Raw genomic sequence first — 245,843 nt, 5'->3', positions numbered from 1 at the left:
GTACAAACAAACATGAGTAAAATCATACATTATGTGAGATAACACCTTTCAGAGACTTAAACGTACTGAATGTATTATCTGAATAGTTATAATAGTTTTGCAACAGGTCCAGTCGCTGCTATCTTTTTTTTGTTTTTTAATTGGGGAATTATTTTGCATTGAAAATCCTTCCCATGAGCCATGTATATAGTTGCACAGAACGTAAGTAAAGTAGGCAACATTAAGTACCTCGACATTGCACTTAAAAACATCTTTCAAATACTACAAATAAACCTAACTCCGCCATGCAATGTCTATGATGTTATACAAATACATACGCAGCCTTATATTACTCAAGTTGTTGTTTTTCTTTAATAATATGCAATGAAATGACTGGGCTCAGTCATGGCAGATCATTTTTGGGTGTATGTGGGAGCGCTACATGTCTCCAAATGACAGCTTACTGTATCTAACACAGTTTGAGTTGTCCCTCTGCAGCAAACGGGTCTCTTATCTAACAGTGGATCATTCTTTCAAAGCGGGTTCTATTAGATAGTCATGCAGTACTTAAATCATTTTTGTTCAACCCACTTTCACATCTTTTCATACATAATGCGATGCTCTCTGATCCCCTCTCTGATCATTCTACCCACTGACATTATATAACATCAAATCAGATCATACCTAAAAAGAATCATACTCAATACCTGTATTGTATGCCTGTGTTCAATGACTCTAACACTATATTTCAAGCATGCACACATGCAGTACTGTGTTATTCAAACTATCCCTGAATAACCTTAAATAAATTGATTGGGTATTTAACGAGTTTTATTTGCTATAAATGCATTTTATTCAGAGGAATATGCTCGGATGACTTCATCAAAAAATGACATCGTTCAAAAATGATATCCTTGCACGTCTCCATCATTTGGTTCATCAGTCGATGAACACGGGGTTACACGGAGTGTTGACGAGACTTGTTTCATCTTTCCGGGCATAAAAATACAGCAATTACAGTAACACTTTTCACGCTTTTCCTTTTCTGAATGTGCCAACTCTGCCCCCATGATTTACTGCAAGCGCGGGGAATATTTCTTTCACTGCCGTATACAAATCTTCGAAATCCTGGTTCACTGTGATGCCCTAGAGAGAGCGAAACAGAAAAGAGCATGAATACGTTTCAAAAGAAGAAGATTCACAGAAAGTCTCTTGGAGATGGAATATGTGAGTTACCAAAAAGTCTAACTTCTCCATGGCTGAATCTGGGTTTTCCTGTAGAGCCTTTAGGATCCTATAGCACCCAGCATTCTGGATGGGGTTCCTCCCCATCTGGTCACAGACAAACATTATGTGAGAATATGTCCAGACTGCCACAGATTGGGTTCTTTACTTTGGTTGTACTGCTGTTAAAATTGTGATGAAAGACACTGTAAGGATATTATGGAGCTTTAGAATCGATTCCCTCTCATGTCATCTCAAAATAAGCCTCCTATTAGACATAGCCATATTTAATTGTTCAGCATTCTGGGAAACACACTAATGTGGCAGAGTTAATGTAAATAAAGACAGGAAACGGAGGGAAACTGTGAGCCTGGCTCTGTCCATTTGTTGCAAAACCCCCAAACAAATACAGCTCACGAATAAATTCTATTTCCTTTCTTTTGTGAAAAATTTCAATGTCCATCTTCACCATAACTTCTTTTCTGTCAGTGACTTGTTATAGTCAGTTAAGATGAGCCGCTGAGAAACCTGCTAGCGCACCGACATTAACACAAAGTACAGTGATCCATTTATTCATCCCATTTTATCCACTGATGCCTCCCACTGTGTCGAGAACCAATCTTTCAACATCTTACATTCAGGGATTTCATTGTCTTGTTTACTTTGAGGCCCATGGCTAGGTGGATAGCTCCTTCAGGGGGTATTCGGTTGCTACTGTGGCGAGAAACAAAACAGAGAGAACAAAAAAAAAACTGTGTTGGAGTGTGAGGGAAGCAATCATAAAGTGTTATCTTTTAAAAGGCATTATTCATCCATGTAGCACAAATGACTGGGAATTTGTGAAGCAAGCTTTGTTTTGCTTGAAAGCCAGTTAAAAGAGAGGCTGAAGAAACTGACTTGCTTGAACTTTGTTTATGGTAAAGATTAAAAAAAAAAAAAAACGTTTAAGATTCATTCGATTTATTAGTTAGTTTTTTCATAATTACGAAAGAATGATCTGAACTTCCAACCTTTGCCCCTTTTAGCTCAGTGAAAGATAATCTGATTACCAGATACCAAGAGAACAAAGGCTTGTACCTCACATTCAACTCCTCCAAAACAGCATTCTCTTTCAGAGCCTGTCCGAGAGCAATGGCTCCTTCTTTACCAAAGCCATTAAATGTCAGATCCACTGTTCTGAGGAAAATGTTTCCCTAAAACAAAAAAGTCGAAAATAATTTGTCTTTGGTGAAGATTTCTGATGCAAGTACAACTTGAACACGTTCTCTAAGATGATTAACCGAGGACCAAAGGAAGGCCTTGATTAAAAGTGATGTAATCAGCCTCTCAGACTATAATCAATCAGAGCTGTCAGTGCAGCTTACTGATCGGCCTCCCCTTGATCATCTTGGTCATTAAGATAGACTGCTTCTACTCTGTCTCTCCTGCTGTGAGAGGATTAATGAATGTTAAATGCCATGTTATGATATACAATTAACTATCTTCCTCAATCATATTATTAAACTTAATAATGTGATTGAGGAATGTGACAGTTTGGGCACTTTTTGGACACTTCACTTATTCAACATGACGACGGCCTCTTCCACAAAGGCAGTTCCATGAAGAAACGGTTTTCCCAGTTGAAAGTAATTGAATATTTTCAATTCATTTCAGGCTGTATTACCCCGAGGCCATTGGCCAACATCACAGCTCCTCTCCCTCGAATGCAGTTCCAGGCCAGACTTAGTGATCTCAGCCCTGTGTTCTCTGACAGAGAGTCTCCCAGGTTTTTCCCTTGGGATGGAAACAAATCAGGACAATTTATGATTATTTCATTGTTAAACCAAAAAGATCTTGCTCAAAATGAGTATAAACCATTATTATAAGTCAGTTTTTAAGCGGTTGTGACAGTTTCTCAAATAGCAGAAATCTGATTTTGGAAAATTCTTCACAGTCAGGCTGGTGCCAGGGAAGAAAATCTCAAATGAAAGATATTTCAGTGGTAAGAAAGTCTGATAAGAAGTATTTATTAAAATCAAACACCCACTTCTACACTCTCTGGGACCAATGTGTCTCATCCACAGTAGATTTCACTGAGATGGTGTATGTGTGCGTCATCACAGCCTAAAAGCACAAGCGAGTGAGGGCCGTAGAGACAGAAGCCCAAAGAGAACCATCCCCGTAAACATCTCACCCACTTTATCCCAAGGATAAGAATGTGCACAGCACTCAGCGGTTCATAATAATAGAAGAAAAAAAACACAACATAGCATGAATGTCAGAGTGTTCGACTGTCATACTTTCTCTCTACTGTGTGGAAGAGTGCGCTCAACAAGCACTAGGACGTCCTTTGATATTTCAACAGTGGAGGAAATAAAATTGAATATGAGCGGATGAATCATAGCCGCACGCACGACACTGAGACACGGCGGTGTCCCCTTTCAGACAGTTATTTTGAATTACCACATCAGATGCTCATTCTATCCGGGTTTGCCATTCTTCCGCAAGGTGCCTGTTGGAAAGCTCATGCACATGATAATTGAAAGAGGTTTTAATGAAGGCGAAATGCTCTTGACCTTTGAATGCCACTGTCTGCTGCTGCCTGCTGTCCTGTGACTGCTTAGCGATAAGGCTAATGGTTTTCCCAAATTCTAATAGTAGATACGGTAATCACATATAGTAAATTATACTGCACTCACAATAGCATTTGCTCAGTTTTAGAGGGCTTTAATGCATATTCATTTATCATCATTTATCATTTAATATGGCAGAAAAGATAACTTTGCATTCACTTACACAGCTGCTTTTAGCAACTACTTACTATCTGTCCAAATAGGTTTGTGCTCTAAGGCAGGGATTCCCAAAGTGGGGTGCGCGCACCCCTGGGGGTGCGCGAGCTGCCTCTAGGGGGTGCGCGAGAGGAAAAGTGTAATGGCGGTGCAGTCCTGTGTCCTAAAAATTACGTTCCCCCAAAACTAAAATGCATTCTCAATTACGTTTTACCACGAACGTATTTTCTCCCTGATTACGTTTGTGTTTGACGTACAAATACGCTTCTCATCAACATATCTTTGCCATACTCTAGTCTTTATTATTTTTCTGTGATCTGCCTCGCCTCTACCCCGCCACCCACGAGTTATTGACCCGCGGCCTGTTCCGAGGGCTGACAGACCCGACGATCGGGTGCCTCACGGCGGGGGCGGCTGGAGACCTCGCGTCCCGGCGCCAACGGGTGAGCGCCGCCACTCGGAACCATAAAACCAAGTCCCGGATTTCACCCGGGGACATTCTGGAGGTATTGTGACCGGGTGATGCGCCTCGTTGCTGGGGAGGTATGAGCCGAGAGTGGCGGGGTGTTATGGAGGTATATATTACAACTCGGTGTTGTTCCCGTGCGTGGATGAGCGCATTTCTGCCGGAGACAGGCGGCGTGTTGTGGTCGTATTCTGACCGCGTAATAGGGAGAAGGAGAGGGAAAAATGTTAAAGAGATGGTGGAATGTATGATTGGAGAGAGAGAAGCGAAAAGGTTGGACGTGATCCCGGTGTCCAACAACACTGTCGCGCGCATCGATGCTTTGTCCGAAGACATCCTGGCTACATTAGTCGGTCGCGTGAAGAAGAGTGAGTTTCACTCTCCGCAAGTAGACGAGCCTACAGATGTGGCCAATCTGGCCAATCGTCCGTTACCTTCGTAACGTTACGTCCGTTACCTTTTCGAAGGCACGGTGCAGGAAGAGTTTTTGTGTTTTTTATCTTGTAAACAAACGCCACGCGCGAGCAAACTGTTCTCTCATTAGTCCAATTTTTATGCGGCTCTGTTGCTTTTTTTTTTTTAAGGTGTGTGTGGGGGGGGGGGGGGGGGGGGTGGGTTGGGGGTGCGTGAACCCGGTCGGGATGTAGAAGGGGGTGCGTGGCCTAAAAAGTTTGGGAACCGCTGCTCTAAGGGAAATTCATGGAAATATTAATGCTGCAGGATACAATTGTATTTTAGACAACAACGTGCTTCCAAATTTGTTGACAGTCTGAAGTTGAATGGTGCTAAATTTGAAATTCAGAGCATCAATATAGCAGCAAACAACCAATTGCAATGTAAAATGTGCTTTGATTACATAGCCGGGCCGTCCATGCCTGCATACGAGTATCTCTGTTGTGCCCCAGCTGTTAACTAATGGTTGCCGCTCTGCACTCATAGGGCGGTTATTGCTAATAACGCACAACGAGAGCGAGAGCGAGAGAGAGAGAAAAACTAATGACTCACCGTATCAGTCCTGATCTGTAGAAAGAAACATGACTCACTGTCATCTCATTCCTCATATCTCTAATTGCTGGGTTCTGAAAGTCAGTTATCTGGTGCTGCTAATGCAAAGTATGTGAAAATATGTACCGGTATCTCCAGAGTAAATCTTTAATATCAACCTAATAAAAATGGTAGCCAGGGGTACTGTTCCATACTTTGAAAGGGCAAGGCCTCACAGAAGATATGTGACCGTTACTACACTGAAACAAATTGCTTTGCTACCTGCGCGCTCTCCCAGAGCGTTGTGGCTGAGGTCGAGGTGCTGTAGCTTGGAGTTGGCAATCAGCGCTGGGCCGAGGTGCTCAGCCGACCGGTCCGTGAAGTTGTTTCCCGACAGATTGAGGCTCACCAGGCTGCTGTTCTCCGTAAGCATGCCGGCGACGGCTCTGGCCCCATAATCCCCAAGATTGTTGTTGGATAAATCCACTTCTGGGATTAACACACAGGTACACAGGTTACGTTTGGATGAAAAAAGGCCGGTTAAATGAACAATTTGTGGCATGAGAAGCTGATGTGTTTCCCATCACAGTTTTACTTTTACTACTGAAGTGAGTGTTTCACAATAAAGTTAGTATTGGTCACTCCTTCCCTTCAGTTTGGCTTCGTTGGGAAATTGTGAATATTTGTAAACATAACTCTCACATGCTATTTTCCCTGTTTTGAGGAAATGCCCTCTGGGAAGAGATACAGAGCACTTCATCTTAAATCTGAGTGGTTCAAAAGCTTTTCATTAAGCACCATCATCTGCTCGGGGGAGGGCACTTTTGCGGGGAAAAAAGTGAAACTGAGTGAGGGAAAAGGAAGAGAAAATGTGTGCATGCTTGAGAGCCCAGGAAAACCACCTGTAATGTAACAATTTTCTTTTAACATCTCGGCTACAGCAGCTCCACCGATTCCTTCCATCCAATTATCTCGCAGGTTCAGCCTGAGTATTGAAGTGTTGGTTACCAGGGGAACTGCCAGTGCTTTGGTGCCCTGCAAACACACAACCAAAAGTGAATTTCTTCTGTTTTGTTCACTGCAGTACATTTTCTTATCTGTATTCCAGTTTAAAAAAAGAGTAGATTCACTGATGCAGGTGGGCAGAGAGCGAGCGAGAGAGGGAGCGAGGGGGATATTAACTGCGTGAGACAAATGAAGCAGAAGGAAGCAGTGTGGAGGCGTGGGTCAGAAATGAAGCTCGCAGAACATGAAAATTATAATTTCTAGCACGGCTAATGAGAAAGTTGGCTGCATGAAGCCTTATGTTAGCTTGATCTGCAAAAAAAAAAAGGAAAGCAAAAGAATATGGTGCGTTTAAATGCCTGCCGAGATGTGAGAAGCCCATCAAGCTGCAAGACATTATACAAATAACCTTTGGCAGCTGCACTTTGTTACTGCACGTTTACTCCCCGTGATTGACATGAGAAGACTTATTTAAAACCCAATTGCATCTGTGTGAATGATTTTACTGAGGCTGAAACCTCAGGAAATGACTTGTTAAAAGGAATGGATTTACTTTATCAACTTTCACTTGCGGCGTTATGGACTAGTGGAAGCCTGTAAAAACCTCACGCTGTGGTTGCTAAGAGCTCCGGGCAATTCATTTTCACATTTGCAGAAGATGTAATCTTCGCTCAGTCAGAGATGTACATCCACAGAGCAATTTTACAGTGATTTATTGTGGAATAGACAGATAATTGTAATTGAATTGTGGGCTAAAATGAAGCTGTGTAGGGTTTAAATGTAAATACAAATTTGATTTGTTTTCCTGGAGTATGTGGTAACAAGTAAATAAAGCATCGTTGTGTACACATGCACTTAGTAAGATCCATTAGTTCAATTCAACATGTAGTAATGGATTTCCTGTTTGGTCTAAACCTGCCAAAATAACCTTTGATCATGTCTTTGTAGATCCGAATGTGTGAGTGTGAGTGTGTGTGTGTGTGTGTATATTCTGGGTTGTATGAGAGCTAAAACATGTGGACACAATGATGACGTTGGTCACAAGCTGAAACACATTCGCTGTCATTTAGGATCCCCTCCTGGTTTTCGTGAGGACTCGAGCTGCAGCATTCTGAATCAGCTGCAGCTTTCTGACGGACTTTTTACAGAGACCTGTAAACACACCGTTACAGTAGTCCAGTGTGCTGTAACGGCAGCTGTCGTTAGGCGGGGGCATCCTTCCCGTAAGGTCTCCATGGCGATGCTGTGTGGTTCTCTTGTTCAGACTCCTCTTGTGTCTTGTCCTTGGCAGTAGGGACAGACGGGTGACGCAGGGAGAAAAACAGGTTAGAGGTAAACCGTTTTACCCCTGACTTGTTTAGGCAAACTCCATGCGCTGTAAAAAGATGTCTGCGCTCCCAGAAAAGGTAGAAATTGTTGATAAAATGTACTGAATGGTCAGTACATGCAGTTGACAGCCATCTGTTCAGTGCAAACAGCCTGCTGAATCCTTCATCTCCTCCTCTGACTGGTGGGAGAGGGCCACTGATGAACACCTCAGCCTTGACAGAGCTGACTGTGTTTAACAGATCAATAAAGTCTCGCTTCAGAACTTCAGACTGTTGTTTCACAATATCACAGCTTCCTGTATGCACCATGATGTTTTTCGCTGTGGGATAGTCAGCTACGATGTCCAGGATTTTGTCTCTCATGTCAGAGACCATATCTTTCGGAAAGCAGAGTATTTTGGTGTTCTTGCTGCACAGTTTTCTGACATCTTTTACAGCATGCGCTCTGCCTGTTAGTCGTCCTCCCACATATTCTCTCTTCGGCTTTGCACCAAGAGAGTTCCAGGGAGGACTACCATTTGAAGATTCATTATCTGCTCTCTCCTCCTGTTTCTTGGTAGGCCTGGTTGTGCTAGTTAGCTGTGTCTTAGCTAGCATTTGTCCAGTGTTTTGAATCCATGGTAGAGTGGTATCATTCCCACACAGTCCATTTACCGCCACCTTTACTTCTAGTCGGTGGATTTTTGTTTCCAAGACTGCAATCTTCTGTAGGAGTTTGTAGTCGTCATCCGTGGAGAAGGGAGGCATCTTGCTGCTACTTAGCTTTAACTTAGCTGCTAGTTGCATTAGCCAACAATCCAAATAGCTCGACGACTTTCCGACGGATTTGTCTTCACTCAAACGTTGAAGAGTGATATATGTGATATATCTGGCAAGATATATGTGATATATCTGGCAAATTGAAGCAAGAAAATGCAAGCAGAGGTGCAGAGGCAAGAGCAAGCAGCAAAGCGACTGCACTCTCTCATCAAGCTTCAAAGGGGCGAACGTCTCTCCACTTGAATGTGCACTGCCAAGATCTATAACGGACTCGACTTCTGCAATTTCATATGTAAAGTGTAGTGCAAAGATATGTACGTGCATCAAAAAAAGACTGGAAACTCCTTGAAGCTCGGCTGCATTGGATTTGACACAGTGCGCCCCAGACTTTATCACGATCAGTGCAGTCCCTTGGAGGGGAATGTGACTTTGAGTTAATGAGTCATTCACTGAACATATAGGTGTGAGTGAGTGAGTGAGTGAGTGAGAGATCAAATATTTGTAGATCTTTTTCAAGAAGGCCGGTTGAATTGGAATGCCTTCGCCCAGGTGAAGCGGAGGGCCACTTGGGGGCAGCAGAAACAACATGTGAGCACAACATTGGCATGTAATCACAATAAGGTGAATTCATCACACACTCTCCTATTTTACAAAGCCAACAGTTACAGAGCAACTTTATAATTATTTTTGGAGTCAGGTTTCTCACGACCTGGCAAAAGTCAACCTGATCTCCTAAAAATTGAGGTCACGTAGTGGAACTAAATTGCCAATTACGTTTCAGGGGAAACTCATTTTCTCCCAGGTAGCATTTGTTTGTGGCATGCTTCTAATCTTGGCCGGCGGGGAGAAGCGTGTAAGGAGGTCAGAGTGGTTGGGTGGGTCAACACAGGACTTTCACACAGGAGGCTGCTCTGTGCCGCATGGAACCAAAAGTCAACATTGACTCAATTTCTTCCTGCAAATTGTAATTATGGGAGCCGTTCAGTGTGTTCACCAGGTAGTTGCTAACTTTATCGTTCTGTTGTGCGGCGCTGAGCAGATAGTGTATAGTTCTTGCTTTTTCACTGACACAAATCAGTCATGACAAGTGACAGTCAGACTACCCTCCCCTTCAGCAAAAAGAAAACATACCTAACACTCCCCCAATCCTCACCCTCTACTCATACAATTTTCATACAATCCCGAACTCTTGATTAAAGTACCTGAGGCCCCAGACCACGATGCATCATGGACAGCTCGCTGCTTTGCACGTGCTGCAGGAAGTAAGAGGCAGGTGCCACCTGTAACGCTTCACACGCCTCCATGTAGCACGTCTGCCCCGCGGGGTCACATGCCTCCTCCTCATCATCTGCAATATGAATAAAGACAATAGCTGTCTGAATTGTTCGCCATCAATACATCTTTGTGAAAGGAGAGATGTGGCCCATCTCCCCCCGGGGGAGGACCTTTTGAGTGCGATATTGAAAACTCTCTCGTGGCTGATTTCACCCCGTCAGGGAGTCAGGGGGAGCTCATTCATACCAGACGGTTTTCACTTCTGGTGAAAAGGAAGCCAGACACAAAAGACCTGGATGAAATCATTAAGATGCAGACAGGGCTTCACATGTGTGGGCAGGCGTACGTAGGAGTTAGTTTTTTTCTTTTTTTTCTTAAATCACTTAGAGATTGAGAAGATGGAAACGATTAACACATGGGGCGACGGGATGCGTGTCCTGTGTGCATGTTCTGCTCGAGATCAAATTAGGATTCAATGTCAAAGTACTAAAAAAAAACCCACTGCTGCCTGGTTTGGAATATTATTTCAGACAGAAAAGAACGGAATCAACCGATTCAATTTCAAACATAAGAGGGAACAACACATCCTTTGTCATCGAATTTGATACCTCCTCCTCGCTCCTCCTCCTCGCTTTCACCTCCGTCTAGCACATTCCCGTCAGGACTCGAGCGTTGGTCCTTTGGCCCACGCACATCCACCCCTGTCCGGCTCACTCTTCGCTGGATGGAGAATGAGAAAGCAAGACATCGTGACTCCTGGCAGCCGGAGCGAGGAGATTGGATGGATTTGCTACCAGGAGAATAAAACAGATACCTACACGTTGGACACGTCCATCAATGTGTCTTTGAGCTCGCATCCCTCCGTCCTCCCGGTCTTTGTAACTACTTACTTTCCCTCCTACTCCTTTCTTCACACCTCCCTTTAACCTCTTTCTCCAGCTTTTGCCATCTCTCACTCCTCTTTATTTCTAGGCCTATGGCACGTTCTCTTCATTTCTCAGTCGGCAATGCCATTTATTGTTATTTTCAGGACATGCTTTCACAATGTATTCCTGACACTTACTGTAGAGCGTGCAGCCCTGTGATTCGACAAAATAAAAGGGTAATTGAGGAAACACTTTCAGGGTGACACTCTGAGTCCCGTCTATTTAATAAAACCATGCACGTACACCGGTCAAAAGAGCGAGCTATGAAAAGAAAATAGGCCTCTTTTTTTCTCCTTTCTCAAGGAAAGTGCTGAGATGTGTCTAGAGATGGTGTTATGTCTTGATGTCTCTTAATATACTCTTGCAGGTCAAGAACATGCTTTGGATTCTCACCAAGTCCCTCTCTCCTACATCTTAATCAATGTCAGACTTCATGAAAAACGAAAAATCTGCCCGACGAGTCGGACAAGACTCCAGCTGCCTACCTGGTTGTTCACACTTCCCTTGCTCAAGCGTTTGCAGAACTTGGCCGGCCGGTCAGCTTCCTACCTCTCCCAGCTGCAGCTTCTCACTCTCTGCGTCATCCAGCACAGAAGGCAGCAGCGTGTCCATGGCCAACTTCTTCCCATGCACCGGGACTGTGACGCTGAGCAAAATATACTTTCCTGCCTTCTACAAACGTGTTGCTTTGTTTTCAGACTCGATGTATGCGCTCTGAGGGAAATCACTGCACTGCACTTGAGCAGCTTGGCATGTGTTCATGCAACCTATCATGTTCAATGGGAGGGTCAAACTCTTTGGGTTCATTGGAAAGGCCGCTGCTTCTCTCCCAGATAGCAGATCACCAATCAGAGTCCTTGTGTAAAGTTTGATGTCTTGGTATGTTGACACGTTTCCATGGCGCTGAGAGTGCCACTTACAGAGGAAGGACGGGGGAGGGTTGGCAAATGGTTTGTTTGCCGCAACTGTGTTTGTCAGGAGGAGATTTAAAAAAACCTTTTTATCAACATCGAAATCTGACCTTAAAACAGAGACACGCTTGGACCTTAAACGAGCCCTGCTGCAGGAATAAACCTCTTTCTTGTACAAACAACAAAACCAAGCAAATGTGTTGACATATTCTGTAAATGTTTCTCTTTATTTGTAAGTAAATGCAAAGTCCTTGCAGTTGATGCATTAAAATGGAATATCCTCAATCAATTACAACAAAGGTCATTATAGCAGAGGCTGATCGGATCAGAGTTGTTCATAGCAGCAGCGATACGCAAACACAGAAAAAGAAACTCCTTCAAGAATGTTGTTTTTTGTTGTTACCATTCTAAAGCCCTGTGAGAAAGGCCGGAGAACCTCACAATACAGTCTCACTGACTGACACAGTGCTGGTAAATAGAGCCGTTTAGAACATGAACAGGAAGAAGATCACCATGCATGTATATAATGCCGCTGCTGTTTCATCCCCATACCTAAAGGATATGAGAGACACCGTAGAACAGGCTTTTTTTTTTTGTTCTTTTTAAATCAAGCAGAATCATAGTGTGCATTTACATAATCAAAATACATTCTTAGAAAAGATCGAGGTGGTATTCTTTTATATCGTATACTTTGTCTTTGAATATATATCTATAGAAGCTATGTCTTTTATCAATTGCTTTCCTGCTGCACATTTTACATCAAACGTTTTCTTGCTCTCATTCCAATTAAACTGAATCTTGTTTAGGCAAATTATACAGTGGCGACATTCATCCAGAATGAACAACAGTGGGGGCATTGGGAATCCCCCATTTCTCCCCCAGCAGTAAAAATAGTTGATTCAGAAAGAAACACAAAAAAACACCCCCAAAAAATAAATAAATAAAGAAATATAAATATATATATATTTTCTCGGCAGCTGTGAGGAACGTTTGAAAATCACATTGAGATCCGTTAATCATGCTAACAGTTATCTTTCATTTTGAATCAAAGACAGAGAAAGGGAAACAAACAGGACTCAGACGCTGATGAGAAAAGTCACAGGTTACTGCAGAGGGGGTGATCAATAAACAACGTGGCCCCCTGCACAATATATTCTAATTACAACCCTGACTCATTGGAAAGCATCAAATGACCACCGCGGCAGCCTCTCGTCCCTGAATGAAACACTTCACTGCAACTTACTCCGATAGAACTGAACTGCCGAGACCAAAAAACTAAAAACGCCACGTGGGCAGTGTCCTGTTACCAAAACACCATCTGTAAGACTACATTTTCAGGCTTGTGTGACTCACAGAGCAACGAATTCATGCTTATTTTAAAATCTGACCAGTTTGACAAGGTAACAGACGACAAGCAGAGTAATCATGTAGAGACACGGCGCTACACCTGAGCACATGCATGTTTTACACCCACGCATATAGAGAGGCGCACACTTATGATGATTTTTATGGCACACGGACACGCGTGTGCGCGCAAACACGCATGCAATGCTGATGCTACTGAGCAGGTGTCAGGTCACAGTGAGAGGGTGGCGTGTGAGCCGTGGGGTTGCGCACAATCATGCAGACACAAGAAAGAACGAACGTGCTGTGTGTGGGCAGAGGAGTTAATGTAAGGCAAGAGGCAGAGGCGTTATGACGCTGATAAATGCAAATTTAAAAAGCTCAATAGCGGTCAGATGAGATCTGGGCAGCACAGGGTGCTAAAGGCGATTCTTTTTATTTTGCGTCACTTAGGGTTTTGTAACAGAGATATGTCATTTTTAAAGGAATAGTTTGACAGTATAAGGTGAGATAATCAACAGTGCTATCGCTTGTATGGTATGATGCTAAAGCCCTCGCTTAGCTTAGCATAAAGACTGGAAAAGGGGGAAACAGTTAGCTTGGTTCGGTCCAATTAGAACTAAATCTTCCTACCAGCACCTCTGAAGCTCACTAATTAAAGACTGAGCGTTTTGTTCACTTTGGTTTGTGTGCGGCTTAAACAAATGAGGTATAACGTGTTAATATTCAGTACGCATATAATGACTATAATACATTTCAATTTTATTAGTAGGGAGGTATTGTTGCATTTCCCTCTTTTTCTAGTTTTTATGCTAAGCTAAGGTTGCATTCAGACCGATACCTGAAACACGCCCCCCACCAATGCAACACTTTCCTTTTTCATTCTGAATGCCGGCTAATCGGCTCCAACTCTCAGCAAAAAAACGTTTTCAAAACAATGTCCCTCCACAGTGATTATATGATTTGATACATCGAATTCCCCCTCCGTTATAGTAAACACATCAATACTAAGATATATTAAAATCCGAGAGCCACGAGGAAGTTTCAAGTTATTATATTTGTCATTACTTAAGAGTTTATTTAAATATATACCGACTCTGGTTCAGACTTCTTCCTCAATGGCTGTCCTGCACATTCCTACCCAGCTGCTGTGGGTTGGGCAAGCACCAGCTGGGACACATGACAACATCATGATGTAAGGGAGAGTATGGCCGGGCTACTACAAAGAGAGCTGGCACAGAGGCGTATGCATTGTGATGAACTGCCAGTGAAGAGATAAATATGTTAGTTCAGGCTGTGACAGAATCACTGGTTTTCATAATTCAGGGCGACCTGTCAACGCGGCAAATTTGCTTGCAGAAAATCTGTCTTTCAGTTATTGTCGCATGCCAGTACATCTTTCAATTATGTTTCCCCTTTGAACTTTCCTGGAAACTACGGCCTTTGATGATAAAAAAAAATAAATAAAAAATGTACACCCCGAATATATTCAACCAGCCACGATTCTTTTCCGAAACGTAAAGTCGATTTAATTCGTACTTCAGAAATGTCTGAGTTTGTCGTCAATGCCACACTTTTCCTCGTCAATATATAAAACCTCAATGAAAGCCTTTTCACTGTAACAATAACACACAGTACATTATATATTTCTTGAGTATATTCTCGTCTTGGTCATGCATTCACAATGAGGCAGGTCATTACACTAGGTGCACACATTATGAATCGAAATGATCAATTTATAATTTTTGGAAGTATCATCAACGAGAGAACAGAACATTTGCTGCAGACGAAATCGCGGAGCCCAACAGAAACAATAAAGTGGTATAAAAAAGAAAGAAGAAAGAAACACTTTTTTTTTTTTTTACAGTACAAAAATTGGCACAGTATTTTTTAACCAGCGTTGCCGTGTCCTCCAGAGTGGTCGTCGTCAGAAAGCCCCCCCGATTCACAGACCTACGAGCAGAAAACCCTGAGAGCGAAGACAGAAGGAGAGACAGAAAGACGGAGAGAGGGAGCGACAGAGACATGGAAATAGAGATGTTACAGTCATTACTCATGGGGGCTTTGATGGCCAAATGTGAAATTCAAGTGACAATCCACGCAGGAGCCATCGTCTGTGATGCATTATGCTGGTGCTTAATGAGCCACAGTGGATATGTAAGGCCCTTGTTTTGCTCTCGTGGCAATATATGAAGTGTCTAATCTTGAATGTGCACAATTGACGACGGAAACAAAAACAGAAATGGAACAGGCCCACTTGCGTTCATTCACTCTCATCCTGTTAGTTTAGAGGCTCTTCTCCTTTCTATGGTGACCCACCCCGTTTTCATCTGAAACGAGGGGCGATAACACGTCGGCAACAACTACAGGTTGCAGATTAGAGCTACTTGTAAAAAATGTCTCTCTGAGATAGAGCTGCTCTTGTAATCTCACCGGCTGAGATAAATCTAAATGGGCTGTGCCTTCTCTAAAATATGAGCTCGCCAGCTGGCGGGTGAAAAAAAATAAAAAAAGGGATGAACAAATAAGAAAACACATCATCTTTAGCATCCCACGCAGTTCAGAGCTGTTGCAGACGAGTCAAGTGAGTGATCCTAGTTGTATGTGTTGTGTGTACAGACTAGACATTACCATGCCTCATCAAATCCACTCCGACACAAAGAGACGAACAATGAACCGAGGAAGGAGGAAATAAATTATGTGTGAATGAAGAAAGGAATAAATTAATGCGGGTTATTTTCTGGGTTTTTTTTTTAAAGGAGACATATGTTCGTTTTCAGGTTTATATTTGTATTTTTTGGTTTCCATTATAACTTATTTACACGCTTCAATGTTCAAAAAACACTTTTTTCTCATACCGTCGATCTGAATATACCTGGATTCCCCCTCCGTTGGAAACGCCCCGTTTTAAACACCTGTCTCTTTAAGACCCCCACCCAAAAAAGCCCAGTCTGCTCTTAATGGTCAGGGTTTCCAGTTTCCAGTCTTCAAAGTGTCGCTGTAGCCGTGTACCTACTGTTGTGTGTCAGCTACACAGAGTTAAGAGGCACTTCTTTCCGGTGTTTGTTTATTTGTAACATCACAACTTTACGCAAGTCCTGGCGGCTCGTTTAAAGCCCCAGTGAAACAGAAGTTACAGCATCTTTAGCCTCTGTATTGTGACTATTCCCCAGTGAATAAGGAATGTCTGAGCTGTGTTTTAGCAGATGTTAAAGCTTTCACATTTGATTGGGCTGCTTAAAAGTGGGCGGGCCGAGAACGTAGCGCAATCAGGAGCTCATGCCTTCACTAAAAGTTGCAGATTGATATTACTGGTTGAAATTAGTTAGTACTAGCTTGTGGAAGCGCACTCCTTATTTAAAATGAAGCCCATAAACCAAAGCTGATCTGTCTCCTAAAACATAAAAATGATAAATGTTGCACAGTTCGGTGAAGCTTATGGGATGAAGAGCCAAACGTTATGCTCTTCCTATTAATTCTGGTGGCTGAGGTGACTTCTACGTATCTAGCACCACCACCCTATAAAATGACGACATGACCCATAATTTATGGCAATATAACACAAGAACGAATGGGAGAATTCCAATAGAAATTGATGCTGATGACTCATAGAGGATGAATCCCATTGCTGAACATTACAATACAATTTAGCTGTGGTTGTTTTTTGTTGCACGCCAAAGCCAAATTGTTAACAACGCACACAAGATATCTCCTAATCCGGGGTGTTCTGAAACTTTTTGGAGGCCGCTTACAAGGGAGAACATTTTTGCAAGGACCCCTTTATAATCCTAACGCTGATTAAGCATATCCTTACTTCCATTTCTACTCTTATCGCAATTTAAACCAGTCGCATTCTCAAACTTTTCAGGCAAAATACTGTAGAGCTGTTGTTGATAAACAAAACAGAAACACGCGCTCAGTGTGCCCTGAGTGAAGTGGCAGATTGATGAATGATGTGTCACAATCATGTCTGAGGTTCTATTGGCCCAAAGCTAGCGTGGGTGGTAGTAATGGACACAATATGCTTGTAATATTGGCGCTCATGGTGCCCATCTGCAGATACTCACTTTTTAATGATACGGCACAATTTTATGATTTGTAGTAAAATACTTTGTAAAATCACTAATCTACTTAGATTGTTGCACATCAATATTGGCAATAGGAATAACCTTTTTTTTTTTAAATGATCTTCAGGAAATAAAAAAAATGGTGGAAAAAATATATGAACAACTTACTCATCAGACTCCTTTTTGCTCTCCTCAATGTAGGCTATGGACTCTGAACGAAGCCGGTTGGTGACCTCATAGGTGCGCAGGGTGACCCCAAAGATGTCCTCGTGGTAGCGGTTCTCATCCTGGATGCGGTGGAATGGCGGGAGAGAGAAGGGGAACAAAATATGAGAAGGATATCGTTTAACAGTGAATGACAAAGAAATAAGTGCATTTAGTCAAATCCTAACGGCCTGAGTCCACGATCTCTTTGCTGCACTGTGGAGATATTACCAGATAGTATTTAGAATTTTTTGTCAACGTTTCCGATTTACTTTACATCATGATAAAACCATTGTAGATGAACAGAGGTAAACTGGCTGTTTTCATGCCTGCAGTCGTTGCATTTGACGGAGTCACTGAAAAACAACTCTTCAGTCCATTTGTATTCGACACAGCGAAGTGTGTGAATATAGTTGGCTTGGTGACACGTGTCGTTCTTTTTTTTTTTTTTTATAGCCTTTTTACCCTCGAGTTCACAAATCAAAATAAGCCAGTGGGGGTGGTTTTTTTTTTAACCTTGGTTTTCACAGGAAATAGTGACTCAACACGCCTTCTGTTGTTCAGCGGCTCCATGCGTTCATGGGAACAAGCTGCCCTGTAGAACTTCACTTGTTCAACTGGGTGTTGATTGCATTGCTCAAAAGGGCACCTCTGCAATGGTGGACAGCACTTCATAATGTGTACATATTGTAAAGCCCTCTGAGGCTAATTTGTAATTTGTGATTTTGGGCTATACAAAAATAAATTGAATTGAATATTCACTCTTTTCAAAGCTCATGATCCCCTCTTCACTGACACTACCATCACTCCAAGCTGTTCAGTGGGGTTTTATAAAAGGTGACCATCATGCTTCCCTCTCTCTTACCCGCAGCTTGCTGATGAAGAAGCCGGCATCCTCGTGCGTCATGTTGGCCTGCTGCTTGATGATGGCCTGGATGGTCTTGAGAACGTCCCCAGCCATGGTTACATCCCCACACACGTAGATGTGTCCCCCCTCCTCCCTCAGGCACTGGTACACCATCTCCGCCAGCTGCTCGCGCAGTACATCCTGCACATATTTCTGACAGAGAGGCAGAGGAGGAATGATGAGTGCGCATGAGGAAGTCAAGTGTGAGAAAGGTAGGAGAGGAAACAGCCAGGAGACCAGTGACGTAAAGGGAAAGTACAATAAAGTAGAATTGGCAAACTGCAAGACTGTTGGATACATAAAATGATTCTTTTACACTCTGTATACTTTGTTCTTTTTGTTCAAAACTGCAACAGCAGAAAAAAAACAAAAAAGCAAATAATTTTACCTGAGGAAAGTAAATTACCACAGCAGTTTGCATTCTGCCATTTCTCTCCTCCGATTGTATTTCAAACAGACACAGCAGACAAAAGAGAGTTGTGAGAAGCAGACTGACCCGCAGCTATGGACAGTGCAGCGCTCCTACCTTTGGTTTGTCGGGTTCTCTGGAATAGGCCGTGTAGAGCTCCTTGAACACTTCTTTGTTCTTGGCCTGCATGGTCTCCTCCTTGTAGATGTGGTCCATCGCAGACTGCCGACAACCAAACACCAGGGTCATGGGGCACGACTTGATTCCTAAAAGGTGACAGGCGGAGTTGCTTTGTTGCTCTAAATGGTGATTGTAGAAGTGACAGTCTGGATATTATTATAGTCCTGGATATTATAATAATCAGTCTCTCTGCAGGTTCATGTCCGGCAGTGAAAATCCACTGCAAAGCCTCTCGATATACAGTAGTAATAAATACATCTATAAGGAAATAGAAAAAAGCAACAACCAACCGTTGTGTTCCAGGTCATGTAGTCTCTGTTGCCAGAAGCTTCTGAACGGGGCGATACCTGTACCTGGTCCCACCAGGATACAAGGCGCTTGGTTGTCTTTGGGAAGGTGGAATGATGCTGCACTAAAGCATGGCAACAGACAAGAAAATATTAATTAAAAAAGTTAAAATGTCCTTAAAGTGACCACAAAGTCATTTTAATTTAAAGACGTATGTTGACATTTTTGGAAATACGCTTTTTTTGCCAAAAGTTATATTGAGATCATTTTAAATCCACGGTGAACGAAGATTTAAAATGATTAAAAAAGTAAATACTTGATGAATTACTAGATTGGGGCAGCAAAACTATACACCTGATAAACACTCATGCTGCTTGTGCAGTGTAATCCAAGTCTCAGAAATCATATGCTCACTACTTTCCAAACACACGCATCTTCGCCTAAACCTCACAACACTTCCGCATAAAAACTAAAAGTTAAGCTAGCAAGCTGCCGGTGGAAGCTTCATATTTACGCATTGCAGACATTAGAGTGGTAGAAAGCAGTTTAGCTTATTTCCCCAAGATGTCAAACTTTCTTGCCACATGACGTGGTTTTAAAAAGTTCCTGGAAAAAAAACATTGGGATATTTACCCCCGGACAAAACACGGCACCATCTCCCCCTTCTCTATCCTGTTGAGCCACGACGAACACACTCCATGGTGGACAGGGCCCTCTCCATCTGAAAGGCAGGATTATTACCAAGCGGGCACTTTACCTTTTTCTCTTCGCTTCCCACTCTCTTTAAGTGCACAAACTAACAGGAGAATAGTGGCCCTAACACATTTTCCAAGGCTAGGACCGTGTCTCTCTCTCTCTCTCGCTCTCTCTCTCTAAAGGAAAATTACAGTAATCCAAACGTTGCCTTTACAATCATAGTAATACGTTTGCACAGGGACACATTACAAGTGCGAGAGAAAATAGTAGCGTTACGTGATGTTTGCCGACTACTTGACAGGCTGAGCGTATAGATGCTAATTACAAAGTGAAGCGATATCAGAGCCTTGTGGTGTACAATGCACAAACACTTAAATTGAAATATAGTAGCAGAATAATGTTATATGCTCTCAGACAGACTGGTATACCTGCAGTGTTTCGAGTCATTTGTCTGTGTCCATATCTCTAAATAGAATCAGTTTGCAGATATAGAATCTTCCCGAGGTGTTTCTAAATCGACGTTTCTTGTAATTACAGTCGTTGCCCTATGAAGCAGACTGGCTCTCCGAGATAACTTGCGATCAATTTTTTTTGGAGCCATCGGAGGGTTCTCAGAGAGGCTGAGTCATTTCACTTCTTGCATTTGACTTCATTTGCACTGAAATATGTACAGCAGGAGTGCAGTTTCTTGCAGCAACCTTGAAAGAGCCACAGCACAGTCCTTTTTCATCCATGGCACACACTGAACCGAAGCAAAATATATTTTATATACATATATATACACATATATATACACATATATATACATACATATATATATATATATACACACACAGCGTTTGCACTCATTGGTTCTTTCTGAGTAATAAATAACTTACTGCTAGATGCAGTTTACTGAAAACCACAGAGTATGAGTTGCATGTTGCAGTCGATCCAAAACGTAATTTTAGATAGACAGACATTTTATGTGTAAAATCGTGTTTCATGAGATTACAGCGACCTTGACCCTAACCTTTGGCCACCGAATTTCAATCAGTTCATGCTTGAATCCAAGTGGACTTTTGAGCCGAATTTGAAGAAATGCACTCCAGGCGTCGCTGCGATATTACGTTCATAAGGAAGGACGGAACACGAACAAAATGCCTCCGCGCCGGTGCCAGAAAAAGACCAATTTCCGACCCTCAAAATCGTAAAAGGGAGCATAAAAGTTCTTCCTCACTGTCGGCAGAAAAATACCAAAGCACCTGCAGCGACACCCACACAGCCCTAATATCCTTGGAGAGACATGAACTAATGCCCAGAGAGCCCCGAAGTGATTTGTAGGTCCTTACTTCTGGCACGGTAAGAGACCACAGCGACGGTGAGGTGGATCTCTGCTGGGTGCACGTCTGGAGAGGAGCTGATGGAGTAGTAGCGGGGCTGCAGCAGGGGCAGCTGGGTGAGCAGCAGAGTGGAGGGCATCTGGATGGAGGGGAACTCCTCCAGCACCTCCACCACGGTCGGATTGTTGTACCACTTCCACTCTTCATACTCCTGCAAGCCCTGTGATGTCACAGAGAGACAGAGACAGACAGACAGACAGACAGACAGACAGACAGACAGACCGAGGGTTGGGATAAAAATGCAGGTGGATATTTATTGGATTTAATTTGTCTCTTGGTAAGATCTGCAAACACTTGTGACTCGGGGGGGGGGGGGGGGGGGGGGGGGAGCCAGTCTCCATTCACTGCCCAACCCCAAAATTGCTCCTGTAGCTGTGCCTACGGTGTAGAATTGTGATAGAATCTGAATTGCGTCCGCTAAATGTACTGTAATGAATTTACAGCACTGCTTTCATAGTAAAGAACACAAATAAAACTAAATACACATTGTTTTATTCTCTTATGCCTGTTGACGGTGATGATTAGACAGTCAGAGAAACCCCACATTAGTCCTGAAATGAGCGTGAAATCTCAAAATGTATATAGATATTATATAACATCGTCTGCAGTGCCGTTTTTTTTCTGAACTCAGAAGCCTTCCATCTTTTCCTCTTGCTTTGGTGACAATAATTCGATGTATGAGCATATGAGTCACTGCTTGGCCTCAGCCAGCCTTTTCCACACATTGACAAAACTGGAGAGTGAGTTGCGGGAGGCACTGCAAGGGGGAATGGCTCTGGGTTAGAGCGATCAGCGGCTTTAATTTGTTCTAATAAAAAGTGAAAGAACAGCTGCATACGTTTGGCTCGCAAATGGCACACACACAAAAAAAAAAGAAAACGAGCATATTTTTAGATATAACCTACGCACATCCCATATGAGTCTAGTCACGAACTAAGCAGAGCGCTCAGTGCAGCAGCAGCTCAATAATTTAAAAAAAAAACAATAAAAAAAAAAAAATCAGTGTTGGCGGCAATGCCAAAGTCTAAATGAATTTACCTTACTGAGGACCTCTAGTTTCTTTTTCTGTTTGTCATTGGTTGCCAGAGCGGCAAACTGCTGCAGTAGCACAGGGCTCGGTGGGGTGGTGAAATCCAGGAAGTACTGGAAGGCCTGGTAGATGGTGCAGGGAGGGATGCGAGTCTCATTTGTCCAGTTACTGATGACACCTGCAGAAAGGAAGACAGTTAAAGCTGCATTCATTCTTGTTTTATATTAACAGTGGATCAAAAGACTACGTGTAACATGAAAGGGAAAGATCATGGAAATAACAAATCCACAGATAAACTTCACCCAACTCTACAGTTCCCCTCAAGTCCACAGAGCTTTGGAGCTTCTTTTAGCTTGAGTTTGATTCGGTTGAAGAAACACCTCGCTTCACAATCAGTGAAAATCACACTTCTGTCACCCAGTGTCACCACAACTGTTTACCAATATGCATCTTCACTGAAACATTTCTGGGCATACAGTAGAAACCGCCCGAAAGTGTGACTTCATGTTGTCTGCTGTGGCGAGAGACAACGTTTCTTATTCAAGTTTTGGTCCTGGTTGCACGGCGACCGCATTCCTAAAGTAGCGCGGCGTTGCTAATAGCATCACCCACCTAGGGCAGTGTTCCTCTCCTCCAGGAACTCCACTTTCACAATTTGGTTGACAGGTGTTGCGTCCTCCAGTTTATCTATGAGAGCTGTCACAAGGTCCTCGTGGTTGCCAGGGAAGATGCCCAGATGGTCGCCGGGCTGGTAGCTCAGCCTGTCGTGGTCGTTTGTGTGGAGCCGCACAAATATGGTGGAGCGACTGAAAAAGAGATCGGAGATTTAGAGAACATAACGCTGTACAATTTTCAGTCTGTTCCATTTAGTTCACACACACCACAGTAAACTGAATGAAGGAGTTGGACACCAGAAGAGTGAATTAGATCAATTACACGTCATTTCACAAGTTGACCAAAACAGACAAATATGCAACTAATTATTCTCCTGTTTCGTGTGTCTTTCATACTTACTTGGATTTGGAACTTTGCAGGTTTTGAGATTCTAGCATCGTTGCTCCGTAAACCTTCTTCTTGTGAACACTGTTGAATGCTATTGGCAGACAGAAACACAATTACATCGTCTACATTTAGGGACTGATCGAAGGTAATCTATGGATAGGATTTTATTAAAAGGAACAATTTAACATTTTGGAAAAGCCGATATATTTAATTTCTTACAGGTGCTATTATGTTGTCTACCCCGTGTATATCAATGAGAGAAGACTATATAATAGAAACACCTCCCTGTATAGCGTATTACTGTTCAACAGCACCACAAACTGCCCAAAATGACCACATCTTAGCTCCAGGTGATATAATGGATGAGTCACTGCTCTTCATCGATAACCTTATCACCCCTCTGCAGATACATTAGACACTTTGTGCTGCAGTGCATATTGGCCCTCATTTTGCCCTTTAAGATCAAGACACCGGCTACAGCTCACCACTCAGCTCCCCACAGGATTGTTATTTACCTTCTATGAGGGCCGGGGCCTCGGCCGTGTACATCAAGCGGAACTTGCTCTTCTTCCAGCTGCGGTCGTTGCTGATCAAGGAGTCGTTGGCCTTCTCGATGTTCACATCGTCGCCAACGCAGAACACGTCACAGGCAGCCTTGACACAGGCAACAACACGGACTGTTCATCAAAGTGTCCCTTTCACACAGGAATAACAAAAGGATTTGGAAAAGTATCTCTTGAACTCTCAAGTGATGAGAGGCCCCTCTGGTTTGATTCATGAAAACCAAGCCTCGACAAGTAACCAACATGCAAATCATGAATTAAAGGTTCTCTGTTCGACATTCAGAGCGTTAATATAGCAGCAAACAGCTATTTTCTATGTAAATATGTAGTGGAGTAGAGAATGAAGTCGCTCTCCCTCTGTGTGTGTTAATTCGTGCTTCTCTGTGCTTTGTTAACAGATCCTTGCGTGGTAATTAGTGCATGTTTGTGCATGCGAGCGTGCCCCACTGGCTAGCTCAAGGCTGCCACTCTGCACTGTGCTCATACGGCCATTACAGCTAATAACGCCGTCCTGACCGTGACGGAAGCATAGCGCCCACCCTTCCTGTTCCCCCCTCACGTAAACGCTCTGTCAGCACCTTTGTATTTGTTTGCACTGTTATCGCGTGTTAGCACTGTTAGTTGCTCGTCGCCCGCTCGGCCTACGCCGCATTAAGAGCCGTGTGGAGGCAACAGATTTGAATTTCAAAAGAAGCAGCAAAAACGGTGTGCCCAGTCCAAGAACACCGCACTGTTTTGAGCGACAAAATGAACTAAAGCAAGCCAAAACAGACCTTAAAAACCTTCTTGGCCCAGGTTCTGAACGACTCCTCCTGGCCACACAGCTCATCTCCTTCCCCCATGCGTAGGATGCGCTCCCCCCCAAGCTCTTCAAACAGCGTGTCCACAGCATGGGCAAAGGCGCAGAAGTGTGGGTAGGCCCTGGAGCCAAGGCCAAACACTGAAAACCTAAAAACACACACACACACACACACACACACACGCACACGCACGGCGACAGAGACAGTGTAAAAGGCAGGTAGTGGTAACAATGCAAAACACGAAGAGATAGTCGCAAAGCACCGCCACCGAGTCCACGTAAGCAGTTGGCCCTTCTTCCCTCTCAAAAAGCATAAAAAATCGGACATGTTCAAGATTCGCTGCGAAGCGCTCAACTCACTTCAGTTTTGTGTTTGATAGTTTTTGTGGCACCTTCTTCTTTACCAGGTCAGCAAACTCTCCACTGCAATAAGATTTGTCATTCCAAAAATGTTTAACAAAGGCAATTGAACGACTGTAGATAGTAAAAGAATAACCTGGGTAAGGATTTAAATGAAATATAAGTCACATTTGCGATGATTCCAGCAGATGAGATGATTGAAAGAATCTCATTCATGTCCAGCAGACCATCGGTGGAGGCTTTTTTCTTTTCCCCTTTGCAATTCCATAGATGTTGTGCAAGACACAAACGCACCTGATTTTATCCAGGTAAGTATTGAATTTGTCATTTGGTAAATAGGTCGTTTTGGTTTACTGAAGTTACTTGAAAAGCGAATGTTTTTCAGACATCAAGGGTCCGTATAACCATTATATCAGCAGCCTTTCAAGGACTAAGACGACTTCAATGTTATTGACATATACAGTATCACCTGCATCTTATTTTGATGTCCAGAGATCCTTTAAACAGCAAATCCACACAGTATTTTTTGAGTTATGTAGCATAGTATTCATCAGACAAGTGTAATCACAGAGTGTTATGTTATGTCTCTTTGGTTTAGTTTACCTGACGTTAGCGAGCGGTCCGGTGCTCTCAAAGTTAATCTTAACCTCTGGCTCGTCGCTGGAGGACTTGCGAGTGTCAGAGTAGGAGGACACGCTGTTGAAACGGACCTTGTAGCTCCTGGACAAGCGGCGAAAGCAGAGCGATTAGACGCATATCTCAAAGGGTAACGATGGGAACTGACATGCAGGAATACAAACGCAGGCAGGTCGCGTTCTAAACTCACTTCCTGTCTTCTGTGTTGGATGTTGGGTGGCGAATCTCCATTAAGGCAGCTCCAAATTTCTGCGGTAGCCAGAGAAAAGGCCGTCAGTAACCCGTCATGTAATTAACTTCATGAACTGGAGTGGTTTACTTCCAACATACCTCTCCATTTTCTGGTGGATCACCATTGCCGAATGTGCTGGTGACCATTAGCACCAGCGTCTCGTGCTCCAGGTCTACCACGTCATATTCGTCCATTGACATGACCTGCAGATATCACAGAAGAAAAAGCATCGGGAGTCTTAGCTTCCATTTACATGGTCTTTTATCTCGCTCTCGTCTCTTGGACGCACACTCCACACGACAGATGACCCGAGCGTGTGAATCAGGGCTGAACACACTGCCGTTGGCAGGGGAAGAGGTTGTAATGACCACTCTGTCCTCGCCTCTAACGAGATGATAACATGCTGCTGCCGCACGACGAGCATCCATGAGGAATACCACTCAGCATGAATGCGTTCGTCTGCCACAGGACTTGTATTCCACACACACACACACACACACACACACATATACAACCAAAGGCGTGAAGAGGAAACAGGCTTCAGCCCCACGACAACAGAGATTTGCCCCGGGCACTCGCATCTGCCCTGCGATCCATCTACAGACACCCACTCTCAGTGACACACACATCCACACACTTGTATGCAGGGATCTCTTCTTGTGTGATTGATCACACTAAGGGAACCAGGAAGGGAACACAAGATATGACCTGCAAGGACACAGTGTATGATTGAGAGCAGCATGTTTTCTCTCTCTATTTTTCTAAAGAGATTTGCGCAGCCAGGGGCGCTTCGGGATCTTGTCTTAAACTACTGCACCGCTCAACGCATCGGTGGTTGAATCTTGCCTCCAACCTGCAGCACTTTACTGCATGAGAGAAGAAGAAAATGTGACAAAAAGACACTTTCTTCTTCTTATACCCTCTCATCGCCTGTACTCAGATGGCATCCGCCTGGCTTCGTCAGCCGCTGAGCGAGAGGGGCGAGGTGAGGAGGTAGAGGAATGCTCGTGTCCAACTTTCGGATAACATGATGCAAGGTAGGAGCAAGCGTACCTTTGCGTCGAAAGCGTGCTGGAAGATTTCACAGAGAGTTTTGGCATAATCTTGCGATTTGCCCGTCTCTGTGGCAAACAGTATGGTGGCTTTCACCCTCTTGGCCATGGCGTGGCCCATGAGCTTGGCTGAAAACTTCACAGCCCTGCAGAGGCGAAGAGAGAGAGAGAGACCGTGAGAATGAGATGTGGAAAAGCACAGGGACCGATTGTTGAAACCAAAGACCATTGATTTGAGCACAGATGGAGGAGTCACAAAATGTTGTTTCAATAAAAATTCAACATGAACCATTTTGTTACAATTTTGGTGGGGCATGAACATTTTCCTTCCTCCAAAGTGGGGCGCGACAGAAAAAGTTTGAGAACCACTGAGGTAGGGGATGGATGACAATAGTTTACCTAGCTTGTCAAATCCTCGAGGCAATTACATTAACAGAGCAGAGCGTGAAGACAAAGCTTTGATTACTCCCTCAGGGGTTGATTGAATGAATTTCACCGCTGAGTACACCAGCTTCCTTACCGTGTGTCTAACTTTTGTCTTTAAAAAGTGATTACTCGTTTGGCCTTAGATTATCATGCACACGTCCTACAGTGAATTATCTTTGACATTTAAGGCTGCAATTTAACTTTGACTCTATAAAAGCAGGATGAGGACAAGAAGAAAACCAAATCTAACAAAACAGAGTTTCCTTCTAATATGCCTGCGTGACTGCACACTCACTTGGCAAGCTTCTTGAATCCGATGGCTCTTTTCTTAGTGGGCGTCCCATTGACTCCTTTCCACACGTGGGTATTCCAGGGATCAGACTTTTGCATATGGGACAAGAAATGAAAGTTCAGAGGTTGTCTTTGTTTAACTTGTTTAACTCCAAGACACCGAGACATGGTCTGTGATATTCAGTGCTTTTGCGCAGCGGCTTGGTATAAAGAAGCTGCAATTTACAATTTGCTGTACAAACTTTCCTTTTAACGTGCTGTACCAGCAGGTAATGAGTTCCAACTTTAATCTACCTTAATGCCTTCCTTAATATAGCTCTGCAGCCAACCGGGTTGTAAACATAAGTGCACGTCTATAATTGTGGTGGCGCCCCCCGACAAGCATCCTGTGAATTGCGTTACAGACTATTTAAGTTAATGTAAGTGCAGATATTATTATCACAGACTGTTTTATGGTGAATTCAACCGGAGGCAAAAAAGGTAAAGCTCGAATGCACTATAAGCACTCGATGTTTTCTGTATACCGCCCTCTTACCTGGTACTCAAAGGACGGGGTGAGGTGGTAGTTGAGCATTTCTTGGTGGAAAACCGGTGTGATGCTTCCCGACATGGGAGGCACAATCCACACCCAGTCCCCGGGACAGCCACCTCGCACCCGGTACTCATTCTCCATGTGCTTCATGAAGGACTCTGTGGCCGAGTGGTGGTCTACTATGGTCACTTTGCATACCTAGAAATGGACACAGATGTTGACTCACTTATTTTCTCTGATGATTCAGTAACTACAATAGTTAATGCTGAAGTTGTAAAACTGCACTAGAGACAAACTCTGCATATTTTGGCATCAATATGAGTGTTTGGAACCTATTGACTATGCAAAGGGACCTACCTGGAAGCTGTAGAGAACAGCAATGTTGATCTCTACCAGTGCCTGGTCTTTCCAAAGGGAGGAAGTCTTCCTGGTGTCTAAGGACATCCTGTTAGCAACTTCCTACATGATATAGAAGGAACATTGAATATGACAGCACTGCAATGAAATGTCTCTGACATTCAGGTTTGTGTCATGCATCCAGATCGTTTTCTGCACGGTCAACATCTGTAACATCTTCTAACTCGTTGAAGTTCAATTTAGTTTTGTGCCTCGGGGGCTAAATTTAAGGGGCCGGGAATGATCTTAACATTTGGGTACCTCTGGTCTTAACTGAGATTTTACTCTTTGACTTGTCTTGAGGTAGAACAGTTCAATTTCATTTGCCTATCGAAATACGCACACAAAGTATATGATTGCACAAATAAATGATTTATGTTAAGAGCGTTTGTGACGAAGCACAAGGCGGCTTTAAGTGCTGTTCATCAGTTTTTTTCTCAGCGTGCACAGATAGAAGAAGAAGAAGAAGAAGGGCATTCTGATTGGATCATTTTGGTGGCGTCCGTTTCCAAGGGAGCATGACGCTGTACTTTGGCACAACGCACTACCTCCAGCATGTTGTAGCGTGAGCTGTCGCAGAAGTCCCTCACGCCAATCTCTGTGCCCATGTACCAGCCACTGAAGGGGCAGCAAGTGAACTCCAGACCACCGATCTCCAGCAGCATGTTGGAGACAGCCGGGAGGGCGTACCACTTCAGGTCCAGGTCCTTGAACCACTCGTACCTGGGCAGAGCAAGCAGGGGAATGACCCGTGGGATCTGAAACTATATTTCAACTTCCCTATGCTCCCTACTGAAGTCAGGTGAACGTCCAACATTTACAATATTCACAGTCATTAACTATAACAATGTGGAGCGGTCTTTTTGAGCGCAAATGTTTATTCCTGAGACACGCATCATAAAAAAAGAGAAGTGCAGCCAAAACCAACATTAACACAAACACACCGCTTTTGACAGCATTTCAGTGCTGGACAGAGCCGACAGGACCTCAATCTACCTCCCAGCACTCAGTCCTCACACCCTCTAGAGGGGTTGATAACATCGCTTTCAGTGTGTTGTTTGCAGAGACGGGTCTGATCTGGTAATGATGCAGCGCTGCTGGTGGTCGCGGCCTGTGCCAAGCTGCTGCCAGAGCTGAGGACCGGTTGATGCAGGGTGCGGAGCAAGAGATTCCAATATATTTTTTTTTGGGGGGGGGGGGGGGGGGGGGCAGTGGGCAGTCTGGCAGTGACATCAGTGAGTCAAGGGATTCTGAAGCGATAGTGCTGCGTGCCTCTGTTCGTATGAACACTCGTGTAGCTGTCGTACCCGACTCTTTACCGTGATTACGGGTATTAGATGCAGCAGCTTCATGCTTCAGATCTCAAGGGCATTGTAGCTTTATTAAGCATCAACCAATGTGAGAAAGGTTTTCTTAGAAGTAAAGTGAACCTCACCAACAAGCCCCATGGTTACCACAAAGAGCCGCCATAGCAACAGATAAAGCACGGCTAGCTGTGCTTTCTGGGAACATGCAGCACAGTTGGAATGTGAAAATAATCCAATCAGACTTCTTGGCTGAAAAGTACCCCATTGTTTAAGAAGTGTTGTTAAGAGATGTGCGAGTGGGTGGATGGCATTTCTTTTTGTTGTGCGTCGCCCCCACCGTTCTTTTTTTTTTCTCCATTCCGTATATTTTTTGCACACTTAAGAGGGAAGGCATCACTCACTTTGGGTGTGTGAACGGCACCTCCAGGATGAGGTCTTCGGACAATTCAAACAGCTCAGGGTCGTTCCCACTGGCTTGAAGCAGGAGGGGCAGGACATCGAAGCGACCCTTCGGAGCTTTCCAGCCGAGCTTCACGCAGATCTGGTGACAAAAGGCAACACGCAAGCTGAGCGCAAATAGGACGCCTGACGTTTTCTTTGCAGGTTTACCACGCAGACTTAAGTATAACAATCCTCTTTCGTACTTCGGTGAATTCAACATTAGCGGGGTCTCCGTGGATGTTGTCATCAGGCTGTCTGTAGCCAGCATAACGAATCAGCTGATTGTTCCACACTCGAAAGTCATGCTTGCCGTCCGTCCTCTGAGGAAATATGGTGATGGCCGACCTACCAAAAAAAAGACAAAAAAAAGTCACAATAAGTAACAATCTCATATCTGTAAAAAATCATTGGGAATGACATAATTAGATATCTGAACCGTGCGACAGCAAATTCTTAGATCAATAGCATGTTGATATCTGCACTGTTTAAGGTGAGCCACACAGAGTTTTTCATGCACTGATCAATTGAAATTTTGAGCTATTTGTTGTCCATAAAATGTCTTCTTTATAAATAAAACAGGCAAAATAATACTTTGTATATTTAACCAGGTCGTTTTCTCAAAATTAATTTTTTCTCTGAGGCAGAAATCTCCACCTCAGTAGCTCTTACATACTCGAAACTCTCCAGTTTCATTCATATCTATATGAAGGTTTTTACAGAGGGGCTTGTTCATACATCAATGACAATTTTGAGTGATAGTAAAAAAAACTTTGACAATATTTTAGGAAAATGGAACAAGAATATTGAGCCTGGCTTAATCCAATGTTCAGAGTTCTGCTGTGGAAATGTATGCAAATTAGCAGACATTTAATAAGATAATGGATCATTTGCATATTCAAGCGTTACATTTCGGGAAAACTTGTAATACAAAAAATAATTGGCTTAATCTATGTAATTATCTATTCGTTCAAATGTGTTCCCTGTTCACCTGGAGCGTATGCCCTGAAGGAGTAAGCTGCTGTGCGACAAAGCATTAGATCCCGTGCATGAATATCTAAAGTACATCAATCAACAAGATCGCTAACAGATGGCTGGTACTGTACTCTGTAATCCGCCCAAAGGCCTTTTCAACCATGCTATGTCAGAGGACTCATGGCTTCTACCTTCAGTCTGTTCTACATCTCAGTGGTGTTTTAATGCCATGACGGGGTAAAAAAGAAGAAGAAAGTGTTAATACTGCTAAGCTGGTTGTAAGTCACTGAGGAGGGAGAGCAGCTGGTGTGAATCTGGGCCGGTTGTGCCAGCAGTCTACAGCCACAGGGAACAGTCTGCTGGGGGAACTGGTCAAACCAATAGTCACAGTCTGTACGATCAGACATTTCATTTCACTATTAGCACTTGTGGACAACATATGCAGTGAGGTAATCAATGTCCAAACGAAGCAGGACATATTGTATTCAGCAAGCTAAATGTATTCATTTTTCCAGATGGAGATAAAACTTTGTTGTGCGTGAGTCAAATTGTTTTGACAGACGTATTAGCACATGTAATCACTTAAAAATAGAGAAGTAAAAGGAGAAGATTGTATTAAGTAAAATGACATCCTGTACAGCAGTATTTGATATTTGTGTAGTAATAAGTTGTAACCAATGGCTTAATAAATCATTTACTAATGCTTCATAGATATATTACAACATATATTTCCTTTTAGTTCAAGTGAAACCTATTAAAAAGGGAAATTGATAATATTTTACATGATAATCTCCCACTTGCTACGGATATTTACTGCACTGTTGCGCTGCACAATTTTCCCACTTGAAATCAACCGACTCGTTTGTTTTGTGCATCATTTTAGGTCCCTTCCTTACGTCATATTCATATTTTGTCAAAAACTCTTTTTGTAACATTGACGGGTGATTTGGAATAAGCTAAAGGATTCCAGAAAGTATTGCAAACATGTTGCAATATCTGTATTTACGTGCCTGTGTTTATTTATGTTAAAACCAGCCAGACTGAGAGAGGATGTTCTGCTGGCTTCCATCAACATGTGTACCCGGGCTGTCCCATCGAAGGCCACGCTAAGAGTAGTAATGAGTCAGAAGCTATCCATCCTCCAAGAAGTAAATACGAGGCGTCACATGTGATTAGGACTTGGCAGAACGCGAGAGAGCGCCGCGCAGGTCTGACAAATGACTGCTTGCTAGCCAGGTCTGCCGCCTCGCCAACGAGGGCAGCGATTGGTGCCGAGACGCTGACAGATAGTCAGGCAGCAGATCGCGTCAGATACAGTGTGAAGAGACAGAGCGCCTCGCTGACAGATGGGACAGCGGGTCAAGTCAGGGCAGTTGACGATTGAGGGGGGGGGATGAGATGCACCGAGCAACAGATGGTGGAGGCAAACATGTGTAGGAACACAAGCGGGAGTTGAAGACTAGAAAACATGATAAGGAAACCAGACGAATAGTTGAGCTGTGTGTGCGTTTGTACTTGTTTTCACCTCAGGTTGCCTTTGTTGGTGGCGTACTTGAGGTGGTTGCAGATGTAGTTGTACATTCCATGAGCTGTTGTGCAGTCTCTAGCGTCAAAAACCTAGGAAGCAAACGTGAAAGTGAAACCTCAGGGGAGCAGGTTTTACGCACAGCGAAGTGCTTTGAATCCACAAATCATATAAAAATAGGACTTTTTTTCTGTGTAAGCTGACGTGTTACAGTACAATGACTGAACCCAAACAACAGCTATAGATATCTCTGAGCATCTTCGATATGCAGAATCCATATTGATCCACATTACCTTTCAAAATGTCCGAAACAACACGTAAAGAGTGGAAAGCATCGCCAGCCCCATGTCTATTATGGGCTCCCTGTCTCGTACCTGTAGTTTGGACCACTGGATCCTCCCGACGCATCGGGAAGCGTTCCTCCAGGCGTGCTTGGCCCCATAAATCAGTTCGGTGTCTTTCAGCTGGTAAGTTCCTGAAGCTTCAATCTCCTTGGTCACCTCCTCCAGCCTGTCCACATGGGCCTTAGAGGCAAACCTGCAGGCAGGACAGATGCACAGCAGAATAAGAGAACATGTAGGCCGCCGTACAGTACGGGTGGAGCCAAATCCAAATACGGCAAAAGCATCAGCTTCAAAATTCAGCAAAGCAGAAATAGTGAGTTCTAATAGCTTTTTTTTACAAATACGCTAAAAAATGATTTGGTTTTTGGGGAAGAACAAAAGCCACGAGCTGGTGTTCCTCATATAACTGAGCACGGTGGGTATTCATGCTCCACCTGCTTGTGGAGATGTGACAGGAAGATAATAGAGTGGAAGGGAGCCGGATAGAGTCATTGCTATATGACAAAAAGACAATGCAGAGAGTAGAAGCGTAATAAGCAATGCAAATAAAAAAAAACATATGAAGTATTGACATTAATTGCAACAATTAATTAACTTAACTCTCAACTCTGCAGATGTGACAGGCCGGGCTCACCTTTTGATGGAGGTGTAGTACTGGTCTATGAAGTCAGTGGCCAGTGGCAGAAGCTCCTCTTCGGTTCGGACCTCGTCTGGTTTGCGGACGTGCTGGTTGGGCATCATCACAGAGCCATTGCACACATTTTCAGAGCAGATTGGCAGCTGAAAAAGACAAACACCGTGGCAGATGAGGGAGGCTTTATCGGGGATTAATTTAGCTTGTTGGCTTCTCTTCATTGCCAAATTGCAACTGGAGAGCCAGGTGATGGCGTATGGTACAGCTCTCTGGTAATGTATCTGCAAATATCAACAATGTTTCCTCTCCAGCGAAGAATGACACCAACAGAAGATACCACGTCGGCTCCCCGTGTGTTCAGGCCTTCAGGATTCACTCACAAGAGACTGTGATCTGCATCCATCTCCGTGTTGTGATTGAATGCAAAATGAAAGAGGCACGGCAAACTCCTACTTTTCAAAAGCCAGAGCTATCACATTACCATTCCGTCTGTATTCATTTTGGATTAACTGGCCAAGTCTCGGTTCTGCTTCATATGAAACAGACGGAAATGCTTCAATTGAACTTCATGCAAAATAGAATCACTCAAAAGAAAAGAAAACTAATCTAAGTTCACTTTTTTTGGCTGCTCTTCGAGCTGCTGTGTGAACCATAATCAGTACGGCTTTTTTGGGTGCTGTGGAAAAATATGTTCACCTGAAATATTTTACCAGACAACGTACTGCTGTGTACTGCTGTGTTCAGAGAAATGAAGATATGGAATAGTCATCAGTCAAAAAGAGTTTCAAGAAATACTTGACGGCACAGAACACCCGCCCCTTACGATATCTGCTTTTTATTTAAATTGGGTTTCCTTTCCTCAGTCACTGCATACACTTTGTTGCTTTTAGTGGCACTACAACTTTATTTTACAGCTGTATCAAATGTTATATCAAATTTACTACTCGCATATATTTTGTTTGTTATGTTTGTCATCGTTGTCATTTTTTATTATTGTCTATTCATTCTTCTTTTGTAGTTTGCTTGTTTTTATTTAGTTTTTGTGTCCTTTTGGACACACAAACTAGACTTTCTTGCTAACCCTTCACTACTTTTTTCCTCGAATAAAAAGGCGTCAATATGATTTAGACCACAAAAGAACTGCAACTGTATTTCGGTATGCAAGGCCAACAGACCATTGGTAGATCACATCCATCCACGCCAAAAGGTTTTCAAATTCCAGTTGCATCATAACATGTTTCACTTGGTTCAGATAAAAGGCCAGTTCTTATTGTAAGTTCCGGACTCTGAATGCACACGAGGGATCATATTAACAGTTTGACAATCTCTTTCATTACATGGCTGGCACGCATGTTAATGAATGAGCAAGTCAGTGAGTCACGGATTGCTTATCTTTCTATTAAGCGGAGACAGGAAGAGCGAGGAGGAACCACAGAAAACAGACAGATGCAGAGGGAAAATTGCTCAATCGCTGAGCGCAACCTTGTGTGGTCAGTTTAATGTGATTGGAGTTGAAGTCAGCCGTCACTTTGGTTTGCCTAAATGCCTTCACCAGCTTAGAGAGATCGAATGAGCGCGCGAGAGCGGACGACAGGAACGACGGCGGAGAGGAAATTTGACACTGACCCCCAGCGCTGCTAAAATTGGCTTGTTACGCTGAACCACACACTTGCACTGTCCAAACACCCAAGACGTGGACCAGCAGTCCGCCAAAAATAAACTTCCCTTCGTGTTCCTTCCAACAAATCAAACCCCTCGCTCGGCAAAAAGATGAGAAAGTAAATTGGAGTACGAATATGTGAATGAAAAGACTAAAATAAAAAGCTGGGAAAGGGTAATTGACAAGAGAGGACAACAATGCGGAGACAAAACAACATGAAGAGTAAGAGGTGCCAGAGTGAAAGAGGGGAAATGGATGAGTAGGGAGTGTTAAAAATAAAACAAAGCAATCACTCTTGCTCCAGCACGTCCGCTCATCATACCGCTCTGGGCATTCATGCCAGCCAGCTGTCCTTTTCGAGAAAGACGGATCATCCTCGAATACAGCAGCGTCTGTGATATATAATAAATCTGAAGATGCTATTACGGGCCATTCATTGGGATGCACCGCCTGTGTCCGATAAGTCAGACGTAATTAGGCTGCCGTTTGCCGTTTACGAATGGCGGCTGTGTTTTGGGGGGTGAATGCTTAAGCAGCGGTGCTCACCTTGTGCTCGGTAGACTGGCTTACTTACTAGAAGGAGAAGCCCTTGGCTGCATGATAAAATGGAAAGATGAACGGGGATCTATCACAGAGAACCCTTTTCTTAGCAAATTCTTTGCATGCAGCTTTTTGTTTTTTCACCAGCAATCTAAGTTTTATGTGAGTTTTTAGCTTTTTGAAGCCACCATGAGTGGAGACTGTCATCTTAAGTCATTTGCCCAAAAATTGCATTGTTTCACGCTCTAAACATCACGTTAACACTCAACAAAAGCCTCTAGTGGCCATTTAATGTGGAGGACTCGGGGCCTTTTCCCACAGAAGTCGTGAGAAATAAGCAACATGAAAATGCTAAATTCTCGCCTGAGAATATTATATGTTGAGGGCTTTTGTTTTGAAAGGTACGAACAAAAGGAGTGGATCAGGTCTGTCCTAGAGTCAACACACAAACAACCAAAACGTGCGCAACAGAACTCGAAATGAAGTCGTTTTTGCACAGCTGCTGTGATGCAGCACATTACAATTGCATCATTTAGGCGTTTCTATTTTTCTGGTCACTTGGCGCCAGTAGTTTACTTCACTTTTCCCCCGTAGTGAAGGGTGTCAGGGCATAGAAACCATAGCACCTCACAGCCTTCTTAAGAGCCACCACTGAGCTGATTTCCATGTGCCTCACCTTGCTGGAGCTGTGGTGGAGCGTGTCGCTGTAGACGGTGCCAGTCTCCCAGTTTTTGATCTTGATGAAGCGGGGGCATTTGGAGGGGCTGCCGTTCTGCAGTGACCTAGTGGGCGAGGTCCTGTCCTCAGCCGGCGGCTGGAAAGAGCACAGAAGACAATTACTCATCAGTCTTCACGTCATGTCTTTGTGCCGTGTCCGGCTAAGCGGCGCTGACATCTCAGACACCTTTCGTGCAAGCCGGGTAAGTCGTTCATGGCTTGGAGTCATACTGTGGTGGGCCTTTGATTGCGGGGAAGTGATACGACTACCACACAGGGACATTGATTGTCAATTGTAAAATGGGGATATCATAAGTAATATCGAGAGGAACTTTAACAGGAGTTATTGAACTATCTCTCTGTGTGGAATAACGACTATTTGTTCTCAAGGAAAGTCAGTTTGTCATTGTCCTTAAGTGTCTCTAGCACAGGAATATGCACAGAAACTACTTACATTGTCTCCACTCTCCGGTTCTGTTTTACATCCTGTTCCAGGATAAAGGCAATCAACATTTAACAGCAGGTTGATGGCAAGCTAACTCTAGGCTCGCTGCGTTTTCCAATAGCTATTGACTTGTGAATGCCTGCAATTTAACCCCAAAGCCGCCTGTAAGTGTTCCTGTAGAAAATGGCACGGAGTAATCAATGCCGCACCCTGGACGCTCTTTCATCGTCTCCCAGAGCATTGTTAACCGCACAGTGGAGCATCTTCTGAACGACAGCGCCACAATCATCATCCTCGCCGGGGACACGAATACCAACAGAGTCGCGCCAGTCGGGTCTCATTGTCACTTCGCATCTTCTCAAACAGCAGAGAGGAATGAGGTGGATTGAATTGAACTTTGATTTTGCACACGCTGAGGATAAGAGCTTAGTTCCCGTCTGTTCACGCTCCAACAGCAGTAAACCCCCACTGTGCGGCTCAGATAGGACACAGGAAGAAAGATCATTGTACCGGAAAGAGCTCTCAAAGAAAAGCAGATGCAAGGAGTTAAAGGTTGTTGACAGAAGAAGCAGAGCAGTGGCGTAGTTGAATATGAATGCGAGGTCAGCTATTAAATGATGCATGTCCAATTGACCTTTTGCTAAACCCCTCCCCCGAACAGAGATTGCCCAATCACAGCTTCGCCAATGCAGCTAGGATTGGCAGGTCCTTCAAGCTCTGTGTCCGAAATCACTCCCTCGTTCACTTGTTCACGAACCACTCAATTATCAGCAGTAATTTGCGATTTGTACACTTACTGATCCTCATCATTTCACATTACCACCGACTGCTGTAGAGTTGCTCAATGGCAGTTTTCACATTTGTGAAATGCAGCTCAATTCACATCTTTATTTGGATTTTGGGAAAAGTGAAGCGAAAGAAAAAGTCAGCCATAAAACATTTTCCAACCGAGTCATGGAGCCGACGTTGGCGTACTGTAATAAACTCCACAGCTGATAAAACGGTTCTACCAACATTTTAGTCTGCAATAGACGGTCACCACCAACAAATTTCAGCTTGTTTTTATCCAACTCTGAAATCAAGGACACATTGTTTTGTAAATTAGTACAAATTCAGAGTGTAAATCTGCCGGGCATAGCAACAGTAGCATGTCTTAGCAATTACAAAGTACAACACTGACGGAAAAACAATCGTATAGGAGGGACAACGTTGAGCAGATCACGCTTCCTCATCTCCTTGTTTGCTAATGCACAAACTAAGTCTGTTTTAATGACACAGACCTCCCTCTTGTCGTCCATGTTACTGGGATAAATTGCTGGACCACACATACACTTACTTGTAAATCCCATCATGCCTCATTTACCTAAATGTCAGGAATAAGGTGTGGCTGTAACAGAAGGGAACGTCCATGGAGCTGGAAACGAAGATAATTGAAGCTAATCTGATGATTTCATAACAGGATGTAATGACCAAAGACTCTGGTAAATGCAGTTACACAGCCAAAGTTTCTCATTCAACCATCAATTAAAACTTCAATTAAAAGAAAGCGAGACTGACAGCCTCAGAAGTGGAAATAGATAGTCGTTAAATATTTATATGGTTTAGTCATGCACATTTATGGTTTGACATCTGGTACCTCATTCAGTGGTGATTAAGCACTGAGTGTAACAAAACAAAAGAAGGCGCAGAGGCATATCTTCGCATTCAACGGCTCATCAAACAGGTGGTGTCTCCAGAGAGCACTATGCTGGTGGAATTTGACAGAACATTCTGTCACCTTTCCTTTGCAACAGGCATTTCAACATTAAATTAGAGGCAAGAGTGGAAGCTCAAACTGAACGCACTTGGAAAATCCATCCCCAAATTGAGAAAAACTAATTTGCAGGCCATCAACATGCCGCTTGAAGTCCGTGTATTTAAATTGTACAAAGTTTTCTTAAGTGTCTGACGAGAGCCTATCGAATTAAACACTTAGTGATGAGCCATCAAAGTTAGCATCAGTGTCTAGTAAAACGCCTGCAGGGGAGCTTTTTGTTAATGAGTCGGTACACACACACACACACACACACACACACACACACACACACACAACACTTTCCCAACACTCTTTTCTAGAAGCACACATTTCCTCAGTCTGAGCACACACTACCAGGAAAGAGATCTGGCTCCTGACCACATCATACATATCCTCTCTTACCGCCATCAAGAATGCACCCCCCCCCCCCCCACTCTCACACAGATATTCTCACAAACACGCACATTAACGCCCTCTCTTCTTTAACTTTTTACTTTCTTCTCTGTTAAGCACTTTGTGATGTTATGTCTGTGAAAAGCGCTCTGTAAATAAATTTCATTCATTCATTCTCTGCAGGTCTGAGGGGGCTGCATCATTTCTACAGGGGCCACGTTTGATGGAGAGCGACGGATCAGCAGCTGCACGTATTCATTAAGCCTCCAGGAATCATTTCGCCCCATCCGGCCCCATTGACGGGAGCTGGAGCAACATCACAAGTGGGTGGATAACGTGGACCATGTGCAGATTACGACGCTATCCCTGTCACAGACTCACCGACCTGTGACCAGACCCTTCTGTGTGGAGGGCATAAGCTGGAGTTAATGCAGCATCAGCGTCCCCCCCCCCGGAAGGATCTAATGCCTAGGTGATGGGAAGCAAAGGCTTTTCTGCTATGTGCAAAGAAGCAACACAGATGTGCGTGCTCAGTATCTAAAAGCATGAAAAGTGTGGATTATTGTACGAGGCTATAAAGCCACAGAGGCAAAAGCAGCCATGGATGCACATGCATTATACAGCTGCAGGTTCACTCAGCAGGCCTGCTCATGAACATTTGCAAACACACGCACACACAGACACAAGGATTTAGAGTTACTGAGCAAAGAGGGTAGAGGACCACCAACACATGCTCACACATGATTTCTTCTATCGCTAAATCATTTCAAGGGCTGAACATTTGTTTCGTCTTACCGTGTCAGTGTCAGCGTTGTGGAGCTCCACCGGCATGTTTTCCAGCATTCTGTTGTTATCTGACACCAGCTGGGGAGACGTGCCATTTCCCACGCCAAGGTCCCTGGAGATCACACACAATTTTCTGTCAGGTGTGTGTGCGCTCACATCTGGTGCAAAAATAGCGCTTTCATTTGAAGCCAGACAAACAAACACACAGGCAGTAAACAAGACGCCTTTCTTCCATCTTTACAAATAAATAAACCACGGACTTGTACACTCTCCAAAATGCTATTAAATCAGGAATCCCTGCACAATTTCTAAAGGGTCTGCACACCCACACAGGTGTTTTCTCTGTTCGGGCCTTCGTGGGTGTGTAGACGGAGCTTGGCTTGTGTTTTTTCAGTGTTTCCCGTTTGCACCCCTTGCGGTGCTGCAGTGGGACAACTTGCTCCTCCATGTCAGCCTCAGTGAGATTGTTGGTGTGAGCCATAAGAACTCAAAAGAAGGAAATAAGACAACCTTGTGAGTGACAAGGGTAAGTCAGGTACCTAAAAATTAATTGCTGCCACTCAACAACAGGATATGAAGTGTGAGCGGTGTCGCTCTGGGCTGTAACGAAACAATCCTAAGAGTCTAAAGGAGAAGGGGGGGAGGGGACATGGCCGTGCTGCTGAATGCATAAACACGGCAAACTCATCGGCGTGTGATTTCAAGTATGCGTTCCTGCAATCGAAAAACGCCCACACACATATCGCCATCGACCGACTTTCACACTCCCCCGCTGCCCAATGTCTCTCATGAGCACGTGCCAATTGTAAATCCTCACAGGCATCCCTTGTCCCCTTCACACTCCCTGTCACGGGTGTATCTCTTCGCTGCGTGAGCATATTTATCCCCACAATTCAGAGGTGGAGTTCAGAGGCGCAGCAACACAGAGAGAAGTTGCATGAGTCGTTTGTCATTAGCTCTGATGCAGCGCGTCGTCAGCCTCATGCTGGATTGTGAAACCGTAACCGCTTCTGCTCTGAAAACAAGCAGACAGTTATGATTAATAGTCACCAAGAAATAATTTGAGAGAAGTAATTTCATAAACGTCCCCAGGAAGAACGAAAACACATTATTGGCTATTCTTTTCACAATTTGTCTCATTAGCTTTTACTTTGAGCTCTTCAGAAAACCGTCTACCAAAGGATAATAGGATATAAGCAGATAAAATGAAGTTAGCTCCAGCCTGGTGCCGACCAAATGTCAACATGGTCTTGAATGTTGTCGGATTAAACGTTAGATAAATAGATAACTGAGACGCCAATATCAACAGTACACTGTGCAGACCATTTAGAGTCGGGGATGGAATATTGGCGCAGACTGACGCCTTATGAAACGCTTTGTCCGGGGTTGAGACTTAAAACTAACTTAAAGCACTCCGAGCGCAACATTTGTCAGTCTCCCTCGTTAAATGTTGAAAAGGAAACATGCTGAATCCAGAATTGTTGCCAATTTCACGCGTCTCAACGACATGCTTGCTGAAACACTGCTGCACCCGACCTCCGACGTTTCGCTCTCTTGCAAGCTGATAATAAATGGTCTCATGAGAAGTGTGAGATAAGCTTTGTGTGGCAGACTGCTAATTGTGGTCTACTGTGTCACATTATTCTGGGAATTGACATCAACACTAATGCAGCGAATATAATCCTATGTCTATCCCAACATATTTGTAGGGGAAGTGTAGTGTCAAACTATAGCAGTCAGATTGCAATATCATTCTGATACGTGCAAACTATTATTCAGAGTTTATGTAAACCTGAATAAGGACAGTCGTCCCAGTAAACTGAAGAATGTCAACCGCAATCATCATGAATGTTGTGACAGTAATTACTTGGCACTGGACACAGAGTCATATTAGGTGACCGAGAGCCTGTCTGACAGCTGCTAGTACAATGCAGCTGGTTCAGGTAGTTTAGGGACAGCAGGGCAAAGTGAGTGGGGAGACTTCCTTCCAATCAGAGGACCAGGTGTAGGCTCTTCTGTGAGCCACTAACCACTATGTTGGCGAGCCCTCGACTTAAATTGTGATTCTATTGCTACAAAGGCTCCGACTCCGACTCCGACTTGCACTCTGGAGGGGTACGAACACAAAGACACTAACTGAGGGTTCAGTAACTATCACATGACGAGTTACCAGGCCGCTTGGATCTCAGCATCTCTCCTCCCTGCATTCCTCTGGCCTTCTATGTTGATCTCGTTTTTGCTGTTTTTGATGAGGCGCAGCACTGGTTCGATCTCCTTCAGCAGCGCGTTGTTCTCCTCCATCCCGTTGCACAGGAGACCGCCGCGGCTCCCGTCCTGGGCCTGCACGCCTCCCTTCTGCAGGAGGGACTGGGTGATGGATGGAGATGACAGGTTCTCGATGGCCCTGAGCTGGGGCTCCTTGTTGACCTGCTGCCCGGGGCCGAATGGGCTGAGAGAGGAGCAGTGCTCGTAGGACTTTGAAGGTGGGAAGGCGGGACGCGTGACCCTCACTGTGCGTTGGCGGCCGTCTCCAGACAGGGTGGTCTCCAGGTGGGTGGTGAAGCCCTCGGGCCCACGGAGGATCAGCACGGCGTGGCTCTCGGGTGACACGTTCTTCAGCGTCTCCAGGGCCCGTTCATAGGACAGGTCCACCAGGGGCTTGTTGTTGACAGCCAAGACTATGTCGCCCACCTGCACAAGGCCGCACTCCTCTGCAGCGCCGCCGCGGATCAGGTCGGACACGATGACAGGCGGCTTGGACACCCTCTGCTTCACCAGAAAGCCCAGACCGCCGACCTTCCTCTTGAAAAGACGCACCGAGATGATGTTGGGCTGCAGCTGGCAGACTGTGGGCTCTGACTCCTGCATGGTGCCTGCGCGTGTGTGTGCGTGTGTGTGTGTCCGATTGTGTGAGTGCGAGTGAGAATATGTGTGTCCCCAGGGATGTTTCTGAAAAGCAACAGAAGGAAGAGGGGAAATAGGAAGTTCTATTAGTTTTAGAGGAAATTACCAGTGTGTTGATTTAACATGAGCCAAAGAGGGTGCATGAGTCATTCAAGCAGAGTGTCATATTACACAGATCATTAAGTGCAGTTGAGCTGCGGATGCAAAATATCGCCATGGACATGAAAAATTCTATTTTCCAATTGATCAGACCTGCTCGCGTGATCCTCAATATTGGCATCACGTGACTAAACACTGTGTCAAAGTGTAATGTCGTAAATGCAAATATTGGCTACAGTAAATTAAACCGCAAGACTCAATGTTAACAGGTTCATGGGATTTGGACCCCAGCACAGAGTACAATTGTATGCTACTTTTGTGGTATTTCCATTTTAAGCTATACTATATATATGAAATAGTGCACTTTTAACAGCTACATATTTTAAATGGTCAGTTTATAGAATACATTATTGTAGATTAGACCACTCAACAGTATGGAGAACATGTAAATGCAGCCATGATATCGATTCAATACTATCGCCTAAAATCATTGGTGCATTCTGCATTACATATTTGTATGTGTATTTTGCTGGTTTGAGTGATGGACGTTTATCATAAAGAGTATTTTTACTAGGATTGCTACTTTAATTTCTTCATGGACAAGAGAACTGAAAGTGTCAGACGCTATAATAAAACGTTTTTGATGCACAGCAAGCGTGTCAGCAGTTTTTTGGAATGTATAGGCTACGTAAAAAACACACAAAAAAACCAGTAATACAGTTCCAGACTTTGAGAAATGTTATGTCATAGCAATACAAATGAAAGAAAGTTTCATTCATAAAGACATTGAGTGAGTGAGTGAGTGAGAGAGAGAGGCTTCAGTTTACAAAAGCAGTAAATGTCAAGCTCTGAAATCAAATTATCTTAATTAACTGGGAACAAATCAAAGATAGAAGAGTAAAAGCTGTTCATTTGAAGATTAGTGCATTTGTGCTTTATCAAAAAGACATCTGATCTCCCCATCATCGTTTTCAAGAACTGGGATCATTCGATTGTGGAGTTTTCTTCTAAAGATTTGTCTTCTAATGTCTTAACCTTGCTCCCCTGGGGGGGGGGGGGGTCACAACACCTCTTATTTTAGAGCTCGGTGCAACACTTGGCACACCCGATGCGAACATTCCGTTCAGCTCTGCCGCGTGCTGCGCAGTACAAGGGGGCAGGCACGCGGCGGAGCGAGAACATTCAGCACCAAGGTCAGCGCTCCGCTCTTTACAACAGCCTCTCTGAATGCTGCCCGTTCCCACACTTTACGCTTTGTGTTATTGTTGGAATGCTGTTAAGCATTCCAACTATTGTTCTTCGAATCTTTATTCAACTTCTTCCATTTCTTCCGTCACACTTCTTCTTCATTTGTTAAGCTACAGAAACCGTTCAACTATTAAAATGTTCAGCTCTTTCACCAGAGGTCTGCTATGACTTTTCATATTTCTAACCTTTAAACTTTTTGAATTATTAAGCTTTTTATTTTCAATGGGATCCCTATGGAGAATATTTTCAAATGGCTTCAGGCACACAGGTGTTCGCGATTGAGCCAATTAGTGATGTTGATAAACACACAGACTCACCCACTACCCAAATATTATATATATATATATATATATATATATATATATATATATATATATATATATATATATATATATATATATATATATATATATATATATATAATATTTGGGTAGTGGGTCCCGGCTTGTCATTAAGGGGTGATGGTGGGTCCCGCAGCCAGACCAGTTGAGAACCACTGTACTACTACTATTACAAATATCACTACTGCTACTTATTCTCATGCTACTAATAATACTTCTACTACTACTATTGCTACAAATATCACTACTTCTGAAATTTGTTTAAGCTACAGAAATTGTTCAAATATCAAAATGTTCAGCTCTTTCAGGAGAGGGGTGCTTTGACTTTTCATATTTGTAATCTTTAAACTTTTTGAATTAAGCTTTTTGCAATTTTCTTTTGAATGGGATCTCTATGGAGAAAATCTTCAAATCCTGTTAAACTTCAACTTTCAAAGCCTTCTTCTTCTTCCTCATACTTTCAGCTACAGACACCACAGTTAGACATTTCAACGAGAAGGTTTTTCAGCAGTGCAGTTTAAATGCTTTCGGGCTTCAACATTTTTCAGACAGATAGTCTCCCATTTCTTAATTTTCAGCAATTTTTTCACAATTAATTTCAGCTTTCAGCATTCCAACGCATTTTCAGCAGGAAATGCATTTTCTAGTTCTCTCTGCTCCCCCGCAACACTCGGTTTGATTTTCTTTCCAGCAGAGGAAGGGGATGCCCTTGAACGTGTGATGTCGCTGCAATATGAAACCAACTTCCACAGAGCCCAATGTGCGAGGCGCTGGCTTGTACGTGCAACCGATTTAACTCCACTTTGCATATCAGTAAAAAGAATATCACACATTGAAGGGGTGAGGTGTTTGGTCCGTGGCGCGCGTTCATAAATACTGACTGAACTGTCCCGGGGCACAGGAATAACTTGAGTGCGCGGCACTTCCATCCTCACTCTGTGTAGCGGCACCCTACGAAGATCTGGAATTGCCAATATGAGACGATTGATTGAAATGCGCTCTGATCTTGAATATTAAAATCTTCTTCTTTTGCTAGGTGTCTGACCTGGGTATAGGATTAACTTCGATTATAATGTCATAATTAAAAGACTTCATAAAAGCCGGTAACGATGAATTATTGGTGATTCGGAGCTAAATAAACGTTTCATCAAAGAAAATCGTACTTCTATGAAGATGTTAGATTATAATTATTTGTACATTAACACATTATCCGTCTGTCAAGTACATCATTACATACGGTGGTACAGAAACCACGTGTCAGCTATTCATTAACTGGCAGTTAATTCCCGGTTGGTTTCTCTGGTATTTCAACTTCTTTGTAAAGTTTGAACTAGTTTTAGTCGTTTGTGAAAAGAGCTTTGCATTTAAACGTTTAGCATATTTTCAAATGGAGACAAACGCATACCAACAGCACTGCACTAACAGGTTTGTCTCAAATCATTGACCAAAGAGCTGGGCCACGTTTTGTCGTATATCATTATTCAACAGCAGTAAAACAAATGTGGACTGCATGTTGCCAACATAAGTCCACACATCATATGAGCTACAATTGTGCGTGTTGCTACCGATTGAAAAAAACCCATTAACCAATCACAAAATGCAAAGAAAATCGATTGACATCATTTCAATCTCATGAATACACAACTGTGGAACACACCAGAACTCCACACACATGCAAGGGGCCTCGCAGCACTGCTCTCCTCAAAACAAGCGACACAAATTGCGCAAGATGTTCCCGTCAAGATTAAGTCTCATTGGTATTTCCCATAGCAACAAGTTGTGCCGACTTTTGGCAAAAATACAAATAGCATCGCCAATAAGGCGAAACACATCTGAGCCACAGGTTTGCACACTCGTTCAGGAATACTCCTTCCACCCTCAACAATCTCAGCTGTACTTTATTTATTATTTATTTTTTTTAAACAGCTAAAATACGATTACAACATCAATTTGTCTGAAAATGCTGGGAACTTGTTCAGTTGGGAGTTGAAAGAGCAGATATTTATTGAATATCTCCAAAGTCATAATGCGTTTGTTGGTGAAATTTGGTCTACTCAACTTAATGTCAACACATTTTATGTTTCATATTAAAAAAAGCATAGGCCTACATATAGAACTATATCTACTGCCAACAAGAAGCTTCCAGGACATCGTTATATGGGAGAATTTCCATACAATAATGTAAAACAAGAGGGCTTACTGCAGTAATGCGCATGCGCAAGACTGGTTCGACTTCGAAGGTAGCACCTGCCAGAACGTGCAGGACTTGCTGCGCAAGATGACCGAGTTCATGAGGCGAGCACGAGGCTTCACGCCACATACTCCGTAATGAATTGTACGACTGCATTACAATAAAGCATTCAGGAATTACCACCTTTTGTTTAATTTCATGCTGTTCTCGATGCGCTCTAGGCTGTAGCTTTTAGCGTCAGCATCTTAGCTTGTAGGATACTCCACCGTGGTCCTGGACCAACAGTAAACATAGCTTAACATGCTGCCAGACTATTTTTTAACAACACTCTAGTGTGTACTGTTGGCTTGCTTGTGTGACTGGCTTCATGGGCTGTGGCTGTAGTCTATATCTATGCTCAAAAGGTATAGCAAACTCTTATTGATATTATTTATTAACAGGTGTCCACTACATGGCAGACCATCTGGAAAAGGCTCGTGGCGTTGAAAAGAAAAAACACTTAAAGAAGGAAAGGGGGATTTGTTTATTTTTTGCACTGTCAATAATCATGTCATTTTCTATTTCATTGTAGCTAAATAGCACTGTTTATGTTAAACTTAAGTTGTTGCTTGATGAATACAAATTAATTGTAGCCTGTGTCACATGGGTTTATTTGTTCTTAATTGGAAACTGTGGATGTGTTTATAAATTACTACTTTTACAGTGAACATTTCTAAGGTTAAAAATGCGTTAAAAACTGGATTAAAATTGACTTGGTCTTGTCACCGAATGTGTGTAGAGGTTGATTCACATTTGGACCAGATTTCACTGGTTTGCAAAGCTTTCAACGGAGCAATTTGGATGTGGTTTCATAGTTAAGCTCCAAAACGATGCTATTATTAGCACAATATAGAGGATGCAAAATGACACTATTGCAAATACAATGTGATAATGCTCTGAATGTAAATGTCAATGCAACGTCTTCAACAAGTCGATAAAAAAATAAAAATGAATAAAACAAACTTTTACTATTGAACAATTTTGAGCGTCTTTTGACCGGTTACATGGTCGTTTTTTAACGTCTTTTCAAACGGAAAGGGCAGCTCTTCTACATCCTCATCCACCAGGGGAATGCGCAGCATCATTTTCCTCAGAAACAAAAGAATACATATAAAAAGGGAGCAGAGTGGATTAAAGGGAACAACTCACCCCCCTGAGAACAAGGTCGCTGTCACAACGACCTGCTGCAGCGAACTTGGGATAAAACTCCTGCGCTCCTGCGTCTCTTCCTCAGCAGCGGCTGCACGAGTCCGTCATCCAAACAAACAAAAAAACGTCTCCAAGCCGCAACCACGCGCTCTGCCTCTCTAGAGACGAGGCACGCTTGTGCCTTTTCTCGCGCACCGGGGCGCCTTATAAATGCAGAGCAGCGGGAGGCACGGTGACGAGCTGGGAGAGAGAGCCGTGCGCGGGCATTTAAATGTAACGGTGGGTGGGTTTAGTTGTGTCGGATATCGTCATCACTCAGCATGCAACAGACTCTCCTCATATTCACAATCCTCCCGGAGCCCGCTGTAGGCCTTGTGAGTGGGGGGGGGCGCGGTGTGGCCCTTCTCGCTTTTGATTGCGAGCTCTTAAACTTGCAGTGAGTGAGCATTCTTCAAGTACTTACAAAGTACGTTCAGGTGGAGACACTTTAAAACTGGAAGCACACCTGCCTAATGTGTGGCTCATTAGGTAACGGTCAACATCCTGAAAGACAGAAAAGAGACAGCACACAGGACACAGACCCCTAGTGGAAGGGACGGGTCATAACACATGAGAACGTAAAACAATATTACAATAATATGTAGGCCACCATTGTGGCTATTTATTTGAACTTTTTACCCCCTGATTTGGACGTCTTCCAGGCTCTTTCCTCACAACACGAGAGGTCTTTTTCTACTTGTTTTTCTCAAAACAGCTTCAATGACAAAATGAAATGTTCGATGAATAAATCGGTGGAATATAATCGGTGTATCTCTGCTTCCAATCCTCTGATTTCATGTGTTTTTATGTTCCATCTTTAATCCTTAATGTTTCTGAGGAAATATAAAATGCCTGGCTGAACACCCACACTGCCAGCAATTGTGGGTAATTCCCTTGGGCAAAGTCTGCAGAAATGCAGATTTACGGAAAGGGTTCATAAAGGGTGTGGAGATTTGGATTTGGCCTCTGAGTACCTGCGCATGCGTGTTCGAGCAGTAAGCACACCCACTTGTTTTACATGAATGTACAGACTTATAATGTACACTGCTCTCATTACGATGTCCTGGGAGCTTGTTGTTGGCAGCGCGTCTATAGTTCCTTATTTATGACAGTTTATATGAAGCATTAAATACCTTTAAATCACGTCTTCGTGTTGACTACATTTCACCGACCGGTTACTTTGGAGAAATGCGTTCAAAGTAACCAACATCATCTGTCTTTCAACCTACAACTGAAAAACATCATCAGCATTTTCAAACATTGGTGTTTTGTTATGTAACCGTCTTGGCTGTTCAGACCAAATATAATCCAGTTTTCAACAAGAAATCATCGTTGAAATCCCGGTTGGTGCTCACTGGGGTATTAGGAACTGTGATGGAAAAGGCTGAAGAGCATGAGATTTGACTAAAAGTGCAACTCAGGGGTTAAAAGAAAAACCCTCTTGATTTACGTCACACCAAACACCTCTTCTTACATTACAAATGCAAGTAATAAAACACAGGCATGGCATTTATGAGAAGAGTCCAAAACTCCTGTTCGCAGCAGGGAGAAAACAAATGAGCACCAGAAGACCTTAAACTGACAGAGAGACTAAAAGCAAATGTAATCAAGCTGCCAGCCTTTTTAGAGATTTTATTCATTTTATTTCGCCTTCATCTTTCCAAGAGCATCACATTAAGATTGAAATCCTTCTTCAAAAGACCATGTGCGGATGAAAAACAACAACTGAAACCAATAGCCTAAAAAAGAAGACAGTTTATTGAGCGTTTACCTTTACAGGGTTTTTGAATTGTGCCATAAGGTGATCCCTTTTTAAATAATTATGCATGCAGGGAGCCTGAAATAGAAGCAGATAAGTTAATAGCTCTTTAACTCAACTATATTCTACAATCGAAACAAGTCACGTCAAAAGGCTGTTTCACCAGACTTCTGGCACGTAGAATGGCAATAAAAGAAGAAAGGATGAATAAATAAATGAAACTGAGCAACAGTGGTCGAGGGAGAAGAGAGAGGACCAGACTGCGTTGGCACACTGAAGTCAAGGCTTCAGTTTACAAAAGCTCTTTCAAGCTCTGTAATCAAATCTTCAAAATGAACAGGGAATAAATTACGAAATGAATTAACAACAGTTGTGTATTTGAGGGTGACAACAGAGATAGTGGAGCTGTATCAAAAGACTGGGATCGTTCAACAGTTGAAATAGTCGTTACATTTTTGTAGGTTTTGTCTTTTTATGTCTCAAGAGACGAAACACTTCTCCCCTGCGTGTCACAACGACCCTTGTCAAACACAAACCACAGGTTACTGTGTCATATCTCTTACTTTAGAGCTCAGTGCAACACTTGACCCACCTGATCTGAACATTCTTTCTTTGGGTTGAGTCTGTTTTTTGCGCTGAATTTGCTGCTCGTCTTGTTTTTTTGAAAGATAAGAAAACAGTTGAAACACAACATTCTCCTGCAGTGTGCCATCCATTCCTCTTTTACAACCCGATCACCTTTAAACCATTCGCTTGTTCTTCCTTTTGTAACAAGTTTTTACTTTCTTTGTTGCTTGCTGGAAGGGGTGGTGACCCGTGCTGAGACTATTTTGGAACATCTGTCATGTTAGAGGCAAATGTATCAGTAGCAGTTAGTTGTTAATGTGAAGAACAGTTCAAAAGAACAAATAACATCATTTAGTTGAGACAAAACCTCCAAGTTGTCCTTGTGTTCAGTGCAATTTTACGAGCAGAGCTGCAATATTCAAATGATAGATCTGAAACCTTTTTTTCTCATAATGACAGCACTTTATTATGATATAAAAATAACCTGAGCTCTTATCATAAAATATATTTGTTTCACTTTGATGTGTGTATAATAAGCAGCCATCTCCAGTATCAGAGAAATAATGAAGACACATTTGATGGAAACTGGTTATCTTGATAATATTAACTCTAAATGTGCACTCAGAGTATACTGATCTGAACCACGTGGCTCTGCAACCACCATTGCTGTATTGTGTGATTGAATGAATTTAACCCACAATTGGCCAAAAACAAAAAAAAACTTCACCAAGCTGTCTGCCCACATATCAACGGCTCAGTGGCAGCGAGGTACAGCAGTGTGTGAGTTATATTATCTGTTAGCCAAACACACCGTCCACATGAATAAAAGCGAGCAGACTGTTTCCCCCGCGCTGTGTCTGTTGCCGCAGAGCATCAGCTGGGGATCGGCGATGCACTCAGCTGTAATATCACCCTGAGGTACTGCACAGTTTGCTAAAGAGCGGTGGGACCAGTCGTCAATAGAAACAGAAAAAAATCTTGATTTATCAAATAACAACAAACCCACTTCAGAGCCATCTCAGATATACTAACCCAGTGCTGCAGCGTCTCAATCAAAGTTTGGTGTTCAACTGTAAAAAAGCTACTCTTAAGTCCAGCGGTTCACCGGCATCAATCGTTCATTTGTCACCCTAATAAGCACAATTTCAGAATTGTGATGCCGTCTAGAACCTGACTGAAACTGTTCATAAATGTTGTTTAGTCTCAACTCTTGGAGGAGTTGGAGGGAGACTGTCTTCTTTGCAATAAAAGGTCATTTTGAAACAGGTTAATTGCTGCATTCTGATGGATCGAGGCCGGATTTCTTAATGAGTGGTTGAACACCGACAATGTTCAAATATTCTGGGACGCAGCCAGAGGATACAGAACTGTTAATTAGTGAGAGCAACCAAAGCGCAGTCACATCCATTACTTCATAGAGACATTTGGGAGGCATTGTATCTGTCTATCATGAGCTCATTTGAAAGGACTTGCATAAAACATTGCACGTTTGGAGCAGAGGACATCAACATATGAGTCAGGGGTCTGATTGTATTCAGCTGATTTTATATTTTAAAAGGGTTAAACATGTAAGATGTTCCTCACTCGATGATTTAAACCGATTTAAATGAAGGTCCACAGTGTTATGTCCAGATGTGTTCAACAGTAATCTTGGAAAGTTTATGTTATATGAAAATTGAATAACAGTTGTTTGAAGGAGATGTTTTCAGAGCAATATAAAATAGATATCAGAGTATTATGCATATTTTGTTTTCCTCGACTGGCATCAGTTTGGTACTCTGGTATCAGCGGAGACGCAAGTTCAGGTATCGGAATCGATATTGGGAAAGAATAAGAAAATTGTATCAAAACATCTCTTATAAAAATGCACTGACTGAGGGAGGGAGGAGGGGCCGTATGTCATGCTCAATGGCACTCAGACATGTAGCTGCTGATGGACACACTTCTGGCCCTTTCAGGAATCAATCACGTGACCTTTTGGTTGCAGAACACTTCGTGTAACCCCTAGGGATGAAGCCTCCCTCTTGACTTAATCGCCAAGTATGACAATTTGGCTCAAGTCTCCATTGCGGTGCCCTCCCCACTTTGGTACCAAAGTGATAACAAATGATGCCACTCTGGGCATTACAGCCCCGCTTCTCTGCATGCGCCCGCCTAGTGAGCCTTCCTTTCCCCAGCAGTTCTTAAGGTTCTCCCCAGAATAGAAAGAAAAATAATTACCTCCATTTATCATAACGCCTGAAAGTGGCGTCCTCCTCCTTGTGTTCCCCGTTATCTTGCAGATGACGCACAGACATTTAGGTAGTTACAGATGGGAGGCCCGCTATAGAACAAGTGAATTGAACTGTTTAAGTTTATTCCAGCTGTACGGTGAGATGTAGCCCGGTAGAGTTCAAATTTGTGTGTGGTTATTCATGCGTGATCAGTGAGACGAGACTGGCCTTTGCCTTGCATCGGCTTTCACTTGATGTGTCGACATGCAGACAAAACAGAGTGCAATTTCTGTACATCACACACACACACACACACACGTACTCACAAAAATAGCAGGGTTCAATGAAAAAAAAAAAAATTTCTTCGAATCCACTTCAAGGATGTATCTTTAGACACACGCATACACTCGTTCAGTACACACACATACACCCACATTCCACGGTCGGCCATGTCATTATGGCAATCACTTCCTGCTTGAGTGGTACCATCTGCCCTCTCAGAAAGCCACACCATGTGGATCACTGTGCAAAGCCCCTGCTTAGCCCCGTTACGTTGCACGTTGCCCAGAGTTAAGGCTCCCTGTTTAAAATCCCGTCTGTTTCTTTGTATACTTCTTCCCCACTTCCTATTTGACTTTTAGCGCTTTGTATTCACATTAAAGAAACAGTATTGCATCTCATGCATGTGTGCATGTAGGAGACGTTTGGTTTGCATGACTGTATTTTCATGCCTGTATGAATACATATGCCAATGACTCCTCCACACGCGGAATCCAGAACGACCATAATTCACATCACGTCTTTTGCGTGTGACGTTCTCCGTTATATCAGCCTGTTGAAGCGACAGCCAGTCCTTGACCAGATAATTGTACAGCGGCGCATGTAGTGGGCTGAGGATCTGTATTTGCAATGTATTTAGAGGAACTGCTGGCATTAACACAGCAGGAGTGCAGGCATATCTGTGAATAGTGAATATGAAGTATGACAGCTCAGTTTTACAGATCCTGCTCATAACAGTAAGATATGCCTTGACTGGTCACGACAGTGCTTTCACAGCTTACCTTTTTCCCAACAGTTTTAAGCCCTCTTATTAGTCATATTTAGAAAAAGTGCTTTGTTTTTTGTTTCTATGGTAACTTTTAATTAAATATTTTTCATGTCTCATGTTCCAGCTTCTCGGTGGATCCCATGAGACTATTTAACAGCATTTTAAAAACCAGTCTGCTCAATGAATGGATCATAAATTAAAATAACTGTTTATAGCCAATATTTGCACAGTTTGATTGTACAGAATTACTTTGTAGTGTCGATTGTGGGATTAATTGACCGATATGAATAGATGTATGATCGAAAACAAAACACTCAATTGAAATACCTGTGTGAAGTGATTGCATGTAGCACTGAGTGAATGATCACTGATTAGATCTGTGCACCTTTAAGAGCTAATACACAGAAATGAAATAATCATATGATTATTTTTTCTCGCTTTTAAGATACTTGTTTGTTTTGTTGGTTTACGTTGTGGTTGGCCGTGATTTGGCTAAATACTAAATACCTGCAACACTAATGACTCTCCCCATCATCATCTGTTGTAAATTACACAAATGTGGGTTATGGTGGTACACTCACAACCTCTCTTCAAAGCAGGCAGCCATCTCTTATCTTCTCCTCCTTCTTGGCAAACCAGCTAGAGGTGCAAATACCCACCAACTGGACTGGAGTGTGGAACGAAACTGGAGCATGCTCAGTACGTCACGCGGACACTCGCGGACACATGGACATGCAAGTATGACGTGACCTTAAACCTCACAGAGCCAGTCAGTCTTATTTGCCCAAAGCCATCAGGTTTGTGTCTCTCCTCATTATTTTTAATGGATTGTTTGTTTAAAAAAAAAAGTACTACCAAAGGAACTCAGACAAAAATGACGATGACAGCAACTTGAAAGATTTAAACAGGAAATGTCTGCCACGAACGACAGTTTTGCATCTGTCATTGTCAGATGTACTTTGTGCCGATACCCCTATACACACAAGAGAAATCATGAGTTGATTACATTGTTGCCAGACTTGACAGGTTTCTTGCTCGAGGCAGATTTACCTCACACTCTCTACTTCCGTTCTGTATGCTTATCAATGTTGAATTGTTGAAACCGAAGAGACTGAAATGGCAGATGCCCTCTTCAATGCTTTTTAACCAATCTCATAAATTAGCCTCAAGCTGCCCAAAAACATACTGCAGGTTGTGGGCAGGAAAACATTTGTAACAAATAGTTCATGCTTCCTAAAGCGTCAAAGAGCATCACCAAAGAAAAGAAAGAAAAGGAAAAAGGTAGTCCATTCTGAAATTCAGGGTGTGGTTTTATGACATTATATAAAGCATACTTTAATTTCATGCACAACTGTCTATTTTTATATTCTCTTCATGGTTTGTCTTGTCTCGTATAAATTGGCATGTTATTGCGCCTCAGCTGCGGTACGTACAAGCTTCCAAAAAGAGCAGCTGTGTGAACTAATCCATCAAAGCTGACACCCTTGAACAAAGGCCACTTATAATAGCCGTGTTTAAGCATTTGAAACATTCACTTACTTGTCTGAGTGATGTGTAGATTCATGTTGGTATTTGTAAGTATTTGCTTTGCATGCATGGCTTCGTGAAACTTACATTCACGTGCTGTATACATGACAGGTGAAAGATAAACATGACTAGGCATATTTCCACTAATCTCAGTGTTCTAAATTGTTCATTTGTAACATGTTTCATTAAAAAAAATAAACCATTACTTTTTCAAATACATTTTATTTGTACAATTTGATACAAATTTTAAAATGCATGCGCAGTCCTAAGACTCGCCCTCCAAAAAACAAAACAATCCTTTTAGATTTTTGGCACTCTCGACTCCCAGAGAGGACCTAGAATATATTCTCTCCCCACGCCCAGCATGAGGGTTTAGGGGGCTCAGAAGTTATCAGCTTTACGGCTCGTGTAGCAGTCCTGGGGAATTGAAAATGAGGTGGGCAGTGCATGCAAAATGGTGATAAAATGTGATGGTCTGGAAATATATGCAACACAAGGCCAGCAGTTTCCCACAGGCTATGATGTGGAGAACTTGTTCCTTTTGATGTGATCCGAAACATAACATCAATGTTGATTCCCCGTAGCCCCATAGGTGAAACTGAAAATCTGTAAAGACCAGCGGGCCAGTGCGAGGCAGGAACACAGCCAGGGCATTTTATGCAAAAGCTCTCACTTGAAAAGAAAACTCCCACTCGTTGTTGGCATTGAGATCGTCTTGTAACCAACAAATTGAGCACAGCAAAGAGGGTCAAAGCCACAGAACTAAAGACAGAGGACAAGAAGCGCCAAGGGCAACGCTGCACATGAAAATATGCTGGTTGCACTTTGTCAAAGTCATTGGGCAAAATCATTATCAACACAGATGAGCTCCACTTGTTTTTCTCAGCTTCACAACAGACTGTTGAGGATGATAACAGCAGCATGTGTGGCGTCAGCCCCGAAATGCTCGTGGGTGGTATGCAAGGCCTTGCAGTGTTTAAGAGGTCGGAAGCCTTTTATCCAAACTATATCATATATTGCTGTACTTCTCTTGAGATTTTTGTATTATAGGCAGTAGGAGTCTTAATCTGCAGCACAAATAATCGAATCATAAATGTTCTGTATTTTACAACCATTTTACTTTACAACACGTCAATCTACATGCTGGAGCGTTGGGTTGTTGTTACGACCCCTCTCTTTTAGTCTGCACTTTAACCTGTCTCCTCCAGATGGCCCTGCACTACGCCCCCCCCCCCCCCCCGTTGCTACTCCATCAAGCCGTTAGAGCTATCATGGAGCCCACACTGTCACTAACTGCACTCCCTGATGAAAAATGATCTAATGTTAGAAAATATGCGTTTGAAGGATGTATCAAACTGATTAAGCAGTGAAAACATGTTAAAAATATAAAGATAGAAGCTAAAGTCTACAGATCACCGTGTAAAAGCGATACACATCACCTGCCAATCAAAAGGACAATTAAAGAACAACGTCGTTCCTCGATAAGCCACGTAGGTCTTTAACTGTTACAAAAAACACTAAAAAGCAAAAGCAGCATGTGTAGACATTCAGTGTTCCTTCAGTAGCTAGCGTAGCATAGAAGTGCTACCATAGATGTGCTAATGTACTCTGCTTTCAGCTCCACAGGTTTTTATGGAGAAACGTAACGTCTGAAATCCACAAAACAAGCCTGAAAATGAAAGAAATCAGAAACAATTGCTCAAGAGTCTATGGAGCAGAGCCGGTGAGTGATTGGCCAGTCTATGTTCGAGGGGAGGGAATTGGCTGAAGGTAAATTAAAAGAGCCGCAGTCAAACCTCAAACTGTGAAAAACAATGTAAAAAATTGCATGTAAATATGCCATTTCTGTTTGTGTCATGTATTAATGTGAGGACGGTTACATGGAAATAGGGAGGAACTATGTTAATCGTATTAGTGACACCTGAGCTTTTCCGACTACGAGTCAGAATGTCTGTCAGCAGATTGTTAAATGTGTCACACAGGCTGAACATGAAATCTGAGGAAGATTAATAAAGGTGAATAAATGATTGTCCAAAGACAAGCAAGCATTGTTTTAAGTGCTGCGCCATGCTTTAAGTATTCTGCTGGAGTTTGGGGAATTTCCTCCTTCGGGCCACACCATGAACTGAGATAAACTGTTTGAAATGTTTGAAATAGTTGAAAACCTGCTCAATGCGTGTGACAAGGAAGTAAGACCAGTCAAGTGCCAACGAAGTATTTGTTTACAAATTCTGACAGTGAGACTGCTACTGCCGGGAAGACGTTACAATATATACGCCAACATTACCCAGAAGTAAGACGTATCATTGAGGTACATTTGAGATATCACTTCTCTCATCTCTGCATTTGAGAGCCATACTCGTGTGCGTACGTGTCACTGGTTACCATGGTGATTGGGGCACCAGGGTGAAGCTGCAGACTAGATCTCAAGCCTGGGAGTGGATTTTCGACCAAAAATATCATCACCAACAGAGAGGAAAGCCGAACGCGTCGATATAATTTTCATGTTTCCTCCGACTTCCTAAGGAACATGTGACACATTTCACAATCCCCTTGCGGACTCTTTGCTTTGCTGTTGTAGGAAAAGCACAGGTGTAACTAATAGCACTAACAATGGAAATCAAAGCAGCTAGATCAGCCAACACTGTTTCCTTATTTACACCTTCTCTTTCCCCCTGCCACAAGTCAAAATGTCTCCTGTGGGAAAAGTCCTGCACTAGGACCCCAAAACTGTAGCAGGAAAATAAATTGCATCCATCCATCCGTTATTGGGATTAAATTATCACTGAACCAGAAATGGTTCATTTGATTGGTCGATGCTTCACCGCGTCATTGGAGCACTGAGAAAAGTTGAGGCCAACGCAGCTTTCGTAGTATGCAATGATGTTCCTTCATATCGTTAATAAGTGCTCCAGCCTTTCTTCAACTTATTTGCCTCTTGAGCCCTTTTACAAATTCAAAAGAATGAGTCTGAGCAAAGAATGCGAAATCCTCTTGAAACTGCCGGACACGATGACAATGTAGGAGGGAAACCTTTCACTGCGGTCTCTGATGTCTAGTGAGATCGAGGTCTTTCCCCCTGAGACTATGACCGTGAACACAACATGGCCCGATACATTATCGTCCACACGAGGCTGCTTTGACCCATGAGAAATGTGGAACTTCAGAACTGCATTCGGTGTTAAAATGACTTTCCCAAATTCCACTGAAGCGCAATAATGTGCTCCATGGGAGTGGCAAACTATTTCAAATTCATAATCTATAAATCAGAGTGATGAGCCCACTGGTGCTATTGAACTCTGGAACCAAACGAGCAGTATGAATGTTTTGCTGTGTTGGAATGGTCGTAAACAATTGATGTGGTCACAGCAAGCAACCATAATGGCTCCTGCAAACATCTATAAAGATGTAGAATCTCTACGGCAAAACAACAACAACAACAACGCAAATTATTTAGAGAATGAGAGCCGGCTAATGCCATTTTCCAGTGAATGCTTCACATTATCATCATATTTTGAATGCTGTACTTCTTGACAGCTTGCTCAGAGCCACATTCATTTCCACCCCACCAACAACCTCGCATCGAAAAAGAAAGCTCACTGAAATGGCCTCATCTTTCCATGTTAATGTGGATAATTAACAGGATGTTTTTGTGCCTGTGTATTTTAGCATGTTCCCATCTGCTGCTGCCGTCCTTTAAAAGTTTTTTTGCCAGGAAGAACGTAGACTCCCGTTGCTTCCTCGCCCCGAAAGGTCAAACTCGTCATTAGCTGTGGAGCTTTTTCACTGCTTCGTCTCACATGATTCAGAAGATCTCTGCAAAGTGATTGTCGCACCCCAGGTTCAGTAAGCTGTGCAATGTCACAGAACACGACGTCTTGTCTGAATTTTGTATTTTAAAATGGGTTGCAGGAACTTGAAAGAAGATTTGACTGTGTCTCAACAGCTTGTGCAGTGTTAGTCTTTTTTTTATTAAACAGTGTGAGTCAGAGCTCTCTCTTCTATACTTAATTGATCGACATATTGCTTTAATATCTGATATATTGCTCAACGATGTGTGTCAAATTCAATCATAGAGGTATCACTCCGCTGACACACTACTTACTCTGTTAATAAGGTTTACTAACCATTGAATTTGTTGTTTTTTTAAACGCCACCTGTCAAAAAAACGATGTATTATCTTTCCAAATACAAAACAATTTAGCTCTCTGTCGATTTAAAAGTGCACAGAAAGTGTTTGAACTGGTATGAGTCACTATCGGATTAAATAATCGGGAGTCGGGAGTCCTGCTGGTTCTCATCAGGGAGTGATGTACACAAGGTGATCCCAAGGTGAACCCAAATAACTGCAATTAACGGTAAATAACGGTAATTAAGTGAGTGGAAGGACAGAAAACCAGCAGTAAACAGGGACAGTTTTGAAAGCTGCTTTCTACTCGTTGAATCTCAGAAACAGAAGCTCAGCCGACCGACACAGAAATACAGTTGTATCACCATTGCATTTGTTGCAAACTACAACTTTTAAACCTCAACCCTTTGGATTGATTTTCATCAGACGTTGTTTTGCTGCTTTTTCAATTAGTAGACACGTGGGAGGGAAGTTCAGTTTCTTAGTATTGATTTTCTCATCATTTACACAGAATGGATGCTGATACAGACAACAGATCACAATTATACGAGCACTAGGAGAATTCAGCATACAGAACTGCAGAACAGAATATCTAATGGCCTCTGCTAGTTGCTTACAAATAAAGGAATATTATATTTTTGAGTATAGAGCCTAACAGTAAGGTGCATGCAGTCGTATCAGCCTAATGCACACACTACAGGTGTTTAAAGTCCAGATTGTCATCATTTACAGGCCACAATGTTAAATCCAAGATGTTGCCTGGCATTGCAATTATGTTTACCTGGTCTGTGTGTCATTGACACAATGCTACGATTGTTTTTTGAGAATAACAAAAAGTGTGGTTCCCAAGAAGATGACACACTTTTAGGCGAACCAGGAAGTTGGCATCCACTGGATCCCTCCCTGTACAAGAAGACAATGGATGTTTACCAGAAAGTAAAACACCTAAAACATTTTTAACAAACTACATTCTTGTTGCATGAGTATACACAAGGAAGCGAACAAGTCGGCGTGATGACATTCCTTTGTTTCATTTAGCCACTTGACAGAAACCGCATCTTTAAGACTCAAGAGGCTTCAAAATTCATGAGAAGGGTATTTATTTTATATCATAGAAAAAAAAGGGTAGCATTTCTTAAGCTTGTATTAACCAAAGATTTTATTTCATGTAACCAAAAATAGATTAAAACAAAAACACTGACTTTGAGACAAGGGAACTGAAAGTGCATGAAGCCACGAAGGGCTTTTACCCTGCTTCGTCTCACACGATTCAGAAGATCTCTGCAAAGTGATTGTCGCACCCCAGGTTCAGTAAGCTGTGCAATGTCACAGAACACGACGTCTTCTCTGAATTTTGTATTTTAAAATGGGTTGCAGGAACTTGAAAGAAGATTTGACTGTGTCTCAACAGCTTGTGCAGTGTTAGTCTTTTTTTTTATTAAACAGTGTGAGTCAGAGCTCTCTCTTCTATACTTAATTGATCGATATATTGCTTTAATATCTGATATATTGTTCAATGATGTGTGTCAAATTCAATCATAGAGGTATCACTCCGCTGACACACTACTTATTCTGTTAATAAGGTTTACTAACCATTGAATTTATTGTTTTTTTAAATGCCACCTATCAAAAAAACGATGTATTATCTTTCCAAATACAAAACAATTTAGCTCTCTGTCGATTTAAAAGTGCACAGAAAGTGTTTGAACTGGTATGAGTCACTATCGGATTAAATAATCGGGAGTCGGGAGTCCTGCTGGTTCTCATCAGGGAGTGATGTACACAAGGTGATCCCAAGGTGAACCCAAATAACTGCAATTAACGGTAAATAACGGTAATTAAGTGAGTGGAAGGACAGAAAACCAGCAGTAAACAGGGACAGTTTTGAAAGCTGCTTTCTACTCGTTGAATCTCAGAAACAGAAGCTCAGCCGACCGACACAGAAATACAGTTTTATCACCATTGCATTTGTTGCAAACTACAACTTTTAAACCTCAACCCTTTGGATTGATTTTCATCAGCCGTTGTTTTGCTGCTTTTTCAATTAGTAGACACGTGGGAGGGAAGTGCAGTTTCTTAGTATTGATTTTCTCATCATTTACACAGAATGGATGCTGATGCAGACAACAGATTACAACTAGAAAATGCATTTCCTGCTGAAAATGCGTTGGAATGCTGAAAGCTGAAATGAATCTCAAAAACATTGCTGAAAATAGATATCCAATTTAAAAAAAATAGCAAAAAGTTTAATATTTCAAAAAGTTTAAAGATTACAAATATGAAGTCATATCACCCCTCTCCTGAAAGAGCTGAATATTTTGATATTCGAACGGTTTCTGTACCTTAAAAGAATTCCAGCGGTGGTGATATTTGTTGTAGTAGTAGAAGTTGTAGTTGTAGCAGAAGTATTATTAGCAGTATAAGTATTAGTAACATTTGAATAAGTACTAGTTGTAGCAGTAGTGATATTTGTAGTAGCAGTAGTAGTATAAGTTGAAGTCGAAGTATTGGTAATTAGAAGAAGAAGTAGTAGAAGTAGTAGTATCAGTCGTCGTAGTAATAGCTGTAGTAGTGGTCGTAGTATTTAGTATCAATCCATAACTTTGGATTGATTTTCATCAGACGTTGTTTTGCTGCTTTTTCAATTAGTAGACACGTGGGAGGGAAGTGCAGTTTCTTAGTATTGATTTTCTCATCATTTACACAGAATGGATGCTGATACAGACAACAGATCACAATTATACGAGCACTAGGAGAATTCAGCATGCAGAACAGAATATCTAATGGCCTCTGCTAGTTGCTTACAAATAAAGGAATATTATATTTTTGAGTATAGAGCCTAACAGTAAGGTGGATGCAGTCGTATCAGCCTAATGCACACACTACAGGTGTTTAAAGTCCAGATTGTCATCATTTACAGGCCACAATGTTAAATCCAAGATGTTGCCAAATATGTTGCCAAAAATACCAAACCAAAAATAGATTAAAACAAAAACACTGACTTTGAGACAAGGGAACTGAAAGTGCATGAAGCCATGAAAGGGAGTGAGGTACGTGTGTGTGTGTGTGTGTGTGTGTAGGTGTGTGTGTAGGTGTGTGTGTGTGTACTCAAACACAGTTGCATGTGGGGGGTGTGGAAGAGGAAGTGTGTCCATCTGATGAACGGGCATGCGCCTGTACTCAATTGTATACACTAATAGTAGTCTCACCCATTCAAATTCTAACGACCGGTCATTTTTGTCCGGGTACACCACAGGTGTGTACGAAAGTTAAATGAAACGTCCAAAATTCGACAGCAACACAACAGAAGGGTTAATAAGCCCGTATGCCATCAGGGTATGCAAAACTCAACCAGAATATATAAAAATATGAAAATCTATTTCTTTCCGTTATTCAGTAAAACAAGTAAGCAAACTGAACCGTCAGTTGCTGGTTGTCAGACGGCAAATAGAGTTCTACTTCAGCAGGGAGGCTGTCTCCGTCTTTTTCTATTACGTCCACTGATTTGCATTCCGCCTCTGAGGTCTGAAATTGCACTGATTGTATCCAACATGGAGTTTCATGAGCCAAACACATCTCCAGCTGACACATTCCCGTGTGCCATTCCCATAAGTGGGATGGTGCCCACCAGTTTCTGACCGAGGTTAAGTGATCCAGCTGAAACCTGCAGCGCTTTATTGTACAGAGTGGCACCCGGGCTCTGGGGATAATTAAAGAGTTGCTGAAAGTATGTTTAATCATTGAAGACTGGGGTAAAAGGTAAAAATTGAAAAAAACATGTGAAAATTCAGCATCTTTTTCGTCAACCAAGGTGGTTTTGTTTTTGGACCTGTAGCACTAAAAGCTGGATTCTGTGGTCCAATATGTATGTATCCACATAGACCATGGTCATATGGATACATACAAAATTTGCACGCAGATTCGTTTTTTAGCATCCTTTCTGATTCCTGTAGATTGTCCACTGTGGGTCAGTGGTAGAGCAGGGTCATCTTTCCATCAGAGGATCGGCGGTTCGATCCCCAGCTCCGCCAGTCCATGTCGATGCGTCTGTGCCTGCGGTGTATGAATGGGTACGAATGGTTGGTTGGAGTCCTGATGGGCACCTTGCATGGCAGCCCCTGTCATTAGTGTATGAATGGGTGAAAGACATGTTGTGTTGAAGTGCTTTGAAAGAAAAGTTCTATATAAGTACGAGGCCATTACCATTCAAAATGTAAACCCTGGATTTGCTCCTATAAATATGCAAAGACGTTTGGTTAAGTAGGACTAAAACGTGTGTTATATTAAATAATTATACAAGTGCAGTTTCTTACCTTTTAAATATGATTTAAGTCAATTATAAATACATCTAGTATCACTTCCTTATTCAAGTACGAAGACAAAGCATCTACAGAGACTTTGTAAGACACAAAAGGAATCGATGTATTCAGTGCTGACATTACACAGCGGTTACTCGCCTCACAGCAGTCATGGTCATGGTTTCAATGCCTCCATGGGGCTGCAGCCTTTCTGTGTGTCTTTCCTCTCGCTGTTAGATTACAGTGGGCTACCGGGAGACTCTGAATTGCCTGCACACGTGATGAGTGAGAACGGTTGTCTTTTCCCTCAGCCATGCGATCGCCTGGCAACCTGCGCATGGGTGTACTGAGCCTCTTTTCCAACGGAGCTTCGTGATTTACCAACATTGGAAAGTTACCTTCAAATTGTACAAGTCCAACAGATGATTATCATGCTTAACAAACACATGTGCAGCTTGCAAAATGCCCTGATTTAGAATTGAGACGCAGTGTGTGCTGTCCTTTAAATTACTGCCATGAGCTTTAATAGATTAGCATCAATTGAGTTCAGTTGGTCAATATCAAGAGAATAAATTAGCTTTCTAAATTTAATGTCAAGCCAACGTAAGCTGCATTAATAGCAACGTTAATGATGTCTTGGGGCACAATATGAGTCAGACTGTTTGCCATGACATCAATCATAACATGACTGCAGTACGCAAGAGGTCAATATTCTGTTGTGTCCTCTGTTACGTTTCTAGATCTATTGTTTGGGTCAGACCATTTGGAGAACACAAAAATAATAGAGGGGTCACAAGCTTCACACAAACAACATGAAGTGTCACTTAAAGTTTTTTTTATTGACAATTGTTCTTCTCTTTTGGACAGTAGAACAAACCCAAATGTTGCACAAAAAAAACACAAACTTTATAACAAGGCCTGCAAATAGTAATTCATTGACATTCAGTTGAACAGCAGAAACTAAATCATTTCTGGAAGGGTAGAAAACTTTTTTATAAACTTTACTGTACAAATTATACAAATGAAGATCCATTACAAGCTTGAATGACATGGTAATATGCTCCTTGGAGCATGGACAGCATTATGTGTGTTTGATGTTATCATGAGGATGCTGATGCTCATGAAGAAGTGATTTTGCTAATGATGGGGGGGGGGGGGGTTGCGGTTTAGTGAAATCAAAGTGAGAAATCCTGGTGGGGGGGAAAGCATCATGGTGTTGAATATGACTGTGTTGCAGCAAAAGCATTTTAGGTACAAAATGACAACAAAGGAGGAGAAAAAAACTGACATGATTAACAGACTGATGAGCCCTGGACAAAAATACTTTCCCTACACAGCACACAGTCCCCAGGATGAAAGCAGATTCAGAGCACATTTGAATCAGCAATATGACCGTGAATCGAAATACAGACCAGTTGTGAGCGGTTGTCACCAGAAAGGAGGATATACTGTAAATTTCGGCTAATCTGTTTACATTGGATCAACTCTTCCCTTTTTAGAAAAAAGCTGCTTGTATTTGACATCATCCTGTACATTCTCAAGTTTTCACGATTGTGATTTGATGACAGCATTAGAGTCACCTTTTAAACCTTTCCAAACAAAACTCTGAAAAAAATCATACTGTTAAACATAGTTGTGAGAAGCCCTTTCGGTGCGCTCCCTTGTTTAACGGTCGAAACTATTTGTTTCTTAGCGCCACATGGCACGACAGACTTCACTGTAGTAGCTGAATCTCTGGCTTCATAGGAACAGATTGATGTTTTGGAAAATAGATACGCTTATTCTCTTTTTCTGAGTGTGAGATGAGAAGATTGATACCACTCTCTTGTCTGTGCAGTACATTTGAAGCTAACAGTTAGCTGTCAAGCAGCTGGTTAGCTTATCCTGGAAAAAAAAGAGGAAACCGCTAGTAACTCTAAACCGCTAGTAACTGTGTCCAACGGTAATAAAACCGAACTTCCAGCACCTCTAAACTTAGTAAACAAATTGTATCTTATTTGTTCAATTCGCAGAAAGACTGAAGTGTAAAAATGATAATTAGTGAGCAGATTGTTTGTCAACTTATGCTAAGCTAACTGGCTGCTGGCTCCAGCTGATATAGAGTGCCGTGGGGATGACGTATTTTTGTAGGCCAACCGGGAAGTTAGCATCGCACTTGTTCCCTCGACAAAATGACAACCGGATTTTTCCGTTGGATTTTGGATTATTGTAAAATAAACTCTGTGTCAAACAAGCATTCATGATTCTCACATGTTTTGCTCAGCAAGATAATCTTCACAAATGAACACCACTTTCATCCTTGTTGAAGCCTAAATGCAACCACCAGCAGCAAAAAAAGCTAATGTTAGGCTATCAACGAACTACACCACGGTCACATGACTTCAAGTCACCACCACTAAACTAAAGGCGGACTAGTCGCTGTGATGATGTTTTGTCGTCAAATGTTTTCAGCTTAAAAACTCACAAGGGGTATTTACTGCCGTATTTTGAAACAAAACGTGAAAATATCTTCATCTTTTATTAACCACAGACATTATTTCACTCATCTAACCAAAAACATGGACGAGGGAACGGTAAGTGCAAAAATGCTAATTTCCGTGTGTTTTAGGACTCCCGCAGGGCTCTATTTAGCGTGAGTGGCATCGACCTTCTCATGTAACTTCAGCAAAAAGGCTAAAATATGGATTTACCAAAATGTCATACTATTGCTGTGAAGCTTATACAAATGCAGGATATTCAAACTCTATCTTTTAAAATATTTTGTTGTCTTTGTGATGTACTTTGTTTAGGAATTGAAGTCAGTTACATGGGACCAGGTTGTACATTTTTCTGTAAAATGAAAGGCTTTCGAAAAATTCATATAGCTTATGCATCAAGCTCATAAGTATCCATACAATTCCTGCAGCCTGGCATGTGTGCTGCTGTATTGTTGCTGTCAACAATGAGCCGTGAAGATCTCTAAGTAGGAAAATAAACATCTTTGCAGCCACTCATCTGCATGGAATCTTATGAATTTGTCATGGAAAGCTGGTTTCCCACGGACGACTGCGGTACAATCCTTGTGTCACCTGAAAATATCTTGAGCTAGAGGGACTTAGGCGAGCAGGGGAGCTGAGAACAGCTCATTTTGCAGTCTAGAGCTGCCTTTCTTCTTCTGTAGATTTTGTTGATTTCATGTCCTGCCACTGTGTTTGATCTCAACAGGGCCCTAATAGCCAAGTGCATGTTGGCAGGTTAAGAGGAATTGCAGACAAATAGGTCTAGCAGGGGTTGTCCCCTGCCCACACTGTGTTTACTGTTAGGATGCAGAGCTTCCTTTTAAATCAGCAGGAGCTGGGAGGGAAAATACTTTCAAACAGTTACCTGTAGGGTGGGTGACAACTTCAATATATATTGTGTGCCATAATCCAAATGATTAAGCAGTCTAGACAAAGGACAAGTTTCCTTTCATTTCCTTTCCTTTCCACCACAAACATAATGGACACTTTTATATGCACATCAAAAATGTGGATAGGAAATGTATACGTGCAGGAAAAAGTCCTTAAATACAATGCTCCAACATAACACCATGACATCCAAATCCCAAGAAAAGACCAAAACCAGCAATGAATGTATCCTCCTGCTAAGTATTGACATGTCTTATTCCTCTGTGCCATCATAGACTAATCAGTGAGCCACACCTTGCAGTTGACATGTTCATAGCTTGTTTTTAAAGATGTACGGTAAGTCTTCAGCAGGTACCAGCTGGCGTGTGGCCACGCAGGGGTTAAGGTAGCCAGAACGCACTGAGAGACGGATAAACACTGTTAACGTCAGTCTTTTAGTGGGATTTGTTGACAGGAAGGAAAATATAGAATATCATCAGCCTTATCCTTATCATGCCAGCAACACATGTGAAGCATGCGTTGTAGTTTTTCGAAGTGGTCAGGCTGCAGTTTTAAAGCCAGGGCGGTATGTAGCAGGAGTCTGTACAGCTGCAGGCAGAGCACACCGTGTAAACGTCTTCTATGTTTGGATTTCTGCGCTCTGCCTGGAGCGTTTAAACATTGGGCGTACTGGAAGAAAAAGTACCTACTTCCATGTAGAAATTCAGAATTAGTTTTTTTGAAATTGAATAGCTGAAAGACAAAGTGAACATTTGGCAAAGAAAATCCCTCCTCGATCCTTTAAGAATGAAAAACATGGCATCGCTCAGGAAAATGGTAATATTAATTAAAGGGAGCTGTCACAGTATGAAACCACACAAATGGTTTATTCAGACTCCTGCTTTACTCACATTATTGGTCATAGTTGCATTATTGTGTGCATGTAAGAGTAGCCAGTCTTACAAAAGGATGAAGGGCAACGCAAACCAGAGCTTTTCCGATTCACTATGTTCATGCACTGACATGTTTACATTGAATTCTTTTGCAAAGGGTACAGTAAAGATGTTATACGCCATACGTGGTGACTGTAAATTGAGTGCTGCAGACCAACCCTGAAACGCCATCGAGTAACTTTCTTTGAAGACCGTTGTCAACTTTACCGGAGCGAAGCGCCAATGAATGTACAGGGAGGTTGAATATGTCGATTCTTGATTATCACATCAGAGTTTTATTGCAAAATGTGTTTCCTAAACAAATCAAAAGATGCCTTGAATTTGTGTAAAAGTCGCAGGTGTATTCAAAGAGAAAAAAGGACTCGCTTAAATGTTATTTTTATACTCAAAACTGTCAAGAATGAGCAGTTAAGTCTAATTCAAATTGCCACTTTAGCAAAAAATCTTTTCGAAATATTGAACTGTATGTTGACTTTATCTTAATTGCTTAGCCTTGAGGTCATTAGACACTTAATCGTCGGGGGAAGAGTTTGAATAACCTATTAGCTCACTGTCTCACAAACACACATGTAGATAAAATGTCCAATTATCTGTATTTTAGTGCCCGTGTAATTTGCTCAAACGGCATGCACAATGTGATTCACATAGAAATCCCTCGTTACCTGGAGATTTAATATTTTGGAAGCAAATTCCTCAGAGAAAAAAAAAGAAGTCACATTCACTCCACTGGATGTGGATATCAATGGAGATATTTAAACATTTGTCTAGCGGGTACAAGGTTTTGGGAATTAATTTCATCTTCCTCATTCACTGGGAGGAGAACAATTTGCCATTCCAGACAAATACATTGCTGTGCAGATTTCTAAGTTAGCAGAGCATGTAATATAATCAATTTAACTGTGATGTTCTCATTGGGAGGTTTTACTTCCTCTACCAGCATTTGATACTCCCCCATCTTCTCTCACTTGCTTGTGCCGCTGAGACGCTCGTTTCAGAGTATAAAGTATAGACGAGAGATAAACGGCTTTGTTTCAGTCAAACTATTTGTCTTTGCAAGAAAAACAAAATCACTGACTGACTTTCAGTGTGCAACACAAAAGTGTTGTTTTTTTCTTGTATCAATTGGGAGCATTGTGGAAGCAGAACAATCTGTTTGCATTCAGAAAAAAAAAAACTAATCTAATGACAAAAGTAAAGAATCCCTTTGTCTTCAATAACGGCTGATGCTGAAGTGCCCATGAACAAGGCACTTAACCTCCTGACTGCACAGACACAGCTGCTTAGCGGCCACCAGTAGACGTCTGTGCTGGATGTGAAGCATTCACAATTACACAACTTTCAGTTTTGGGTCTTGTTAACCCTGCCCTCTAGAAATTACTTTTATGTACTATTAGCTCCTTTTCCCAATGATGTTGTCGTGTGAAACCAGGCAGCAACCTCCGGCTCTGCAAACTGAAGCCACACATTTTATTTGTTTCATTTGTCTTAAATTGCATTCTCTCTAGTGGCCAGCAGGGGGCAACTCCTCTAGTTGCAAAAAAAGTCAGATTGTATAGAAGTCAATGAGAAAATTAGCCTACTTTTCACTTGATTTACTACCTCAGCAAACATTGTAAACATGAGTTTATGGTCTCAATCACCAGTTCCAAGTCTTCTTTAATACAGCATGATGTACATTTAGTAAAGTATAGTTTCATTTAGAGTGAAATAGACCATAAAGCAGAGTATACTTTAGGAGGTGGCTACCCTGTTATTGACAGGTTGCCACCACAGCATTGTCTGGTCTCGGAGTTGTCCCTGTTTTCGTCTTACAACTTTAAACCTTTCACAGGCGTTGAAAGGTCGGGTAAAATTTATTTTTCAGCCTTCGGTTCTACTGAACTCAACAGTTTTGAATCTGGTTCAAAAAATCAAAGAAGCCGACGGCCAAAAACCAAGATGGCGTCAGCCAAACTCAAGGTTTCAAAACAGTCGTCCACAAACCAATGTATCACCGTAACTACGTCCACTTCTTATTACAGTGTATGAAACATGAACGCCGCCTTGTCTGGATTGTGTTCACAGGCAATGTTAATTTACGCCAATGAAGCGTTACATTTTTCGACCACGCAGAAGACGTAGGCAGGCGCATCGCGGTTGATTGTTGGCATACAGAGTGCAGAACTGTGATGCCGGAGTTTGCGTCTTGAGTCCCGCTTGTGGTGAGGTTTAGGCAACAAAAGCACTTTGGTTAAAGGTTCATTAAGGAAGGATTTACTTTTCGTTCTTCGTGTTTCGAGTCACTTTGGTGTTTTCAATACTCAGACCAATACTAAGACCACAGTCTTTGCCTAACCTTGATAGAGTTCTGCTTAACATAACCATAAATGTTGTGCTTGTTGATACGAGCAGATACTGAATTGCAAAGTGCCCATTCATTAAAATCACTGGGTGCAGTTTGCCTAACTATGTGTCCAAACTACTGTTGAAAATGAGCTGTACATTATCGGAATTTCTAGGAGGCAGGGTTACATGTGTGGGACTTTTTTTTTGGTTCCAGGCACACAAAAAAGAAAAAGGAAAGAAAGACAGAACAAAAAGCAGTGGTACAGCTATCTCAGAAATACAAAAGTTGAAGCACAGTGGCCATGCTTTGCTGTCCAATGCAAAAACAATTAATCTCCATATTTGGCGACTTTTACCATTTTGAATGAACTAAAAAATAAAATGTTGCTCTCCGGGTTGAAAGAAAGTTCCCTATACTTCTCAGGCTGATAAAACCCGTAAAAATAAAATGTGGATAATGTCAATATTCCAAATGCATTGTGACAGAACCTAATACGAGTTTTCTCCTCAAATCATCAAAAGTCAACCTTGTGGAGAAATGAGGCGACCAAATTAACTTCATGACCTCAAAATGTGCTAAATGACTCCTTTGCATAATTTGCACGCTCCCAATGTTGTATTAACAGTTTCTAAGCTGTTGTGAAAATGTCTCTCAGGGGCTCCCTTAAAAAGCGAAGAATGATATGTTGCACAATCATGGTGTTAAAAAACACAATTGCAGCTTAAGATGACTTGCAGCATGGCATGAATGGTGCAGAAAGCATGTTGAAATTATTCAACAGAAAGACTAGGGTGTCGTTTTTGGGGAAGGGCTTCAGGCATAGAGCGGAGAAAGGCCTCTCTGTTTCAAAGTTTCAAAGTTTGTCACCCACTCTGGCAAAGTGGGCCAATACCGACCGCTAAAGGGTCCAACCGGGCTTTAGGGGAAACATGTATGCGTCAGAGCTGGAACGAGAAGGAAGAGCAGGAAAGGTGGGGGTTGTGGAAGCAGGGTGGGGCAAGAGAGGGTGGGTGGGTGGTGGGGCAGGCGGGCGGGCGGGCGGTGGAGCAGATGTGAGCTGAGCTGAGGACGAGCTTCACGCAAAGACACAGTCGTCCCATCGATGCCTCCGTTACAGCCTGGAGCAGGAAGGGGGAGGGAAGGAAAACAGAAACAACATTAAATTGGAAGCCGTCTTGACACACGGCCCTGCAGGAAACCACACTGTTAACAGGCTATGTTCCGACGGCTGACCATGCAGAGCACAGACTAAACACACACACATACTGGAAATTGTATTTCAGGTGTTCTTTTAATTTTGCCAATCCAAGAATGAAACGAGCAGCAGTGATGAGAAAGGACAGTCTGGAAATGAATGCATTAATATGCTGTGCACTGTGAGTGGAAGATGTTGTGAAACTGTCAGGATGGATTACGAAAAAAAATAAGCAATTCGATCCGTCAACATTTTCTGTCATAGTTTCCGCCCCGCCAATGAGGTTATGTTTGTCTGATGTCAGCAGGATTACACAAAGACTACTGGCTCGATCTTCATGACACTTGGTGTAAGGGTGTAGCATGGGACAAGGAAGAACCCATTAAATATTGGAGAGGATCCAAATCCAACCGTCTCCTACTGAATGAAGTTCCCATACAACTAAGCTGCACTCTCAGCTGCGTTTTGAGGGCTTTATTGGTATTTTCTGCATTATTACCGTTGCTGTTTTAGACAGTTTGAGACACGTGGTTACTATTGTCAAAAAAAATATATGCTACAAAACGACTTTAGATTTAGGCAACACAACTACTTGGTTTAGAAAAAACACAATTGTTTGGCAAAAGATTACTGCGAAACTGATGTTTGCCTTTGTTGTCGTCACTGTCAGTCAAAGCTGCGCAGGCACAGCAACCCCCTGGCGACACCGCGCTGGTTGCCTGGCAACTTTGTGGTGCTGAAGAGACACACCAGGTGTGACTTGTTGATTAATGAGTTTTACAGGTGCTGGTAGCCGGATTTGTTTCCATCTGCTCATCTTCCCGTTTCAATAAATGGGGAACCAAACTATCCGTCACACACACACACACACACACACACACACGCAAACATGCACACACAGGCTTTACATTATTTTATCTATTTTATGTTTCTGCCTGATTTATGTTGCCTATACTTTGTTTGCTTTTTTCTTTTTTTTCTTTTGTTAATTATATGACTTTTGTGTATGTTTATAATGTTTGCTGACGCGAAGCCCTGACAAGTTCTTAATACTCTTAATAAACTAAAAACAAGACAATTTTTTCCGATGGGAATTTTACTCTAAAAATAAATAGTATTTGCCCGTTGACTGAACGTAGCCATATCGGAACATAGACCCCTGCAGCACTAAGTCACACACCACAGGAAAACTAAATTGCACATATGACTATGACACATTCAAGATCTAGAATGGTTTTGAAAAGGCCTACAGTATCTATTGTCACATGGTGCAGATCACATTCTTTGCATCCAGGAACACCACAATGGATCTCGGCGAGTCTGAATGGCACTGTTGTTGCACATTATCTGCCAGATGGGCCAGCATAGGGCCTGCTGGAGGGGAAGACAGGGTCACATCCTCCCTCCTCTTGCATTATGTAAGATTTATTTTTGGGACTTACAGTTCAAACCAGTGTGGGTTTGCTAAGTGGTTGTCAGACAGTCAACCACTCTCAGGCTCTTGAGCATGAAGTGAAATCAGCACAGTTTGACCGCCAAAAACTTCTTCCCCTTAATATGTCAGACAGGCTGCCTCGCTGGTTGTAATTATTCACTCAGTAAGACATATCCACATGATTTCATAGCGAGAGTATTTCTGGCATTAGTGTTACATTTATTTGCTCACCGAATCAGGCCAACAGCTGCGTGGGATTTATTGCGATGTACATACAGGTGTTGCCAGCATGTTTCTTAGTCTCCCGGCTTAATGAGCGTTTCCTTACTGGCACGGCTTTGGGCTCAGTAAAGCTTAACCTGTCGGACATCCCCTTTATAGGACACACTTTGGGGTACTTATGATCTTTCTTTCTCTCTCTCTCTGTCTGTCTTCCAAACCCCTGGTTTAATGAAATACATCTCCAGCATAATAAGCCACGTGGGTGCTTTTAAAAGAATAAAAAGAACCCCACAGTCCTCAGAGGCTATGTGGCAGAGCTAACCTGCTGCTCTAAATTGGTTATTTTCAAAGACATATACAGCGTGCGCTTTTGCAGACCTGCATCATGTTTGTGAAGGTGAACACTGGCTTGATCTAATTTGCCTCATTGATCTAATCGAGGTTCTAGAGGAAGGAGAAACTCCCCTGAGATTCTTACGTCTGCAATGTGTGATGTTTGACGTACACTAGGAGTTATTCACTGATATGATTCGATTTCTTTTGTTGAGCTGTCTTGCGTACTTCTACGTACATCATGCTGTATTGAAGACTTGAAACTAGCGATTGAGACAGTTAACTCATGTTCACAAGGTTTAATGAGGTAATTCAACAGCATGCGGTAAAACAGTTGCTTTGCTTTCTGTCTGAACACTGAACACATTTTGAGTTAGCTCCCTGGTGAGATGTCAGTTACACAGCAAAATATGTCAAGTGTGTCATAAGTGTCAAAATGGTGCAAAATATAAATAACTTGTATCTGTGACTGTTGTCAGGATGTTCTTATTGAAACGATGAAGAAAGCATGCAGACTATGACTTTTTGTATTTCAAAAGGTTTTTCTCTTTGGATTGTTTTGGTGAGATCTTCTCAATGTAGAGTCTATATGATGAGCAAACTAATTTAAAAAAAGTTTCTAGCTAATGCACGGTGTGCCGCCGACCCATGCTAAATGCAGATGAAGTGTTTTGGCATACGGAAAAACTTTAAAAAGGGATGTTGAAGGATCAGGTTGATAAGCAGGAGTAGTGCAGAAAAAGAGAAAACTTATTGCAGAAGGTTTACTGAAACAAGGACAAAAATGAAACCCAGGAAATCAAACAAAATTAAACTGAAGAAAACGAACACTGAACTAAAGAAAGCTGCAGTCTCACAGCAAGCAACTCTCACTGAATGGCTTTTCACATCTCAGCCTCATTACTGGAACCCACCACCCGCCCAGGTGAGCAGAACAGAGCAGGCTTCTATATCATACAAAATAATTAAATTAGCACAAATACAAGGTTTCTATGTTATTAGTGACATCACAATTAATCTACGGGCAACCATTACATATACAATGAACACAGCACATGTAATTTACTGCTGAACGGACTTACCTATGCTCCTACACTAATCAGCCCACAGCTGCTAATAGGAGATATTAGACACACCTGTTAATACTTGCCTTGATTGAGCTGTTGAGCAGTTGATCTACCGCTACAAAAAAACAAAAATATTTACATATATATATATATACACATACATATATATATATATATACACATACATATATATATATATATACACATATACATATATATATATATATATATATGTGTATATATATATATATATATATATATATACGGGCCCATAAAACAAACAAACAAAGCAGACTTGTGTCTTTTATACCCCTTAGTTGATAATGTTTCACATAAACTGAAATGAATAATCAAGCGGACACTAAAACACTCAATGTTGGGGAACAGGGCAGTGAAAAGGGAGAAAGGCAACCTGTTCACACACCAATTAAGCAACTTTCATTTGAATGAAAAGGTGCCATCGTGGAACATGGTGTCTAGTTCTCATAAAAAGCATCCTGTGTCTCTCCTTTAAAATAACAACATAGCTAGTGGGACCAATGCATTCTGGTCAGCTGAGGCCACTGCTGGCAGCAGATTTCCCATCTATGCCTCTAACGACTTGTTGGATGGTTGATCCGAAATACGAACATTTACAACTGTTGTTTTAGTGAGCTGAAACATTTCAGCAGTTTACCCTCTGCTACAAATACGTAGAATAATACAAATGTATGTTCTAACAGCTGAATGTGTTCTCTAAATGTTTTTTCTTTTCTTTGTGTGTGTTGTGCTGCCATGAGGACCATTTCCTCCAGTTGGTCTCATATGAAATCAACAGCATTCAGAAATGAAGTTTCCTTACCGGCAGCCTCGTCGCTTTCATATTTCCTTTCAGGTCAGATGGAACAACAATAATAAAAAAATGTATTAAATGAAAAATGGTGAAGATGAATAAAATATCACAAAGAGAACAAAAAAACGAAAAGGTGACAAACATAAAGAAATATAGTCTGAATGAATTGTATTGTGCTCTCTGTGATCCCTATAGATGAATACATGTCAACTCGCACTCTTTATAACTTTCGAGTTCAATTTATTTTCCTTTTCATTTCACTTCCAAGTACAGCTGTAACTGTAAACAGAGCTTAATCATCTCTCAGTTTGTGACGCTGTTGAGCCAACAAATCTTTTGATCCCTTTGGATATCTTCGGGAGTTACACTGATTTCATATTCATACGACAACATTTACATTTTATTATATTCTTTTTGCCATTATTTTATGACTCAAATTAATTTCATTAACCATTATAAACTCAGCCTGTAAATGTAATTTCTGTTTTGTCTCTTGAATCCCAATTGTTTTTATTTTCGTTCTTTGCGCCGGTATGTGCTTCAACAAGAAATGCACTGAGCCTTATCAGGTTTTCACACTTTTAAGAAACTCGACAGAAACCAAACATTCACGCTCCGATAGGTTTCAGACTCCCTGAGATTGGGTGATGTGGATTTTCTACGCTTCGCTGGCCGAGGCTGGACTTCAGGGGTGGAGAGAGAGGAGACTGTGCGGATGGGTAGAACTCTTATCCATCCATCTATTTATTTATCTTTCTATTTTCCCGCTTCATGCCCTCACTAACTCACTTTCTTCAGTGCAGGTCTGAGATTCTACGTCGCACAAACACACACACACACAAGCACGCACACACTGTCGTCCCTATACCGGCTCGTTCACAGAGGAGTTGAAACAAATGAAAGACAGGAACACACCAGATTTAGAGATTTGTCCTGTTTGAGCTTTGCTGATGTCCGTCCTGCATTGAGAACTTAATGATTACAGCAAGAAAACCTTGTCACAACGTCGGCACCTGACTATTGTTTACAACTAAACATGAACGTAGCCTCTTTTATTTCTTTTCTAAGTGCAGGGTTTTACACCTGGCTGAGATCCTATCACAAACCAGATCTCGCTCTCTGATCACCAGGGCCGTCCTTGGGCATAGGCGGTACAGGCGAATGCTGGGGGCCCCATCCATCCATTGGGGTGCCCCAAATATGGTGAAAAAAAAACATTCAAAACATTTACTGTTACTAATAAGGTTATACTGTAATTTCGGAAGATTTCTAAATCCCATCAGTTACTCAACTTTCATCAGGGGAAGTTGGAAAAACTAGTATTTTGGGAATAACCAAGAACATCATTTTGAGAAAAATACAGTTTTGATCTGCTTAATCTCAAAGACAGGCTAAACTGTTTCTGTGTGAGTGTAAAAACACAATGATTGGTTGCAGAATTGCAAGGTGCACCGGCTGCAAGTTTGAAGAGGGGACAAAAATGATTCTGCTGATTGCAATGCGTTCTGTGTTAATTTACACCTTGCATTTATGGGTAACTTCGGTATCTTTCAACCTGGACCCTATTTCCACATGTTTTTTGTGTGGCGACAACATTTTTCTAAATTGGTCCGGTATTGAGTTAGAACGCTGCAGACAGCAACCGCTAAACGGGCTGTAACGTAATTGTACGGGGGAATTCCGGACTCTATGTACGTCGAAGAAAAGTGCTTGTTTTTGCCGCCGACAGGCTCAGATTGTTGTTCTCAGTGTCTGACAACATTATGGAAAAACGCTTTTCTTTACCTTTCGCTGGCACATACACGGTAGCCAATTGTCCCATTCAGCGACTGCCATTTGCAGCATTCTCCCTCAGGACGGGACGCATTTCAAAAATTGTTGATCCCACACAAAAAACATTGAGTAATAGGCTCAAGGCTCAAAGATACCCAAGTTACCCTTTAACAAACAATTTTTATTCTCCAGACAATATCCAGGTAAGTCAATGTCGGGTGTAAATGGGGTCTCGGAGATCACTTTTCTCAGTTTTGCTTTTTTTTTTGGATCACCCCTCAGCCGCAAAAAGCTATCCTCTTAACCAAAGAAGCAAATGGCAAAGAAGTATTATTATAAAATGTTGTATGTCGATGATATAATACCAGATATTTCTGTTGGTTCTGTTCTGATTAAACACGTATACTGTGTAATTTGTACTTTTAAATTTCATATTGCTGTTATGTATTTAAAGAGGAATGAGTTTGGAGCAATGTTCTGCCTGCAGGTTGAAGTTCGTCTGAATGTTGAACCCAGCTAAGCTCAGTTCATGGATGTCAAGGAAGCAGAAACTCAGGAAATAAGAGGAGAAATAAATGAACCAGTTAACTTCAAATAAAGGCGTCGACTTTAACACAACAGCTTGATCAGAGGCGCTCATTGAGGATTGCTTGTTCTCATCACGAGGTTTTTGTAAAGGGAAACCAGTTCAAACCAAATTTCTCTCCGATTTTCTGTTTCCTGCTACGAGAACACACTATTTATCTACCACAGAAATTGTTAGTTTTTCTCATGGTGAGGACAGCTCGTAATATATCTCAGCTAATATAAAGTAAATGAGTCTTTGCAGGTCACTTTTCTCCACTCAAAGAGAACTGCAGAGTGCCTGCTTGCTGCACAAGGTACTTTTAGCCATGCAGTGCTTAAGAGTCTACGGACTGACAGGAGAGAAGTGGATTCGGGTGCAAGAGTAGTTTCAAAGAATGCTTCAACGTTTTGGTAAATATGCGTATTTGCTTTCTTGCTGAGAGTTAAGTGAGAACATTGATATCCCTCTGGAAATATGAGGCTACAGCCAGCAGCCAGTTAGCTTAGCTTAGCACAAAGACAGGGAGCTTCTCCTGGCTCTGTCCAAAGGCAACAAAATCTGCCCTCCAACACCTCTGAAGTAAAACCATAGACACTTGATATCTCTTTATCTGTAAAGATTGTGCTTTTACGGTGGTTGTGTGCTGGACGATTTCTTTGCGCAGTGACTTGAGTACAAGAATAAAACGTTGGAATTTTATAAAATGGGAACAGAGATCACATAATATTGGGAACAATGAATTAGTTGGTCGGCACTGACTCAACACTACATTTGCTCCTCAAAGACGTAAAACCAAAGTAAAACATGGATAAGGGTTGACTAAGGTAAAAGATCACATAAAAGAAACAGAAAATGTCCAAAATGAAAACATCTTTTTATTGTCATACACTTTGTAAAGGATGAGTGCAAATAAAAGAGCTTGTGATCAAAACCTACTCATCACTAAGCCATGGACCATAAGGCATCATTAAATACAAGCTTTTTGGAGCTATCATCTACAATACAAGGACGGAATCAAGGAAAAGAAACAACACAGCATCAATGCTTATGCAATTAGAAGGAAATGGAGGAAAATAAATTCAAATGAACAGAAAACAGAAACAAAAGAAAACACAACACAATTTGTACATTCAAAAAAAGAAGTCAAAAAATTCACAAGGAATATTGATATTATGGCAAGTGACGATAAAACATAGTCTACAATCTGTTGTATGTACACTTGGCACCAATGTTAGATCTTTGATTGTTGTCCGGTCAGGTTGTCGTCAACTGTAGCATGTGCACAGGTCGCAACTCGTTTTATTTTTTTATTTAAATGCTAGTCGAATCACTTATATGATCTATAAATATCCAGAAACAATCATTCTCTCAAAAGTTGAAAAGTTCTGCAAAGCCTGACGTAAAACTTCATGAGGTATTGAGATCAAACTGCTCAATCGACAACAGTTCATCAAAAGCGCTCACATAACTTATATATATATAGTAGAAGGATTATTTTTTTCATAACAAGAATCAATCTTTGATAGTCCATCTCATGCACTTGAAAGTTGTAAACAGCACAAATATAAATGATCCACTTACAATATTTGAATCCCAGCAATTCCAAAATAGACAGACAGACTCCAAAAAACAGCAGCAGATTGTTTGTATGCATTTTCCAACACTGGCAGATGTGTATATAATGAGGTGGAAAAAGGCTATTTAACGTGATTAGATTGTCTCTATCTAGTCCACGTGGCTAGAGAGAATCAAAAGCAGTATACAGCTCGAATGACGCCACAGCTTCCAATTCATGATGATACGACTCTGATTTGCTGTATCTCTAAAACACTTGATTAAAATATATTGTGATATACAGTATGAAGTAGAAAAATGGCCCGGGGTAGTCTTCAGCATCCTGATATGTCTTTTCTGATATGTTAAAGGGAAAGTTCAGCCAGATTTTTAGTTACTTACTTGTTACTTTAAAAAAAAGAAAGAAAAGTTTTTAAATTTCGTCCTCCACAGTCACTATTTTTCAGCAGTGTTGTAGTCAAAAGTAGCCTATATGGAGCGCCTTGCTAGCGGATGGTTACAGCGCACAATACCCATCTCTCCCACATTAATACACGTTCCTCTGTCAAATAAAGGGGGAAATGCAAAAAAGGACTGGCCTAGTTAATGCAGACACTAAGTCAAGTCTGTTTTTGTTCAAATAATACATAAAAATGTTACAACGTTTCACAGGGGGCCTGTACAACCTCCATCAACAGTGGATTCAATTTCCCTTTGATTACCCATGTGACAGGAAATTACTTATTGTCATCCCCTGCATGACATGGTCTGTTTTTGTCTGTGTTCAGACTCAACAAAACGCGTTTTTTCGCCTCACCTCTGTTGTGTGTGGACAGTGTGTTCTCCTTTGCCTTAAATCTAATTAACAGAATCTTCCACGAATACAAATTTGTATTCTTACTTACTTTCGGTGGCTAATAGTAGCAAACTTTAGATAGATATCGCTGTGTAACTGACATCCCTGAGCCAATTCACTGACTTCTCGTCTTCCCCATCTCTAACAATAGCTTAGCATTTTAGCAAAATGTTAAACAGAGTGGTAGTTGGCGTAGTTCTGCCTTCAGCATTATGTCATAACTGTCACTTGTTAGTGACATAGTCTTGATTGAATTAGCTCCATCTTGAGTGAATCCAGCATCTGTTTGCATCTGTTTGCATCTGTTTGCATCCTATTCCGTCCTTCCAATTGGCTCTGAATGCAGTCAAGCTGCCTCTAAAACTCACTTTGCATTCAGTCAGACGACACCTTTAAACAGCTGGGAAATTAACATATTAACTAACAAATATATTGAAATTATCAATTGAAGTAATTTAGCAATGGTTGGAAGAGATTGATTTGGAAGAGTTTATACATTTCTACTTTGTGGGGTGCCGTTTTTAAAAAGGTCCAAGTCCAACTCGTAATGTGTTGTTTATGAGTATACCGATTCTCAAAAATGCAGAGAATAAAAGTAAAGGAAAATAAATGATTTCTTGAGAAAAATGTCAAGTTGAGACAAGAGGAATTTAAAATCAAAGTGACTACAACACTGCTTTTTAGCAACTCCGAACTAATTTTAACGAGTTATAAACTCTATACTTTGACTTCTCAGAGTTTTTGTGTTGCCTCTTTAAAGGTTGTGTGCTTTCCCTTTACGCGTCTAACAGTCACATCATTTTCCTGTGTGCATCCAAATCACTCCTGTCCTCGGACCCAGGCCCATTAGCAACAGGACATTGATCCATTTAGGTTTCCAAACTATTTTATAAAACAGCATCACACACTTCTCAAAAAAGCTAACATGTCAGTTCACATGTGGATTGAATAAAACAACTGAAATTACTGACTAGACAGTTGCAAGCTTTAGATTTGTATCTGTATCTGTTATATTCTGTATCTATTGTTAGCTATTTAAAGAAAATATTCTACATTTAATTCTGGTAAATGGGGGCTCAGTGACAGCATTTCTGAAGGGCAATTAGTTCTCCAACAGTTGATGATAGACATTTCAAGTGTCAGCGATTTCACAGAACAGCATCAAGTGTGAGGGAGTCCTGGTCTGACCAGCGGCAACCCCCCCCCCCCCCCGTCCCCCCGTCCCACTTATGTTCACAGGCAATATTCAAAGCACAGGCTGATCAGAGAACATTCTCCCATCAAAGAACGGTGCCAACACGTCCCCACACAAACAGGGACGCTGGCTTCTTCACATTCAAATGGTACGGTGTAAATAAGAGGACATTTTTCTTAAAGTTGAATAAAGCTTTTGTACAGACATCCACACATGAGAGACCATGAGGCAACACTGACAAACTGGTCTACACAGTTGCCAGACATAAGGAATGGCAAGACAATGCTGTGAAAATATACAATGTGCGATGTACAACAGTGACATTCATTCAAAACAAAAAAATAATAAGACATGAGGGGGAAAAACAAATCTACACTTGTTCTCAAACATATGTTGTTGTTTTTTTAAAGTCCAGAATGATGTGATCAGTCGAAAGTTACAAGCAAGATACATCCAGGAAATAAATCAAATATTATGAAGGGATCGAGTCAATAGTAAAAGACAAAAACAAGATAAAGGAAAAATATCCAGTATGGTTCAAATCAAACCAAAGAAAATATGAGTCCCGACTGCTTCGAGAAGCTGGACAGTCAACTTATCTGGACACACACATGCCAACACTCCATGAAAATACACACAGCGCGGGCAGTTTTCACTGGGCTGGCTTTTGGATTCAGTGCATTCTTTAAGGAGGTGGGTTATTTATGTAGAGTTATGGCGGCTGTTTATTTTTTTAAATTTGTTTTCTTTCTAAAGTTGCTGATTGTTTGCTGTTGTTGTGTCCCTAACTCATTTGACATACTCAGCTGACTTCCAGAAGTGCCCTGGGTGGGAAAGGCGACGATTCCGTTTTGGCAACTTTTCCAGTAAATCGACCAGCTTGGAGAAGCTGGGCCGCTCTTCCTGCTTGTACGCCCAGCACAGAAGCAGAATGTCCTGGAAAAGATACATGGGGAAAGAGGGCTTTTAGCTTTTGAGTAAATACTGAAAGAACAAATGTGCAAACAAGAGTCCCTGAATTTACTTCGCCAAAATCTACTCTCCTAGAATATTTATTTAGTCCAAAACAGAGTGAAGTTGTGCAAGGAGAGATATGACAGAAAGATACTGCATTAGGCGACGAGCCAGGTTCATGCTGGTGCTCTGAAAACACCTGGAAGTGAGTCATTGTTCACCAACACAGTCAAAAATATCTCGAGTACCTAAAATTAGAGGAACTAAACCAACGTTTTTGACTCATCACAGCCTCAGCAGTGTGTGATTTGTAAAGACGTGCCAGCAAATGTTAGTGACTGAATTTTATGTCAGTTTTTAAATAATTCATTGAAGTGCATAAGGGTGGCTAAAATGTTTCTTATCATCCTTATCATTCAGTTGAAATACCTCTCGTGAGCATTCTTCTAAAAACTTTCCTTGTTCCCGAGTATCATCTTAAAAACTCTTCTGTGAATCTAGCCCCGGATTGCTTATTGTCTTAATCATGCAAATTCATTTCAAAAGTAACAATCAACGTTCATAAAATTTCATTTGGAGCACTCGGACTTTAGTCTAGGATTAAATAGAAGCTGAAACATGAAAACTGTGCACTTAAGTTTGAAGAAAAGAGTGACAAATGAACAAGGAAAAAAGGCCCTTACTGATATCTCCTTCCCCATGCCAGTTTGGGCGAGGTTGGGCTTCATCCCGCTGCCAATCTGCCATATGATCACCTCTGCTGGCTGACTCTTGTAAGGCCACTCACGTGCGTGTAACTCGTACCAGGTGGTGCTGTGAGGAAAGAGGAGCAGAGTGGCGGTCAGTGCTTTGGGTCGTCTTGTCGAGAGAATAACGCCACAGCTTCAAAACACACTTGTGGAGGGGTTCACATCCCGCCCAGTGCTAACACTACCGGGCAGGATTTCACTCGCACAACTCTAAACCATCACACGGTAGAGCTGTAGAAGAATCTCCTGTGCAGTTGGATCGTGGTCTGTACAGAAAAACTTGGATTTTGTGGATGAATCTCGTCTTCAACTTCAAGTTCTGAAGAACAGTTTAAATCCAGAAGTCAAAGAAACACATTTTTAATTACTGCTCATGCAAAATGAACACACCACCCTCCCTGCGCAAAGTGATTTTCATTCTGCTCCTGCACGTCAAGTTTGAGTAGTATAAAAATAGCTCTTCGCCAGGAGTATGGGGAAAAAAATGACGGCGTGTTGTTGATGAATATGTAAAAAAGCCATGGGGGTCACCTCTAGGTAACACAAGAGCTATCAGAGCAGCTGGACATTGTGGGCCAGCGCCGCACTCTTTCTACTGTTAGAATGATATCGCGCAATTGTGCTAGGAGTCAAACAAAGCAGGGCCCACCCCCACAAATGAAACACTAATGGCAGCGGAGGAAGAACAGGAGCCGTGGGGGTTTTTTAAATCAACATTTTGGTTGAGGAAACCATGAGTGACACTCAAAAAAGTAATGTGAAGGTAATAACTAAATGAGATGATTCGGGTCCAAATGGTTCAAAGCGTGTTACATTTTGGGTTGTTTGGCATGAAGATACGAATACTACAGCTGCCGAAATGCAATAAAGAGAGGTTTTGTTGTGCCAAGCCCGAATAGTTTGACATGAGAAGATTGCTAACCCTCTCATGTTTGTATGTTGACTGTGAAGCCAAAGCCAGCAGCTTAGCGTAAAGACTGGAATGAAGGAAACACCAATCATGCCCTTTTCTAAATATAACATTATTCGCCTCCTGGCTTCTCTGAAAATCACTAATTTAAACATTATTGTGTGTGTGTGTGTTTGTTGACAGGATTTGAGGAAGTTGCTGATGTCAGGTAAACACATAATGGAACAATCATTTCCACATCACCACCAGAGTGCACAAGACAAGTGGAATCAGCACTTTCCTAAATGTTGTTACAGTTAACAAAATGATGCATCCCGTTTGCTAAATATCAAATCCTCCCATGGCGAAGGCATGACCCACCCTGCTCTGCCTCTGATTGGCTAACTTGGTAAGCCAATCAGAGGCAGAGAAGGGGGCGTGTCATGCCGTCACTATGGAGTCGGACAAAACATCTTGCGTCTTGTTTACCAAGTATTCCAGCCATTCTCTACTTTCAAACCACAAGCTGTCACCGTCACTTTTTATGTGATATATTATTTATTTAAAACGTTTTTTTTTAACGAGTTCCGCTTACCGTTACTGTGAGATGCAGAATAAGGTGAAGGGGAGAGCTACTCTGAGATGACGCATGACAATACATTGTTGAATCATCAAGGCCATATCCCCTGACCCAAAAGATTTAGATTACCTCTTCCTACATCAAAAAGAAAATTATAAAACATTCCCCCCCGCCACCTTTTCATTTTCGAACATGTAGCTTTCGGCAGTCTGTAAAAACCTGCAGTCTTTCTTTGCAGTCACCACAGATTTTTACTATTTGCCATATTTACATGTGTTGGAATGTTTACATTTGTGGCCACTGTAGTGTTCTTCTCTTTACATGCTCTCTCTTGGTTTTCCATCAACTGAGCCTCCGAAGCTTCTCTCGCACTCACATGTTGGAACCAATCATGAATCAGGGTGCTCTTCATCTACTCCAATCAGCTTCTCTGGTTTCGACCCTTGACTTCCCACTACACCATCACTACCAAAGGTACATATATAGGATAAGGATATGTGCCAAGTCAGGGGTCTTCACTGTGTCTGAGAATATTGGATGTTGCCCATAATCAGACATATGGAACTAAGTGGGGTCCATGTCAAAATCAGATATCATTTAAGCAATTAAGTTTTCAAATTTGAAATCCTTCTCTCATTTAGAAAAATCACGAACTTATGACATTATCGACGTCTTTGTACAGCAAGCGGTGAAAATCTATAATGAGATCTGAAAACCTGTTAATGAGAGTTGCCTCGTTACCACGTGATGTGGAGTTTTAGGACGCTGAAGAAACGATGTATTGAATTCACACAAATATTTGGGGTTTGTAAACCCTCTCTGTCAACGGTGGGCTGTGATTGTCCAACATCAGGCTCTGGCATCGTCTGGACAAACAAACAGGAGGGAATCAGGAGTAAGAAGACACTTACCCAAAAGCAAAGACATCGGACTGTTTGGAGAAGGGCAGCTTGTCCTCCTCGGTGTCTGGAGAGAGCTGCTGGATTATTTCTGGGGCCAGGTGACACAGCCAGCCGTTGGGGATCCGCAGTTTGTCTTCTCTCCGGCTGCAGAATGAGAAAACGTGGAGATGGAGACTCGTTAGGGTTTTTATTGATTACCCACACAACTAGAGTATCTTCTTTACTTCAAAAATTGTAAAATTGAATCGCTTAACTTTTTTTGATTGCAAAACACAGGTGATTTTTGAAGGAAATGCTTTTAGTCGTCTGTCCTTCACTACGGTACAAACTGTTCTGACGGGTTCTGAAGAAAGTCTGAGCAGATTCGATATGTGAATACTGGTTTGCCCAGCCGTGACACGGTAAATGGGAGAAAATAGACTATTTGTTGGTGGAGCGAGAACCAATTTATCGCGTTTTGTTCGTTACCAGTGATTCACCGTTTCCTTTGTATGAAACCGTGGAAACTCTGCTCATACTTGACCTGGCTACTCCTTTTCTCTATTGCTCGGAAACCCTCTCTTTAACGTTGTTTGTGTCCTTCAGCAGTTAGGAGAGACTTTCTTCCATGTCAACAGTAAAGATGGACCCAGGACCAACTATTTAAGGTAAATAATCACACTCTGGGTCCATATATCAACACGTTAGGCTCGTTACAGCCCAGACTTAACCATTCACACATAATAATAAACTTTGAGTTGAATCTATATATAGCACCATCTCCATCTCATTACCCATACCCCAACTATATAAACAATAGCTTGTTAAAATTGCAGGTGTATTACATAAAACACTGAATTACTTTTTTCACTTTTTGTAAATGTTTTTTTTTGTCCCAGTGCCATGTGTGCCAATACTGTCATAATAAAGTCAATCTGTGTCCAAGGAAAATTCCTACATTGCTCATGTTGAAAGACGTGCTCCCGTCTCAGATGTGTATTGAATATAATTACCTGCCAGCCTGCAGAACCCCAGATATGGTGAAGAGTCCAAAGTCGGTGATGACGATTTTTCCATTGTCATAAAACACGTTCTTGGACTTCATGTCTTTGTGTAAAATCCCCTTAGCGTGGAGGTAGCCCATCCCCTGAGGACATCACAGAGAGATGTGACTTTTCTGTAATATGATGTGCACCGCAGAAGTGTTCGGCGTTGAGTTGTTTTACCTTGACAATCTCTTGTGCGATCTGTCTGGTCTTGTTAACATCCAGGACAACCTTGGCATCCCGCACCACAGAATAAAGAGTCCTGCCTTTGCACAAGCTGAGAGAGAGGGCGAAGACAAGATTTCAAGTCACTGATTTGACTTAGAAAATACATTTTATTAACTTCACATTTGACAAAGATTTCAAGTCGACCCTGGGATCACATTGCAACTTTTGCAACTCATCTTTTATTTGTTTGAATAAACAAAGAGCGGCATTCAACCTGAGACCAACCCCAGGTACATTTGTGTCATCAAAGTGCCCCTGTTCTCTAACAGCTGACCATCTGTTCTGGGCCAGTGAGGAGCATCCTTCTCCCACTACTGTTCCACAAATAGTGCAGCATCAAGTCAGGCCTGGCTCACCCTTAAAGCTGGTCTGTTTGCCACTGGCTTTTAACATATTATATTCGGGACTATTCATTCACATCTTGCACATTATTTTGTTGTTCTGTGTAATTCGATTTGATCTGGTTTATTTATTTCATTCAACTCTTTTTAAATTCTATTTATACGTGTTTAATGTCTTGTGTGAAGCACTTTGGTCCCCTTGTTGTTGAAAGCGCTGTACAAATGAACTTCAGTGAGGTACTTTATCGCTGCCGTTTATCTCGCCAATGCTGCACTCAAGGCTCGTCAGCAGAAGAGAAGGAATGAAAATGCCCCATTGTTAGTGCGCATTATTCAAAGCTGATTACCATATGCTCAGTATGGAAATTCAGCTTTCTTTTTTACATATCAAACCAAATAAAAAGAGACAAATACTGTAACAGGAACAATCACAAAAGCTCTTTTGTGTACTTTTTTTCTTTTTTTTTTAATCTCACAACCGTGCAAGATAAAGTTACAAAAAGTAAGTAGATATTACGTGTGTGTGTCAGTGAGTTACAGCAGTTTGAGACGTTGTTTGAGAATAAGAATGCCATCGTTCTGAACTGAAAGGTGGGCCCCATTCGGTGCAGGGTGATGCTGTTACACGGCGATGCGTGGAGGTGGTGTCATATTTCTGGAGGGGTGCCATCACAACGACGTATTACTAGACAGCTCTAAAGCCAACCAAGAAACGCTAATGAGGCCACCTCGCTGAAAGCTCACCTATGTGAGTAATTATGCCGAATCCACAGATAAAAACCCAGCAGTGACATCACAGATGACCCCGTGTTCCGTTTACCCGGCAACATCGATCCACAGTCCACTCGTGACAAATGAAATGATCAATAGTTACGCTTTCACTCATGCAACCTGATAACTCTCTTCCTCAATAAACCAAAAAAACCACACTCCAATTTACACAATTCATTTTGCACTTTGGGCTGCAAGAGTGTGAGGAACTGAAGTTACCTTTTTTTTTAATAGTGTAATAGGAGAAGCAGAGCACTGGTGGATAACAAAGCCACCTGTTGCAATGACATTTGCTGTTATTTTCAGCAATCAGCAGTGAGGATTTTTGAGAAGCGGCCAGCTCGTCTGTCAGCTCCCCTGCACTCGTGACAATGTCAGCGGGCATCAACTGCAATCACGCATCTCAATCAATCAGTCAGTCAATTTCTAATTTAAATATTTACAACCACAGTGAACGTGATGGGAGTGGAGACAATTTTTTACATTTATCTTTGTTTCCTAAATCATTTGTGAGCTGTGTGAGTCCAGCATGGAAATAGATTTTCTTCTAGAGAACAAAAAGCATATAAAAGAGACAAAAGGGGTGAATTATTTTCCTTAGTGAGACATCCTTTGTTCACAGCCTGTGTTGATGGCAGCGTGAGAGTGGCAAATATCCAAACAATTTCCTTTTGAACATTATTCGCTAATTAACTAAATTAGAGAGCTTTCCTTGTGATGTTCCTTAACAAAAACACAGCCCTGTCTCCCTTGTTACAAATGAGAAAATACTTGCTGCAAGAAATGTGAATGTGCAACAATTAAAGTTGTTCAATGTGAGAGAATTCACTCCAAACGCTTTAGTCAAGACAAACACAGCAGGCGATGTGGGTGTGGGTGGTTCCAGCAGCCCGTTCTAATCATAAACCTCCGAACGCTTCATTGTCAGCCACTCCAAGCTCATTGTCCCCCAGAAGGGGGGCCGATCTGTGGCTGATCTACAACGAGTCCCAGGGGACGAGGACCGGCTCTGGAGGCCAAACGGCTACCGCAGTTCAGAATGCAGAAGCAAAGTAAACACTCATTTATGAGGTGAGATGACAACTTTCAGTTCTCTCAATTTGAGAATACCACATTAGCTGTGTGGAAATGTTTGCTCAGTTTTGACGTATGAACTCAACATGTTTTATGCATGTGAAATATTTTGATAAATGGATGCTTTTTTGTTTGTTTTGTTCACACAAAATAAATTTGCAGTGTTTGGCTTTTTCCACACGAATAATGTGAAGTGCACATCACATCATACAGCTGTTGATTCCTTTGTCTTCGACTAAACACTATTGTATACGTTTCAAATATGGTCATTTTTTTATCTGGTTGCAGTATTTGAGACTGGAGTCATGCTAATATTCTTTGTGATTACGATATTGTTTGTATTCGCTTCAATTTATATAAATGTAATGTCAAATGATCAAAGTAAATCCAATTATCCGAAACTGTATCATTTATATTCCAATAAAAAAAAACATGCTGTATTTTGGCCCTTTCACTGGACAGATTCCACATACCGGTAATGTTTTTCCTCTGGAGACATTCATCAATATTCCTGCATTTTCTGTCTACCAGGAGAACGTGTTGAAATTCAACACATTCACTTAAGCTCAAAATGCTTTTCCTAGTTGTATCCAACTAATGCTTTCATGTTGACGCTTGATTTTATTGCCTTCTCGTATGAAAACTAAAGCTGCGTCCTAATTCCATACTACATACCGTGAGTAGTCTTTGAGTATGTTATGTGTTCACACTTGAAAAGTGGAAGAGTACACTCAAAATAAATCAGTATGCATACTAAAATGTGCTCGATTTCTGAGTGTGTTGTTCCTGGACACCATTGCCACTGCAATAACAAGGGAAATGGAGTTGCGTAGAATATATAACATACTCTGCGACTGGAGCTGAGAAATACGACAACACAGAAAGTTTAATTTACACGACAACGTGTCATAGAGGCGTGCAATCTGCTTTTACAGACGGATCTTTAGTCTATCAGTTGCAGTTCTATGACTCCAGTGTTTCCCCTGCACACAGCGGTGCAACGCCGTCTTGTGATTTGCACCACTGTAATATAAAAATCCCAACAAAAGCAATAACCTTGCTATCTTTAGGTTGCCCGAATCAGGAACAAGCGAGGATTATCGATGGAAGAGCCCCAGACATTGCCACCATTTAACAGTTTGTAAGTGGTCGTTTAAAAGCTTGTGTTTCACAGAGGAGAGTCAGGCGAAGTGGAGATAAAGTTGTCACCGGTTACAAACAGTGATGAGACATTTCTGACATATCTCCCCGTCTCATCTTCATCCTCACCTGGTGATGATCGCCAGGTGTGGAGGGCTCATGCAGGCCCCCATGAACAGCACCACATTCTCGTGGCGAGTGTTGCGGTAGGCCATCACCTCGCGCTTGAAGGCCTTGAGCTGGTCCTCGTTGTCGCGCTCGATGTCGATCAAGCGGATGGCCACCTCACCGTGCCAGCGGCCGTGGAAAACTTTGCCAAAGCGCCCCTTGCCGATCATCTCCCCGATCTCCAGCTGCTCAAACGGGATGTCCCACTCCTGCAGGAAGATGCTGGTCTGGCTGGCCTTGCGAGGAAAGTTTCGAGCTGACAGCAGCGACAGGTTCATCTCCTCGAACTCGTCACCGGAGTCCTCGTCGTTGCCCTCCTCGTTCTGTGGAAAAGCAAAATTGAACTGTTCGTTGGTAGCTGTGGGGCTGCATTTCACAGATTTACAAGTATGGTGATTTAGATGCCCTTATCCAACACGGAGAGGTGGTTTAAAATATTCGACTAAGATGTCAAATGCTTTTATTCTGACAAATATCATTCAGCAGCTGGAGGATTACAATCTGCTGAAACCTCCCCCAAAGTAAGTAGGAGTTTAAGTGAAAAGAAACATATATAGTTGTTTATCCGCTGCATGCAATGCCGTAAGGTGTCATGCTATTTTTGTACATTGCTACATATGCAATGATTCTTTCTTTATCTATGCACTTCAGTTCACTTCTAACCCCAACATTGCATGGCAATTTAGTCATTTGAAAAGAAATGCCTTAATTTTCCTTCCAATGTATATTCATGTTCTCAGTGCTGTTTGAAGCCTAAATAGGCTCTGACATGTATATAAAATAAACACTCCACACATGCATTTATGTGGCCTCCATATCAAATCATTTTTTATCAAGTTGTGTGCCTTTGAAACACTGATGGCTGTTTAGGCCATTATCAATAAAAAGAAATAGAGTTAAGAAATGGGAAAACAGCCAGGGGGAAAAACTGACTTATTTATTCTGATTTGATTTGAAATATAATGTACTGCAGGAGTGAAAATGACCTAATCAAAGATGCCTCCTGGAATATTATTCAAGGCAATCTGCATCCTATTTGCTGAAGATATTTCATTTGTATGACATCAAGTTGCATCTTTTTCTTCTTTTGACACAAAACGTACCTGGAGGCTCCTCAGATAGCTGAGCCAAAATACCGGTATGTTATGATGGCGACACATGTAATTCATCTTCATTTTGCTTTCACAAGTAATTTCACAACCGATAATACGAGAAATACAACAACGAAAGACAAGAGTTACATTCACATACTGTACATTCAAAAGCATCACAAAGGTCAAGAGCAGGACTCACATCTGATGTGGGATCAACTTCGATTTGAAGCAACGGGTTGACCTCATTCCTAAAAGCAAGAAGAACAGATGTAGAAATAAATACATGAGAAAACAACGTAAATAAAGTAGGTCCCTTTTCAACATGTTGTTATTTTTACGTATTATTTTACTCCATCGTTCAGGTTTTTAAAGTGTTTTTTAATGCTCAAATAAAGTATTACTGATCAATTCTTGATATCTAGTGTCCTGACAATGTGGCCGTTTTTGATTGATGCCCACAAAACTATTTATTTATCACATCTATGATGTTAGATATTCATGCTACTCCCACTTAGAGCAGATACTCTAAGAGGGAAGTCATTCAAAGAGAGATGAACAATGGATATAAAACATGACGTGACACTTCACCCCTGCATGGACTCGCTAAAGTTGAAAGAGCATTCAGAGCGTATGTGAGTTTAGAGCGTATGGGTAAATATTGCTTTTTTTAATGACATTTAACGACATGTGCACCTTCATGGCTGCATGCTGAGTGACCTGATGGAAGATGTATTATCATAGCTGTTTTAAATTAACAGTTTGGGGTGCGTCACTGGTTGTAGCATTATTGTCTTATGATTTAAAAAGGATTTCATCAAGTCTTAGTGACATTGACAGCAACCATTTAAATATGTAAATACTATCTGTGACGTTGCAGTACCTTCTCCTTCTATTTAAATGAACTGAATCTGTGAATATTATGCAGATGTGGAATGTCTTTCTTCTCAGTAAGGTGCTTCATTGAGGCCATTTTCTTGACTATCAGATGAGACATTTTCACTGCGACAAGCACACAGTTTTGGTTCTATTCTAAAATCATTTCGAGCAGGGCTGTGTGTTTTGTTCATTAAAAACAATCCTCAATGTATTTGTACCCAGATTAAACTGGAAAGAGTTACTGGATGGGAGACTTTTATTCTTGTCGATCATCTGCACTGGTCCAGAGGTGGCAAAAGCCCATTCACATCAAAACTATTTGACAGACATATGAACAAAAAGTGAACAGGATAAAAAGGCAGAAAAGCAGTCCTAATTACCGACTGTATTTTCTGACCCTAAATCTTAATTTCATAGTTATTTTACGGTGTGAACTTTAAAGTGCATTTGTGCCCTTAGCCCCTATTAATTGCTGACCCCGGCGTGTATACGGCCACCCATGGGTGCCAAGGACATGACACAAATGAACCCACTTTACTCTCCTTCTCCTCCGTCCACATAACTGGCGGCATAACATCAGTATGTAACCTCTCACAACCTCTCTGGTATATTAACGGATCGCGAAGCAAATCCCGGACCCTGGGCAAAGACTACAGGTGAGGCAGCGTATCAAATGATGCGATTCCTGCGGCGCCAAGGGCCACGACCAGTGGTTCGATCTCTGCTATAATGAGGGGTACCCGCCGGGTGTTGCGGTCTGAGACTGGCCCTCATTAACCCTGGGATGAGGCCATTAAGGCCAAAGAAAGCTGCCAGCTGCCACTGCAAGAGCATACAAAGATGTGGGAAAGGAGGGACAATAGCTTTAATTAAATCAGAGGAATATGGGTTTCATAACCGCGCTAATGTATTCACATTCGCCAAAAGGCAGCGAGAGAACGAGAGACTATGAGATTGAGAAACGGTGAAATTGTCCATCTTGAGATAGTAATGAGCAGAAACTCAAAGACAAGATGAGTGTTAAAGTTTCATGCATGTTTACACCTTTTCTTTTAAACATGATCTTATTTCTAAATGTTTACCTGAACCTGAGTCTTTATGTAGATTACTCTGGGGTATATTTAATTGTCTCTTGAGAAGCCAAGGTAAATACTGTGAGTATTTTATTGGCTGATCCTAATGGGGACATTTATATTCCATTCACCTCTGTGCTTTCAGAATGAGCTACTGGAAGGGACAGCAGTTCTTGAACCAGAAGCTTTTCAATATCTTGCTACAAAATGTCTCTTTATTTACTGGTACAGTTCCTCTGTTGAAAAACTGTATTACTTTCATATGACTTGTCGTAACTTACTGCATAACTATATTTTCGATAGGCTAAAGATATATTTCTGTAACTCTTTTCAGTCTTACAACCACCATCTCAAACACAAATGTGGGGGAAAAAAGCAAGCTATCCTAGTTCATTCCTGAAAAGTGAATATTTGTCCACTAAAAAACATGACCCACAAGAGAATTTAAGTACCTGGATTTCTGCCTGGCATACACCTGTAAACAAAATCTGTGTTTCCCAGAAAATCAATGACCAGAATGAGAACAGTGATGCTGCTTTACAAGAAATGAACCACAAGCATTCTCTTTACATCCAATGTCATTTTCACTTCTCCACTCTTTACCTTTTCATCATCATCATCAGGAAATGAGTGTGCTTGATCAATAACCTGGCGGTCAGAGTCACATGATTCATCCAATATTTGTGGGAGACTTTAAGACAAATATTCTTGTCCATAAGGCATTCTTTGCCCCTTTAATGAAAATGTTTGGGGGCATTTTGGTCCTTGATGTAGCGCTCCAAAAACTGAGAAACACAGCGTTGCATATTGACTTATCACCTCGTGTAATAGATACTTGATTTAACACTCGCCATCGTCTTGCTTTGCAAGCCTGGGCCTGACAATGTGTTAACTTATAGACCGTTTCTTTCATTGATGTTTTTGAGAGGCGAACACATTGCCCTAAAGGGGTATTTAATCAATGTCTAGCTTAAAGGGGACATTTCATGAAAAACTAACTTTTTCAGTGCTTGAGCACTAACATCTCTATGGAGATATCCCAATAAATAAAAATGACCATCTTGTCTTCCCCGGAGATTAACTGCCGGCACAGCAGCAACTCATTCAGCCCCGTTGTGTGTATAGAGACCAGCCTGTTGTGGCCTCCCTCATCTCTCCGAAAATGTAGAACTCCTACATCCATTTGTTGCAGCTTGTTCATTTGAATATAATCTGTAAAATACTTGAAAAGTAACAGACACCAAGGGTCGTGATGAGGTGCAGATCACTGGAAGTAAACTTGAAAGTAGGAAAAAAGTGTCACACACTCTAGCTCCATTTCTTTTATGGCGATGACATTCCGGCCCTGAGGCCTTCTTCAAGACCAACACTGATAAGACACAGGCAGGCCACACCCCATTCACACATCTGAGGATGATTAGACAATCATGGTCCGACATGGGGGTGAGAAAAACAACCAAGAGGCCTTCAGTGAGCTACAGCCAAACCATTTACTTCAATCAAACTACTTCAAACAATATGAATAGAGACACTATGTCTCCGAGCATTGTTATATATATATGAAAATATAAAGATCTACAAATATCTAGATTTCTAATTGATCCCCTCACTGTTAAAAATAAGTCTCCTTTTTGTCAGTTTTCGAGATAAAAACGATTTTGACAAGAACATGGAGGAAATGAAAAAACTATTTCCCACAAAGAAAACTAACCCTACAGTGAAATCAGATGAGTATTCTAAGGGTGTAGAGTAGAATGAGAATAGCAACAAACGATTAGGAATGTGTCATGAAGCCCCGTGCCCTTTCCCATAAGCCTTCCTCTGTCTAGGACCTTTTCAGGACCATGTTGATATTTACAAAGTACAATTAATAACATGATTTGCTATTGATTAAACAATAAAAATCCATGGGTATGGTCCATATTTCATCACAATTGACCGACCGTCCGCCTATAGAAGGAGGTTCTCTTGCCCAGTTTCTTATGATAGATTGAGATCCTGATCTAATTAACATCTGGGTCGAAAGGCATCTCATCACTCCTTCTCCTCTTCCGGTTGTTTTCCCGTGACCACTGGCTTCCTCAAAGAGCCAGTGAAAATCCAGTTGGCATCCCAAGTGTAGCGTGAACTGAAGGCCGTGCTGACATTAGTCTCTCAGTCTTCGTCATGTCGGCTCTCGCATTGAAATTGTCACCCAAATATCTGCGCTCCAATAAGTTTGACTTGGCCTCTGACCAGCGGCCACAGAGAGGAGGAGCGAGGACACGAGGGAGCATGTAGATGAGAGGAAGATAACTGAGAGGGCCTGATGATGATCAGAAGTACTTTCTTAATGTATTTTGAAGGGAGACATATGGTTTGATTGAATTACTTCTGTAATAGAATCTACTCACCCCGGTTCAGACAGGACAGAGTGCAGGATGACCTGCGGTGCTCGGCTTGGAGGAGCCTCCGGAGCAACATCTGGTCACAAAACATCAAACCAACAAGTCACAACAAAGTTGCATTCAATATTAAATCATTTCTGACATTGTTAATATTGCGTTCCCTTGTTTTAGAATGGAAGTAGATGATTTGGGCTATAGATGTATCTCCATCTTGAACTGGATTTATAGTTCTGCATCAAGGGGTTATAGGTTTACAAAAAGAGAAAGAGAGAAAGCTGCTGTATGCTCTTGTTTTCTATGTATGCTGTGTTTTGGAAGCACTCCTGTTTAACATGCAAGATGAGTGAGGTTAGCTGTTGTTTGGCATCTACCTCTGAAAGACATCAGAGGATTCGTAGCCACGCTTGCCGCCTGTGTTGGCACAATTTCTGACAAAAAGTGGAAGCCACACAAAAAAAAAAAAAAAGAAAAAAAAAAAAGCATTCCCTTGTGGCACGGTGCATTAGTAGCTGGCACTGTCGCCCCGCAGTGGGAAGGACGTGGTTTTCTTTTCCGTGTGGTGCCTGCACGGATGTTTGGAGGATTGAAATTGGCCAACGGTGTGAATCTGTGCAGGTCGGTCTGTCTGTGACTCCTGCGCAGGGTGTTCCTACTTTCTACCAAAACATGTATGCTGGGATACAATAAATGAATACATTTTAAATCATACTGTAATTGCGTCCTGTAAATGTGTTTCTTTTATTTTATTATAAGAGCCAACATTTACAGTAAATGTATGACGTGTATGTGGCATTAGCTCCACTTACAGCAAAACGGTTTTAGATTGATGGGACTGACAGTAGGCAGTAGTGTTTGACCGTGTCGTTATGCAGCTCATAAAGGTAGCTGATGTCATTTCGCTGGTAAAACAGACAGCAGTATGTGTGGCTACAATAATCAGAAGCCGGGTACCGCTGTGCGTTGTATATTCATGCACAAAAACCTGTCTCGCCAGATCTCATCTGCACCTCATACTTGTCCTTAGAGGTTGTCTCGGCCGTAATAACCTGCCAAATGAGCAAAGACTGTGTGGTACCAGTGTGGGCAAAAGCAAAGAGTCTGGGCATTGACAAATCATTAGGAGACCCAAATGAGACAAGCAACGAGTGGGTGTAGGGGCAGAGAGTCTTAAAGCAGGCCAAGGTGAGGAGGTGGCAATCATCAACAACATCAAAAGAGCCCTTCTCCTCCACACTTCTTTTTCCTGGGCTGGTTGTAGTGCATTATGGGTAGTGGTAATGATCAATTATAAAGTACTTACCAGGAAAGATGAACTGTTGTTTGTATTTGAAATAACTGGAGGCTGCGGAGAGAAAGAGAGTTTGATCTGAAGTCAGGTTGAGTTGACAATCGCACACGGTTGCTTGTTAATTCAGTATTTACACTCAAATTAGTCCAAATACAGACTTTGAGACACAAATTTAAAGTTCACACAAAGGTATTTCTCAAGTATTAAATTATATTGAACTCCATTTGAACTCTAGTCTTTTGCACTCTCTTTTCTTTCCCGCTATTTATTGTCTTTTAGCATAGTCACAACATGAATCAGCCTGGCATGCCCCATGCAAGTACTGTCGTGTTATTTTCAGAATATGTTGGGATACTGAGAAACACCATTAAGGGTAGACACTACAGGTAACTAATAATGTATGATTAGTTATAAATAGAAAATACATCAGTCAGTTACCTTCTGACGAAGTCCTCCAAACACAATGAGTGAAAATCTTTTTTTCTTTTTTACTCACAAGCTTATTTATAACATGGACATTGGATACATTGATTTCCTCGTAAAGTGTAAGTGAAGGGTTGATGATTAATTGCTTCCTCCGTGATAACTCTGTCAAATATTTGAACCCGAGAGTATTCGGGTATCCGTTCCGATACCTGTCAGATTGAACTGTTTCTGTTGCCGCGCTGACTGTGGGGAGGGATGTAGGGGCGAGGGGGGCGTGGCACTGCTGGGCAGAGGAGGAGCCGGGGAGGACGGGGTGGAGGAGGTGGTGGATGAGGGATTACTGCTGGAGTCTGGTTGGTACGGGGCTGCGACGTGATCCTGAGAAGAGACAGAAAGGAGAAGCTGTTACTTTAATATTGGTGATTTTGCAAGTTTTAGTCTGTTCATCACAAAACGCTTGCGCTCCACTTTATTGTTGGTCCTCGTGCTGAATCATATCACAAGTTTCGAGATTGATTTTCTACCTTAATCCATCACAGTGAGCAATATGCTGCCTTTACTTTTTTTGACAGAGTTATGTTCACTGTGTCGGGCCGAACTCCTCTCAGTGGTGCATTCAAGGATGCTCTTACATCCGAAGATAAGGTTGGGTAAAAGTGAATCAGGAAAACTACTTTTCATGCTCTCTCTCATCCTACTGTGAGCGTTAGACTCAATCAGCTGACTTTGCATGTCACAGCTGTTCACTTCAACCAATCTGATCTCACCGTGACCTTCGTTAATTCATTTTCTTTTAAGCTGTGAGAATGTAAAAAAAAAGTTATTCTCTCTTCAAGCTACATTTGCCATCTATGCTCATCACTGACAGCTCCAAGAATAAACTCCAGAGTTATAGTCCAACGAGCGCTTCAGTAATCTGCCCCTGGACACATCTGTTCAGTTCAGGTGCAACATCTCTGTGTTACAAAACTCACATTTCAGATCTACAATATGACCACTGTCTGGACTTCTGGAATTTCAATTCAAATAATGGCTGAATATAACCATTTTATAATGGAGTCTAAAAAGCCGGAGGCTGTTTGTGCACCACTTTTGTTTCAGTAATTTGACATAAATAATCACTTTTTATTCATTCATTCTTTACTGATTGTACACACTCTGCAGAAAAAACACTTAATTGAATCAAGAAGTGTGAACCGGAAGACAAACAGTCAGCATTTTTTGTTTTGTTATGTGTTTTTACTTCTTCTGTTCAGCAGCCAGGCCTTGAATCTCAGACGTAAGAGCAGCTAGGGCCGAGCGGTATGTCCTAAAATAAATACATCAGTATAGTTTTGAAGCACGGACGGTATCGGTATACATCAATGTCAACATAAAAGCTTCCGAAGGGGAATGAAAACTGAATGGCATAAGTTCAACCAATGCCGCAAAAACACACACGTTTTGTTGCCTTAACCTAAGCAATCTTTTCAGAACATTAACCAGGTAGTGTGTGACTTAAATGAAACGTGTTTTTGGTACATTCAACGTAATGGCCTCCTCATCTCCTAAACCACCCTGTAACTCCTCAAAGGTCTGAATTTCAAACCCACAACCTTGAGAATAAACTATTGTAAGAAATAAGATAATCCTTTTTAAGTCCCACAGCGGGGAAATGTGCATACTGTTTAAGAGTATGTTACAGTCCATTTATCGTCCAGTGTGCATGATCTAATGTCACCGCTAAAAATGACCACAGAAAACATTAGTTTGATGCATTTTAGACATGATGGCAAAATAGTGTAAAAGTATAAAAAAAAAGTCAAACAGTTTCAAACACAACATAATAATGAAACAGTGCAGAGAAATGCAACAGGATTGAAGTGTATAAAAATATCTCTGTTTTCTATACACATACATTTTTACATGATCTGGCTTTCCTTTGCAAAAAAATAAATAAATAAATAAATAAAAAAAGAAAAAGTTATGCTCTGTTTTTCACACACACACACACACACACACACACACACACACACACACACACACACGGTTTCCATCATCGTGGTGCAAGCATGGGAATGCTTTATTCAACTTTTTCCTCTGGAACTAAGAATTGTTAGGTATGCTTGCTGCAAAATGTTCGTTGCATGAAAACGAATCCATCTGTGTAAACATCAGTACCGCTGAAGATATTTTCGTACGGTTTCATGATCCCCTGAGAAAGATGCGATGACTCACAACCATTTTCCAGCCCCCCAAAAACAGAAGAAATGTGATATGACGGGTTACGCACAGATTGTAATGAAAATGGTTCATTTTTTGCACTTACCTTGTTGATCTTGTTGGTTTTGGGGAGCGTCTGACTGATGTGCAGGTCTGTGTACCTGAGCGGGTTGTTGATGTCACATGGCACTGATTCGGTCCGCACCAGACGAGCTACTAGAGGCAAAAAAAACACAGAGGAACAAAGACGCACTGTGCATGTATGAAACAATACTCGCCGAATAGGTTTGGGACAATTAGGACAAACTCTTTATCAGACCCTGCTTCTAATATGGAAAAATGAACCAACTGCCTTTTCTTGAACACCATCCATTTGTTATCACATACAGACACTTTGTTGAGAAAAAAAGTTTCCTTAAGAAAACTATGTCATTGAGAAACTGCCACTTTATCTTACTAAGCAGGGAAGAAGAGGACTAATTAGTGTTCTTTACCTTGAGTTGTTCCTTGGGGATCTTATTTGGGGGAGAAAGGGAGAGAGACGGCAGAGAAAGAACAAATGAATCTCAATTCTGACAGCAGAGAGTGGGAACTCTTTCAGTGCTGTCTGTGTCATCAGAAACAGTGCATGACGCCGTCACATTTGTCAAACTTAAGTGCCTTAATTAATCAGCCGATAACCTTCTATCTGCCTAAACCGGCAAAGACTCGTTCACTTTTTTAAAATGGGGACTCAACTGAAAAAGAAAATGTCTTCAGTAGCTTCAAGGACGCATTCAAATATTTGAACAAGCATGAGGACAGAACACAACAGGGTTTAGAATCTAGTTCTGGTCCTAACCTATAGATTTATTATCCACACAAACGCAACACATTTGAGCTATTGCCTGTTTGGTACCGCCTGGCATACAGCTTGGGATAGTCGAAGCAAGCCACTTGACTCTGAGCCTGAACACTTTGTTACTCATCCCAGCTATTTTAAGAGGCGTGTGCTTTTCTGTTGGCTTTATGAATCTTCCTCATGAGCTTACAGAGGTGAGAGGAAAATGGAGAGAAAGTAGATGGAAATGCCATCTCTGTATGAAGAGAACTGGGTACAGCGTTGGAGGAGGGGATCTGTTCATTCCCAAGGAAAGTTCCTCAGTGGTACATGAAGGGGAAAAAAGGTTGGCTTCCGAAAATACATTTCGGATAAAATGCCCCTGATCTTGGAACAATCTTCTGCATCCATGGGCCCATGAAGTAAGCACATCAGCGCTTCCTTTGAACGGAGGAAGGAAATCAAATTGGATTTGGCTATTAGTGCATTTTACAACTTTCAAGACCTAATGATTTAACGAAAGGCTATTTAAGTGTTTGTACTGGAAAGTTGATTCACCTAAAAACAATATCAGCTGATTTACAGACATCTCTTTTCCAGTGTAACTGTATGGCATTCTTTTTGAGCCTAAAAGCATCAGGTAACGGACATGGAAGTTGAAATTACAAGGTTTGGACACCATGTCAAATTTGCGTTAAAGCCTATCACCAATAATGTAAAAATGTATAAAAATACCTTTAAGGGATTCTCGTCCGCCTCGCTGTATGATCAATAGATGGCAAGGTGGGGCTTCTTTGGTGCATTTGTTGTGGCACTTCAGCCTGAGTACAAACGAAAAAGACAATTGTATTCTTCTTTGTTTAGTTATTTGCTATTATTTTAGTTTATTTAAACAGCGACGAAACCTGTGCAAAGTGGGAGCATTAACATGTAGCAAAACAGACAAGAGATGCAAATTGCTAATTTATTCAAGTGAGATCAAAACAAAGGGTAAATTAGCATGTGTCACCTCAAAAAACAAGTATAAAAAAAAAGAAATTCAAGTAAAAAAACAAGCAACACTACACCCTAATTTCACAATATAATGACAAAGACATGATTAAATGTGATCAGACACAAATCACTACCACTGATGCAACAAATGGCTCTTAAGATAACAATCAGTCTTGATACCTACTTGCAGTTTTTACATTTCAGTCCAAACAACATTCCCTTTCCACATACTATGCATGTCTGGGACATCCAATACTTTGTGGAAAACCTGCAAGCAAAAGAGGAGAGTGAGATAAGGACATTTAAAAAAAAAAAAAAAAGTTGGGACATCACTTTCAGCTTCTTGCACATCTATATGACATAAGAGCTGAGGAAAGACACAGCTTCTGACCTTTTGCATTTCGTAACATTCTCTCATTCTGACAGACGGCTTTCGCCAAAGAAGGCGTCACATTCCCTGCGTATCCTTTCGGCGAGGATAATAGATGCCAGAAGAAGGTACTTCTGTAAAAATGTTTACCTTCCTAATCTCCTTCACCTGCTGGTGTAATATGGGCCCATTTTATTTCCATCTTTCAGTAAGCCGGTGCGAATGAACATCTGCGGCGCAGGAACGGGGCCATGGGGGGGTTTTACATCAATGCAACAATCAGTCCGAGTGATGGGAGCTCAGAGGCCTGCCGCACTCTTCAAGTCTCCAACACAGTAACGTCTCACACAAACAAATTGCACAGTATAGCGACTAATTCCCTGCAGAGGCTGACCGAGCACGTATGTGACTATTTGCTGTATTTACTGATGCAACGCCTGGTTGCCAGCATTGCCGCTGGCTGGCTAATGGCAGGTGACGAATGTAGTTTGACAGAATCCAAATGTCTTTGTTAAGCCCTCCTTCGCCTCAATCGAGAGGCAAAACTCAATCAAGCCCCGACCGGATTTATGGATTCTGCTGTCAAATGTGTGACATTAAGGGCAGATTCTGCATAACGAAACGTTCTTTCAGCACAGTGGAGGCTCCGTAGCCAAAGCTCTGCGTTGTGTACCGGCGACGCAAATGCACTTATCGTAACAGGCCAACAACGTGATCAAGGGCACGTGTTAGAAAACAAAGAGAGTTGAAATGAGTTATGAAGGAGGGCCCCCTTTTGTTTGTTTTTATTGGAATGACAGTCTATCACAGATGTACGAGTGTATGTACAGAGGCAGACTTGCACACACTCAGCCACGCACTCTCCTTACCTGTGTTTTATTGAGTTTCCCAGATCTCTTCGGGGAATCTGTGGGGACCAGCGAGGCACTGAGAGAGTGTCTGGAGAGGAAGAGACAGGAGAGAGGGAGGCTTGGTATGCTTTTCTTTTGGTCAAATGGTAATTCTGACAGAATGTCTGTCAGATTTGACGAAATGTCTTGCATCAAACGTTTATTTAGGACACATGGCATTTTGGGGAAATGGACAGATTTTTGGTGGCGGGCTTAATCAGCTGTTGTGAATATCATGCACCCAGTTAGTCGTGACTCACTGTCAACTCATCACTGTAAATGAGCTCTTGTTCTAATTGTCTAGATAGACAGACAGACCAGACACACAACCCAACTTTTTACATCAGTCAACAACAAAGTTTGAATTGTCTGCATGTTAGGATGCAGATGTCTCGTATTGCCACCTGTATTCCATTCGTGAGGAACTCTCGCTTCAAAATGTTTCCACAACAAAAGCCTTTCGCTCGGTCCATTAGTGCCGGCAATGGCTGAGCAGCCTGGTACATTTATGCGCCACCTCTTAATACCAGGTAAGCATGGCAGCCTACACAGCGTTGCCTGTGAAGGCGGCTGGATGTGGTGGATACGCATTGAACAAAAGAGCCATGATAAAAAAAGAAAATGCTGATAAAATAAGAGGTTATACTGCAAAGGCCAATGTGCAAGATTATTTCTGCTAAAGCTCACATATCATATCATGAAAGGTATATTCAGGTGGTATTCTGTTGCACTTTTGGAACCGAAAAGGTGTAATTTTCAGCACACCAACCATCACCCTTTGAAATGTTTCTTAAAAAGAGTACTCCACTGAGTTAACATTGCACTCCTAAAATATTGTCAAGCTCAAGGACAGTTTAAAAGGATGAAAATGATCAATTCCAATAAGAATTGTGACATTAACAATTTATGAAGAAATGTATCCGATTTTGCGCAGAGCCACAAAAATGTTTTTTACATTTGTTTTTTCTTATATGCACTAATTACTCCCCAAAACCTGAAGTTGATGTGTAAAATCAGCACACTTTTCCTTTAAGGTAAGTTGTATGTGTATGACTCTTATTTCAACAATAAACAGGTTTTATATAAACTGTGTACTCGACAATATTCACAAGTATACACACAAACACAAATGTCCAGACTCTCATCGTTTGCATCTTCTTGGCTGAAATTGACTGGCGACCTTTATGCAGAGTTATTCATGAGGTTTATGTTACGTTTAAGATGGAAATGAATGCCAGGAAGAGGGGACTTGAGCTTTTTGTGTGTGGGTAGGTGGAGGAGATGACCAATACATTAGAATCGGGGAATTGTGAGGATGAAGACAGAAAAACATTTTTTAAAAAGGCCTAAAAGTTCTAATGCCTTGAAATGGAATTGTGGGCCGAGGTGTGAGACCATCTCCATATGACAGGACTGACGAGTTTCACTTCAATCAGACCCGAGAGGAGACAGAGATTTGAGTTATTCTCAGCTGAAAGTCTACCGCCCAAAGGAATGAATCATCTATGACTTTCAGGAGGTCTTTGTCAATTTTCCTATTCATGGGATATTCGTTGTGTCTTTTTGTTTGAAAGTAAACCAGAAAGACATTGAGATTCATTGTTGAGATGCCAATGTTCTTCCTCGAAAACTCTTGAAAACTTGTGAATCGGAGTCTCCAGATAAAATCCGTTTTCAGAGACAGATGTCCTCTGGAGGTATGTTGCTCTAGCTGACTTCAACTTGACTTTAAGTCCAAAGAAGGAGCTTTACATTACAGTCATTTATCACACGCTTTTATCCAAAGCGACTTACAATTCAGAAATCACACCCTATGCACAGCTACGGGAGCAAATATGGGGTTAAGTGTCTTGCTCAAGGACACGTCGACATGCGGCGGAGGCGGAGCTCGAACGGGGATCGAACCGCCGAACCGGTTTATGATCACGGCATTCAGTGTTGATTTGTTTTTTTAGCTTGGTCGATAGATTTTCTGCAGTAAAGAGCTACAGACTAGTGTGGCCAGAGTAGATTAAAGAGTAACTACCCAAACTTGAATTTAGCAGTAAACTATGTATTACTCGTCTCACATAAAACCTAAACAATACTTGTAATTTTGTCAGTTAATCACATCTGCACTACGAAATCTTTCATTTTGAGAAGAAAAAAAGAATCACATTTTACATCCGGTGAGGGACTCAATCAGTCCTATTAATTGATGACGAGGCTGCGAGTTATTGCCAGTGCTAATCTCATGGCCCCGGTGCCGTGCAGCATTTCCTGGTTCCTGAAACACCCTTCCTCCTCCTACTCCAGTCTCTCCAGAGGCTCGGTGTCTTCCCTCCGCACGCCGATGCATCGCTCAATTACACTCAATCAACCTGATAACTCAATACAGAGGGGAAACTGACATCATCTGCTTCTTGTCGGCCTTGTTGGCGACTGGCAGATGATTGGACTTGTCAGCGGCGTGGTCGGGGCTGTTTATCATCGTGTGTGTGTGTGTGTGTGTGTGCTGTTGACGTCGCTGTCTGTCTACCGCAACAGCCTTTGATGATCCTACCATCCCTCAAAGAACGGGGGAGTGCAGATTTATGTCATGAATCACTCATGAGAATTAACTCTTGAAAAAAACATATGCTTCAGAAATGTATTTGTGTTGCATGTTTTTTGTGTGATAAAGGCTTGAATTTGTGCCTTCTGTGTAAAGAAAGTCAGAGGTTGGTTCTGAGCTTATTTACAAGTAAGATGATGAGTACATTTTGTATTGCCCTTTTCATCTGTTATTGTGGTATTCAAGTCAAGTCAAATGTATTCGTATGGCAGGAAAATAGGACATGAATGCATATTTAAAAACAGGGAACGAGAGAGAGAGAAAGAGAAAGAGGGGAAAAGAGAGAGACAGAGACTAGCTAGCCATAGGCAATAATAGAATAGGTCTTAACGACACAGTTGTGGTACATCTTAAACTAGGGTGTGTAGTCTTTGCAGGTAAAGTCAGGTCGTGTCAGGGTTTATTTACAAATAAAATGATAAATAAAATTGAATTAAGCTATGAATCTAGTTTTGGTGCATTTAGGTGTGTCAGGTGGCTTGCACTGATTCCGTTTTAGTTTTAAGATTGTACTGTTTAACGTAATGTGATATGTTTTATAACCATCCTTTAAAGTCTCTCCAGTATTTATTGGTGGTGGCAGAGTCCGCCATTCCTGCTTGAGGAAAACAGTGAATGCATGTAATCCAGCTCGCATTTATATCATTGATATCAGCCTCACTATTTACAGTTTGTTCTTTTTACACCAGTTTTATCAAGCTACTGCTGACGTAAACACAACAGCCTGCTGCTGTTGCTTCACATTAAATCATTCAAATGCTAAAACGTTGGGTGGCTTTCATTGTGAAGCATTTACAGGAAATGCACCGTTAACATGGAAGTTAACGGAGTAATAAGACAAGAAGGGGCAACCCCGGAGAGCTGTTCGATGAAGCACTGCAGGGGACTCCTCCAAATGCACAACAAGGTAAACAACGTCCCTTCAACTGTCTTTCTGTGGTGTAGAAAACTATTCAGGGCATGCACAGCATGCAATCTGGTGGAGGTTGCAATTATTTTTGACTGACGTTCTATAGTTAACAAACAATGCGAGTTCGCTGGGTTCAAGAAATACACCAGTTGTATTTCAGACAAAGATGCTGCTCAAATACTGTTAAACAGAGGGGGGCGGGTGTGTGTGTGCAGAGATAAAGAGACAACTCGAGTCTAGGAGCCTATTTAGAGCCAAATATAGTTAATTTGACATTTGACTGAAATGTCTCTGCAAGTGACTGATCGCTAAACACTGCTCCTCCCCAAGGAGGAGAATTTCTTACTGCGGGTAAAATGGAAAAAAGTTAAACTTGTTGACAATAAAAACAACATGAGATACAACTGGGGGAAAAATGTATCATTATTCTCATTGTCTGCACAGTTAAAGAGTCATCTCAACCACACCTACTCTCATCATTATCAGAATCATCAAGGTCCTCCAGCTCAATGGGCAGGGTGTAGCACCTCTATGGTTTGGATAAAAGCTCCAATCAAATGGTTGAATGCAATTAACAGCGTAACCGTAAAAAATAAAATGCATAACTGGAATGGCATCATTAGGAGATGATCATAGGGTTGAGAAGAAAATACCAAACAAATTCAGTTCACTCGAACGCAACATGACGATGACAAGCTGAAGCCTATTTATCGAGATATGACTGCTATTACGGTATCAACGGTTCATTGTGCAGAGCAGCGGAAGAAGTGAACAGGACTGTAAAAAGCGAGTGGGCGTTTGCTGCACAATGTGCTGCATTATAGCACACGAGTGTCAAAGGAGCGATATTTTACAGGCTGTTGCTCACCATGTCCTCAACGTTTCTCATGCATGTGTTCCAATGAGACTTTTCCACGAGGTGAAAGTGCACAACTGAACAGGTATTTGTTTGGAGTGGCAGCAAGAAATGAACTAAGAGAAGAGTGGAAATAGACCAGTTGTTTTTTTCTGTCTGAATGTGAGAAAAAAAAAACTCTGATGAACAAGAGACAAAGACGGGTTGCTCAGTTGCTATGGCAACAGCTACACGCCGAATAGCCTTTTTGCAGAATATTGTGCTGCCATCTTTGACGACCACGCGCACGGACACACACGTTTACATATAATACACACATACACACATCATAGTCTCATTGAAGAATTTGCACAAGCTTACAAAAAACAGACGGCGAGCCATACATTTGTATACTGGCAGGAAGGCCACGAGATATTGGGACTACGTGACCTTCTATTCAAACACACTCCTTTATGAAGTAACCCTCTGGTCCCAGCCAATACAAAAGACGGTGTTACTGCCAGATGGACAGAAACAATTGTTATAGAGCGGAATCTCTGCCTACGATTACCTATGAAAATCAGCCTACTATCACCTGAAGAATATATCAAGGATTAGAGGACTTATGTCTCAACAGGATGTGTAAAACTTGTGCACGCATTTATCTTCAGCAGACTGGACTACTGTAACGGTGTGTTTACAGGTCTCTGTAAAAAGTCCGTCAGAAAGCTGCAGCTGATTCAGAACGCTGCAGCTCGAGTCCTCACTAAGACCAGGAGGGTGGATCACATCACTCCAGTTCTGAGGTCTTTGCACTGGCTTCCTGTCCAACAAAGAATTGACTTTAAAATCCTGCTGTTGGTTTACAAAGCACTGAATGGTTTAGGGCCAAAATACATCTCTGATCTGCTGCTACCTTATGAACCATCCCGACCCCTCAGGTCGTCTGGGAGCGGTCTACTTTCTGTTCCCAGAGTCAGAACTAAACATGGAGAAGCAGCGTTCAGTTTTTCTGCTCCACATATCTGGAACAAAGTCCCAGAAAGCTGCAGGTCTGCTGAGACCCTCAGCTCATTTAAATCAAGATTGAAGACCTTTCTGTTTGCTGCTGCCTTTAATTGAACCACATTCAATGAATATATTAATCAATTTCCTGCATTTCTGCATTTTACTACTGCATTTTATTTCTTACACTGTTTTTTAATGTTTCAATGAATGTTCTTAATTGTTTTTAAATCTCCTTTTCTTTTGCCCTATGTTTTGATGCTGGTTTTATGTGAAGCACTTTGAATTTCCTTGTTGTTGAAATGTGCTATACAAATAAACTTGCCTTGCCTTGCGCACCTTCACATATGTGATGATGGCGATTGGTCATAGTCACCTGCCAGGCCTTTAAAGAAATGTACTCAACCAATCATAGACTGCTATGATCAACACTTCCTTGTGTTTGATGTTCATGGAAAGTTATTGTGTTGATTGTTCAAACAGCTCAGTTATTTTTGTTTCTATGAAAAGGTATTTCTTTCCCTGGCACAGAAGTGAATACACCTGTGCATCGGTATGCAAGCTGTGACCTGACCATTCCTACCAGTAGGGTGTGAACTACATCTTCTTCTTCAAACTGCTATTGTTAACACACATGCACACATCAGCAAGTGAGACTACAGTCTGTCCTCTCATGCATGGCGTGTGATTATTCCGTGCCATGCCTCCACCGACAAATATGCAGTGCCGTGCCCCACATACGTGTTCGTCAAGTCTACAGCTATTCATGACACTAAGCGGTGAACATTACAGTAATCACTCCTTTCCTTGACTCAATCTCCATTACTCCCCAGCTCCTCCTTGGTCTTATGGCTTTTGCAATATTCCCATAATAAATCAGCCAATAAGGCTGCCAATGTGTAGCAACATACCACCTCCGGTCATTATGGCACACCCTGATTGTACATTTGTGCTTATGTATATTGTTGACAAAATAATTATAGTGGTAAGAATGATTATGGGCAAAGGCAATCTTTCATTTCTTTCTTTTTGTGGCGAGGTCGCCTTTGGAAAAGTGTTAAGGCAGAAGACTGATACCAGGAAGTGGAACACAAGGTGAGACAACTGTTGCAGAGACTAAAGACTGATTTTGGGTTAAAAATCAACCCGTATTACAGTTTCATAGACTTTTTGACTTAATCTAGCCGAGAGCAGAATGACATCCCAAGAATGAAACATTGCCTGAGAACTAAATATGCAGTCCAAAGGGATTTGAATATGAGGCATTCAAAATCTCATAAAACTCTCATTTCATAAACGCTTGAGAGCACGAGCTGATGAAAGAAAGAAGAGTTCTCTCACTTGCAGAAGGTGTTTCAGCATGGACAGGAGGTGTGGAAGGGATGAAGGTAGGGAAGAAGAAGGATCGCAGAGATCGCTCGGAGTGGAGGGGCGAACGCTGCGTGGGCAGATTCTCACAGCTGCCCACGCTGCTGTGGATCTTAAGGTTCAAGGGCTTGGTCTTCTTCTTGGCTACACACATGCAAAATCCCTGAAATAAACTGACAACAGCAATCGTTGCAGTGGTGGACAAAAAAGCAATTTCCAATCTTTGCAGATAGTGTCTTTTAAGACTGACAGTTTAATTATGGCAGAGAAACAGAGGGAGGAGGGATGGGAGAACAGATGAGGCCAGGAGGCCTCATGGCTCGGTAGTGACTTCCTCAGTCGAAGAAGTCAAAGGGCTCGGAGCACGCATGCATGATGAGTGGTCTGTCCGACAGGTTTTGGTGCTGAGGCCAATCTGACACCACGCAGAGCTTTCAGGTGGCGTTACGCAAACGCACCCTCTGGAGGCCAAATCGGAGGTCCGTAGCTCTTGGACAAAGCAGATTACGAACAGCTTATTGGTTGAGTAAGTATACAAATTTGTCATTATCTGTGCTCCTTTTCAACTTTGTCTTCTACCCTCCATGTGTTGTTCTATCAATCAAATTCAAAAAGCTGCTAGAGAAAGATCCCCGTAAGTGAACTGGAGGGATGCTTCGGTGGTGCCGACAGATGGGAAGCTCAAACATACATGCGGCATTCAATGCATTATGACCAAACAGTACCACCTCCTACAGCACACAGCCTGTTGAATTATGAGAATGAACACATCTGATTTGTTCTCCGTGGCTTGTAAACCCAAAGCTTTAGCGGCAAGTTGAAGGTCCTTAACGTCTGCCGTCACACTACCCTGCTAGCTAGCTGGCTATTAAAGCCGTTTGTTTAGATTAGCTGAGGTGTCGAGTGACGACCTCAGAGTGAGGATTTCTTTGCACAAAAACAAGATTTCAATGTGGATGCAGTGGCAGCAGAGTGCTCACAAAGACTCATCAGACACGTGACACTCTTTATAACACCTGCTCTTCTTTTCTAGGAACCAACATAGCAACTATTGACCAATCCACCTCTTTATTGACCTCCTCTGCACAGTTTCTGTCGTTGGAGTGAGACTTCCGACTTGGAAAATGTTGTTTTTCATCACATTCCTTTTAACGATCCACGACCTCCTATTAGATGAACCTTCCTTGGGTCACCAATATGCTTTGCTCTCTAAGCATGAATCAACACGTCAACATCCATCTCCTTATACATAAAACCATGGCTGAATGATAGAAAAGCCCGTCTTTAATGAAATACGTAAATAGACTCCAAGCTACTGCTCAGGTAGCTCTTTTTCCTCACCCTGTTATAAATTCAGCAGTTATTTGTAGCCATTGTTTATTTGCCAACTCTCAAAGGGACGTCCATTGTGGTGCCACACTAGGTTGCTATGGAGATCTGTGATGCAGCTGCAAAGCGTCTATGCGAGGTAAGGGTGAGTGGGTGACGTCATTGGAGCACATGTAGAAATAAACAGAGTGAGTTGTGTGCAAAGCTCATGAAGAACATTTAGACCATTTATATCCACAAGCACACACTCACAGACTCCTACACACTCTCCATCTCTGCATCTCATACGTGCACACACACACACACACACACACTGCAGTTTTAGTGTGCGTCTGTTGGTGGAGTCCCAGGGCCGGTACTGGGCCTCCAACTAGAAATAAGGCCTCATCACAAGTGTGAGGTGTGTGTGGCTGCTCTGTGTGAGCTCAAACAGCCTGAGGCGCAGGAGGTGAGCTGTCCGTGGAACATGTCCCTCTGTGGCCACCATAACTTTTCAAACTGGAAAAAGAATGACTGATCACAGCACCTGGAGCAAAATAACTGAAATCTGTATGTATTATTCAAGTGGACCATGAGGGTAAAAGAAGAAAAAACAATCGGACGCTCCTTGCTTGCAAAAACCTAAATTATTATCGAAAATGACTTTTGTGCTTGCATAAACTTGGGCAAAGTCAGTGCAACAAAATGAGCATTAGAGTGGATATAGGCCTTCCATGAGTGGCAATAAAGTGCTTCAGGCACGACGTATTTTTGGAGGTAAACCCGAAGTTAGCATTGCACTGGTTCCCTCGATCAAAGTCCAATGGGATTTTTCTATTGGATTATTGCAGAAATTAAATCCAAAAATGGCAGAAAGGACTCTTGTCTCCTCCAGGTCCGGGGGTCCAGCCGGACTCCTTGCCATATCAGAAAACGTTCAACTCCTGAACCACAAATGGTTAACCCCTATATCTTTAAGATCAATTCCATTCATAGTCTCATTGAAGAATTTGCACAAGCTTACAAAAAACAGACGGCGAGCCATACATTTGTATACTGGCAGGAAGGCCACGAGATATTGGGACTACGTGACCTTCTATTCAAACACACGCCTTTATGAAGTAACCCTCTGGTCCCAGCCAATACAAAAGACGGTGTTACTGCCAGATGGACAGAAACAATTGTTATAGAGCGGAATCTCTGCCTACTATCACCTATGAAAATCAGCCTACTATCACCTGAAGAATATATCAAGGATTAGAGGACTTATGTCTCAACAGGATGTGTAAAACTTGTCCACGCATTTATCTTCAGCAGACTGGACTACTGTAACGGTGTGTTTACAGGTCTCTGTAAAAAGTCCGTCAGAAAGCTGCAGCTGATTCAGAACGCTGCAGCTGGAGTCCTCACTAAGACCAGGAGGGTGGATCACATCACTCCAGTTCTGAGGTCTTTGCACTGGCTTCCTGTCCAACAAAGACTTGACTTTAAAATCCTGCTGTTGGTTTACAAAGCACTGAATGGTTTAGGGCCAAAATACATCTCTGATCTGCTGCTACCTTATGAACCATCCCGACCCCTCAGGTCGTCTGGGACCGGTCTACTTTCTGTTCCCAGAGTCAGTACTAAACATGGAGAAGCAGCGTTCAGTTTTTCTGATCTGCTATGATCAACACTTCCTTGTGTTTGATGTTCATGGAAAGTTATTGTGTTGATTGTTCAAACAGCTCAGTTCTTTTTGTTTCTATGAAAAGGTATTTCTTTCCCTGGCACAGAAGTGAATACACCTGTGCATCGGTATGCAAGCTGTGACCTGACCATTCCTACCAGTAGGGTGTGAACTACATCTTCTTCTTCAAACTGCTATTGTTAACACACATGCACACATCAGCAAGTGAGACTACAGTCTGTCCTCTCATGCATGGCGTGTGATTATTCCGTGCCATGCCTCCACCGACAAATATGCTGTGCCGTGCCCCACATACGTGTTCGTCAAGTCTACAGCTATTCATGACACTAAGCGGTGAACATTACAGTAATCACTCCTTTCCTTGACTCAATCTCCATTACTCCCCAGCTCCTCCTTGGTCTTATGGCTTTCGCAATATTCCCATAATACATCAGCCAATAAGGCTGCCAATGTGTAGCAACATACCACCTCCGGTCATTGTGGCACACCCTGATTGTACATTTGTGCTTAAGTATATTGTTGACAAAATAATTATAGTGGTAAGAATGATTATGGGCAAAGGCAATCTTTCATTTCTTTCTTTTTGTGGCGAGGTCGACTTTGGAAAAGTGTTAAGGCAGAAGACTGATACCAGGAAGTGGAACACAAGGTGAGACAACTGTTGCAGAGACTAAAGACTGATTTTGGGTTAAAAATCAACCCGTATTACAGTTTCATAGACTTTTTGACTTAATCTAGCCGAGAGCAGAATGACATCCCAAGAATGAGACATTGCCTGAGAACTAAATATGCAGTCCAAAGGGATTTGAATATGAGGCATTCAAAATCTCATAAAACTCTCATTTCATAAACGCTTGAGAGCACGAGCTGATGAAAGAAAGAAGAGTTCTCTCACTTGCAGAAGGTGTTTCAGCATGGACAGGAGGTGTGGAAGGGATGAAGGTAGGGAAGAAGAAGGATCGCAGAGATCGCTCGCAGTGGAGGGGCGAACGCTGCGTGGGCAGATTCTCACAGCTGCCCACGCTGCTGTGGATCTTAAGGTTCAAGGGCTTGGTCTTCTTCTTGGCTCTGAGGGAAACAATAAAAGGAAAAAACTGTTAGACTGACAGATATGGTGTGTACACACTCCGAACTGGTTTAATCAAAGGCCAGAGTTTCAGTGATAAATACCTGCGCTGTTAATAAGTGTTTCTCTCGTTAAGTGTGAAAATATACGCTGAACTAAATACAAGATACAACACTTTATGGGAAATTGTTGGCCCTTCAAGTGATGTCCAGCTATTCTTTCAATTACGAGTGGAAGGTTTAGAAAGTACACCAGCATGAACTTGAATAAATAGTTGTTTGAAGATGTTTTCACAGCAATATGAAATAGATATTAGAGAGAGAATATATGACCTGCGAACTTCTTAATAAGCTCCAAAACATCATTAAAACTACTAATGCCAGGATGATGTTTAATCAGAGCAAGTATTTAAATAAAATACAATCATTTATTTCCTATTCATTCAAATTTAATTGAAAACAATCCGTGCTTCACAAGTACGTCGTGATATCAATTTTAGGCCATACCGCCCAGCCCGATAGCTGCTCTGACATGAGATGCAAGGCCTGGCTGCTGAACAGAAGAAAATTGGTCTTTTAAAAAATACAAAAAAATAAAAATAAAAACCTGCCGTTTGTCTTTTTTTGGTTTAAATGTTCAAACTATGTAATTAATAACTTTTCAGCAGTCTGACATTTTAGGAAAAAAGAATATTGTGATATATACCATTACCATGATATAAATTTTAGGCCATGCCGCCCAGCTTCAATTGTTCAAATGTGGTTAAGAATTTAAAGGGCATTTGTGTGCTATTTTTAAAATGTATGATACAATATAGAGTATTTCTACTATTTCTACTTCTTTTCATCCTTTAAAACATCAGTGTTAACCATCTGGTTTTTCCTTTAGCTTCAGTCAGAATCAAGGGGCAAAGGCTTCAGGGGCCTTCACACAGATAACAATTTCTCCACACACAATAGTCACAAATACATGCTGCAACAAGTTCACACCAGCTCTTGGAAAGGTATGAAAGTCACTCTGGGTGACAAAGCAGGGCGAGAGAAAGAGAAAGGTGCACCAAGAAACGTCAATTACAGTCACAAAATTGCAAAATCCAATGAACACATATTTGAAGATTATCCCCTGGTTGAAGTTTTTCTTCATTTTGTATGAAAATCTTGGAGGGAAATGTTTGTTGTGACTCTATCTACTGCAAAACATATCTGACTTAACCAGCTCAACAGTCCAACACACATACCGTACAGACGTGTCAATCATGCACAAGCTCAGTTTAACTTGTGACCGCAACCACACGAACTAGAATGTTGAAATGTAACAAATAAACGTGCCGTGCCTTACCTAGAAGGCACACTGAGCCTTGCTTAGTGTGACAGCACTCTTAGTGTATAATGTCAACATAATTATGGGATTAAGTAATCAAGATCCAGTGTGGGTATCATGCTCATACACTGAGAACAATGAGTCAGGCACCAGGCCAGAAATAAATCAAACTGACTGTTGACAGGAAGTAAGAAGTGTGCAGGATAGAGAGAGATGACACACGGAAACTCAAAGAAAAGGCAGTTCATTTAAAAAATCATCATATATATCGTTAGGTATTAGTAAAAGGAGTATGATTTTCTTCTTAGAACACTGGCTTACTTGTAACGGAGGCAGATGGTCATGGTAACCCAGAACTAACCCGCTGGTTAACTTCAGCGGCTCAAAACGTGATGATAGTTACTTGTATTTGCAACCTCTGCCTCTTTCACGAGTTTTTTTATGGATAAAGATTTATGGATGTTTATTTCTTGCCATCAGAGACATAGGAGATATCATTGATATGTGTTTCTTGTCTTTGTTATGACTCAGCGATGGGGTACGATTTTGGACTCAAATTCACCTCACGCAGCCTCGCCTCGTTAAACCACGCCTGAGTGGATCCTCGGTTTGAAGTTGCTTCATGATAAAGGCCCCGGGAGGGAAACAAACATGAAAATATACATAACTAACCTCAGGTCTGCATGCATATGGGAGTTCATACAGACACACAAAGTTAGTTAACGTCATTGTGTCCTCGGGCTGAAGTCTGATGACATTTAGGAAAGTGACTGCAACTCTGACTCTGAGTCTTCTGAGTGCATTTCGGCTAGTGGCCTTCATCAGGGTCAATATGAAACACATTACAGACAACAGTTCAATTTATTTATTTTTCAGGGACAATGCATACTAATCAACAGTTACACAGTGACTTTTGGGGTTTTTTATCAAGTGTTTTTAGGGCTTGTTTATGGAGAATATGAATGGATTTGAATGCCGTCATACCTACCAAATAAGGTAGGTATGAAGAATAAAACACTCTAAGAGGAAAGAAATATATATTAAAGACAACCAATCATATGCCTCCACACACATCGGCCTACGGCACACCTGCAGAGGTGGGTTGGTATTTGGTCTTATGGCTTCATGCCAACCGTTGTACCAGGCTGGTAGCTAGAAAAGGGGAGTGTTCAATGAGGGACATGGATCAGCATATTATTATTATTATTAAGTGTGATTAAGGGGCGGTGCTAAATTTCTACAGAAGAGGCCTTTAGACTACAACGTACCTATTTGATGTTACACTTTCATTAAAAAACTTTAAATGAAGTGCTATATATTGGAGTTCAAGGAACAAGATACATACAAAAGAAATAAGGCGGAAGAAATACATCATAAAGGTTTTCATAAGAGAGACCATTTCTAAACTATAAGAGATTACAGAAGCACTACAAAAACTCATTAACTGAGAAGTCGAAATAGAAAAATTAAATAAATTTGCTTACAAACTAATGTCTGAGTGGTGCACACACAAGGTCAAAGAGACGCAAAGAGAGTGAGCCAGAAAGACGAGAAACAGAGATTATGAAAGTAAAAGCAGTCGAGAAGAACCAGAAAGCCGGCTGATGTGCAAACAAAAGAAAAGACATCGCTTAAAATCCAGCCGGAGACAGGTGAGGGGAAAAAAGTGAGAAAAGGAAAGAAAAAGAGAGTTCATCCATCAAAAACAGACTTAAAGCATGCTTGGTCTGACTTTTCAGGCAAAGTAACACTCATTTAGTGTTAAATCCCACAGGATGTGTTTCCTCCCATGTCAGTTTCTCACTCCCTAAACTGAGTCATGCAATTAGACCTGGAAACCAGCTCGGCACTTCACTCCTGCAATAAGGAAGCAGCCTGCAGGTTATCACTTCTCCGTCATAGAGCTTTTGTCAGCTATTCCGATTAGCCCACTTCATGCAATTTGAATCTAAATTAAACCATTCATCTCCCTGTCTGCGTGCCTTTATCCTATCCCCGAATGATTTGTAGATGTTTAGTGAGGGGGGAAAAGTGAAAATGAATGTAGAGAGAAGAGAGAGGATTCCCAATTTTAGTTTTGAAAACGGCTGTCGGTGAAGGCGGGCGGGCGGGCGGGCGGAGGAGGAGGAGGGGACTGTCAACTTCGCAGTAGTTAGATACCCTTCTCTACCCTGCATATGAAAAGTTAAAGGAAAGAGAAACTTAAAGAATACACACACTACAGAGAGACAGAAGAGGAAGATGGATGACTTGTCAAGTGTTAAGAGAAGGTGTGAATAGTAGAGTTGTCTTTTGATCTCCAGGATAGTAAATCACGACACATTTCCCAAATCACTGCATAGTTGTGCGACACTTCCAGGTAGCATCTGAGTCTTTAAACCCCCCGGCTCTTCCTTACCGAGTAAACAGGAACACCAAAGCTGTTTTTCATAGTATGATTCAGACATTTCCTCTTGACATATTGCAGTGATTAAACGTGATTTAAGAGCCGTGGTGACCGAGCCTTTGAGACAATGGCCCCGAGGCTCTGGAATGCTCTGCCTGCAACTCTACGCCTCGCAGATACTGTGAATACTTTTAAAAAACAGCTCAAAACCCACCTTTTTAGGGCCATGTTGCCCAGTTTTGGACTCATTAAAGTTCCATTGTGTCTATTCTGAAGTGAGTTAAAGTGCAATCTAAAATATGCACATGCATTTGCGTTAATAATGGTGTTTGTAAAATAGAGGCGTCTCAATCTCCAAACCACTTTCAATTTCACATTCGAATTTAAGGTCACAATTCGATCCACTCTTCAAATGAAAACTTTTATTTTGAAAATGAGGTCTGAGAAGGTCTGAGAAGGTTAGACTGCTCAATGTGTGGTAAGGTGGGATCAAAGCTTTGTTTTAACTTTCCTAGACGGTTTATATTTTTGAAATATGAGATTTTCACTTCACAATATGTAAGCAAGGATAAAAAGTCTGACATTCATCCACCCACTCCCTCCACATCAACTTCCCCCACACTCGCAGAGAAGCTAATTACAGTGGCACCTTCAAGTACGGCAAGTTACATCTGATCAAGGACGGAGGAGAGCAGCAATACTTCAAATGACATAATTTCCTTTACGTTCTGACATATCAAGAGGATTTGAAGAAGCCAGGGTCGTGCATTATTGCACAGCTTTCTGCCGAGCTAACCAGCTATCAGTTGCTCATCCAAATGGCATACCTCAACAGTGACGCTGCGATGCTGCAAAGCATTCAAGCTGTCTAATCAACACTCGTGGGAGAGTAATAACGTGTGCGATTCAATCCGCATACCTCTACTTTCTACCTCAGAAATATGCAGAGAGCTCTGCCGAGTTCCATATGGGGAGAAAAGCACCCCGTTGCGTTCTATGCAAATAAACATAAATAAACTTAATCCGAAGGGAATTCATTGTAATTGCACAGTCGAGTGCAGCAATCAAAACAATACTCTTTGTTCATGCATTATTTTGATTAAAAGAGTATTTCACACGTGTAAACATTGACAGAAGGCCCAATTATAATATATCAATAAAATCACAATGTATCACAAAGTATAACATGATTAAAAATATAATAAATAAATAAGAATAAGTAGCAAGAGATTGCTGATACCGGCCCATACACACGCTGACATGTGTATAATGGGAGTAATGGCAATTATTTTTTTCCACTTCAAGCACTGGCCTACTCCAAAGCTGATTTGTTTGTCAGAGGAGCTACACACAGGTGTTGAAAAGTCACAACCACCGAACCAACAGATCATCCAGGAAACTACGATGACACTGCTGACCTGCCATTGCAGACGTTTCTACAAAAACAACACCATCACACATGTTTCATGGACATAGGGAGGGGGCGTTTCTAAAAACAAATCTCTTGTTATCTCCTCTTTAACTGTCAGAAATCTCCCACTGGGATATGGGCGGGTGTCAGTGCGCTTTCAGAGGCCAGGGGAGGCACAGCACTCTCAGAAGGGATGGGAATCGTGTGTGTGTGTGTGTGTGTGTGTGTGTGTTGTAAAGCTGAGAATGATGCTTAAGAGACAGCAAGACACCCAAGGTGGAAAACAAAAAAAAAAAAGAGTGAAACAAAGGATTGAAAATGAGACGGAGAAAGAGGGGGTGGGGGAAGCAGAGGCAGACGGGTGACAAGTCGACAGGAAGGTGGACTGTGACATGTTGTCTTCTCAGTAGCTTCTCGGGGATGTGTGTCGGCACAGCCTGTCTGATTAAAATAGTTGTATTCCTGTTCATGCTGTTGCCATATGAAGACATGAGCAAAGGTATGGTAATGTATTTATGGGCATAAAATGTGTTTCCATTCTACAGGAAACTAAACAATTAATTGAGCAATTGAAACGTAAATTGTCAGAATAATCAATTATTAAAAAGAGTGAACACCAGTTGAAACTTTCACACTGCCACCGACCAAGATATTATAGCTTCCACTGTGAAGCAATGCATCAGAGAAAAATAGAACAACAACAATGGTTTTCAGCAAAATGCAAATGTGAATTCATCGGGGTCAAAGTAAGGACTCTGTAGACAGTCGGTACTTAACATGCTGCTCTGTGAATAAGCATGAGATGCTAAAACAAAACACCATCGCCCTCCATCACTGCATTCATTTGGATGCTACAAATTTAAACTTAATTTGCAACTGCTAGCTAGAGGCAGTATTCTTTCGGTGTATTTATTTTTAATAACTTGAGTGAAGCATTTGACCCACAACCTTTGTTGACAGTATGCCCGAAAGACTACTGGCCTCAGACACTCGACTCAAGTTTCAAAATGCGTACACCAAAAGAAAGCCGGCCAGCTTCTAGCATACACTCAGATTTCTCTCATGTTCAGTTTAAGGGTCATCAGGTTTTTGCGATCTTATAGAAGATTAGAGTTTCACAAGTTAGACATCTAAACAGGTCGCAGAACTCATTTATTCTGTCAAACAGTTAAGTGAGAAGATGTGTTTTCAGTAACCCGTATACTGTGCAGTTTGCCTGGAAATTGTTCTAAGACTGGCAACATGTACCTGTATGTCACAGCATATTCGGCATCACATAACAACGGCTGATAGTGGAATTATATGCAGTACTTTGATGTTTTTACTCTTGTATGTCAAAGACGTTGCCGCAAGATGCATTTCAGAGGACAACAAAGTGAAATTAAATCTAAAATACAGGCACATTTTCTTCTATACGACGCTACAACACCCATGCTGCCCTTTTGAGGGACGCACAGTACTTCGCTCGACTGTTTCAACTATTGAATGGAACCAAATCCCTGGGTGAGGAAGTACAGGGAGCAGAAGTGGAGACAAGGGAGAGAGGTGTTGTCATGGAGATAGAAGAAAGAATCTCTGCTCGTCAGTCAGATGGGATTTGGTCAGTAATCGATTGCTGTTTTTTTATTGTGAATCTATGAGATAAGATTACTTTTTTTTTTGTATTTTAGTCAAGACAGACTAAACCAAAACCAAGACATGACTGAGACCCAGGCAGGGCAAGACCGAGTCAAGACCGAGTCAAGACCAGGACCAGAGCGAGGTCCCACACTGCATGGCACAGCTGCTGCAACAACTAATCAATTCAAATTGATTATAAAAATAGTTGGTTAGGAATATGTTCATCCACGGGGGGGTCTGTGTTATGATGCATGACATGCGCTGTGGAAACGCCCAGAGAAAAGTCCAGAGGCAACCTTCGGGTTCTAATTTATTTATTTTTAAACGTAACGGACAGAAATACCTTCCCTCTGTCTTCTCTCCATTTTGTAACGGATCAATGTAGCTGGCAGCCCTGAAAAAGGCTACACTGAACCATCACAAGACTTATAGAAAACAGATGGGAGATATTTCCATTTCTTTGTTTTTAAACCTGCAATCGTGCGATTGTCATTTTCAAAACGGACACAAATCTGCCAGAGACTGCAAAACAACAAACACATTTTCATCTATGCATCCCCAATGTGTAGCACAAGAACATTGTACATGACCAAGGAGTTGTGTTTTTTTAATGAAATACTCGGGCAAAATAATCATCGATCAATCAAAGTAACTAATCGCAAACCATAGGCACTCTTTAAATCAATCTGAAAGATCCAAATTTCCATAAAAACTTCCAGAGAAAACTAATTAAGATTCCTCTTCCTTCACCTCTTTTATTAAGCCATACATACGATACTGTAAGTGTGTTTGTATAAGTGTACCATGACAAATGTATTGAGGCATTCATCAAAAGGCATTGCAGAGGTGAATTATATATGTAAGAATGTTCCTTTGTTTTTCATGAGCGATGACAGTAATGATGTTAACAAATAAATCTGACAACATCCCCGTAGTTCCCGTCATGACCGGACATGCAATCCAGAGTCCTCTTTGTCTGAGACAAGACTGCGTAAGAATGCAGTTGATTCCAAGACGAGACCAATAGAAAAGTCTCGAGACCCGAGAACGATCTCGAGGACGACAACACTGATGTCCGCAAAACTTTCTCTGAGACGACTTTTGTTTTCAGGTGTGAGCAGTAGAGAGTGTGATCCAAAACAGCTCGAGAATACTGATTCTTAGAACTCTTCAGTCTAGGATCATTTCCTCAGGGCACCATTGTTTCCTGCCATCACCTGTGCTCTACATCAGCCATCTCCACCACCTGGTGATAATTACTCATGTCGAGAGACATTCTGTGGCTCCATCAATCACACTGTATTTAACTGATAGCTTGGCTCAGGGTTACGACACAACAATTCTTCAGAGATGAAATCCGACAATCAGAAAACGTTCTGCAGATTAGTGATGAAATATTCTTGGCATCCAACTTTTGGTTGTTTTCCACCGATAGACTGGATTCAAATTGGCACGGCTCTGACTAAGTGTGCCTCACTTGCCGCTGCATTGTCTGGGATGAATAGGAATAAAGAACCATTCATTTCTGTGGCTTTAAAATACAAACAGGTGTTCCAAGATCCTTTGTTATTACGCAGAACCAAAAAGAAATGATATTGTTGGCACATTTCCTTCTTATTTTAAAGTCAGATGGTGAGTTGTCTGGCGAGTTGTGTCCAGCATGTGAATTAAAGTTAAATTATGTGTAATTATAATGGCAACTGTTTGTTCTTTTAAGGGTTTTTGTCACAGCAGAGCCTGAGGCAGTCCAGCCATCTGCATGAAACAGTTCATGTCGGGCTTTCAAAGAAGCATATCCCCGACAGTTTGTTTAACCACATGATCAGTTTTGTCTTCAGGGCAAGCTAAATTATCCTTTTATCATCCTTTACATGCCAAACAAATAACACTTTTTGAAGCCTTAAAAATAGATTTCATGTTTTTTTCAGTTTAGATTCCCAATAATTGATCAGTTTATCCAAATAACACCAATTTGGAAATTTAAGAAGACATTTGATGAGCTGTGAGGAGGTGCTGGCTGTGTGAGACGAGCCGGTTGGCATACAAAAAGCACACGTCGACAGTGTTTTTGTAATTCCGCTCACTGTCAGAAGCACTATACAAAGGTCTGCATTGCATGATTAACAATGGGACATGAAATAATTAAGAATAGACAGACGAAGTAGGATTTGGCATCTGTCTTCATGTTTTGAACCTGTTTTCAGTCCTGAATAAGTTTGACATCCTGGATATATCCTTCAACCCCAATGTTGTAATAGTTACACATCTTTTCGTCCAAAAATATTATAAATTTCATTTTTGTATGGATGCAATCATCGGTCTTGAGGGTTTTATAATGTTCCAGCGTCCTTCTCCTATCGGTCACCTGTACACCAGCAAGTCTCTGTCTATTTTCCCCAGCATCCAATTCAATAAGAGTTTAATTCTTTGATTCGGTCTAAATGAAACCATAGCTCAAACCTTAAACTCCCTAATCCAAACATCAAAGCTATAGCATTGGAAGCGACAACAGCTATCTGGCCCACAGTCGTGCGGGTTAAGTGGTAGTTTTGAAGCACAGGCAGAGCAGTAAATGACAGAGTGCCGAAAAAGAAGGAGGGGGGTCAGGGACAATATGGAACCGGGAGCAGATATTATCCGTCTTGACTTTAACATCAGAGAGAAACACAGATGAAAGCCTCCACTTGATGGCCTGAATGATGAACGGCGGTAATATTATGGTCGTTGGACAATGAAACAGTCGTACTCTATGCCAGCAGTATGTAGCCGGTTTTTAGTTAGCTTGGTCTCTGTCAGAGCGACGTTTCACATCATCTCACACTTCAGATTCAGTGTTTGATCTTCCCATGAGACGGATTGAGATGAAACTTTAATGATCGTGCTGGGAAAAACTTACGATCCATATAATCCTTATAATTTAATCAGAAGCAAAACAAAATTTTCCATAAAATGAACTAAATGCTCCGAGCACAGTGTAAATACTATAAATCTCCCCGCGTAAAGATGGGTTATTTCTCACAGATCCTTCCTTTCTTTCTTTCTTTGATAAGAATAACGCAACTTTTAAGCATCATTTCTAATCGCCCACTCAAATCCTGTTATGCGCCCCAACCAGCGTTCACAAATTACCACAGAAAAACCATCAGCCTAATAAATCCCTCCTCCACCAGCAACAGTGGCATTTGGGCTAACCGCCACTCCTAAACACTCATATAAATTCATAATCATGACTCCAATTTCTGGGCCGCAGATGGAGCTCGGGATGAGCACTCATTAAGTCCGATAGATGGGTGGATGGATGGATGGAGGGGAGGGGAGGGTGGGGTGGGGTGGGTAGCGCCTGGCTGTTAAGGGCCTGGTATTGACATCCCCTTTCACCTGACTTGTCATTAATGGCAAAGGGGCCAAAACCCTGATTAACATGGATGAGCATTTGTCCGCAGAGGAAAGAAGATACACACTCACATTCCCCCGTTAGGCACCACTGAAGCTTCCTCTCTCACACCCACATATTATCTTACTGCTGTGACGTACACGGCTTTGCAGCCCAACTACGCAGTGAATGTCCCACGCAGCAGAGCATGTGGGACCAATAATCCTCCGGGGTCAGAGGTCGCCGGCTAATGTGACGACGTGCGTGTCCCGGGCGGAGGCAGATCTGTATCTCGGCGGATCGTCATAAATTTGACGCCGGCTGAATTTCCAGAGAACGCTCATGAGTTAGTTTTTTTTCTGAATGAAACGCAATAAACGTGTCGTCAGAATACAGATCGAAGCAGAGCTCTGCTCCTGCATTTAACTGTGAGATTTTTCTTATTTGTTGTGCTCTGGAGAGCCGCTGTAGTAATGGAGCCGTGGACCCTTTTGGGGTTTTGTGAGGACAACCATAAGACAAACAAACCAAAACACAGACTTTTAAATATTATTATCCTACAGATGCAGTAAATGCTTGCGTCTGATAGGTTGTCAGATGTCTGTCCAATCCCACATTGGACAGCTCAAGCGCAGCGACAGCAAACAGTTGAATCCCCGTTCTCGTGCACAGGTGTATCAAGCTGCAGTCGATGATACCAGATTAGCCTGTTTCCAGACCTCTGAACCATCGCCCACATCCCTGATTAGTTGAGTGACTGAAACGACAACACCCGTGAGCCGTGGCTGCCATTGCTGTGGAGAAGAATCAGGTCAGAGAAGTTAACGATGTCACAACTACGATGAGTTTTGGTGCACACAGACTTGTACCTGAGGACTTTAAAAACAATTTTTTTTTTATCTTTTGTTGTGATAATTCGCCTGGAAGAGGTTTCATGCACGTCCAAGCCAAAGAAGAGCTCCAACCAGGAGTCACCTGGAGGAAGTGAACGGAACTTTACATCCTGAACCAAAGGCACTGGAGATACTGTACTTCCTCTCACGTCGCAACTCTAAAGCATTTTTAGGACTTCTTGTCCATGTCGGCTTAAAAGTTTAGCATCAAAGTTGATTCTTAAACTTGGAATATCCTGATCTAGAAAACAATGGGCTTGCTTCACCTTGTGGTGTTGTTTGCCTTCTTCTAAATGTTATATCTCATTAATACGTAGTGCTTACGTGCTTCATTTTCATCTCTCACCAAACTAATTTAAATGCATGAATTGTCGGCATTTGCACATCCATAATCATAGAGTTTGACTTCTAAATGAAAAATAACAGCTTTTGTGTAGTAAGATATCTACTGTTATTTGTCCTTGTATTAAAACGCCTGAAAATCTATTTGAAAGTAAGGTCCTGTGCAAGGGTTCACCATTTTATTTTACATTTAGATCACAGATTTTCTCTTTAAGTATGTAAAACACCTCATAGCTTCCATTCTCTCTCAGTGATATTCAACCCTTGATATCAGTCAACACTGCCACTGAGAAAACTAGGCCCCCTCAAAAGAAAAAAGTATTTTCTGTGGGAATTGGTCGACGTTATGGATGACGGTGAAATAACACATTGACAGGTTCTCAAAAGAGATGCATAATGAGAGAGGAGAGGACAGAAAGAAAAGGAAACAGAGAGAGAAAGGGGAAAGGAAAAGGGGAGAGAAATATATGATTTTGTACACCAGCTCAGTGAAAGCAAACAGCTAAATTAGTCATGGAATGGATGCAAATTTGCATCCCCTGAGGTTTGCATGGTAGAATTACCCTGAGAGAAGCAGAGGGTGAATCATGCCAACCCCCGGTGCCATGTGATTTATTAGCAAACATCCAATTCAATAGGAAAGTGCTCAACATTCAAAAAGCTGTGAAAGTCTCATAAGGTGGCATTAACTATATGATATTACTGCTTCCACTGAGGGGGGGGGGGAGGCATGAGGGCGTCGAAAAACAAACACGGCCACCTTCCAAACACGATCTTGGTGTGACGTTCCGAGTGGGACTGTGACAGAATGAAAACTCACTTGGCCTTTTCCACGCACGCATGTTACTCATTAACATAGACAACGAGGTTCATTAATTGACACTCCATCCCAAAGAGCCTCTCCGCTTTGAAAAGGGCACAGAGAGAGAGACAGAAGGATGGGATGATGGGATGGAAAGGCTGCATAATAAGCTGAACAAAATTATTGTTGCACTCCTGGCTTAAAACTAAAGTTTAAGTGGCGCTGGGTATCCAGCGCACTTGTGTTTTCTCAGTGAAACAATCAACATGTTACAATAGCCATCACAGGTCTCAAAGAAAAATTCCACTCGCACACACTTCTACGTCGTTAAGATATTGTTTAACGAGTTTCAGAAGGTAATAACAGGCGTGGTTTTTTTGGACCAAACCGTTCTCGGGACTCCCTGAGAGGAATTGCCCACTGGGGAGCTCCTACGAGAACTGGAAATATGAGTCCTGATTTTAATATTATTGTTCAGTGGGTTTTATTTTTTAATTATAATTTTCTTATTTTTTAACCTATTATTATTTTTACTTCATGCTAAATGATTTAGTTTCATCCCCCACTGTTTTTATGTGCAAATCATTTTGGGCTACATTTCATTCATTACTATTATAGTTTGTCTAATCTTCACCACTTTCTATATGTTGTGGAAACGCAAACAGGAATGCACAAAAGGTACTTACAGAGATTAAAGTATGATTTGTAGGATCATAAAACGGCACTGTTGGCTTGATTGATTTGCTGATTGTGCGTCTGTACATTGTGTATGCGACTAAGTGTTTGCAGGTGCTAAGTGGGAAGAGTAGAAATGCATTGATTGCAGAAATTGATTCTCCCATTTCAAAATCCAATTAGCAAACGTGGGGAAACGATGGCGTCATTAAGCCGTTCTCACCCAACTGAGAAGACGTTAATCAAAATGTATTTATAGAAAAAAATGTCCTGTCTCTTTAAGAAACATGAACAGAACAAGGAGGTTTTGAAGAAACTACATCAGAAACATCCAGTGAGCTAAACTTTAGTGTATTTCCTGCAAAATAGATTTCATACTGGAGGTAATCAATCAAGTCACGTTGGGTTGACATTGATTTGATGACATTTTCACGGTGCGCCGGCAGACAGTCATCACACCAAAACTAACAGCAATATTGGGACTGTATTGACCTGACCACATGGGTGCTCTTTAATACCATCTGTGGCAGATCCCATCTGGGAAAACACGTTTCCCAGATGGATGTGTTGAGAGAAAGTACCTGTTTTCTTTGGACCGATGACCAGGACATTGTGATTAGCCTGGAGAAGGGATGTAAATAAGAAACCGTCGACAGACAATAAGAGTTTTGAACGATTAATATGCCCGGCTTACAAGACTCTGGCGGCCTCACAGCTAAACTAAATGATGCGGTGGACACTTACTGGGAAAGTGGCTGCATGTGTCCAAAACGATGAATGCAAAGTCGTGGCTTCTAACTCTCCCAGACGGGTAAACTGGGGACTCTGTTTTGGATATACAATGCAGCTGGTGAGACATTTCATTTTCAATTCAATTTGTTGAGCCCAAGATCACAAATCGGATGTATTTAAGCCGTTTGTGCGTCGGGTTATCGTTGCAGCTCGGCGGCTTGTTAGGCACTTCAACCACAGCACCCCTGCATGAAGGGCACCTATCCTGTCAGTTAACAGTCAATGATCGATTAATCAGGGTATTGACTATCGGTCCCAAAGAAATGAATTAGCATCTCTAGCTTGGCGACTAACTCCAAATAAATGATCCTTTTTGTTAAGATTAGTTCGTTTAAAGATTATCGGTTGTATTTTGAATCACGTAGATCCAAAAGCAAATCTTCTTTTTGTATCCTTTGGAGGAAATTGAAATAAAAAATGTCCATTTCTACTTTATTTCTTTATATAAAAAATAGAACTTCATGAAATTTGACTTCTGCTACATGCTTAGGATGTGTCAAATTCATGGTTGTATGACCCTTTGCATTTAGACGCCAATCCACTGGTGTAACCTCGACCCACTGAGCTACAACTGCCCTCTTATTCTGAGTTCATCAACATTTGAGAAATCATTGACATTGTTAACATGTTTTTCGCTGTGATCGATGTTCATTTCATTATGTCGGCCTTTTCAAGCATGAGGAACATCTGGCTATCAAATGTCAACGTCTTCAATCGTGTACCTATGAGGTTAGACACAGACGCAAATGAACCAAACAAATAGTTCACATGAAGGGCTTCTGGCATGAGACTCTAACACGTTAAGAATCTATGGTTTTCATTTTGGTTTCATTTGCATATTGAGTGTCGGTCTGCACTGTTCAAACACATTTTATTTTACCGCAAGTGTTTGCAGCCTGGGATTCCTAATAGAGAGACTTCTACTCCCACGACAAGAAGAGAAGGCACTTAATGGCTTCATTGTACAAAACACAGAGTAAATCAGTATTTAAATGTGATTTTTTTTAGATGTGGCCGATCAAGAGCCTGAGTCATTACCACAGGAACAAGAATAATCTGCTCAGTATCTATCTCCAAGTTGAGTTGCTGTCAATTAAAGGACTATTAAGCAAATCAGGATATTTTTTACAAAGTCAAAGGGAAATGGAAACATTTGATAACAAATTTGGCTTGAGATGGATTTTGCATTTGTCAGATAATAGTTGATGCGCTATGTGGATTATGGAAACGCCTTTGCCGCAAACATTTAACTCCCATGACTGATCCTCTGATAGTCCCAAGCATGATAAATGCTGGTCTTTGCCTCCGGACACCATGAAATATGGCCGAGACTAGCTAACGTGACAGGACAATTAAAACCCAATGCAAACTAATTCCTGACGGCCTCCCTCCATTTTTCTCGTGTAGATGGTTCGATGGCCAAGTCGACTTGTTTTGTTTTCAGTTTGCAACCTCTACTTCTTCTACTCTGTTTACTGGCGGATTACAGCCATGAGCAGCCTATAGCGCTACCTAACACAGAGTTCATTCACTCCAAACCAGTAGAGTCTTTTCTTTTGCAAAATTTCAAAAGTTTGCTTGAATGGAAACTTGGCTATAGACAAAGAGAGGAGAAACTGTGATGGGCATACAGTATATAATCAAACATGTATCCCTCTTCTTAAATTCTTCTTCCTGGGTAAAGTTTAAAGCTCCATTAAAGAACATCTTTGAAGGAAAAATGTGGAGCAAGTGCTGCTAATCCTCCCGAGAATCAACGTCTCGCTCTACAGCTCTGTGCTGCCTTAGAAAACGAGGGTCAACCAAGAATTACCATATAGAGTCTACCGTAGTGAGCCAAACAGACCTTCGTCAGTAGACGGAGGACCAAACCGGGGCCGAAACACAACTGAATATATTTGGACTTGCACTTGACAGGTGATGAGAAAGAAGATTAACAATTTCCGCACACAGGTGAAAGTTTGCTTTCTTATGAGTTACAACTTGCAAAATTGGCAGTGGTTTCGTCTCAGGGTGCAGTTTTCTTGGAATTATAGATGTTACTGAGCACATTTGGTAAGGAGGCAATTTGGTCATTATTCCTACGGGTGATAGAAACCAGCCTGCGGTTCTCTGCAGGCTGAAAGGGAAACACATTATCTCACAGAAAAGCCCATTAAACCGAGAAGAACAAAGCCACGAGGGAGAAGATGAAGGTCTGCACAGGCATATCGGAGTGTTTGCTGAGTTCTTACAATGGAAGCGTCTGGAAACAATTTTCAAATCATGATTGCTGAGACAATCAGGTACAGTATCTGAAAAACATCTTGTGCAGCTGAAGACGAATAAACATTCATATGAAGGCTATTACTCATTGGAAAGGCCGGATGCCCTGAAAGCACTTGAAGGCAACTTTAGTGACAAAGCAGAACGTAGCCAACCTTACAAAATGTGTTTTCTAGAGTTACCAGTGTAATTTCTCCAGTTTTCAGATTGTTGTGACGATAGCATACCAAAAGGAGAAAATGCTCTAGCAAAGCAGAGTACAATTAACTAACGTTCATATGTCCATGTATAACGTGTGGAACAGCAATTAAGTCATCTTTTATAAGTTCATATTTAGGTTTTTTAAAATGTAATGTAATTAGCTGAATGTTTCCAAAGCAAAAGGGAAATTATTACATTTCATAAAATAAAATGTCACTCATCTGTCAGTGCCAAAACCAAACCTCGGTTTCTCTTCAACATAGTTACGGGGCATTCTTGCACATTCAGCGACAGTCTTTGTGCTGGATTATGCAGCTCATTAAGACAAAGGGAGGGAAACGTCTCTTGGGGTCAGAGGGTGATCCCTGGTTATTGTGTCCTGGCCACAGTGCCAGGCAATTAAGCAAGAGAAAATGAAGAGATAAGGAGCACTGAGAGCTGATTAAAACCGTGAGGTTGGTAAGAGGGGGAAATACAGGTAGCATGGAAGGGATCAGGAATCACAGGAAAGCAGCATTAAACTAGCCTTTTCTATAATATATTAGATATTTTATTCAGGGATTGGTTTGCTGTGGTGACAAATCATTTTTACCTATTATCTCAATGCATGATTTAAGAAAATATAGTATGTTACGAACTTTCGGTCTTCTAACTCCAGGTATGTACTCTTGCATCAAGGAAAAAGCAGACACCAACTTTGCAACGAAACCAATTCCCTCGCGCATGCAGACGAGACGCACACAAGGATGAGAGCCTCACGGCAGAACTGAACCACCAACTTGATGCTTGCCAGCACCATCCTCCAACCAATTATGATGTATTACGAGAGGTACTTGGCTATCAGAGAAGCCAGCAGATCTGCCCCGTCTCAATGAGTTGCAACATTTGCAGGCACACACAGGCCATTGATTGCAGGGGCTCAACTTACAGCCTGCAGTCTATCAGCGCTCAGGGACCGGTAATCAATTCTCTAATGCCGTTTGAGCCTATTCACCGCAGCTATGATCCACCCCTCACTGTGCAGATACAGATGCACACGCCGGCGTGCATGGACATGTGTGGATGTAGCCAAGCACACACAAACTATAACCCAGATGGCCATGGTGAAAGCAGGGGACGACTCCCAAATATTAACTTACCAAGTGTAGCAGTGATAGGGCACTGTCATCTAATGGCATTATCAAAATGAGTGCAGCTCTCCTGAGGCGGACTCTGGTTCCTGATTACCTCGCAGTGGTGGACCCTGTTTGTGGCCAAATCTGATCAGCATAGCACCAGACACAGGCATGGCCGGTCAGGAACTCAGCCCGGGGCCCCTTATCGCCACCGACAGGCCGTTGGTTCTTTATGGGCAATGATGTCCTCCCATGCAGGAATTAATCCGATTGGGCTCTGGTGGACGATTATGCTCGAAAACGACTGAAAGGGAAGGTGGGGCCCTAACCTCCTTTCTGTGCTACATGGATCAGATGGAATTACGTCGTGAGACCTTGTACAGATGAGCAAGAGAGAGAGGACTGAATCTCTCAATGTTCTCTTCAGGCACGCCATCTGCCAAAATAGACCGACCGACAGCAACTCTGAATATTGTCTCCATGAAACTTGATAAACAAGATAATTTCAACAAACAAATGCATGCAATAAAAACCAAGCTGCCTCGGTCCTAAATTACAAGAATATTTGGCATCATTTTGTTGATGCTTCCGCATCATTTTCCTTCCAAGCAAACACACATTTTCTCAATTTTTAGTACTTTTACTTTTGACACACTGGCTAATAATATTTACATACTTTAGTGGCATCTTCAATGCAGGACTTTTACTCGTAATTGAGTAGTTTTTACTCAAGTAAAGGATCCGCATACTTCCTCCCGTGATTATTATTGCCTCTAACGCTAGGTATGCTGTTAAAAATCAATTCATTTTCAAATAGCAAGACGTGAAATATGATTTAATATCTTTACAAATGTGTAAAAAACGCACATTTCTATTTGGGGATTGTGCATTGTAGGACTGTTCACTGGGGACTTATCTGAAATGGTCGAGCGCTCACTTAACGTGCAATCAATGCCCTCGCTCTCCACAAGACTTTATAAGATCAGACTGATCTACAGCACAAAACTGATAAATGATGTCAATGAAACCATGATGGAATCCTTTAGGAGATTTTTTTTTAGGAGATTCCTTTTTGTCTACTTCTCCTTCCTGCATTAATAAACCTGTTTGCCATTAAAAATCCAGAGGTTATCACTTACTTTGGTGTCTGTGCGTCATCCAAGCGGTTCCCCAGCTGGAACTCGTGGGATTTGCTGCGGTGCAGTGCGGTGAAGCCCGGCAGCAGATGGATGAGCTTGCGGCTCGGCGGCGGTGGCGTGCCCGGGGCCTTCCCTTTGTTCCTTCGCCTCATTGGGGGAGTGCCAGGTGGGGTCATGGTGTTGACCACCAAGGGAGTCCGGGGAGGTGTGTGGCCATAATGTCTCTGGCGGGGCGACGGGGGCAGGGAGCGATGACCAAAGTCCAAGGGAGGGAAGAGCCCCGTGGCTGGGCTGTCGACGGTCAGTCGATCGGCATATAAAGGGGGAGCCAGGGCCTGGGGGCTGTGGCACATGTGCTGGTTGTACTTGGACTGGACTTTGGGGCTCTGGGAGAGCTGGTACCGGATCCACTGACTGACCTCTGGCTGGCACACCGGAGTGTTTTCTTTGCCTGATTCAGAGGTGGGCCACTGGATGGACCAGTCCTGCTTCACCTGGCTCCCTGTTGGAAGAGCACAGAGATAGAGAATGACTGAACGCCATGAGCACCTGGTTGTGATAAACTGCTTAAAATACATGTTCACACCAATTATAAACAAATAAAAACAAAGTCATTGCTTATCTGTAATGTAGTTTGCATATACTTTTGGTTGAAACTGCCCGGGGGTTTGAGATACATATCTGTAAGCCTTCTGCCTTTAAACCTGAATGAAATGGAGCTTTTCCATTCACCTTTCATTGGAACTACTTTATACTGAAGAATTAGTCCCTTTGAAAACTATTGAAACCTTGTTCTTATGAAGTAAAAATATTGCTGTTGAATTAGTATCACCAGTGTAGATATCTCATTGGATAACGTCTCAAAGTCTGAATACCACTTTGGTGAGTGAGAAAATATGTTATTTCATAATTTGGGGGAAGACTTTTGTGTAATATGGTGTCTCGTGTTCAACTAAAGTGGTTCTTTTCATGCACTTGATGCTAAAACACCCGTTCGCTCTACTTCTTGATTGCAGCAGTAAGAGCAGCGGCGGGTAGTCACGACCAGCAAATGTGCTCAATTTAGGTAATGAAGATTCACGCCGCTGTTATCTGATGGGAACATGTAGCGCAGTGGTGTTCAAATACGTTGATGTGGAGCAGATTAAGCATGAATGGATGGAGCAAAGAGAAGGAGAAAAATGGAGGACTGCACCAAAACAGGTCAAAGCTGCATGAGTCACAGCACAAGCAGACTTCTACCGAAACTAAACTTTCTGTTGAATGAGACAGAAGAGAGCAGCAGATGCAAAATAGCTGAAGGCGAGCAGCCAAAATGAGTGTTTTTGAACTCAGATGACAATACTTTACCTCCATTACTGTGCAATTTATCCTCCTCAAGTTGTTCTTCAGAAAGAGACAAAAAAATAAATAAGAATGTGTTTATTGATCTGGCAAACACACAGCTGGAAAGGTCTGCAGCATCCTACTTGTCTTTGCATCTGCAGTTATGTATGTATAGCCACGAGGCTGTTCAGCAAAACAAAACATAATGTTGGTAGAATTGATCCTTGGGTACATCTCGGCAGACGCAGCATCTCATACATGACTCGGGGCAACATTTACCTCAGTCTTCAAAAACTGCTATTGACCGCCAAGTCACATTTTTAATGCAAATTTCTATCAACAACACTTCACTTTTTTTGTTTTGTGTCATTATTTGAATGTCTCTGAGGAACTGTGAGCACCTTCAAACACAATATCAACATCAAATGAAGCACGGAAAACATCTCCCATAAAAGGTCCCGGTGGAGTTGATAAACTTGATGGGGGTGGGGGGGAAGCCAGCGGCCTTTCCTATTCTGTAATGTTATGAAGAAGAGGCCGCGAGGAACGACGAGTTGCGAGGAAGAGACGACTGCAAAGACACAAGGGACATAAAATACAGGGACTTTCAAGGGCCCCATTTTATTATTTGAAATACACTTTAAAGATTCTTATTTAAACCTCCCCAAAAATAGAATATGCAAGTTTTCATTCACCAAAGGTTATGTTTAGCGTTATGTTTCGCGCTACTGAAATATTTTGTATTAACAGTGGTGTAGTGAATGTCCTGCGGCTGGCAGGGTGTAATAATTGTTAATACTGCAGCAGATGAATGTAGTTCTTTGACTGACTCTCAGAGGACCTTAAAAGAAAAGGTTATGTCCCGTGTTGTCTTCTTGAATAGAATAGCAAAGTGGGAGGACTTTGGACATCCGTAGTTCTGAGGGAAAAGTGCCTGGCACACACTGACAAGAGTCACTTTCATTCACTGTAAATTAAATGTAAAGTGAGGTCAAACTGAACAAGGAATACTTTAACAACAACCGCAATGATGGCAGAGAACTCCAGTCAGCTGGCACCGTATTTAGGTCTTCGGGGTGAAATGAGGAGGTGTCGTGGAGATAACGCCTCATTTCACCGTCACAAATCGGCCGTTACTCGTCCATCGCGAGCTTTCAAAGCGAGACACAGAAATAGACACAGGGCGTCCAACAAACCCATGCGGGTTTCTTTAGAACAAATATTTGAACAGTCAGTTTCGGCCAAAAATCAGCGGCAACTCCTAATTTGTGGCTCTGTAGTTTTACATACGACACCTCCAAACAGGAGCAAACACCTGTGAAGGGATGTGGAAACAAGTAACCCAAACAGAACACTATAAAACCAATGTGTAAAAATAACACGATGATATTTCTGCTCTCTGGCTGAAGTATATTTTTTCTAATCAGTGAACATTGTGTTGTCTCTCCGGATGTCATGGAAACCTGCATGTTTTCAACACAGACATCGATCCTCTATAATGTGAAACGCAAAACTTGAGAGGTTACGTTTGAAGAAACGTAGCCACATTACTGTATTTTACATTGACTGATGCTCCACAAACACTTATCACATTTCCAAGGATTAGTCTCTGGAATATATGCTCCTTGTTGACAACTGTAATTCAAGCCTATGGATATTAGTCAGTAGGGTCTCTCGAGTGAAGCGGTCGCTGCCGCTCCGCTCTCGGTGTGGCTGCCTGAGGACCGAGCTCACACTTGAGCCTGAACCCGCATTAAGAGGCCGCCATCTCAACCCTGAAAACCCCTTCAGGGAGACGTCGAGATGCAGGAGGGACGAGAGGGCCCACAAGATGGTATGGGTATGTAAATGAATGGTGGTATGTAAAGAAAGACGAGAGGGACGCTCAATCAAGCCTCCTTTATTAGCAGGAGGAAAACCACAACAAGCTACTTGGAAATGTAAAAAAGTTTGGCTTGAACCTGCGTGAACGACAGCCATTGAAGGGTTCAAACCACCAAGATTCCAAAATACAGATGAGAGGCAAGAGAAAAGCTGGCTGCTTTTAGTCCAGTCTAGAGCGTCTTAACACACGAGTTGTCAATTTGTCGTGTCCAATTTCAGAATTAGCAAGATAGTTTTTGAAAAAAACCAATAACCTTTGATTTAAATGATTAGCTTCCCTTTGGTAATTATCTTCCTGCATGCCACACTTTCAGAACGCCTTGTGACGGCTCGTATCAAGCTGAAACCAAAGTTACATTTCTCTGCGAGGGAAGCAATGAACTTTAAATCACTCGTGAAACTGTTGCTTCAAGTAATGAATCAATTCATCAACTGCACTAGTATCTTAGCAACCGCTCCAGTGAAATGGTAACGAGACTTGACTTGTGACTCTTCTTGTTTCACGTGAGCTCAAGATCTCCTTCAGTTCATTTGTGGGGCTTGTGCTTGTCACAAAGTTTTAGAAGTTACTTTCCATGCAGGGCTTCGATAGAACTTTTTAATGCATTTAGGTTTATTTTACTTTATTGCTTCTTTTCTTTAAGATGCTTAAAGTAATATTGAACTGATATTATAACTAATTCCGATTCATACTTTACAACAAGTGATGACGCTTTGAGCGAGCAACCAAATGTCACCACCTGACGCCACAGGTGTGTAAATGTGACCGATGGCCGACCCAGCAGTTTCGATCGGCAATCTCTCTTTAAGTATTGGCATCGGTACCACAGAGTACCACAACGCTGGTATTAGCAAATGCTGTTTGCATTTTTGCATAACTTCAGAGGTCATTTTGGAGTCACGTCATAATCAATCCTACGTTCTTCCTTTCGCCGCAAAACCTCCGCATCAACTGTCGAAACCAAACAATGCACCCGACGCGTTAAGCTTCTCCTCTGCGGTGATTAATGCAAATGGCACAAAAGCGACATCATTCATGACACAATCTTCAAACACGCGGTCAGGCTTTGAGAAAGGCAGATATCAGCCTCATAATTGGACTAATTGCCTCTAGAGGTGTTGCTTCTTTGGGCTAAATGGCAGTGAAATGCCACCAGGACACTAGCTGGTTTATCTTCCCGCCGCCAGAGTAAAGATTCTTTGGCGTTCAATAGTTGCAGCGTCCCTTTTTAATCTCGACTCTTTTAAGTTGAGGCTTTACGGACGCTCTTGCAGTGTAATCAGTGGGACTCTACGTTAGAATCTGCTAATTAGTAAACGGCCAAGAAGGACCACCCAGGGGTGTTCAGGAAGATAGGTGTTGGTTCGGTCAATGCTCCTCCTGCTCGTTTTCCTTCCCTGGTGCATCTGCTCTTTTCTTATCGACATGACAACGTTTCTTCTTCACCTCCTGTCGTCACTGCCTCTTTTTATCACCCTAATTTTCTCTCATGTTATTCCGCGTCCTTCCTCCCCCACATGCCTCCTTCACTTCCCATCCCTCTCCCCCGATCTGCTCTCTCTCTCTCTCATATTCTGTGCCTCCCTCTCCTCTGCCTTTCTCCGTCCCTATTCTGATGATGGCATTTGAAGCCAATTAGGTGTTTGTACGCATGTAAAGCTGTCAGAAGGGTGCGGGGACATTCCTTTTTGCTATCAAAGATGACTAAAGCTAAGGCACCGAGGAGACCTGTCGTGCTAAGCAAAGATCAACACTATTAGCCTGATCAAGCCTGAACTCATACTCAAGAAATTGTCCATATGAAAATGTGTGTGTGCGTGTGTGTGTGTGTGTGTGTGTGTGTGTGTGTGTGTGTGTGTGTGTGTGTGTGTGTGTCTACAGGGGCGGGCTGGATAATGTGTGTATATTGCAGCACAAAGGACCGACCGGCTGCCTCTCAATCGTATGACTCATCCTCATCGCGACTCGTGGACCGCAATCCCAAGAGCCTGGAGTGAAAAATTCTATTAACTCGCATTAGTTTCCTTCCTCCACCATTACACCACCGAGCAACATACTTTCACTCATTGTGTTCTCTTTTGCTCCGCTTATGTGATGTATATAACTGCCAAGACTGTAAAGTATATGAACGTCCATGTCTGCCAATTTTAACATAATTCCTGATGACTCATAAACTGGAGCAACATATTTCTTTGGTGAAAAAAAAAAGGAAAAAAACATGTGGCTTAAATCTGTAAATCCTCTTTTGTGCTTATTCATGGTGGTTGAATATATCTGTACTTTTGCAACAACCTCCAGATTTTTTATAGAAAAATATAACTCTTTCAAAAGACTCAAGATGTAAGAACATCCTCTGCTTTTTGCTAAGCGGCGTAAAGGTACTAACCGCTCTCATGTGACGGTGTAGCCTTTACAAATACATGCATGCCTTAGTCTCGCATATACATAAATATACACGTGCACACACACACACAGAGATGACATGTCTCCCTCTCTGAGCTCCATCTGGGTCAGAATATGAAGAACGCTGCCACACAGCATGTATTTCTCTCGGCTGAAAGTGCCTCGCACCGCTCCGTGTGGTGGCGGTGGCGCCGTGGTGCATTCACACATCTCTAGCCGGCCCCCTTTTTAGAGAGCCCATTAGTGGCTCTTTGTGGCCAGACCCCTGCCTTTGGAGAGCCAGAGATTGGGAGAGCGGAGTGAGGGAGGGGAGTACGGTTGAGGCAATGAGCGAATAAAATGACGAACAATAAAATAAAATAAAGACGGGAGAAGGAGAGGAAAGAGAATAGACGGTGACGAAATTAAACAAACGCAGAGAAATACAAAAACAGCCCAGATCTTTACGGTTTTGTCCATACAGGATACAAAACTATAGCTGTGCTGTATGGATAGTCATGACAACAAATCTAAAAAGTAACGTGAGCATTTTGGGGAGGAATCATTCAACAAGCGACAGTCCTAGTCGATGCTGTGACAGGTTTTGGTTCTTCGACCAGAACGAGACACTGCTGAACCAACAGGGAGCCCCAGACACATCCTGGTGAGACCAGAGTCTTCAAGTCACAAGGAGTCAGTGCTTTAACACCTTGGGACCTTTGTTGTTGCACCTTAAAGACAGCAGCTCCCCTGTGAGGAAAACTGGAGTAGGATATGTCATGCTGTAAGAAACGCTTTGCAGGTCAACGGTAAGGACCATGGACAGCGCCTGAATAATCACAGGGAACAGACAAGCTGTCTGAGAACACTAGATTCAAATTGAAAACCAGTCAGAAAGGCCAGAGACGGATCAAGAAGGCCATTCCCAACAGATCATTTTTGACCACCAATGAGTTAGGATTTTTTGTTTCTGCCGCGCTACTGTTTCCCAGATCAAGAATGAGCCTTCATGCTCAGCTGTAACTGCTAGAAATGACGTGTAGATGCTAAGAAACATTTTGAAATGTCAGTCTGTTGAAGGGTAGGGCTAAAGAAAGATGACAGACCTGTTAAAAAAGTAGGAAACAATTTTCCTGCAAATTCTACAGGGACGAGCTGCCGATAACTCGTTCATACAGTGGTTCTCTATTTCAGGATGAGAGGGCATCGGGTTGGTGCCTTAAGAAGAAGACAGTTAGCAGCTGGACAAATATCTTCTGTAAGCTGGTTGTGCTATAGTTGTGGTAGGCAGGCTGGTCATAGCCACGTCATGCCACTAAATGTGAGGGAGGCTGTGGAGCATCAGGTTGTGAAGGTCCAGATCAGATAAATGACATGAGATTTAGTTATTGCTATTTCCAAACTGGATTATCTCCCCCTCATTCTGATTCGGAATCAGGTGCAAGAGGAAACTGGGGAGAAAAAAAAAGTGTGACTGTAGCCAACGTCCTAGACAGTGACGGAAAAAAGAGAGCTGGTCTCCAGAGACGACATGAGGCCTGACTGGTCTGAACCCAGCTGGGCTGAGGCATGGGCGGCTGGGACCCCCTGACGGACTCTGCCAGAGGACGCCTGCCTGGCTGTCCGCCTTTCTGCACAACAACAACGCCTCCATCCCCACTCATGCAGATGAGACAGAAAGGGAGGAAGTAAGCACACAGGTGGCGAGCAACTCCAGAAAATGAGCAGCAGAGAGGTGTGTATATTTGGAGAGGCCAGCTGGGTACCTGCAGAATCACAAAGAGCCTGTTTTTTTAGGGCTGAGCTTTAAAAGACTGTTCGTCTGAATGCCTGAATCCTTTTTCAACAAATAAATGCTTTGAAGAACAGCAAAGTTAAACCTCCTCTAATAAAACACTCTTTTAATAAATACAGTTTTGTTCAGGGCACATTGAAGAAAAACGACTCATCGTTAATTTGGTTAATTATTCATTGTGAGAGAACAGTGTGTGTGTGTGTGTGTGTGTGTGTGTGTGTGTGCGTGCGCGCGTGTGTGTGTGTGTGTGCGTGCGCGTGTGTGTGTGTGCGTGTGTGTGTGTGGAGGAGAAACAGATATGTTATCAAACGGGTTTACAAAAGGTTGTTTCTAAAGCGAACGGCCCAGTTGTGGTGATGTTCTACTGCCCCCTTCTGGCTCATTTGCATCATTGCAAAAGCCCAGACTGAAAACAAAGCGTGGTCTGTAGCGCCAGCTGGTGTGCAACCACGAAACAAAAGAAATGCACTCGTGGCATCACAGCAAATGCCTGCGCAAGCCAACACTGTCTTGTAAAAGCCACACAATATACAGGTGTTTCCACTGAGCCTGGTTGATTAGAGCTCTGCTCAGGTTGCATGTAAGTGGATTCATGTGGCGCACACTGCTGCGACATTCAACGCTTGTTGTTGAGGTTTGTGGATCATGAAGTTATTGAAGACGGCTATCCATCAGAGATGTTGGAATAGATCTTAAATTTAAAATTTTTTAGCTTTTTTAAACATTCTGATTGCATGATTCAGTTGTTATTGCAGATAACTCATTAAAGACAGAAGCCGAAACTGTTAAAGTGAGTTTGCTGACTTTTCCATGCAGGCGCATGGGTTCCTCCTTGACATAAATCCATTGCTGATTATTTCACACGGTCCCATGACTGTGACGCAGGAATTTGATGTAGAAACCCCACTGATCTTTTGAATTGCCACCAATGATTGCTGCAATGATGATTCATAATAACGTAGCAGGTATTTATTGACACCATGAAAGCTGTTGCTCTAAACAGGTGGCGTCTGATTTCTGATAAAAACATGAACCGTCTGGCACACAAGTGCTTCAGTTTAATTTACAGGTTGTTGAGAATAAAGAGCAGGGCTGAACTACTGTGACCGAACATATGAAGACAACAGTGCCACCTACAGATACATGAACAGTACTGAGCATTCATCTCTAGGACTGACTAACATATGACAATCAAACAGTTGGAAATGGTTTTAAACTGTATGAATGCCGGGTTAAATAAAGCAACGCTGTCTGACTGAAATCAGAAATGAGCTGGTGTTTTTTGTTAAATCCTATGAATTCTTACCTTTATGTTAACAAATGCACAACATGCATCAAACTACAGCTGATGACTGGTGTACATTTTCGTATTGATTTCACAGTCCATAAACAAAGACATCATAAATAAATAGAAATGCGTTGAAGAATTCAAAGGTAACGGCACAGATCACTCATAAACCTTGTTTCTTTGTGTCATGACATAATAAACTGCAACCATTACATAGTTCATTATGTTCAGTGTGGAGAATAGTCTTAACAAAGCTTTCTTTTTCAACACCTGCATCATGGACGCAAACACAATCTGAACTCTATATTGCTTGTATATAATGTGGTAATATATACTCTGTCTGTGATGTGACATTAGTGTTGTATGAACAGATGTCTCCTAATGCTCCTATCGTACATAAGTTTACACTATTTAAATATTATTTCATGCACCTTTAGGTTGCATTTGTTGTTTTACCTGGTTTAGCCTTTACTGTGCGAAACACCATTTCAAATGAAGAAGGAATGTACTTTTACACGTAGTAGTGGTAAATAGTGAGAACTCTAAAGGACACTCGTGTGTTTCTATGGACGTGTGAGCTCATCTCTGTGTATGTCGGGTGGACCCTCACCGAGCTGGTGGGCCTTTCCGAGGCAGGAGAGGGAGGCGTTGAGTCGGGCGCACTCCTCTTCGTTGGCACCAAACTTCTGCAGCAGCTCACACACCTGCTCCTCGCTCTTCTCCAGCAGGCCCTCCAGGGTCACCTCGCCTGGGCTCATCTCCTGCAAAACACACACACACACACACACATGAGCAAACATATGACATAAGATACAACACACATTGTTACGCTCTCATATTAACCAAACACGCTTCAAACATCATGGCTGACTGTAACGGCCAAGGACACCTGTCAATTGAGCAAAAATGCCTGGAAATGTAAGCATTAATAGATCATGAATGGAACAATTACATAACAAATGCAGATAATTCCATAAAAGACAGAAGCAGTCGCCGGATGGTTTGATGATGAAAATGATTCAAAGGCATCAGATCTTTAGGGGGTGTTTTTTTCTGACAGCGCCGATCTGTACATTATAAGATACCCGGGTTTTGATTTGAGCTACATCCTCACATTGTAATATTGGGGGAGTAGATGAGCGTCTTTTTTTAAACACGACATATATTACCTGTGTGACCTCCTTCCTCAGGTTGACGATGCGGAACCAGTGGCCGAGGCGAGGGAAGTCCTCCAGCGCGACGCTGCGCTCCTCTAAGGCCACTTTGCACTTACAGGACAGCTGGCGGCTGAAGTACTTCACCAACTTCCCCTGAGGACACGAGGGACAGACACAGTGAGGGAGGGCTGCAAGTACATTACACTGTCTTTAATGCTGATGAAGCCTTTTGTCCCATTTTCCACGTAAAATAATTCATGATTTCTGATAGTTTGTCTGAAGTACATAAAAAAAACAGAGACAAATCTGATGCAAACCAGGGAAATGCAAACATGAAAACACCTTGAATTAGCAAAGTTCAATATCATTTGAAATGTAAACTGACTTTGATTCATTTTTTAGCACTAAAACATGAAATATGTTCTCAATCAGAGACTGGGCCGGTCCTGAAGAACTGACCTGTTTTAATCACAAACAAGACCGACAAAGAATAGAAAGCCAATAAGAACAAAGTCGCTGCAGTAAGGTATAACAATGCTATTGCATCCTGTTACATCAAGGCACGAATAGCAGACTGTTCTGGAGAAGCAAATCATTTAAATACTGATATCACATGTGTTCACTATTAATCTCAATAATACATTTTTTTCACTTTATTTTATAATTTGTTGCCTTTTTTTTCTTTTGGCAAGAAGTCCAGATCAAAGTTGCTTGAAATATGACATTAAAGGAAAGCTATCTGCCACTTTAAGATGTACAGCACCGTAGCGAGCAGCAGTGTTTACTAGTCACTGAAACATTTTGGGGGTTGAACTACATTGATATAAAATACATTTAAAACAAAAACACACTGATGTTTTGACTATTTTTGTTGCCTTTTAAAGCTCGATTCTTTTAAAACTGTAGGATAGAGTTAAACTATGGCAACAGATTTGATGTTTAAAATGTTGGATGGAAATAGTTCACACAGAAATCTGTTCCTGGTGAGATCAGTAAAAGAGACGTTAAAACATCATTTTTACATAAGAGATTATAAACTCAGTTTAACGTGTTTTTTGTTGTATGCTTTGTAATATTGTGTTATCGGTTTGCATTATTTTGTCTGCAACCGTTCATACTGACATAATGGCGGAGTTGCTCTTGCAAAAGAAGTTTCAGCTTGAGATGGGACTTAAATGGTTAAATAAAAGTAAACATTGTAGCAGTATATAAATTGAGAAACCATAGATAGACCTTCTAATCCCATGCAGCCATAAGTATGCACAAATACACTGAATCCCATCGTCTTTGGCAGCAATATTCTGTGGCTACTGACCTGACCTCTGACCGTTTCATTATTCATGCAACCACAATACATATCTTATATGCTTCTGAACCCAAGTTGTCAGAGCGTAAACACTGTGTCCCTGACAAACAAAACTTTTATGGATTTAAGGAAATGATTCACACTTTCTGATCCATTTTGTGATTCCAAAATTGCATTCCCCTTTAGGTTTCATGAGCCCACTTCAATGCACACAAATGATTAACCTGGTTATCATAACATTGCATCCTGTGGAGATTATCTGTGAAACCAAATCCCTAGTGACGCATTTGAGTTACTCAACCGTTGAATTATGCCGCCATGTAAACATTTAAGTCACATGTCATTTGCTAAAAAGGTCAGAGTGTGTCTCTTTACTCAGATAACTAGATGGTGAGCAGCTCTTTACTCAGATAACTAGATGGTGAGCAGCTCTTTACTCAGATAACTAGATGGTGAGCAGTTCTTTACTCAGATAACTAGATGGTGAGCAGCTCTTTACTCAGATAACTAGATGGTGAGCAGCTCTTTACTCAGATAACTAGATGGTGAGCAGCTCTTTACTCAGATAACTAGATGGTGAGCAGCTCTTTACTCTGATAACTAGATGGTGAGCAGCTCTTTACTCAGATAACTAGATGGTGAGCAGTTCTTTACTCAGATAACTAGATGGTGAGCAGCTATTTACTCAGATAACTAGATGGTGAGCAGTTCTTTACTCAGATAACTAGATGGTGAGCAGTTCTTTACTCAGATAACTAGATGGTGAGCAGCTCTTTACTCAGATAACTAGATGGTGAGCAGCTCTTTACTCAGATAACTAGATGGTGAGCAGTTCTTTACTCAGATAACTAGATGGTGAGCAGCTCTTTACTCAGATAACTAGATGGTGAGCAGTTCTTTACTCAGATAACTAGATGGTGAGCAGCTCTTTACTCAGATAACTAGATGGTGAGCAGTTCTTTACTCAGATAACTAGATGGTGAGCAGCTCTTTACTCAGATAACTAGATGGTGAGCAGCTCTTTACTCAGATAACTAGATGGTGAGCAGCTCTTTACTCAGATAACTAGATGGTGAGCAGCTCTTTACTCAGATAACTAGATGGTGAGCAGTTCTTTACTCAGATAACTAGATGGTGAGCAGCTCTTTACTCAGATAACTAGATGGTGAGCAGCTCTTTACTCAGATAACTAGATGGTGAGCAGTTCTTTACTCAGATAACTAGATGGTGAGCAGCTCTTTACTCAGATAACTAGATGGTGAGCAGCTCTTTACTCAGATAACTAGATGGTGAGCAGTTCTTTACTCAGATAACTAGATGGTGAGCAGCTCTTTACTCAGATAACTAGATGGTGAGCAGCTCTTTACTCAGATAACTAGATGGTGAGCAGCTCTTTACTCAGATAACTAGATGGTGAGCAGCTCTTTACTCAGATAACTAGATGGTGAGCAGTTCTTTACTCAGATAACTAGATGGTGAGCAGCTCTTTACTCAGATAACTAGATGGTGAGCAGCTCTTTACTCAGATAACTTGTATTAAAAATACAAGAAGGTGTGTTGGTTTTATGGGGGGGTTACACACTGTACAAACAACAGTTCATGCATTTGCCCAGCACTTCTGTGAGGCATCTCCAGCACTAGCAGTGTTTAGGTGCTTCACCTTAACTGTTTTCTCCCCAAGTCATAAAGCATAAAGCTCACCTTAAATAAAAACACAAATTGCCATTGATTTTTTCTGTTTGTCTACATATTTAATGAATGAGACACAAAGAGTTCATGATTCAGCTATCCAGATGTTTGTAAGTGTATTTTTGAACCTTGGAGAGAGTCAGGCTAACGTTAGCTGTTTTAGCAATTTTGAGGTACTTGTACTTTGCAGTATTTCCCGTATTTATGATTTATACAACTTTATTCTCTCTCTATTGTTTTGACAGTTACATGACAGACTTCACACAAATCATTTGTTTGTTGTAGATTAAACTACTAAACTGTAAGTAGTAAGTAGCATTTAGCTCCATCGTGGCCATCTGCAATAGTAAAACGTTACTTGCACATTAATGTATCAGTAATAATATAATAATATGACGCCCACTACTGCCTTTTTTCTTAATTATGAGTACTTCTACTTTTAACAATGTGGTTCGTTTTGCAGAAAATACTTTAATACTTTTACTCGACCATTTCTACACTGTAGCACTTTTACTTGAAAAAAGGATCTGAATATATCTCGCTTACTCACAACTCTTGAATAGCTTTTTTCAAAACATCCAACACTGTCACCTTGTAAACATTTTTCCTTTGTGACCTGAAAACTATGCTATCAATTCAACAATTAAAGAATGAGATAGCTGCAAAATACATCAGATATATTTATACACATTTCATTGACATCTCTTCAGTGACATTGCAACATGAAGAATGAATATGTTGAGGAGATATTTTACTTGTGTTGAGATGTCAGGCAGAATTCACTGCAGGTATGTTTGTAGTGAAACGCAGAAAGAATTGAAAATGATGGTAGAAAAGAGTCCGGGCCCACAGTGGGTGAGGTGACGCTTGAAGACTCAAGGATGATACATTTGAATGGCCCCATTCCAAACATACGCCTACAAACTGACTGCTAGAAATTAGACGGTGCTGGCCTACATCAGTGCATACCAAAGTAGAAACTAGTGGAGGAGGGACTCGCAAGTCACCTCTGAATGCAGAAAACCCTACAGCAGCTGCCCACTAACGCTCTGCCCAATAAGGTGACTGCCCAGTCAACACCTACAGAGAAACACACATTACCCTGGCTCAATGTGTTGACTTCTTATTGTGTATCATATTCTTACTAAACTGTCAGCGGCCCTCTGACCTACACAAACAAAATGTAGTTCAACGATACATATAGCAACCAAGAAGAGGCTCACAATGACCACACAGAGACATAAAACAAGTACAAAGACACGCAAAGAGACCTACTACAGAGCCTCACGGCCACTATGAAGAGAGGCAAAATAAACCACAAAATTACACAGAATGACAAAGAAACTACAAAGACACTCAACATGACTACAAAGAGACACAAGACGACTACAAATAGATGCAACACGACTAGAAAAAAGGGACAAAACAACCACACAAAAACAAAAAAGAGCAAAACAATTACAAGAAGACACAAAACAACTACAAAAAGACAACTTGACTACAAAGAGACAGAAAAACTACAAAGACATTCAAACTGACTACATAGACTCACAATGACGACAAAAAAGCAGCAAAACAACCAAAGACAACATGAACACACAGAGCATGACCACACAAAACAACTACTATGAAAAGGGGCGAAACAACCACAAAGACACACAAAATGACTATAGGGGGATAAAACGTCACTACAAAGAGACTCAAAACAACTACAAAGACACAAAATTAATATAGGGGATAAAACGTCACAACAAAGAGACTCAAACAACTACAACGAGACTCAAAACAACTACAACGAGACTCAAAACAACTACAACGAGACTCAAAACAACTACAACGAGACTCAAAACAACTACAAAGAGACTCAAAACAATTACAAAGAGACTCAAAACAACTACAAAGACACAAAATTAATATAGGGGATACAACGTCACTACAACGAGACTCAAAACAACTACAAAGATACTCAAAACAACTACAAAGAGACTCAAAACAACTACAAAGAGACTCAAAACAACTACAACGAGACTCAAAACAACTACAAAGAGACTCAAAACAACTACAAAGAGACTCAAAACAACCACCTAAACAACTATAAATCTGTGTCTTGGCAGTGGGGCCTTCTGCATGTCTGTGCCCATTGTCTCATAATTCACACATGTGTAAATGTGTCTTGGCATTTTTACTTCACTTTAATGTTTACAGGATTATGGCATGAATGCAACAACATAGCATTACAAAGCATAAAGTAACGTGCTGATTTAACGCAAAAGGAAAGAAGGAGGATGAGCGTGATAGAGAGGAAGAGGGAGAGAGCAGAACAGAAAGAAACTTTTGAAGAGACTTTTCAATCAATACATCTAGTATCATCTAAATGTGTCTCCCTATTTCACAATCTAAGTCTAGTGTAACTCTGGACTCGAAGTGTTGTTTAAGGGGTCTCGACCCACTGGCCCAGGGACTAGATCTGGCCCACAAAAACGATTTAATGAGGCCCGCCACATGTTCATAGAATTCATTTTTTTAACCATTCTAAAAAAACACTTCTAGCCCAGTTGTCTTTCTATTTCACATTCAGCAAGCAAGCAACTCTGATTTATCACAGTTCACCGGATACCAACTGCAGCCAGCTCCAAAGGAGGTGGACAACTGATTATATCCTTCAAGTTTAATGTGAATTATCCATCTCCTCCGTTCTCAAGTGTTATTCGAGCTTTACTTGACTAAACATGTAGAATTGTACTGTAGTAGTTAAGGGAGCGGAAAGAGAAAAGGGGATTTTCTAATCTTTATAGTGTATATACTTAAAATGTGTTGTTGAAGAAATGTTCTGTTTACACTGAGCACTAAAGAAGCCCGGCTCAGTGAGGACAATGTGGCCAGAAGCCTTCGGGTAATGTGAGCTTAATGCTCCTGATCGAAGGTGTAACACCATCCACCAAGCGGCATCGCCGTCCCAAAACTCCAGTCAGAGCAGATTTTGGCAAGGCTAACTTTACTCCCTTGCTGAAAACCAGAAGGGACTGAACATGCTGTACTGTGGGCAAGTGCACAAGCATAAGCTGCAGGGGCTAGCAGGCTAACAATAGCAGGCCACGAGCTGAAAAGTCTCCCTGTTTTTAACACAATACTATTTGTACCTTCTGTCTCTGCCCGCACTGAAGCACAATCCCTGTGATAATGCTGCTTGTATTTTTTACAACATCAAGTTACAAAAACAATCAATGCTTTCTGAACAGGAAGACAAAGCTATTCTTAAACTGCCTGGACATCGGTCGGACAAGGTTGGATCTAGCTATCTATGTCGCACCTCAAGCGAAATAAAGTAACAGTATAATTATAGTGCAGACAGAAAAATATGTTCAAAAGTAAACGGCCGCAAATGTACCAAGGTAAGGAAAGTTAAAATTGATTTTTCAATTTAAAACAATAAAATCCAAAAACAAATCAAAGAAGGAGGTGAGACTATACGGGCACTGTAACTCTGGCGAACATAAATGCTGAAAACCAGCATATTCCCTAAAATGATGCAGAGCTTCTTTGAGTTTAAAGTGTAGTGTTATTCCCATTTCACACAAGCTACATTGACCTCTTCTCAAATGCTACACTCCCAGTTAATCCAGAGAAGCTGAAACACTGAATGAATGCACAGCTTTAACTTCCACACCAGCTTTATCTGTTCTGATAAACTACAGTCAAGCATAAATCATTCAAGCTGATTCAAGAGCATCACGAAAGGTATTTCAGGTCGGTGCAATTTGTGACTTCAACTTCAGCTCCAATAAAAGGCACAACTACACGCCACGTAGCTTATGTTGTACACATTTATATGCATGAAGCTGCAGCATACTGTAGAAATTAATAATTTAGCCACCAAACTGGTTTGTATGTTAAACAGGAGCAATGAAAAGACACGTGACAAGTCAATGCACTAATTGAAAGCATATTCATAATCTTGAAGGGGCCAAAAACACATTAAATAAATGTTTTTCATGATCTAATTGCTACTGTGAAGTTCTGGCGACGTTGAATGGCAAGAGAACACACTTGTTCTGGACAGGTGATTGTCAGACAAATAAACCATATCAAAGCAGCTGTTTTGACCCATGTGCACAATACCTGCTCAGCTCCAAACAGCAGAGCTGGTGAACACAGTGCAGAATTTAACAGCCGAAAAACAGAACTCAACGTAGACGTGAATATTGGACTTACACATGAAAAGTGGCCAGAAAGACGACTCTCCAAATGAATGAATGACAGCGTTGCTCCCGTAACTCCTGGACGTGTCAATTAGCAACTGTCTGCCAGCATTTGTGCCACGTCAACTTAAAAGAAGAAGAGGCAAGAAATGTGACAATCATGCTCTCAATTGGCCACAGGTGTGAAAGAAAGGTAGCGTTTCCTTTTGTGTGCCTTAAAGGAGAGACTTTCTGAGAGTTCACGCACATCATTCCCCTTTTGCACGACAGCAGGACATCGTGCAGTTTAATACAGACAAGAGAAGGCTTCAAAGGTGGACTTTTCATCAGCCCTTCGAGCGTGGCCACAGGTGTACACACTTGTGCCTTTAGACGTGGTCGGACAACACTTTGCACGACCTGGTTTGCTTCAAGCACAATCAACCCTTTAACCCTCCGAGCTGCAGTAAACAAAAATACCATGTTTTCCACCTTTTGAAGCAAAAAACAACAGCCTATACCACTTAAACAAACATTATAAACCCTGTCACGTATACTTGAATATAAATGAATAACACTTGTTTTGACCTGCCCTCTTCTCTGTTACACGAATTACATAATTGGATCACATGAGATGTGTCTGCGTCTCTTTAAAAGCCAAATAAAAAAGGCATCATGCACGTGGATCTTTCCAGTGTATCCAAAGGATACTGCTGGCAAATGCATAATCGTCTTAATGGAAACCAGTATCAACACTTCATCAGATCACAATCTGGGTCCTTAGGTCAACAACTGAGATGGAAAGCAGCGATGTCGTTAAGGGCAATAAAGAGGACTGACGACCTGAAAGCTCTCCAAACTCAGAGGATTTGAGGAAGGTTAGACGGCTCTCAGGAGTCACTCGTGAATAAACTGTTGAGCGTGTCTTCCTTTGTTCTCGTTCATTTCTAATTAGACTTTCTTTTCTGTTGTTCACAATTCAGTTTATTTAATTTCTGCTGAGGAGAAATCCCACTAAATAAAATAATACATGAAGCTGATATGCAGTTCCATCCAGAGCGAGTAGCCCAAGCCATATTACGTATGCTGCACTGGTGCTCAGGTATTGATAAAACGTTATTTTTACCAGAGGAATGTTCCAACAGAAGAATCACAGCCCACACCAGTACGTGCCTATACCAAAATATCTCACTCTGACCTGAATTCATGTTGCTGTTTCTATTATTTTGACCGGTGGGCACACACTTTGTACAAATGACCTGATGTCCTAGTGGCATATAAAGCAATTTGCACATTATTTCTTTCTTACGTTTATTGTAAAGAGTGCTACAGTACAGCATGGTCAAATCAGTATTAATCCAAAACTTCAACACGGAGCTACAACTTGTGGTTGCGGTTGAACGAGGGACGTTTCTGCGACATAACTCGCTGTTACTGCTTCATTTAAAGCTTTCGGACATCAGCAACAAATCTCTAAACCATCACAGGATCCTGGGTTCCTACGCAGTTAGGAATGGAGGGAGAGATCGATGATGAATGGGACATAGGTTGAGACATTGATAGTCCTGGGGACTCACTATACTTAGAGTTAGAGTGGTGATCCTGGACCATAGGGTCCTGATGTCAAATTTTTTATGTTAAAATGCCGGCCATATAATCTGCCCAGAGAGTTGTTTGTGTTACTGATGTATATGTTTTCCTCCTGAAGTTTTTCTCGTGTTGAAAATGGGCTGCAACTGCATTTTGTTGTGCATCCCTATGTTGCATAATGACAATAAATGATCCTTGAATCCTTGGATCGTAGGAGGTATACTGGAGATGTAAAATTCTGCAAAATGAATTAAAAACCGCAGTTCACATGTTCTGTTCTCATCAACGCTGCAGAATGCATCTGTTTAGAGTAGAACAGCACTTATAAACCCACTGTACCCAGCACCAAACAACAGAGAGACAACACAGCAACCAGCTGGTGAATGTAACGGAGCTAAAGACACAGATATCTGATATTTAGTTGATGGAGTGCAAAACAGAGCGACGGGAAAGCGAGTATTGGACTTTATATTCATCGAAAAGGCCAAAAACATGACTTCAAACAAAACAGATGAATGCTAATGTGCCTCTGAGTCTGTTCGTTGAGTAAAGAGTCAACATTTTGTGTGGTGGAATAATTCTGCCCTCAAGTGACGAAAAAAAACCTGTAAATACAGCTGTAAAACAATAACTGTCGGCTCCGATTTCCAGCTTTCGGTCATATACATAACTTGAGTTCACTTGGGAAATTGCTAGTGTAACTCAATGGAAACACGATGAGCATATTGGCCGCGTCCAAAAACAACCACCACGTTAACTATTGATGGCGTGGGAAATGTTTTTCTAATGTGCAGTGACAAAACTTTGTTCCAACGAGTTCATGAAATGGGAATTCATTTGGAATGAACCTGTTCAAGAAACGTTCGTTGTCCACTCTGAAGAACAGTATGTGTGTACAAAGTCAAGCCAGATGTTCCAGTATTATGGTTTATAACAAATACTACAATACCCTCCGTGCATTATGTTTGCTGCATCCAATTAAATAGATATGAACAGTTGGTTCTTCTTCTTCTCTTCGCTTCCTTGCATCACCGCCCTCTGCATTCACTGTTTCACATCAATCACTCAGACTCGGGGCGCATGTCAGTACAACAAGTGATACAAACAATACTGCCTACAAACAACGCACTCTACAGCACCAACGGTGGTCAAAGGCTCCGCACGGACCCTTTAACTGTCGCTGCAAATGAAGAAGTTTAAAGTACTTGAGATATTGACATCACTTTTTTTTAAAGGCCAGTATGTTAATAGAACTTCTGATGTGCACCATAAGTGTGCACATGAACAAAAAACATGTATTTTTGATGTTTATGTAACTTTTCACAATATTGCAAAATAAATGAAACAATTGACGATTTAAGATTGCAAATGTGTACTTATTATCCCGGTATATCTTTACTTTTAATATATAGCAGGCTAAGGATTCATCCAATACAAATTTGTAAAGTAACAACCATAGCCACAAAAAGTTCAAATCGTAACCAACCTTAGTTCAAGAAAAATCCATCCACAAAGAAGCTAATAACAATATGTTGCAACACAAAATAATATTTCTGTCACGCTCACGACAAATAATCCAGTACCCACAATGCTTTGCAAGCCATTCAGGGAACATATAGTGAGCATTTATCTTCACACTGTAGCCTACTTAATGTTAGTCCCCTCTCCTGTTGGATTCCTGTCCTCCGCCTGAGCAACACTTACAAACTTCACTTAATGGCTCCGGCACAGCATTGAATGGGCCAATATATATGCTTATATATTGTATAACACGGCCTCATACTCCTGTGGGGTTGGGGTTATAGTGTGTGTGGCTCTCACAAGTGACTTTTCTTGTCATGCTATATCTCAATTATATTCCCTCTTGGGGCCTACAGTGTGTTGACGGTACACAGACAACTCGGTGCTGAGTTTATGGCGACCTTATCGCACTTAATGGTATTTGTTTAAATCTCCCGAGGCATCACCATAACATTCGTACAGGCCCTTAACGCTGTGCTCTGTCTGCAGTGCTCAGTTTTCTGTGACCTTATCGCACTTTATTGGTTTGTTTTGTTATGTCCCGTAGCAGCCTCTCACTGGTGAGGTGCGTGTGTGTGTGTGTGTGTGTGTGTGTGTGTGTGTGTGTGTGTGTGTGTGTGTGTGTGTGTGTGTGAGGTGGGGGGGGGGGGGGGGAGCGATTCGACTGGTTTAAGTGGTCTAAAAAAACGGACGGTCTGGTATCTCGAGCACAACACCGGGATAGTATATGGCCATTACGTAACGCAATGGAAGACCCCACGGGCCAATTAAAGCGGATAACGACATTTTGTAACAATTTCAGCAATCCGCTCCGCCTTTGCGTAACAGCGGGGCCTGGATGCGCCCGCGCGGACAGATGCGCAGGCTGGCATTGGTAATGGATTGTAAACACGGGCTGCCTATAGGCCTCGGCTGCCTCAGATATTATTCTGATGGAGAAGAGCCACCTTCTCTCTCCCGGCCACCTGCAGAATGCGCAAGTCTCTAACAGCCCACTGCAGCCCCGGAGCCTCCTGATTTATTGCACTGCACAAGACAGATAGCAGCATATGCTTTAGCGGAAATCTTTTTTGCACATTTATGCAATTGGCAACACCGACAAAAGCAGACAAAAAAGCAAGTGTTGAAAAGGTACTGGAGAGAGAGAGAAAAAATGCAGTGGCCTAGAAATACATAGCAGACGGTGACAGCCCCCCCGTATTGATTTTAGATGAAGATGCACAGCAGAAATGCAGTCATTCCGCTCAAATGGTGCTTACCTCCAGCGTTCGTATCTCTTTTTGTGTCAAGTCGTTGGATGTGGCACATTTGGTCCGTAAACCCTCCAAACTAGAAATGCTTATGTCTATCATATTTTGCACCAACTCGCACTGCTGCAAGGCTTTCTGCAAACTAAGATGCTGCTCCTCGCCTTTTGTCATCTCCTCGTTCATAGTTTTGCGAGCAGTGGTCGTTATTTCCCCCTTTGCACTTAAAAGAAATTAATTCAAATTTAAAATAACAACAACAACAAAAAAACAACAACAAAAAAAATTTCAGAAAAGAAACGTGGAGAAGCCCACTGAACAGAGCAACCTGCGAAACGCCATGACAAAAAAAAGAAGAAGATGTTGCAGGTTTACAGACGGGGTTTGAGCCGTGAGAGAGTCGACTCCATTGCAACAACAAATCCTCGTAGTTCCTGCTGTTTCATCAAGGTGTCTCTGTGGTTGGAGGCTAAATCAAACACAGTACGAAGATACCGAGCGGGACTACACGGTTTGCCACAGCATCCATTGGGTGCCCCCTTCGTTTCAAATGGATGTTTAGAAGAAGAACAAACAAAAAAAGAGAAGCAGTTCAGCGCATCATAAGCAGACGTATCGGGGGTGGTGGTGGTGGGGGGTGGGGGGGAAGCCTGGTGGATTTAAAGGTGCTGATGTGAGGATTGGATGCAGGTACTCCCTGTCTCCCTTGGCAGCAGCTGCATCCCGGTTCGCTCCCACCACACCGACATGTTTCCTGTCAATCAAACCCACAGCAACAGCAACGGCATCGCATTGCCCAGGCACCGCCGTGAGGGGCCGCTCTCGCGAGATCAGCGGTGCAAGGTGCGGTGGGCTCGCGCTGCTTCAGGCGGTCTCAGGACCTGTTGAAGGAGCAGAAATTAAAACACTTTTAGGATAATCGCACTTAGATGTTACATGTATAGTCTACACACAAACACTGCCTTCCAAATTGCATACTTTTTGCTTTTTACTTTTAGTACATCCTGCAGCTGCCCATACAAAGTGTGTACTGTAGCTTGCAGTATACACTCAATTTAGACATACTACTACGTCATCATAATTTCACATTTGAACTTTTACCTGTTTGCTCACTTATCCACAGCAGATTGAAGGAAGGATTGTGGGTCAGAACAGCCAGACAAAGTATGCTGGCTTGCATACTGCAACTAACATCCTGGTATTTTTGGGATACTGCATGTTGGTAGGTAAATCCATTCTGGCATACTAAATAGTATGGTAGTACGGGTATTGGAATGCTATTTCTATGACAAGCATGACTTTATCCGTTTTTTTGTCCTCATGACTTTTACAGTGATTTTATGTAACTTTTCTTCTTTCATTTATTGATAACATGCTAAATTTGAAAGTCATCATATTTGGATGCATTTTAACCTTTAATGTTCTACCTTTTTGGAGATTTGTGTGGCTGCTTCTGTTGTTGTCTGTGTGTGTTTGTGTGTGACTGTTATTATTTTATTCTTCTGTCCTCAGGTCTCTCTTGCAAAACAAATCTTGATCTCAATGAGGTTACCTGTTTAAAAGAAAGGTTGAAAATATTGTTTCGTACATTAAAAGATATTTATATATTTGTTATTTACATTTAATCTTTATTTAGCCTATTTTAACAAGGGGATCCTGGGCAAGATGACGCTGTAAATGTTACACCATATAAAAACATGCATAACAGACTTTAAAAAATAAACAAGGAAGAAGGGATAGCACAGACAAATCGGGAGCACATCGGCCCATCGCGGAGTCAAGGTAAAAAAAGAGGAAACGAGAGAGCATCAGACTGGGAAAAACAAGAGGAAATATGATGAAAATGATCTGGTCTGGGCTTCACTTGGATTGGCAACGCAGATTGCCCAAAGCCACAGTGCGTGGTGTGCAGTGAGGTTCTGGCTAACAGTCTGAAACCCTCTTATTTACGTCGCCACCTGAACACCAAGCATGCCAGTGCAAGTCAAAAGCCCCTTACATTTTTTAATATCGAAATTGGAGGAGTTACAAAACAGCCCAAAACAACTGCAGTCTCATTCTATGTGTGGTTGATTGTAAATTAAATGTGACAATCTGCCTCTGAGCCTGTGCGTGTGTGCTCGCCATCCTGATTGCTCTTTAAAAGTGACGCCTTGTGCAACTGTTTAAAACTAGAGATGTGTGACATGTTAGTATCTTTCTGTTGGACAGTGGGGCATTGGTGTTGTCACCGAGACCCCGCCCATAGGAGCAGGCAACGCGATCCGATTGGTTGTACGCCGTGACGTAGGACGCACGTTTTTGTTGTGGAGCGCGCCAAAGTGCCAAAGTGGAAGTGCTAAAAACTGAACCCAGCTTTGAGCTAAATCCACACAAGTCTGCGGGACCTATGGCTTCTACAGGCAGAGTGCCGTTACAGGCCATGAACCTACCGTGGTGAGTGGAACGCTGTTGTTTATCAACAACAGGTTGGATTAGCAACTGCTAGCTAGCTAGCCTAACTTTACCTACCAACGTGATGGATTCTAGAGAGCAGCTCGCCGCACTAACGCTTTACTTCTAACTATATAATAACGTTACATTACTCATACGTGTAAAACAACTATTAGCTGCATCTTAAGCCACGTGAGCTTCTTTTTAACTCTGCATAAATAATATCTAGCCAGCGTTGCGACTTCAACCAACTGGCAAGTGTTGCAGTGTCTGCTAAGAAACTGTTATAAACAACACGTATTTAATATTTCTCTGCATGCATATTGCAGATATATATAACGTTAGATGCCGAATTAAAGCATGGTACCCAAGCATTCGATAGCTCTAATAAATCAAAACGTATAGCACATATATACCCAAACATATAAGTCATCTTGTTTAAAAGGACTAATCCTTCATGAGGTTCGTTTTGTAATTTATACCAGTACAACGAGACATTTTGGGGTTAACAAGTGTGTTGACAAGTTACTTAAACATGTGCTATTCTTACAGTAACATTTAGCAATTGGACATATTTATTATTGATCACATTATTGATGTCTTTCTCCTCCGTATTCCAGGGTTGAAAAGTACCGACCACAGAAACTTGATGATCTGATCTCACACAAAGATATTCTGAGCACTCGTAAGTATGAGGACTGAAAGAATAGATATATATATATATATATATTCCTCATTATTAGAGATCTTCAGTAACCCTTTGTAGTACATACATATTGAATACACCGTTGTAAGATAATTACTGTGCTATTCTCCGTGTGGGGATAACTGTCAGTGTTGCTCGTCCTTATGTTTTAAATGAATAATTCCATTCAAACGGTCATTTTCAGACTGTTTCCTTGTTTTAAAACTGTTGTGCTTCTCTTCAGTCCAGAAGTTTATCAGTGAGGACAAGCTTCCCCATCTCTTGTTCTATGGCCCCCCTGGAACCGGCAAAACCTCCACCATCCTCGCCTGTGCCAAGCAGCTGTACAAGGAGAAGGAGTTCAACTCCATGGTGTTGGAGGTATACTGAACGCTTTCTGGTCTGTTTGGTCTCCGGTAGTTTAGCGGCAACACCACGTGGCTCTTTGATTTGATGACTTGTTTTGATTTGCAGCTAAACGCATCAGACGACAGAGGCATCGATGTGGTGCGAGGTCCCGTTCTGAGTTTTGCCAGCACCCGGACCATCTTCAAGTAAGACAAAAGAAAATCTCTGCTCACTCCATAACTGTACGGGGCAATTATTTGAACGGCCGCCTTTTCGTCCGTCGCTCTTGTCCTCCAGGAAGGGCTTCAAGTTGGTGATACTGGACGAGGCCGATGCCATGACCCAGGATGCCCAGAATGCATTGCGGCGAGGTGAGCCATCTGTTCGGCCGGGCGGTGCCCGCTGTGAGCCGCACGGCTCACTGAGCAGCCCACTGGTGAATTACAGCATATCTGCTTGTACACGCTGGCATTCACCCTGAAGAGCAAAGATCGAAAGATTTGTTTTTTAACTGTTAACCTGGAACACTTTTTACCATTTTTACATAATCATTGACAGACATGTGTAGTTTGTTGGTGAAGTAACATCGCAGAAACATATAGGAAGGTGTGGCTGTTCTCAGCAAGAGTTCAGAGAATCAAGTTATATATTTTTCATTTTGGGTTCTTAGATACAACTTTGTATTTTTCCCCTTTTCTTAGTTACATTGATTTCTAACTTGTGTTTCTGCTGCTCTGTCTCTCTCTCAGTGATTGAGAAGTACACAGAAAACACCCGGTTCTGTCTGATCGGCAACTACCTGTCCAAGATCATCCCCGCTCTGCAGTCTCGATGCACCAGATTTCGCTTCGGCCCGCTGTCCCCGGACCAGATGATCCCTCGGCTGGAGTATGTTGTCCAGCAGGAGAGGTGAATATGTTTCTCCTCCATCTACTGTTAAAACAATCTGAGGTAGAAGAGATTAGAAGGTGCTGTGTATTTGTGTTTTTCTGTTTACTTGATCCTATTGGCACTCATTCTGATATGTGTTATTCACAGAAAACGGGTAAAACTTTATCCAAAACTATTGTCACCCTGTGTGGTTCTCATGCTGCTGGTTTGGGTTTCACAGGAAACGTGTCGTTATTTTACAGCACAGAGAGACGAAACCAAAAGATTTCCCTAAACATAGTTTTCTTGCTGTGACTGATGATGAAAATGAAAATGTTGAATCTGTACCATCAGCAAGAAATATTGTTGTTTGTTTGAAAATGCTAGATTTATTTTGAATAGATGGATGAAGCTTTACGTTGATCTGTTGACTGGATGTTTTTGTGGCAGTATTGACATAAACCCAGGAGGAATGAAGGCCATTGTGACCTTATCATCGGGCGACATGAGAAGATCGCTCAACATTCTGCAGGTACGACCAGAAGCTCATCCTGATCATTGTGCTTCGTCGTGTTGTCGCTTTTTACGTAACGGTTCAGTGTTTTCATTCATATTGTTTAAAAACAACTTTTTAATGTTGAATCATTGTAGAGGAGTAAAATGTGCCGTCTGTATTCCAACCGTGTGATCTCAGAGCACCAACATGGCGTACGGGAAGGTGACGGAGGACACGGTGTACACCTGCACAGGTCACCCCCTCCGCTCAGATATCGCCAACATCCTCGACTGGTCCCTCAACAAAGACTTCACCACAGCGTACAAGCGTATCCTTCAGGACACGTCACTCTGTTCAATCATCTATATCTATGTTCCCTAATGTCTCCCAGTGTGTTCAGTATCATTCTGTACAATTCAGCACAAGCTAAACATCTTAAAGTTTCTGCAAATTCAATGTTTCTTTCTTGCCACGGACAACACTTGATGGAAGCTAGCTGTAGCTAAATAATTACATCTACCAGTTGATAACTTAGGCTGATAATTGCAGCAGCACATTGACAAATGTTACCCGTGCCGCACGTTTTCATTGGCTAAATCATTTGTGTTGCTGCAACTCTTTAACACCTCGTGCACAGAAATCCTTCAGCTGAAGACGTTGAAAGGTTTGGCTCTGAACGACATCCTCACGGAGGTTCATCTGCTCATACACAGAGGTGAGTTTTCACCCAAGAGAAGAAGGTCATATTTAGTTTAAAACCAGGAAGCTGTTTGAATGAGTTTTGCATATTAGAGCGATTACTTGGGGTTAAATCCCACCGCACTCTTCGTGTTTAAAAGCTCTTCATTTAGATGTTTTTTTAGCTTCAGTGGTTGCAAGTAGTTTTTTTTTTTTGTATGCAAGGGCCCGTGCATGATGACCAACTTAAAGGTGTGTGGTTACATGTTGACTGTCTCATGACTTTACAATGTCTCGTAGAAGAACCTCCAGTTCGATTGTTTCAGATGATGAACCTGTTTGCTTTATTGGCACACGGTCTGTTTCAGTAGTTAAGTATCTGGATTATTTTCTTCTTTTCCAGTGGACTTTCCTCCGGCTATTCGGATTGGTCTGCTCATCAAGTTGTCTGACATCGAGTACGTGAGCTTCCTCTCGTAAACTAATATGAAACGGTCACACTGTGCTATCGTAGTGAAGTGTTGCTTTTGGACTTATCGTGTGTCGTCTCCTCAGACACCGGCTCGCCTCAGGAACCAATGAGAAGATCCAGCTGAGCTCCATGGTTGCAGCGTTCCAGGCGGTCAGAGACATGGTGGTCAGCGAGGCCCCCTAAATACACCAACCGCTGTACAAAGTTCGGTCTCTCTTGAATGCAAACCAATGAGGAAGAGAAACTTCTCCCTCAAATTCCTTTGTGACTATCATCACAATTTTGAATGATGAGAAATTGTTGAAATCAGTTGAGTTGAGCTTATTTAGAAAGAAACCTGATGCCCAGAAGTGTCCGCCGCATGATTGCCCACCAGTGCTGATGCACAGCGAAGAGAACCAGCTCGCAGCTGTCTGAGTCACTCACATCTGCATACTAACAGGGCAGCGGGAGGCAGTCGTTTGTAACTAGTATTAGAAAAAGATAATTTGGTCACTTAAAATGTGGACTTGGAAAACTGTTACTGTAGTCGCCAGTGTAGGACCAACTTACTGTCACCAATCCACAATGACGTAGAAGATCTCGAAGGAATGTGTCAAACATGCCATAATGTTGCAAAAACAAAGAAAACGTCTGGAACGTGTGTTTGAATCTGTTTAATAAAACTATTTCCTATCGGTCAAGCTTTTGTTATCGTATATTAACATGTGCAGTAGTTACAGTAGTATGTGCCGGTTTATGATAAACACAGGAATTAGAAATAGATATGTATACATTTGATATTTACACAATAAATTAATAGTATAAAATTGTGATATCCAAGTCAAATAAGCACATGAACATGTGCATCATCTTATAATCTTTGTGCAATAAATGGAATCCTTAATGTAGGAATGCTGCATCTATAGTAGATTATGTTAAAAGCTGTGTCCTGAGCTGTGAAAACATCTCAATCAGCAAACAAAAGGATTAAATCAAAAAAAAAGTGATGATGCATGACAATCACTCGCTGTAAATGTCAGTTGTTGCATTGTATTAATGTTCCTATTTAACCCTCCCAGTCCTCTTCGTCTGAGGAGCAGCAGGTCTTGAGGCAGGTCTTGGGGGGGATGTCTCTGTAGGTGAGGTACTGGAGGATCCTCTTGGGGAGGGGCAGCGGCTCCATCTGGTGCGTGGAGACCGAGTGGCGCAGGATGGATCGGCACAGGTGGCACAGGCTGGGCACCGTCCTGGGCGCCTTCCAGAACCTCACGTGGCCGTCTCTGGTTCTGTGACGGGGGGGGGGGTTAGTGTCAGTCATGTGGGGTCAAAGACGGCTTAATGCGCCGCAACTTAGGAAAACATGCAAACTAGAAGAGGACGACTCGCTTACGCTGAAGATTGTAGGTGTAAAATGTTAACTTTTGGGATTATGTTTGGAGCATATGAATGGTTGGCTTTTCTGAATCCCGAATTCAGCGTCCACAAGCTGCAATATTTCTAAAGCCACCTTCTAGGTCCACAAGCAGTGAGAGTTTCACATTCAAATATTATTAGTACGAGTATTTTTGTTTTGTTACCCTGTGGCGACCACTCCCCCCTGTGGATGGTATTTGCAGCAGAGTCCATTAGCGTCTCGGTCCACTTTCGTCTGCATCTCCATCCCTTTCTGCCCCGGCTCCCAGATCCGGAGAGCTCTGCGAACGCAACACATCGGTCTGAAATCGCTTTGTCCAGTGCGGGAAACGTTTACATGATGACATTATATTAAAGCTGGATGAGACGGGAGCTGATGACAGACTCACCTGTCGTCGGTCACCATCGCCAAGTGCAACCCGTTGGGAGAGAACTGTACTGCTGAGATTTGGTTTTGCCCGTAATCTTCAAAATAGTCGCTGCGGAAAAAAGTTAGGTTGGAGATCTACTGACAAGACTAGAGATGCTGTTTACTGTTTTCACTCGATCCGAGATGCACTTTTCACCAAGGTTCAGGATATATTAGTTGAAAGCACATTTAGAGCATAAAAACTGAGTGTAAACTTACACCAGAGTGGCCAGTTTCTGTGCGGTGTACGGGTCCCAGAGGTCGATCCACCAGCTGGAGCCACTGAAGGCCGCGGTGGCGAGCAGCGCCCCGTCGGGAGAGAAGTCACAGGAAGACAGGAGGTACAAGGTCTTGCAGATCCCTCCAGCCAGGTTCCTGATGAACGTATAAGACCGCAGACTCCACAGACACACCATCTGATGAAGTGAAATCACACAAGGAGACTTCATGCCTTGCTGGAACAACGAGGGCCTAATTCTGCCCTACGGCAGTTATTGAAACGCCAGAAAATCCAGTGATTTGGATCTCAACGATGTACTGACTGAATGTCAACAGGACAGGCTGGAGCACGCAGCAACACAGTTTAAAGTGTAAATGTGATCTCGCTAATGCTAACACACAAGGTTAAGTCGTCAGCTTTGTCTTTGCAAATGAGAAGGTGTCAAATGATCAGTTTGACAGGAGTGGGACGAGCTCCCCGGTGCTCCAAATGTCTCCACACAAAGAACAAAGAAGCAAAGCTGAACTTACTACATAGTGGGGCGCCACAGACTGAGCCAAAGCTCTGCACTGGAAAGAAATGTCTTAAAAGACAGATGGGACTAAGTTAAACGCACCCGGACCTTCAGTTTAATACGTGCCTGTCAAAAAAACATTTAAAAGAAGTTAATGCAAGTAAAATGAGAAGCCATTCAAAAAGGAAATGATGCCACAATGATCAGTGAAAACGGGCGTGCGAAAGTTGAAATTCTTCACAACTATTTGTAAAGGTGAAAGATCAGCAAGGAAACCCCCCCCGAGGAGGAAGAGTTGAAGAGAAAAACACTGTCCCTTCAGGAAATCATTGCAGGATTATCTTCAAAGAATGTCACCTCTCGTCTGACGAAAACAAAAAGTTGTGCAACAGAAAAATACCGGCCCCCTTTGCACAGTTCTGGTTCCTGTAGGAGAATGGAGGTGGAAAAGGTTGGATAAAAAGGAGCTTTGTGTTGTCAGGAAGATGGCAGACAGCCTTCGGGATCTACAGTCACGCACATGTTTGTGGTTCTGTGTTGTAATGTCTGGCTTTGCCTTGTATATGAAACAACATACTTTTACAATGACAAAACTCACTCGGTCAAATCTGCCGACAGACGCAATCATGCTGCAGTCTGAGGACACGCAGCAGCAGCTGATCCAGTCTTTATGGCCCGAGAGCACCTGCACCTTTTTACCTGCAACAGACAGAAACCAAAGCCGAACTGAACCCAACGAGACACAATGTAAAAAAAATCAGCACCGGATACTAAATAAAAACGTTCACATAATCAGCTCCTGGAGCGGCGGAGAATGTGACTCGTACGTGTGAACACAAACACTTGTTGGCTTTGACCTCGTACACTCAAACGGCACGGTGACGAACCTCAGGGGCGAAGTGACAAATACACAGGGCAGGAACATGATGATCGCACACCCGTCATGCTCATTACCCACGAATGCATAACATGAGCCTTCAGACTGCTTTACAACATTAATGGCAGCCACTGGTTTCAGTCAACATCAACACAGTATCACACTATTTGCAGAGCCTTGAAAGCTGTTGGGTAACCCCCCCCCCCCCCACAGCAAGCCTTTAATGGCATTAATGTTTTACCGAGGTGCGTTCAAGGATGCTCCGACATTTGACAGTTTCATCGGTTGCCGTCAGTGAAGCCTTGATGCACAATGTGACATTCGATACATAAGATTTGAGCTGGAAAGATCGTTACAGAAGCTAAATGTCAACGTTGGGTTTCCCTTGATGTGTTTGAACACACCAGCAAGGAGTGATGATGTTACTTTGACAAAAAAATAAATGTGTTTTGGGGCGGATTAGCAACCTCAGTGGGCTGATTCTCGTACCTCGTTGATATTAAATGAAACCATTGGCTGCCTGAAAGGCTTGGTATCAATATTAAAACATCGGATATGCTTTAGATGCTCTGCAGTAACGTACAGTACAGCTGGTAGTTAATGGGCTAAACGTGCAAACAAGTTTAACGAACAAAAAGAAAGTGAACAGAAGTTTCATTATGGAGTTCAATAACATCCACCCTTCAGGTAAACAACCACTTCCTCACAAATGAAACAGTATGTTTGCGTTGCATTTTGATAAGTAAACACTCAAGAGTCGTGTCAATAAGGACCGTTTGTGAACTCCTCACAGAATGGTGTTCGCACAAGAGAGGAGGTGAAACATTACTGAAACAGTTGTGGGATTTAGTGGTTGAGGAGTCTGGAGTTATTACTTACACACACACACACACACACACACACACACACACACACACACACACACACACACACACACACACACACACACACACACACACACACACACACACACACACACACACACACACACACACACACACACACACACACACACACACACACACACACACACACACACACACACACACACACACACACACACACACACACACACACACACACACACACACACACACACACACACACACACACACACACACACACACACACACACACACACACACACACACACACACACACACACACACACACACACACACACACACACACACACACACACACACACACACACACACACACACACACACACACACACACACACCTTTCTGAGCCAGGTCCCAAATCCTCAAAGTCTTGTCCCGAGAAGTGGATATGAGTGTGAGCGTCCCGTTCTGAGGGAAGACCAGGTCCCTCACGACGCCTTCGTGGCCGTGGAGGTCAAATACAGCATCACCTGAAATCACACAACAAGAAGCGTTTTAAAGATCAGCTGACAACAGCAACGGTGACGTCTCCGTCAGCAGAAATCAGGCTCTCACCGGTTAACACGTTCCAGATTTTGATCACCCCGTTCTGCAAGCCCGTGGCCAGGAGCAGGCTGTTGTTTCCGTTTGATGATGGTTTGGATGGCCGGGCCGCTGCAGCTGATTTTGGGGGTCTGGGCCCGAAGGCGAGGCCCCACACTGGATGACCACAACTGAAGCTCTTGTCTTCTCGGTTGGTCTCTCCATTACGACTGTCTCTATGGGTGAAAGGAGCATCAAGTAAGCACGTGCCATAAAGATATCTATAGAAAATGTAATAAACCATACAAATCAAGTCAAATTCATCTTTTACTTTGTGTATTGTGCGTTTAATCAAATTTCTGCCAAATTAATTACACTCACAGCACGAGAGTCGGGAGGCAGAGAGAATCCGTAATCATAAATGTGAATATGAAATGATTTAAGAGGCGCTGGCTTAACATATGCATTATTAATATATCAATATCTCATTTTTAAATATCCCACTTATCGTTAATACCGGTATTTTCTTACAGTCTTTGTTCCAGCATTTAAATTTCAATGGAAAAAGAAAAGGAGCTTACAGTCATTTGATTTGCTTTATATTGCTTCTGCTACCTCCATACAATTTGTTTATGTATTGGAAATTGTCCAGTGTCTGAAGTTGGCTCACTTATTCTTTGATCACATTTTTTACATTACTTTAAGTAAGTAACGTTACATGTATCTTACTTACATTGAATATGGAGCAGATTCACATGTTTTGTTGAATTTAAAAAGAGTTTAACGGTGTTGTTTTAATATTTGGTACATAAATGTAGCCATCATATTACATAAGGTGCACAAAGTGCAAAGCATATTACATTGAGTCCCAAAGGCTTCTATATTAATGAATAAATAAGACACTTTAAATGATTAATATATGAATAATTAAATCACTAAATATTTAATTCAGCTATAAAACTGTGAAGTAATCCAATAAAAACTGTGCACATCGTAATGAAATGTCCTGCTTCTTTTCACAAGCAGTTTATTGTTGTATATTTATAGGATTCCAGCAGTTTTTATTTTAAAATGTCATTAAGCCCCTTACATACCATTTCATAATGCTACTTTTTATCACCAAGTTTCTGACATTGAAGACAAACATGGCGATCATTCATTTTGTTTCAGTCTGGGTGAATAGACACCTTATTACTAAATTGACTCATGGGCTTTGCCTTTGACTACATGTTGCACAATGTTTTGTTTATTTGTGAGTCATTGTGGTCCAATTCTATGGTTGTATTTTCACTCTGTTATTTCAGTTGGAATGGGTCTAATAACAGGTATTAACATATGCATAATGTGGCTTGATTTTTCACACGGATAAACAGCCACCATAAATGTATTTCTTAACATAAAGCCGAATGTACGAGCGACACCTGAATGCATCACGCGTGGATTAAACGCACAACAAATAAACCTTACTCGGAGTCGAGAGGCCAGGCGACCACCCACACGATCCCGTGTCCCATGGACCAGGCGAACCAGGCTCCGTCCGGGGAGAAGTCCACGCTCCAGGTCTCACATCCCGCCCGGCCCTCCAAGGACGGAGGACGCCTGGTCTTCAGCTCGAGCACCAGCGCCGGGTCGGAGGCTGGAAGAGGACGGAGGGGCAACATAAATACATTCTACGGCTGACCAGACTCGTCCTCCAAACGCCGCTGCCTGGTTACAACGAATACGTGACTTACGTGTCTCTTGTTGCAGCTCCGCGTTGGTTCCCGTTGAGCACATCGTGTCTTCTCTTCACATCCTCCGCTTTAACTTCCTGAATGCGTCGTCTCTGTTGTGTGACTCCAGCCGGCCATTTAAATGAAGGCAGGACGGTGTCTGTTGTCTCCGCGTCCGTCTGGCTCGCGCTTTAGCGATGTTAAAAATGTGCAAGTGGAAAAAAACAAACCGTTTCAACTGATTTACGGTTTGTGTCTGAGTCACTTCGCAGGCTGCCCCAATGTTACCCCACGTAGCCACGTCTTTCTTGGTATTACGTCCTCTCAAAGCCACGCCCCCTTATTAAATTATGGTGCGCGATAACAATCCCATGATTTCAACTGTCATGCGGTGATGTCATTAAAACACGATGGGTCAAAGTCCTTTAAATCCACATTTAAAAAGGTTTATATTATACCATAAGCCATTGTTATGTCACACTTTTAACTTACATCTTGACCTATCTTTTGTGTATTTGTTTTTATTTATTTAAAAATGCTTGTCAACCTTTTATTTCGCATTGCAATGTGTAACACCTGCTCAATGTTTTAATGCTTTATGAAAATACATGCCTGTGTATTAAATATACTATTCAAAGAAACAAGCATTGCCTTATATTTATATAAATACATGGAAATATGAATACATTTGATAATAATCAGCCATATTTCACTTTAGAAGATATGTACTAACGTAGCATACAGGCTTTCAATGTTTGACTTCAAGAATAATCATCTACTTTGAATTAAGTGTTGTCACTTCAAAACATGTTCAGGCTGCGATTAACCATTGCTGAATATTTATTTGTAGATCAAGTCATTTATTATTTGTTCAATTATTTCAGCTCCATTTATTTGAAAAAGGGGAAGTTTAAAGGAACATTTGCACCTCAAGAGGTTACAGACTGCAAACTTATTCTGTGTTAGCCGAGTGTACGACTACATTTTTACATGCAGATTATCCGTGATTCCCCTTCAAGATCATAGTTAAAATATTTACAAAGAACAAAACCATCTCAAAATATTGTTACAGTACCGATACTCATATACCGAGTAAAAACAACATTTCACGCTCACTATTGCCCCAGATCTCATGTTTTGATGATTTTCGGGAAGGTGAGAAAACTTAGTTTCGGCTGATTTCAACCTCACATACATCCTACGCAAAGACTGACAACCTCACTCCACCACATTGTTTAAATGCTTCCAGTCTAGAGTTGCATTCTAGACGGGGATCGTCATAGTTCATCTCTACAATGACATGTGTATAAGTACAACACAGGGTGGGGAAGTATGGGAGTAAGTACTAGGTAGTGTCACATCACGTTCTGTTTCAAACTGCTTAGTTTACTGCACAAATCTCAATATCAGAGCAACACATTCACAATGCTGTACAAACAAATCATAGAAATAAGCTTACAAAAACTCAAAACCCTGTTTTAAAAAATAAGGAATAAGAAGAGATGATTTCCTTTTCTCTACATGCGTCTTCCACCCATTCAGTTCACATTGTTCATTGGGAGTAAATGCAACTCAACGAAATAAAAACACCCGAAACCTAAAATGTTACAAGATCTACCGGCTCCTCTGTCTGTACAGTATCGTCCTGCTGCGTCCTGCTGCTGTGGGCGTGTGCCAGCTGCGTCCTCATGATCAGCTAAAAAAAAACACAAAAAAAACACTTTTACATTACAAAACACTTCCTTAACAAACTATGACATCAACGTCAACTGGCACGATGAGGTCATACTCGATGGGATCCGATGTATCTGGACGAGCGTCGTCTGGTGTCCGTTGGTCAACGGGGGCAGCCGGGGAACGGCATCCTGAAAGATCTGCTCGTCGTCTGACTCCACCAGACTCATCACGTCTCCTCTGTCCTCCTCCATGTGCCTAAAGAGCAGAAATATTACTACGACATTAGAGTGCTTCTGCAGGTCGGGAACTATAAGGCAGTGAATACCTGAGACTCTTTCACACGGCTTCACACCATCAGATCTATGCTGGTGAACGCATACCAGGAGTGGTACTGTGTCTGTATCTGAACTCCGAGGAGGTTTAGGAATGTTTTGTGAACTCCGAGGAGGTTTAGGAATGTTTTGAGAAGGTTGTGCATTCACACGGGAAAAGTGAGCAAATCTTAAAAGTACCCTCTGGACTTTCTGATCACTGGTAGCACCATGGAGCAACGTTTTTAAGAGCGTTGTCTCTGTTTTGTTAGGACCTTGTGCACGTGATACACAGTCACACTATACTACAGTTGTCAGCAGCTGTGGAGAAGAATAAAGCTAGCTTTGAACAGCTATGCTTTCAAATTCCTCCCCAAATCTGCTCTGCAAATATTAGAAATTAAAGAATTAAAAGTATAACAAACTGGGGAAAAACAGGTTACATATGTAACATATGTACCGTAGAGAGTAGATCACTACCTAGTTATATATAGCTTTTCTAATTTTCTAAAATAGGCATCTAAAAAAAAAGAAAAAAAAACAATACTGTATGACGTGTACATGAAAGACATCTGTAAATAACTGATTGATGCCAACTATCAATACAAAATATACATATAAACATACATACATACATACATACATATATATACACACACACACACACACACACACATATATAACAAACAAGACAATTAACATGAAACCCAGATTACATTACATACTCCATTACATGACAGCTGTTTTTAATCCCTTTTATGGTTTGGGTGAGTGAAATAAGCATGTAGTTCTGTATTAGATAAGTCAATGTGAGATACTCACCCAAAGCCATCACCTGAAAACAAAAATATGAACAGAAATTAGTACAAGTGGATTGTTATGATTCATACTTGTGTTCTCATGTACAACATTGCAGATGTAGTCGATGAGATTTCAATGCGTGCAAAGATTCAACAGAACGTAAATTGAGTGGCGCAGAGACATTTGTTTTGCATGCATTTGAGACTTCCGTGCTTATGTTGCAAAAATAAGACAAAACGTTACCCAGGCAAATTCGGTGCCGGTTGAAGTAAAAGGTTTTCGCTACGATTGCGGCACAGGCCACGATCAGTGCAGCGATAAAGACTCCGAGGATCGCTCCCGAGTACGCAGACGAGGCTGTCGGGACAAAACGAGACGGCGGGAGAGAGGATCGTGAAGCAGAAAGGAGGAGGAGCAGCAGGTTTAGCAGCATTCCAGAGGTGGAGTCGACACCTGCAGCGACTGGCTTATTGTTTAAACATCTGCTCCAGTCGTACGTGCTGAGAACTTGGCCAACTCATTGTGTGTCACTCGCCGTCCCCTTTGACCTTAAAGCTGTCGTTAGTTACAAATTTACGAAATAAAAAAAGTATTGATCATGATGCAGCCCACACTCACTCTTCACAGTGAGGTAGACTTCCAGCTCGCGGACGGCCAGCGGGTTCTCGCTGCGGCAGAAGTAGACGCCCTCGTCGTCCTTGCTGACGTTGAGTATTTTCAGCTTGAGGACGGGGCCTTCCACAGACAGGACGTACTTCGATCCGGGAACAATGTCCTCCTGCTGGAGCCCTTTTCTCCACGTGGTGTTGGCAGGCGGGAGGGACACGGCCTCGGTGCACGTTAGCGTGACGCTGGTCGCCTCCAGCGCCGTGACCAGCGGCTCCCCTTCAGGGTACGGAGGTTCTGGGAGAGAGGGACAAACATTGAACTGATGACATGTCCAGAATAAGAGTCTGAGTCCTATACGGGACTCAAAGCCTTCAATAATTCCAGTTGACGAGGACACACCTCGTCTTCAAAGCTTTCTAAACATCACAAAACTCAAGATAAGCTATTGCATAATTTATTACTTGTACATACTTTTGCATCGTCTCATTGTTTGTGCAATCCCGCCCTGTGATGATAACCCTGACCCCACTGAGTGACTCACTGACCGACCTCATGTCCTGTATGCATCACTGTGTCCTCATGGGCGCTACCAACTGCGTTTGTATCCGCAGCAGTACATGAACTAATTATGACAATACCAATTATAATCATTAAACAAGGAGCTGATAAACTCTTTAATCTCAGCGATGTTACACTGACGTTTGTTCAGTAAGCAGAGTGGACGAGTGTTGGAGAGTGTTTATACGCAAAGTGTTTTGCTTCATAGGAGAAACTGAGCAGAGGGTAAATATGGTGAGTGGAGTTTCTGACAGGAAGGGCTTGTCACCTACGGGGGAAGGTGGAGTCTGTATCCATTGTCAGTCGATTGTGGCGGCACTGAGTCCCCGGATTTCAGCTGATTGGGAAAATCAGCCTTCCAACCATAGTACAGACATATTTACAGGGAGAAACAAATCCCAAAGGGGCCTTTACAATAAAAAAAAGCCTTCTTATAATAACGAAAAAAATGCTTCTTCAAATATAATAATATGTTTCTAATGTTGGTCATTGGGGCTATTTATATATACACACACGTATGTATACAATAGTTATATTTACACCTATTTGTTCACCAATTGTGTGACAATCCTGTCTACTCTTTCATCTGTCCAGCTTTGTTGTCCTTGTTATTTCTGAGTATATTAAGGGAGATGCAAAAATATCAAATCATATTCCTTATATGTGCATGCATACATGGCCAACAAAGCTGACTCTGTGGCTGTTACAATGCCTCTTCAATAATAAACAAATGCCTCTTTGACAATGAGAAAATATGTACAAATACACTTGAATATCACAATATTATGCTTTGTGATACTGTATCGATTCTCAAAATACACTATTGATCTTTCATCAATAGTTTACATGCAAAGATGTGTTCAGGACTTTCATGTTGAGTTTGAGTTTAAACCCCAGACAGCTTGATAGCAGCGTTGTAATCTATCTTCAGCCACTGGACTCTTCCACTCCAACGCAACCTGAGACAGGAAGCCGCGTAGAAGCACTCCGCTAACATGTTCTCCGACAGAGTTCATGCATATGGTGGCGTGTTCTTTATACTATGAGCTTTCCTAAATTAAAAAAAAATGACAAACCACCCTCTTGCACACAGTATCCCCAAATATTGACTCGCAACCCCTGTATCATGACACGCATCTTATCGCCACATTCTGGCCAATAAACATTCCTACAAAATAAAGCCTGCAGGCGTTAGACAAGCCCGAACTCTTGCACAGATAGCACAAAGGTCTGCCCTGATGCAGGTCTTATCAAACATTCACTCCAGCTAGGTTTGTGAAAGCCCAAAATCAGCCTCAATCAGAAAAGTAAAGGCAGCAAAGTCGTCTCAAAAGGGCCTAAAGACCAGCGTTCCTGGTTGAGGTCTTTGTTACATCAAGGAAGCATCAGAACGTCCCGAGTGTGCAGCGCCCCACTTCTCTTAAGCCCTAAAGAAAAGGCGGCGTCACACACCGATTGGTCAAGAGGATAAACGCACCACGCTGCTCTCAATTTCTAATTCGGAGTTGGTCCTCACACAACAGGTGATCTGAGTAACCAATCAACTTGTTGGGAGACATTCAGCTAAAAATAAATTGGGAAAATGGAAATGACAGCAAGTATCAAAGAATGATGGACTGCTGCGTTGTATGAATGACTCATAATGTTTCTTACTTTTGGTGTAAATCTTGTACGATATCTGTGCAGACAGATTGTAACACCGGCATCTGCTTTGAAATGTTTTTTAAAAATCCTAAATCAGATCGACTGTTTCCGAGATATGCGAAGGACATACCCACATTCAGAAATACAGACAACAATGTGTGCACCAAAAACTAGATGATGTTCTCCTAAATTGTGCTGGTGTGGAGGCACAAACCTCAGACAGAGATCACTCAAAACCCGGACAAATAAATCCCAAACCATATTTGACTGGTGATAATTGCAAAATATGTTTGTATTTTTTGGTATTTGAATGAAGCGGCCCTTTAAATCAAATTAAGGTTAATGCTATGAATACTGAGAAAGTAAACATTGTCAACAATCCCACTGAAGAGCGTCTGTGTGACTCCTAAGCGGAAAGCACATGAAAGATTCAGCGGTTGCACATCTCAGGATTGCTTACTGAGGGTAAACGAACACGACTTCTCTGTTCCCGGAGCGAGCGCTCGGTACTGGGCCGTGCACCTCAGCGTCTGCCCGTCCGTCAGCATCGAGCGGTTCAGCGTCACCGACAGGCTCTCCGTCGTGTCCGATGCATAAATGCTTCCCATCGAGCGGGCTCCTGGGTCACCCCGGTCGCCGCCGTCCCCCCAGCGTAGCGTCGGGGCGGGATACGCTCCAAACCAGGTGCAGTTGAAGTGGAAGTGGGAGGGGTCCTCTGCCGGTGCCCACAGACACTCAGGGTGTCTGTCTGGGACATCTAGTCAGGACAGAAACATCCGTGAGGAGACTGACAACAACTACAGAAAGCAGCTTAAATATCCAGCTCAATAGGGCCACCAGGGTTGCATTTGCATTTATTACTCTGGGATTTAGGCACATTCACGCCTTAGTATTTAAACAAAGGGTACAAACCCAATTCATTGATTATTTTGAACCCCTGTCTCAGGGTATCATTGTCTTTTCTGTGGTGCAGGTGCAGCAGTTAACGGTGTTTAATTTACTTGCAGAAGATCTTCAAGGGGTCGACGCCCCATATTCCCTGACAATAAACGTCCCACCTTCTCCCAGAAAGGCTGAATATTTGGGCTAGACCAAAACATGTGGGAATTGTCCACCAGTGCTGATCCACACTCTCTCCAGCAAGCGTCCTGGATCCCAGTTATATTACATTTCTGCATAGGAGGGGGGGGGGGGGCTCGTTCTCATTGAATCATTTATCTCTTTTTCCAAACGTTTCCTTCAATAATTAGCTGGGTTTGTGTTCATTGAGGCGATACCTTTGCTCTATACCTTTCTTAAAGGGACAGTGTGTCGGATTTGGTTGCATCTAGCGGTGTGGTTGCAGGTCGCAACCCACTCAATACCCCTTCACTCACTCCTGCCTTTCCAAGACTGCGAGCCGCCGAGTGCAAAAGCGTGGTAACAACGGTCGCCTCGCTCAGAGGCTGTTCTGACCGTAAAAACACTTTACTTCTCTGCTCGCCACATTGTCGCGCTATTTAAGTCATTGTGACTTTCGGTTGAAGTTCCTGAATTGTGAAGCACTCCACTTCTGCATTAGAACAATTCTACACAAAAGAAGTTATGAAGGCTCATAGTGTCCTCACACATTTCCTGGAAAGAACTTTGTAATAATTAGAGGAACATTTTGAGTTGTTTGAGCTTAATTAGTTGTCTTGAGTTTTTAAGAAGTTATTGATTTCTAGAGGAATTTCCCTGAACGTCTTCTCAATTTAGAGCCAAGTAAATATTGAGTCACTGAGCCTTTATTATTGGAAACTTTATTCTCCAAATAGAGGATGTTGTGATGTGTTCTTGCCTGTCGACACACTCTTGCATGTTCAGCTAAATTACAAGGAAACCATCAATAATTTTATAAACAGGCTGATACACGAACGAGTAAATGCAGGAATAAATGGCTGGAGCTCTCCTTGCCTGTAGAAAAGTCATTTGTTTGTGAGGGATTCTAGGAAGTCAGCAAAAAAACAAAAACAGGAAATGTTGTGATTGTTGAGAATTCAGGAAGTCTATTCAATTCAGATAAAACGGTTTATTTCAGAAATGATTGCAACATCAGGGTGAATTACTGCGTCAGTCTGGCAACATTTGACTGTATCTCAAACGTGTTTTTGGCTTTGTCCGAGTTGGTTTTTGACAATGACTCCGCTGCCTGTCGAGACATTTCCGTTGTTTACCCGTCATGTGTATTTAATGTACACTCATACGTTGTGCACTAGTTTGTTATGAGTTAAAAGTTAGACCACAAGCTTCTATGAACAGATTATGCATTTACACTCCGTGAACTCTTTGAGAACTTGGAGAGACATGAATATCAATACATGACAGTGCCTATAAAACAGGAAGTTGTTTTGTTGAATCAAAGGGGATTAAATGAGACTGTTCTGACAGAAGGAACCAGACCGGTTGATATCAAAGTGAAAACATCTCGACAAAGTTAAATGACTGTAAACCTGCAAGACTAGAATCAATTGCTTCTTTGTTTTTGAGGTCTGGCTCTGTTTTTGTGTCGGCTTTACTCACTCTTGACATTTTGTCTTTAGAGATAGCTGCTGCAAGATCATTTGAAGTGCATAATTCAAACAATTATTGTAGGTCGCATAATTTATGAAATAACACAATCGCCAGAATGTTCATTTTCATCAATAATATTTCTTCTCCCGCTTTTGAAGGTTCACCTGTATTGAAACATTTAAAACTAAATGTTGCCGACTCTTGCAATTTCCAGTTCTCTCTCTAAAGTGCAGCCCAAATAACCATAAAAATAACACTTTTCAACATCAGACCTTTTTGTCAGAGTAGGGCACTGTGGGTATTGTGCTCATGGTACTTACAGTATACTAGCAGCTGTGTGCTCTTATTGACTGCCTGATCAGAGACGGGGTTGTGGGCCCTGCAGCTGTACACCCCCTGAGCGCTGGGCTGAACGTCTTCTATCCTGAAGTCCAGCCAGGATCCGGAGGTGGAAGCCAGCGACTCGTTGCTGGACGAAGCTCCTCTGAAGGCCCAGCTCAGCTGCTGGGACGGGTGGGAGGAGCCGGAGCAGTTAAAGGAGACGCTCGAACCCCGGGAGACGATGAGCGTCCCGTTGGACAGAGCAGTCGCTGGACCGATGGACACGGATAGATTTCCTGGACCACCTGCAAGGGGAACAAGCAGTGCTTTACGACAGTGTTTATTCTCATCGATCAACACTCTCAACAGAGAGCAATGATACTTTTTAGGGTAAAAAAAAATGTATTAACTTTGTTATTGCTTGAAAAACTGTATCATTATGTGATAAGTATGTTGTCATGTTAGCGACAACATTTTTTTGAAAATCTTTACTACCAATATCCATACCTGGACATGAGTTTAAAAATGTGTTGTGGGGAGTTTTTGGCCTCAGTTGATGAGCGATCTTATGACAAACCTGTGATGTGATGCACACTTTTCATGACGGCAGAGCAAAGTAACGCAGTTGTAAAACATGAGCGGTTTTGCAAATGTTTTATAAAAAGGTAGTGAATTAATTCAATTCGAGAAGTGCTGCAATTAAAAGGGCAGCGCATGTATTCCCTGTGTGTGTATACATATATATATACATACACATACACACACAGTATAGATATATAATCTATATTCTGTATTAATAATCTAAATCTGCAATGTAAATGTGGTAAAGTAAATGCTGGAGTAGTATAAAGTAACATCAAATGGAAACACTCAAATGTGCATAAACCTCATAACTCTACAACACTTGAGTACATGTACTGTGTATCCCACTAGTGGGTAATGTTTGTCTTTTTTTTTATAAACATGATAAACTAATATTTTATGACACAAACAGTTGACTCTTCTGTCAGTAGATTAATATATAAATGATTTCAGCTCTAGGAATGATGAGTTTGTTGATAATGAGAATGTATGTTTCACACTATCATTCATCCCAGTGGCCACCTGGATCCACGTGCGCTATGTTGAAGAATAAGTTTGTTTACTTAAAAAAGCTGCTTGGATGAACTCGGATCACCATACTGGTCTCATGACTGGACATATTAACCACTTACTGGTTACTTGCAGCGAGACACGTGCGTGAAAGGTGTTGTTTCCCGGCAGCGTGGAGCTGCACAGGTAGGTGCCCTCGTCCCCGGGCATCACACTCCTGATTTGCAGACTGCCGTCATTCGTCACCACGAGCCGCTGTCCTGCGGGCGAAGGGCTCGGAGAAGAGGAGTCACTTCTCATGACCTCTCGTCCATTTTTCACCCACGACGTGAGAGTCGGTGTTACGTTACCGACAGTGTAACACGGAAGTGTAGCGATGTCCCCCGGTGCTGCCCACAGGGCCGTTTCGGTGGACCCACTATCCGAAACTGCCGCTTTGACAGACAAGAAGGGGGGGGGGGGACATAGAACGTGAGCAGGATTTACAGACTCACCTGTGTTACCTGGCTGCGCGCGCGCCCCACGATCAAAACTCACCTGTGGCGCACAAACAAAGGTGTAGAAACGCTGCAGTTGTCAATATCTCCATGATAACTGTCCTAAAGGCGACATCGCCTTCAAAAAAAAAGAAGAAAAAAAAGGTGAGCAACAGGGCTTCCAGTCCCAACCTGTCCGACTAGTCCACCTGCTCCACCTGCGTGAGCCCGTCTGTAACACGCATCCACGCCAGTCTGCCCATTATAAACCACAGCACACACACTACAGAGGCGACCAGTCTGACATGATGCGACTTCAGTCTCTCCGTTTTGTTTACAAGAGCATGCTAATCCGGAAACTTTGGCAGGAATAAACCACACCCTGACCTCACCTTGTTAAAGGGACAGTAACGCTATTCTTCTTCTTCTTCTTCTTCTTCTTGCAGGCTTCGTGGTGTTATTTAGCTAACATTACATCATTATGACGCTGCATTGGGACATGTTAAAGTACACTGCAAGGATATTCATAATTCCCAAAGCGGTGTTGTTATTATTTTCCTCACATGTATACAACCTTTATTTTACAGATATATTAAGGTGTCTTGGCTCCATTCCTGAGCTTGGCAACAGTTGATGAAAAACATCTCCATTCGGTTGTTTTTTTATATACTTTTTTAAAGAAGCACAGAAATAAAACAAAACACATCAGAAACAACAGTCTATGCATTAATACAAATGTTATGCTGATAGAAATACATGCCAGTTCACTCAGTGGCTGATCATCTCATGAGGTGTACAAACACCGTCCATTTTCTCCAGCATTGCAGGAATTTATCAACATGTAGATTTGATGAAAAAAGTCATTCTGTCCACACTTTGACCAATATTCAGTCATTGCCGGAGGTTCGGTCTGTAACTATTTTTGTGTTACAGCTTTCTTGCCGGATGCTAATGTGTTTTATAGATATTTGTCTGGCACCAATAAATGAGCTGCAGTGTTGGCCAAAAAGATTGTAGAGGCCAGGTCTTAATGCTTGAATGTTTTGAGTGTAGCTCTGAATACAATCATAACTGTCAGCCTGTAAAGAGCGACACAAAAACAAATGTGTGTGAAAGTGCTTCAGTTTTGTAACAGAACAGATTGTCAAAGTAAAAGCAGGTCTCCAAACCGACTGTTTGTTTGTGCAGCTCTGACAATCACTTCTATCTCAGAATCATGACTTTCTATCATAGTTATGACTTTCTATCTCATAATTTCGACTATGGGGATATTTCTATTATCAAGTCTAACTTTTTTTTTTAAATATTTTTTTTTCTTTTTCGGGTAAAGTATAAAGTATACAGCATTCACAGTACCGTTTGTTCACCCTTTTGAATAAAGCAGCGACCCCAAAAGAAAATGTACCAATGGGCCAGTTTGACCCCCTTCCTGTCAATCCTACAGCTCCACGAGTGAGACATTTACATGACATCGCTTCACTGTGGAGTAAAAGAATAAATAAATAAGAGTGATAGAGAAAGAAAGAGTGAGAGAGACATGAACGATTCAGTCAGAATAGAAGTTGATGTTCTTACATGACTTTCTGGTTGATGTGTCCCAAAATGTCTCACTAAATTTGGACAAAACTGGGATTATTCAGGAGAAGAAAAGCGTGAATGACTTCAGTCTGTCCTTCTCTGTCCTCTCATTTGTGACTTATTCTGAGAGAAGACAAGAAAAAGAGACTCGTCTGCTTCAAAGTTCTGCTTTCGTTGGTATTCAATTTACTTATTTAACGTTGTTTCAGACACGTAGGTCCATATCAGATACAAATTAGAAAATATATACTAAACTCGGCAGCTTAAACTCAAGGCACCATGTCCTTCATCACTCATGTTTAATAACTTTGTACGTGTGTGCGTGGTGTGCCTCCCTGCTCGGGCCCTATAAATGGGATGTCTGGAAACAGAAAGTGTGTCAGTGGAGCATGTGAGCTGGAGGAGGGACGAGCTGTGACATGATTGACGGGAATTTCAACAAACTACAATCCACGTGGGTGGAGACGCGACGGTGCCCGCTGGCGGCCACCTGCAGCTGGTGTCGTTTGTGCCGTTCAAGTGCAGTCAGATTGCTCGGAAATTAAAAACATCATTTTATCACACATGAAGTATCATCACGTTAATTTACCTCCCAATTTTTGGCAAATGAATATGAGCGATATACTGTGTCCAAGCATGCATTAGTATCACTACTACGTTGAAAACAAACTTGAGCTACAATTCATAGACAGTCCAACTTGTTAGCTCAAAGCGCATATTCAATCACCAATTTCTGTTTCACCCAGTGGTACTTGAACGCAGCACTTTCGGCAGATATTTTGTGTTTCTCTAAGCACCGGTACAGCGTCTACAACCGGGACTATACATCGAAATGCCGGCGGATTTGAGCCAGTGGGCCGGGCCTCTCGCCCTGCAGGAGGTCGACGAGAAGCCGGCACAGCCTCTGACTGTTAAATACGACTCTGTGGAAGTAGATGAGCTCGGCAAAGTGCTCACCCCGACACAGGTTCGTCCGCTAACTAATGTCGGCTAGCGAAGCTAACAACTCAGCTAACTTAGCCTCGTTAGCTTAAAAAGCTATTGCAGCCAACATACGGACGTGTTGTTTGTAATTAAGAAGCACTGCTTTGCAATTGATAATGTTGTCAGCATATTTGCAAACAATGAATTAGGTTACATAATGTATACAGCGTGTCTGCAGCTTTAACAGATCGCTAATAGCGCCTCCTAACGGGTCATCATGTCAACACCTGTTCACGTGCAGGTGCAGAGTAGACCCACCTGTGTCGAGTGGGAAGGATGCGATTCCAGTAAGCTGTACACGTTGGCCCTGACCGACCCCGACGCTCCCAGCAGGAAAGACTCCAAATTCAGGTGAGACAAGAAGGCAAAGCGGGGATGGAGGTGCAGGATGGCTGCAGTGATTAATGTGACGAGGAAAGATTTTAAATGTGCAGTTAAAATGCACGTAATGGTTTCAAATGAAGTTCCTTACTGCATTGTAAAGGAACCAGAGGGTTCCCTTGGTGGACCCATGGTGCAGGATTCAGATTGTCAAGTGGCTCTGGGGCATCCCACCCACTTTCTGTGCATGTACACTGCTGCATACAAGTACTTGTCAAGCACACGGTAGACTTTACATAGATGCTTAGTTATGTTTTGTCCAGAGCGCTAGAGTAACATACTACATAAGTCTTAGATTTCATGGTTTTTGCTTTTCGTTGTAGGGAGTGGCACCACTTTCTGGTGGTCAACATGAAAGGGAACGACGTTTCCTCTGGCTGCGTCGTGTCGGACTACGTGGGCTCTGGTCCTCCCAAGGGCACAGGTAAGACGAGATGAAGCTCAGAAGCATTGTTAAAGATGGTTTTCACTTTGACCAGCTAAACCCTTTGTCTTCCCAGCAGCACTGTAACACAACATTTAAAAAAACCTTCTGTCTTCGGTCCCCCTCAGGTCTCCACCGGTACGTGTGGCTGGTGTACGAGCAGCCGGGCAGCCTGTCCTGCACCGAGGCCGTCCTCACTAACAAGTCTGGAGACGGCCGCGGCAAGTTCAAGGTGCAGAGTTTCAGGCAGAAGTACAACCTGGGAGCCCCGGTGGCGGGAACCTGTTACCAGGCCGAGTGGGACGACTACGTTCCCAAACTGCACGAGCAGCTTGCCGGAAAATAAAACACTCGACTGTAGAGCGCTCAGCACTAGGAGCCCCCACGGAGGCTGGCGGTCTGGAGGAAATTCCCGTTCTTGCAAAAAAAACAATAACAAGCATTTTTGTGTGTGCCACTGAATCCTGTTTTTATTCCCACTGTTGCCTTCCTGTGACAAAAATAACTCCTTAATGTCACCTGCAATAAATGTGTGAAAACAGAAATTGTTGTGTTTTCTGATCCTGTGGTGGATATACATGCTTAGAGCCTCCATAACATCTTAGTATACATTATTATATGGTGTTTCATGATAAATGATCGGTGAGGTTTATCTTTTTCCTATTGAGATGTAAATAACTAGAACCAGCAGTGTTGCTTCTATGGAGGGTGGGTTATATTTGGCACAGTTTATAGAAAGTACTTTTACTGTAAAAGGAGTCCGCAGACACAATATACATTTCACCTGGAGGAACTAGGGTCTAAAGTTAGATCCTCGTCCCCAAAGTGTCCTAAATCCAGAGGCATTGCTTTCGCCCGGAGACTGTCGTTGCTTTTTGGCCAAAGTGTTGAGGGGAGGGACACGAAATGTAGATCGTCATATTATAAGTGTTCCTTGGAAGAACAGTTCAAGCAGTCGGGAGTCATTGTTATGCCCTTCTGCACAGTTTAAGTGATTAAATGTTTACTACGTGACTAATATTCTCAGCTCAGAGGTCAGAGATGCGTGAACATTGGAATCAAGGCTCAATCTTCTTTTTTATCTCCTGGTTTGTTCTGTTTATCTTTTTTATCTCCTGGTTTGTTCGGTTTATCTTTTTGCTGAACGTGATGATCATGAGGAATTCATATCTGCGATATATAACGACACGCCCTTAGTTTGTGTGATGAGCACTTTATTTACAAATATAATTAAAAGCTCTGACAGATTCATGCTTTCTTTTAACCTGGAAAAAAAAAAGAAAATTAAAGTGCATGCAATAATAAAGCATCATACTGGTCTGGTTTATAAGAAAATACACAGCTTGGGAGTTGTGTAAAGCCAAAAATAAAAAAATCAGATGAAAACCCCATTGAAACATGACTGAACCTCAAATACTATCTGAGGAGGGGGGAGAGGAAAAAAGCGCCTTTAAAAATTCTTTTTTGATTTGAGTGACAGTTAAAATACAATACGAAAATAAGTAAAAGCTCTCCATAAATCCTTCTATACACAAAGTACAAGTCCCCCCCCCCCCCTCCCACCCGCCCCCCATGAAGCCCTTTGTGCTAGCCTGGAGGTGGAGTTCACGTGTATTATTATTATTATTATTATTATTATTATTCACATTGGCTGCCAGTGCAGAGAAATCAGTACGAGTACCGTGATTCGTCCTCCCCTCAGTAATCAAATTCACCTTTATTGTATGCTTACCTGTATGTACATGATATTTGTGTCTCAAAGTATCAAATTATTCAAATTTTCCATAAAAATGTCCTGATGAATAAATACCAAAAAGTGTTGAAAGATGCCGCTCAGACTACCGGCGGCAGAAGGATCAGCTGTTTGATTTATCGCTGGAGAAAACCACCCCGCCCTCCAAAAAAAAACCCCGAACCCAAAATGTAATCACCTCTAGAGATGCACGGTCTCATCCAACTGCCCTCCGTTTGCTCTCCCTCCTTCTCTCATCTGCCAACAACACAAGTGTCATCATTGCACAAGAAACACCGTGACTATGTTATCATTATTCTTACAAAAACTTGACAACTACAGGACGTTATCCAGCATATTGGGTTTTTTTTTGTTGCCATCTTGTGACACCATGAGAGGCAAGGAGGGGGAGGAAGTTCAGATGAGTTTGGTGCTCGTGGTGGAGGAGGGAGGGGGGGGGCACTAAAACCTGCCGTGGACTCTGACCGGCCCAGAAAACACACTGGAGCCGATTCTGGAGCTGGTTTTGTTTTTTCTTCTTCTTCTTTTTTGTGTTTGACTGTGGGATCCAGCAGCAGTGAACACCTGCACTGTCAGGTAAAAGGAGAGGAGGGGTGCACGGAGGCAGACGGGACGCCCGGGGGGACCACGAGAGACCCTCATCTGTAGTCGTCCTTGGGGAGGTCCAGGGTGCAGAGGTTGCCGAAGCCCAGCCGCATGCTCTCCATGTCGAAGCTGTCGATCTCCCGCTCCTGGCGCTCCAGCAGGTGCTTGATGCGGTCGGTCCGCTCCTTCTGAATGGAAACCAGCTCCTCTTCAATCTGCAGGAGACACGAGACGTTCAGGGTGCATTTATCGGAGGAGACATCTCTGATTAGTTTATTTCACTTATTTCGTTGGAATTACCACGATGGAGATGGTCGTAATGGTTTTATTTAAAGTTTTTTTTTCCTTTCTTTTTTTAAAGTACATTAATGCGGGTTGAGATGTGTTTTGCAAACAACAAAGTGTAACAGCTTTAAGACATTCTCCATCCAATATTCATTCTCTTTTAACCCTGCAGTTAAACCGTTATGTATGAACGTAAACTTTATAATCTTGTCAAATATACAGTCCAAATGCAATCGTAATGTAATACATATATTACTTTGTAAAGCTTATGTTTCATAACAAGTGTGGAACAAATGTATTCTCAAAATAGAAAGGTCAAAAACACGGCAGCTCCAAAATAAACAAAGAAACAATAACTTTATGAATTCACAACCAAGCAGATCGTTGACTGGAGAAATATAACACGACTTAATCCAAGACTAACAATATCATAAATCATTTTAAAATGTGTGATTTGAGATGCCGTATGAAGTTCGCTTGGCCGACCCACAACAACTGAAAACATTTAACTTACGCATCGACGGTGTGTGGGAGCTGACTTTTGTCGTCACTAAAATAACAACGTGAGACATTTAAGGTGTTCTGTCCCAACAGGTGCAACACAATGAACAGTGAGCGATACCAATCAAGCTGCGTCTGTACACGCCTACACAGTCCTGACGAGCACAGTGAGGAATAACAAAGCTGGCTGTGAATCACGAGTGTGTGTCGGGAAAAGCTTTTTTTTTTTTTAAGAGCAGTTTGGGGTAAAACCTAATCTTTAAGGTCTAATGTTCAATTTCTGTTTGTATTTGCCGGAGACAAACTCAAATAGGAGAAAAGCCTTACAGTGTGTAAAGGACTACAATTCACCACATTACAAACTGCAGCCAACCGTTAAAGCAACACGACGACAAGAGCCACTGGATGCACACTTTCATGTGCTTTGTTTATTGCTGTGAAGCTGTCGGTGTGGCAAGTTGCATGACTCAGGTTGTGTCTGCTGGATCTTTCCACACACACACACACACACACACACACACACACACACACACAGCAATCTGGCCAACTACTGCGCATGCACAGAACACTCCAGACTCTGACTAAGAGCCGAACCGGAGGACAATAGTGCTTCTAAAACCATGACATCATCCCAGTCCCGTAGTGCAGGTCCGGACGCAGCCAGGAGGGGGCGCCAGACCACCACGGAGGTCCACTGGGCCCAGCAGAACTGGATCAGGGGCTGCATTTCAAACCCTCTCTTCCTTTGTTGTCGGAGTGCTGTCTACTAGACTGTGGCGATGACGTCGGTCACTTCGGAAGGAGGCGGACTCGGCCGCTCTAACCTCGTCACATGTCATCGGTGTACATGGCAGCTCGCCTGAACGGTTCCATAAAAGATGCGTCGCAACCACGAGTGTCATGCAACCAAATTGGGGGACACAGATTGATCCAACTGGGTCAAATTTAAGGAAGAAATGTAAAATTGTAACAAAGTATGAAAGCGGCAGTTGTCACAATTAAAACGACTTCATAATTGATTGAAAGTTCAGGCATATCTATTAAACTGGACGCATGCAACGAACAATAAGCTTGACTGTACCGATTGTGTCGCGTCACAAACAGAGGACGACAAAAATGACGTAACAAGAGAACCATACTGTCGCCTGTAGAGATCTCACCATCATTCGGGGTGTGTGGGTGAGAAATGGTTGTCTGGCTCCCCGCAGGAAGGCATGCCGCTGTCATCCCCACCTGTGGTGAGGGAAATCTGTGTGTGTGTCCGTGTGAACTCACGAGCGTCTGTCTGGGTCGCCTTTCATGCCCGCACCGCCTGCTGAGGTGGACGCAAATGTGTATCCGGACCTCTTCGCTCAGGCATTGAGGCGTAGGACTGTTTATGTTTCTACGTTATTACCGCCCGCGTGTGTTCGTCTACACACCTGCATGCTTCGTATCTTTAAAAAGGCGTCGTTACGTCCTTTATGTGATGTACTGTAAGTCCTGCTGGAGCAGGACGTTGGAGGACAGACTACAAATAAGGATCATTGTAAACTTCAAAGGACGCTGTTTGTGTCTTCTTGTGCGGGATGGGGTCACTTAATGAGGTCTTATGGGGAGTTTTAAGTAATCCATGACCTTTAAAAAAGGTTCAGTGTGCTTTAAATTAACTATTTTGTGTGAAGTGTTGTCTCAACAACACCTTAAGGGAACAATATTTCTAGGTTTTTTAAACCAACCACATTTGAAGGTGTGGAAAAATGCCTAAGAGGAGAGGTGATGACAGTCTCTTCTCAAAGTCATTCATGTTGTTGCTTTTGGTTGTACGCACATATTTGAGGGCCAACTTTCCCTCTGCACACCTGACCAATGGCCGGCTGAGTGACTGACGGTGCGCCTGGCAGGTTGTCGGATTCAGAAAGTGGCATTCTGTCTGAGAAGCAGTTAGTTTGAAGCCTAAGAGGAGTTTATCTGCATGCAGACCAGGAAGAAAGGCAGCCTTTGAATGACGGTGGCCTCGAACTGACCCAACAATATCAGACGTATTTAAACCCAACAAGTTAACTATTCAAATATACAACATCTTACAACACACTGTTCGTCATTGGCTGTCTAACCTAACTTTATGTCTGTTTTTATTTTCTTGTGAAAGACGACCTGACGTCGTCTTGTGAATTGTCTGAATTTGTGATTTTTATTTTACATTTTTTTGTTTTGTTAAAAAAGCCCTTTGGATGAACTGTGTTGTGTTTAAAGTAAAACATAAATAAATAAATGAAGGAAGGATTGGACGCGTGTTGAAACTTAAACTGGCGTGGGTCTTTTAAGTGAAATACCAGGTTTCGGTCAGAAGATGAGGGAATAAATTCTCTCCAATTTATGTATATTAAAAAAAAAAAAAAAAGATGTAGCCATGTTAAAAAAGGCCTTTTCAGGAGTGTGCCTTGAATTATTTGGGGAATTCGTTCCTTCTCTTTGTCCATTGTGTTTCATTTAAGTAGTCAGTATTGATCACCTGCAGAAAAACAACAATATCTCCGACAGAGCAGCAACAAAAAACAAAATGGCTCTTTTTAGAAATGACGAGTGTTTCCTTCAGCACACCTTTTGCTCCAGGTGAGCCCGTCGCAGCGACACCTTCTGCTCCAGCTTCTGCCTCTCGCGCTCGTGCTGCGCCTCGGTCTGCATCTTGATCTTGCTCTGGTAGGCATTGAGCAGCTCCATCTCCTGCTGCAGCTGCTGCCTCAGGGCCTGGCACTCGGCTTCCTGGGCCTCGTCCAGACGCAGCTGACACAGCCGACCGTGGACCGCGACAGGGAGGGAGGTACAAAGAGACAGAGAGAGAGAGACAGAGAGACAGAGAGAGAGAGGAGAGGGAAGGAATAGAGACACAAAGGACAAAAAGTAGGAGAGGAGACGAAGGGATGGAAGGGCAACCGGGACAGACGGGACACAGAAAGACAGTGGAGAAGGAGGGGAAGAGGGAGGTTTAGAGATTTCATGAAGACACAAAGATTGTAAATAAAGGGGAGATAAAAAGGGGAAGAAAGAAGAGAAAGATACAAGTCCAGGACAAGATATGAGATGAGGACAAACAAGGGGGAGAAAAAAAAAGTGAACTCATGAGCAACAGGTGGAGAGAAAGGCCTCACAATCATCTTCAAAAGCCTAAATAATGTCTCATCTCAAAATGTCCAAAACACATTATTGTCCAGAAACAAAAAAAACAAAGAGATGCCGCGAACGTCCTCTCCACTCACCGCCTGCGAGGCCATCATCTCGTTGATGCTCTGCTCGTATTGCTCAGCCAGGATGGCCAGCTTGCGCGTCTGCTCATCCTTCAGGGCCTTGAGCACCGTCTTGTGCTCGGCCTTGGGCGTAACTTCCATCTGGTGGTGGCGAAGGGCCTTGTACTGCTTGGTCTGCACCTTACATGTGTCCTGGAACTGCTTCTTGATCTGCAGCTCCAAGGCCTGGAGGAGGGGACAGAGACAGACAGAAAAAGAGACAGTTTAAAGAGTATTACAATTATTTTAAAGGTTGTCGTGGTTAACAACAGGAAGAGTTCTGCTGCTGGAGGTTGAAGGTTTCAAACAGCAAGGGGCAGAAATCAGAGTTATGCTCTCTGTTATCCTCAAAATTAAACTGAAATGACATTCGGAGAGGACACATTTTGTTTGTTCTTTCACCATTTCTTCCAGATCAGTTTGTTACATCCACGTTGCATCACTGCTATATCAAAATCTCTCCAAAATATCGAAGACGTTGCTCACGGCTTGCGCCATCTTAGAGGTGGATCCAATTTATGTTTTCAAAGAGACAAGATGAAATCTAAAAATGAATCCAGGCATTTCCAGGCAAGTTTTTTTGGGGTTTTTTAACCGTTGTTCCTTACATTTCAAGCACCTCCTGACAACAACATCTATAATATCCCGGATCAGAAACTGTATTTGTCTCTAGCGTCGACTCACTTTGAGGTTCTTGGGCTGCTGCCGGAGCTCCAGCACGTGTTTACGGTGGAGTTCACGCTCGCGCCGGTTGTTGTACTCGATCTGGTTCTCCAGCTCTGTCTGGTGCTGCAGGCGGATCAGGTCCATCCGCAGCTTCTGCAGGATCTTCAGCTGCCTGAACTCCAGCTCCTGCATGGACTCGTCGTGGCGGATCAGCATGGCATGCTCCATCTCTTTCTGGGTCTTCTTCTTGTTCAGCTCCTAGGAGGACCGGGAGGAAGGAAGGAAGGAAGGAAGGGGAAGGATGCAGCGGGTGCTATTGATTAGCATTGTTAGCTCAGCTTGTTTTCAATGTGACATTTACATGTAGAAATCAATTTTCCTCTTTGTTTGTTTCAGGATGAGAACGTCGGCTGACATTATCAACAGCTGAAAAATGAAGAAATATCTCTCCATCTTTCATTTAAACACTTCCTGTTATTCTATTAACCAAAACATTAAAACGATCGTCTGAAACGTGAGTTGTGTGCGTTTTCTCACAGAAAGCTTTCGGACAGTCTAAGACCTCATCCAGAGCTTTTCGGATTGTGACATTGCTGGCTTGCTTTACTCTGTAATAATCTTCTTATGGTTAATAAGAAACACTTCACAGATAAAGAACAATGGGAGTAATTATCAGCACAGTGCTGGGAAAAAAATATGTCGTTATAATCACACTGGGCCTGTTCACGGCAACATCACACACAACAACTGACAAACAGGGGGTTTGGTGAACTTCAGGTGTGCGTTTAACAATTAAATGAAGTTCACGTGATGTACGTTCTCCGCACCTCTCGGATCTGCTCCTGCTCCAAGTCGTGCCTCTTAATCATGACCTTGCGCTTGAAGGCGCGGCAGTTCCTGTCGTAGAAGACTCTCTGCTGGGCCAGGAGGAGGGCCTCCTCCTCGGCCTGGGAATGCTGCATGTTCTCCTTGTGCTTGGACAGACGCTCCTGCTTCTCCTTCTTGGGTGTGCTGTGGTCCTCGTTCATCTCCTGCGAGAGGGGCGAGAGTTACTATGAGAGGAGATTGTTTCGACAAGTACAGGACAGAGGAGAGTCACGATTAGTGCGAGGCTGTAAATGTGAGCTGTTATTGGTCGGTTTATCTCACAAGGGTAATATATACGTTTTTAAAGTTGGAATTGTCTATGCAAATGCCAGTTTAACTGGTAAGATAAAGACAATGGCTAATAGGTTCATGGGCAGTGGGTGAGGAGATATTAAAACCAGTAGATATATACGACAAGCAAATATCATCTAAAGCAAGCAGAAAATGCCCAAACTATGCGTTACATATGCATGTTTTGAATGTGAAAATGAACAACGCCTCGATAATAAATACTCCAATTGGCAAACTCCAATTGACCATCTGTCTGGAACACCTTTCATAGCCAGAGGAGGGTTTGGGGAAAAAAGCCACATCCCTCCTCAGCATGAGTTCTCTTTCTCTTTCATGGGCTTTGAGGTAATCTACAACTCCAGCTAATGCACTTAACACACGAGCCTGATCCCCGTTCTCTGTGGTGGCTAATTCCGTTATAGCCCTCAGTTGGTGGGAAATATCTCTCCCTTCCAGCGATGCTTTCTTTTAACTGCGCTGACCTAATTTTGGTCACTTATCTTGCAACTGAAAACACAGTGCATCACTCTCCCAGCCCACAGGAGTGTTCTCTGGGCTCGGCTTGAAGGTTGGAGGCACACAAATGATACTCTTGTGCGTATGGATTTGTGAGTTTCCTTGCTGGTGTGAATATACACGTGTTGGTACACAGTGAGTAGGCCGAGTGACTCAACGCAGCTTCCAAAAGACCACTCTTGGTGGTAGTGAATGTGCATGTTTGTGTGGAGGAGGGCTGATTCAACAGTTAAGGGCATACAGTGTCACACACGAGAGAGGCGCACAAAGGGGCTCGCTTGAGGAGGAAAAAAGGAAACCAACAAACGCGGCACACCTCCTTAATCTTCTCCTTGCAGAGTTTGTACTGCTTCTTCTGATTATCCAGAAAGGTGGTCAGCTCCTTCTTCTGCTGGGCCAGGATCTGCTGCTGGAACTTCTTCTCATCTGTCAACGCCGTCTTCATCTGGGGGACAACAGAGACGAGTGGCTGTTAGCTTAGCATGGAGCTAAACACAGACTCCAACTTCATCACTAAACAGTGAACAAATAAAGTCGTCTGCAGATTAACCGACAATGAAAATGACAGTTAGTTGCAACTCAAGTGTCATGTTGGTGAAGTTTCTTCCATGTATTTAATATTATTATTATTTTTTTTTATTCAAACGTATTCTGTTCGTCATGCGTACCGAACCGTGAGCCTCGTACCGAACGGTTCAATACGAATACGCGTACCGTTACACCCCTAATGAGAATATTTTGGTTGGTAGGAGATTACAAAAAACATCAGTTTACAAAAAAATGGAAGACTTAATTGCCAAAACAACCTATTTTCAGGCCATGTGTTCTGACGTAACCTAATGACTGATTGGTTTAGCTGAGTGACATGTGACATTGTGTGTGGTTCAACAGTTATACCATCTCCCTGGCTGGTCTTGGGTCAGGCGCCACGTGCTAATCAAAGAGATATGCAGCTTGGTTTCCAGAGCGGGGCATTCTGTGACCCACTTCTGCCCGCGTGTTTCATCTGATGCATAACTGGGTGGCAGCGGTGCTTAAAGTGTTCGCGAAACTTGTCATAGCATTCAATGTAAGACTACGGTTGGAGCTCCGTCAAAGCGAAAAACTTTCCTCCAACAGCTATAGAATCATTGTTAAAAATAGCATCATGTCCTAATGCCAACCTCCCCCCCCCAACTGCTGCACGGTACACGTAGGTCGGTGTGATCGTCTGAGACATTACTGTACTTCTGCGTCCACTCATGTCCTATAACCCCCACACCCCTCACAAATCCCACCTCCTTCTCAGAATGCACGGCGTGGCGCTTGGCCAGCTTCTCCAGCTCGATGTAGGCGTTGTTGGCCTGCGTCTCCACCTCCTTCTGCAGCTTGAGCCGGTGTTCGTCCATCTCGGCCTTCAGCTTGTTCTCCAGGGCGATCAGCTGCTTCTGGTGCTGCCGCCGCATGCGCTTGTAGCCCGACATCTGCTCCCGCAGCTCGCTCTCCTGCTCATGCTCGTGGATCTGCTTGGTGACCTGTGGAGAAGGAGAAGTTAGGAGATGTGAACGTCCCGATATCGGATTTATAATCAGACCGTAACAAAATGATAATTACAGAACAAATACACAGCGGTTATTAAAAAATTGTGTGCATCCAAAAAGCAACTTTTAGCATGTCCCCTGTCCCTTTTGAATTTGATAGATCCATGTATTTGCTTCATCTTTTCCAAGACAAACTGAAAACAGAATTCACTCAAAACTGTAAAGCAGTGATGGGAAACTAGAACCTTAAACAAAAGAAATGCTGTGAGATCCTTGAGCCACTAGAGCCCAACAAAAGCTCTTTTATCTGACCATCGCACATACACAGCTACACAGCCACGGCATAGATCGCACAACCACAAAGGATCGAAAATGTGTTCAAGTCAGATGGAGCAAGAAAAAAGTTACAAGACTGTTTTTTAACATTTACATCATTAAATTGAATCTAAGACGAGGATCATACAGACGGGTCTTATAGCAATGTCACCCATCTTTTTCTTTTTTTTTTGGAGCAAATCCTGACACACCAACCTGAGGACAGAAAGGGTTCTCCACGTCTAGGTAGTACTCGCTCCGCATCTTCTCATAACTTCCACCTGAACTCCTCAGGCCAAACATGATGGCGACTTTAGCCAAGTGCTCCAGCATCCAGGAACCTTGTGCAGCATCCTATGCCCGACAGAACCCTGCCTGCGCTCCGATGCCACCCGGAGACCCACCCTTACTGGACGACGACGACCCCCCCCACCTCCCTTCTGCCTGGTTCGTGCCCTGGGCACGCAGCGGCCAAGGCAGGCGTGTGAACTGTGAATGAGGAGGCCGACCGCGCGGCCAACAAGAGCACAGAGCGCCCCTTTAGTTGGGCTAACGCTAAGCGGCGGACAGCAGGTGGGTCACATGAATACCTCATTGAGAAAGAGTGAGAGAAGTTAGAGAGGAGGGGGGGGGGACAGCAGATAGAGAGAGACTGGGAAATAGTTCTGGGAAAAAATGGAAATAATGAGACATAAAATAAGGGAATCTAGAGGAGAAAATAGGAGGTTGAGCCCCCCCCCCCACACACACACACACACACACACACTCCTTAATCTGTGCTGAATCAATACCCCACTGTAACAGCAGCTCCCAGTCACTTGCTCCGCTGCCCCCCTGCATGCAGCCACAAAGGGCCAAGTCACGTCATGTGACGGCCTCTTTCACACAAGGCTCAGGGAGGGAAAAGGAGATCATATGCAGGGCGAGGAAGGGGGGGGCATGCAGGCCAAAGGTGAATATTCCAGTGAGATTAGTAAGAATTAAGCAGCTGAACTTGAGTTATTCTGCTGATGTTGCCGTTCAAGGTGGTCTTAATGTTGTACTGAAAGGACACGGCTTGTTGAATAGAGGAAACGCTGTGCTGGCGGTTGCTGATGTGATGGATCTGTGTAATAACAAATAAGTAGGGCAGCACTCGTTTGATCAAATTATTAACAATATTCCACTTCGACACACGGGCGGTTTGAGCGCTGCGTGTTCACCAGGTGTCCGATGAGTAGCTCTGCTCCTCAATAACGCGTCCTAATAAAAGGGCTTTGAGACATGTAGCACAATGTCATATTCATTTTGCTTCCGATTCGTGAACGAAGCCTTTAAAAGAGCAGGTCAAGGCTGTTTTTGGTGTCGCAAAGAAGGCATTCAATTTGCTGAAAATGGACGACGCTGTGCAGAACATAAAATATTGTTAACTAATTAAATTAACGGTCATGAAATATGACACGAGTGAACAGCTCTTTTATGTACGCAGTTCATATTTTACTGGAGGAGAAGAAAAAGTATTTCTTCTTCCAAAAAGACTCGCAACACTGTTCTTCCTAATTACACTGCTCAATGTTGAACGCCTGAACTGTTCCTTTGTTAGGAACGCGATAGAAGAAGAAGACACGGTTGTGCTTTGAATGTTGCCACGTGTGTAAAATGAAGTAGTTTGGCTAAAGAGGGGAAGCAAAGAGCCTCCATAGACATTTCTTTATGTGTTTTCCTTTAGATGCACACATCTTTGGGCCTCAAAAGCAAAGCAAATGCAAAAGAGCATCTGGTTTACCCACAACCCTTCACATATGAAATAAGTCTTTGGATTATTTCCTGCTGTATAATTTCATAGCAGGTATAAATAAAGCACATGGATGCTCTGTTGTTGACGCGCTGATAGTTTTATACAACCAGCAACCGCGCGCTGCAGACGAATCAAACATCTTACAACGCTGTCGTCTCTCACCACGCTTCAGTCAGTTACCTCACCTGACCTATAATTCATTCTCTCTCTCTCTCTCTCTCTCTCTCTCTCTCTCTCTCTCTCTCTATCAATCAATTCGTTCCTCTTGTCAATTCTCTCTCTCCCTCTGGCGATCCATCACCCTTCACCATCTGGACCCCCCGTTCTTCTCTCTCCCTTTTGTCAACCTGCTGATTCCAGTCGAGGCGAGTCGAGGCCAATCCGAGGACGTCTGCGCCTCGGAAGAAAAAGATGATGTCATCCTTCTCTCTCAGCGCCGGCGGGCAGGACCGGTGATACCGCACCACGCAGATACCGTGGCTTACGCGATGCCGCCGCTTTTCAAGACAGGCAGCCTCAGTTACACAGAGCTGCCGACTTTTAACGCAGGAAGTCTGTGGTGTGCCGAGCATATTTGTATTCCGATGAGTGGTCGCAAGAAGACATTTACAGGGGTCACAGGTCAACAAGGTTGGGAACCACTGCTTTAGAGACTTCTGAGGACAACGATGAGAACGTGTCCCTCAGAGAGACACTGACACAGAGCTACCTATGTTTAGCTAGGTGTCCACAGAAGGAAAAGCTCAGCATTAGTGTAGAAATGCAAGGTACATCATCAACAGATGCAATAGGATGAATTCTTTGTATTCATTGTCTCATTTCATTGTCTGTTTTTTGGAGACTGTGACATGTTTTTATTTCCAAACCTCGAACCTCCTATGGATGATGCCTGTACGATTAACAAAAAAGCAATTTCCAGTGGTATGCGAATACAGATGAAGGCGACCTGTTGTCATAATAAAAAACACAATAATAAAAAACACGGTGTTGGACTATCAGTGGTTCATGCTCTGATCAAGGACAGTATTAATTAGATTCAACTCAAGGACAAAGACGCACACGTCTTCTTTGCTCATGCTCTCATGTCTGGTTTAAGACGCGACAGCAGAAGGGACTCACAATTACAACCACTGGGTCATGGATGGGTAAACACACACACGCACACACATTAACAGTCACATACGCTTACACACACACACACACACACACACACACGGGCACAACACCACAACTACTTACTAGTTACTAGAGCTGGTTTCCATGACAACAGACGGGGAGGGAGAGAGAGAGAGACATGGAGAAAGAAAGAGAGAGAGACTCCGCCCCCTTTATCCCAGGATATAGAGTCAGATCTAAGAATGATGTATGATCAAGTGCAAGAGAGGAAGAAATAAAGGGAGAGGGCGGCGGGAGGGAGGGAGGAGGTAGTGTGAAGCGTAGTGCAAGAGGAGAAAACAAAAGGAGAGAAGTGAATGAGTGGAAAGAGAAGCAGAGAAATAGAGATGTTGCAGAGACAAAGATGTAAGAAAAGCAAAAAGAAGAAAAGATGGACAGACCGGATGAATAAATATCCACAAAGGAGGAGCTGCTGCTGCTTTTAGAGGCATTTTCAAGGTTGTTCCAACATGGATCCACATCACATTTCCTCAGCGTGGAGACATTACATCACATCCAGACTCAACGGTCGTCCGCCACATTCGCAGCCATGTTTTAACAGGAAGAAACAAAAACGAGGCCTCGCTGCGCACTTGTATGCTGCTATGGTGTAAACACAACACTGAGAGATTTTGGCTTTCGCAAAAAGCATTTCTTTTGGCATTTAAAGCAACAAGGTGAATGTTGCACATATGAATGTTCCTGGAACCCTTAAAGCACATACAAACATGTTTCAGTAACGTACCAGCGAGGCTGATTTTATGGTGGCAAAGCGGCCCTGGTTCTTGTAGTTTTGGGCCTGGCTGCTCTTGTCGGAGGAGGACGGCCTCAGCCCTTGCAGGTGGTCCCTGTGGATCCCATCGTCCCAGTTGTACTGATGGTCCTGAGTGAAACACACACACACACACACGCACACATACAAACAAACAGCACTGAGAAATGCAAACTGAGCACAATTCGTCCATTGATTGTCAGATTTGTCATCTTTTAAAACTGGCACTGACGTAGTTTATAATGAACGTATTTCCCCATTGATTTTAGGCGTACGGCGTCTAAACTTCAAAAGGAATCTTCCGCATTTGCTAAAACCGCGCCAACTGTAACCTTACAAAAACATGATGAAATGTCAACACTCCATCGCGCCCCATTAAAAACATGTTCAGGAACCAGGGGACCAAAAGAGTCGATTCATGCGAGGAGGGAACTTCATCAGCATCTGAAAACAATGTGTGTCACTTTCATTTGTTCTCAGCTCAGCCCCTGAACTTGAATGGCTGTCTGTTCATAAAGTGACATCCGTATTCATGCACTGTCTAAAACACAAAGAGCAGATGAAGAAAGAGAATGAAAGAGCAGTGACAGCCCTCTCTTCACAGATGTTTAAGTCATGTGAGGATGTCAGGCATTGTGTTGACCTGTGTGTACTGAATGTATGTGTGTGTGTGTGTGTGTGTGTGTGTGTGTGTGTGTGTGTGTGTGTGTGTGTGTGTGTAAGGTGACAGAGCTGTAAGTGGGGAAACGGTGGGGAGTGTGTGTTGCTGACATGTGTACACAGTCTTTGTTCTCTGGGTGTGAACGGTGTTTGTGATGAACTTGGGGGTGATCGTGGAAGCATTGTGGAGTTGGTCTGCTAATTCTACAGAATAGATTTGGTAAAAAAACAACAAATTTCTGTTTAGGAGGAAAATAAAAACATAATCTGGATTACAAATTGGTGTGATGCTTATCTTTGCTCACGTCCCTATACTAAACTCTTGTTGTGTCCCGACAAGACCTCCAGTGGGTTCATACAATGATATAGAAGTGCATCATTTAGCATGAAAACGCTGCCATCAAATCAACCGTCATTGGCTCTAAGGAAAACGCAGAATAACTAGTATAATAACTGTTTGTTCTCTAAATTAGCTCAACAGCTTTTCTGAGGTTTTACTATCATATTTTGTACAGCGTCGTAAAGTGTTTTTGTAGTAAATGCTCAATTTCAAGTTTTCAACCAATAGCAGCACTTTAAAGGTGTGACATCGTCATCAGCTGTGACTCCGGTGGTGTCGATGAAGGGGCACTCAAGCTCATCGCCTCACACGGGAGGATTCTGGGGAACTGCTCTCCACTTCCCAGCTCTGGTTTGGTACGTTGTGACCTGTCACCACCTCCCTCCCACCTTCCGCCACGTCGCCCCTGACTTTTACCTTCTTGGTGTGTGGGGAGGACTCCAGGGTGCTGCTGTAGTCCTGGGGGTGCATCATGGTCATGTCGGAGCAGCTGTCGTCCAGCACCTCCTGCATGCTGTTCACGCTGCTGCTCTGGCTGCCCGTGCTGACCGAGGTGCTGGGGATGGAGTGGTTGCTTCCCAGGCTGTTCGTCTTACAGCTGGCTGCCTCGCTGTCCTGCAAGGGAACATCCACACATATTCATAAACACATGCTTATCATAACAACCTCAAATTGCTCAGATGTGTATGTGCTAGTATCATTCACCTTCTAATGTTAATTAGAAGCTGGAAGGCTCCTGTTTTTGGTGTGATGTAAGAGGGCCGACCGGCTGTGAGGAGCCATGAACTGTATTTTTGTCTTCCATCTATTTTATTTGAACTGAAAAATCTGTTAATAAGGCCACTAATAAGGCCAGTTTGGACAAGAGTACAGTATCTGGCTCCTCCCTCTTCACATCACTTCAGACAAACTATCCTGTTCTCACACTCTTGAGCTGTGACTCTGAGCTCCAGGAGTCCTGCATAGTCGACCCAATGAAGTGAAACAACTCCCGCACTGCAGTGCAATACAGGTGCAATATTAAACTGCCGTAGAGTCGATTCATTGCAGATTTTCTCGGGTTAATATCATTACAAAGTGATTGTTTACAAGGTTGTGACTGCTGGAAGGACAAAGAAATGTTAAGAAGTCAACTTGCACTCCAGGAAATCGGTTGATATGAAAGTTGATTTCTGTGAGGATAAAGCTGACAAAATCCATGAACAAAAAACAAACAAAAAAAACCCTTGTTCTCCACTCGTCTCCTGAGACTGCTACTCCTGACAAACTCTTTTAAGCTCATCTCCCTGTTATTTGTTTTTTAACTGATCTTCTACATCAACCCCTCCCTCGTCCCTCTCACCTCCTCCTCCTCCTCCTCCTCCTGGCTCTCTCCCATTGGTCCGTTGAGATTCTCCTGGTAGAGGATCTTCTTCATCTTGCGGTACTGCAGGTTGTCCAGCTCGCGCACCGCATCCTTGGTCCTCTGGATGAGGTCGAGGAGAATGCGCGGCGAGCGTTCCCGACGCACAAAATCATGCTGGACGGAGAAGAAGAGGGAGAAAGTGAGTTAGTGGGGCTGGTTGGGTCAGAAGTTTTTCTTAAATGAGATAGAAGGAAACAATTGGTATAGAAATTTAAAAGTAGTTGTTTTATTTTTTTATACAGTAATCTGATTTAACTCAAGTATTGTTTCAACTTCAGCTTTCATACCATACAATTCATGGTGGTTAATGACCCCCAAAACCGTTCAATAGCCATTTGAAAATGTACTTCCAAAGTTCTTGCCTTAAGATATTTGTTCGACTACACATTAAGTTTTAAATAAATTAAATTATAATCATAGCTTTCTTTGGAAAATAAACAGTTTTTTGCTGGAATGACATAAGAAGTGTGTACGATATAAAATGAGTTACTTCTCAGTAAATTTGAAAATGATGGTTTGAAAGCATCTCACAGTTGGAGGACCTAAAGCAGGGGTCTCAAACTCATTTTCACTCCGGGCCACATCAGCATCATGGTCGCCCACAAAGGGCCGGTTGTAAATGTAACTACTCGTAACATATTGTTAAATAACTCTCTGCATTCACAGTTTAAAGTAGTCTTCAATGTTTAAGTATCTCATAATTTGACTTTCTATTTCATAATTTTGACTGTCAATCTCATAATTTTAACTTTCAATCTCATCTTTTTGACTTTCAATCTCATCATTTTGACTTTCAATCTCATCATTTTGACTTTCAATCTCATAATTTTGACTTTCAATCTCATAATTTTGACTTTCAATCTCATAATTTTGACTTTCAATCTCATAATTTTGACTTTCTATCTCAGAAATATGACTTTATATCATAGTTATGACTTTCTATCTAATAACTTCGACTTTCTATCTCATAATTTCGACGATGGGGATATTTTTATTATTATTAGTCCAATTTAAAAAAATTATAATTATTAAAAAAATGTTTTTTTATTTATTTTTTTACTTTTTCTTTTTTTTTACTGGCGGATTCGCGGGCCACATAAAATGACGTGGCGGGCCGCATTCGGCCCGCGGGCCGGGAGTTTGAGACCCCTGACCTCAAGGCTTTGCTGTCTGTCTGCTCTTGCAGATCTTATGAATGGGGTTTAAAGGACGTCTAATTTAACAGTGTTGGACTGAACTGCCTTCAACTTCTTTCATCCGGTGTATTATTTCACCGAGCACCTCGACTGTGCCCGTCACTAGAGGGCGCCTGTATGTTGCTCAGCCCGTCCTGGGAGTCCCAGCACTCTCCATCCTCTTGTACACTGAACACATGGGATCTGTGCAAGGTTGCCCATACAATCGATTTTCACAAATACTCTCAATCCTTTTCATTCCAATAAATGAAGTCGTCACTGTATTTGCCTTGGCACGAAGTTAATGACAGCTTCGAAATAATGACACAACCATTTAGTAGTAATATGCTGGTAATTAATTGAGAGGTTTCAGTCTTTAAATCCAATTTGTTTTTCTAGAAAGCCCACAAACATCAACCTCTCTGGAAATAAAACTGTATTTATGGTAATAGTTGGAATTTAATAGCAGAATCTTTGGGACAGAAAAGTATAGAAGACCCCATGAATAAAAACTGGATATTAGAAACCTAAAAGTCCTACAGCAAGAAAGTTAAATAGAAATTACTTTTGAAAATATGCTTATTCAATGGTATTCTCGAGCACCGTTGTACACTAAACTCAGGTTGAACTCATTTGTTTCACATTTTAAAGCCGTGACCAGCTTTACTGTAAGAAGCCAAACTTTCTGTAATTTGATGGAGGTGTAATTGGGTGAGTTGGGGCATTACGCTTTTATGTAATTATTTATTTTGTGTGACATAACCAGCAGGTCAGTGTGGGGCTGGTGGGGGTCAGGTAAGCATGAGGTGGTGAAGATGTGTGTTTTTATAAATCTATTTAGCATATCTGTACTCCCATCAAGATAAAAACAAAACAAAAAAAACTCCCTTCTCTCCTGCACTTCCACCACACACACACACACACACACACTATTGTGTGTCTGTATGCAACCGCAGAGTACAGGACTAAAATATATATACTGTATAAAAATCTTTTAGGTCTATTTCCAGCTCGCTTCCTCTCCATGTGACACATCCTGCTGTAATGGGTTAGTCGGGACACAGGGGAATGACATCACGCTCTGAAAATAGAGACGGGAGTGATTTGTGCCGTTTCCTGACAGCCCTACACCAGAGCGTGGGCGGTTGGCCGTCGCCGGGATTCTTGCTCGTCACGAGGTTAGTGTTGAGAAGAAGCGACGGCATCAGTGTATAATGTAGCATCTTCTACCAGAAGTACCGATCCATCCTCAGAGATTTACTCTGTTCGGTATCATCAATTTGTGACATTAAATGCAGTACATCACATATTATTGTTACGTTTTGATGTATATATTAAGATGATCATTTATGTGTATAAATGATAAACTTTAGGTTCATTATTGAAGTTGTTTAGGTCATAAAATGCACTTCTGCCTATGAACAAATATATATTGATATAGCTGAGCCAGCGTCTGGTTAGCTTAGCTTAGCATAAAGACTGGAATCAAGGGGAAACTGCTAGCCTGGCTCCGCTGGATCCACCTAGATGTTGTACAACACAGATAGCGTCAATCTTCTCATCCGACTCTCAGCAAGAAAGCATATTGACTGAGAATGGATTTTGATAATGGATTTATCATTTAACTCGTGTATCAAGGAAGATGCCATGCACTGGTTCCAGCTTCTCAAATGTGAGGCTTTGCTGCTTTTCTGTTTCATATTATTGTAGTTGAATAATCTTTGGACGGTCGGACAGATGAATCAATTCTAACACATCCTCTTGTGCAATGGGAAACTGTTCTGTTGCACTGGAGATATGTGCTTTGTGGTTAATATAGAGGGATTAAAAAAAACAACCCCCACGAAAACCAAACAACCCAGAGCTATTTTTTAACTGTACATATTATTACTTATGGGAGCAGGTCGTTGTTTTATTATTTGCATAATTACTATTGTTGTAAATGAGGAATACAGGGAGAGCGTTTGTTTAACTTGAAGCCAGAACACTGATAGCTCAAGGCCCCAGATTAGTGACCTGATTTCCCCTTAAAGAGCTTTGGGGGGGCGTGTGTCTGTGTGAGTGCACTGAAAGAGTGTCATTTTGTGTGTGTCTGAGAAGAGACAGTGGGGTATTAATCATAAGCTAACACCCCACCCCAAGCCTTCACCATAAATCAGCCCCATCGACATTGATCTCAAGTCTGTTTGGTACTTATCCCTCTTTAATGTATTTTTGGCCCGGATTTAGGTCAGGGGTGTTGGGAAAAGTGAATCCCAATCTAAACGGCAAAGCTATCCAGAGCCCCTTAATTAGCCGCTACCTAACTTCACACCCTCGGGTGGGGCAGGTGTGAAAACTCCCCCTGAAGCTCCCGCACTGTTAAGCGTGATCGCCAAGAGCGTTAAACTCTTAGTGGGCCAATAGGATTACCTGTAGGTCACACAAACAGAAAGGTCAACCCCTCAATCACAGTGTGACACAACCAACGTACGCGGATAAACGCTGAGGAAGCGCATTGTGTTTTAGTCGGGTGTTATTGGGCTACGACATCATCCAGTCTGATATCATACCGATATAATAGTCATATATTACACAGACCTAGCAGGATGGCTAAAAAATGCCATTATTAAAGGCTGACTTTATGATTGTTACATCTTTATTTTATGGGAACATTTCGACTTTTATTTGAAAGATAACAGTGGAGAGGGAGGGTGATATTAATATTTGAAGCATTAGCATTTTTATCTTGGATATAGCAGTAACACAAAAATCTTATGAAAAGGACTCTTGGTACTTCAGAGGTCCAACTAAGTCGACCTCGTAATACAATGTTTTTGCAAAAATGTTCTGTAAGTCATATAATAAACAAAAGAGTGAAGCCTTTCGTGTTTCGTTTGACTGTGCATGAACAGAAACGTATACTTGTTTTGTACTTGTTTTAAATATCTGTTCAATGCATATGATGGAGCGTACTTATGTTGTCAACCACGCACGACTGTGTGGTGTGGGTGACTTGTGGGATTAGGGTGGGGAGGTTTGTATGAATGTTGTGTGATGCATATTATTTTGTATGTCGTTTAAGAAATAATAAAAAAAACAGATCATGGGGCACCTGGTGGCGTAGGGGTTAAGGCACCAAACATAAACCGCAACATCGACTTCTTGCATGTCCTTCCCCATCTCTCTCTCTCTCCGCTCACTTCCTGTCATCTATTTAATGTCTTACTATCAATAAAAGGCATAAAATGCCCAAAAAATGATGTGAAAGCAGGAAATACATGCAGCTGTATGGAGCCCTTAAGAGCTACAACAAAAGGAGAGAGAACGAGAGAGAGCGAGAGAATAAGCTGCTCTCATCTTGAAGAAGACACTGTGTGTATGCTTGCGTATTAGAGAGTCGTGGGTGGGTGGGAGTGACTCATCCACATGGCTCAGGGACTGAGTGAGACAGGAAGTGAGGTCACAGCTGGAGGGATTACAGAGGAAGCCCACTCACTCGTAGCAGCTCCCCCGAGGAGGGTCTGTCCTGAGGAATTTTCAGTAGGCAGTAGTCGATAAAGCTCCGGAAGGGGTCAGACCTGGGTGAAGAGAACAGTGAGGGAGTGAGTTCTCAGTCAGACATATTTAAATTAGATTAACTTTAGCAGAAATAGCAGTGACAATCTAATCATAGACTGCCTTCAGCCACACCTGACTGTCAATGAATGTTTAACTCGATGAGTAACGCTCTGTCCTGTGTGTTTATGGAATCAATGAATAAAACCAGAACAATCCTATTTAATCTCTTAGTGCATCCCTATGTATGAACCATATATGGATTTTGTAAATATGTGGAGCAATAAAAACATAGGAGCCACTGGAGCCGTGACACTGACTCTGATCTAAAAATATCCTTGTGAAAACACAGTGTATGTATCACTGTGTTTGGATTGCTAACATTAAAGTCAAATGGGGGTTCTATTTAAGATTTCGGGGTCGTTGCGGGGTCAGTAAATGCACCCATCCACCTACCACCACCTCCTCCTCCACCACCTCCTCAACATCTAACGTCCTCTGTGGATCGCCGAGGTCCATGAGTGCACTTTTATGTCATGCCCAATGTGTGTGTACAGTGTGGCCTCTGTACTGAAGTTACACCACACAGCCGATGTCTCTACTAGTCTCATCTGGCGGGATGTTGCTAACGCCTCGGGGCCGCTGGAGCTCCTCCAAAAATACCACAACCCTGCGCCGCCCCACACAGTCGCTCGCCTCAGCACGATGCTGGAAAAAAACACAACGCTAATTTCACAACTTCAGGCAGCAGATTCCAACGAATAAGACTCCACCTGCCTCGTGTTCCTGATGACTGAGCCCATGACATGTGCTCTCTTTTGAGGTGTAACGATGAGCACAGTTGGGGTTTCAGGGTCCAGGAATGTCTTCAGGCTGCTCTGAGGCAGGTAGAGAACCACTTAGAGCCTCTCGCCTCGCAACACACAAGCAAACACCAACACGACTCTGCATGCTGAGCACCAAACGCAACGCTTCACTCTCATACCACGGTGGTGAAAGCATGGAAGATCACAAAAAGGTAAATTACAAGGGGAACATCAAACAAAGGGTTACAATTTGATGAGTGTTGTTTCACCCCCATGAGAGTCGCACTTCACATGCAAAGTGTGAGTGGTGGCTTCAGCAAGTCAGACGATCGGTGGAATATTTGCTGCCTTGCTGACGTCCTGCTAGTAACCTTTTAGATCAAAAGTATACATTTACATATCTATCCTCTTTCAAGCTGTGAAATACATTAACCCAATCTCATAGTAAATCCCTCCATTTATCTCCAGGTTTGTGGAAGCAAAATAAGAATGTGGAGGAATATTTGCTGCTTGGGAATATTTGCTGCTTCGTTGAGAGTATGTATGTATGTATGTGTATATATATATATATATATATATATATATATATATATATATATATATATATATATTAAAACCTGCTGGCCTAAAATAAATTGTTTAGTTTTTTTTTTAATGTCTGGAAGGACAGTCTCTGGAGAATCCATTAGCGTCCACAATCGTAAGCTGTGATGCTGAGAACAGCAAGAAAAAAACAGTCTCTTTTCCCATAATAATCTCGTTAGTATGGCAAACACAAGAAGATGTTTTAACTTCTAGAACAACATTAGAATAATCGCACTGCTTTTGTTTTATGCTGATGTACACGACACTATGCCCTACAGCCCAGCAGGAATGCTGTGGTATTTACACAGTATTACTTTAGTCGAGGTTTCCAAGGTAATTACATGAGAGACTTTAGAGCGTGACCTCGCACAAGGCCTGTTGCAGGGATCATAGGTCGGGCAGATTAACACAGGGATGTCTTACCCTGACTGAGCCCGGATCGGATTGAGCTTTAATGTTCACAGTTGAGTGGAAGTATTGCATCACCAGTTCTACTGGATTTTCTTGGTTTGTGGAGGATTTTTTAGCTCAATCACCATCTTTTAAAAACTTTCACATGTTGGACAGCATTCTGCAAAGACTAAGCTTCTTATAATTAAAAGGATTTTTAAAAAAACAACAACAAATCACTGAATGGAAATATTTGGGAGGTTGGTTTTCAACTCACCACTCGTTGGACTGTAGCGTAGGAGAGTCGTTCTGTGCGATGTGATATAAGGCACTCATGGCATTCATGTTGAACAAGGGTGGTTTGCGCTCCGCTGAAATAGGAAAAGATGGCGAGAAGTCGGAGAAGAGTGATGATTCAGAGCCAAGTTTACACAATCACCAATCAGCTTCTCCGTTAATGAGGCAGATTCAAGGTCTCTGAAGCATGCAGGAAGAAATTAGATGTTTTTCTGTCGTCCTGTTCATTTGAAGTCAGCTTCAATGTGCTCTTCATGGGCCTATAAATGCATCCTTTGACCCGTAGGTAGAGAAGTATGCTCACCCAGTTCAATACAGGTGATCCCCAGGGACCAGATGTCCACTTTCCCCTCGTACTGACCCTCGTCCATGGCTAGGATCACTTCTGGGGCCATCCTGAGGACATGCAAATGCACACAGGCACGCATAGTTGAAGTATGGGGGGGGGGGGACCCATGAAAATGTTATAATCTGCTAAGCCTCTCAGAGCTTTTAAAGACTCTGGTGTGCTGTGATAGCGGCTCAGTTTTAGGAAAATATGAGTGTGTTTCTGTAAACGTGGAGTGGGACAACTTGTGTATGTGTGCGTTTGTGAATTTAACAGAAGAAGTGAGACGAACTTGTGTGCTGCTGTTAATGTAATGACTTTCATTCACCAACAAAGCTGCGTGAAGTGTGTGAGTGAGTACTATGGTGCGTAAGCGTAGAGCTGAGGATTTCTATACGAGAGGCAAACAACAGAGGGCATCACAGTAGCTTCTGTTAACGATATAGAATAGAGAGGTGAGAGTCTCAGGAAAGTCCTTTTCAGACTGGTGCGAGTCTCTGCCGGTCTGTCCTGAGAGTTTCTCGTCAGCTGATCATCCGATCTACCATTCAAGTGGCAGTTTACGTCAATGTTTGTCCAAAATGTCATCACTTCATCCCGCATAATTAGCATATGTATTCTTAAGTTACGGCCAAAAACGTTTTATGAGGTCACAGTGATCTCGACCTTTGACGACCAAAATCAAATCAGTTCATTCTTCAGTTCAAGTGGACTTTAGAGACAAAGTTGAAGAAGTTTTTCTGAGGTTGCACAATAGGACGTACAACCTGAAAAATAGAATCCCTCTGGCAACGACCGTCGTCAACGCAGAAACAAATCCTATGATTTATGAGGTTGGCTTCAGGTTTCAAAATAAAAAAAAATACAACTGACAGCCTGAAGGCAAACAACATGACGTTACAAATGCAGACGATAAAGCAATTAAAGCGGCAAACTTGTGCAACACAGTTTGCTTTCTTTTTCATTGAAATTGCACGACACTGAAGAAATACACCAATAAAAATATTTAGGTTCAAGCTAGGCTTCTCGGCACATGTAGTGGCGTGGTGTGAGGTCTCCTGTGTTGTGCCCCCATCATGTGTGTGTGTGTGTGTGTGCGTCTTGTCGCGTTTATACTCACCAGTAAGGTGTTCCCACAAAGGAGTTGGCGGGTGAGGCAACGGAGGCAGAGCCGAAGTCGGCCAGTTTGACCTGACCCAGCTCCGTCATCAGGATGTTACCAGCTTTCACATCTCTGGATGAGGAGAGAGGGGGGGGGGGGGGAAGGCTGTGAGCGTATATAATCATGGCAGCCAAAGGATCTATAAATGCATTATGCTCTACCATCGGACTTGACAAAGAGGTCACTGGTGCAGTGTATTTATAGATGTGATACGTTTTTATGTCTTTTTAAAAATTCTGAAATGAGGCCTGTGATGACACAGCACAATCAAAAACGATTCATGCAGCGCCATCGTTGGATGCTAATCATATTTTGACCGCCATAAAAGATGATACTGTGGACACCGGTGAGACAAGAGGGTTGTTACCTCCTCACAGTGACGGATGGACCGTACGTACAGAGATGAGGTTTTACAGCTTAATGAGTAAACGCTGCAATAAAGGGAGAGCATCAGCGTCTCTCATCTCATCTTATCGCCTGTCTTATCATGCTTTTGCTCAAGTCGCTTCATGTTCCTGATGGGAAATGGTTGGGGCCAGGAAACAAACTCACTCACCTGTGAATCTTGTTATGGGAATGTAGGTAAGCCAGTCCTAGCAAGGCGCCATGGGTAATAGCAGCAATTTCCATCTCTTGCAGTGGTTTCTTGTGAACTTGGGGAGAAATTGGTACAGAAGAGATGAGTAGGAGCCGTCTAAAGACTTGAATTATATAATAATGAACTGTCAAAGTTCTCCAGAAATACCGTCATAATGAAAGCATTTGCATAAAGTTATGAAGTGCAAACCCAAAACATCATAGTTTTAGTAATAAAATAATATACCCATCTGTCCCGCTGATACAGCAGTGAGAAAGTATTCTCTTGGCTTCTAAGCGGGCTCCCTGTGGACTGTTGCAGTGACGGGGAGACTGCGTGCCGAAGCAAAAGGTCACAGCAGAACTCAAAAAGTCCCCAAAAACAGGCCAGAGCCAACTGTCGCGACTACATAGGTGCTTAAAATAACACATTAGGTTCAGCTTAGGGACGCTTCGAGGATGGACCCTTAAGGAGGTTAAAAAAAAAGGGAAATGTTTTTTTGGTTTGTTAAAAACAAGTAGTTAAGCTGGACACTAAATCAAAGTAACATCGATATGTTCTTCCATCTGTATGAATCCTGTGAATCAAAGTGATGTGTGAGGACATGTATGGAGGACTTTGCTCTGTGTCGTCTCTTATGTTTTAGTGAGGTTCACACGTCTAAAACATGTCAAAGAACCGCAGGAAACAGCCAGAGACACAACATGAGGTTTTAAGGGTTTAAGCGGTAAATGCAGCAATCGTCTAGCAAAACCTCATGAACTAAGGTCATACAGTCATCTGGACTGATGTTTATGTTCAGCTACTGAGAGGGAAAATCAGGTATATTAATGCATACAGAGAGAATACAGTGTAAGTCTAGGCACGTCTACTGTGGTCAACTAAAGCTAACTGAAGAACATGTTATATGTCGTTTGTTTAATCCAAACAATAACCCAAACGGGGTTTTTAGCCTGTATTGAATAAGTTGAGTGAGTTCAAGAATATGTAGGTATTTTCATGAAACATCATAACTATTTTATACTATTTGTAGGCTAACTTTCCAAATACAGTTACTGAAAAAGGTCAAGATGACAAACATGTACAAAAAAACTTTATATATATATATATAATAGTTTAAACGTTCATAAATACACTTACCCTCTAGTAGATCTGATGCGGAGCCCAGGCAGTACTCCATCACCAGCTGAAACAGAACACAGTCACAGCTGAATAACTTTCCATTCACATGCGTGTGTCAAATATCCTTAACAAAAGCTTCAGGTCACGTTTGTGAATACTTCTAAAATTGTTCTCTAAAGCAAAGGGATCACATTGTGACGTCTGCAATGGAGGTGGTACTGATTAGGACAGTAGTAGGCAGTAGGAAAACACAGCTACTAGCAGGATATGAAAACAAATAAAAGACAAAGAGGCAAGAATTCAGACAAAGAGGACGGGAAGAAAAAGATAAACAAACCATGTTGCAAGACTGAAACAAAGAGTGGAACAAAGGGAGATGTGGACACGGATCCACTAACCCAGGCAGTGTTGTCTTTCAAGTAGCAGCCTTTGTACTCAATTGTGTTCGGGTGTCGCAGATGTCCCAAAAACTTGACCTCCTTAATGATGTCCTGCCACTTCTGCCGAAAACAAAAATCAGACACACAGATGGTTTACGCACTGCAGGTACAATCACAAGTACACTTAAGTGGGAACTGCTGGGACTTTTGATTGCACCGGTGCAGCTGGCGTCACTGTAGTAACCACTTCAACAGGTATTATGAACTTCATACATCTGTTACCATTGTGTATAGACAGACAGGAGGGGGTTGTTCAATGGCCCTGCTCAAAGATAAACGAGAAACACGGTAATAAAATGCATAAATTGAAAGCTAGCTCTCAGGGGAGGAGGAGACGAAAGCCTCGGCTAGTTAGGAACATTCTGACAAAGTGATGCAGGAGTCCTCACATAAAACCATCACTCAACGGATTATAAGAAGAAAGTTTACCAAACCACAGAGAAGAGGCCTCGAGTTTAAATGCAGAGTAAGCTGTGATCAGACGCCTTCTCAAACATGCTGTAAGTGCTTGAGGGAGGCCCATGTTCCTTTAGGGTCACTAACCATCAAAAACAAGACATCTCACAGTCTCACGAGCTAGAGCCAAGCTTTGGGTGAATATGATTCGAGAGAGACTTTCAGCACTTGTTCTCACTGTTACCGGATTAGAGACAGTGAGAAATAAATGTCATCCGACTGTGGGCTGTCCAAATGTGTGAGTGAGGTAGACTTCCTTACTTCGGTAGTCTGCTTGCCATTATAGGACATCTTTTTGATGGCCACCACCTCGTTGGAGTAGGAGTTACGTGCCTGGAGAAGAAAAACAGGCAGGTGAGATCGTGGTAGTTTTGTAAATTTGACGTATAAAAACGTAGACAGACAACCCTCACAAATACACATGCAGTCATCCTCTCTCACGACATCACAGGGCTCTCTTATTTAGTCCCCTGGCAATTACACTCCATAAAAAGAATATGGCATGAATAAATGTGTGCGAGTAATTGCAGAATTGCGGCAGTGTATGGTTGTTTGCGTGCAGCGTAATGTCTCAGGGAGACATCGATTATTGTTTCAATGTATGTTTTAAATCTCCTTTACTTTTGCCTTTATGCTTTTAATGGTTTCATGTGAAGCACTTTGAATTACCTTGTTGTTGAAATGTGCTGTACAAATAAACTTGCCTTGCACCCATGTTATAGTGAGTTATAAAGCATTTTTTTAAATGATACTTGTGAATGCTAAATAGGGGTTTAAAGCAAAGTGTTACTAACTCATGTATGCCTTAAGGGTGATCCAGATGTGAGCCGGATAAATTCGGTGCACGCAAAGCATCATAATGCCTGAGTGATGCAGCAGAAACAGATTCTCTCATTTGAATTTAAACACATTTCCGCCTGATCAAAGCACTCAACAACGTGATTAGGGGAAGCCTGCAGGTAAGTGATATGTGGTTGTTCTGCAGCTACTGTTGCTGCTGGAGTCGCCTGAGCACATCCACATGGCCACGCTGAACCCGCGGTGTTAACCTCAAAGGCATTTGGCCTTAGGAGCAGCAGCGCTGCAGCTCAGCCTGAGGTCTTATGTCCGCTTCATCCCACTTTCAAATGAATGGGAATTTAATCTTGAGATTCACATGGAATTACAGTAACAGCAGGCAACGGAGTATACCCATTTGGTTATTTTTTTTTCCAGATTCATCTGGACCTTATGATTGCCTGTCAGTTCATGCATAATAGTCATTCCCTCCGGTGTGATTTATACATGGCTATAGAAGAGGGGGGGGGGGGGGAAATCATGTAACGCTGAAATATTGAAATGCATTCAGGCTAATTGTCATTGCAGAAGAAAGGGGATGCATCAATAATTACAAGAGGCTAATTCGTTCAACATGCACTATACAGTAGTGCTGCGTGTGTGTGTGTGTGTGTCTGCATATCCAGCATGGGGAATTTCCCTTGTACTCTTCTATAATAGAGTTCCTCCTTAATCTTAACATGCATACACTGTGGGTGCACATACAACTCTATACATTTCATTGGCTGTGCATGCATATTCAATCATTTTAAAAAATGCACGCGTTTACAAAAAGGGCACACTGTGCCACTGCACCGTTCCCTTCTAACACGCACTTGACGAGCCGCTGTCATCTTTTATAGTTCTAGCGTTGCAAATATTTACTTCCTAAATGTTAGATAATACAACCAGATCAAAGTACTGTAAAAGCTCAGCTTATCGTTGTTTTGTTATCCCAGCATGACAACCGATGTCATCACAAGGTGTTATTGTCTACATGCATGCTTGAATATTTGTGAGCAGATCAGTCCTTTCAGGATGTAAACTTTGAAGGAAATGTGTTTTATTTTCACGAAAGCTGCTCGGGGTAGGAGCTAAAGCTAATACGAGTTGTAATGTGGACAGCATAAGCGTGTCAGTGAGCACATCAGGGCAGGATTTAGAAGCACTCTGGAGCATGTTCGCCAGACGGACATGGGAACCAGGGTTACTGTGTGTGCGTGTGTGCGTGTGAATGACATGGCAGGGAAGAGGATGGCAAAACCCTGCCAGCCAAGAATATCCTGCCCCACGATGGACGGCCTCTGTTTTTCTATACCAAGAAAACAGCTGTCTTAGGAGGGCGGGAGAAGGCTTATCGCCCCCCAGCCCTGCATCTGGAGGAGAGGAAATGACGAGACTGCAAAGAGCCGCGATATATGTTCAACCCCATTTCTACACAGCTTTAGACTCAAAGGCTTGAGGAGAAATTAGCGATGACATTAATAAGAAAGGCGACAGAGAAAGTGCGACGAGGGAACCTGTCTCTACTTAACTGCATTCACTGAGCCGTAATGTAGCGGGCTACACTTATAACACGTGTACAAATCAATGAATCGCTAAGGCGGGACCTTGCTCATACACAAATCATAGCGATACTCGTGTATTAATAATCACCACGTAGTAAAGGGCTAAGAGTGCCAAAAGTACAGGAAATGGTGAAGTGGCACTTACGAAGTAGACGGCCCCGAAGCTGCCATGTCCGATCTCGTGCAGGTCACAGAAGACATCCTCGGGGTCATCTTTGAAGAAGAGGTCGGCCAGCTCGGGGTCCTTCGGCACTCCTTTCCGTGTGGACGACGGCATTATGGGCTGGACATGAGCTAGGCGCCGGGGACGACGCTCACATACACACTACTGCTGCTGCTGCCGCCACCAGATGTCCACGACGGGCCCGGCATTGGCCAGCTAGACCTGGGAGGCAAAACGGACATTTGTTGCCTTCAGGTTATAAAGATTCTCTTCAATTTAACACGGAAAAAAACAAAAACCTAAAATACATCACTTCCTGTGTGCAAGAGAATTTGGACCTGAACCAAATAAGCAAATATTGAAACTGTTCAAACAGCGTGTGGAGTGATTTACTATTAATATAATCAGTATTATATGAATTGCTAAAGCATTACACTGACACAAACACTACGCTGGTCACTGATTCCTGGAAACATCCAGACACTGTTTGATCTAATATTACTTCACAGCCCCTTTGAAGAATATCCACATTCATGTCCGTCTGTGTGTGTGTGCTCATGACTTTCTATTGTGCACTTGCGAGGACACAAGACTGGAAAAAAACAGTCATATGATGACGGCTAGCTGTCTGGTCCTGCTGCTCATCCAAGTCACAATCACACTTGCTCCCGTAAACATGAGCGTGCGCACAAAACACCCTTTACAGCTGAAGCTGAGTCACTGATGCATCATTTCCACACATGCACAAAGTGTAACAGTTGCCTGCGTGCAGACACGCACACTAAATGTTTTGTATCACAAGGCTGCAGCCAGGCTGTGAAGTGTGTACGCATCCTGGACACCCTGCGTCTCTCTCTCTCTCTCTAAAGGCCAGCCCCACACAGACGGAGCTGACATACAGGCAGAAGCAGCAAGACACACAGGCCAAGATACTAAGCATCATCCTAATGCCCTGCTCTTAAAGGGATCCAAGGCATCTCACACACACACACACGCACGCACGCACGCACACGCACGCACACGCACACGCGCACACGCACACGCACACGGTAGCTTTGAAAGCAGATCTAAACCACATCCATGGAAAGACTCAGCAGATGAGTAGAAGGCAAAGAGAAATGGAGCAAATGAACACAGATGTCACGTGAACACTCTGCACACCTCCCTCTCACTCTTCCTCTTCCTCCTCCTCGACTAAGATGTGTGAAGTGATGCAATGTGGCAACAACAGGTTGTAACACAGGGGACTTAGTAAAGCTGCCACTAGTCCAGCAAAGCCCTGTGTTTGGACAGACCACTGTGTGTGTGTCTGTGGTTACTGAGGATCTATGAATGGTATTGTCCTGAGAGAGAGCTGATTAGGCAAATGGCTTAGACAGATTTAACTCTGTGTGCGTGTGTGTGTGTGAGAATTCTTTACTAGACGTGCGCTGCTACACGCGACTGCGTGACACTGTACCTATGTGTGCATTAGTGTGCCTTGCATGCACACACCGGTGAGCACATGAGACTGTGTGTGTGTGTGTGTGTGTGTGTGTTACTGTGGGGGTGGGTAACGGTGCTAAAAGATTTGTTGTATACATCATTAAAGAAAATATATTTGAAAGAGATTATATAGTTTACGATAATCTGGCCTGGGTTACGCACACGACAACTACATACGTTTACACTGCACGACGCTTAACACTTTAATAACAGACCTATATTGTTTGTTTATCATATTCTATTGTACATTTTTAATTATGTCTTATACTATTGCACTGTTTATTGTCACGCACCAAACACCAATTCAGAATCCTTGTATGTGCAAACACATTTGACAATAAACCGTTTCTGAGTCTGAAACATCCGACATAAACGGATTTTTAAGGACAATCAAACTGATTTTCTTGACAGCTAATATCTAAACGCTTTGATACTTTCTCGCTCACGACATTTTAGAGATAAACGTTTTTTGTAAGTTTTCCTGTACATTTTATTCCGGCAGCGTTGGAATAACGCTGCCCCCAGGGCCCCCGTTGGTTCTGTGATGACGAATTGATGTCCCAACATGTTGTTGCAGGACCAAGTCCATCGGGCTGCTGGAGCTGGCTCTACACCATGTGCTGCAACAGACATAGCTAAATGGGACATCCCACTGTCTACTCTTGGCCAATAATATGCAAGAATAAGAAATATACACCGTAAAAAAAAAAAAAATGTAAACATCATCGCCGATAGTGATGTGTTTGATATGCATTGAGAAGGAAGACGGACATCGCTTCAGAAGGAGCCACAGTCTGTTAGAATGAAACTCAACATTTTGATCAGAATCCAGGTCAAACACAACTTGCAACAAAGAATAATAATAATAATAATAAGAAGAAGAAGAAGAAGAAGAAGAAGAAGAAGAAGAAGAATAAACCACTGGTTTTGTTTCCTGTACAATTCAAGCATTTAAAAAAAATCCAAAGTCTCCATTTTTTTATTAATTTCAGGTGCGGTAAAATATTATGAAGATTCAGAAGATCTTGCAAGTTCTTGCAAATAGTGCAAGATCAGAGGAATCACCAGAACTGACTCATACGAGACAGAAAAGAGGATTATGTCAGATGACATTCTTGTATATTTGCCTTGGTGGACTAAATAGATGCATGAAAACGTGTTGGGTTGAGTTTGATAAAAACTGTGTGGATTCATCTCATTCTCCCTCCAATCTTATCCTACACCAGCTCCTTAACTCCATTGCAAGAATGCTTCCCTTTGATCATTGGGTTTTAAAAAGAAAAGCTTTGACAAGGAAGAAAATGTGATTTTCTTATCATTCGTTTCGCACTCAGTCTCCTGGGTTTGCCCGTATTCTGTCTAAACTCTTGTGAGAGTGCAAGTGAAGTGCATTCTTCTGTATTTGCACCATTACACCAGTGCACACAAGCGTCCATGTGTGTGTGTGTGTGTGTGTGTGTGTGTATGGCCGAGGGGGGGGGGGGTTTAGCGGCTTACTGGCCCCCCTACCGGCTTTAGGCAGGAACAGGAATTAGGCAGACTGTGGGAATTCTTACTGGGATTAAAATCACCAGCTCTAAATCAGAAAAAAAAGAAACGTTAAATCCGCTAAATTGTGCGTTGAGACACAGAGAGGGCAGTATGTGCGGAAGAATAAGAATTACGTAATGATTCAGCTCCATCATGACATTATAGAGAGAGCAGGCTCAGAGCTTTGGAGTTGTGTGTGAAGGTGCACATGTAGGTAGACGTGAGCAAGGAAGCCTGGATCACACACACACACACCTATTAAAATAAATACAAAAAGAAAATAAATCACTGCACTTGAATACGTCTTTTAAATAAAAAGGTAAAGAATGCCAGAAGATAGAGGATTACATCTCACCAGAGCGCAATCTCCCTGGAGAGCGGTGCACGAGCGTGTGTGTGACGCGTGTGTGTGCATGCCTCCTGCATGACATTAAATGGGTCAACCCCGTTATGAATAATACAGAAGTCTGATTACGTGCACAATGCATGGTGATGACAAGCAAATTTAAAAAAGGGCCAAATGTGATACTGCTGTTTCTTATCAGGGACAATCTAAAGTGGCTGTTTCTCCTGTGACTCAATACACATTGCATGGATAGCGTACAGGTATCCATGTACGTACACACACACACAGACACACACACACAAAATCGTATTGGTACGTTACAAAAGGTCCATCCTCTGTACTGGCCCCTCGTGCACTTCAGTCATATCTATTAAGAACGTTGAAGAGTGATATATGTGATATATCTGGCAAATTGAAAGCTAAGTAGCAGGCAATTGATTGGGTCAACTATCTCAACAAGAATGATAACAGAAGTTATCTTCCCGTCACAGGTGCAACTACAGAGATTAGAAGCGATATCAGTCAAGCAGGTTTTGTACACAAATAAGTGAAGCCCCCTGTATGGGTGAAGCTTTGAGCTACCATGAGGCTGCTTGTGTACAGGTAGTCTGTCCTCTTACGAGCCTGCAAGAGAGAGGAAGTGCAGACATTTGAAATCAGCCGTTGTGTTGCCCCAAGGGTCGTACTGTTACCCAAAAAACCTCGACCACACATCATCCCCACGGGCTCGTTTCCCACTCAGGGTGTGACTCAGACTCAGCAAAAAGATTTGCCGACGGCAAATGATCCAATGATCGGTGTTGTTGGCTCTCTCTCAAGTTGTCAGAAGGATTTAATTCTTACCTAATTCACAAAAGACTCCAAACCACAGACAAACCTCTGTTTTCCTTTCATCACTACAGCTGAAAGAGGCCTGAGCAACACAACGTTCTGTGAAAAAGTTAAGCAAAACAAGAAACAGTGGTTTTCAAAAAAAAATATTCAAGACTACCGTTGTCGACCACATTCAGCTGCAATATTTCATTTCTAATCAATTAACAAATACAACTACTACAGTCTTCACTTGAATACAAGACATTAAGAGTGAAGTGCAGCCACAGACTATCACATAGATCCGACATGAACCGCCACACGTAATACGTTCGTCTGGGCTAGCAGGCTTCCTGTTTAAAGGATTCCACAAGTTCTGTTCTTGCATGCTGCCAACAAGCAACCTCAAATAGCTGTGTCGCAGCAATTCACACACACACAGGAATTTACATGTGCATGCACACACACGCACACGACTTGTCAAAGCCGTGGCACAGCATCGGCCAAAGAAACTTAGCCTCAGCTTTTAATACAGAGTGACAGAGGCTTGGTTAGCTGCTATGTACCGGTACACGAGAGAGCTTCCATTACGAGGTAAACAACACCCAGTTTACATTCGGCTGATGCCTGTGTGCTGGCGTGATTTGGACACACACACACACACACACACAGATGAACTGCTGGTGACCTTAATGAGACAAACGTGAGTTGATTTGTCAGGCGTTTCCAGTAATGTGCTTCCTGGATAAATCAATTTCACAGCCGCTCTTACATTTTGCATATTTTCCTTATTTGCAAGCTGGAGATTGCAATATAATTAAAGACATTGCTTAAAAAACAACAACACCAGGGATGTATGATGATGAGGTGGCCTGATATGGACAGCATCAGAGGTGTGTATAACTTACCAGTAGGAAATGTGTGTGTCGGGGATGTCAGATGAGCCTCCGTCTCGTTCTCTCTTCAGTTTAAGTCCAGAGTCGTCTTGTTGCCGACTTTCATCATGACTGGATTAATACTGTACCTGAGGACAGGAACACACAACCGGAGGGTTAGATGGCTGGATTAAGCTGCGATAATCGATCAAAATAATGTCAATCGGCAACTATTTTGATCATTGGTTAATCATTTTAATAATTTCTGCAAAATTGCCAAATATAAATATAGGTCTTTCACGTCGGTCTTTTGGGACTGATTAGCATCTGATGCATATCCTGCAACTTCTGCTAATGCCAAAAATAAAGTTTGTCTTCCCTTCTTTTTTATATTTCTGTCTGTTATATTTGCCTTTTTAGACCAACAGCCACTAAATGAATCCACACTGCAATGTATACGTTGTACATCATGAGCCAGATCGTATGAGATATTTGCAGGATGGGTCGCTGCTTTGCAGTACAAACAAAAAGGAAAAGCTTTTAAATGTGCTCCCAGTAGCAGATGGTGGAACGACTCACCAGCCAATGAGAATCTCTTTCATGTCAGTTATTATCCTCCACAAAGACAGTTACACTTCTTCTCAGAAGTACTGCCACTAGCAGTACCATTATACCATTATACCAGTCTGGATTTATGTCTTAAAATGCTGCAAGAATCACTGCATGTATCAAAGGATAGTCAAATCCAGCAACACTCTTCATGTTCATTGATTTGCCACATCTGCTTGTCCATATTCAGGGCCACAGCAGGGAGCCCAATGTCTATCCCAGAATGCACTGGGCCAACAGTATCTCAAACTAAATGCTTTGGCCTTTTATACAAGGGAAGTGCTTCATGTTTACAGACGGAAGCGTTCTTTCTTCCTCTTGCAAATACACGAGTTCAAGGACACCACAGACACACAAGCTTACACAGACACAAATTCAAGATTTCGCTTTCTCCCACACACACACACACACACACAGTATCCACACACACGCATGCATGCACATCAGAAAATGTGAGCGAGTTGTTCTGACAGCAGAGCTGTCAGCTACTGGACTGCGTGTTGTTTTGACAAGCAGGTGGAGCAGCATCCACAACGTGACCAACAAGATGAGCACACAATGAAACCAACTGTTGTCCACAAGCAGCCCGACCATCAGGAAGCACAGCAGACCGATCACTCAGCCCTCAAACGACCCCTTCACTTCCTGTGGAATCAAACCTCTTTTCTTCCTCTCCTCCACCTCTCCCATTTTATCAATTTCTCACCCTCCCCTCTCGTCTTATTGGTTTCACCTCCTCCTCTCTCTCTCTCTTAGATTATGTCGAGCAGCAGATTGGGTTCTCAGAGGAACCGCATTCAATAATAAAAAGGCGAGCGGATGGAGGGATGAGAGGATAGAAATCTCCTCCTCCTCCTCCTCCGTGACCAACCAGCAAGAGAGCGGTGTAGGTAGATGGATCGAGAGGAAGAGTGAGGAAAAGGGTGAGATGGTGTTTGTGTGTCTTTGACTCAGCTCCATCGTACAGACTCTTATTTGTCTCCTGTTTCAAACATACCATCTGAACATGAACTACTTTCAGGGCGGCAACTAACTTATTTTTCATTCTCAATTAATCTGCCAGTTATTTTCTTGATTAGTCGATTTATTGTCCGTCAAACAGAGAATAAAGGTCAATCACAAGTTTACAGAGCTCAAGGTGACCAAATGTCTGAAAACAAAACATATTCAGTTTAAGATGCATTCCTAAATTATGTAACACATTGCTTGAAAAAAAAAGAAAAAAAAAGCAATTCATTATCAAAAGAAAAATTTTTAAATTAAAAAAAATAGTTTCTTGGTGAATGGTCCAACTAGAAAGTTTTTCATTTTATAGAAGTGTAAAGATCATCTAAGATATTATTGCTAAACTTTTATAGTTTAATGACGAAGACTTATCGGCTAATGATTCAAATCTCGATATCCAACTCCTCCTTTCCGTTCCCTGTTACATGACACACGCGCTGTGTTATGAATCATAAATCGTGAGTCACGAGCCGTCAATTTCCGAGGCACAACTCGGCCAAGCAACCTGTTCCGAAAGCAAAACCTAGTATTGCGTTTCTGTTCTTCAGCAAAACGATCGACCAGAACAGCTTTCGGAGGCATCGGCCCAACAAGTCATCGAGCTGGATGTGATGGCGGGTCTCAAACAGGGACCTGGGCCAAGTTCAGCCCTCATTGTGGTCCACTTTTTCCCCCACATACAGACTTCCAAGAGTTCATGAAATGCCGAGCAACTAACAGGCTGCTGCAGGTATCCATGATGACATCACTTCCTGTGTGACTACCTCAAGGGAATTATTCCCCTTCGCCAGCAGCCGTTTAAAGTACAAAGTACCGTTGAGCAAGCAGCAGAAAAACTGCTCATTATTAGTCAGTAGATGTTGAACTAATTACCTCTTAGATGTGACTGTATGTTGTGAATCTGACTTAATGTGCACTTAAAGCGCCACAAACAAATGTACAACTGGTTATAATACTTTGTCTGTCTTTATAATTGCTTCAAGCCCTGATTTGCTGGAATTTGATCAATGATAATGAGACTCAATGGTCCCAAATGTAACACTCAATGATCCCCAGAGTGCCGATGACTGAGGTGGGCTTTTGATGAGTCACGCTGGAGGTAGAGACGGGCTTTAAATCACACGTCCCTTTAGTGAGATGCTGCTTTAAATAAAGCTGAGACAACCAAATATGAGGCCATTTCCACAACACGCATAAATTCTCACCGGATGAAAATAAACTAATCCACCGAGATAGAAGGAAACTAAACATTATGTCCTGATTACCCTGCCAGGGCGGCATGGTGTGGATTTTTATAGCAGTGACTCATTCTCACAGAGCGAAGAACACACACACACACACACACACACACACACACACACACACACACACACACACACACACACACACACACACACACACACACACACACACACACACACACACACACACACACACACACACACACACACACACACACACACACACACACACACACACACACACACACACACACACACACACACACACACACACACACACACACACACACACAGCAGGATTTGGAGACTTGGGGGCAGCTCTCATCGTAGGAGCTTAGTGACACCATTGAGACATGCATGCATATAAACACACATGTACACACACACCAAAGACTGTTACCTTCAGATTAGCTTTAAGGCTAATGCCAACATAAATGTGGGTGTTTGTGGCTGAGGGCCAAATACGAGACAAATAAGTGGCCTACCCGCCGACTTAAAACCCGGGGCCAACTCTAAATCTCTAGTCTATTTGAAGTGATTTATTCTTGTTGCCTTCAAGCAAAAACAGCCCAAACCCTCACAGTGGCTTCTCAACTTGTGTTGTGAACGTTTCAAAAGTTGAACTTGGCACCGATGACCTTTTTAAGGATCGTACATTTCCATCCCGCTCGAGCACTCTAGGGATGAAGTGCTCACCACGAACTTGTGTCGCTTTCAATCTCGACTTTAACTACGGGAGAGACAAACGTCATCAGTGTCCTCGGGGGTGGGGGGGGGGGAAGACTGATGAGCAATGATGTTAGTAGGACGATCGAACCCAGTCTATATATGCCTATCTGGGTGTTTCACAGGTTCTAGCTTGGCAACATTTTACAGACCAAACTCTTCAACTTTTGTCTGTCAGTAAAAAGGAGTAGATTCTTCTTTGCAACTTCCTCAAACTGGAAAATAAAGTCAGTAAATGAATGCCTAACTCTCTACTGAACAGTCTGCAAGGCAGCAGTTCTGTGGCTTTATTCCACACAGGACACAACACGTGCTCACTCAAAATAAAGAGTTTCTTTCAGATGCATTCCAATAGGAAAGCACAGTGCCCTGAGGATCAGTAATGATAAGAAAAGAAAACAGAGAAAGATCATTCCAGAATGATGATGATAACAATAATAATAATGTTAAGCAAGCTCACACACTCGCGCGCGCAGCTTCGGTCACAGACATTCTGCCACACAAAGACCATCCCTCATTTAGTGTCAACACTTTTTTAGCGCAATCGAATTAATCCAGAACAGTGTGTGTGTGTGTGTGTGTGTGTGTGTCCGTCCCTTCGGCGCGACACCTGCTTTTTCTCTATTAAAGACATTCATCCTGTGCTACGGCGCCTTTTCAGTCCACCAAACATGCTCCATAGTGTGTGTGTGTGGTCTACCGTCTTGCTTTTTCCAAACCTACACAGTCACTCACACAAAATCCCTTATCTTTTTCCAAACTTCTCCCCCTTAAATAAATACAACAACACACACATGCCCTGAATGAAACAAGCAAACACACGAAGTGCAGTGTCACAGGGCGCCGTCAGCCGGCTGCTAAATCATTCAACGGTCCCTCACAGACATTTCTGCACATCAGAGAAAGTGAGGGAGGAGAAGGGAGGTCGCTCGTGGGTAAGGGAACCAACAGGTTACACACACACACACACACACACACACACAGATAGCAGCAGCTTAGCTGTAGTAATTTAACCAACAGGTAATCAGAGGCTACATATCCTTTTACTTGACGTACCCTATAATCAGCTGTAACCACCAACTTAATAACATGTGCTTGTTTTTGTCGTCCCACTGTTTGTGGCCAAATCATTAATGATGGGAGTAAATTAACTTAATGTTGATCTCTCTCACACACACACACACAGACTTTTTGTAGCCCTTAGTTCTCAGATAAAGACGGTGATTAATGTTTAAGTGTTGTGAATCCATGCAGAGTATTAGAGATAAGGAAAACATCTTTAAAAAAAGAGAACTTACAACTTTATTATGTTATTAAACTGCTTCGAGTAAAAGGCTTAAAACAAGAAACTAAAGATTTCTTTCCTATTTCTTAAGACAACTTTATCATGAGAAAATCAAATAGTTACATTTCTTTTTTCAACTTTCTGTATTACACACATAAAAAGTAGTAGCATTTAGGAACAGATATTAAAAGTTAAGCAGTAAAACTGTTGAGTAACGTCTTCATCGTTGTCGTGACAGCTTCCCTGTGCTTCCTCTGTGACGTGCCTGCAGTAAAACACATGTCCAAATCTGGCAGTTCTCTCCATTTGTATTTTAAAACCCTTGTAGGCCTCGAACCAGTTCATTATTTTAAAAGCACGACTCCACCAGCGCCACCTCCTCTAAGCTGACTCATTGTACCAACACAAACATGCGCGTGTGTTGGCCTTCATGCAAATCATGTCAGAAAACCACTCAATGAATCAGAGGAGATTTGCACAGAATGTGTGTGTGTGTGTGTGTGTGTGTGTGTGCATCTTTGCGAGAATTCGTCCAGAGGGGAATTAAAAACAACAGAGCATGCCTACATTCGAACAGCAGAAGCTACACAGTGTAGGTCACTCAAATTTTTCAAGCGCTCAAAGCCCAACACACAAAATATGTGGTTATACACGTAAAACACAGGGAAATAGACTTGAAGTGTAGAAATAGGCCGGTGTAGACAGCTGGATTGATTTAATGGATGGTGGTCTAAAAACATGGCTGCATCGCCTCCTGTGTCGACGCGTCGTAACCCAGATTTCCTATTTATTGGCTTCTGGCTGTGGGTCAGTAAGAGTATCTCCAGTTTCAATGAGAGGACGCGTTCCAATCTGAGTGTATAGGCAAGGTTTGCAGGATTAGTAGGATTCTGTGTGTGTGTGTGTGTGAATAATGCAAATTTGGAGTAAGTGAAAGGGAGAAACAAAGAAGGCGAGGATGAAAAGGCGAGGTATAGGGATGGAGGGAGCAATTGAGTCCATCATGTGCAAAAATGAACAGTACAGAGAGAAATACGTTTCATTACAATAATTTTCTGCCATGAAAATAGTCCCAATGAACACCGTTGACAGCAAGGTTTTATATCAGTCGTTTCTGTAACTATTTGGCCTGTGATTCCCTAAAACAAAGCAATGTCCACATGTGTTTACAAGCTATGAGCTCAACTAAACAGACGATAAACCCTCCTTCTTTCCTATCCAGTTCATCACTTTACGACCCCTCAGATGTATCGCGCCATCTTTAGGAAGGGTCCACGAGTGACGAGGACTATGTCTGCAAAGAGACTTTCTCTAATGTCATGTGCAACAGCGATGACACCAGACTTCCATTCACCTAAAATGACTCCTTTGTCATGTCATAGCAGGGAAAGCACAAGCGTAATTAATATCATTAATAATGACTTAATGAGCCCCAGGCGGCTGGTATTATGCATGCTGGTTATTAGTTTCCCCTGTGAGTTTCTTACTAAGACATGTCAAAATGTCTCCTGTACTATCAGCTGGACTACACTACACCACAGAGGACAGTAAAGACACAACAGCTGTAGTGAACTGAGTATAGGGCCACAAAGATAATCGTTAGTGCACTGTTGTTGTATTGATATTGCCGTGATCATGAGGAAGAATTCAACAAGGCCAAAGTGAAAGGTGTTTAATCAATTATATTTGCCTCGACAGTAATAGATCGTTTCAACCCCAAAGCAAACAAGAATGTCATCCGAATGTGCACCCATCATACCAGCCTTTGTTCGACTCCTTTCAAATGAGACAGATTTGTGATCAAAAATACTTCCTACTGCAATGAGAAGCCACCAACGTCACCTACAGCTCATGAAACCTCAGATTATTAGACTATATTGCAGATTACATTTTTGAGATTAGCAAGAAATTGGCGATCTAAAGTCACGACACATTGCCTGCAGACAAGCACAACCCCTCATTTCCTGTGGGCTGGTTAAGGAACCCATATCAGGGGCCAATGACAGGACTGTGTGACTGAGAGCAGTCAGTCAAAGGGTTAACACAGGGTGTGATCTGTAAAGACTAACGTAATCCATCACACTGACCCCGGGGTCACTGTGTTCAACAGAGAATCTGTCTACATCAGTTCAGCTTTATGTCTTAATACCCCATCGGTATGTACAGTACTTGTCATAGCGTTGGCAACGTTTAGTAGCAGCACTACTATGTGCACACTGGCTCAGCTGCTTAATATGCAACCATACCATTTAATGCTAAACAGGCTAAAGACTAGTTTCTATGAACATAGCTACGGGAGGGGGGGTGGGGGGGGAATTGTGTCAAAATAAAAAGGTGTTTACAAGGATTAAAAATTGTCGTTATGACAAAACTGGTGCAATGATTTATTCCACACTGGTAGTCTGTTTGGGTGAGTGAAAGGCACATTTGGGGAAACAGTATGGTGAGATTGTTTTTTACCAAGGAGGAGGATATGACTAATACAAAGACGCCTGGTTACAGAAGCGGATTGATAGATTGTATTCTAATGGCCGGAAGAAATAAAAAGGCAGCGATTACTTCTTTCTATCGATTAACACTTAAAGAAACCCTTCCTATACAAGACAGACACAATGTTTCTGTTGACAGCTTAGCTTACAGTTCACGATTTGCATTAAAAAAAAAAAAAGACTTACGTATACCTAACCCTAACCTTTAGTTTAGCGTTAACATGCATGAGGAGATGTGTTTCCCAATAGCAAACTTAAATGATATCCCTGTTGATTCACGAAAAAAAAGGGGAAGCGAACAGGACAGACAACAATTAAAAAGGTAAATGTCAATTAGGTTTGGTCCCCGAGGTCTTGGCCTTTGGGTTTCTATTGACCCTGGGTAACACATAGGCCTGCTGCTGGTGCTAAACTGGTGCGACTGTCAAAGACGGGCCATTCGATAAGTGCTGGTGTTTTCATCAATGTGCGCAACGCTCACTGCCATTGGCCACATCCAGCCTCGTTCAGCTGGTGATGAGACGGGGCGTATATATCGACTGGCAGTAACCCTGGGCCTGTTTTGACACAATCATTTCACAGCCGTATTGATTTTCATTGTGGCTGCAAAAGTACTCTTCAGCCGCAAACCCAAACACATGATGGCTGTGGAAACACACATGCACTCACAGAGTATGGGGTGGGGGAGAAAACAAGGAAAACCACAATGTGCAAGTGCACGAAAGCACATGTGCACACAATGATTGAGGAGCAGCGTTCTGTGCAACTATACCCAGGCTGGCACACACACAACGCAAGCTCATGAATGGTGGGACGCCAGATAGTGTAGCAGTGAGAGTGATCAGTCTGTGCCGTTTGACATCAAGGCCACATCACAGACAACAATAGAAATTAACTAGGATTTAGCTCCACTGTGTCAGGGCTGAGGTTTTAGCCCCGCCCCCACCACATCGACTATTCTGTCTGAAGACCTCTTCGCATGTGGGTCAGTGAGGGAGTCCTAGCTGTGTCCCTGACACCGCAGTTACATGTGCTGATGGTCAAATGCCTGCACTGGCTATGAGTCATCCCGCTGCTGCAGCCCCATTCCGCTTCTCCCACAAGGCCATGCAAAATACATGGGAGCACCAGAGAGATCCGAGTGTATGAGAGAAAACGTGCAAACACACGGGCCTTGATCACGCAGACGTAGCCACACCACACTGAACGCATGTAATCATTACTCAAAGTGCTATAGTCATTTAATCAGCGGTGTGCATGGAGACACACACACACACACAGAGGGGCTTCTCCTTGCGGAAGTACACACCAGCTGATCTGGTTTCAGGTCCACGTGTGTGTGTGTGTGTGTGTGTGTACATACATAGGGAGGGCATAGAGTGAAGTACTCCAAAGCCAGGAATTTCCAATCAAGAGCAGCAGAGAGATTAATAAGAGGTCTATTGCATGTTCCGCAGTGAAAGCGGTGCAAAAGAGAAATTATTCGGACATGCAGCCACCACTTGGAGGTTGTTTTTTTTCATAATTAAATATTATGGACACTCCAATTAACAGACAGGCTGAGCTGCCATTAGCTGGAGGAAGTATCTAAAAGCTTTTCCACGCCCTTCTTTCCCCAATCTGCGGAGCAAGGTTTGCCGAATTCAGAGCAATACCGACTGCCCTCCAGACAAAGCCGAAGCAGCGACCATGAGTCTACTCTAAATCTCTCGGCTCGCTGAATTGATTCCGTGTAAGACGCCCATGCCGGGTGGATGAGACGCTCCTCTCTGACTTTCTTGAAGGCCGTTTTTCTTGGAGGGAAAACCATGATGTCATGCAATCATTCGCCGGGGCCTCACGGGATGTTGTGATTCAGGGTTATACATTCATGGCTAGGACTCCCACAGCTGTCAGCTCCATAACAGACCCAATAAAAAACATCCTGCAGCCACTAGTGTATCACAGGGAGACATTTTCTGAGGGAGCATGTGGCTTTCAGTTGACCATGAAGAGAAGAAGACAAAAAAAAAATTGGATGGGGGGGAGGGGGGGGGTTTTGTGTCAAAGTCTTCAAGTGGTTCCAGTGAAACACCTCAGACTTCGCCTTGCTTATTCTCATTTGATCAGTGCGTTAGAAGAGTCGACATGGAGAGGGCTGGATCATCACAGACAGAAAGAGTGAGCAGTTTCGTTGTATGGGAACTTAGTTCTGTAGGAGACAGGGGCTGAGAATTAAGGTGGCGGCGGGTTATTTAACTCGTCTAGCTATCGCACCTCAATGGATGCGACACAGCAAGATAAGACTGAGCATACTAACCTACAACCCTTCCTCCTCTACCTTTTAAAAAGAAGAGAGAACGATCAGCCAAAGCGAAAGAGAGAGGGGGGGGGGGGGGGGGAATTTAGCAGAGGAAACCCCAAAAAGGAAACGCGCATCTAGGCCACGGAGTCATTTCCCTTGTGTTTTGCCTCTACCCTCTTCTTCTTCTTCAAATATACACAGACAGTATAAATTATGCACATCATCACTGAGGTTTACACAGAGTGGGAGAGGGCCCATGGGTTGTAGGACTTAGCATTCCAGCTTTTTATCCCCTGTAAAGTCTGCCCGCAATTAGTTTTGGAATTAATTCAGGCTTCTCCTTTAGATCTGTACTGGTTCATCCAAGCTTCCTTTACACACACACACACACACAAAAAAATTATTTTAACCACACAAATTACTTACGCCAACATTATAGCAATATGTCTTAATATAAGTCATTAAACTAAAACAAAGTGTTTGCTAATTCCACCTTTATTGTGTGTGTGCAGGAGACACATCTCTAGAATGGTCAGGCCAATTCCATAGATAGATTGATAGATAGATCGATCTAATACTTGGGGACCCTGTATTTATAACACATGGAACAACAAATCAGAGTGAGAGAGAGAATGTGTGTGCTTGAGAAAGAAAGAGGAAGCATAGATATTCAGTCAGATGTATTCATCAGACTCAATCATGTTTATTATGTGATGTATGGGGAAGTATCAGCATGTTCCATGAATGCAGTAGATTCTCTGATACTACTGAAAACTCTTACTTCCCATCGTCCCTCTGGACTAAGATGCAATCAATAGTTTAAAAGCTCATCAATGAACGGCTGCTTAATCATGCTGGGTGTTACAGTGGTGGCAAAGTGTCATCAGCACCACAATGCAGCCTGTGATGATCGGTGAGAGCAGTAACCGTAGTATTGGCCTGCTTCCTGCTCCGTCACTGTGGAGTGGATAAGAATGAACAATAGCCATTCCTATCTGACATATCACACCAGGAAACAATAGCTGGACATGGGTCACGAAGGCTGCCATCTATGAAAAGCCAACAAGGGCGTGTGCACGCATTGGCGTCTTTGATACTCTCGCGACCCGATGATAGAACCATTTCCTCACTCGCCCTCTGGGACGATGTCATCCCTGCAATTATCCCAGGGTTTGTGGCCTCCTGGCTGTGCAATGAGAATGAGCGAGGGAAAGTAGTAGGGCGGGGTGTTGACTGGAAGAGTTTGCTCCAAGTCACAGTTTAATTGGACAATTGTTCAGTTCAACCGCCGGCTCTTTGGGTTCACAAAGGCATACAAAGCTGTCCGGGCATGCACTGTTAAGCAAGAAAAGGGTGGCAGGAGTAGTTAAAGAAATATAAGAAATTGCCATGTAGTCCAATCGTTAAACGTAACTTGTTAGCCTTGATGGTGTCTTGAACTATACATTTTTGGGAATCCTGCAGTAATATATATCAAGCCAGGCCAAGCCACAGACTTAACTAAAAAATAACAAAAACGAAGTCACATTCAGCCTGAATCACTGCTGGCTGGCGAGAGCGCAACACAATCTCCCCCAGATTCAGCAGAGGCAAATCTCCACTTGACCCAATGGAGGCAGGTAGTCACAGCATTAGGGCTGCACAGAGCTCGGGCAGAGGGCTACTTTCTCTTGGGACGGGGGGGATGGGGCGGGTTTGGCACATACTCTGGGAGCCCAACAGATGAGGAGTTATCGAGCAATTACGTCAGGTTCTGTGGCAGCCGGACCTAAAAGGTTCTGTGCAATCTTACCAGGCGACATCATCCTTAAGAAGGCCAAAAGCATGGTGTGGTAACGCTATGGACTGAAAGCTTGTCAACAGTCATTAAATAACAGCAATATTGGCCACAGCGGCTGCTGCTGCTGCCCCGCCATGAAAAGCGCTCAACTTACACACCGGCGAATTGCGCAATGACACTTAAAAAAACAGAAGGATAGAAAGGCAGATCCAGACACGTGTTCTAAAGGCGCAGAGTAGAAATTATGATGTAGAGCTGTGAGACACAAAAGCGCTTTTGGGCAGGCAAAGGAAGCCAGTGCGGTGCAGTGTATTACCTCACCCACCACTCACATAAGCAAATGTGTCTATCACAATCAGGCGACCTAAGCCTTGCCGACATGCCCCACTCTGTTAAGCTAGCAGCACATATATACGCGAGTTCTCCCAGCCGGCTGCATGCAGAGGAGAGTCAGCAGAACGGACGCAAATTGTAGGCCTATGACATAACACTTTCACTTATTTTTAAAAACAGTGAACTGTGTGGTTCTAACAATACTCCTGAGCCCTTTCCTTCATTCTGCTGGGCTAAATTAAGCTGTAGACCCAGGACGGGCGGTGGTGGTGGGAAGAGATGAGGCAAGGCAGCCATCAGCACTGGTGATGTCTCTTTGGGTGATGATGATGGCTGCTCTTTAAAACTTGGCCTAGTCATGGAGTAGCAGGAAGAGGCTTTGCAGATTTCACAGGAGCGAGCTGGAGACAGATGTAGCCGGACATAATGGGGGCTGGAGGGGGAGGGGGGCAAACTCATGGTCACAGCTGCAACCTCGCCAGAGGATTGGAGGCGCGCTTCTGATGAAGGGCTGTAATCAAGTCGCTATCATGCTAACCTCCTACACTCAGCGAGGCCGACTCGTAAAAATGCCTCTCTTATGACAGAGGGTTCAGTGCGCTTGAGGAAGAACACAACTAGAGGAGGAACAGTCCACGTAACGAACGAGACAGAATGACGTATTTACAACCAATCTGTTCTGCATTTTGGCATGAAACATCAGTATTGCATGCGGTAAACAAGTTAAGCCAGATGTCGCACAAGCAGAGAGCCTGTGAAAGGCGTGAAAACAACAAATAAATCTGCAAGGTGAGTAAAGGATAGCATGCGCCTCCAGACACAAGCCTACATTTAAATTGCCACAATTAATGTCTTTTAACGGACGCAATATTTTCATTGGGGAAATCTTCAATGTATGACAGCTGAATGCTGGTGGTCGGTCAGACAAAGACAGTGTTCTGCAGAGCGAGTGAACAGCCGAAGTGGTCACAGTCACAAGGGAGGCATTTGTTGACAAGACATCTGTTGGGCCGTGACTTCCTCCGCTTCCAGACAGCTTTCGGTAGACCAAGCCATGACTCAGGTCTGCACCAGCTGCTGGGCCATGACTGGATCCATGTCACAATTTTCCCAGTGACACCTATCATGGTCAGTGGCGCGAATACACAATTCCTATCAAAATCCAGAAGTAAATGCAGATGAAAGAGTTTCTGATTAGGACTTTTGGGGCCTTCAGATGGATCATAGACGAGACATTTTGCTGTGGACTAGAACAGTACTCTTTCTCTCTCTTGCTGGCTTCACAAGACCATGATATAGCAGCAGTGTTGCTGTCTTTTGAAAATCATCATTAGAAGCTGTACACATTAACACATGTGCTGGTAGAGGAGAGGTGGGGGGGGGGGGGGGTTCTGCTTGTCATCAGAGACAGCATTCCTATATTAGACATGCTAAACCAGATCACTGCAGAACATTAAGCCTGACAGACAGCAGCGCTTTAATATTTGATGCACTCTGCTACCATATAATAAACCACCAAACTGCTGTAGCACAGTGCTAAACTGACAATGCTCTGATACCTTTTTCTAAAGTCAGGCCTCCATCACATGGAAGTGGAGAAAAGTTCATCGCTTTCAGCGGGGACTTGTGAAAGATGCTGAGACGGATTAGTCGGCGGGGGAGGAGACATGTGCGGTTTTTCCACCGTCACTTTCAACAAGTCGCCCCAGATGCAAAAAACAAAAACCTGCCAAGATTTTCTCCACTGGCATCAAGGGTTCCAACTTTTTGGAAAATATAATGGCTGTCTCGCAGATATGTAGAGCTGACCTAGCACACAGCAAGTAAACTAATTACAGGGTATATACCGGTATATGCCTACCAGTGAGCCTGTCACGGTTCCTCGACAGCAAAGCAGGTAAACTTGTTACCTTTGACATCCACATGACCCCTCCGACTAGAGGAGGGGAGGAAGGAAGGGTCGCAGACTGTGGTAACACATCACTTACTAAGCCATTGCAGGGACAGAGGAGGCTGTCCGAAGCACCGTTTTTAGTGCTAGTTAAAAGAGGCCCAGGTTCTGCCCGTACGCCTTCTGGTTGTTCTTAAATTAGACAAGTCAGGATTCAACCGAGACTGACAAGAGATGGCATTAGGCGCTGCGGCACATTAGAAGTGCTGCGAAGCAGAAGCTAAAAACAGGCACACAGAGGTCACACCGGCGATGTAACTGCCGTCGCCTGTTTTACAGACGGTCATATTGTGATTTGTGATGTAGTATCAATTCGCAAAAACGCAATACGATCAATTTGTATTATTATCTCCGCCAGAAGGAGCATGTGACCGGTCACGTGTGTGCACCTCTGTATCTGTCCACAGCTAATCTGGCATTCTGCTGCAGAATATTTTACGTGGCTTATTATGCCTCCGTGCTCAAGCACCTCTAGTGGTTGGGCTGACTTATACTTTCTCAAAAAACCTTTTTATTGTTTTATATCGACATCGACTGCCTGCTGACTCCTCACTCACTGCTATTAACAAGCCCCACGGCCGGTAGGACCACTAACAGAACTACCAGTACACACACACACTGCTGATTACATCATCACCATTTAACCAGTGCTTTGCGGGCAGACAGCTTGGGGAGTTTAATTTCGTTTTGGCAAGATTTTATGACATGTCTTCGAGCTGATTTTTTGCATAGATATATACACACACACACACACAATTGAATATAGTCACTGATAACCAATCTGATTTAATCTGGCCATTGGTCTCAACACCGAGCTTCTAACTGACTCTATAGAGTCATCATCAGGAAATGGAATATATTGAGCCTCATGGAAGAACAACTCATACGAACTGATTGGCTCTAATGTGACATGTTTAAGTGATTTAAGAGAATTCAACACAACTACTGACAACATTAAATTTGTTGTTTTTGTTGCCGATGTTGAAGGTCGGACTACAGGCTCCACAGCATGAAAATCTTCTTTTTAATCTTCGGTAACATTTTTGTCAACAAACAGCGCAGAACTGGTAGCCTTTCATAGCAACTTTATGGTGTTGATTATGCTAATGATGAAATCTCACAAACATCTTCTCACAAATATGTTGCATTCATGCAGTTGAACCTAGCACTTAATGGCAGGTTTGTGCAGTTAAGAGAGAGGCTGGTGGATCCCACTTACAACACTCACAAAAAAATTACAAGAGAATTTCAGGATAAAAATATGAAAATGTTCCCACATGTGGCCCAGTGTGCGTTTGGATCATGTTTAGCTGATAAAATGCAATACAGGCCTACGTTAAGTGATCATGGAGAATCAGTAATGAAATAAATTGAGGTATTAAATGCTGATTACATAATCAGCATTGTAAATATTAAGAATTTCGATGTGATAGATTCCTCACACAGCACATTGTCAGCCCTGGAAGTTTGCCTTCAGCCTAATCTTGAACCCGATTTAAACCGGTCACGTGTGCAAATCAAATGGTCGCCTGCCTGTAGTGTGAACATGGCCTCAGTGTGAGCATGTCTGGCTCACAGACCCCTGGCTACCGTCTAAATAATCTCTCACACAGCTCTATAAAAATACATGAATGTTAGCATTACAGAGACCTGTAGCAGTGTTTAACATGGGACAAATTAAAGTGCGTGATGATTCATCAAAAGCACAATAGTCTATTGACTAAGTGCCTGTTAAAAATGAGTCTCTTTGACTCCTTGGCCCTTTGACTTTTTCTTGAATGTCTCACGTTTCATGCACGACATAGAGCTTTCTACATAACCTCTCCTGGGTCCAGTTGTACAAGAAACTTCCTGACCCGTGTGTAATCTGCCTGCATTGGCTGACACAAACACCCGTTCCATATCAGCCTGGTTGAGTAAAACATTTACCTGAAAATGGCTGAGTCAAAGTTAAAATCCCCCAACGCTGAACTGCCCCTATACCACATACGCTAATAAGGAAGTGTGCCTTCTTCTGTTTCCTCTCTCGCTTTCTTAGTCAATAGGTTGCAAATGAGCCTCCTAGATTTGGGTGATGTGAACAATGGAGAGGACTTGCACAACAGTGCTGTGCACTTTGAACAAAAAGAGCATGTCTGCTGCAGAACGGAAGTAGGGCACTAGAAACTCTTGACTGGTGACATAATGGCAGGAAAGAGTGGACCGAAAGAAGATCAAGAAAGAAGATCGCATTCTCCGTCTTTCTTATTCAGCGTTATTGCAAGACAGGTAAACTCAATTCTGCGAAAACAAATGTGTGAAATTAGTTTTTTTAAACCCCTACTTAGCACCTCTGAAGCAGAGAAATATAAAAGTGCAGGTGCAATGTCATAATATGAGATTACATTATAGTGATCCATGCTTGAAAACTCAGGCTTCTTAAAATAAATATTTATAAGTGACACAGTTAAAAGCAGTGAAAACACAGGTCTGCTGCCTCTCACTCATGCACGCCACACGCGATGACATCATGTTGGGTCAGTTTGGGTGCTCAGCTTGCCATCTACATCTGCCATTTCGAGCGTTATTTTACCAAACACTGTCCTGCTGCCCTGTTGTGGCTGGAAGGATATATATATATATATATATATATATATATATAGATAGATGCATGACGTGCGAATGTTGTCTTTGCATTAAATGAACGCAAGCCACTATTCGTAGAAAAACAAAACAGTGTCGAGGATGCAGACAATGCCCGACTGATTAACAAAACGTAGTATAGAATGTAGTAAAATAAATGTGGCGCGGGTCCTGTGTAGTGGCCGTTACACCGTCTCAACGGAGAGCCATTGTGACTGCGCGTTGATAGTAAAATCTCACTCACAACAATGTAGGATGCAATGGACGGTACCACGACCTTATTTTGGATGTGACAGACTCGCGCAGACCGGCTCGCGTCGCGTGACAACACTAAAAAATAAAACAAACATATATGAGAAGTTGACGTCCAGCCGTCCTTGTCGGCTTCAAAAAGCAAAACTGTACACTTCATTACAACCTGTCGTCCGTTTTGCTCGCCATACTCACCCCCCTGAGGAACAAACCATCAGTCAGTTCGCAGCGTGAATATCACCCCCCCAAAAAAATGTAGCAGGTGCACAAGCACACCAATCAACAAACATGCGCTTTGTATAAAATAAAAAGCAACACTACGCACTTATAACCCCCAGCGAGGTGGTCTCTGCACTCACCCCCTCTGTTGAAACCACACGCCGAACAACGTCGAAGCAGGCGACGGCGGTCATTTTTTCAACTTCAGGTGCAAACGCACACTACGAATTTGTATCCACTCTTAAGTGCTTTGACGTTTAGCTTCAGAGAGGAAGTGTCATTTCATTTTGTGAGAGCGCGAGGCTACAGCGCGAGCCCGTTAAACCATTCACCGCGGTTACACAAACCTGTGACAGCAACACAACAACAGAGAGGAAGAAAAGAAAAGCTCACCTTTTTTTTTTTTGTAAAAAATAAAATAAAAAATTGCGTCGTTGTTGAAAAAGCGTTCTCTCTCCGGGGAACATTTAGTCCGAGTCTGAAGATGTCGGTGTGACTTTGCTGAAGTGCTGTCAGTTGGTGCGGACTTCCTGAATGACGGCGCAGCGGGAGCACAACCCCTTGCTCGTGTTTGACAGCTACAGACGGCCGGAAATAAAGTTGTCTCTGCGTGGATGTGCACTTCCCATGTGTGTTTTTGTACAGAATAAATACCAAATGTATTGTTCTTGCATCTTTTGCACAATTGGTTTAACCCAAATAATATGTAAAAACAATAATAGATGGCGTTGGATGTATCTTCTGTTGTGATGCATTTTAATAGCAAGGGCATGTGTAAAAGTAAAGTAACAATACTGCAGCTTATTTTCTTTTGCAAATCATTAAAGATGCATGGACTGAGTCATAGCCATTCTGTTGCAACTTCAGTTATGGCAATCCAGGTCGTCTCTTGAATGTACTCAGTGCAATGCTGCCATCTGCTGTTACCATTATGAAGTTTAACTAACACTTTTAAAAGCAATGTACTGTATGTTCATGAGTACAATACCAGGAATGTATTAAGACTGCATACCTTAAGCAACATAAGGATGTACCTGGAATGAAATAAAACATTTGAGGAGCGTCATTAGGTCGAAAAAACACAATTTTATTTCAGTATTTTTTATTCCATAGCATTACTGTAGCTATAAAACCAAATAATGTCATTAATTGAATAGTATAGGCAACTGAATACGTTCATTGTGACATCTAACAACGAGTGAATACATCATATTGATATTCTCATACCACTGAATTCACAGCATTTTAATATTTTACATGAATATTTTTCACAAATTCAGATTTTTTTAAAGTGTCCAACATTCAAACAATCGAATGTCCAAATTTCTCAATTCAAGAAGTCAAATACTGACTCAAGTGTGGTCTTAAAATCTGGTTGGTGAAATTCAGATATAAAAATTCAAGATGTAAAATTCTAACTCAACCGGGTACAAAGCAGCTGAGTCAGAAGGGAATTGATTAAACTATTGTCCTACTCAGGTTATAGTTTGTCAGTAACGTGACCCAAAGATCTTATCTGCCTACAAATAGACTATGAGGTTTGAACGTATCCTTGCTAGCCTGGATGTTTCAATTAGAATTTTTCATTTTGGTGTTTGTTCATATCTACCTCAGCTTCTTACATGTCTCTGCAACATCAACAGTAAGATTCTGAAAGACCACATCAAGATTGACCTCTGGGCCTCCATGTTTTTTGCCTCTTTGATGCTGTGAAGGGCCTGAACTGCAGACTCTATTTTGTTTTTTGGACTGTCAACATATTTTTGCCTTTCGTTTTATAGATGAAAACAACGTAAATTTACTGTCACTGAGAAAACAGCCAATTTTCATATTTGAAACCCTCAATCTGTGCAGAGGTCTGTATATGTGGTCTTCACGGGATCAAACTCGTCTACAGGCTTTCACATGTAAACGTGTTACCACTGTTGGATGTTTTTATTGTTTGTTTTAATATGTCCCCAAGGTTCTCTAGAAAGTAGTATTGATACTCTATTGTGGATTGTTCTGTTGAAATAAAGTAACCGACTATAACCTATGTGGTTGTTGAAATTATGATATGCTGTATGTTATATCATATATTAAGTTATATGTTAGCTTATTTAAAGGCAATATGCTAAAAGAAATGCAGCCTAGATTGTTAGGCTCTTTAGGTGCCAAGTGGTCAAAATGGGGTTAATTGCTGGATACACATGAGAAAACAGACAGACAGGAATACATCGTGGCTTAATTGGAAAAACTCTCGATTTCACAAATGACCACCCACAGATCCTCCGAGTGTTGAAAAACTAAATGGATAGCGAGAAAATTGGGAGCCAAAACAAAGAGACCTCACAACCCCTGATGTTCGGCAATATGCCTGAACAAATGTTTTACTGTATATTGCAATGCGCATCAAGCTAATGATTGAAAAGTATCCATTATCTCAAAATCCTGATTTACAGTCTTTGGAAAGTCAAATTAAAGATGTTTTTAATATATGAACCGCTAATATTTTGGACATTGTATACAGGCATAAGGTCAGAGAGCTTGTTATTCGGGGGTCCTGCCATTTGTAGGCGATGTTCCAAGCAAGCTGCAAAACACAAATCGATTGTTAATTTTGTGTTTGTTTACATTTTCCAAGCGAACAAATGGCTTCGACTTTGCTATCGCCTATGGTGGATTATTACAACGACGAGGAAGAACTTGACAGCGTGGAGGACGACGATGACCGAAGTTTCAGAGGAAGAGACTCGGAAGAAGGTAAAAATACGTTCAACGTATTGACCAAAAGCTCCCTGACAGTGGGGCTCTGTCTGCTTGTGTGAAAAGAAACGGAAGCGCGCGATTATTGCGTGAATTGAGTTAATTTTTACGATCGCGTTTGAAGTGATCTACAGATTACACTCGACTTGGAACAGTGTTTTTTTTTGCACTTTCAAAATCAAATTTGCCTGCTCCTAAAACTAGGCAGCTAGCTTTCATCGCACGCACTTAGCTTGCAAGCTACATAACAAGTTAGCTAACTACCGACAATCAAGAAACATGTCAGGAGCGGATGGTACAAACTAACGTTGTCTAAACCGCTTACACTGGTTTAGAGTTTTCCAGCGCTCATAGAAGATTGAGCCAACGGTTAACTATAATAAACAAACTCGCGTTTGTTTACAAGCTAACTAACGTTAGCTTAGCGTGTCAATACTAACGTTACGCGTGTATTCCACCACGTTACTTTGGGAGGTTGGCTTTACGTTGTTGTGTAATACAATCCGTTCCGTTTAAAATGATCTGTAGGTATGTCACAGCCCATCTGGACAAATTATATTCCACATAGCGTCAAATTAGCCAACTAAGCTAACGTAACGTTAGCTTCGAGCATTGACAGGTACACGGCACGGCACGCGAAACCCTGCGCGTGCTGTGTGTCCACTGCACTGCCCTTTTTCACACTATTCAATGAGACCGGACGGATAGCAGTGAAAGAGAGAGAGACCAGAGGAGAGAAAAGGCGATGACAGCACTACAAGGTTAGCTCGTTTGGTGACTTCCAGCTGGACTTATTTTTCCTCTCCTCCTCCAGACATGTTGACGGTTCCGTTGTGCCTTGACTAACGTGAGCTAGAATTACTGTTTGTAACAGCGAGACCGAGCTAACTCAAGCTAGCGCACGAATGCTAACCGAAAATGAAAGCTTGCTGGGTCAGCTTTAACGCGATTTAGGCCTTGTGCCCTTCTCTTGTGTGTTTCTAAAGGTAACGCCTGTCTGACATATAGGGTTATAACCGGTGCTTATAAAACTTGGCTCTCAAAGTTTGCCACATCACAGCTAACGTTAGCTTAAACATGCTAGCTGTTGGACTGACAGTACGATGTTAGCACCGGGAACCGTTTCTGATTAATCCCACCGTGCGGCAAATGCGCGATACTCTAAATTAACAGCTATACTTATGTTGCGAATTATATTAAATGTCGTCTGATTACATTTTCCAGCATGAGCTTGTCCTGCTGTCGATCCAAGAATAAATAATGCATGATCATCCGTGGCGAGTTTGGATTTCCACCCGGTGTCCTATTCTAACCAACTGGTGTTACACCATTACTTTACCGGTGCCACGCACGTCCGTTGATTGGCACATCTCTGCTGTCTGTCTGCGGACTACACTTAATTGCATTAAAGGATTGTATTGTGGAAAAGCTAAACAAAAAAGCTACACAATGATCTCGCGGGTCCAGCATGCTGGAATGATCACACGTGCACTATCTTATAGAAAAAAAGAAAAATCAGTTTTCGTTGAGAAATCCTTTTGAATATTGAGTCAACTCTTGTCCTGTCGTGACCTTTTTTCCAGACACGGAAGATGCCAGTGAAACAGACCTTGCCAAGCACGACGAGGATGACTATGTTGAAATCAAAGAGCAGTAAGTGCTTTGCAAATCCTTTATCCACTGTTTTAACTTTAATTCAATATATATTTGAAGGTGAACGTTTTGAATGTTATGTGATATTAACTCTGGTTTATTTCTTTGCAGAATGTACCAAGATAAACTGGCCTCTCTGAAAAGACAGTTGCAGCAATTGCAAGAAGGTAATCAGTTTGAATCTTTTTCTTTAGATCTGAGGTGTGTCAGGAGTTGATTTTCATTGGAGATGTTTTTGCAGGACAGATCCCAACTGAAAATAGTGGCGTGACACGTTGTGGGCTCTTTGTAAATGTAGGTGCAATGTCAGTGAAGTCTAGTCTAGTCTATTCTGTGGGTGGGTAATGAGAGCAGCAGGTGTAGGATGCCAAAACCTGCAGGTGAGTTGTCGAGAAATATTGCCGATGTATTGCAAAGAAACAAACTCGATATTGGTGTTGAATAACTTCTGAAGTTACCGGCTCTCACCCTACAAGAACACCTAAGTCGTAATAAGACAATACCATGGATCTTCGTGTTTGCTCTTTGCAGGTACGCTGCAGGAGTATCAGAAGAGGATGAAGAAGCTCGACCAGCAGTACAGAGAGAGACTCCGAAATGCAGGCGAGTATTTAGAGAAGGAACGCGCTGTGCTTTGCTTCTGGTGCATTCGGCGCATGAATACAATTTTGATGTGCATCCTGCTTTATTGTGTTTTTTGTTTGGAGAACTTTGGTAATAAACTGTGCTGCAAATCAACAGCTGGCAGATGTGAAATAGAAAAAGGAAACTTTCCCAAATGCAAGAGCTTGTGGATAAACAAAGATGAGTTATAAACTGTAGGGAGGTTGTTTTAGTATTATTGCAGTAATAATGTACATGTTGTGGTTGACTGTAGTCTTTGCTCAAAGTAATGCCTTTCCCCCCTTTTTTTTGTGAGTGAAACCATCTTGTTTGAATAAATATTTGACTTAAACCGAGTAGAGGGGTTGAACCAGACAGTGAGGATAGAAGTTGTTTATTTTGTATTTGCAGTAAAGGGAAATAAAACAAATAGTGTGACAACATGCAATATTAATGAAGTAGCACAGCGTCTACCCAGACATCATTTAGTAAACTTACAGATCACATTTTGTTCTCTGCTCCCAACCCATCCCTCGTCCACCGTTTCACTGTTTTAATTATATCGGTTACCATATTGTTGTTGACTCATTGGGTCTTTGCTTCCTGTGTGTGCCAGAATTCTGTGCTCTCAGTCAATATTACTTTGTTTGTTTAAAGATATTTCTTTCTTCCTCCTTTACAGATCTGTTTCTCCAACTTGAGGTGAGTGTAGTTCTTCCTGCTGATGCAGTTTCTGTGGAATTAACTTTTTACAAACGAAACATCATTTCCTTCTCTCATCGTGGTGCAGACGGAGCAGGTGGAGAGGAACTACATCAAGGAGAAGAAGGCAGCGGTGAAGGAGTTTGACGATAAAAAGGTTGAACTGAAGGAAAACCTAATTGCAGAGTTGGAGGAGAAGAAGAAGATGATCGAGAACGAGAAATTAACAATGGAGCTGACGGGCGGTAAGACATTATTAATCAGGGACTTGCTGGAAGTGGAAATGAGAGTTTTAATGTGACATTGTCTGATTTAAAGTAGGACAGATGCAGTCATTTAAGATGTCGGTCCTTTTGAATTGTCTGTGCGGGATGTTTGCTTTTCATAAACTCCAAAGGTTGATCTTTTTGAGAGTGTTTGACACTATCCGTGTGTTATTGTTGGATCTCAGTTTGTCGTTACTTGCTCATACACAGACTCCATGGAGGTAAAACCGATCATGACTCGGAAGCTGAGGAGACGGCCCAACGATCCGGTCCCGATACCAGACAAACGGAGAAAACCTGCACCAGATATCCTTCACATAAACTTTAGATGAACCTGTGAGGGTCAACGTGTTCAGTAGTACTTGTACTGGTAGCATCTGTATTTTCTCAAGATGGGAGATATTTAGTTTCAGTCCAGGGTAGATCAGAGGCTCGGCTACATTTCTCAGCTACGTTGTTTAAAAATGCTTCCTTAACTCTTCACACCTCAGCTAAATTATTTGTTGTCGGACGACCAGATAATGGAAGATTTAAGAATACTTAATAAGGTAAGTGTTGCCGAATGTCTTGATATTGTGCATGTCCCCGCTGATTGCTATGTCTGATTATGTCTTCTAAAATGTTCACCCCCTCTCTTTTACAGCTTAAATCGCCAAAACGACCAGGTATGTCAACGCTCACCTTCAGCTTAATTTCCACTTGAAATGCAGAATGAGATCTGTAGTTCAGGACACGAATGGTCGTTCGTTACCGTTTCTGCTGAGTTCCATGAGAAAGTCGTCAGCACTCCCATGTCTGTTCGCCAGCTGTTGGTTAGCTTAGCTTAGCACGAAGACTGGAATATTGGCTTGGTCAGCAGAGACTTCAGGAAGTCTCCCAGCCAAGAAACAGTTCATCCCATAATCCCCCATAACACAGTCAACATGATGTTTTTCAACTCCCAGTGACATTCCACGGCTTTCAAAAGCACCGCTTTAAATCTGCAGTTCCTCAATTATTTTGGAAATTTTGAAAAAATACCTTGTTTGACGAAGACTAAAACGACAGATAAGTCGACTAATTGACTAAGAGGGGCAGCCCCACCTGGTTCCAGTCTTTATGCTAAGCTAAGCTAACCGGCTGCTGCTTGTAACTTCATATTAAAATGGACAGAAAGGAAAGTGGTATTGATCTTCTCGTCTCGGCAAGAAATCAAATAAGCTTACAATATTTTCCAAAAATGTCCTAAAACTAGAATCAACCATTAAACTTGTACGTGCGTGTTGCATGGCGATGCGCAGGCGTTTCTCCCTCTCCAGTGTCGCCCTCGTCTCCAGAGCGCATCCCCCCCGCTCCCATGGAGAGCCCCTCCCAGCGCTACGAGGCCCGCATCGAGGAGGGGAAGCTCTACTACGACAAGAGATGGTGAGTTCCTAGTTTCATTCTCAGAACTGACATCCCATCACGCCGTTTCCCCACACAGCTCGACTGCTGCTCGTGCCACCACTAGATGGCCACATTGCCACGTGTTTACTGCCTTTTTGGTGTTTGCTTGGTCTTCAAAAGACACCACTTTGATATGGCAGCCTGCTTTTCTTCTAAGCTACAGAAAGAGATATTTCTTCAGGAGCCACTGATTCGCGCTGGTGCTTGAAGCCACCATAAAAATATACATATTCAGAAAGTATTCAGCTGCTTTAGAGTCGGCTCTGCTGCGATGAAGAGATGAAAAGAATGGAAATCCTTGACCAGACGCAGCTCCGGTTACCTTTTGTTTGAGAGCAGAGCTCTGCGTCAGACACGTGTCAGAACAGAAGGTCGTGTGAAGAAGAGTAACAGTAATAGCATTCGGTCTTATTAGCTGCTCATACAGACGGAGGAAGTTGAGAGGAGCGAGCTGTGAAGTACGTGTGCTTTTCTGTCAAGGCCAAGTCTCATTTATTCTTCGCTAAAGAAGAAGAAGACGCCACCGGAAAGCCTCCAGAGAGAGCTGCAGGGAGACGCATGCGTCATTATTCTTCAGTGGGCCCTTAATGATCAAACGCGTTGGTCTTCAGTCTCTTCCCCTGGGTTGGTTCTGTCCTCTTGACAGTTTGGAGCCATTAAAAAAAAAAAGACCTTTTTGTTTTGACTTTCCAGTCCAATTCTCTATTTAGTGCCACCTCAGGAGGAATGTGGTTTATTCAGCTGGCTAAAATGATGTGTAATGAACCCCTCTCCTGTCTGTCTTTGTTTTGTGTTCAGGTACCACAAGAGCCAGGCCATCTATCTGGAGTCAAAGGACAACACAAAGATTAGCTGTGTCATTAGCTCAGTGGGCACCAATGAGGTGAGTTTCACTGCATTTGACTCCTGTTGCTCATAGAACTGGCTTTACTGCATTAAACATGAGGCGGGGGAAACTGTCAACAAATCCCTCTAAGTGTTGTCGGTGTAGCCGAAGCTTGATGCATTTTATTCATCTGCCATAAATGAGCCACACTGTAGCGCTGTGTGACACTCGCACGACTTTATTTTGAGTCAATCCCACAAACACCTTCCTGCTACTGTAAATACTCACCAGGACGCCAAATGTGCATCAATCCACAGCGGAATAATTAGTTCCTCCTGTTTGAGTTTCATTTGTCTTTGTCAGTTATATTCAATGGGAATTTTACAGAATACCGGCGATCTTAAACTACGGTTAGCGATCTTCAAATAAATGTATTGTTTTTTCCTGCCTGCCTGCCTGCGTGTGTTCTTCCCGTGTGCACGTTACACGTCCCTTAAATCTTCCACAAACTGCTAGTCGGACAGCTGTGAGTGCTAACGATAGCCATGTTTGTTGTTACGATCATGTGGGGGGAGTGGCTTTGTCAGTGTTGGGAGACTTTTGGAGCTAATGCTACGAGCTACTTTCATTGGAAAAGTTTTTTTTTTCCGGTTGGATACTCTTGCTAGTTTCTACAGAGTACCAACCCTAGCTTTACATGTTGGCTGGTTGGAAGGGGAAGAGGTGCCAGCCACAGATTTATTCTCCCAGTGTTTGAGTTACAAGTGCTAATTTCCATCAATAACCAACACAAGACTATCGCTAAGGAGGAGTGATCACTAGAAAAGGAAAGTTCACCTTACCAGGGAGCATTCAGATTAAAATGTATTGGACATGGATGTGGTTTGTATTGACGGCTGCTTTGGAATACATTTGTTCCTAAATGTCTGATCTTTGTTCTGCAGATTTGGGTGAGGAAGACGAGCGACAGTACAAAGATGAGGATCTACCTGGGACAGCTGCAGAGGGGAGCGTTTGTCATCCGTCGACGGTCGGCTGCGTGAAATATTACCCAACCCCCATCTGTTCATCCGCCCGCTCGTTCATCCACTGTTTCCCTATTTGCTGCATCTCACATGTGGCCTCTTATTCTTCATCATATTCACTACCCCCCCCCCCCCCCCCCCTCCATTACACAAACATGCACGCCCGTGGCCGAGAATATCTCACCAGGTTGTATCCGTTTCCCCACAGAAACCAGATGATCATACAGCACGAGTGGTAACTGGCTGTTTTTCCAGCATTGTTTGTCACTATGTGGCTCGTGTGAGAAGGCAGTCAGTGGTCATACAAGACTTTTCCACACCGTTCTGTCCTCTTTACATTCAGCATTAAGTTATTGTTCTTCGACAGCCTCATGTTGACCCACAGAAGAAGTCTCCGAGCCTTTCAAGGTGTCTCATACAAAGATGTGTAGGTTCGGATGATTATCACGAGTCCCTCCAATAAAGAAGTCCGTTTCTGTAAACAGGAAGTCATTTTCAAACGATGCCCTTTTTGATGGTTTGTCCTAAAAAAAAAAATCCTCTGTATAAAACCCTACTTTTTGTTTCAGTTTTTTTGAAAAGACAAAGTGTTATTTAGTGTGAGCCTCTTCACATGCGAACGATCATGAGTTCAACTGTGTTTGCGTGTTGAGAGCTGACTCTTGATTTGTACCGTGTTACATTTTATTAAAATGTTTTCTGCATTTTATGACTTGAATTAGCTTTAATGTTTCTGACATCCACAAAGTTTGCTGCCATTGAAACATTCATTGTTACACCATGTTCAATCGCAATGTTTCTTTCCGCTGAAAACAGCTGCCTGGAAATCAGTTGTGAGCCCGAAAAACCAAAACGCAGAGGTGAAAGTCTGGAGGTAATTCTCCGAGGGTTTTCAGGCGCGACCCCTTTCACATGAAGCTCTTTGATCCATTGTTAACATAGAAATAGTGATCATAGCTGCTCCTGAAAGACAGACAGAGCCAGGATTATGAAACTGTTCTACAACATGTGCACATGTGAGAACATGCTCGTGGTAACACATTTTGGTTATATCTTGATCATTAATGTTAATGTAAGGTAAACAAATGCATTTGAATTGCTGTGTATTTTTCCATGTGACATTGATTTGCCAGCGTTTCCATATAATTAACCTGACCAAGTCACCACACACACACTGCTGCTGTCAACCATCCCTCCACTTTGTAAACAGCTGAATCATTTGACATTCAGCACAGGTCTCTGCCGGCCGAGCAGCCTGTCGTCCCCTCCCCCCCCCCCCCCCCCCCCCCCTCCCCTCGTGTATCCTATCACTTCAACCGGATGGCATGTTTCACTTCGCCTGACTTAATGACACAGCTTGACAAGGAGGGCAATTACTGTTTGTTTTTTTGCCGTGCCGCACAAAAAGCAAGGCTCGTCTCAAAAGGCCTGTTGTCCAGGAGCCGTCAGGTGTGATTGCTTCGTCTCTGCGACGGCATGAAATGAGCTGATAGTGACTGTGATGACCGTCTGCTCCCTTTATTGCATCCCGTGTCTGGCTTTTGGTTGAGGCCAGAATGGCATACACTGAGGCACCTTAATGTGGGGTCTACAACACTTTCCTGTGAGTCTTTTGGCATCAAACCTGTGTTTCATCACTGCCGCTCTTATTTGATCTGGAATCAGGGGCGGGGTGAGGCCCCGATCCCCCAAGAACTGCACCCGGCTCTCAAGTCAGTTTTAATGTCAGGGCCAAAAATGTAAAATTACAACTTCTGTTTTTTTCATGTGATGCCATGTGGCCTAAAAAGACTTTTCCTCATAGACTTACATTGGAAAAGAGACTGTCATTTCAATTGTTTTAGGTCAATCAACTTCCCAGTCCAAATACTGGACTAGCCCTTATTTAAATCATCAGGTCGTAAAAGTTTTAAACCCAGAGTTATTTTCCGTGTTCCATTCATGTAAATGAGCCCAAGATTAAGCTGCAAGGGGAGGGGGGTTAAAGGAACCGCTAGTGCGCATGCTCTATGGGCCCCTTGATGCGGAAGCAGTGCGATCGATTCGGGTAATGAACGGCCCTCACCTCCAACGCTGGATCAAGTTCTCTTCATGCATCCATCGGTGGCCCAGGACCCTCTCATTGCCGCTCCCACCAGAGTCACAAGGTGACAGGTAGTTGGCTTTTTATCAAGGATGGACGAATGAGCCGGCGGAACATCTGTATGAAGTGACTTTAAACTATATTCTTGTTGTAACGTCAATCAAATAACTAAAGAAATGTAAAAAGGGCCACAAACAGATGGAAAACAAAAACAACGATATGCAGAACAACTACAAAAAGACACAAAATGATCACTAACGGATGCAAATTGACCACAAAGAGACACGGCCATATTGTTTGTAGTCATGTCGTAGGTTTCTTGACTTATGTGGGCGGGGGTGCATGGGGGGCCTTCCACATGTCTGTGTCACTGTCCACGGGCCCATTTTGTCATGCTGTTTGGAGTGTATAGTTATTATTATTAAGAACCGGGCTTTAAATGTAAGTTCATTTTACAAAAACAGGCCATCATGAGAGGTTCTCCCCGATACGGCACCATTAAACAGGGAAATGATGCTTCACTCCCACTTGACTTCCATGTCTTTCTTACAACCCAGATCACACACACACTTAGGTGGTGTGTCGATGACCCATTTCACCGCCTTGTAATCTTCACATTTAAGCGCGCAGCAGCTCTCGCACTCCTCCACATCCCCGCCTTTCTAATGATCCATCTCTGGCTTGTTGGGATTGTACCAGTCTTGAGCTTTCACAGCAGGTGGCAGTTGAAACTGTCTTGAATCAATATGCTGAGCAAGCAAAGGGAAGGAGCGGGGAGCACTTATGGAGACGGTTCTCTGGTGATGAATCAATTGGTTTTCCTCGTGCGCCACTTCTATTCACCACCAGTGTGTAAAACACCTGCTGACACTCACCAATGCGCGAAAACAAAAAAGAAGGTCATTACCGCGCTCCGGCTGTGGTTTTAGGTGTGTTGGTAATTAAGCCTCACTGGAGCTGTTATAGGCTACTTTTTGGTGGTTGTTGCTTGTGTGCATACAAATTCACCCAGGGCATCAATAAAAAATTCAAAAAAATCCCCCCCCCCCACCCGCAATCTACCACCAGCCCCAAGTTCCAGCACCGAATTTCCCTCTTTCATCCTCTTCCCCCTAAATTGTGCATTCGCTCCACTGCATGTTAGCACTCTGTTGCATGGCTACAGGGCGGGGAGCTGCATCTCGCTCCGCGCTATCTGCTGGGAACCGAGTGGGATCCAGGCAGACTCAGATTTCCCTGTGGTGGTCTGAAGAGAGGAACGGTAGCTCCTTGACAACCCCGGTAGGCTGTGTGTGTGTGTGTGTGTGTGTGTGTGTGTGTGTGTGTGTGTGTGTGTGCCTGTAGTTTATCACTCTCCAGCAGGTCAGTGGAATTTAATTTACAGTACCAGTTCCTCGTTTGGCTCTTGATATTTGACTCGGGGTTGTCGGGTACAGCTGCAGCCTCACTGGACTGATTTGCCAATATTGATCATTTTTAAACATTTGTGTTCATAAGCAGCTACAGAATCAGGTCACGGTTTGAGTTATTTATATATACGCTCAGCACTATTCTGTTTCGTTGCTCTTTTGATGTTTCGCAGTAAAAAGGCATGACATGAAGCAGAACCAAGTTAAATAAATGATTTGTCTCGGAGGCCAGTGTGTGAGCTTCTGATGTGGGTTGACTGTATCTCAAATGATACGTTTGTTTGATGAAAGAGTATCTCGCTTGTGCTTCTACAGGTCCAACTTCAAATACTCCCAAAATAAAACCTAAGCAAACTATTTGAGAACAGCTTAACACCAATTACCATCTCATTCGAGTAGAAAACACTTGTTCTTGCAGTTTGAAGCATGAATCTGGTCCATGAATCCCCCATTAAAATGACTGTTTGGAAGTAATGCGTTTGCCCCGTTAGAGCCAGGAAAAGTTAAGCTTGTACAAATTAAACTTCTCTGTGTGTTTTCTCTTGAACCCTCCTGCTAAGAGAATTACCTAATGATGATGGTCTCCTTTAAACAACGCCTATGTTTAGCTCCCTGAGCACTTGAAGCACGTCTCCCCACAGTTTTAAGGGATGCAGCCGTCTCCGCTCGCTCTTACTTCCTCGGGCTCAAAGTTCTCCGTCCTGTCAAATAAAACATGCGATATTGTGACTGGTGTCAATTTCCCCTTTGAACATTGCGAGACACAACTGCATCGTGCAAATTAAAAAAAAAAAAAAGTCAACAGTTTAGTAAATTAGTATATCTGCTCAAATACAATTGAATGACATGAGGGTGATTTTTGCACATTCACAGACTAAGATTGAAACACAAAACATGTGATCAATGTACAAAGATGATTTCCTGTTTTACATGAATTAAACCTAACAACATTGCACAGGGGCCGCAGGGTGAAAAACGAGCCACCTGTTAATCCCCCATTCTTCCCCCTCTTTGTGCAACATGTGCAGTATTCCTGGAGAATAATTTCGCCCGAGGTTTGTTGTGTGGAGCTTTGATGAAAAACTAATTAGGGGTAAGCACCATGTAAGCACAACATCATCTGAGGGTCAAGTAGGGTTTCAGTGTCAGGTGATACAATCAGGACCTGTGTGAGAGCACTTATCATGCCAGGTGGTAGTTTGATTTAGTAATGCACATTCCCAAATTCCTAAAGAATTGTACATGAAATAAAAATGCCACAAACCAATTACCACACAGTGAACTCAGGGCGTCTTGGCTGTCTGTGGCCGAGGAGCTGATTTACTAATCCAGTCCTGTGCCAAAGTTTGTAAAATGACCTCTACAAAATCCAGAAACAATATTTAAAAACATGCTTATGTTAATGCTAGGGGCTATTCTGCCTAATTAGCACTTTTGATAACAAAGTATGTTTTGCTGACAATACATATACGGTGTACAATATTGGGGCATTTCTGCTTTTGCTCCCAGGATCTGACTTCCGCTGTAATGCAAGTACATGTACACAAGTATACAATAAGCAAGAGACTTTGCTTGAGTGTCTCCACTTCATTTCACAGGGAAATACTGTACTTTTTTAAACAGCTTCAGTTACATCAGAGATTGTGATTTTACACACAAAGCATATGATCATTTTTTAAATATCATAATGATGCTTTGTCGTAGATAAACAACTACCGAACAGTGTATGAACGGTCATTCCCATCTCTTTCAACTAACTCCAATGGAAACCAGTCGACCAAAACTGACCCTTAAGGGGTTCCTTAGAGCGTCATGGTTTGAAGCTTAGGGCCACTGACCAAGCGTCGGTATTTGACAAGCCGAGTATCAATAGCTCCACTTTGACAAACTACAACAATACAATGAAACTTCATCAATGCGTCCTTGTTAACAATCCCTCAAAAGCCTCCCGACTTGTTCTGCCTTAAAAGGTCGTAACGTTGTAGCTTTAATATTCCACCGTCAACCTCTGGATAGTCATCTACCTATGGGTGAGTACAGTCATGTCCCGTTAAACCTGACATGTCACATACATAGTAATTTAGCCTCGGATGAATACACACAGTAGCCAGGGTCAGTATGACTCGTCCTTGACATACAGAATAGATGATTTGTAAGAGAAATGGCAAACAATTTCAAGGGTGAAATCCCCCCAGAGGGAGTTTTTCACTGTCATTATTGGCATTACCAGACAAGTGCCGGAGGGGCAATAACTACTTTAAAGAACACCCTCTTGGGCATAACGTTTTTTATACTTCAGAGGAATAAGCCATGCGCGACATGAAAG

At 42.4% G+C, this 245,843-nt stretch overlaps 9 protein-coding genes across 11 annotated transcripts; 3 read left to right on the top strand and 6 right to left on the bottom strand.

The window, feature by feature from the left end:
- Nucleotides 1-1,008: 1,008 nt before the first annotated feature.
- lrrc74b (leucine rich repeat containing 74B) lies at nt 1,009-14,161 on the bottom strand (the record flags this gene model as incomplete). The annotated part of the gene is made up of 11 exons (XM_079270733.1): nt 1,009-1,125; nt 1,216-1,311; nt 1,839-1,917; nt 2,281-2,396; nt 2,867-2,976; nt 5,704-5,910; nt 6,324-6,456; nt 9,716-9,861; nt 10,397-10,508; nt 11,264-11,386; nt 14,111-14,161. 11 exons carry the CDS (start codon nt 14,159-14,161, stop codon nt 1,009-1,011), a joined length of 1,290 nt encoding a protein of 429 aa, XP_079126859.1.
- On the bottom strand, nt 11,834-48,039 carry nos1 (nitric oxide synthase 1 (neuronal)). The gene is made up of 29 exons (XM_079269902.1): nt 47,952-48,039; nt 42,151-42,929; nt 39,990-40,092; nt 36,521-36,658; nt 33,645-33,790; nt 33,041-33,203; nt 32,667-32,758; nt 30,373-30,514; nt 30,130-30,269; nt 28,970-29,144; nt 28,383-28,484; nt 28,029-28,223; nt 27,498-27,583; nt 26,778-26,922; nt 25,823-25,927; nt 25,683-25,741; nt 25,460-25,576; nt 24,471-24,645; nt 23,650-23,788; nt 23,147-23,225; nt 22,745-22,938; nt 22,141-22,310; nt 21,052-21,262; nt 19,658-19,745; nt 19,027-19,148; nt 18,674-18,822; nt 18,106-18,300; nt 17,205-17,323; nt 11,834-14,938 (listed from the first exon to the last, which is right to left on the bottom strand). Exons 2-29 carry the CDS (start codon nt 42,846-42,848, stop codon nt 14,923-14,925), a joined length of 4,263 nt encoding a protein of 1,420 aa, XP_079126028.1. The 5' UTR covers nt 42,849-42,929; nt 47,952-48,039; the 3' UTR covers nt 11,834-14,922.
- Nucleotides 48,040-81,994: 33,955 nt separating this feature from the next.
- On the bottom strand, nt 81,995-153,104 carry ksr2 (kinase suppressor of ras 2; the record flags this gene model as incomplete). Of its 2 annotated transcripts, XM_079270225.1 has the most annotated exons (20): nt 81,995-82,141; nt 82,843-82,972; nt 85,289-85,423; nt 86,272-86,405; nt 86,485-86,581; nt 89,988-90,349; nt 91,320-91,368; nt 95,463-95,532; nt 96,757-96,798; nt 97,380-97,548; nt 99,479-99,624; nt 100,928-101,013; nt 101,370-101,453; nt 102,425-102,494; nt 113,050-113,222; nt 131,555-132,045; nt 132,900-132,940; nt 140,841-140,991; nt 141,400-141,540; nt 152,931-153,104. In XM_079270225.1, 20 exons carry the CDS (start codon nt 153,102-153,104, stop codon nt 81,995-81,997), a joined length of 2,892 nt encoding a protein of 963 aa, XP_079126351.1. The 2 variants fall into 2 exon arrangements, with proteins under 2 accessions (XP_079126351.1, XP_079126352.1); XM_079270226.1 differs by lacking the exon at nt 132,900-132,940 and having other exon boundaries at nt 99,479-99,588; nt 131,555-132,056.
- Nucleotides 153,105-155,234: 2,130 nt separating this feature from the next.
- Nucleotides 155,235-159,583, top strand: rfc5 (replication factor C (activator 1) 5). Its single transcript, XM_079270450.1, has 11 exons — nt 155,235-155,354; nt 155,972-156,036; nt 156,281-156,417; nt 156,511-156,590; nt 156,682-156,755; nt 157,134-157,293; nt 157,705-157,786; nt 157,949-158,078; nt 158,388-158,465; nt 158,832-158,886; nt 158,984-159,583. Exons 1-11 carry the CDS (start codon nt 155,308-155,310, stop codon nt 159,081-159,083), a joined length of 1,008 nt encoding a protein of 335 aa, XP_079126576.1. The 5' UTR covers nt 155,235-155,307; the 3' UTR covers nt 159,084-159,583.
- Nucleotides 159,584-159,722: 139 nt separating this feature from the next.
- wsb2 (WD repeat and SOCS box containing 2) lies at nt 159,723-165,850 on the bottom strand. The gene is made up of 9 exons (XM_079270449.1): nt 165,476-165,850; nt 165,210-165,378; nt 163,776-163,978; nt 163,559-163,690; nt 162,037-162,137; nt 160,924-161,120; nt 160,685-160,774; nt 160,460-160,576; nt 159,723-160,168 (listed from the first exon to the last, which is right to left on the bottom strand). The coding sequence occupies exons 1-9, from the start codon at nt 165,516-165,518 to the stop codon at nt 159,949-159,951; spliced, it is 1,272 nt and encodes a 423-aa protein (XP_079126575.1). The 5' UTR covers nt 165,519-165,850; the 3' UTR covers nt 159,723-159,948.
- A 493-nt stretch (nt 165,851-166,343) lies between these two features.
- On the bottom strand, nt 166,344-175,792 carry vsig10 (V-set and immunoglobulin domain containing 10). The gene is given in 10 exon segments (XM_079270920.1): nt 166,344-167,123; nt 167,125-167,150; nt 167,244-167,386; nt 168,265-168,277; nt 168,487-168,600; nt 168,862-169,146; nt 171,515-171,811; nt 173,907-174,212; nt 175,122-175,433; nt 175,537-175,792. Coding segments are annotated over 10 exon segments (1,620 nt in total). The 5' UTR covers nt 175,589-175,792; the 3' UTR covers nt 166,344-167,051.
- A 2,026-nt stretch (nt 175,793-177,818) lies between these two features.
- Nucleotides 177,819-179,372, top strand: pebp1 (phosphatidylethanolamine binding protein 1). The gene is made up of 4 exons (XM_079270674.1): nt 177,819-178,020; nt 178,279-178,388; nt 178,742-178,842; nt 178,971-179,372. The coding sequence occupies exons 1-4, from the start codon at nt 177,886-177,888 to the stop codon at nt 179,186-179,188; spliced, it is 564 nt and encodes a 187-aa protein (XP_079126800.1). The 5' UTR covers nt 177,819-177,885; the 3' UTR covers nt 179,189-179,372.
- Nucleotides 179,373-180,375: 1,003 nt separating this feature from the next.
- On the bottom strand, nt 180,376-231,264 carry taok3a (TAO kinase 3a). Of its 2 annotated transcripts, XM_079270262.1 has the most exons (21): nt 231,174-231,264; nt 214,018-214,133; nt 208,921-209,160; nt 206,653-206,724; nt 205,894-205,995; nt 205,514-205,559; nt 204,353-204,449; nt 203,755-203,868; nt 202,611-202,702; nt 202,287-202,380; nt 200,170-200,251; nt 195,454-195,630; nt 194,529-194,726; nt 193,085-193,222; nt 188,850-189,086; nt 187,889-188,017; nt 186,726-186,929; nt 185,917-186,156; nt 185,206-185,418; nt 184,550-184,732; nt 180,376-181,395 (listed from the first exon to the last, which is right to left on the bottom strand). In XM_079270262.1, the coding sequence occupies exons 3-21, from the start codon at nt 209,050-209,052 to the stop codon at nt 181,234-181,236; spliced, it is 2,712 nt and encodes a 903-aa protein (XP_079126388.1). In that variant the 5' UTR covers nt 209,053-209,160; nt 214,018-214,133; nt 231,174-231,264; the 3' UTR covers nt 180,376-181,233. The 2 variants fall into 2 exon arrangements, with proteins under 2 accessions (XP_079126388.1, XP_079126389.1); XM_079270263.1 differs by lacking the exons at nt 206,653-206,724; nt 208,921-209,160; nt 214,018-214,133; nt 231,174-231,264 and having other exon boundaries at nt 205,833-205,922.
- A 2,118-nt stretch (nt 231,265-233,382) lies between these two features.
- suds3 (SDS3 homolog, SIN3A corepressor complex component) lies at nt 233,383-240,729 on the top strand. The gene is given in 13 exon segments (XM_079270473.1): nt 233,383-233,522; nt 235,109-235,178; nt 235,290-235,345; nt 235,710-235,781; nt 236,464-236,483; nt 236,572-236,728; nt 236,960-237,078; nt 237,080-237,085; nt 237,241-237,297; nt 237,393-237,414; nt 238,030-238,153; nt 238,973-239,057; nt 239,945-240,729. Coding segments are annotated over 13 exon segments (999 nt in total). The 5' UTR covers nt 233,383-233,410; the 3' UTR covers nt 240,044-240,729.
- The last annotated feature ends 5,114 nt before the right edge of the window (nt 240,730-245,843 follow it).

This window comes from Melanostigma gelatinosum (assembly GCF_949748355.1).
Source record: "Melanostigma gelatinosum genome assembly, chromosome: 6".
In the NCBI taxonomy this organism is placed as follows: domain Eukaryota; kingdom Metazoa; phylum Chordata; class Actinopteri; order Perciformes; family Zoarcidae; genus Melanostigma; species Melanostigma gelatinosum.
This window is presented reverse-complemented; position numbering and strand designations above follow the sequence as displayed.

Bases quoted from the DNA above. Each gene is read 5' to 3' on its own strand.
- nos1 (XM_079269902.1), bottom strand. From the start codon at position 42,848: ATGCAGGAGTCAGAGCCCACAGTCTGCCAGCTGCAGCCCAACATCATC. The intron at 27,584-28,028 runs GTAAGAGGGCGG...CATATGCAAAAG, and splicing joins CCCCGTCCTTTGAGTACCAG to TCTGATCCCTGGAATACCCA. The intron at 25,577-25,682 runs GTGAGTTTAGAA...CCGCTTGTCCAG, and splicing joins TCCAACACAGAAGACAGGAA to GAGCTACAAGGTCCGTTTCA.
- rfc5 (XM_079270450.1), top strand. From the start codon at position 155,308: ATGGCTTCTACAGGCAGAGTGCCGTTACAGGCCATGAACCTACCGTG. The intron at 156,756-157,133 runs GTGAGCCATCTG...TCTCTCTCTCAG, and splicing joins CCAGAATGCATTGCGGCGAG to TGATTGAGAAGTACACAGAA. The intron at 158,887-158,983 runs GTACGTGAGCTT...TCGTCTCCTCAG, and splicing joins ATCAAGTTGTCTGACATCGA to ACACCGGCTCGCCTCAGGAA.
- wsb2 (XM_079270449.1), bottom strand. From the start codon at position 165,518: ATGTGCTCAACGGGAACCAACGCGGAGCTGCAACAAGAGACAC. The intron at 163,979-165,209 runs GTAAGGTTTATT...TTTCACCCATAG, and splicing joins GCCTGGCCTCTCGACTCCGA to AGACAGTCGTAATGGAGAGA. The intron at 160,775-160,923 runs GTAAGTTTACAC...TTTTTTCCGCAG, and splicing joins CAGAAACTGGCCACTCTGGT to CGACTATTTTGAAGATTACG.
- pebp1 (XM_079270674.1), top strand. From the start codon at position 177,886: ATGCCGGCGGATTTGAGCCAGTGGGCCGGGCCTCTCGCCCTGCAGGAG. The intron at 178,021-178,278 runs GTTCGTCCGCTA...GTTCACGTGCAG, and splicing joins AAGTGCTCACCCCGACACAG to GTGCAGAGTAGACCCACCTG. The intron at 178,389-178,741 runs GTGAGACAAGAA...TTTTCGTTGTAG, and splicing joins AGGAAAGACTCCAAATTCAG to GGAGTGGCACCACTTTCTGG.
- taok3a (XM_079270262.1), bottom strand. From the start codon at position 209,052: ATGCCGTCGTCCACACGGAAAGGAGTGCCGAAGGACCCCGAGCTGGCC. The intron at 194,727-195,453 runs GTGAGAGGGACG...GTTCCCTTGCAG, and splicing joins AGGAGGAGGAGGAGGAGGAG to GACAGCGAGGCAGCCAGCTG. The intron at 184,733-185,205 runs GTGAGTGGAGAG...CGGCTGTGTCAG, and splicing joins AGATGATGGCCTCGCAGGCG to CTGCGTCTGGACGAGGCCCA.